This window comes from Erpetoichthys calabaricus, chromosome 8 (assembly GCF_900747795.2).
Source record: "Erpetoichthys calabaricus chromosome 8, fErpCal1.3, whole genome shotgun sequence".
Classification (NCBI taxonomy): domain Eukaryota; kingdom Metazoa; phylum Chordata; class Cladistia; order Polypteriformes; family Polypteridae; genus Erpetoichthys; species Erpetoichthys calabaricus.
In genome coordinates, this window is record NC_041401.2 from 173,811,636 (window position 1) to 174,070,717 (window position 259,082).

Genomic DNA, 259,082 nt, shown 5'->3' on the forward strand with positions numbered 1-259,082 from the left:
ATCTGCAGATATTGCATGATGTAATTGTGTCAACGTGGACCAGAATCTCAAAAGAACATCTTGTGCAGCTTTGTGCTAAAATCACTGACACTTTTTGTCACATCAAGCACCACAATGACAGAAGTGAAAACATGATTATTGAATTTTTTTTTAAATTATTTAAAAAAAAAACTGAAACAGCATGATTAACTGGCACAGAAACAAAACATGAGGTCGGTAGTGCTTTGGATTTGAGGAAGACAGGTCATCTGTGGAACATGAAGGCGATTTTTCAGTTCCTGTCTGGCCATAAAGGGATACACATGATCAGCAACAGTACTCAGATAGGCTGTGGTATTCAAGCTATCACTGATTTGTCCTTTGACCGTACTAATACTCAGTGGGCCTCCTTTTGTGCTCAAAACAGCCTCAGTTTTTGATGACGTGGATATCACAGTGCCAACATCTGGAGTGGCAGAGAAATTACAAGAAAAAAAGGCATTAGGACACAGTGCCAACATCTGGAGTGACAGAGAAATTACAAGAAAAAAGGCATTAGGACACAGTGCCAACATCTGGAGCAACAGGGAATTTACAAAGAAAAGGGCATTAGGACACAGTGCCAACATCTGGAGTGACAGGGAAATTACAAAGAAAAGGGCATTAGGACACAGTGCCAACATCTGGAGCAACAGGGAATTTACAAAGAAAAGGGCATTAGGACACAGCACCAACATCTGGAGCGACAGAAAAATTATAAGGAAAAAAGGCATTAGGACACAGTGCCAACATCTGGAGCAACAGGGAATTTACAAAGAAAAGGGCATTAGGATACAGTGCCAACATCTGGAGTGACAGGGAAATAACAAAGAAAAGGAAATTAGGACACAGTGCCAACATCTGGAGTGACAGGGAAATTACAATCACCAGAGCTCTTAAGCTGTGTCCCATGCATACGTGCGTGACAACATGTAAATTAATTATATACAGTAAGCAAATCTATTGCAAAGTGTTGTTATAGTGGATAAAAATGATCTGGCATGGGTGTAATGGTGAAGTGACTAGTAAACCTGCGCTCTGAGAAATGGCGGCTGCCTTACTCAACTTGTAGAGCAGGGGTAGACAGTGTCTGTCCTGGAGGGCTGCAGTGGCTGCAGGTTTTTGTTCCAGCTCAGTTTCTTAATGTGAAGTCAGTTACTGCTGATGAAGCACTTAAGTGACATTTTGATGCTTCATTTTAGTGGCCTCGCTTGTTAAGGTTCCACACCCTTAATCGCTTATTTCAATAAGATGCAAATGACAAAGGAGCCGTCTAACTTGTTTCTATTTACACCTGTGTTTGTTCATCTTGCACTGTTTGGTATATTAAAATATTTAATAGAAAAATATGACTGACTGAAAATTATCCGTTTTAGGCTTCAAATCATTTGTTTGATATCCCTGGAAATGAAAAAATCTACAACATAAAACCTAACATTAGGAGGACTAACAGGCCATAAAATTAGAGCAGGTCTGAGACTGGCAAGGATTGGTTTCTAATGAAGCAAATGGGTCAGAATGAAAATCTGCAGGGGCACTGAGGCCCTCCAGGACCGGCTTTACCCACCCCTGTCATAGACTGTCTTGTCGTTTGTGTATTTCTGCGTTTGAACCATGCAGTCCTGACCACCATGTTGTCTAAACTTTAGTTGCTTGAGCTCTAATCTTCACTTATAGCATCAGAGCTTCAAGAAAAAAAATATAATTTTTCTTCCTTCTTATTCTCCTGGCTGGATCATCATAGCTATAAGATTTATACAAAGGTATTCACATGAATTGAGTTTAAAAAAAACACAACACAGCATTAAGATGCCAGAGTGAGCAACATATTCTAGTTAAAGTGAAAAATACATGACAACGAAAGCAAAGCAAGGCCCTAGAATATTAAGGAAGTGACTCAACGGAAGTGCAAAGGACATTACGAATATTGTACAATTAGACTCTCAGGTAGGTGTCATTGCCATTGTGACGTATATATATATTTTAATTATGACATTAATCCTAACAAGCGTACCCCTTAACAATCTAACACTGGGATACTCGATTACGGCCCCCATTCTTTTGCAGCTAATTTTGGGCTTAATTTCAGTTTGCTGACTTGTTTCGATTCAGAATCCCGTTCCGAACAGCTGCATTCAAGTTTTCATTGTTTCTTATTTCTTTTACCAGCCACCAGTTAATAATCAGGCCCACAAGACAAAGAGACCACCAGCTCTCTGTAGCCAACTTGGACCCATTTAAACCTGCAGGCATACACTTCTGGTCACAGCTGAGCTTTTCCAGTATTTCTTCAAATGTAATCAGCTGAAATGCAACGACTGACTTAAAATGGTGAGAAGGTAAGCAGGAAGCTGCCAGAGGTTTAAATTTAAAGTTTAGGTTAGCAAAAACTGAAAAAAAGGAAATATCCGAATATTACAAAGGGGCCTTCTTCATAGATTTTGGTTTGACAGGGTGAGTGGTAGTAAGAAAGACATTCATTAAAGGACAAAATAAGGTCTTAAAATCCCGCTGTGGACCACTGCAGACTGGACAAAGTCTCCTCTTCACAGTCGAAGCTGACCCTCGCTTTTGTCGAGCTGCACTGTTAGGCTGCACTTGAAGCTGTTGTGCTGAGAGGCGCCTGTGATCACACAAGATGGTGACCCTCAGAAATGTGTCATCTGATTGGCTTGTGACTTGTGGCTCGGCCAGATCTCGTCCTATCAGAGCGTCTTCCAGTTTCCAATTGCCTTTGGATTGTGTAGGACACCATCCTTACTGTTGTGTCGTGAAATACCTCTCTCTCTATATATATATTAAAGAAAATCCTGGAATGGAAAGCAAATGCAAGGCTACGGTACGTGATAATCTCGAAAGACATTTTAAAGACCCGTGAGACCAAGGAGACTTGCCACGGTGCATCTCGCGGGGACCATAAACATGAGACTTGGTGCCAAGAGATTGTCCCAGGGCCGTAGCAAAAAGGACAGTGGCTGTACAGGCTTTAAAAAGATGGAAGGGCAGCATGACAGCAGCTAACCCAAACGAACACGAGCAGCGTTATACATCCTGCAAGAAAGAATTCAACCACGCCCGGGGCCAGTAATAAAAGGCAGGTATTGCTTTTACAACGTCACGCGAGACCAGGCAGTGAGCAGTCATTTAAAACAAGTCAACAGACCTCTAAGCTAGCAATTGTTGGATTGCTTTTGGCAGGCAAGCATCGTGTGCTCGGAGCTCTTAAAACAACGACATGCGACAGGCAGAAGAGGCAGCTAGCAAGCAGCAAAAAGACAGCAAATGATCCAAAGGCATATCCTTAGCGTACGTTCAGCCGCAACACCCTTCACAACACGAGCAGCATTATACGTCTGGGAAGAAAGAGATGTAACCATGCGCGGGGCAGGAAATAAAGAAACAAGTATTGTTTTTACAAAAACAATAATAATGCACTGCGGTGGGTTGGCACCCTGCCCGGGATTGGTTCCTGCCTTGTGCCCTGTGTTGGCTGGGATTGGCTCCAGCAGACCCCCGTGACCCTGTGTTCGGATTTAGCGGGTTGGAAAATGGATGGATGGCTGGATAATAATGCATATGTAACAATTCACAAGAAAATAACAATCTCTTTAAATTGTAGATTGCTTGCCTAAGGTAAAGTCATCCCTGATGAATGGGGACGTGGGAATGAGGGGTCCTTTCATCGGATTAGCGCTATTTCAGATGTGGAATGGCAAAATGGGAGAGGCAGCTTGATGAATGAGGTCTCCAGGACTTAAAACAAATCCAAATCATATTATGTGATATCATCTAATGTGAAAGTCTACTCCGTACTTCTAGAATTTTTATTTTTATACTGTATTGGGGATTTATTCTGTTCTATGTATTGTACTGTATTGTATTGACCCCCTTCTTTTTGACACCCCTACCTGGAAAGGGGTCTCTCCTTGAACTGCCTTTCCATAGGTTTCTTCCATTGTTTCCCTACAAGGGTTTTTTTGGGGAGTTTTCCTTGTTTTCTTAGAGGGTCAAGGCTGGGGGGCTGTCAAGAGTCAGGGCCTGTTAAAGCCCATTGCGGCACTTCTTGTGTGATTTTGGGCTATACAAAAATAAATTGTATTGTATATCCGGCAAAACAAATACAGGGGTTGGCGAGCGAAGCGATCAGGGGGCGGAGCCCCCTAGTTGTTTATCCATCCATTCATTTTCCAACCCGCTGAATCGGAACACAGGGTCATGGGGGTCTGCTGGAGCCAATCCCAGCCAACACAGGGCACAAGGCAGGAACCAATCCCGGGCAGGGTGCCAACCCACCGCAGGACACACACAAACACACCCACACACCAAGCACACACTAGGGCCAATTTAGAATCGCCAATGCACCTAACCTGCATGTCTTTGGACTGTGGGAGGAAACCGGAGCGCCCGGAGGAAACCCACGCAGACACGGGGAGAACATGCAAACTCCACGCAGGGAGGACCCGGGAAATGAACCCGGGTCTCCTAACTCGAGGCAGCAGCACTACTACTGCGCCACCGTGCCGCCACCCTAGTTGTTTATAAGTTCATAAATATTTTGTATGCCTTCATTTGTAAGTCAGACCAAGCGAATGTAATATTAGTGTTTTATTTCATTAATGAGAACAGCAATGCTTTCATGTCTAACCAACCCCCAAAGTCTTTAGGATAGACTCAGGATGGGGAATTTTATTGCAGGTTGGGGAGGAAGTGCCTCAAACCGGTTTGGCAAGCGATTCACTGCAGGACGGGAAGGCCACCTAACCGGAAAGCTTCAGCTTATCAAAAGATGTTGGGTGCAGGCATTGTGGGGGATGGAGCATCAGACCAGCATGGTAAGAGTGACTGCATTTGGACTTGCCAGAGCCTATAAGCAAGTAACTTCAGGGATGAGTTGTACCGGAATTCTATTGGTCTGAAGTATGGCTGTTTGGGATTGGTTTGAACCAGAGGCCATTCTGTACCATGACACCCTATTGGTGTACGGATTTGAACAGAGAATGTATAAATTTGGTCACTTTACCCGTCTCTCTCTCTCTCTCTCTCTCACACACACCATGGCCAGTGTCAATAAGTGGACGCTTGAGCGTGCTGTTGCCCCGTGAAACCCAACAGACAGATGCAGACACAGGTTTAAAAGCACCAAGAAGTAATTTAATTTTCTTCTCCAAAGTACCCCAAAGCACCTCCACCACCATAAACAAGCAATAACTATAATAATTACACAATACTAAATACAATAATTCTCCTCCTCTCCTCCCAGCAGCTCTGTCACACTCCCTCCCAACTCCGGCTCACTTGCTGGGTCTCTACCAGTCCTTTATATAGTCCTTGACCCGGAAGTGCTCCTGTCCTTCTGTCCATGTGATTCATTCGCACTTCCGGGTCAGATGGAGACTTGTATTTTTCTTCAGCCTGGAAGTACTTCTGCTCTTCTGTTCCCGTGACTTTGGAGTACTTCCGGGCTAAATGGGAAACAAAAATCCCCTTGTCTCCCTGCAGTGTCACGCGGTGGCACCCATGGTACCCAGCAGGGTTGTGAAGCCAAACTCCATCTTCCATGATGCCCTGCAGGAATCCGGGGCACCTCTAGGTTGTAGGGAAGACGCCATCTAGCGTCCTGGATGTGTCAGCCGGGATGAGCTGCCGGCTGTCCATCACACCAGAAAGACAACACACTGAGAAGCTCAACTCGGCAGCCATATTGAGACAGGCATGCGGCCTACCTGAAGAAAGCTGGCTAGAAATGATGACGTAACTGGAGACATTTAAGTAACTACAAGTTTTTGTGCCCCCTGAAACTACACATCTAGCATTTATCAGATTGTATGGTTGCCAATATTCTCATGCACTTTGCTTATTGTTATTACAGTAATCCCTCACTTATCGCAGGAGATAGGTTCCAAGGCCGACCGCGATAACTGAATTTCCGCGAAGTAGGGACACCATATTTATTTATTTAACGTGTATTTGGACGTTTTTAAACCCTCCCTGTATTGTTTACAACCCACCCTTTACTCTATTAATAACAGGGACAACTGCTAAGCAATATGAAATCGGTAGATAAGTTTACACTTACTGTATAGCGAAGTACACGTAGCTATATATGACGTGATGAATATGCTGCGCAGTAAAAATGATGACACTTGCCTAACGCCTGACTTTATTGAAAAGAAACAGGCTTGCAGGCTCGCTCGCTCTCAGCTGCACGCGCACTCTGGCGCTCTCTCTCTCTCAGCAGCACGTGAGACCCCCCCTCCCCCCTCTCCTCTCAGCTGCACGCACACTCTGGCGCTCTCTCTCTCTCAGCAGCAAGGCTGTTCGTATACCGAGTGTGCATTTGTGAACCGAGGTTCCACTGTATATTTAAAAACCCGCGAAGTCGTGAATCCGCGAAAAGTGAACCGCGAAGTAGCGAGGGATTACTGTATTTTATGAATATTATCAACTAGACAAAGAGCCCATTTCGACAACGTAAGATGAAACAGGCACGAGTTTGTGTCAGCAGTGTATGAAGAACAAATGATAAGTAACGAAGAAGTTGTTTTGTAATGATTGTAGTCCACTTTACTCATTACTGTACAGGCTTGTACTGTTAGTTGATGAATTTTCCAGGCCTATAGTATAATATTAAATGATGAATGTTCTAGTACAATATGGAATAGTAATAAGTATAAGTACCACAAACCTGACATAGGTGTATTGAATGAATGCGTAATTGAATCAGAATGCGTAATTAGGCCTCGAGCTGTAGTCGAAATCGCCTTTCAGGCCTCTAGAGCTTTAATCGAAGTTGCCTTTCTCTTTGAATTTTTGCGGCCGTAAATCCGCCGCCTGCCGCGATGTTGTGGTTGGATGTCGGTCTCGTAAGGTTTTCGGACGTGAGCAGAAGGCGACTTCGCATTCGGCTTCGGACCGACGTGAGTTAGTGAGTGAGTGAGGAGGCAGGCGAATTATGTATTAAGATAATACATTATTTAAAGTGTAACTTAACTCCTGCTTGTCTTTTACTCTATGCAATTGCTTGAAGTTGTAGATTGTCAAATAAACAGACAAATGCCACAGAAAAGGTTTGGGGCAGTCACCCATATACTTGAAATAAAGCAATTAAATGTGAGTTGTATACAGATTCAAGTCCAAAACAGAAGTGACTTGGATGAAACAAAATTGCGGTTTTATGGTCAGTAGAGGAGGTGAGGTCAACAGACTCAGAAATGGAAATGAGGTCATTGGTGCCAGAACCGGAAGTGATGTCATTAGGCCTGTGACCAGAAGTGACATCATCGGGGCCAAGCGATAACTGTAACTGGAGAGAAAGGGTTAGTGCACTCCGCCACCCCCTGGCCTGGCGTGGAAGTACCCTCATTTGAGCCCTTTAACTGCCTCCTGTGCGCTCGTGTGTGACAAGATGTGGAAGGGAAGGTGGGGAGAACTTATAAAGTACAATGCCTTATAAACAGTCTATGGGATTTGTGGCATTCAGCTAAAATCTACACAATGAAGAATACAAAAGGGGAAAGTAGAGTCATATAGAACTCTACCAAGACAAAGCACTCACCGACACTGATTTGTTTTGTAATTTCTCTAAATGAAAGGCCGACACTTCTAAGGGTAATAATGCTCTGACTCATTTCATATGTTAATTGCCATTTTCTTGCCATTATCACTGGAATTTACAACTTTCTACAGAGTAATATTGTCCAAGTAGTACCTCAGAGGGTGTAGTAACACAGGCTGGTCCAACTCTGCTTTAAGACAAACTGAGGGTTTTTAAGTAATCAACAGAAGTTGGGACACCTGTGCAAATTGTTTGCTTCATCTTGCAAGGCTTCAATTACTTTAATTGCTGCAGAACATCAGTAGGGTGTAACCTATTAGTTGTTCCCTGCAGTAGGCCCCTTTGTAATATTCTCATATTTATTTTTTTTTCAGTTTTTGCTAACCTTAACTTTAAATTTGAACCTCTGGTAATTTACTGACTACCTACCATATGTAGGTGAAAATATCTTGAACATATGGGATACTTTTATGTATGTATCAGATGTTTTCTTGTACTTACGGGATACTTTTACGTACGTACAAAATGTTTTCATGCGTGTACGGGATACCCGAAGCACACTTTTGTAATTTTTTAAATCTAACTTTACTTCATACGTACAGGAAAGTATCTCGTACATACGTGAAAACATCTTGTACCTAGGAGATACTTTTAGGTACTTACGTAAAAGTATCTCGTACATATTTGATAATTTCATGTACGTATGAGATGTTTTCTCGTACATATGAGATACTTTTACATACAAAATATTTTCATGTGTGCATGGGCTGCCCATGTATGTTTGTGAAAGTATCTCATATGTACAAGATGTTTTCACGTATTTAAGAGATCCTTACACAAACATACAGGATATTTTCACATATATACGCATATCCCTGTAAATTTCACTGTGTAGTTCAGAGCTTCCGTAGTTCTGAGTCAAACCTTTGTGTAATTAAATATTAAATTTCACTGCCAACAAGGGTTCTATTTAGAAGACTGGTTCAAACAAAAGCCTATGACCCCCCCGGTATTGTGAGTGAGGACTCTTGATCTAACCTAAGGTTTCACATTATCCATGTACAATTTTCAAATTTCGGAAATGATTATTATTTTTTAAATTTAGGAGTGTTATCCCATTAATACATCTACAAGGAGGCTCAATGAATGGCCTAACGAGTTCAAGGATGTGGATGCATATTGAGAAATGAGGGTATGAATGGGACTCTGGGCAGAATTGGCTCCTTCTAGAATTGGCTCCTGCCTTGTACTTAATGTTTTCAGGGTTGGCTCCCCTTAACTGTTGAAAGAACATACTGAGCCCTGAAATAGGTGGACGGATATAAGAGCCAATAACTCAGAGAGCACCACAGGATGGAGCCCACTAGTGACACTTTGTTTGATTCCTTGGTGCCTCTTCATTGACTCTTCCTCAGCCTCCACCTTATATGTGCCATGCCTAGTTTTTTTATGTTGCTTTCTAAAATTCTACTATACAAGACACCATATAATTGTAAAACAAAGTACTACGTAAAAGAAAAACCTGGACTCCATGGGGTCAAAAGACTCAGAGCCTCCTGCAGCTCCAGAATGCAGATATTTCTTACCCAGCGAGCCTTTCTTTTTATCTCCTTGTGTTTGATGAGCTGTCAATACCCCTTCCTTCGGCTGGTTTGTGTGATCTATAATTCAGAGGAGCTAAGGCTGTAATTCTAGAAGCAGTATAAAGGCGATGTCAGTGCTGATCGGGCATGTAACCCGTTTCGAATGCTCAGCATGTCTTGCTGTCACAAAAGTATTCCACTTTTTTTTAATATATATCCCTAAGCTTTTAAGGCGGCTTACACGACATATTCTTTTGACAGCTCTCCAGCTTGTAAATGCATTTCAATTTATTATCGGAGAAACACGTTGAATATTCAGAATTCTTTTTGTGGATGTCTTTACTACAAAACCAAGAAGAAATCATGCTTTAGTAGTGCACACCAGAGGCTCAAATCAGTTTACTCTTCTATTGCCCTCTTCACTTGCTCCATGACTGAGAACACCAGGCCCAGCTTGTCCAGCTTGACTTATGGCCAGTGGCCGTACCACATGTGCTTACAGAGGAGCTCATCCACCTCAAACTAAGTGTGTCCAGTACTTGGATGGGAGATCATCTAGAAAAAGCTTGGGCTGCTGCTAGAAGAGGTGAGGCCAACAGAGGGAGGCTTTCCCTGTGGTCTGAATGTGAATCCCAGTGCCCCAGTGCAGTGATGGGGACACCGTGCTGTAAAAATGGCGGATGACACATAAAACAGAGGTCCAGACTCTCTGTGGTTATCCTTCATAAAGAGTAGGGTGTATCCTGATGTCCTGGCTAATTTGCCCACCATGGCCTAGTCATTTTCACCCCCTAATCATGAATTTTGTTTGAGCTTTTATACTCATGTATTTGGCTACCTAATGTCACACGTGTGATTGGGAGGCAGCTAAAGGGCCTGAATAATGGTAATTCCACGCCAGACCAGGGGGCAGCAAGGTACACTGACCTTCTCAATCCCTTGCAGACCATCCATGGGAAATCCCACACGGTTCCGGTGCCTCTGATGACATCACTATTGGTTCCTGGGCTTCTGATGACATCACTTCCTGTATCGGCACATAAAGCTGCCATCTTGATCTTCGCGGAGTCAATGGAGGCTCTGATCGCGGCGCTCAAGAGACTGAGCAAGGAGTCTGAGTGTCTGGGCTTGCGAGTGTCCTAATAAAAACCAATGATCCAGGCCTTTAATGACCTCTTGGGCACAGCCATCAGCAGTGTGTCTGTCTGCACAGAGAGTGTCGACCTCGTCGAGAGGTTTACTTACCTTGGCAGTTACATTTATGTCTCTGGTGACTCTTCCTATGAAGTCAGTAGACAGATTGGGAGAGCATGGGGGGGGTCATGAGGTCACTGTAAAGGGGTGTGTGGCACTCCCGATATCTATGCAAAAGGACGAAGGTCCAAGTCTTTAGAGTCCTGGTGCTTCCTGTCTTGCTATATGGTTGTGAGACATGGACGCTATCCAGTGATGAAGACTGGACTCCTTCAGTGTTGTGTCTCTTTGGAGAATACTTGGGTACCACTAGTTTGACTTTGTATTGATATAGTGGTTGCTCATGGAGTCCTGAATGAGGCACATTACCTGCATTGTGATGAAGTATCTGTTAGATCAGTACAGCTAGGGTGTTTTCTGGCTCACAGGATCCTCATTGTCGAGGACCTGAGCGGCTAGACCAGGCCAAGGGAATGCCAAAGTAACACCTGGCTGAAGCAGATAGATGGTCATTTCCGGAGGGTGGGACTGGACCGTGTGTCTGCCTGGGGGGTTGTAAACCAGGAGCTGTTTTGTCGTGTGGTGGGTGCGGCAACACGCTGTACCAGTTCAAGCTCCCCAACCTGACATGACCTGACCTGTAGCCATTTCCATCACTCTCAACTTCAGATAGTGTTCAGAAGCCATTAAGAAGGCTATCAGAATGTGAGGTTATATAGCACCTTGATGTGAGGAGTACAAGTCACAGGAGGTTCTGCTCAAGCTTTATAACACACTGGTGAGGCCTCAGCTGGAGTACTGGGTGCAGTTTTGGTCTTCAAGCTACAAAAAGGACATAACAGCACTAGAAAAAGTCCAGAGAAGAGCAACTAGGCTGACTCCAGGGCTACTGGGGATGAATTATGAAATTATAAAGATTAAAAGAGCTGAGCTTTTACAGTTAAAACCAAAGAAGATTAACAGGAGACATGACTGAAGTGTTTAAAATTATTAAGGGAATTAGTTCAGTGGATCGAGACAGTGACTTTAAAATGAGTTCATCAAGAACACAGGGACACAGTTGGAAACTTAAGATTAAGGGTAAATTTCACATAAACATTTGGAAGTTTTTCTTCACACAGAGAACCACAGACACTTGGAACAAGCTATCAAGTAGTGTGGTAGACAGTAAGACTTTAGGAACCTTCAGAACTGGACTTGATGTTATTTTAGAAGAATTAAGTGGATAGGACTGGCGAGCTTTGTTGGGCTGAAAGGCCTGTTCTCGTCTCGATTGTTGTAAAGTTCTAATGACACCTAAAGACTTGATTAAGTGGGTTCAACAAATAGATGGATGAACAAATTGATAGATCAATAAATGGATGAACAAATGAATTAAAAGATTTTAATAAGAGTACATGGACGGATAGTAAATGAAGTGATAGAAGGATAGATATGCAGATTATTGCATGGATTAAATAGTGGATTGAATTAACGATGAATAAGTGAATGGAGAAGGATAGATTATTTATGTAATGATATAAGCACTAATAAATGTATGGATGGATAAACGAACAAAATTATGGACGGATTGATAGAGTCATGGATTATGTAATGAATGGTGAATTAATAATTGGATGTATGGAAAGATTAATTAATGGATTGACGGGAGGTTGATGTAGATAGATAGATAGATAGATAGATAGATAGATAGATAGATAGATAGATAGATAGATAGATAGATAGATAGATAGATAGATAGATAGATAGATAGATAGATAGATAGATAGATAGATACTTTATTAATCCCAGGGGGAAATTCACATACTCCAGCAGCAAAAAATATTAAATTAAAGAGTAATAAAAAATGCAGGTAAAAAACAGACAATAACTTGAATAATGTTCAACGTTTACCCCCTCTGGTGGAATTGAAGAGTCGCATAGTTTGGGGGAGGAATGATCTTCTCAGTCTGTCAGTGGAGCAGGACAGTGACAGTAGTCTGTCGCTGAAACTGCTCCTCTGTCTGGAGATGACACTGTTTAATGGATGTAGTGGATTCTCCATAATTGATAGGAGCCTACTGAGTGCCCGTTGCTCTGCTACAGATGTTAAACTGTCCAGCTCTATGCCAACAATTGAGCCTGCCTTCCTCACCAGTTTGTCCAGGCGTGAGGCATCCTTCTTCTTAATGCTGCCTCCCCAGCACACCACTGCGTAGAAGAGGGCACTCGCCACAACCATCTGATAGAACATCTGCAGCATCTTACTGCAGATGTTGAAGGATGCCAGTCTTCTAAGGAAGTACAGGCAGCTCTGTCCTTTCTTGCACAGAGAATCAGTATTGGCAGTCCAGTCCAATTTATCGTCCAGCTGCACTCCCAGGTATTTATAGGTCTGCACCCTCTGCATACAGTCACCTCTGATGATCACGGGGTCCATGAGGGGCCTGGGTCTCCTAAAATCCACCACCAGTTCCTTGGTTTTGCTGGTGTTCAGTTGTAGGTGGTTTAAGTCGCACCATTTAACAAAGTCCTTGATGATGTTTCTATCCTCCTCCTCCTGCCCACTCCTGATGCAGCCCACGATAGCAGTGTCGTCAGCAAACTTTTGCACGTGGCAGGACTCCGAGTTATATTGGAAGTCCGACGCACATACTGAGGTCTGTTTGTAAGATAGTCCACGATCCATGCCACCAGGTATGAATCTACTCCCATCTCTGTCAGCTTGTCCCTAAGGAGCAGAGGTTGGATGGTGTTGAAGGCGCTAGAGAAGTCTAGAAACATAATTCTTACAGCACCACTGCCTCTGTCCAAGTGGGAGAGGGATCGATGTAGCATATAGATGATGGCATCTTCCGCTCCCACCTTCTCCTGGTTGCGAACTGCAGAGGGTCGAGGGCGTGTTGGACCTGTGGCCTCAGGTGGTGAAGCAGCAGCCGCTCCATGGTCTTCATCACATGTGATGTTAGAGCGACAGGCCGGAAGTCATTCAGCTCACCAGGACGTGATACCTTTGGGACTGGGGTGATGCAAGATGTTTTCCAAAGCCTCGGGACTTTTCCCTGTTCCAGGCTCAGGTTGAAGATGCGCTGTAGAGGACCCCCCAGCTCTGATGCATAGACCTTCAGCAGTCGTGGCGATACTCCATCTGGACCTGCTGCTTTGCTGGCACGAAGTTTCCTCAGCTCTCTGCTCACTTGCGCTGCTGTAATTGTGGGTGGGGATGTCTCTCCTATGTTGGTATCAGCAGAAGGATGTGTAGAGAGTGCAGTACTCCGAGGTGAGAGTGGGTTAGGGTGGTCAAACCTGTTAAAGAAGATGTTCATTTGGTTTGCTCTCTTCAGGTCTCTCTCGATGGTGGTACCCCGCTTCGAGCTGCAGCCAGTGATGATCTTCATCCCATCCCACACTTCGTTCATGCTGTTGTTCTGCAACTTCTGCTCCAGCTTTCTCCTGTACTGCTCTTTCGCCGACCTGAGCTGGACTCGGAGTTCCTTCTGCACGCGCTTGAGCTCATGCTGATCACCGTCTTTAAAGGCCCTTTTCTTCTGGTTCAAAAGGCCCTTGATGTCACTTGTAATCCATGGCTTGTTGTTAGCATAGCAGCGTACAGTTCTTACTGGAACTACAGTGTCCATACAGAAGTTGATGTAGTCAGTAGTGCAGTCAACAACCTCCTCAATGTTCTCACTATGTGATCCCTGCAGGATATCCCAGTCTGTAGTTCCAAAACATTGTCTCAGAGCATTCTCAGCCTCCGGGGTCCACTTCCTGAATGATCGTGTGGTTACAGGTAGGACTCTCACTTTTGGTTTGTAGTGAGGCTGAAGCAGAACCAGGTTATGATCTCCTTTCCCAAGCGCAGGCAGCGGGGTGGCACTGTATGCGTCTTTAACGTTTGCATACAGTAAATCAATAGTCTTATTTCCCCGGGTGTTACAGTCCACATACTGGGAGAATGCAGGTAATGTTTTGTCCAGCGTCATGTGGTTAAAGTCTCCAGCGATTAGCATAAGTGCCTCGGGGTGCTGCGTTTGTAACTTAGCAACAGCAGAATGGATGATGTCACTCGCTATCTCCACATCCGCCCGAGGAGGAATATACACGATGACAACAATGACATGTCCAAACTCTCTGGGCAAGTAATAGGGACGCAGACTTACGGCCAACAGTTCGATGTCCCTGCAGCAAGTGGAGATTTTGACTTTAACATGTCCAGAGTTACACCACCGTGTATTAACATAGAGAGCAAGTCCTCCTCCTTTGTGCTTCCCACAGGTACTTGCGTCTCTGTCCGCTCTAACTGTGCTAAACCCGGGTAGCTCCACATTAGCATCTGGGATGGTGTTAGTTAGCCACGTTTCGCAGAAACACAACAAACTGCATTCTCTGTAGGTTCTGACATTTTTCACCAGCGCAGCCAGTTCGTCGATCTTATTTGAGATTGAGTTCACATTCCCCAGAATAACAGAAGGCACCGAATGTATGGGTAGTTTGATGGATTCATTAATTAAAGGATGCATGAATGGAAAAAGGGATAGATAGATTCATGTATTGATGGATGGATGAAAGGATAGTGATGGATAAATTAATGAACTGAGATATATTGCAGAAGCACTCATCTTTCATGTAAACGAGAGGGCAAATGCATGAATATATAGCCAAAAATAGCCATTGTAAAAGAAAATTGAACTGCTTGCAAGCTACTTAGGGTTAATAGCTGACAAAGCCATTTCGCTATAACGGCTGGTCATTCATACAGGCATCTGTCATAAGACGGTGCAGTAAGCTGATCGAGGACTACTCCCAGTTTCTTTAGGAACGCATCTGTTAGACACAGGAAAGATGGCCTTTCCTTCTTTAGGGTCTATCTGACAAGTAAAAAAAAATACGAACAGATGGCCCATTAGCGTAATAAAATAAAATGCTTAAGTAAATGATATTATGCTTTTTGATTAAGTAAGGGAAAGGGGGAGGAAGAAGAAATTATAAAAAGCCAATCAAAAAATGGAACTTTGTTCCTCTGCCTTGCAATGTAGAATCCAGGTACTCATCTGTGACTGAATAAAAATCTAATTGATTGAACTGTTCCTTGGGGGGTTTCTTCCACACCATTTAATGTTAAATGAAACTTTTTCTTTCAAAATGAGATGACTTTGTATTAATGACAGTGAGCTCTGCATTTGGCAAGGGCACCTGGGAAATGAAGTCTTTAAATCAAAGCCTGACAAATGGCTGCTCCCGTTTCTCTAATGACACACCGTCATCAACTGTGACCAAACTAGAAATGAAGGTGGTCAGTTGTGGAGGCTGAATTATGTCGCACCCGTCAGTGTAAGCTGATCTTTTAAAAGTGACCAGCTATTCATCATACTGGTGTCAAATCCCTAAAATCCATCCCATGGTTAGTGTCGCTCCCCAGTGTCCACAGCTGTCGGCCTCTGAGCAGCTCACATACTCTGGACCCTTAAAACTATCTGATTTCATCGCCAACCCTCCGAAGCCCCAGGGCTGATCTCTCAATCCGAGGCCATTCCACCTTTCATCGCTGCTGTGTGCTGCTCTCTTCAACAAAGGCACCGCATACGGAAGTTGGGGTGTAATTAAGACGCACAAGTCTTCTATTAAAGCCTTTGGCACTTTAGCAAAAACAATCCAAGTGCTGCAAAGGAACCGAGGAGACTCGCTAATGACAGCTTGGCAGAAAGACTGCCGTTTGTGGGTGGAAGCCCGTTATTACAGAAAATTCCTTGGGAAGCCAACGCTGCTTACAGCAGACTCTTCAAGTTCTCAATGTAGTGGGAATATCATAAACAGTGGAAATAAAGAAGTGGTAAGCAGTGGTGCCGCCTCCGAACTCAGGGTTGTAAGGATTGACAGAGCTGACTTAACATTCGGCCTCTCACATTGTGATACCATTTCAAGTCACAGATTCTGCTGTCTTTTTTCCTAGTACTAAAAAGTGAGAATGGGCCTACTGTGACCAATAAAACAACAACAGCTACATTCTGAAACAGGTCAAGTCTGCTTTCTTAGGATTAAAAATGGGATGGCGCACAGCAGCTCATCTGCAATCCCTGGCACAGCATTGTGTAAAATGCTCAATAGGCTGGCATCCCACCCAGACTTGCGTCAAACCCTGTGACCAATGCAGACAAACAGGATAAGTGAGTTAAATCCATGTTTCTCAAGTTCATCCCCAGCTTTTATTTCGACTCATTTTTATTAAGTATGCGGTTATTTCATCCATCCATCCATCCATCCTCTTCCGCTTATCCGAGGTCGGGTCGCGGGGGCAGCAGCTTGAGCAGAGATGCCCAGACTTCCCTCTCCCCGGCCACTTCTTCTAGCTCTTCTGGGAGAATCCCAAGGCGTTTCCAGGCCAGCCGAGAGACATAGTCCCTTCCTCACTGGAAACGGGTTCAACTTACTGCTGGCAATGCGGACCAAGCTCTGACACCGGTTGTACAGTGACCGAACTGCCCTTATCAGGGGGTCCGGTACTCCATACTCCCGGAGCACCCCCCACAGGATTCCCCGAGGGACACGGTCAAACGCCTTTTCCAACTCCACAAAACACATGTAGACTGGTTGGGCGAACTCCCATGCACCCTCCAGGACCCTGCTAAGGGTATAGAGCTGGTCCACTGTTCCGCGACCAGGACGAAAGCCACACTGTTCCTCCTGAATCGACTATCCGACGGACCCTCCTCGCCAGAACCCCCGAATAGACTTTTCCAGGGAGGCTGAGGAGTGTGATCCCTCTGTAGTTGGAACACACCCTCCGGTCCCCCTTCTTAAAGAGGGGGACCACCACCCTGGTCTGCCAATCCAGAGGCACTGTCCCTGATGTCCATGCGATGTTGTAGAGACGTGTCAACCAAGACAGCCCTACAACATCCAGAGCCTTGAGGAACTCCGGGCGTATCTCATCCACCCCCGGGGCCCTGCCACCAAGAAGTTTTTTGACCACCTTGGTGACCTCAGTCCTAGAGATGGGGGAGCCCACCTCTGAGTCCCCAGGCTCTGCTTCCTCATTGGAAGGCATGTTAGTGGGATTGAGGAGGTCTTCGAAGTACTCCCCACACTGACCCACAACGTCCCGAGTCGAGGTCAGCAGCGCACCATCCCCACCATATACAGTGTTGACACTGCACTGCTTCCCCCTCCTGAGACGCCGGACAGTGGACCAGAATCTCCTCGAAGCCGTCCGAAAGTCGTTCTCCATGGCCTCCCCAAACTCCTCCCATGCCCGAGTTTTTGCCTCAGCAACCACCGAAGCTGCATTCCGCTTGGCCTGCCGGTACCTATTAGCTGCTTCCAGAGTCCCACAGGACAAAAGGAACCGGTAGGACTCCTTCTTCAGCTTGACGGCATCCCTCACCGCCGGTGTCCACCAATGGGTTCAGAGATTGCCGCCACGACAGGCACTGACCACCTTACGGCCACAGCTCCGGTCAGCCGCCTCAACAATAGAGGCACGGAACATGGCCCATTCGGACTCAATGTCCCCCACCTCCCTCGGGACATGGTCAAAGTTCTGCCGGAGGTGGGAGTTGAAGCTACTTCTGACAGGGGGCTCTGCCAGACATTCCCAGCAGACCCTGACAACACGTTTGGGCCTACCAGGCCTGACCGGCATCCTCCCCCACCATCGAAGCCAACTCACCACCAGGTGGTGATCAGTTGACAGCTCCACCCCTCTCTTCACCCAAGTGTCCAAGACATGTGGCCGCAAGTCCGACGACACGACCACAAAGTCGATCATCGAACTGAGGCCTAGGGTGTCCTGGTGCCAAGTGCACATATGAACACCCCTATGCTTGAACATGGTGTTCGTTATGGACAATCCGTGACGAGCACAGAAGTCCAATAACAAAACACCGCTCGGGTTCAGATCGGGGGGGCCATTCCTCCCAATCACGCCCTTCCAGGTCTCACTGTCATTGCCCACGTGAGCATTGAAGTCTCCCAGCAGTACGAGGGAGTCCCCAGAAGGTATGCCCTCTAGCACCCCCTCCAGGGACTCCAAAAAGGGTGGGTACTCCGAACTGCTGTTCGGTGCATACGCACAAACAACAGTTAGGATCCGTCCCCCCACCCGAAGGCGGAGGGAAGATACCCTCTCGTCTACTGGGGTAAACCCCAATGTACAGGCTCCAAGTCAGGGGGCAATAAGTATACCCACACCCGCTCGGCGCCTCTCACCGGGGGCAACTCCAGAGTGGTAGAGAGTCCAGCCCCTCTCAAGGAGATTGGTTCCAGAGTCCAAGCTGTGCGTCGAGGTGAGCCCGACTATATCTAGCCGGAACCTCTCAACCTCACGCACTAGCTCAGGCTCCTTCCCCTTCAGAGAGGTGACATTCCACGTCCCAAGAGCCAGCTTCTGTAGCCGAGGATCGGACTGCCAAGGTCCCTGCCTTCGGCCACCACCCAACTCACACTGCACCCGACCTCCTTGGCTCCTCCCATAGGTGGTGAGCCCATGGGAAGGGGGACCCACGTTGCCTCTTCGGGCTGTGCCAGGCCAAGCCCCATGGGTGCAAGCCCGGCCACCAGGCGCTCGCCATCGAGCCCAACCTCCAGGCCTGGCTCCAGAGTGGGGCCCCGGTGACCCGCGTCCGGGCGAGGGAAAACGCCGTCCAAATTTTTTATTCGTCATAGGAGGTTTGTATAACCGCACTTTGTCTCATCCCTCACCTAGGACCAGTTTGCCTTGGGTGGCCCTACCAGGGGCATAAAGCCCCGGACAACAGAGCTCCTAGGATCATTGGGACACGCAAACCCCTCCACCACGGTAAGGTGGTGGTTCGAGGAGGGGTTATTTCACAACTTCTATATTTTGGTACCGACTTACAAATTACAAAGAATGGGTTTGCTTAATGTTGTCACTCTAATGTTAAGGCTCTAGTGATTGAAATTACCCACCGCTCCAGGGGTTGGCGCTGTGTTCTAATGCCCGCTCTCTCCCTCCTTGTGCAGAGCAGACGACTGACAGCTGTAACATCTCTGACATCATTCCTGTGTCCGTCCACCTGGTCCCTCCTCTTCCTGCCAGAAGATCATGTAATGGGAAGTTCGGCCATTTTGAAATCAGTTCACTGTGGAATTCTGAGTGAAACGACATTCCTTGTAATTATTGCTTGTTTTCTACTTTTCAATTATTTGGGGTCACCGGGCGGTGCCCCAACTTTTTATCCTAGTCTGTCCATTCTCTTACAGTGTTTATATGTCTGTTACATGGGGAAAACTTTATTTATTTTTTTTTATTTTGAAGATTGTCATCATCAATTTGATTTTCATTTCGTTTTCCAGATGTTATAGATATTTAAGGTCTTATTCTGTAATTATCAATCTAGTGGGTATGATACCAATGTAGCTGCAGCCTTTAACCCTTCATTGTCATTTGCCCCCAACTTATTGCTCTTTGCCATTATTAGAGTACAACATGGGCTGCGTTTACTCCATGTTGTAACAGTTTCATTTAATACACAGTTCTTAAGTTAAACAATCTCCATACATGCTAGCGTTTTCACATAATTTAGAAAAGTGCACACTTAAATGACAGAAAATGTAATGTGGACGTTCACCTACACTAGGCAGGCACACTTCAACAGAAAAATCCTTGAAGGGTCGGTAATACACTGGCCAAAGAATTTATTAAATAACCAGTAATGGTGCACTGCACACACGATAACATGCAGTGAATACACTTGACTTGAGCATTCCTAGTTCTCATCCTCTTTCTCTGTACGTTTAACATTTGTTTGCTCAGAGGTTGATGCACCCGCTGTTTCCTGAGCAGCTCTTGTTTTCTCCACTTTAGCAGCCCGCTTCTTCTCTTCTTTTTGTGTTAAAACTGATTAAGTCAGTGTTTGTGTTGCAATTACTTAGTACATTTTCTTTAATTTTTCACTTAAGCTGGCACTTAAGTCTTCAATCTACCTCAAGAATGATTTAAGATATGAAGAGGTAGGGGAAGTGACGGCGAAGGTGGTAGGGATGAGAACGGTGCCCATACACATGTGCCTCACGGCCGCCCTGCTGCCTGCTGACGAGAGTTGATTCTACAATAAAATAAAAAATAAAAAGAGGAATAACCTTGGAGGTCAATCATCACCCTAAGAGCGGACAGTAGATGTCACGAAGTATATGTGTACCAAATTTCAGGTCAATAGGTCAAATGGATTGTGAGCTACAGGTGATTTAAAATCCTGGACAGACAAACAAACAGCCACGGTAGCGTATTACATATGAAGACTGTAACAATCAGTAAAAGATTTGCCTTTTGTTGCACGTATGCAGCATTCAAACTGTACAAAATGTAATTTAGAGATAGACAGGTAAGCAGCACAAGAAGCTCTATGGAAAGCAACTCTTCTATGCCCGTCATGTTGGAGTAGGGCGTTCCTCTGTGAAGGGTGACCAATCAGGGAATGAGGTACTGCAATGAGCAGGATCCAATCAGAGAAGGGCTACATAATAAACACGAGTTAATCAGAGCTCATTTAGAATCTGTGTTTATAAAAGCCTACATTTTCACCTGCCCACATTACAATGTCGAGCTGTCGTATTCAGAAGTCAGAAAGTCTCTGTATTTGGATGTTGAAAATGTTGGTATGGTGTGGACAAAAGAGACTAATTACAGCATTCTTAAATGAAAACCTCATCGTGTGGATGTAGCCTTATAGAACAGAGTCCACAGAAAAGGTGAATTAATAGGAGTAACAGAAGGAAGACAAAATAAAAAAACACACACACAATATTAAAGAATAAAATCAGTTAGCAGTAAAAGGACTCATTGAGTGAGGAAGTGGTTTGAACAAAACGCTGCAGCCACCGCGGACCCTCAGGACTGAACCTGAGAAGTACTTCTTTGTAGGCTGGATGGACAGACTGCTTCTATTACAAAAGGTCTGGTGCATTTTTGTGTTTTAATAAACAAATCATATTTAGGATGACAGAGAAAAAATGTCAGTTGAAAGATAATAATAAGAAAGAAAGAAAGAAAGAAAGAAAGAAAGAAAGAAAGAAAGAAAGAAAGAAAGAAAGAAAGAAAGAAAGAAAGAAAGAAAAATGTTAATTTTTTTTAATATACTATGAAAGATCAGCCCGGCAACAGACAGACATGGACTCCAGATGTCCCAAAATACACGCACTTTTTAATTGAATAACTGCACACACACAATACTGGGCACAAACCACAAGGCTCGGTCCTTTGTCTTTCTCTTCAGCCGCCTCCACTCCTCTCTCGCAAGCTCCATCTTCTCCCTCCTGACTCCGGCTACTTGAATGGAGTGAGGCGGCCCCTTTTATCCCACCCCGGATGTGCTCCAGATGCTCTGTGATGGTCTTCGGACAGCACTTCCTAGTGTGGCGGAAGTGCTGCCCTTGTCCCTATTTCGGCAGTACTTCCTGGTGTGGCGGAAGTGCTGTTGTCTTTAGCTCAGGAACCATCCAGGCGCCCCCTGGTGGTGACCATGAACCCCCACAGGGCTGAGTTTCCCAGCTCAGTGGTCCTTATGGAATCCAGGGGGGCTGCCCTCTTACGTCCAGGGGGAGGTATTGCCCCTCTCCCGGTTCCTTCCGGGTTCCTGGCATCCCAATGGGGCAAGATCCCTGGCCGTCTGCTACAATACCTTTTATTAATAATTTATAATTTAATTTAATATAATTTACAGAAATCATTATTTTATTAATAATGTTTAATAATGATTTTATGAATCATTAACAAGCTGTGGCCGGGTGCTGTAATGACAGATTGAACAACTGAAAATTTTTGAGACACCATCCAGGTCTTCAAGGATAATAAATAAATAAGAAATAAATGAACTTGAATTGCACGTGATGGCGGTTGTCCCTTCAAAAGGGTTTTGAAAAGGTTTAAACGGGGTTAGCTTTAGCAGGGCTCCATCCTGTGGCTTGCTCAGGCCTAAACTGACGCCTCCTTCTGGGACGTCCAGGTCTTATGTTGGCGGGATTGGAAGGGGTGGAGGTAATTGCCTTCTCAGCACTGCAGGGGAAGAAAGAGAAGGCAGTGTTAGTGGCAGTGCCCCCTTTTGCCCTTGTGGCTTATCACATACCTCGACATAGCCCACGTGGGAGTCCTCCGACGCACATGTGTGACAAAGTATTACAAAAACATCAGAAAAGGCAAAAAGAGAGATTAGGAGCCTGCGCTGATATAGCACATTGCTGTACCCACCACATGACAAACCAATTTAGGATCCCAGATTAGGACTCAAGTGCAGCCATGCAACAGGTGACACCTCAGCACTACACCAGTTCAGATGGAATGGAACCAGTATGAGGTTTTTTTATGGTGGCTGGAGGGCCAGTTCTGCCACCAACTCCCAGGTTTTTCCCTGCAGGTTGGGGGACGGATGGAGGAATTGCAGGTTAAGGTTGAGTCACTTTTGGCATTTATGGGATATGAACTGGCAACCTTCCAGTTACCAGTGTAGATCTCTAGCCTCAGAGCCGCCATTCTGCCCAAGAAAAGACAAAGCATTACATGAAAGATAATCACAATCACAATCGAAAGGAGATCATCATTGACAATTTTACTAAGTGCGTTGTTTGTATGCCGCTGCTCTATAAAATTCTGAAAGTTATGGATCATCTTATAAAACTTATAACCTAACAAAAATTGCAATTTTGAATTGTGCTTTAAAACTTCCCACTAATTCAGACTGTCTCTGTTTCTCATAATCTTTTCTTTCCTGGTAGTAGAAATGGCAAATTTAGCCTGACCTGACAAAAAAACTGCTAGCATGCTAACGTTCTGTTTTACTCTCGAAAAACCGGATTACTAAAACGCACACCCAAAATGTTAAAAACACAGCCACGCACAGATGAAGGAGGCCTAATCCTAAAGCAAAAAAGGAAATGGCCTCTCTTATTACCTTGTCGTGCTGTCGTATTCGTTTTTATTTGTACTCTCCAGCCATTTATTTGGGGCCTATTTAATCAGTGCAAGTATGGCTACAACCCGAAGCCTTTCCTGGTAGCATCAAGTGCAAGGCAGGAACCAAACCCAGGAGGGATGCCAAATAAATTACAGGACACGATGCTCCATGAGACAGCATTAGCAATACATGTACTTGACCAAAGATGGTAACAGCAGAGCGACTGCAGACACATTTTAAACGCTTAGCTTTCATGCGTTTTTACTCTTTCTCTCATTTTCAGGTTTGGGATCTCACAGTGCAGCCGTGAATCTCCTGATGTTCTGTAATTTGCCAATCTAGAAGATTACAGCTAGGGAGTAACCGGAGCAAGCGTGATGATACCTTCCTCAAGTAATTCCATTTGAGGCCTCCTCTGTAATTTAGCGGCAAGCAAAATGGCAGAGGATGAATTAAAACACTGATGGGAGATTTAAAGAATTATCCCATTTCCAATTCAGTTTTCCATTTTACTGCTCCAAAGGGGAAAACATTCATTTTAGTAGCTGATGCCTGCTGTAGTGTATGGGCACAAGAAATGGCAACCAGTGCTGTGAGAAAGTGTGACGGCTTAGACCACATACAGTGCACATAAAGTGTATGAGCTGCACTTATGTGTTTTTGATTTCTCCATTGCCTCTTGGAATTTTTATTTTTTTATCATAGAGCATTGAGTCACAGTGGATTTAATTTGGATCTTTTGACACTGATCAACAGGAAAAGACTCTTTAAAAACAAAGTGAAAAGTGATCTAAATTAATTACATGTATAAAACAACAACAACAACAACATTTATTTATATAGCACATTTTCATACAAAAAAGTAGCTCAAAGTGCTTTACATAATGAAGAAAACAAAAATAAAAGACAAATAAGAAATTAAAATAAGACAACATTAGTTAACATAGAAAAGGAGTAAGGTCCGATGGCCAGGCGGGACAGAAAAAACAAAAAAAAACTCCAGACGGCTGGAGAAAAAAATAAAATCTGCAGGGGTTCCAGGCCACGAGACCGCCCAGTCCACTCTGAGCATTATGCCTAACATAAATGAAATAGTCCTCTTTGTAGTTAGGGTTCTCACGGAAGGACTTGATGATGATGGTCATGCAGACTTCTGGCTTTTAATCCATCAATGTTGGAACAACATGGTGCTTTGAGTAGATGCCGCCACCACAAAGAAACCAGAAAAAGAAACAGAAGAGAGAGCAGGGGTTAGTACGGATTTTAGAGCCACCATGAATAGTTATTATAATGAATTGGATATACAGAGCATCGGGATTAAATTAAAGTGAAGTTATGAGAAGGCCATGTTAAAATAATGTGTTTTTAGCAGTTTTTTAAAGTGCGCCACTGTATTAGCCTGGCGAATTCCTATTGGCAGGCTATTCCAGATTTTAGGTGCATAACAGCAGAAGGCCGCCCGCCTCACCATTTCTTTTAAGTTTAGCTCTTGGAATTCTAAGCAGACACTCATTTGAGGTTACAATTTGGAATATAAGGTGTCAGACATTCCGATATATAAGATGGAGCGAGATTATTTAAGGCTTTATAAACCATAAGCAGAATTTTAAAGTCAATCCTGAATGACACAGGTAACCAGTGTAGTGACATCAAAACTGGAGAGATGTGCTCAGATTTTCTTTTCCTAGTTAGGATTCTAGCAGCTGCATTCTGCACTCGTTGCAAGCGATTTATGTCTTTTTTGGGTAGTCCTGAGAGGGGTGCGTTACAGTAATCTAGCCGACTGAAAACAAACACATGAACTAATTTCTCAGCATCTTTCAATGATATAAGAGGTCTAACGTTTGCTATGTTTCTATGTTGAAAAAATGCTGTCCTAGTGGTCTGATGAATATGCGATTTAAAATTCAGATTACAGTCAACAGTTACTCCTAAGTTTTTTACCTCCGTCTTGACTTTTAATCCTAATGCATCCAGTTTGTTTCTAATAGCCTCATTGTATCCATTATTGCCAATCACCAAAATTTCAATTTTCTCTTTATTTAGCTTTAGAAAATGACTATTCATCCATTCAGTAATACAAGTAAGACATTGTGTTAGTGAATCAAGAGAATCGGGGTCATCAGGTGCTATTGATAAATACACACAGTAATTGATCCCATAAGTATTCCCCATCTTCAAGTCAGTAGTTAGAAGACGCACCTTTGGCAGCCATGATGGCCCTCAGTCTGATTGCCCAGGCCTCTGTCTCTCTATCAGCTTTGTATGTATTGGACTCTGAAATGTTTCTCCATTCTTCTTTTTCTTTGTAGAACTGCTCACACGTAGCCAGGTGTCATGTTGATCGTGAGTGAATGGCCTCGTTCAAGGTCCTGCCTCAGATTCTAAGTTGGATTGAGATCTGGACGTGGACTTCACCACTCCAGGATGTTAATATTGTTGTTTTTAGACCATTGCTATGTCACTTCAGCTTTATTCTTGGGGTCGTTGTCTTGCTGGAGTACAAATCTTCTCCCAAGGTGCAGGTTTGTTGCGGACTACCCTAGGGGTTTACCTCCAGGATTTCCTCGTATTTTGCTTCTCTCTTTTTATCCTCTACCCCTCCAAGCCTTCCAGAGCCTGCTGCAGAGAAGCATCCCCACAGCCTGAGGCTGCCACTTTGATGCTTCACAGTGTTTTGATAATGTGGATTGTTTTATGAAATGATGGCCAAAAAGCTCAATTTTGGTCTCATCAGATCAGATATCTCCAGAGTCCTCTGTGTACCCTCTGTGTCATTTTATTAAACAGTGGCTTTCTCTTGGCCACTTTCCCATAAAGCTTCAACTGGGGATCGACCCCAGGCAACAGTCGTCTGCATAGTCTGTTCAATCTCAATTACTGTATCTTATCACTCAGAGTTCTCACAGATGTGTTGGTGACCTCCCTCACTTCTCTTCTGTTTTTTTGGATGGCCTGTCTGTCTTTCCATTTCTTAATGACTGATTTACATGAACTCTAAGGAGATATTTAGTGAGTTGGATATTGTCTTGTTTTCACCCCCCCCCCCGAGATCGTTGGAGTGTTCCTTTGTTTTCATTGTGTAGTCACCACCAGCTGGACCTTCTAGATGAGGTGCATTTGCACTGCAATGAATCGAAACTGCAGGCACTGGAACTAATTGTGGTTCTTCTAAACCAACTGGCCACACTAGTAATGATTTATGGATAATAAATCAATCTTTAATTTAATTTCAATCTTTAATTTAATATCAATCTTTAATTTAATATCGTTTATTGTATCAGTATGCTGCTGCTGGAGAATGTGAATTTCCCATTGGGATTAATAAAGTATCTATCTATCTATCTATCTATCTATCTATCTATCTATCTATCTATCTATCTATCTATCTATCTATCTATCTATCTATCTATCTATCTATCTATCTATCTATCTATCTATCTATCTATCTATCTATCTATCTATCTATCTATCTATCTATCTATCTATCTATCTATAATAATAATAATAATAAGTTGCATTTCACAAACCCAAGGTCGCTTTACATACATTACAAAGATCATACAAGAGACAAAAGTTTGTTGAAGAGGAAAGTTTTGAGTTGAGACTTAAAGGCGGAGAAAGAGGAGAAAATCTCAGAGAGACTGAGAAAGAGAGTCTCAGAGTTGTGGGGCCATAACACTGAAGGACCTGCCTGCCTCCCAGGGTGGAGAGTCTGGTGTGTGGGACAGTGAGGAGATTACTGCATGAGGACCTGAGAGAGCGACAAGGAGCTGAGTGAGATGGATAGGGGCAAAGGTTAGGTAGGGCTTTGAAGGTGAGAAGCAGAACCTTGAATATAATTGTTGATGGAACCGGTAACCAGTGAAGTTGGGAGAGACCAGGGGAGATGTGAGTGGGTGAGGACTCTGGCTGATGAGTTCTGAATGGTCTGTAGCCTCTGTATAGATTTTGCAGGGGTGCAGATGAAGAGGATTAAAGTAATCAATACGAGACATTATGAAACAGTGGGCATCATTAAAGGACAGAAATGGACGGAGGTGGGCAATGTTACGGAGATGACACAATGAAATTTTGGAAAGAGACCTAATGTGTAGCTCAAAGTCAAGTGATGAATCAAACAAAACAGCAAGATTTCTGACAACAGGAGCAGGTTTGACAAGTGTACCATCAATAGAAACAGAGAAGTAGGCAGTTTGGGCCTACCAGTAACACTGCAGCTTTATTAAGTTTGAGAAAGTTCTCTTCCATCCATAGCTTAAGACCAGTGATGGAGTCAGTGGGAGGCGAGTCTGGAGGGGAGAGTTTACTAAGATATAACTGAGTATTGTCTGCATAGCAGTGGAAGTTAAGGCCATGTCTGCGAATAATTTGACCCAAAGGAAGGATATAAAGCAGAAAGAGTAACGACCTAAGGACTGAACCCTGAGGGACACCACGCGACACAGGTGAGGCCGAGTGTGACAAACTGTTGTTTATTAGAGAAATATGACACGAGCCACTGAAGGGCTAAGCCAGAGAGACGTGCCAGGAGGATTTCATGATTAACAGGATCAAATGCTGCACTGAAGTGAAGAAGGAGTAGAACATTCAATGAACCTCAATCTGCAAACCAGAGAAGATCATTAACATGGATGTCACATTAAAAGGGATCAATGTTTATATTATCAGTTATTCTGTGTTTTATATTTAGAATTAGTTTAGACCCCTTGGCAGAGATCTAAATTGCTAAAAAAAATTAAAGGAGCAATTTGAAACACATCAGATCTCAATGGGAAAAAAAATCCTGCTGGATATCTCTACTGATATGGACTGGGTAATGTGTTAGGAACGAAAGGATGCCACATCGTTTGATGGAAATGAAAATCATCAACCTACAGAGGGCTGAATTCAAAGTCAAAGTGAAAAAATGATGCGGCAGGCAGGCTAGTCCATTTGGCCGAAATGTCATTGCAGCAATCTCCAAATTGTACTCAGTAGTTTGTGTGGCCCCCACATGCTCCTAATGAGATGGCGAATGGTGACCTAGGGGATCTCCTCCCACATCTGGACCAGGGCATCACTGAGCTCCTGGACAGTCTGAGGTGCAACCTGGCGGCGTCAGATGGACTGAAACAAAATGTCCCACCCAGAGGTGTTCTGTTGGATTTAGGTCAGGCAAGTGAGCGTGGGGTCAGTCCATCCATCCATCCATCCATCCATCCATCCATCCATTATCCAACCCGCTATATGACAGGGTCACTGGGGTCTGCTGGAGCCAATCCCAGCCAACACAGGGCGCAAGGCAGGAAACAAACCCCGGGTAGGGCGCCAGCCCATCACAGGTGGGGGTCAGTCAATGGTATCAATTCTTTCATCCTCCAGGAACTCCCTGCATACTCTCGCCACATGAGGCCGGACATTGTCATGTACCAGGAGGATCCCAGGACCCACTGCACCAGCATAGGGTCTGACAATGTGTCCAAGGATTTCATCCCGATACCTAATGGCAGTCAAGGTGCCGTTGTCTAGCCCATAGAGGTCTGGGTGTCCCTCCATGGATATGCCTCCCCAGACTATCACTGACCCACCACCAAACCGGTCATGCTGAACGATGTTACAGGCAGCATGAAGTTCTCCATGGCTTCTCTAGACCCTGTCACGTCTGTCACATGTGCTCAGGGTGAATCTGTGAAAAGCACAGGGCGCCAGTGGTGGACGTGCCAATTCTGGTATTGTATGGCAAATGCCAGTTGAGCTCCACGGTGCTGGGCAGTGAGCACAGGACCTGTTAGACGACATCGGGCAGTATATTTTCACTTTGACATTAAAGAGTCTTTTTTTTTTTTTGATGATGATGAATGCCAAAAAACAAATGTAAATCCCTTGTGATTCACTGTTGTATAACAATAAAATGTGAAAATTTCTGAGGGATGAATACTTTTGATAGGCACTGTAGCCATTCATTCAAGTATTCAATTACCAAACACTGAAACCGACGCTGTGTGCGCAATGCTAAAGTGGCTCTTACATCCTGCAGACTGAGGTACTTGTATGCCATCATTCCACAGATGAGTGCTGTGGCGCTCGTTAGTTAAGAGCACAGAAGAAAGAAGAACGTCCTTTCAGTGGTAAAGTAGTGTTCCTCGGTTTCAGGAGATCCGCTTACTCCATCATTTTCTGCTGTCCTTTATCATAATCTTCAGCATCAGCCAAAGCACGGCAAGCCCTGCTGCCTGTCTGGGCTCCTAAGTGTCTCCTCCTTGAATCCTCTCAAGGCCTGTCAGAAGGACACGCCCCCTTGCCGTGCCACTCAGCCCCGCCCAGCCAGTGAACATCTTGTAGACAGCTGCTTTCTGGCTCTACAGTATTTCCCAAATCCGGTTATGTGTGATTTATGACACTGTAACATGTTTTTAAAATATATTTCTGGGGATCCCCCACAGGTTTGGTTTCTAGGCATTCAGGGAGTCCTAAGCATTAATTAGGGGGTCCTATTTCACACCTTGCTTACTCTCTGTCCGGGGCTGAATCCTGCCTTCTGCACAATGCTGCCTGTCTTAATCTTTATGCCAGAATAACTTGACTCGATAATAGATGGCTTCTAATTATATTCTCACCTGCACTTTTATAGTTTTAATTTCTCCATTGCCTTCAATACTATTCAGCCATCCCGGTTAAGAAGTAAGCTCAGAGATATGCAGGTAGTGTCCTGGATAATGGGCTCTCTGTCGGGCGGACTGCAGTTTGTGAGGCTCTAGGACTGTGTGAGCAACAATGGAGCACCACAAGGAACAGGCCTGCCACCTCCTCTCTTCACTCTGGACACCTCAGGCTATAAATATAACAGCAGGTCATATCACCTGCAGAAATACTCAGATGATTCTACTACTTATGGGGTGTATTGATAAGGGGGATGAAATAAAGGAGAGGAGTCAGGCGGAGAACTTTGGGAATTTGTCTGCAACTCAACATCAGCAAATCCAAAGAATTATATACTGACTTTGAGCACACCAAAGAGCCTCTGTGTCCGGTCACTATTCGAGTAATAGAAATGGAGGTGGTGCACTGCTCCAAGGACTTGGGGGTCCACATCAACAACTGGCTGGATTGGTCTCATAACAAAGGGCTTTCAGAGTTTTCTTATGAGATGGCTTTCCTTTAATGTGAGTACTAACATCCTTCACATCTTCTGGATCTCTGTGATGGCAGGTGTGATTTTCTACACTGTAGTGTGCTGGGCTGGTGACATCACTTCAAGAGAGGACCACCAAATCAACAAGCTAAATAAAATGGAAGGCTCAGTTATGGGGCACACTCTGGACCTCCTGGAGGTCATAGCAAGGGAAAGAATAAAAATAAAACAGTGTCATTATGAACAACACTGCACATCCTCTCGGTGACACACCAACACTGAGGACTTCCAGTCAAGGAATTAAACATCAGAAGTGTGTCAAGAAACACCTCAGGGAGCGCCATTATACCATCAGCAATATGTCTGCATAACACCTCACTGGGACTGGGCCTGCTCCGTTATCTATAGCCAGTTCAGACTCTTTCTCTTTCTTCTTTGTTATTAATTATAAAATAATAATAATATTTATTTATTGTTGAGCTTCTATCTATCTATCTATCTATCTATCTATCTATCTATCTATCTATCTATCTATCTATCTATCTATCTATCTATCTATCTATCTATCTATCTATCTATCTATCTATCTATCTATCTATCTATCTATCTATCTATCTATTGTGGAAGGTAACCCGGGCACAGGCAGGCAGACACAGATGGTTCAAACACACACAAACGTTTATTGTACATTTTCTCTATTTACAGTGCACACAACCCAGTACTCCCGTACCAATCACCCTTCAGTCCTGGCCTCTCAACAATGCCTCTCTCTCTTCTGACCACCTCCACTCCTTTCCACTGAGCTCTGTCCTCTTCCACCCGACTCCAGCCATTGAATGGAGGGAGGCAGCCCCTTTTATGCTCACCCGATGAACTTCCGCCGGCACTTCTGCTACACCAGGAAGCACTCCAGATGTCCCTGGTATTCCTTCCGCCAGCACCTCCGGGTATGGCGGAAGTGCTGACGTCCAGGGATCTTCAGGCATTCGGGTGCATCCTGGCGGTGACAACAGGCCCCTATAGGGTTGAGCTTCCATGCTCTGTTCCCGTGGTCCCCATACTAATCAGGGCGGCTGCCCCCTTATGGTCCGGAGGATGCGTAGTCCCTCTTCTGGTCCTTCCGGGCATCCCAGCTGGGTACCACCCCCACCTGCTCGCCACACTATCTATAGTGCCTTACACATCTATCTATCTATCTATCTATCTATCTATCTATCTATCTATCTATCTATCTATCTATCTATCTATCTATCTATCTATCTATCTATCTATCTATCTATCTATCTATCTATCTATCTATCTATCTATCTATCTATCTATCTATTTTCTTTAAATCACAAAAACCCTGCGCTGTGCTCCATGAACGCTGATGCTCGGCCATCGCCATAGCTTACCAGGCATTTCCTGCTGGCTGACAGACCAACTTCAGTGATCAGACACAAAAGGGACGCATACACAAGTGTCATCAGTCACAGTGGCCAGTGGTGTTCAAGTGCAGTGGACCCTCGGTAGCCAGCCTTCTGCCCAGCTCTTCGTTTAATTCATTAAGGTGTTCAGAACTCAGCAATGTTTCTCTGAAACTAAATTTCATTACACCAGTGTACTGCCTTTCGCTTCCCATCATGATTGTCTGTTCCACTCAGTCTTCATTTTTTCCATTCCTACTTTACACCTGTTATTAGCTGAAGTTCCATCCTTTCAAAGAAATAAAATGTGCAAATATTTTAATTGCTAGTAATGCTGCTGCTATCTGTTGGGAAGCTCCATCAGGTGTGTGATGAGATTCAGTGCCGATAAAAGGAGCCTGGAGGATTTGTGCACTGAACAGTTAAGACGTATGAATTAAGAGATTTAATGGGATTAAAAGAAGAACTGTCCGGGAAAATGCCTACAAAGGAAGCAGTGTCAATACAATCCCAACGAATGAGTGCTGAGTCAGTGGTGCAAGCCTGAAAGTTTCATTTGAGTGAATCAGCCAGGTCAGGTACAGGAACATCTCACATGTCTGCTGGTCTACATAGCACAAGGTCATAATTTTGGAAATCCTTCTTGGTGGGCATGGTGTAATTTTTAATCCTTCCAGAGGATTCCATTGCTTTCCTCAGGAAATGCTCTCAGGGTCTGAAGTATGTGAAGAGTGGATGGACGCACTGCAAACTCCCTTTTCCCAGACCATGAAATGAACACTTTGGCCTGAGGCGCCTGCTAATACAGACTGGATTGCTAAGGTGAGATGGTGGCGTTAGACTCTGTCATAAAGGATTGGGTTGCAGACACAGTGTAACTAGTGTGACCTCCAGGGGACACAGCAGCACCCCAAACTCTCAACACAAAGACATGGACACAAGTTCCAGTGAGAACAAAGGATTTAATTGGGTGAGACTCTTACACACACACGTTCCCATGACTCACAAACTATATATCAAACTTGCAGCAATCCGTCCATCTGTCCTCAGCTCCTCCAGGCAAGCTTCGTCCTCTTTCTCTCAACTCTGGACCCCAGTCTTGAAGCTGGCTGCAACTTTTATATAAAACCTAGGAACATGTCCGGTGTCTCGAGACTGTGCCTTGTCATTTCTTTTGAGATCCCACAAAGTAGGGTTCTCTAATCCCTTCAGCGATCCCTGGCGACACCCACAGAACCTGACAGGGCTGACCCAATGAACTACAGTTCCCAAAATGCCCTGTGCGTATCTGTAGTGTTACCATAACCCAGGGAGGCTGCCACCTAGTGTTTTAGGGGAGTCAATGCCCTGAATAAATTGTCCTCCCATGTCCTTCCATGATATTGGCATCCCAGTTCAGCCATGGCTGGAATGCCAGTCCTTGCATGATATTGCTCATGCTAGTCAAAATGGAATTCTTGACATCTGTAGTTAGCAGGAAAAAAACTGTACAGTGTTTTAAAAAGAAGCCTTGCACCCACGCTCTGCCCACCGCCTCATTTTCTCGTTGGGTATTTTGTTGATTCTGCAAAGCATTATGCTGTACATAACGGATGTGCCGTCTGTGTAATTGCTGTTGTGCAGTTAAATGTGGATAGATTTTGTGACACAGCATATTTTAAATGTTGTGCGTATAGAAGTTTAATCAATATTCTTAATCAATACATGATATAATTTTACAAGTTAATACAAGCATATACTCATATGAAGTTATAACAATGAATTATTAAACACAAGGATAAGAGTTGAATGTAACTAAAGGGTTAACTAATGCTGTTTAAAGCATGGGCACGTGAGGCTTTTGCCTTATCTCAGAGGAGCCACCATGATAGTCGCTAAGGTTAAAATGAAGTAATGAAGTAGATGAGTAACAAACACCCCTCTAGAAAGCAGGAATAAATTAATGGGAAAGCCCAAACACCCCTCCTATGAAGTGATGCTAAAGCCAATAGAAGATCACCTCATTTACAAGGCAATATTCAGACTCATGGGAGAGTCAAAATGAATCAGAAAATGCCGGTGGCACTCGTTGATTGGATGAAGCTCTGCGTATAATGCATATTAAGAGTCAGATGATGTGATGTGTTAGATGAGGTAATGTAACAGATAAGCATAAAGGCAGATGACTTGTTTTATTAGCTCTTTCAGGGCTGATGTCGACTTTTGTCAAAAGGAGGAGTTGACGATGGTAATCAACTGTAAATGTTGACAAAACCAACCGTTATGTTTTAGTTGGACTCTCGTTGCTAGAAGGAAAGTTAGCTTCATTGGTTTTCCAGTGCTCGTGTGAATAGTAAGGCACAAACAACGACAGAAATGGCACTGACATAATGATGAGAGATCAAAGTGAATGGGTAAAGCAAAATAATCCGTGGACGAAGTTTGGCCTATTATCTCTGAACTGGACTATGACTTGTCGGACTCAGGTTTGATACAAGTGATCGAAAACAAAGGTGAGGTTCCAGCTGACTGGTCCCCAGCTAATCGTGGTGCTGACAATGTTCACCAGGAGGACTGCCACTTAACAATGATAAGAGGTAGAAACCAGATTGCAATGCACTGCAACTGTGACTGCTGCTGCCTCAGCCACGTGAAGACAGCCTGGCAGCAAGCCTGACGCACATTCTTGGCAAACTGGCAGCCGCAGCATGCCGCAACAGATGTTTAATGTTGATTTCTGTGTGAAACCATTGCTTTTCAGAAACTGTTTTTTTTTGGAAAAAAATATTCAGCCCTCAAAGAGTTATTTGCAAACTCCATGGACTGAGACATTGGTGCATACTTGTGTACAAATAAAGAATTGTTCCGCGTTGTCATCTGGTCTCCAAGAATGACTTCTTTGAAAATAGAGGACAGTTTTGTCCCCAACATGCGCAGTCGTAGCAATTCAGATCATGAGATCTCAGAGACACAGTCAAGTTATTACCCATCCTTCCGATTTCTGAACCCTGCCTATATGACCCATCTTGGCTAAAATTAACTCAATACTCAAGACAGTTGCACAGCTTTATCAATCAGCATAAACTATGTTCTTCGCTCATCTTCTGGATCATTCATTCCTTTTCATCTCATCTCGTCTTTTGACGACAGTGGTGTAGGTTGACTGGTAAATCAAGAATTTTGTCTTTAGACTTTACTCTCACTTCATCACCGCAGCCTGGTACAGCAACCACAGAACAGCTGGTGCCACACTAATCGCCTTAACAATCTCACATTTGCTACTCACAACAAAGGTGAACAAAATCCAGAGATACTTGAACTTCTCCACTATGGGCAGTTGTTCCCTCGTAACCTGGAGAGTGCAGTCCACTCATTGGCAAGAGACAACTATGACTTCAAACTTGGAGGTGCTGATCTTCTTCGAGGCGGTGAATCTCTTGAGTGTGTACTGAAAGTTACCAGGCAAAGAGGACAACGTCATCTGCATAAAGCACCTAACTTCGCCAAATGGACACCCTCACATCCTTGGCTATGCCTTGATGTCCTGGACATTTAAACCACAAATATTAGCGGTGACAAGACATGGCCTTGACAAAACCAATGAACAAATCCCACTTAATGACACATGTTCAGACACAATGTCCACTGCATTCATCTACGGAAGGACTAGCACACCAGACCAGGCCTGGTACCCTGTCTGCTTGCTGCAGCTCCCACAATATAAGCCAAAAGACACAGTCATAGATGCCTTTTCCAAAATTACTAAACACATGTAGACTGACTTATCGTTCATTTTTAATACCGTATTTACTCGTGTACCACACACCCTCGTGTAAGACGCGCACCCTAATTTTTACAAAAAAAATCAGGAAAAAAAATTTCCCCGTTTACGATGCGATGTGATTGTATAGGAAGAGTTTAGGGCACGTTTTCCGCAAAATGCCCTTCTGTTTTTGTTGCATGACGAAAGAGCGAGCGAGCGAGAGAGACAAAGAGAGCGGACGAGTGAGCGAGCGAGAGAGAGAGAGAGCGTGAGTGAGCGAGCGAGAGAGAGAGAGAGCGTGAGCGAACAAGCAAGAGAGAGAGAAAGTGCGCACGAGCGAGAGAGAGAGAGAGTGCATGCGAATGAGCAAGAGAGAGAGAGAAAGAGCGAGCGCGCGCACAAGCGAGCGAACGAGAAAGAGAGCGAGCGAGAGAACCGAAGCAGAAGAAGTAAACCTTACAGAAAAAAATTTCTTCGTGTAAAGCGCACACCTGATTTTCTAATGCTAATTTTCGGGAAAAAATGTGCGCGTGGTAGACGGGTAAATATGGTATTCACCGTATATACTCGCATTTAAGTTCTCCCGTGGATAAGTCAAGACAGTATTTTATAATGTCGGTCGTATAAGTTGAATGCGGAAAACTCATGTTATTGGTCCAAGAGATTATGCCCACCTGAGAGAGTAACTACAGAGCACACGGCCTTTTTTTTCTATGTATTGTGTCTACATGACCACATGGTAATACCCAAACTATTCTGAAGCGACGTTTGCACTGATTAGTGTTTTTTGTATCTCACACCCTCATGCACCTTTATCGTAAGATCATCCCTTATCTACAATGGAGTGTCCGATCAGAAGAAAAGAAGAAATGTGTTTTAAATTAAAAGTCGTTGAAGTGAGAAAGAAATTGGTAACTGTGCTGCTGCAACAAAATTTGATGCGTCTGAGAAACTGGTGAGAGATTGGAAGAGGCAAGAAGATGTAAAAAAAAATTCAAGTGCCACATTTCTGAACGGGCATATAAGTTGGGGTCTGATTTTATGGTCGATTTTTTTGGGTTTCAAAATCTGACTTATATGCGAGTGTATATGGTACTTATTCCTCTATATTGTTCAAAGGTCTTGGAGTAATAAATCGCGTTATTAGATCTCAGATACAAACTAACCTTGTTTTCCTTTCTAGATAAAGAACAGGGGGAAATATCAAAACCATCTATACACCTGTAACCTCTAACCGGTCTCCCTGTCTATTCTGCACTCCCCATGTTTCACTCTAGGGCCCACTATAGCAGGCTGCCCGCTTTACTTTGAAACCTTTACTTCAACCCAGTGCATCACCACTAGAGGACTTCACAAGGGTGACCCCTTGAGTCGGAGTTAGACAAGGAATGAACAATCTAACCTCCAGGCAATGCTAGTGGCAGTCAAGTAGAGATGCTGCGTTTAATCGTTCACTCAAAAAAGATATTTATCTGCAACAAAAGCAACAGCAGCAAATGTGAAGCGATATACAGTATGGAATCGTACAGCCTGGGTGGGTTACGTCTTAAGGCAGTCCCATTAGCAACAGCAAGATGACAAGCAGACACCCCAGGTCATCCTTATCATTAGTTTCAACTTACATATCCTTAACTGATAAAAAGAAAAGGAAAAGATGTCTTATTCGAGAGAGAGCCCTTTGCAAAATGTCAGGCAAGCAGCAGTTGACAGAAAGCTCTTTTCCCCTTCTTGTCCTAAATGAGCACATACATAAAATGCTTGACTTATGTATTTTTACCTCCTTTACCAAGACAGCATGACATTTTACAGTTTTCTCAAAATACATAGGAAATTTGCACAGAAAATGTTACAAAATCATTATCACACAAGCTCAGGGTTATCCTCTCATTAGAATTAAAAGCCACACAATCCAACTATATAAAAGCCAAATATCACTGACTCACTCATCACGAAATCTCCCGAACAATGAGAACTTGGGACTTGAAATTTGGAATGTAGGTTACCCTTGGCCCATAGGTGCTCGCTAAGAAACGGTTTTAAAAATTTCGTGGTCCAAGTGCGTTCTGTCTGTATGTCTGTCCGCTTTTCACGAGAGAATTACTTAATGGATTTAGATCTGGTTGTTTTCTATAATTTGCTTGAACTTTCCGGTTGATTTTGTGACTTCTCTCATCGCGCTAAGTCCCTCAGTTCGCTTGTGGTACTGATGTATTTATGCAAATCCTAAAGAGTAGCTGTGGGCCGAGAGCAGGGGGGCATGGCCTTCCTTATTCACTCGCCAGCCTCTGTTCGAGTTGGTCTACGTCTCACCACGTGTTGGAGTGCACCTTGCTCCTGCTTAACTAGCAATACCTGTTTGTTTAACAGACAGTATCACCTGCAGATTGTTAAGGAGTAACGTTTGACATTTTTGAGAGAGAGATCAGAGCCCTGTGTGTTTTAGAGGGTAGCTGCTGATTGCCAGAGATATCACGGCCATCTGCCTTTCTCCCCAAGCGGGTAACGCTCTCCCGTCAGAGCTGAACACGATCAGATACACTGGCGACGTCTATTGGTTTTTAAAGTTTGTCCTATTTCATTACTATGTGGGCACAACCACGGGGTACAGCTAACCTAACTGTATAAAACAATCATGAGCTACACTGTTCAGCTTGACCAAGCGTAACCTAAGGCCTTTCACCTGACATCCATCATCTGAAAGGTTAAAGTTTCTTGTATATTTGGAGCTTACATCACACAGGAGCCAACTCTGGATGAGATTCCAACTTATCGCAGAGCACACAGACTTACGTTTGCCCATACAGGGTAAGTTTTGTGTTGCCAGTTAACCTGGTGTGCTATCTTTTAGCATGTGAGAGGAAAACCAGAGCACCTGCTTAAAATCTCGTAGGTTTATAAATTGAAGGTGCAATCTCAACACTGACATGAACACAATTAGCTTGAGAAATTGTCCCTTAAAGGCTGGTAGGTAGATCTTAATCAGCTCATACTGTGTGCTCACTGTTACCATGCATGTTGTCTAAACAGGGATGCGCAGGTCTGAATCAAGTTCATGGCAGTTTTAATAATAATAATTCTTTACATTTATCTAGCGCTTTTCTCACTACTCAAAGTTCTGCAGTGAGTGGGGAGCCACTTGAACCACCACTAATGTGCCACATCCACTTGAATGATGTGATGGCAGCCATTTTTGCGTCAGTACGCTCATCACACATTAGCTGTAAGGTGGTGAGGTGGTGAGAGAGATTAGACATGGGGGATGATTAGGGGGCCAGAATGACTAGGCCGTGGTGGCCACTGTAGCCTGAACATAAGGATACACCCTGCTGTTTACAAAGGATGCCCAGGGATCATTTATGACCACAGAGAGTCAGGACTTCAGCTTTACGTCTCATCCAAAGGATGGCGCCATTTTTACAGCACAGCACACTCCACATTCAGACCACAGGGTAAGTCCCCCTTACTGGCCTCACCAACACTTCTTCCAGCAGCAACCCAAGCTTTTCTTAGATGATCTCCCATCCAAGTACTGGCAGGGCCCAAACATGCTTAGCTTCAGGTGGATGAGCTGTTCTGAAGCACATGTGGTATGGCTGCAGATATGTATGAATGGATGTATGTATAATGTCAGCGTATGTCATTGCATGTGGTCAGGCCGTGTTGTTTGACCAGGAGGAGACAGTCTCTCCTCAGTGTAGCAGTCCACCAGAGTTTATTCCCCTTCTAGAGATGTGTCCTCTAAGAACTGGACTAGTTTATTATAGGAGGCCTTACAGGGACAAAAAAGTGTCATCATACTTAGCTTCAGGTGGATGCCCTCTTCTGAAGTGCAGGTGGTATGGCTGCAGGTACATATATGTATGTATGTATGTATGTATGTCTGCGGTGGGCTGGTGCCCTGCCCGGGTATTTGTTCCTGCCTTGCACCCCGTGTTGGCTGGGATTGGCTCCAGCAGACCCCCGTGACCCTGTAGTTAGGATATAGCAGGTTGGATACTGGATGGATGTATGTATGTATAATGTCAGTGTATGTCATTGCATGTGGTCAGGCCATGTTGTTTGACCAGGAGGAGGCAGTCTCTCCCCTATATAGCCGTCCACCTGAGTTTATTCTCCTTCTAAAGATGTGTCCCACTGCCTCTAAGAACTGGTCTAGTTTAATATTGGTGACAGGGTTGTGATGGCTGGGCACACAAAAAAGGTGTCCTCATGCTTAGCTTCGGGTGGATGACCTCTTCTGAAGTGCAGGTGGTATGGTTGCTGCATATGAACTAAGGGAATGGGTGTCAGCGTAGAGATGTGCACACTTCAGAGGTTCCAATGTCAGAATTTCTACCTGTCTGATTTAAATTTCACTAGTAAGATGGGAAGTGAATAAAAGAAAAATGTGAGGTGAGAGCCTCTGATAGTTACATGATACCCATAATGCCAATGGAGTTCTTGTGGCCTAAATGAATGCCTCTTCTGATTTTTTCATTCATTCACTTTCTGAGGCTGCTTTGTCTTCTAGTGTTTCTAAAAGATGGCTGCAATGACTCAGGTGTATTTTGGATCTGGGGAATCTGGGGATCTGGCGAAACAAAATGGATTATCCAGAGGAAACCAAGACAGACTCAATGAGAACACACAAACATTACACCGTATCGAGGTAAGAAATGAGTCTACTGTAGAATTTGGGGCAGCAATGCTAACCACTGGGGTGCTAAAATAGATAATCTTAATAATAAAAATAATACAAATGAAAAAAAAACACCCAGCAATGTTGTCATGAGTACTTCTGTGGGCCAGCGTAGCTTCAGCTAATTTATTTAGTTTTTCAATCCTTTTTCTTGTAATCCAGCAGGTGTTGCATTTTTCTGCTTTTTAATTTTATGCTTTTTGCCCGCAGCTGTAGTTTTACTTTTTTTTTTTTCGCCCAAAATGAATTTTAGCTTCAGCGTCTCTCCCAGAGAAGTAAGTTTGCACATGTCAGGGATTCTTCTTCGGCAGCACCTTGTTGTTTTGGCGTGACTGGGAGTCCTCCGAGTGGTTGGGCGGCTTTTAGTTTGAACTTCTCAGGTCGCACTCTTGCCCGCTCTCGCTCTCCCTCTCGGCTTTCTTTTTTTGTAAATTTTTAATATGCTCATTTCTGCTGGCTCCGAAGTTCTTCATGACTTGCTGACACCTCCTGTAACTCATAAGTGGAGATAAAAGAGTAAAATGAAAAAAAAAAAAAACAACCCGATAAGAGCTGCCAGCTACATGGCCTGCCGCCGGTATGAGGGACTGTGGTCGGGAGAGCCCCCATGTGATAATGGGGGCCATGGTGGTGCTCACCCACTTTTTATTCATACAAGTTTAAAATATGTTAAACTTGTTGTAAACCTGTGGAAAAGCAACTTATGCAAGGGAGTCAAGGGAGTTTAACGACACATGCTGAGTGCCACCACCACATTAAAGCCACCTGCCAAACATTGTGTACAGTCATGGCCAAAAGTTTTGAGAATGACGCAAATATTAATTTTCACAAAGTCTGCTGATTTGGTGTTTTTAGATCCTTTTGTCAGAAGTTTCTATGGAATACTGAAGTAGAATTATAAGCATTTCATAAGTTTCAAAGGCTTTTATTGACAAGTTTATGCAAAGAGTCAATATTTTTCAAGACCTCTGCAATTCGCCCTGGCAGGCTGGCAATCAACTTCTGGGCCAAAGCCTGACTGATGGTAGCCCATAATCAATACTTGGAGTTTGTCAGATTTTGTGGGGTTTTGTTTGTCCACCTGCTTCTTGAGGATTGACCACAAGTTCTCAATGGGATTAAGGTCTGGGAAATTTCCTGGCCTTGGACCACAAATTTCAATGTTTTGTTCCCCGAGTCACTTAGTTATCACTTTTGCCTTGTGTCCCGGTGCTCCATCATGCTGGAAAAGGCATTGTTGGTCACCAAACTGTTCTTGGATGATTGGGAGAAGTTGCTCTCAGAGGATGTTTTGGTCCCATTCTTTGTTCATGGCTTGGGATCGGGGCACCACCAGTGCAGAGCTTGCTCAGGTGGGAGTGAGGCAAAGACTTTGGGAGGATGGCCTGGTGGGTGTCAAGAAAGGCAGCAAAGAAGCCAAGAAAAACATCAGGGACAATCTGATATTCTGTAAAAAGTACAGGGATTGGACTGCTGAGGACTGCTAGGGTCAAGTCATTTTCTCTGATGAATCCCCTTTCTGATTGTTTGGGGCATCCGGAAAAAGAAAAGATGGAGAGAAGAAAAGTTGAGTGCTACCATCAGTCCTGTGTCATGACAGCAGTAAAGCATCCTGAGACCATTCACGTGTAGAGTTGCTTCTCAGCCAAGGGAGTGGGCTCATTCACAGCACATTTGATCTAAGAACACAGCCATGAATGAGACCAAAACATCCTCCGAGAGCAACTTCTCCCAACCATCCAAGAACAGTTTGGTGACAACAATGCCTTTTTCAGCATGACGGAGCATTGTGCCATAAGGCAAAAGTGATAACTAAGTGGCTCAGTGAACATTGAAACATTGAAATTTGGGGTCCATGGCCAGGAAACTCCCCAGACTTTAATCCCATTGAGTACTTGTGGTCAATCCTCAAAGAGGCGGGTGGACAAACAAAAACCCACAGCTTTTGACACTTTTGCCAAGAAAATATCCCCCACACCATTACATCAGCCTGAACCACTGATACAAGTCTGGATGAATCCATAATTTCATCTTGTTGATGACAAATTCTGACCCTACCATCCGAATGTTGCAACAGAAATTGAGACTCATCAGACCACGCAACGTTTTTCCAGTCTTCTATTGTTCAGTTTTGGTGAGCCCATGTGAATTGTAGCTTCAGTTGCCTGTTCTGAGCTGGCAGGAGTGGCATCCAGCAGGGTCGTCATAACACATGGGTACGCTGGGCAGTTGCCCGGGGGCCCCACAAGCTTAGGGGCCCCATTCTAATCTATGTATGTTGTGACGTGCTGCCAATAAATAAATACTATACTATACTAAACTATAAATATTTGTTATTGTGTTACCAGTGGACATTGGCATTTGCCTCTGATTTAGTATCATGGTCACCTCTGCCACCTCACGTGCAGGTATGTGTACGGATCTCATGCACTACATCACATAAAAGTGTATACGTTAACGTTACTTCAACTCAATTCTCTGCAAAGAAACTTCACAAATGTTTGCATTGAACACTTGATTAATAATAAATAATTCATAGTAATTTCATACTGTGCTATCTCTGTGCCTATATGTTTCATTTTATCGACCATTTACATTTTTATTCCTGTGAGTGGTTGTGTGGGTAGGGGTCCCAGTGCACTGCTTTGCCCGGGGGCCTATAATGCTGTCACCCAGTGTGGTCTCCTGCTGCTGCAGCCCATCTGCTAAAGTGGCTGGTGATGTTTATATTGCTTAGGAGGTATAACCAAACATGCTGAATGACATAATATGCAGTCAACAAAGTACTGTATATACTGGCGTCTTCATCTAGAAAAGAAAACAAGGTTAGATAGATAGATAGATAGATAGATAGATAGATAGATAGATAGATAGATAGATAGATAGATAGATAGATAGATAGATAGATAGATAGATAGATAGATAGATAGATAGATAGATAGATAGATAGATAGATAGATAGATAGATACTTTATTAATCCCAATGGGAAATTCACATTCTTCAGCAGCAGCATACTGATACAATAAATAATATTAAATTAAAGAATGATAATAATGCAGGTGAAAAACAGACAATAACTTTGTATAATGTTAAATGTTAACGTTTACCCCCCCGGGTGGAATTAAAGAGTCGCATAGTTTGGGGGAAGAACGATCCCCTCAGTCTGTCAGTGGAGCAGGACAGTGACAGCAGTCTGTCACTGAAGCTGCTCTTCTGTCTGGAGATGACACTGTTTATTGGATGCAGTGGATTCTCCATAATTGACAGGAGCCTGCTGAGCGCCCTTCGCTCTGCCACAGATGTTAAACTGTCCAGCTCCATGCCAACAATAGAGCCTGCCTTCCTCACCAGTTTGTCCAGGCGTGAGGCGTCTTTCCTCTTAATGCTGCCTCCCCAGCACACCACTGCGTAGAAGAGGGCGCTCGCCACAACCGTCTGATAGAACATCTGCAGCATCTTATTATGTTGAAGGACGCCAGCCTTCTAAGGTAGTATAACTGGCTCTGTCCTTTCTTGCACAGCGCATCAGTATTGTATTAGTTAGTTAGGTTAGTTTGTATCTGTGATCTAATAACGTGATTTATTACTCCAAGACCTTTGAACAATATAGAGGAATAAGTACCGTATATACTCACGTATAAGTCGGGTCTTGAAACCTGAAAAATTGATCATAAAATCAGACCTCGACTTATACACCCGTTCAAAAATAGGACACTTCATTTTTACATCTTCTTGCCTTCTTCAATCTCGCACCAGTTTCTCAGACTCATCGAATTTTGGTGCAGCAGCTCAGTTACCAATTTCTTTGGCAACTTCAACGACCTTTAATTTAAAACCAGCTTCATATTTTCTTCTGATTGAATTCTCCATTGTAGATAAGGGATGCTCTTATGATAAAGGTGTATGAGGGTGTGAGATACAAAACACACACAGCAGTGCAATCGTCGCTTCAGGTCTTACCGCCTGGTCACGTAGGCACAATACATACAAAAGAAAGGCTGTGTGCTCCGTGGTTACTCTCTCAGGTTGGTGTTAGCATATCATCATCTCTTGGACCAACAGCGTGAGTTTTCCGCATATCGACTTATACAACCGACATGATAAAATACTGGAAATCATACGTGAAAATCAAGTCCTGACTTATCCGTGGGAGAACTTAAACGCGAGTATATACGGTATCTCTAAACAAATTCAATCGCATTACATATTGTCAAAAGGTTTCAACTAAATGCAGCCCTCTATTCTGTCAGGTGGTTCAGCGGCAGTATATACTTTCAGAACGGACAGTTAAACACGTAGAATGTTGCTATACAGTGTCAGAGGAGTATAGCTTCGAATTCTGAATGGCACAAAATATTGTTAGGGGCTTTATTCAAATATGCTGAGGAAGCAGTTTATATTTCCAGGGTGGTTTCACAAACCGTCCCTTTGTGCAAAACTTCCTCACTTTAAGGCTGCCTTTTCTGTTGAAATCAAGATTTGTTTTGCTGTGATGGGACGACTGGTCTGACATCAGAAGAAGAGGAGCCAAGCTTAGTGAAGGAGGTCTAAAATGTGCTGGTTCACCCTCACCACAAATAGCCCATTCTTCATGTCACTTGTGTATGTCTTGTTACTGGGGTGCCCAGGTACTTACTGTAGATGGCATTAGGCAGTAGCAGGACTGTGACGCCCTTCCAGACACATAAGAGGTGTGGTGCTGTATTCAATGCACGGTCAAATGAACAATCAGCAAGTTCAAAGCAAACTGCAGATCTATGCCTCAGCCAATAAATGGCACATTAAGGGCATTATAATGCCTGGCACACAGAGAGACAGCGAGGCACTGGAGTTCGCCTCCGGCTAGTAGACACACCCTAGCAACAGAAACGTTACACCTCTCCATTTACATACAGTAGCAGGGCAGCTGGTGGCATAGGCCATGCCACCTAAGATCTGAAGTAACAGGCCAGGGGTGTGATGTGAAGTACTGGCCAAGGCAGTAGACTTCACAGGTGCCCTCCCATTTGCCATGTTACCCTGCGCCAGTCGCTTAACCTGGCACATTTGTAGACAATTGCAATGCAAGCTTTATAACACTCTAGTGAGGTCTCACCTGGAGTACTTTGTGCAGTGTAGGACTCTGGGCTACAAAAAAAACACAGAAGCTCGAGGAAAAGTCCAGAGGATGATTTGCTGATTCCAGGTCTGAGAAGGTTAATGACCTTTTAGGAGAGACTGAAGGATCAGAACTCTGCCCTGCCTCACCAACAGCACTTCTGGTTTCTCTCTCTCTCTGCTTGATTCATCGTTTAGTTAGCATATCCATTCAGCCAGAATTGACCTTCTTCAGGTCAAATGAAAGCAGAATGGATTTTAAATAAAATTTGGGACATTAAAAATTCATCACGGAGATCATTGATTTGTTTTGCAGTGAAGATGGTCAAGCTCAGCGTTGTGGCTGTCGATGAGGATGGCATTTTGGTTTTTTTTGCCAAATACTGCTGATGAGTTTTGAGGTTTTTTTAACATCTCTCAGCTACTTTTAGATTCTCTCCACATTACTTTGTGGTCACCTGTGTTCCTACCAGATGGATACAGCACACCACGTATCATGGAGGTCAGCTCACAAACAGAAAAGAGGCTCTCTGCAGCTCTCTTGTGCTCTTATGCACCCAAATTATACCCTCCATTTTATTTAGTTCTGCGCTCATGGGGGATATTTTGTGTCAACCATCCATTGGGTAAATCTACTGTATTTATTTAGATACGAGGTCATAGGAAGCTGAAACCTATCCGCCCTGGGGCCTCATTTATTAAACTTTGCCCAGATTTAAGTGTCAAAACAGGCACAGTCAAAAAAACAGGTAAATGTATAGAGAAAAAAAAATTCAGATTTATAAAACCTGACATGTGCACATTTCTACATTTTCCTTTTGTTAATCACAATCACCTTGTGAATATGTGTACACAAGGGGGCTCTGCCCCCTGCTCGCTTCGCTCGCCTACCCCCGGCGTTGGGTATCCCAAAATACATTAGTCGAGCTCGTTCGTTTTGGAGCCGTGCCCGCTTTGCCAGCGGCATTTCAGACGCGTGTTGTAGGTGCCTGCGTTCATTGATTTTATCCAGGCGGGCTCGTGTTTGTATATCCGTCACTCGAGCTCGTTCGTTTTGAACCCGTCCCTGCTTTGCTTCCGCGTTCGTTTTGAACCCATGCCTGCTTTGCTTCCGCAGTCTCAGACGCGCGTTGTAGGCGCCTGCGTACATTGATCTTATCCAGGTGGGCTCGTGTTTGTATCGTTGAGCTGTATTGTGTTTGAATTTGGTGTAAAGCGTTCAGCGGTTTATACAATCCCAAGCAGCACATTATTCCTAACTTCACTCCGCAGTAGTGCCACTCACAATATGGCGGTGACGCCTGCGCTTTCACTCTGCAGTAGTGCCACTCACAATATGGCGGTGACGCTCGCACCTTCCGTACTATGTCGGGTTTCACTATGCTGTGTAGGTGCCTTTGCCTTTCGTACTTTCCCGCGCCTTCCGTACTATCTTTGTGGACCTGTGGGGCCTCCGTAGCCTCTTCCGTTTGAATCTGGGCTGCGCACAGAATCCTCTTTTTTGTGTGGCCGTATCGGTAGTCGTTAGCTATGGGAGCGTTGTTGCTTCATTTCTCATTCACGTCAGTTGAGCTCTTTCGTTTTTGGGCCGTGACTCCTTCGTGCGCGGTGGATACGACTTCGCTTGCGGTGTATGAGACGTGCGCTGTACGCGCCTGCGCAGTACGTCTCATGGTCCCATCGCCGTGTACCTGCGTCCATGCCATCCGGTTTACCATTCTCGGTTAGTAATATGGATGAGTGAGCCACAGGAAGCATCCACATATGGAGCATGCTAATCAGCCTCATACATATGCAATCACAATGCTGCAGAACTTCATTGGGTGGCAGAGCAGCTTCTTCCTGCTAACATGTTGTGACCCCGCCTCCTACATTCAAGAGCATCTGGCTATGCTCTGCAGCTGAGACCCACCCCCTGCTGACAAGTTGAGACCCCGCCTCCTCCATTTAAGAGCATCAGGCTGTGTTTTGCAACTGACAGCCTCCCCCTGTTGACACTTTGAGACCCCATCTCCTACATTCAAGAGCATCTGGATGTGCTCTGCAACTGAGAGCCTCCCCCTGCTGACACGTTTGTGACCCCGCCTCCCACATTCAAAAGTATCTGGCGATGCTCTGCAACTGAGACCCACCCCCTGCTGACAAGTCGAGACCCCGCCTCCTACATTTAAGAGCATCCGGCTGTGCTCTGCAACTGACAGCTTCCCCCTGTTGACACTTTGAGACCCCATCTCCTACATTCAAGAGCATCCGACTGGGTTCTGTGACTGAGAGCCTCCCCCTGTTGACATGTCTTGACTCCGCCTCCTGAATTGAAGGGTATCCGGCTGTGCTCTATAACTGAGAGCCTCCCCCTACTGACACGGCCTTTGTGCACAAGTTTCAATATTTTGTGGCTCAGTGGTTCCACCTTGACACCAAAATTTAGAGAAAGACCAGGAGGCTATGAATATATAAAATAATAAAATACAAGGTATATGCAGACGTTACTTTGTGCTGCAAACAGAAAGAGTCGTATAAGGCTGTCAGGACTCTTAGAATGCAAGAGGGGCAGAGTCTGACAATAAAGTTTGAAGTGGGTGTATGGACAGTAGTACAGCCAAGAAAATAAACTGAAAGGTACGGTTTGACACAAACAAGCACACGTCCAAGAACAGATTGTGCTCAGCTTGAGACAGTCAGACATGTGTGTTGGCGAATGTGACAGGATTATTGAGAACAGTTAACAGATACACTTTTTCTATTGTATGGGTAAATTTTGATATATACTGTATGATACAAATGGAAGAAGTGGAAGAAGAGGCCTTTGTGATATGGCTTATTATATTATTAGACTAGTAAAGAAGTACATATGGGATGTAAAGTGTATTCTGGCAAGGAGGTTTGTGACCAGAGATGTCCAGTAGATAAAAAAGATTTTGGAAAATGAAATACAAAGAAAAATAAAGAGAGATATTGAGAGATGGGGTTTTGCAGCTGCTAAGGAGAGATGGAAGGGCTTGCGGTTATTGGAGAAGGAGGAATAAGGATTTAATGAAAACTGATATTAAACCACAAACATATGTGAGTAATAATAATAATAATAATGTTTGATTCAATGTGTTGGGGTGCACAGGGTTTCAGTTAAGAGATGGAAATGGAAAATGAATGCTTGTTATATGGTAATATACTATTGTTGTGGATTTTATTTTGTAATGTGTAAATAAAATGCTATTTTTACAAAAAAAAAAAAAAAAAAGTCTCCGCTGTGCTCTAGGGGTCCGGGAAAAGTGTAAGGCACGATTGTCTGAGGGGGTAGGTAGCCGCTATCACCTGGCACCTGGCGATTGCTCTTACAATGAACAGTTAGGCCATATGAAACACTGAGGGGTCAGCCAACAAGCCAGCCACCACGGACACCACCTTCAGGTAGCCGAAATAAACTGACAAAAAAAGTTCTACAATGCAAATAAGTAGCATTGGCTCTCTTAAAAGGGAATTAACATACAGTTTGTGCATCATATTCATCGTTTTTGAGGTTGTCACACACATGTACACATGGGAGGCAGCACAGGGGGTCTGACTAACGCTGAAACACAGGCACAGGGGGTGATCAAGTGTACTCATACATTTTCTCCCATTCTTACAGCAGCAGTAAGAAGTAATCTCCTTCCTCTTCTGGCTTCAGACCACACCCCCTGATGACCTCACATCCACTTCCCTCCAGATGACCCACCTCTTCCTGTCCATCAACTATAAGAGCTCACCCACCTTTCCTCTGCAGACAGTCCTTGTCGGTGACTCAGTCTCGACAGACTAATCGGCGGAGTATCACGCAATCCTTTTTGTTTCGAAATACCCGGCAATATACAGGGTGGTACCCCCCAAACCTTTTTCTTGTCTTTGTCTCTCATCACAAAGTGTAATGTGTTTGTCATGTCAATGCGGATTCTAATAATAATAATGAATTATTAGTTAGATAGATAGATAGATAGATAGATAGATAGATAGATAGATAGATAGATAGATAGATAGATAGATAGATAGATAGATAGATAGATAGATACTTTATTAATCCCAATGGGAAATTCACATAAATTATATTAATTTAATTATATTAAATTATATTGTACGTGCAAGTCACAATTTAGCTGATTTGGCTGCATTTCCTCATTTGATCAAAGGTGTCCTCATTTCCCCATTTCTCTGAAATGTCAGAGTTGCTGCAAATATACGCAACGTTCCCTCATCAAGTTTTCTTTTATAAATCCTGAAGTTGCGTATCCACATTTCAAGCCTCGTTTGTGCATATGTAAGCTTTATAAATGAAGTCTTAGAACAGGGCATCAGTCCGCTCACTCACTCGCTCATACTCGGCTAATTTAGAGTCACCAAAGAATCTAACTTGCAAAGTTTATGTGGGAAAATATCTCGCATGGACTTCATACCCGACAGTGGCCCTGAGCTTGTGAGGCAGTAACACTAACCAGATTGCCACTATGCCACACTTTAATGAATCAGACCACTGTGAAGGGACTCTTAACTGGCAGGAGGTTTCCAGATGGAAGGGGGCAACACCAAAGCGGAAGAAGGCAACCTAAAACAGTGGTCTCCAACTGCAGGGATGCAGTGGCTGCAGGTTTTCGTTCAAAATTCTAAAGAAGTTCATTAGCAGCAAAAACAGGTCATTAATTAAGAAAAGGGTTAGAATGAAAACCCAGCCACTGCGGCCCTCCAGGACCAGAGTTGGGGACCCCTGACCTAAAGTCTTGGAGGAGACCTTCAGGAAAGTGATAGAGAGAGAAAGAACACAAAACCTGCAGTGTGAAATAGAGATGTGTGATGTCTTAAAAGTTCACATCGTCATATTGTCATTTCAAATCATCGACGGGCAGGGATGGGGGCCTTGGGTGGAGAAACGCTTGTGAATAACAAATAATAAGCTGGTATATTACACACCTAATGGCACTTAACTCATTATGGATATGTAATGACAGGTATTTTACAATATACTTTACATGTAGGAATAGGAAGGCTTGAAAAGATTTCACACTTTTAGAAATAATTACTGAAACAAAATCCAAGCAGTCTGTTTAGGGGAATTCCATTTCAAAATGCAAGAAAGTCACGGGATGAGGTGGGCGATAAAGTTAAGCTCTCTGGAAGACAAATGGTTCTCATTTGGCACATAATAACTTGTACACAAATAAAAAACTGATATGAAAGAAAGGTCATCAAAAGTTGAGAACACAAAAATGATGAAATTGCAGATCTCATGTCAGCATTCTTAACAATGTAAATTATGTAATATATTCATAAAACATAGAAGGGTTGCCAAGAGAGCAAAAAATCATATAAGCATTTAGAGCCTATTGATTTTGAATTAGATATGAAATAAACTGTATCTATCTATGTTGTTAACTTTCAGAAACCTGGTATATAATTTATGTTTTATGCTCTATAGAAAATACATGTGTTCTGTTAAAATGTGAGAAGAAAGCCTATAAGTTGTAAATGTTTCCCACATGTTATAGACTAATGTCTATTAATATGATCATAATATACTGTACTGTAATTGTAAATAAAGGTTTATCATAAAATAAAAGAGATAAGGAAATAATAAAGGGATGGTGTCCATTCATGCACTCCATTAATGAAAATGAAAAAAAGAGAAAAAAGGGAAAGTAAAGTCCAACAAAACTGCTGGATGTCTATTATCTGTTTTCTAGACTATACTAGCTGGCTCTTTCAAGCTCTGAGATCTTGATAGGAATTTCTCCCATTGGAGATGTGTCCTTTGTGGAGGCGGGTTCATCAGTGACTGTTGACTTCTGCTGTTGTCAGTCTTTATAATTGTCCAGGGGTGGAAAAGGTGGGACCTCCAGACAAAACTCAAAGTGATGTCAGAATGCATCTCTAAGCTCATCCCTTTAGTGGTGGCAATGTCTCAGGCCAATGAGGTGGAGATGTCACCTTACCAGGGCCTTGTGGATGCTCCCTAAGTGACACTATCTATCTATCTATCTATCTATCTATCTATCTATCTATCTATCTATCTATCTATCTATCTATCTATCTATCTATCTATCTATCTATCTATCTATCTATCTATCTATCTATCTATCTATCTATCTATCTATCTATCTATCTATCTATCTATCAACAACAACAACAACAACAACATTTATTTATATAGCACATTTTCATACAAAAAGTAGCTCAAAGTGCTTTACATAATGAAGAAAAGAAGAATAAAAGACAAATAAGAAATTAAAATAAGACAACCTTAGTTAACATAAAAAGGAGTAAGGTCCGATGGCCAGGGTGGAAAGAAAAAACAAAAAAAAAAACTCCAGAAGGCTGGAGAAAAAAAATAAAATCTGTAGGGGTTCCAGGCCACGAGACCGCCCAGTCCCCTTTGGGCATTCTACCTAACATAAATGAAATAGTCCTCTTTGTAGTTAGGGTTCTCACGGAGTCACTTGATGCTGATGGTTATACAGACTTCTGGCTTTTAATCCATCCATCATTGTTGGAACATCATGGTGCTTTGGGTAGATGGTGGTGGCACAAGCCACCACCAATAGGACACCGGAAAAGGAAACAGAAGAGAGAGTAGGGGTTAGTACAAATTTTGAATGAATAGTTATTATAATGAATTGGATATACAGAGTGTCAGGATTAAATTACAGTGAAGTTATGAGAAGGCCATGTTAAAGTAATGTGTTTTCAGTAGTTTTTTAAAGTGCTCCACTGTATTAGCCTGGCGAATTCCTACTGGCAGGCTATTCCAGATTTTAGGTGCATAACAGCAGAAGGCCGCCTCACCACTTCTTTTAAGTTTTGCTCTTGGAATTCTAAGGAGACACTCAGTTGAGGATCTGAGGTTGCGATTTGGAATATAAGGTGTCAGACATTCCGATATATAAGACGGGGCGAGATTATTTAAAGCTTTATAAACCATAAGCAGAATTTTAAAGTCAATTCTGAATGACACAGGTAACCAGTGTAGTGACATCAAAACTGGAGAAATGTGTTCGGATTTTCTTTTCCTAGTTAGGATTCTAGCAGCTGCATTCTGCACTAATTGCAAACGATTGATGTCTTTTTTGGGTAGTCCTGAGAGGAGTGCATTACAGTAATCTAGCCGACTAAAGACAAATGCATGAACTAATTTCTCTGCATCTTTCGATGATATAAGAGGTCTAACTTTTGCTATGTTCCTTAGGTGAAAAAATGCTGTCCTAGTGATCTTATTAATATGCGATTTAAAATTCAGATTACAATCAACGGTTACCCCTAAGCTTTTTACCTCCGATTTGACTTTTAATCCTAATGCATCCAGTTTATTTCTAATAGCCTTATTGTATCCATTATTGCCAATCACTAAGATTTCGGTTTTTTCTTTATTTAATTTGAGAAAGTTACTATTCATCCATTCTGAGATACAAGTTAGACATTGTGTTAGCGAATCAAGAGATTTGGGGTCATCAGATGCTATTGATAAATACAGCTGTGTGTCATCAGCATAGCTGTGGTAGCTCACGTTATGTCCCGAGATAATCTGACCTAATGGAAGCATGTAGATTGAGAAGAGCAGCGGACCCAGGATAGAGCCTTGTGGAACACCATATAGAATATCATGTGTCTTTGAGTTATAATTACCACAACTAACAAAGAATTTTCTCCCTGCCAGGTAGGATTCAAACCAATTTAAGACACTGCCAGAGAGGCCCACCCATTGACTAAGGCGATTCTTAAGAATATTATGATCAATGGTGTCAAATGCGGCACTCAGATCTAAGAGGATGAGAACAGATAAATGGCCTCTGTCTGCATTTATCCGCAAGTCATTTACTACTTTAACGAGTGCAGTTTCTGTGCTGTGATTTGTTCTAAAACCTGACTGAAATTTATCAAGAATAGCATGTTTATTGAGGTGCTCATTTAACTGCATAATGACTGCCTTCTCTAGAATTTTACTTAAGAAAGGCAGGTTAGAGATGGGTCTATAATTTTCAAGAGCAGAGGGGTCGAGATTATTTTTCTTAAGTAGGGGTTTAACTACCGCAGTCTTAAGACAGTCTGGGAAGACCCCCGTATCTAATGACGAATTTACTATGTCAAGAACATTATCACTAAGCACACCCGATACTTCTTTGAAAAAATTTGTTGGTATTGGGTCAAGGACACAGGTGGATGGTTTCATTTGAGAAATTATTTTATGTAAATCAGGTAAATCTATCCTAGTGAAAGACTCTAATTTATTTATTATGGAGTACTGGGGTTTCGGAGGATCCTTAGTGTTGGGGAGATATACTATGTTATTTCTAATATCATTAATTTTTTGATTGAAAAATACAGCGATAGCCTCACAGGTTTTACTGGAAGTATTTAGGAGGCATTCCTTTGAGTTACCTGGGTTTAACAGATGATCAATTGTCGAAAATAAGACTCTGGGATTACTAGCATTGTTATTTATAATCTTAGAGAAATAGCAGCGCCTCTCAAGACGGACTGTGTTATTGTATTCTGTTATTTTAACTTTTAATATCTCATAGTCAATAGTTAGTTTAGTCTTCCTCCATTTACGCTCAGCTCTACGGCATGTTCTCTTTAAATCAGACACTCTTTGGGTCTTCCAAGGTATAACAATGCTAGAAGATTTTTTAACTGTCTTTTCAGGTGCAACTAAATCAACAGCAGCCCTCACTGTAGTATTAAATCTTTCCACCTTACTATTTACATTCTCCTCGCTATTATAGTTGGCACTATAAACGGACTGATTGGTTAGAATGTGTGTAAGTTTTAAAGTTGCTGATGAGTCAAAGAAGCGTTTTTTAACAATATGCTTCTCATGAGTGTTTTCTATCATTATTTCTATATTAAAAAGTAGAAGAAAATGGTCTGAAAGACCCGTATCAATGACCTGCTTTATATCAACTTTTAGTCCTTTAGTAATTACTAAGTCTAAGGTATGGCCTGCTTTATGTGTAGGCTGATTAACGAGCTGTCTCAAATCAAAAGAGTCTATCTATCTATCTATAGTGCTTTTCATGTCTATCTATCTATCTATTATACTGTATAGTTCCTTTCATATCTATCTATCTATCTATCTATCTATCTATCTATCTATCTATCTATCTATCTATCTATCTATCTATCTATCTATCTATCTATCTATCTATCTATCTATCTATCTATAGTGCTTTTCATGTCTATCTATCTATCTATTATACTGTATAGTTCCTTTCATATCTATCTATCTATCTATCTATCTATCTATCTATCTATCTATCTATCTATCTATCTATCTATCTATCTATCTATCTATCTATCTATCTATCTATCTATCTATCTGTTATACTGTATAGTGCCTTTCTTATCTATCTATCTATCTATCTATCTATCTATCTATCTATCTATCTATCTATCTATCTATCTATCTATCTATCTATCTATCTATCTATCTATCTATCTATAGTGCTTTTCATGTCTATCTATCTATCTATCTATCTATCTATCTATCTATCTATCTATCTATCTATCTATCTATCTATCTATCTATCTATCTATCTATCTATCTATCTATTATACTGTATAGTGCCTTTCTTATCTATCTATCTATCTATCTATCTATCTATCTATCTATCTATCTATCTATCTATCTATCTATCTATCTATCTATCTATCTATCTATCTATCTATAGTGCTTTTCATGTCTATCTATCTATCTATCTATCTATCTATCTATCTATTATACTGTATAGTTCCTTTCATATCTATCTATCTATCTATCTATCTATCTATCTATCTATCTATCTATCTATCTATCTATCTATCTATCTATCTATCTATCTATCTATCTATCTATCTATCTATCTATCTATCTATCTATCTATCTATCTAGGCCACTTCGTGGTCAGTTACTGTGTTTTACCAGATGGCCAATTGTAGGAGTCCTGGTGGCTTCAAACGGTTTCAGAAATGGTTTGATCCCCTTGCCCTGATCTTTGCCTCACTGACGTTTGATCAAGGAGGTCTAAAGGGGGTTCCCTTGTTTTTTGTCCTGATGTGCACTGTGAATTGTGGGCACCCAGTTGTGTTTTGTGCTTTTATAAATGAAGTCCAATCAATACAGTTTGCCTCAGGGGGACTCCAGTCAAGTTCTTGACACATCTTAAGAAGGATTAAAGTGAAAAGGATGCACTTGACCACAGATTGGAGTGACACAGAAAAAGGTCTGAATACTTCTGTAAATGAGAGATTTCAGTTTTTGATTTTAAATACATTTGAAAACCTTCCTGTAAACGTGTCCTCATTATGGGTTATTGACTGCAGACTGATGGCTAAAAAAATGACAAAATGTATCTATTTAAAATGAAATCTACAACACAATAATGTGTGCATAAATTGAAGGGCTTTTAATGCTTTCTAAATCCACTGCATATTTAAAACTATCTGACAATGCTGTACTTTGAGAAGGTGCTAAAGTGAAACTCAGTCTGACATCTAATTTTTGGAATATGGATTGTCCGCTCATTCCTTTCTCGTTTATTCCAGTGTAGTGCTGAGGTGTCACCCATTGCAATCCAGGTGGATCATTGTGTGGTGGGTGCAGCAACACGCTATCAGTACATGCTCCCAACCTCAATGTTCTGGTATCTTTATATGCAAAAATCTTGATCCCCTTCTAATCCTGCCAGGAGGTCTCATGACCCATTAACAAAAACTCCCCAGATTCCCCCTGAGCTGAGCCATGTTACACTATAGACAGGCGGCTGTGCGGTTGTTTTAGCTAAGACCCCCTGCTTGTGTCTGTCCTCACTCACGCTAATAGTAATTCAGAGGCTGTCTTATTCCTGTTGTGACAAATAATGCCAAAAGACATGATAAAGGTTTGGGGCAGCCACCCGTATATTGTATCCTGGCTGCTAAATTTGCAATAATAATGTTCACACAACTGAGTCTAAAACAGAACTGATCACAGACAGTTCAAGATAGCGGCTTTAAAGGCCCGTTAAGGAAGTGATGTCATCTCTGCAGCTGGAACTGGAAGTGATGTTGTCGGGGACCGGAAGTGATGTCATCGAGGGTGCCAGAACCTGGTGGGATTTCCTGGGAATGGTCTGCAAGTAACTGAGAAAGACAGTCAGCACACCCTGCCACCCCCTGGTCGGTGGTGTAATTACCATTACTCAGGCCCTTTAGCTGCCTCCTACTCGCATGTGTGTGCCACTGTTAAACAGGAGAAGGGAGGAGCAGAGGAAGAGACACAGACCTGCAGAGTCTCCCCCTGTGGAAAAAAGCAATGCAGGGGAAGCTACAGGTCTCTCGTAGCAGGGATGAAGGAGAGCAAGGCAGGACATGCATGTTTATATGTGAGGGATGAACAAAGTGAATGATACCAGCTTCTATGGTGGGGGGCCGAGGGGATACAGGAGTAGATACAGGCCTCAATATGTGTCACTCAGGTCAACTCTCTGCACCCTCTTATGTCCAGGCGCATATCAAGGTTGTTCCACTTAAGGCCGTGTCACATTATCTGTGTTTTAGAGTGATTGTAATTTGTGGCTTTCATTTACATACTCTTAGGCAGTTGGTGGCATGTGCCCGTGAAGACCAGTCCCCTAATATGACATCCCTAGCGACTCACTCCAGTAAAATCAAAGAGGTTTGACTTTGTCTTTAGTCGTAGGGGTGGACTCTGTGTGCATGAGAGCCCACAACCATTGAAAGCTCATCTAGAAGTGCAATGAGGAAGGAGGTACGTGGGTGTTTTGGACCTCACAAACTCTCTGATATCTCGTGCTTTATGTACCACCACAGAATGGGAAAAAGAAAAAACTAAAGGGTAGAGACTGGCGCTGAACTCACCATACCTTTTAACCCTTCGTGGCTGCCACAATAATGGTGTGGGGGAGAACAACTGTGTTGGAAAGTTGGCATGCAGTGTAAGTGCCATGCTGGATGAACCAGCATCCCAACTGGGATGGAAGGTGGATCCTTACCCAGTCATGATGCCATAACAGAAAGACAACAGGAAAGGAGGTGCATCCCGGCTTGGTTGAAGATAGATTGCTATCCCAGTTGGGGCGAACAAACAATGGATTTGTTCCCCAGTATAAAAGGGGTCACTGCTTCTCTGGTTTGGCCTCAACATCTTCAGGGTGGCCTGGGAATTGGAGTTTTGAAGGGCAACCCTGTCAGGGTCCTTGGGTGCCACCAGGGGGCACTATTAGGAGTAACTCTCTGTTTTAGAGGACTTCTGTCTGACCCTTAAGTACTCCAGTTACTTAACACCATAACCCTGGAAGTACTCCTGGGTTGGGCACAAAAGAAGCCGTCTCACTCCTGAAAGGTGAGCCGGAGTTGGGAGGGAGTGAGATGACACATGTGGAGGAGGGCGGAAGAAGAGAAATGAATCGGTGTGTGCTCTGTTATTGATTTGAAACCTGGAGTAGGTATTGTTGTTAATAAATCTTTATTTAAAAAAAACCTGGCACTGCCTGTGGGTGAGTTGTGCCCGTAGTCAGGGTAACAAGGTGCCCCCTGGTGGTCACAGCAGTCACTAATTGAGACATGCCCAGTAATTTCAAGCCTGACATACCAAATGACTAGAAGTTGTGTAATGTGACGTTGGCTTTACAGAGGTGATTGTTACCTTTGTGGGACCCTATGGATTCTAGATGGGCAGCAGTGACTGTGTCCTGATTTGTTTTCGTTTATATTTTTTATGTGTTTCTCTCAACCAATCTGTATGATCTTACACTTGTTTTGGGGGTTTTCAAGCCCCCTTTTCTGTTTCCCATCTATCTCAAGGTGCTCAGTAGACGTACAGGTCAGTTTGTTGATAAAACCGGCTGCGTTTTTCACTTCGGCTACTTTCTCAATTCAAAACAGGCGACTGCTCCTAATGGATCATCCTTCTTTTGCCTTAATTTTAATTGAGCTGCTTTGTTAAGATTTAGAACCTTTGTCTCTTTAATGAGATGCCAATAGAAAACCTCTACACAGCCTGTGAATTCTGTTTTCTTGTTTTTATTTATCCGCATCTCCCATTTAATCAGCTAAGCCCTAATTTCATCCAGCACCCTTTGCAGACAGCCAGCTTTACAAAGCACTTGGAGGTAAGCACTCAGGCTCCTCCCACTAGCACTAGCTCCACCTCCACACCTGTCTGTGAGGCTGCTTGAGCAGTGGGCGTGTACTTTGAGTATGTGTGTGTGTGTGTGTGTGTGTGTGTGTGTGTAGCCAGCTCAGGCCACACCCACTGTCTTTTCAGACCTAGTGAGCAAGTGAGGCAGCAGCGTAGGGGGAGGGATGTGGAGATCCAGTGCAAGTTCTGGCAGCTCCCTTGCTTAGTCTGCACAGACACACAGGCTCATGCACAATGACGCCCCCCCCCCCAATCCCCCTCCTCCCCGCCTCACCTGGCGTCTCATCTGATCCCAGCGGTTTGCTGGAGCCCGGCTGTCACACACACACACACACACACACACAGAGGCTTTTCCTGGCATGTGAGCTCCTCTCCCTTCTGCCGGCAGGTGCTGAAGATAAAACCATAAATAACTCATAGAGAGAGAGAGAGGGAAAGAGAGGGAGAAAGAGATTGTCGAGAGTTGGAGAGGTGAGCTGACATGGCAGCAAGCGGAGCGACACAAGCTGGCCTTTCTCTCTGACCTTTGGAAACTCCCTTGGATTGAATACGCTGGCTGCTGGGTGCCACTTTAGGAGCGGCTGGAACGAGTGGGCTGGTAATGGGAACCCAGGACAGTTGCAGTCATCACCATGTTTGGTGCTCCCCGATGCAACTCCACAGTGGTTTAAGAAGGAGCTGCAGCTTCCCATAAGGTAAGCACCTCAGCCTCGTTCTCTCTCTGTTTGGCTCGTAAAGGACGTGTATGCAGAGATGCCACCCATGGGGTTGGCATTGGGGTATATCTCCGGTTGGACAACAAGTCGAGATCTTTGGTGGGGAGCAGCGTACCCTTGGATTAAATTCTTAGAGAGTGCAGTGCAGCCCAGTCAATGCATGTGTGTGTGCACAAGTAAGGAAATCCAGCACGTCCCAGGTCCTCCATCTGCACAGACATGCACAAAGTCGCCTGCCAGGAGATCCGCTTGCATTAATTATCGGAGAGTGCGCTCACGTGGCAGCATGGCGATGGCTTTGTGCATCTTCCAACTCCCATGCTGCCAGGCATGCCACGTTAAGGTTAAAAGACTGAAGACGCTCTAGGCCAGACACAGGGTAATTCATGTGGAGAAAGTCACAGGGATCTGATTAGCTAGTAAAAGGCTGGTCAGAGGAACCTATGCTGTGCTGCTCCTCACCAGTGGGAGTTTCAGCTTCTGCTCTCTGAGTGCATGGCAAGTCTCACACCTGTGGGCCAAGGGGGCTGCTCGGCTGGTGTGTCACGCATTGCACTTGCTCAGTGAGTGACCATCTGCTTCTATTCTAGTTCCTGTGTTATTTAACCACTGTCTAGGAATCATGGCTGCTTCCTGTCAAGTGTTTTGGAAGATTTGGGCTCTCTATTCAGATTCCAGTTCAACCAGCGACTCCCAGTCAGGCCACTTCATTTTCATGTCAGGTAGTTGTGCGGTTAAATTGTTAAAAGCTCAGAGCAAACATGGCTACTCATCAAACAAACCAATTCTTGTGCATTTAGCATGTCTGAGTGAGGGAGAAGTACAGGAAGAAACACCAGAAGCCCAAATGACCTGTCCATAATGACCTGTCCATATTGCGTTGTGTTGTCCCGTTATGCAAAGACAGATCTACTTTTACCAAAGACTCCCCACAGGGCCGTCTTAACAGCATTATAGGCCCCCGGGCAAAGCAGTGCACTGGGGCCCCTACCTACACAACCGCTCAGCAAGTCACAACATACATAGATTAGTATGGGGCCCCCATGCTTGTGGCAACTGGCCAGCATGCCCATGTGTTAAGATGGCCCTGACTCCCCAGATGTCTTCTAAAGCAAATGATGCTGCACTACAGACGTAAAGTCATGTTAGTAGAGACCACCAGCTTACCAAACTGCATGCTTGGAGGAGGGAGGAGCACAGGAAGAGACCTTTTAAATCTCCTCCATGAAAAGAAGGGATACAGAGAGGAGAACTCTAGATGGGAGGGAGAAGAACAGGGAAAGACATAGACATTTATGCAAGAGGGAGGAGTAAAGGGAAAGTTACCAGCCTCCACATGGAAAGCCATATACAGGGAAAGATACAGGCATCGTCAAGTCAAGTATCAGAGATGACATGGCGCAGAGCAGGACTCTTTGTGATACTGAGGTGAACTTTACCTCTGTGACACCCCATAGGCAGATGGACAACCCGCTCATGCATGTCTGCTATTTTTTTCCTTTGTGCCATTCCCCCACCATAACCTATCCTAACCTAATCCTTTAGATTTGTCAAAAATGTCCGTTTTCAATGGATCTCGATGTTTTAGAGTCCACTGATACCGTAAACACTGATATCTCCATGTTGAGTGTGTGACTGTCTGTCTGCGTGTGTCACAGTTTCTTGAGGACGGTCTAGAGCTAAAATGGCTGGACAGAAAAATCCCAAACTCAAAACTTAAGCCTGTTATGAGATGACGATGTGATGATTAGTTTTTGAGCCAAATTATGCAAGAGAAAGAGGCACTCTAGAGGAACCCTCAAATATCTGCAATCGATTATGTATTCTTCTCGTTGGTTGCTATTGTAATGACCTACAGTATTTTATGATCAGAAAGATCAGCATCAGAGCGATAAATAATTACTGAAATGTTATAGAATAGTTTGGGTAACTTGTATCATAGGGTGCAAAGCCTACTGACGCTCACACCTGAATTTTTTGCTCCATGTGCCTCTTGTGCTAACCCTAAGTGTACAGTATGTTATTCTTCCTCCATCGTAGCGCGTTCACCTACTTGTTTCATTTTCTGCCTTGTGCATCTGTGTTTGTGACACCTGAAGTGACCCACCGTGTATGTGGATTGAACCTTGGGTTTGTTGCAGGCTTGCTGCAATCTCTGCTTTGCTATTTGGATGTTCTATAAAAAGCAAGATGACGGGCAAATTAATATGTTAGGTCAGTCTTGTGATGAATGAGCCCCTTTAATGGATTATTACACGCATGTTAGACTCTGCCCACTTGCATCAGTCTGCTTCCACTTCACCAGGGCACTTCATTAATGCGAGTCTTGGCCCTGCAGAACTCTGTGATTTCTAGGCTCACTGGAGGGAAGAGTACAGGAAATGGCGCCACCTTACAATGCAATTCTACTTTGCCTCTGGTGCATCCTGTGGCCTTTGTGTTAGTGTATAGGACCTTCACAAACTATTGAAACCCCCTTTCACATTTTGTTATGGGGTAACCTTGTGTTAAAATCGTTGAAATCCAATTTTTGTCCCATCAAGCAACACTCAATACCTCAGAATGACAAAATGAATAACGAATATTTTCAGGTCTCTCCAGAGATGTTTGATTAGGTTCGAGTCTGCGTTCTGACTGGGGCACTCAAGGACATTCCCAGAGTTGTTCCTAAGTCACTCCTGAGTTGTCTTTGCTTTGTGATTAGGGTCATTGTCCTGCTGGAAGGTGAACTGTTGGTCCAGTCTGAGGTCCAGAGCACTCTGGGTCAGGTTTTCATTACAAGTATCATTTCTTCAACCCTGCTGAAAAACAACCCTACGGCATGATGCTGCCTCCACCATGCTCCAGCATTGGAATGTTATTGCACAGGTGATGAGAAGTATCTGGCTTCCTCTACACGTGAACTGAGGCCAAACAGTTAAGTCTTGGTTTCATCAGACCAGAGAATATTGTTTCTCACAGTCTGAGAGTCCTTTAGGTGGCCATTTGCAAACTCCAAGCAGACTTTCATGTGCCATCTGGCCACTCTGCCAGATTAATGGAATGTGAAAAGTGATGAATTTCCTTCTTAAAGATTCTCCCATTTCCACACAGGTTCTCTGGTGCTCAGTCAGAGTGATCATTGAGTCCTTGGTTGCCTCTCTTACCATGGCCCTTCTCCCATGATTGTTTAGCTTGCCCAGGAGACCAGTACAGGGAAGAGTTGAGGTTATTCCAGACTTCTTCCATTTAAGAATTCTGGAAGCTACTGTGCTCTTGGGAACCTTCAATGCTTCAGAAAGATCTTGTAGCCTTCCTCAGATCTTCACCTCAACACAATCTTGTCTCTCCACTCTGCAGGCAAATCCCTCCACCTCATAGCTTGGGATTTGCTCAACTGTGGGAATTTCAATACAAAGGTGTGTGCCTTTCCAAATCATATGCAACCAATTAAAGTGACAACAGGTGGACTCCAAACAAGGTGCAGAAACATCTCAATGATGACCAATAGAATGGGATTACACCTGAGCCAGAGTTCAAATATCAAAGCAAGGGGTCTTCATATGTTGTACTTGTGTCAAAGTAATCTTACAGTTTTATATTTTTGACAAACTTGCAAGAATTCACAAAATCCTGCGTTTGCTTTGTCATTCTGGGATATTAAGTGTTGCTTGACAAGAGGAGAATTGAGTGTAAACGATTTTAGCAAGCAGCTGCAACAGAACAAATTGTGAAAAAAATGGAGAAGTCTGAATGCTGTCTGAACCCTCGGTATATTAGAAGATTGTGCAGACTAGTTTTTGAGTCTGTGTGGACACTGCATGTCCAGCCCTTGTCTGCATACATTTTTCTCCAGGTACCACATCACAATTCCCAAATAGGTGCATATCACATAAATTGGAGATGAGAAATTTGCCCTACTATGGACTGGCTGCTCCCCCAGGACTGGTTTCTGTCGTACATCCAGCACTACTGTGCCAGGCCGGGCCCTTTGCAGCTCTAAATTTGGACTGTGTGTTAAGAAAATGGATGACTTACTGAAGTTGTGGATTGTAAAGGCCCTTTTGAATGGTGTTCACTGTAGGACATCACTATACTTTGCCCTTCAGAGCCACCATACTAAATAAAGCAGAACCTGTTTGACATTGACGTTGACATTATGGATCTTGCAGACATCTTTGCCAAAGATGGCACACATTGTAATGGTTTACTTGTGTTTTCTATGGATGATGCATGGACAGGTTGTTATTCAATGAGGGGTCTCGGCCTTTGGCTTTAAAGTCCAGCATCTTTGCCACTGTGCCAGTCTCGTTAACTAATTGAGGAAAGTATCCAGTGTGGGCAGTGAAATGTATTCATTGATTCCAAGTCAGAGTTCGACTATGTTCACGGTCTTCCCCTGTGGAGATTGAACACATTCCCTCGAAAGTCATCACACTTCCCCAAACAGTGTACAATGGTTCAACCAGCCAGGTGTGTATCTGAAATGAACTATCTGGGGAGTTTACAGTTCAGACTGCAGTCTGCCAAGGGATCGGAGCCTCTCCACTGCTTTTCAACATCGCAATCGACACCATCATGAGAAAAGCATTCCAGGACAGACATGGAGCACAGTATGATGAAGACCACTTCATGACTGATGTCATGTTTGCCGACGATAGTGCCCTTTTTGCAGACAATAATTCCAACATCCTCTACAATATCGCCCACATCACCCAGTTGTATGGCTTGAAAATCAATGCAGACAAAATCAAGGTGCTGACAATGGACAGATCGCATGCCATTGTCCACCTTGAGGATGTCCAGACTGAGCAGGTGCAAGACTTCAAATACCTAGGGTCACTGATCCAGGAGAAGAAAGTGGCATCCACAGCAGACTCAGACAGACGGCTGTGGTGTTCGCCTCCCTAAAATGGTGCCTGTGGAAGAGAACCAATATCTCTATGAAGACCAAACTTCACCTCTTCTGGACGCTCACCTTACTAATCCTCCTTTATGGATCAGAAACATGGACCTTGGAATTGAACAAACTCAAGGTATTCCAAATGCGATGTGTGTGACAGATCTTGGGAGTCTCATTTTGTGATTGCATCACCAACAGAACTATTCAGGCAAGATGTCAACAGCAACCAACGGTCAACAAGGAAATCAAGCAGCGAAGGCTGAGGTGGTCTGGCTATGTGTGCAGGATGGGCACAAACAGGCTACCACACAGACTCCTCTGGAGACAGCGAGCCACCCAGTGGAGGATACAACAGACTGTGCTCAGCAAAATGTGGACCAAACAAGTGGAGGAAGATCCAATGACTCAACCCGAGCTATGCCAGGACCATCGCCATTGACCGTAAAGCATGGAAAAACATGAAATGAGTCTGAAATCCTACAACACCCACAGCAGTGTACAGGATGCATGGCCTACCACGTCCTCCAGCTGCCAGCTAGAGATCAGAGAGACAGAGAGAGTCAGACCCTTTGATTGTGGAGGTGGCCACATCAGTTAGTGCCTCACAACTTGAGGAATGTCCATTTTTGTGGGCATTCTATCATATCTTCTGCATCTGAGTAGCCCCCTTAAGATTATTTGCAGTTTTTTGCTATGGTGTTCAGAAAGGGTGATAATGCTGTAACCACAAGGAGGCGCCACTGAGCCTCAAACCACAGAAACAGCAATGCCCAAGACAATTTCAGGTTCAAAATAATTATTTTATAAGAACACCAATAAAAATAAACTTTTCACAATCCTCTTTCCTCCTCCAAGAAAGCGTTGCACACTGCCTCCCGACTCTGAATCCCTTTAAGGGAGACAGCGGGCTTTGTTTGAAACTACACTTGGGAACTGCTTTCGGTCTCTTGTCCAAGTTGTCTGCAGCACTTCTGGGGTTATGAGGAAACCAAGGCTGTCCTTCTCAGACAGTGCCCCCTGGTGGTCCCCAAAGACCCCAACAGGGCTGTATTTCCGGACTCCAACTCCCATGGTCCCCTGCAGGTGTCCTGATTGGGTTTAGCCCTGAGAGTACACTGCCACCTGTCGTGTGGGGGAATAAATTTCTCCTGGTAGGCCCATTCACCCAGTCTATCCATCATGGCCTCCTGGAGGGTATGAATCAATCCTTTGTCCTGGCCAGGATGCCCGTCCTTCCTCTCTGGCACCTACAATGTTAAGATGTGTCATCCTATTGACACTGGAGAAGCTTTTATCAGGACAGTCAATAGTTGGGATCTGTTAGTTCATTTAGTTTTTTAGCCTGTTGCCTCTCTATTTCAGGTCCTTCAGCTGCAGGTTGTGTGCTTGTTACATTATTAATGTCAAGTTTTGTATTTTTCTGCCCGACAAATCGTAAAAATATTACTGAAATACACGAAAGAACAGAAGGAAATGGTAAAGAGCTGATGATCACCTGGTACTCCATTTAATATGTGTAATCGTACAAAGTAAAATCCAAACAACAGAAACTAATCAGGGATGTTGCTCGTCCAATGGCACCTCTCTTCTCAGTGCTTCTCGGACCTCCGTTCTCTCTGGAATCTGGTTCATGAGTGAATGCCAACGTCTGGCGACTCTGTTCTTTAAATCTCCTGCATGGTGCATGAGGTGGGTCCTCTAGGGCCGAACCTGAAAAGACATCAGTGCGCTTATCATTCAAGCTGCTGGCACAGGAGGAGACCCTTCCCCAGATAGAAACACAGGACAACTAACATGTTTTGGGGCACCTTAGGGCAAACCCCCTCTATTATAAAGTCAAAATAAAAGAAAATACAATACAATAGAATATATTTTATTTTTGTATAGCCCAAAATCACACAAGAAGTGCCACAATGGGCTTTAAAAGGCCTTGCCTCTCTAAGAAGACAAGGAAAAACTCCCAAAAAAAACTTTTTTAGGGAAAAAATGGAAAAAATCTTGGGAAAGAAAACATGTGTTTAAAACACAAAATGAGTCTTCTTAGACTGGAGTCTTTTTCTGAATGTTGAAAATGGCGGTTCTTCCAGTCATGTGACTACCAGGCAGGAAGAGGCAGGTTCAGGAGGATGGACACCAGAAGTGACGCCAATGGAGGAGAACCGTCAGTCTTGTGGTCTGCAGAGAGAAAAAAAAAGAGAGCACATTATCACACAGTGCCACCCCTTGGACTGGTGGAGACGTACCATCACCTGAGCCCTTCAACTGTCTACCATGCACACGCGTCTGACGGCGGTTTGTGATTTCTCACCTGAGAACTGTTGCCTGGATTCTCCCTATAGGAGCATAGGACTCCTTTGCCATGTCAACATTTTTACGAAGAATTTTGGAATAACCAGGATAGCTAATCTTTGCCAATTCATTTTATACGAAGACCATCTCAAGCTTCTGCCATATTTTAGAGTCTAAATCATTCTGCCACTGGAAGTTGAATCTTCATTCTCTGTGGAAGCAGAATTTATAAAAACCATTCCACAGTTTCAGTGGTATATTGGCATATCAATTGATTGGTATATTGGCATCTTTGTCAGTGTCATCATCTATCACAGCACCAAGGTGAATCCTGAAGGCACTAACCTCATTGTATAGGAACCTGTTGATCAAAACCACCAAGATGACCAGTCTTGTTCTCTGGGCATCTAATGACCGTTGGTCTGCAGACGTACTGAAACTATTTTGTTTTTTGCGTTTGGTTTGTTTTTAAGTCTGATTATCGTTTATCATCATTTTGTTATATTTTTGCCCTGCAATTTTATTTTGATGGCATTACATGTTGATCGCAGAGTGGTCATATTGCACAATTTCTGAAGTTGATGGCCTTTTCTCCTTGTCTTTCCTTCTAAATAAGCTTTGCGTGTCTCTTAAGGGGAAGAATTGCAAGGCAGACAGGACTTTGTTTGGCCTCAGGTTTTCAACTAAGAGTTCTGTGCTAACATGTTGGTATTTTGAAGATTTTGTCTCGTTCTGATTTTGGGTATTGACATTTGGCCTGTTTAAAGACCAGGTCTTCATCTTGCCCTAACCATATCATCTCCAGATCACTTTCATACAACAATATAAAGTGTTTGGGGGTCCTCAATTTCGATGTATCACAACAATTCCACTATTTGTTATGTCAGAGCTCTGGCTGTTTATTTCAATGAGAACTGGGAGGTGGTTATTATAAGGAAATGTTTCAAATACATGAGTGGCAAATCCAAAATGAGAGACAAAAATCATCAAAAACCAAAGGAACGTCTTTGAAAGGATTGATTTGAAAAGGAGTTTTGAATCACAACTTGTAGTGTTACATGTTGCTTTAAGGACTTTTTGGGATTTATTTTTTTGTTTGTTTTATTTTCATGCTGTTGTTTACACGAGTTGTGTCATGTGACCATGATGGGCGCATCAGTGATATCTGTGGGAGTTCCCCTCTAAATGTGGCGATGACCCTTGTGGTAGAAATCGACATCTTTAAAAAGAAACATATCCTCTACCAGGACAAGTTTGATAAAATCATTTCAAGTCAGTAATCAGGCAGGAGGACATGTCTTCATTGTGTCCTTCATTCACTCTTGCAGCCATAACCACAAGGGGGCGTCAGGCAGCTCCAAACCACACACACAGAAATACAGTCCACAATGTATAAATAAAATAAAGGGTTTTTATTCCACAAAGCACCTGCCAATGTACGCCTCTTCCAACAATGAGCCACAAGTACACAATAAATCAACAATAAATCCCCAATTCTTCCTCCTTCTCTCCTCGGCTGAGTGTTGCTTGCAGCCTCCCGACTCTGACTTGTCCATATGCGACAGCGGGCTCCTTTTTAAGCCAGAATACTTCTGGAGTCATTCTGTCTCCTTGAGGAAGCACTTCCAAGGCCATAGACAAGGTAGGGTGGTCCTCCCCTGACAGCACTGACAGCGACCTCTGTCAATCCCAAGCGACCACTATAGGGCTGCACTTCCTGACACCCTAGCACCCCTGTGGGGGTCCCGACTGGGTTCTCATACAAAGACCACCACCACCTAGTGCATGGGGGATGGAATCACTCCCAAGCTTCCATTAGTACATCCATTAATTATTTTATACCGGCTGGACACAAAGCTATCTTTTTCGTCCAGCAGGTCTGCTGTCCAGGCAATAAATTATGGGGCCACCATGCTCATTCTTATCCCACACAGTGAATGCTGAAGAGGGAGCCCTCATCACGCAGTCTATCACAACATGGTGAGAATGGTCAAAAGGTACAGGTAGAGGGTCATATTTATGAGGTGTGATCAAAAAGTATGGCGAATGTTGATGCAGAGCACCATCCAAGAGCAATGCCAAACAACTCAATGCAGGTTCTGACAGGTCCATCCTAGAGCCGAGTTTGTGATAAGTTTCAACTGGTTTGATATTGTCAGTCGTTTGTGAACCACAGTTGAGTTCAAGTGTGTTTTTCAAGTTTGATATTAATAAAGGATATCAAGCAACACTTTAACATGAAATTTTGTTTGAAATTGCAAAAAGCTCAGGAAACCCATCAGATGTTGTGATGACACTGCACCGACAATTAAGACTGTTTACAAGTGGTTTGATCAATTTCGTAATGGATCTGATTCAGCTGAAGATGAGAAAAGATCAGGACGTCCTTCAACATCAATAACCGAGGAAAATGTTGAAAACGGTTTCATTCTTCATCATGACAATGCTCCTCGTCACACATCCCTTCTAGTCCAACAATTTCTGTCAAATAAAACCATTACGCTGTGTCTGTATCCTCCTTATTCGCCGGATCTGGCACCAGGCGACTTCTGGCTGTTCCCTAAATTTAATCCATTGAGGACATCCAGGCAGCCACGACAGCCCAACTAAAGACACTCTCAAAAGAAATCTTCCAGAACTGCTTCGCAAAGTGGCAGGAGCGTTGGGATAAGTGCATTCGAAGTGGAGGAGAGTATTTTGAGGGTGACTAGCAGTTGTAAATCTTTTACTGCAATAAACGTTTCTTTTTTAAAACATTCACAGTATTTTTTGATCACACCTCGTATACACAATTGAATTTCTATAACAGAGCTGAATTATTGCTTACATATTGCAATCTGATTGGTTAAAACACATGAGGTGCTTTAACAAAAGATAAAATAAAAGTCTTTATCCATTATATCCTAGTTCTTCAATATCTCTTGAACTCTGTTATGAGAACTGTGCACGAGCCAACCAGCAAGTCTCATCAGGTGCTTGAAAGAACATCACATCAGCCATTTTCTTGAACCATCCCCTGGAACATTCTGCTTGTTTACTTGACTATTCCTGGTTTCTTGATATGCTTGAACAGGTTTCTGACATTTATTAACCCTTTTATACTTCTACGATACAGTAGATGTTATATTTTAATATGAAAATTATACCAAAACACTTTATGTGCAGTAACTATATTGCCCCTAAATGACTATGGGACCCCTAAGTCTAAATTTTCTTCCATGCCGTATGCAACGTTATCCCTTATTTGAGTTCTTTAACAGGAGTCACTTTGCTTATGACGTAGGTTTTGATCTCTGGTTTGACTTTTGACTTTGATTCTTGGTTTGAATCAGTACTTTGTGGATCTTTTTGATCTTCTGGTTTTGACCTTGTCTTGCCTGACTGCAATTCTCATTTCGTGTTATGATCTCCTGGTCTGAACCTTTCGCTCGTCGTAATCCTGATGAGGAAGCAAAATCCTGGATGACCCTTTAATGCAAAGCATAAACCTTCCCAGTTCGCATTGGTGTTGATCGTGAAAATACAAAATGGCAGACGAAAAAGGCCCAAAATGCAGTATTTTGCAACTATTAAACATCAGATTCACATTCAGCAACTCCCAAAAAAAGTAAGATCTCAGAAAATACTGGAGAAAAACAAATACAAATTATAAATAGAAACCAAATCCTAACACTATTAATCTCATTAGCAATCTTGAAGAAGATGTTACCTTGGGTTCTCAATTTTAGATTCTTTATGCTTTTACACTCTCTTGTACTTTTTAGACTATTAAATATGAATTCTGACAGCACCAGTTTGTTTTCTGCATTTTCATTTTCAGTCACTATACCCGTTGCCAGTCACATGACACACACTGGCATCCATCCATCCATCCATTTTACAACCCGCTGAATCCGAACACAGGGTCACAGGGGTCTGCTGGAGCCAATCCCAGCCAACACAGGGCACAAGGCAGGAACCAATCCCGGGCAAGGTGTCAACCCACCGCAGGACACACACAAACACACCCACACACACACCAAGCACACACTAGGGCCAATTTAGAATCGCCAATCCACCTAACCTGCATGTCTTTGGACTGTGGGAGGAAACCCACGCAGACACGGGGAGAACATGCAAACTCCACGCAGGGAGGACCCAGGAAGTGAATCCAGGACACACTGGCACACCTCTTCATATCTGCGAAATGTATTCCTGTCTTAAATCTCTGTTATCAGAAGCTCAGAGGTGCTTCCATACAGTCTTTGAAGTGTTAGGACCTTTTGTTTGTCTTTTTCATTTACCTTGATTCTAACTTTGACAAGCAGTTCCTTAACCAGAATATTCTGACCTGTGCCTGTCTCCAGGCACATTCACGTATATAATGATCAGAGCACCTATTGCAATAGTCAATGTCTGTCTGCATGTCTGTCCACATGCAACGACTTGGCTCCCAGTGGACTCATTCTGATGAAATGTGACATACTTACTCTTCCAAGAAATGCAGTTCAATTTCTATTCAGGTATCTCAAATAGATTGCTCTGAAGAAAGGTTTGAAAATTCAGAATTTTCTATTGAAAAGCCTTGGTGAATTTACAAACATGGAGAAACATTCTGGACGACTTTAGCTATGAATTAGTTTACTGCTTCAGTTGCTTGAATATTTTACACTAGCTGTGCTACCCATCTAAGTCTAAATAATCAATGTTTGCATTGCATGCTTCTGTTATATGCCATTTGGTATGGGAGTCATGAAAGCAGTGTTGATGTTTTTGATGTGCCATCTGTTGGAATGACAAATGCAATGCATTTTAATATTAAAAGTGTTTGGCATGCACTATCTATTGGAATGGCAGAGACACAGCAACCAGACAGACATGCAGACAGACACATATCCTTATTAAGGTGGGTATTTTCCTCTTCTACTTGTTCGATAGCCGCTCAGATGCCCAACACAAGTCAGTGAGATGGTGTGGAGGTCACATATAATCAGCTCACACCCCAGCACCTGCCTGCTACTGCTGTACGAGAACAAAAAAAAGTCACAAATGTCACATCTCTGAAAATTAATGGAATGGGAAAACAATTATGCAAGCATATATAAGACTGAATTGATTGAACTAATACAATTTGCTGACTATTACTGTAAAGAGCTGATGTTATCAGCTTGCGGCTACGCTGTGTTTGAATTGATTAATTACACAGGAAAGGTGCTGCTGAACTAACTGATATGAGCGTAGCACAGATTTAGAAAGGAAACTGCCATCAATCTGCTGGTGCTGGGCACGCAACATGTGGCACACTGGACAGGGCAGGATTACAGCTTATGCCATGACACAAAAAAATTTCCATAATGGCATAACATGCCACAGACTAAGCACATGCTACTGTTTATCTGTGCCGTTTACCGTTACCGTTTATCCGAGCTGCTTCTGCTTCCGTGTACCTTCAAACTGGAATTCAAATCTGAAAAGATCATTCTCAGCTAATGTTTTCTCGTTACACAATAAATCAGTTCTTAATTACATATTTAATTTTAACAAATTACTGTGTTTTATTTAATATTAATAGCTTGACAGGGGGACTCATTTCAGTTGCTCTTCTCCTTTCCTAGGGTGATATTGATAGTGATGCTAAGCTGGTGTTGGCCATTTTGAATTTATTTTTCATATGCTGTTTGGTATTCTTTCAAAAATGTTATGTAGAAGAAGAAACGTGAACACCAGTTAGCCACAGACCCACCACCGCTAGCAATGACACACATCAGTCGACGCCATTTTCACATCACTGGGATTGAACTGTGCTGTGTATAAAAGCCATTGAGCCACCACAAGCCAATTTATGCTCCGTCTTTAATGCCATTGTAAAGTGCTGTTATAAAGCAGAATTGTAATGTTGTCTGCTTACACACGGACTCGCATTCTGTTATTGCTGTTACTTTTGAATAAAACTCCTTGTTAAAAAGCTGTTCAGTAATCACAAATGTAATAACCGACTCTTGGATGAAGTAAATAAAAATGTGCAATGCTCCAACTTTTCTCTTCATTCTGTACACCACCGACTACAAATGTAACAGCAGCTCAGAAATTCTCAGATCATTCTGCACTTATGGGGTGTATTGATAAAGGGGGGCGAGACAGAGGAGAGGAGTCAGGGGGAGAACTTTGAGAAACGTTTTAACATCAGCAAAACCAATGAACTGCGTATTGACTTTCAACACACCAAAGAGCCTCTGTGTCCACTCAAGGAGTGGATGAAGAGGTGGTCTGCTCATATAAGTACTTGGGGGTCCATATCAATGACAGGTTGGACTGGTCTTGGAACACAGAGGAACTGTATAAGATAGGGCAGAGTAGACTGTGTTACTTTAATGTGGGAAGTGACGTCCTTCACATCTTCTACAGCTCTGTGATGGCCAGTGTGGTGTGCAGGGCTGCAAATATCACTTGAAGAGAGGACCACCGAATCAACAAGCTAATTAAAAGGGCAGGCTCAGTTAGGGGACACACTCTGGACCTCCTGGAGGTCATAGCAAAGGAGAGAATGAAAATAAAACTGAGTGCCATTATGACAACGCTGCACATCCAATTTCTGACACAACAACACTGAGGAATTTCAGACAATGAATAACTCAGCAGAAGTGTGTGAGGAAACACTACGGGGGGCTCCATTATACCAACAGCAATACGCACCACTGGCACACTGACAGCCAAGTCAGAACTTTTCTTTCTTTAAAATTTTTCTTGCTTTATAGTAACTGCAGTGTGTGTTAAGACCAAAGTATGTGTATATTTTATTTATTTACTTATTTATCTACCTATTTAATAAATTAAAGAGCTTCTGTAAAAAGCCAGATTTCCTCCTGGGGACAAATAAAGTTTTATCTCTCCATCATATAGTGCCTTTCCTATCTATCTATTATATAGTGCCTTTCATATCTATCTATCTATCTATCTATCTATCTATCTATCTATCTATCTATCTATTATATAGTGCCTTTCATATCTCTAAATATATAGGGGACTTTAAATATATCCAAATCTTCATATGTGATATCATCCATCCATCCATTTTCCAACCCGCTGAATCCGAACACAGGGTCACGGGGGTCTGCTGGAGCCAATCCCAGCCAACACAGGGCAGAAGGCAGGAACCAATCCCGGGCAGGGTGCCAACCCACCGCAGGACACACACAAACACACCCACACCCCAAGCACACACTAGGGCCAATTTAGAATCGCCAATCCACCTAACCAGCATGTCTTTGAACTGTGGGAGGAAACCGGAGCACCCGGAGGAAACCCACGCAGACATGGGGAGAACATGCAAACTCCACGCAGGGAGGACCCGGGAAGCGAACCCAGGTCTCCAGGTCTCCCAAGTGCGAGGCAGCAGCGCTACCCACTGTGCCACCGTGCCGCCCTATGTGATATCATCTACTGTTAAATTCTGCTCCGTACTTCTAAAATTTTTATTTTTATAATGTATTGAGGATTAGTTGTGCTTTGTTCTGTGTATTGTAGTGTATTGTATTGACCCCCTTCTTTTGACACCCACTGCACACCCAACCTACCTGGAAAGGGGTCTCTCTTTGAACTGCCTTTCCCAAGGTTTCTTCCATTTTTTTCCCTACAAGGTTTTCTTTTTGGGAGTTTTTCCTTGTCTTCTTAGAGAGTCAAAGCTGGGGGGCTGTCAAGAGGCAGGGCCTGTTAAAGTCAATTGCGGCACTTCTGTGTGATTTTGGGCTCTAAAAAAATAAATTGTATTGTATTGTATTGTCTATCTGTATTGTATTGTATTGTATTGTATTATGAAGAGTCGTGAAAGCTTGCAGTATATCATGGGCCAATTATTTATATAGCTAACATGTTTCAAGATGCTTCTTTGAAAGCACTTTTTATACCTGAAATTTTACACTATAACACTATCTGACTATGACTATATCTATTTTGCCTTTGGTATTTTTCATAGAGGGCCTTTCATATATATGTATTATAACCAATGGGTGATGCCACCAAGCTCCAAACTCCAGACCCAATAATACCCAACACAGTCACAAGTTTAAATAATGTATGTTTCTACCCACTAAGCACTTTGTACAATGAAGCACAGCCAATAATCATACAAATAATGAAATTCTATCTCTCCTTTGGCCTCCAGTTGAGTGTTGCCCACTGCTTCCCAACTCTAACTCCACGACAGCGTCCTCTTGCAGCACACCAGTTCCCATGAGCCCCTGCAGGAGTCCAAGCTGGGATGCCTCCATTGGACCACTGCCACGTAACATATGGGGATGGCTTCCACTTGCCCATCCCCTGGCACTCCATCTTGATAGAAGGTTATGCTTTTGTCCAGCTGGGATGCCCTTCTGTCCTTCATGGCTCTATCTATCTATCTATCTATCTATCTATCTATCTATCTATCTATCTATCTATCTATCTATCTATCTATCTATCTATCTATCTATCTATCTATCTATCTATCTATCTATCTATCTATCTATCTATCTATCTATCTATCTATCTATCTATCTATCTATCTATCAGTTAACAAGGCCACCTAACACACCGAGTATTACGCCAATGCCTGCTTTGTCTGTCTTATTTTTCGACGCTCCTGCCTGCTCTTGTCGTGGCGAAAAATTGTCACCACAAGGCTTTTTACCTGAAATGAAGGCTATTAGGACTCAGAGGATAGGCAAACAGAGTCTATGGTTTTATTGCAATAAAATAACAATAATAATAACAACTTAACCCAATACGGCCAAATTGAGCTGAGCCCTGAACAGTTCAGAGCCCAAAACTTATATAGTAAATTCTTCTCACTCTGACCTCGCTCATATTAGCTCATTCGCTGTTTTTCTCTGACTCCCCTCTGCACCTGTCCAGCCGATATGTCGAGTTGTCATGGGAATGATTATTATCGCCTGACTCCCCTACAGCTGGCCCCCGGTATGTTAGTGTCTATTGTCCATTTTTAGTTTCTGTTTTGCTTATTATGATTGGCCTAGGCTGATCAGATGTTCCCTTCTTCCATTCTTGGACACTCTTTTATCATTTCCTTTCCCTTGGCCTTCAAGCTATTTTTTATTTAGCGGCTGATGCTAAGCTTTAATTAAAATGAAATATAGCATGTACCTTTATTTAATTCTTTGCGTGGCAGGCCTGACTTGCAGTAATATCTACACTAAGGCTAATGCTTATATATTGCTCTATATTTATTTATGTTAGTACATGAATATACTAATTTTAGTTTTCATACATGACATCGTCTTGACTTTGTATCAATGCCTTTGCTGTTTCTGCTGACTCACTATTCCAGCTGGTTTCTCACATGCCTACCGTGACCATTTTTCCTGCATTTTGTTACTGGTATTGTTCCTTGTTTTCTGACCTTCAAGCCACATGTGTTCTCATTCCCCCTTATCCTGTCCTCAGGTAGTTTCTGTACGTCATTCTTTTCCTGTTCTATCCTTCCTTTCCTAATACTGGTAATTTTCCTTCAAGCCTTAACTAATATCTTTATTTAACTATTTGCTTGTCATATCTTATTAGCTTGTCATGTCTAAATTAAGCTAAATCTAATACTTTAGAAACTGTTAATTACTTTTAAGGCTATTAATGCTAATATATGCTATTTATGCTTATAGTATAAATTTTTATCTTCCATACTCTTTTTTTTGTCTTTTCATTTCCTAGTTGTTTCCTTCCATTCATTCTATCAAAATATCAACACACTTGTTTGCTGTTTTAACTTTTACAGCATTTTTATTATAATCACCCTTCTTTATGAATCCAACCTTCATGAAAGCAAGGCCAGGCAGGAGAACATTAGAACAATCGAGACGAGAACAGGCCATTCAGCCCAACAAAGCTCGCCAGTTCTGTCCACTTATTTCTTCCAAAAAAAACCATCAAGTCGAGTTCTGAAAGTCCTTGAAGTAGAGAAGGGTGCATCTTGTGTTCAACCAGCTGAGGCGGGCACATGGCACTCCTGTTTTCAGATCATTACACTGGCTGCGTGAAGTTGAAATCCTCAATGTCTTTCTACGGAGTAGTCGGAGGGTCAGCACCTACGGTGTATTTATATGGAGACAATTGTGAGGTCCTGTGCTTCTTCTCACCCACTCAGGTTTGCTGATGATGCATCCCATCAAGTCTCAGTTCAGACTCTTTCAATGTGTCGTTGCTAGCTGGTGGAATGAGCTGCCCACCTCCATCCAAACTGCTGAGCCTCTGCAGACTCTCCTGCGCTCTGAATGGCTTTGATCCTTAGTCCGGTAACTAAGTCATCGTAACTCGCTTGCATTTTGTTTTGGGCTCTTCAATGTGGTAACCTTGTCCTGTGACACCTGCTCCCAAACAGTTCCCTCACTAATGTTTCCTTGATCCGTCTGCTAAATGAATAAATGTAAATGCAAACATGATAAGATTAGAAAAACTGAGAGCCGATACTAGAGGACACAAACACTCCGTCTGTGGCCTGTGTGCTGTACAAGAAATGTCTGTTTTTTCATTCGACCCGTTACGCCGATCTGCACGTGCGCCGTCCTAGAAGTCTTACAATTTAACACCGCCACCGTGACTGAGCCTTTGTTTGAAAATAGCAGGCAGATGTCACGTGCTATTTGGCAAATCATCGGGCGCATCTTTTAAAGAAGCAAAAGAGGTCTGCTGTGTCATCATTTTTACATTTATGTGTATTTTTGGCAACAACTTACATATCAAAGACAGTCGATAAGCGATAAATCAAAACTTTAGTGAGAAGATGTTGCTGTACCTTGTAAAAACTAATACACTTTGAATAGCAATGCCCTCCAGGGGTGTGTGATGAAAAGCGTCCCCCGCTCGACGCTCCCCTAATTGGATGTACGCCGCAGCACACCTGTGCAGGTGCTCAGCAGTGCTGCTGTCTTGTTGCCCAAATTGCTGTTTTTGACCTACTTACCAGCGGCTTTCAGGTCTCTGCTGGCAGGGTGGCGTCTTGCCGTTCTTCTGGAGAGTGAGAGACGAGGAGGAGGAGCAGGAGATGTTAATTACAAAAGCACTCAGTCTGCCCATCTTCTGCCCACTATCCTCAAGGTAGTGGCAGAGGAGCAATGGGTAGCCCCTGTTTACTCCAAGACTGGCAAACCAGCAAAAAGGCAGTGTGGCGTAGAGGTTAGAGCAGGGGGCTTTAAGCCACAAGGACTCACCTTCACCCTGCCCAGCTGCTGAAAGTTTGATACCTGCAGTGTACAGAATGACATGACATCATCAGAAAGGTGGTGCCCCCTGCTGAGTGCTGGGGGGGGGGGGGGGGGGGTGCTTGACTGTAACCCATCAGGATGGCAGTTTAGCTCACTTTAATATGTAAATGAAAATAATTGCTGCTGTTAAGGCCTCTTTTTTATCATCTAAGAGTTTTAAGGAAAGTAAGGCACATGTTTTCTTTTGGGGATTTTGAGACATTAATCCATGCTTGTATTTCTTCTTGTTTGGATTATTGTAATGGGCTGTATTTTGAGTAGGGTGGCCAGACGTCCCTCATATACGGGACATGTCCCATATTTGATCATTTTGTCCCTTGACCCGTACTGACCTTTCATTCATCCATCCATTATCTAACCTGCTATATCCTAACTACAGGGTCATGAGGGTCTGCTGGAGCCAATACCAGCCAACACAGGGCGCAAGGCAGGAACACATCCTGGGCAGGGCGCCAGTCCACCACAGGACACACACACACACACACACACACTCTAGGGACAATTTAGAGTCGCCAATGTACCTAAGCTGCATGTCTTTGGACTGTGGGAGGAAACCCACGCAGACATGGGGAGAACATGCAAACTCCACGCAGGGAGAACCCGGGAAGCGAACCCAAGTCTCCGAACTGCGAGGCAGCAGCGCTACCACTGTGCCACCGTGCTGCCCCACTACTCCCCGTGTCTGCGTGGGTTTCCTCCCACAGTCCAAAGACATGCAGGTTAGGCGCATTGGCGATTCTAAATTGTCCTTTGTGTGCAGGTGTGTGTACCCTGCAGTGGGCTGGCGTCCTGCCTTGCGCACTGTGTTGGCTGGGATTGGCTCCAGCAGACCCCCATGACCCTGTGTTAGGATATAGTGGGATGGATAAAGACTGACTGACGGACTGACTTTGGTCAACCACTGGTTGTTTTTAAACTGTGCTACAGACATAAATAAAATTCTGGTAAGAATCTGGCATACGGCAGCATTGCCTTTTTCGGCAGGCAGTGCAGCCTAGTGATTCGAGAGAAAGCCTTTAAACCACAGAAACGCCAGGGCAATGTCCGATGAGCATCGCGTACTTGTGGTAGCCCCCATCACATTGCAGTATTAGGCAGGCTACACAAGTGAGGCTTCATGTCTTGGGAGAGAGCTTTGGAACTACTGAAACGGCGACTTAACCTCCGACTCACTTGCAGATGAGCATCAGGTTTACTTACCTCGGCAGTGACATTCATGTCTCTGGTGACTCTTCCTATGAAGTCAGTAGACAGATTGGGAGAGCATGGGGTGTCATGAGGTTGCTGGAAAGGGGTGTGTGGCGCCTCAAATATGTATGCCAAAGGATGAAGATCCAAGTCTTTAGAGTCCTGGTGCTTCCTGTTTTATTATATGGTTGCGAGACATGGACACTATCCAGTGACCTGAGGTGAAGACTGGACTCCTTCAGTGTTGTGTCACTTCGGAAAATCCTTGGGTACCACTGGTTTGACTTTGTGTTGAATGAACGGTTGCTCGTGGAGAACCGACTGATGCACATTACCACAGCACTACAGCCATGTGGTGCGATTACCGGAGGGTGATCTGGCTCACAGGACCCTCATTGTTGAGGACCCGAGCGGCTGGACCAGGCCAAGGGGACGCCCACGTAATACCTGGCTTCAGCAGATAGAGGGTCATTTCCAGAGGGTGGGACTGGACTGTGTGTCTGCCTGGGGTGTTGCCAACTGGGATCCCAAGCTGTTTCATTGTGTGGTGGGTGCAGCAACGCGCTGTACCAGTGCATGCTCCCCAACCTGACCTGACCTGACCTGACGTGGGTCATACGCAGGGCTGGATTAAACCCTTAGAGGCCCTAAGCACTTAAAAGAGTTTAGTGCCCTCCAGCCGCTATTATTGCTATTTTATTTTTATTCTTATTGTTGTACTAGGGGGTTCACTTTGCTTGCCCACCCCCCAGCCAACCACTCGGGGGGGGGGGGGGGCGTGCTTCACACTTGCTACTTCGCGTTTCTGCTGCTCACGTTGTGAAGGGGGGGGGACTGAATGCACACTAAGAAGATGCAGATGCTTCAGTGGCTGGCTTGCTGCTCCTGCTGCCGAGCTGCGTGTTCTGCATGTCGCGCTGTGCGACGATCATTTAAAAGCCTGGACAGCTGCTGGGCTTTTGTCTCGCAGGACGTTAAAGTGTCTCAGAGAAATTGCTTGTGAGTAGGGCGTGACGTGCAAGTGGTCTCGCGGGACTTCAAAGTGTCTCCCCAAGATGATCATGTCTCGACCCAAAATGTTTTTATATAATAGATAGATATTGTAAGATACGCCCGAACACCACCAGACAGAGACCACGTTTTTATAAAAGCACACGTTTATTTTCATCAATAGGCACACAGTGCTCCCAGCATCAATCACCCCTAATACGTGCCTCTCTCTCACTGTCCGTGGGTCGCCTTTCCTCTCTCCACGGGAGCTTCATCCTGCTCCCGCTCTCGACTCTAGCTCCCTGATTGTAGGGAGGCAGCCCCTTTTATTCCCACCCGGATGGGCACCAGGTGCTCGATGTTGCTCTTACAGTAGGACTTCCTGGTGTGGTGGAAGTGCCGCTCTTGCACCCGGAAGTACTCCGGGAGTCCCTGGAAGGATCTTCCTCCATCTTTCCGGGTGTGGCAGAAGTGAATGATTCCCGGGCTCTCTGAGGCTCAGGGCGCCCCCTGGTGGTGGGTTTGAGCCTCCTTGCTCCTCTCCCGTGGTCCCTTCAAGATCCAGGGCGGTTGCCCCCTCGTGGCCCGGGGGACGTATACGCCACCTCCCGGTGCTTCCAGGCGTCCCGGCTGGGTCTGTCCCCCAGCCTCCTGTGACAATATAGAAGTATGAATTTTCTTCTCTTAATGTGGGAGCCCCTGGTTCCACTGCACCATTTGCAGTTTTGCACCATATGGTTCATGGGAAATCTGGCAATGGAACATTTCTGTGGTGCCCCTTCCCTTGATGCCTTAAGCCCGTGCTTATTTTACTTAATGGTTAATCCAGCACTGGTCATCTGTAATTTTATTTGGAATTCTTGTAACTGATCAGATGAAGAGGCCATTACCTGATGCATTAAACTGTACAATATTAAATAGATAAAGAAGGTTTGAAAATGGATACAGTAATCCCTCGCTATATCGTGCTTCGCCTTTCGCGGCTTCACTCCATCGGGATTTTATATGTAAGCATATTTAAATATATATCGCAGATTTTTTGCTGGTTCGCGGATTTCTGCGGACAATGGGTCTTTTAATTTCTGGTACATGCTTCCTCAGTTGGTTTGCCCAGTTGATTTCATACAAGGGACGCTATTGGCAGATGGCTGAGAAGCTACCCAACTTACTTTTCTCTCTGTCTTGCGCTGACTTTCTCTGATCCTGACATAGGGGGATTGAGCAGGGGGGCTGTTCGCACACCTAGACGATACGGACGCTCGTCTAAAAATGCTGAAAGATTATCTTCACGTTGCTATCTTTTGTGCAGCTGCTTCGTGAAGCGACATGCTGCACGGTGCTTCGCATACTTAAAAGCTCGAAGGGCACGTATTGATTTTTGATTGAAAAACAAACTCTATCTCTCTCTCTCTCTCTCTCTCTCTCTCTGCTCCTGACGGAGGGGGTGTGAGCTGCCGCCTTCAACAGCTTTGTGCCGCGGTGCTTCGCATACTTAAAAGCCAAACAGCCCTGTTGATTTGTTTTCTTTCCTCTGTCTTTATGACAGTCTGTGCTCCTGACGCGCACTCCTTTGAAGAGGAAGATATGTTTGCATTCTTTTAATTGTGAGACAGAACTGTCATCTCTGTCTTGCCATGGAGCACAGTTTAAACTTTTGAAAAAGAGACAAATGTTTGTTTGCAGTCTTTGAATAACATTCTTGTCTCTCTACAACCTCCTGTGTTTCTGCGCAAATCTGTGACCCAAGCATGACAATATAAAAATAACCATATAAACATATGGTTTCTACTTCGCGGATTTTCTTATTTCGCGGGTGGCTCTGGAACGCAACCCCCGCGATGGAGGAGGGATTACTGTATATGACTTTAATTGATTTAGACTCATCTTACCCCTGCCACTGCAGCGATTAATGCTACTTAATAAAAGAAATGTATTGGGAAATAAAACAGAAAGTTAAAAGGAGAAACAGTGAGTGATAGTAAAAGTTGTTGACATTGTAGGCGTCAGAGATTAAATACAATTTAAAGAGTTAGGCGTCTGGTCCATTTTGAATAAAGCGAGCTGCTCTCATAAAGATGAAGGAGAATGAGGAGTTGATGTTCCTGCCCTGCAAACACAGCACTAAAGATGGCTGACTGATTTGAACAGATTTGTGTTTGGGGGTTAATGTATGTACAGGTATGTGTGTTCAAACGAAATGCAGTATAGAGACGCACTCCATTAAGATGTCATATTCAAGTGTCACTGAAGTGTGTCCTTCGGCCTCACCACAGTCAGTTAAACTCTCGTTATTTCTACCTGCTCACAATTCTTGTGGTTCCTCCTCCAGTGAAGTCCCCCTGTGCCTCTTCAGTCTGGCTATCAGTTTGGCCCGAGGGTCTTTTCTCTTTCAGTCTCCCTTTAACCATCGGTAAAGCTACTCCACGTAGGAAGTTTTCAGACCTCTTCACTTTCTGCACACTTTATTGTGTTGTACATTTCATTTTAATGCATACACGTGCCATTTTGCTGTTCGGTCTGCACTCAATAACCCATAATGACAAAGTGAGAACGTTTTCAGAAAGGTTTTCAAATTTTTCCTGTGACATGTGAGTTGGTGTCTTGCACCCCAAAGATGAGGCTGACTCTCAGTACTTTAGTACTTTACCAGCTTTATTCCACTTGAAACAGGAATGGCAAGGTTATTTATTGTAGCGGGATCTGCCATTTTACTATACACAGACACAGCAAACAGGTCTGTGGACAAGTTAGAAAGTTCCCTGCATCACACATCGGCCGACTGGCACTTTGCAGCAGTCACCTTGTCGTTATTTCTGTGGTGCTGCGAATCTGCTGTTGCCATGGTGACAGACAAGCAACCCTCAACAGACGCGTCAGTCACGCTTCTGTGTGTTGTCCCATTGTGGGGGGTCTCAAAAGAGTTCAGAAGTCTCACAATTCAAAATCAAAAACTGAGATCTCTCACTCACAGACCCTGTGCTGTGGCACTCCAGGTTGTGGTCAGGTGGTCCTGTTTGCCTTCCTGATTCTTGAGATGTGTCGAGAACTGGATTGGCGTCCACCTATGGCACGTTGAACTGATTGGACATCATTTAGGAAGGCCTGTGTATATATGAGGTCCACGATTCAAACTGCACGTCAGGACAAAAAACATGCAATGAAGTCCAAGGAACTCTCTTTAGACCTCCACAATCAAACTGTGGTGAGGCGTGGATCAGGGCAAGGAGATGAATGCATTTCTAAGGCTTTGAGTGTTCTTAGTCCTCAATAATTATGGATTGAAAGAACTGTGGAACCACCAAGACTTTTCTTAGAGTTGGCTGCCAAACTGGTTAACCAGGAAATAAGGGCATTGTTCAGGTGTAGCCCTGCGGTGGGCTGGCACCCTGCCCGGGGATTTGTTCCAGCCTTGCGCCCTGTGTTGGCTGGGATTGGCTCCAGCAGACCTCCGTGACCCTGTGTTAGGATATAGTGGGTTAGATAATGGATGGATAGATGTTCAGGTGTAAAAGAAACTAATAGTCACTCTGACAGAGCTTCAGAAGTCCTCTGTTGAGATAAGAGAACCGGTCAGAAGGACAACTATCTCAGCAGCACTCCGTCAACCTGGAGTTCATGGTAGAGTGACTAGACAGGTGTCATTCTTGTGTAAGAAGCATATGATGGCCCACTTGGACCTTGCCAAATGGCATTTAAAGGACTCATAGAGAAGGAGGAAAAAGATTCTCTGGTTTGATGAGGCAAAAATTGAACTCTTTGGGCAGAAGTCCAAGCACTATGTCTGTTGAAGACCAGGCGCTGTCTAATATCATCCCTACAGTAACAAAGGATCTTATTATGGGGATGCTTCTCAGAGGCAGGGACAAGGAGTCTTGTCAGAATTAAGGGAAGGGTGACTGTAGCAAAATACGGAGGGGTCCTTGAAGAAAACCTGCTCCAGAGTACATGTGACATCAGACTGGGGTGATGGTTCACCTTTCAACAACACAATGACCCAAAGCACAAAGCAGAGCCCACCCTTGAACCCTATAAAATACATATTAGAGACCTGAAGATGGCAGTTCACAGATGCTTCCCATCCAATCCAATGGAGCTTGAGAGGATCTGCCAAGAAAATTTGAATAAACTGCTCCAATCCAGGTTTACAAAGCTTGTAAAGATGTCCTCAAGAAGAGACAAAGGTATAATTGCTGTCACCAGTTCCAGTGATAGGTTATTTTGCACCCTAGGCCAGGCTTATTAGTGTACCAACTGAGCGACCATGCGGCTAGGCTCCCCCCCAGGCCTTATGATCTAATTCACCTTAAGGGTGGCGCTGGCCCCTTGCTGCCAATGGGGCTTATTCAAAGTACTGAATTAAGGGTCTGAATACTCAGAGATTTCAGTTTTTGATTTTTAATACATTTGCAAACCTTTCTGAAAACAGGCTATCACTTTGTCATTATCGGTTTTTGAGTGCAGAATGATGGGCAAACATGTCAAATGTACAACGACACAATAAAGTGTGCAGAAGCTGAAGAAGTCTGGACACTTTCGGAATCCATTGTGCTTATTAAAGCACTGAGCGTGGCACTGTCTGACATGCAGGGCACCACCAACATTTACACAGCCAGTTTGCTCGAAGTAAACCTGAAGTGTGCCCTGCATGAGTGAGCATGGGTGTAACAGCTCAGTCAGCCATGTGATGAACGGGCACCATCTACTCTGTCATGTACTGAATGCTGCCGTCCCCCTGACCCTAAACTGGTTTAGTATATTGAGACATAATCATAAGCCAGTCCCGTCTATTCATTATTTTATTTCTTTTATAACATTATAACAAAACCTAATTCAATCAAACAAATAGGAATAACATAGCAAGTAGAATAGGAAGCCTGACAAAGAATCCAAAAAACCTCACCATTCATTCCAACAAAGAGAGCAATGCAATAGAGAGGGCCTTCTTAATAGTCCTTTGATGTTAAAGGAAGTGAAATAAAAACATCAAGTTCTTTGTATGCAGACATTAGGCCTCCTCCACACACACTCAAGCTATTCAGAACTTTGCAGGGCCTCCTGTTTGGATTACAAGATCATAGGAAGCAGCTGTATATCCAGACCTGTCAGGATTGTCCACAAAGTTGGACCCAACCCAGGAGAGAAGGCCGGTTGTTTGGAGGGCATTCTTTGGCACATGCCCACGTTCTTTTACACCTGGACAATTGCCTGATTCCACATGGGCAGGACTCTGAAGATGTGAGGCGTGAGTGTCAGCCACTGAGCCACCATGCTGGCCGATGTGCTGTAACTGATACACGTAAATATGATGTAAGCAAAGTGCCCCCCATAACGTGATCTTAGAACAACACATACAGTATGACCAGAGGCCATTGTGATTCATAAGACCAAGAGGCAGCAGAAGCGAGTAAAACTCACAAGTCAACATTAGAACATTAGAACAATCGAGATGAGAACAGGCCATTCAGCCCAACAAACCTCGCCAGTCCTACCCACTTATTTCTTCCAAAAAAACATGAAGTCGAGTATTGACAGTCCCTAACGTCTTACTGTCTACTACACTACTTGGTAGCTTATTCCAAGTGTCTATCATTCTTTGTGTAAAGAAAAACTTCCTAATGTTTGTGTGAAATTTAATCTTAACAAGTTTACAACTGTGTGTCCATGTTCTTGATGAACTCATTTTAAAATAACAGTCTTGATCCACTGGACTAATTCCCTTCATAATTTTAAACACTCCTATCATGTTTCCTCTTAATCTTCTTTTACTTAAACTGTAAAGGCTCAGCTCTTTTAATCTTTCCTCATAACTCATCCCCAGTAGCCCTGGAATTAGCCTTGTTGCTCTTCTCTGGACCTTCTCTGGTGCTGTTATGTCCTTTTTGTAGCTTGGAGACCAAACCTGCACCCAGTACTCTAGATGAGGCCTCACCAGTGTGTTATAAACCTTGAGCAGAACCTCCTGTGACTTGTACTCCACACATCAAGGCGCTATATAACCTGACATTCTGTTTGCCTTCTTAATGGCTTCTAAACACTATCGGGAAATCGATAGCTTAGAGTCCACTGTGACTCCTAAATCCTTCTCATGAGGTGTACTCTCAATTTTCCTACCACCCATTGTGTATTCAAACCTAACATTTTTACTTCCTATGTGTAATACTTTACATTTACTGACATTAAATTTCATCTGCCACAGATCAGCTATCCAAGTCCCTCTGTAATGACATAACGGATTCCAAATTATCTGCCAATCCACCTATCTTGGTATCATCTGCAAACTTAACCAACTTGTTACTTATATTCCTATCTAAATCATTTATATATATTGAAAATAGCAGCGGCTCCAGCACTGCCCCCTGTGGAACACCACTCTTAACATCAGCGAGTTAAGTCAAGTCCTTAGTGAAGTCAAAGTCAGTCTCTCCTGGACTGTGAGGTGTTAAATGAGGGTCTGACTGTAAGTTTTCATTCTCCTCCTCCTGAGTTCTCAAACTCAGCTCAGTTCTCAAACTTAGCCAGGCCTCCATTGCTCACCTAGAGCGGGTGCAAAATGTCGCTGCTCGATTTTTTAACTGGTACAAGCAGGCATAAGCACATTACCCCAATTTTGGCTTCCCTTCACTGGCTTCCAGTTCGTTTTCGAATCCATGTTAAGATTCTTGTATTTGTTTTTAAATCCTTTAATGGTTGTGCCCCATTTTATCTGTCGGAACTGCTACACCCATATGTACCGTCTCGTCCTCTCAAGTCAGCAGACCAGATGCTTTTACTTGTTCCTAAGACACGATGCAAACTTAGAGGTGATTGGGCTTTTTCAGTTGCAGCTCCAAACCTCTGGAAACGATTTGCCATTGCATGTTAGGCAGGCTCCTTCACTTGCTGTCTTTAAATCTTATTTAAATACACACTTTGACTCCCTGGCCTTTGACCCAGTGTGAGATGTTGACTAGGATCTTAGTTGACTATCTTGTGTACTTTTTTATTATGAATTTCTTCAGTACTTATGTGTTTCTGTTTCTTTTACCCTTTGGTTATTGTGTGTCTTATATGTTGGGTTTTATTGTACAGCACTTTGGTTAGCCTTGATGGTGTTCTTAAAGTGCTTAATAAATAAATATATAAGTAAATGTCAATGTGGTTGCTTGCTTGTAGTACTGTAGAAGTGGCCCCCTCTAGTGACAGGTGACAAGTCCCAAGAAGTGAAGCTGCCTTATAGGTTGAAGCACCGCACTTTACTTTAACAAGGATGTTTACTCAGGCCTCCTGGGATTTGCAATGATAAACTCCTCCATTAATGACACCATAGGTTAAAGTACGGTGCTAGAAGAGTGGACTTTGACCTGAATTGTTCACTCTTGAGGTTTGAAAGTGTGTTCTATTTGCCCTGGCACCATTTCCTTGTTTCTCGCGTACAATTTGGATTTTCTAACTTTCTAACAATTAATGACATCAAACGTACAATTAAACTTCCATGATGGCGGCAGGGTGGTGCAGTGCTTAGCCTCAGGACCCCAGCTCAGGCTCCTTCTCTGTGAAGACTGCATGTTCTCCATGTATTATCCTACAGAAGCAAATTAGGTTAGGCCGTTGTGAATGAACTGGTGGGTGTGTGAGCTTCCTGTGGTGGGCTGTCACACCAGGCTGCCCTGAACTCAAAGCTGCTGGGAATGGCTTACTATGACCCTGTAGTGGAAGAAGCAGGTTAAGAAAATGGATGGATGGATTTTCTTTTACAAGGGTTTAGGCTCACTAGCTAACTATCATCACCTCCAAAATGTTTAGAATATACATAACATGGCATTCTTAAAGCCAAGTGGTTCAGTTCAGGGTATCAGGAGTCATTAGGGGCATCAGGCAGAAACAAATCAGGACAGGGTGCCAGCCTATTACAGGACACACTCACACAGGTACTGGGCCAAATTAGAGTTGCCATTTAACCCACCATACATCTTTGGGAGGTGAAAACAGCTCAGAGGGGAACCCACCGACAGAAGAATGCGCAACCTCCACTTTGCTGCGGCTCACACCATGAAGCATCTTAGTTTGAAGATATGAACTGTGGTGACCTGCTGGTAGTCAGTCATAAACCTGCAACATCTGTCCCCAGAAGGGGTCTCCTTCCAGTGTGGGCTAATAGGAGGACTCTGTGTCTCAGCCGTGCACACTTTGAGTAGAACACATCATGGAGACGTCAGCTGTGCTCTGTCTCTGTCAGCTCCCACCTTGTCTTTGTAACACCACCACTACGCTCCACCAGTCCACATTGCAAATCCCATCCTCATTACCAAGTGTGGATTCATGCCACAAAGCATCGAAGCTAATAGATATTCACTATGGAACTGTGGATGGTCAGCTGCAAATCTGTGCTTACCATGTTAGTATCTAAACCTAACATTCTGGAGCTGTGAGGCAATAATGCCAACTACTGCACACCATGGTGCCCATGTGTAATATTCGTGTTACAATTTTCCTTTATATTACTTCCATTCTATTTTCAATCTCTTATGTAAAGTATAAGCAGTTTTCTGGCTGGCAGTGCCACATGCAAATCTTTAAGCCTGGTTTCTTGGCCTGAGTGGGTTCTATGTGGGGTTCACATGGATTTTCCCTAAAGACATGCAGTTATTTGGACTGGCTGGTGATGGTGTACCTTGGTGATGTGCCCGAGAGTCCTCTGAGGTGCACTGGCATTCCATCTTGGATAAGTATTGCTGCTGAGATTGCACAACCCGTGAAATTACCACAACACTCAGAGGCAGGCCGGGGTTGGTTCTGGTAGCCCCTTCTGACTCCGAGGTCCCATTTTTATCTTTGAAATGGCCGCCCAGCACCAAGCTGAAAACGCTTTATGGAAAGCTTGCAGCCATGAGAGCCGAGTGACAGCTCAGACGCACATTACATGAATTGTTGCGCTTTAATTCTTCACCTCGGGCAGACTTCTATAGGAGATGTGACCCCAAGTTTTGACCCCCCCCCCCATCAACAAGTGCTTTTACAACCTGCCTTAACTTGTTCCCCTTCTGTCTGGGACCACTTCAGCATTTTCATTCATCCAGGATTGCTCTCAGCCGCTGACTTCCCACCTCTGACTTCCTCCAGAAGTAAGATGATCTGGCGGGCAGCCGAGGTCTCTAGGCGGGGGAGGCTCATCGTTGTTTGGCAGCCTCTAAAAATGAGAGCCACACCCTAGACTCAGGAGGGATTCCTGAAGAACAGGTGGTCCTGAAAGGGAATCTCATGGGGGCCTTTCAAGGCATAGGAAGGCAAATATTACTTTGTACGTTTGTCACTGGAAGCATCAAAAATGGATTTTGCAACCCTTCATTGTCGAGTCCAAGAAGTGGTGGGCTACTTAGTATAAAGTGTGCAAGGATCACTCCAAAGCAGTAAGTTCTGAATGTGACATTCTCCCATGAGAGTACAGCATAGCCAGTCCTCTGGTTTATTTTAGTGGATTAGTAATCATTAGGACAAAAAGTAGTGAGAAACACAAAAATTCAAACGTGAGTGTCAGTAGGTTTTGCATTCCAGGAAGTTTCAATAATTATTTACCACTCTGATGCAGATCTTTCTGATTATAACATAGGTTATTACGATAGCAATTGACGAGCGGAATTCATAATTAATTACAGAATTATGGCATCTTTCCTCTAGAGTGCCTCTTTCTCTTCCACAATTCACCTCAAAAACTAATCAGCACATCGTTATCTCATAACAGGCTTAAGTTTCGAGTTTTGTATTTTGTCGTTCAGCCGTTTTAGCTCTGGACTATCCTGAAGAAACTGTGACACACAGACACACAGAGACAGACACACACCCATCATCAAGATATCGATGTTTTTGGTCTCAAAACGTTGAGATCCATTGAAAATAGTCGATTGAAATTTTGGACAAATCTAAAGCTTTTGTTCCTCCAACATAGACGATAGGTTATGGTAGGGTTAGGGAGCAAAGCAAAAAAGTAGAAAAACAAAAAAATGAAACAAGATTACAATCATATGAAAAAGTTTGGGAACCCCTCTCAGCCTGCATAATAATTTACTCTCCTTTCAACAAAAAAGATAACAGTGGTATGTCTTTCATTTCCTAGGAACATCTGAGTACTGGGGTGTTTTTCGAACAAAGGTTTTTAGTGAAGCAGTATGAAATTAAATCAAATGTGAAAAACTGGCTGTGCAAAAATGTGGGTCCCCTTGTAATTTTGCTGATTTGAATGCCTGTCACTGCTCAATGCTGATTACTTACAACACCAAACTGGTTAGATGAGCTCGTTAAGCCTTGATCTTCATAGACAGGTGTGTCCCATCATGAGATATAAAGGTATTTAAGGTGGTCAATTACAAGTTGTGCTTCCCTTTGATTCTCCTCTGAAGAGTGACAGCATGGGATCATCAAAGCAACTCTGAGAAGATCTGAAAACAAAGATTGTTCAGTATCATGGTTTAGGGGAAGGCTACAAAAAGCTATCTGAGAGGTTTAAACTGGCAGTTTCAACTGTAAGGAATGGAATCAGGAAATGGAAGGCCACAGGCACAGTTGCTGTTAAACCCAGCAGGTCTGGCAGGCCAAGAAAAATACAGGAGCGGCATATGCACAGGATTGTGAGAGTGGTTACAGACAACCCACAGATCACCTCCAAATACCTGCTAGAACATCTTGCTGCAGATGGTGTATCTGTACATCATTCTACAATTCAGCACAATTTGCACAAAGAACATCTGTATGGCAGGGTGATGAGAAAGAAGCCCTTTCTGCACTCGCACAACAAACAGAGTCACTTGTTGTACGCAAATTCTCATTTAGACAAGCCAGATTCATTTTGGAACAAAGTGCTTTAGACTGGTGAGACAAAAATGGAGTTATTTGGTCATAACAAGAAGCGCTTTGCATAGCGGAAGAAGAATGCCGCATTCCAAGAAAAACACCTGCTACCTACTGTCAAATTTGATGGAGGTTCCATCATACAGTGGGGCTGTGTGGCTAGTTCAGGGACTGGGGCCCTGGTTAAAGTCAAGGGTCAGATGAATTCAACCCAATATCAACAAATTCTTCAGGATAATGTTCAAGCATCAGTCACAAAGTTGAAGTTACACAGGGGTTGGATATTCCAACAAGACAATGACCCAAAACACAGTTCAAAATCTGCAAAGGCATTCATGCAGAGGGAGAAGTACAATATTCTGGAATGGCCGTCACAGTCCCCTGACTTGAATATCATCGAAAAATCTATGGGATGATTTGAAGCAGGCTGTCCATGCTCAGCAGCCATCAAATTGAACTGAACTAGGGAGATTTTGTATGAAGAATGGTCAAAAATACCTCCATCCAGAATCCAGACACTTGTCAAAGGCTATAGGACGACAGCGTCTAGAGGCTGTTAGATTGGCAAAAGGAGGCTCAACTAAGTATTGATGTCATATCTCTGTCGGGGGGTCCAAATTTATACACCTGTCTAATTTTGTTATGATGCATATTGCATATTTTCTGTTAATCCAATAAACTTAATTTCACTGCTGAAATTCTACTGTTTCCATAAGGCATGTCATATGTTAAAAGGAAGTGTCTACTTTGAAAGCTCAGCCAATGAGAAACAAAAGAATTAAGAGGGGTTCCCAAACTTTTTCATATGACTGTATGTAGTCAAAAAATACAGAGCTTATAGATCAAAATACCAAAAAGGAGGGGGTACCCAAAAATAACTGGAATTGAAAAGCAAAAATTGTTTTAATAATTTTTACTTACTGATACTTTAGTCTCCTTCAAAGTACTCTCCATGTGAATGAATGCACTTGTCCCAATGGTTTTCCCAATGGTGGAAACATTATTGGAATTGCTGAAGAGGAACGCTGTCCAATGCCTGCAGGGATTTTTCTTTGACGTCCTCCACGGTACAAAAATGCTTTCCTTTGAGATCGTTTTTCATATGCGGTGTGACAGAAAGATACACCAGACATCGCAAAGGTTTGGGGCAGCCACCCATATAATATGTTCCTGGTTGCAAAAGTAAAGAGGGTTGTGAAGTGAGTAGTGTTTACAAGACAGAGCCCAAAACAGAACTGTCCACTGAAGGAGGGGAGTGTGGTTTTATACTGAGATTTGGGGAAGTGATGTCGTCCTCCGGGCCGGGACTGGAAGTGACGTGCTCTGAGCTGAGGCACCGGCTCCTGGCAGGATTTCCCTGGAAAGGTCTGTAGGAGACTCAAAAAGAGAGTCAGTGCACCCCGCTGCCCCCTGATGTGTTAATATTATTCTCTAAGCCCTTCAGCTGCCTCCTATTTGCACGTGTGTGACAGCAGGAACAAGAAAAAGTCGCACAGAGCAAAGATCAGGCGAGTAGGGAAGGTGGCAAGAATTCTAAAACACACAAGTCAATTTAGAAATCTCTTCAATAGTCCGACGACAATCTTCATAAATTGTATTGCAAACTTTTCAAGATTTTCATCAATCCTAATTGTGGAAGGTCAGCCAGATCTTGGTTGGTCTTCAAGTGACATTTTCCCTCATTTGAAATGCAAAAACCACTCGTAGACCCGTGTTTTACTTAAAGCTTCCTCTTTAGAAGCAGTTTTAAGCATCACTACAGTTTCAGCAGATGTTTTCCCTAAGAGAAAGCAGAATTTAATGCAGACTTGCTGTTCTTTATGATCACCCATCACAAAAATCGCAGAACATGTTTAATAAACACCAAGAAAAACTGACAAGGAATGCGGCACGAACAATACAGAGCAACACTACTTGGCAGGCTGCCACAGAATACTGTAAGTACTATGCTATACCTAGTGGCGAAATTCGCAATTAAGTCTAGATTGTGTGCCAGGTACAGATTATGGTTATTTTTGGGTACCCCCTTATACATCAACAATCCTGATGAACGAACTCAACTGAATTCGATTTCCTTCGAGTTCAGTGAAAAAGCAGAAAGGTTTGGGAATTTCGGTGAATTCTGCAAAATGCATTGACGTCAGTGGAATGGGAGAAGCTGAACTAGTTGATTGAAGTGGTGCAGCGGTCTTTGAGGTGTCCCTGAGGACTGGGAAAGCTGGACGAATTGTTGTGGCCAAAAGTGTGGCCTGAGCTGTTCAGGCAGCAGAGATAAACACTGAGCCACCTCGTGTGTCCCTAAGATAAAATTATACTCTGTGCTTTGGGGTTGGTGGCAGGATTGGCACTCCAGTCACCGTAAAAAAACTCATACTGTTCCAGTGTGGTGCTGAGGTGTTGCCCGCTGCACTTGTTTCCCAACCTAGGTGGTCTGTCGTGTGGTGGTATATTATACCACTATTATATTTGGGATTAATAAAGTATCTATCTATCTATCTATCTATCTATCTATCTATCTATCTATCTATCTATCTATCTATCTATCTATCTATCTATCTATCTATCTATCTATCTATCTATCTATCTATCTATCTATCTATCTATCTATCTATCTATCTATCTATCTATCTATCTATCTATTGTATTAAGGATTTGTTCTGTTCAGTGTATTATGAATTTCCCCCTGGGATTAATAAAGTATCTATCTATCTATCTATCTATCTATCTATCTATCTATCTATCTATCTATCTATCTATCTATCTATCTATCTATCTATCTGTCTGTCTATCTATCTATCTATCTATCTATCTATCTATCTATCTATCTATCTATCTATCTATCTATCTATCTATCTATCTATCTATCTATCTATCTATCTATTGTATTGTATTGACTCCCTTCATTTTGACACCCACTACACGCTCAACCTACCAGGAAAGGGGTCTCTCTTTGGACTGCCTTTCCCAAAGTTTCTTCCAAAAGGCAGGGCCTGTTAAAGCCCATTGCAGCACTTCTTGTGTGATTTTACAAAAATAAATTGTATTGTATTGTTATGTCGTTTATGATCGTCATGTTCACATGTCCAGTGTTTAGAGTAGATACTGTGCATGATGGAAATGATTACTGTGCTGAACACTACTACATGCACTCTTCACTATGCAGAATGGATACCTACAGTACAATAGGTGTTACTGTTATTCAGCATGGGCTTGTCCAATACAGTACACCCTTAGATTTGCACTGTTCATGGTGTCTACTGCTTAGTCATTCATTGTTTGAGACCAACGTATCCACTTGCCTGGACTCTTAGACATGCTATGCTTATGAGGTTTATGTACATCTGTTTGACTTTATAAAGTGCCAAGAGTTAACCCCTTAACCGCCCTCTGCCGGATATATCCGGCATCGTTGTTTTATTGCTAACGCCATACTGCCGGAATTATCCGGCACATTTGCCTATGGTTATATGAATGCCTGGCGCGTAGTATAACTGACGGTTTGGCGTGGGTATTATTACTACATTGTATTTCGACAACTCTGTGGTTGTTTTGGCCGGTTATGTGACGTGATTCGGAAGTGACAGCTGTGAATATGGCGAAACGTAAACTGACTTCAAGTGAGGCTTTGCAGGCGATTTTGGACAATTCTGATCATGATTGTAGCAGTTCTGAAGAAGATTTTAGCGACAATGATGAGCAGCAACGTGCGCTGCATGATACTGTGAATGAAGACGTATTGGATGACGGCGATGAGTGGGAGTATCCCCTGCATCTCAACTGGACTGCTGCCCGAGGTGAACTACCTTTTCTGCATCCGTTTGAGGCAACGTGTGGCTTTACTATTGATGTAAACAATTACACTGCTGAGCAGTTTTATGAGCTGTTTGTGTCACCTGATTTGATCAGACATTTTGTTCATCAGACAAATCTGTATGCAGCACAGTTTATTGAGAAAAATCCCAATTTACCTCCACATTCCCGTGTTCGTGCTTGGGTAGACACTGATGAAAACGAAATGAAAAAATTCATTGGGATTTTGATGTTGATGGGAATAATCAGAAAACCAGATATTGAGATGTACTGGTCTACAGATCCTATGTATGCAACACCTATTTTTGCAGCTATCATGAAACGTAACCGATTCTCTTTGCTGCTGAAATTCTTTCATTTGAATGACAACAGAAATGAGCCAGATAAGAAAGATCCAAACCGCGACCGCTTGTTCAAGCTACGTCCTTTGATTGACCATTTATTTGAAACATTTCAGTTGCCCTACATGCCAGGACCGTCAGTTGCAGTTGATGAAAGTTTATTGTTGTGGAAGGGCCGCTTACAGTTTCGCCAGTATCTACCATTGAAAAGGGCACGGTTTGGTATCAAGATGTTTTGCTTAGCTGAGAATTCAGGTTACGTTTATAGATTTCGTGTATACACTGGCAAAGAGGATCCTATGAGTAGTATTTCAGCAGTGTTGCCAGATGAATGTAAGGACTTTGGACTTTCAGAGAAAATTGTTGTGTACCTTGCCCTACCACTATTGGACAATGGGTACACCATTTGGATGGATAACTGGTACTCCAGTTGTATGTGTTTGCCCATTTCTAGAACTTGCACAACATTTAGTGGTCAATACTGCTTGAATAAATGTAAAAAAGTAAAAAAACGAAAATTGTTCAGATTTCGCCTGGCGTGGGGAATATTTAGGGAGTTGGCGGTTAAAGGGTTAAGATTGCACCACATATGATGGACGTGTTGACCGTATAGAATGCACACTTGAATATACAGTTAGATGTATACTATTGACATTAGGTATGTCCTTGTTTAGTGTAGACCCTGTGAGAGACGGCCAGCAGCTCAGCCCAGACGGAACGCCCCTAAGTAGAAGGATGAGGGGAGGCAGCTACTTTTGGACGCTGCCTCACCCAAGATGCTAGGTGGCAGCTCCCTTGGAGTGTAGCAGTGCCCCGGATTTCCGCAGGGCATCCTGGTACTTGGAGTTCAGTTTCTCAGCTCTGTTGGGTAAAGTGGGTGCCGCCAAGAGGAGCTGTGAGAGGACCAGAGGAGCCATGCCTCATCCATAGACTGGAAGTACTCCCAAGTCACGAGGACGGAAACTCTGAAGAAAAGTCAAGTTCTCTGGCTGACCCAGGAGTGCTGGCAAGTCACATGGGTGGAAGAACGGGAGCACTTCCAGGTTAAGGACTATTTAAAGGACTGATGGGAACCCAGCAGGTGAGCCGGAGTCAGGAGGCATAGAACAGAGCTTGCTGGGAGGTATGGAGGAGAGAATTGTGATTATTATTGTGGATTGTGCTAATATTTACTTGTATTAGTGGTGGCTGTGGTGCTTAGGGCATTATTACTAGAAGAAAAATAACTAAATATCTTCTTGATGCTTTTAACCTGTGTCCTGTGTGTCTGTCTGTTGGGTTTAAAGGGGGCAACAGTGACCTCTAGCGTCCACAACCCTTAGTTGTGCAACGTTTGTGATGGACTTGCCAGCCTCAGTAGACACTTAGCCATGAAGAGTTTGTGATGGACCTGTGCGCTCTTTACTTTAGTCACCTTGTGTTTTGGGTGTTGGAAAAGATTGAAATGTCCAGAGTGCCATGTGTACTACTATGAGTGTCTGCACTGCTTGCTGTGGCCATGGCTACTATGGACACGTCCTTCCTAATTGTGGACCTTTGCGCTGTTCTGGTATTCCCAACAAAAATAAAAGATATTGCAATATACCCAAAAAAAATATGTGAACATATCTTTCAGTAAAATGTATAATATATGTAACTAGCGGCATGTAGTCTTTGGGACAAAAAACAACCGAAGACTTCCTAGCAGTTTTACGATATTCATGAAATTGGAGAGGTGTCAGCTAACTCTTAAGAATGACCCAGTGAGGAGGATGTGAACCCACCTGTGCTTGCTGCCCCACTGGCTTTCGTAAGAAGATCCTGTATCCCATATCGCTGCATATGAGTCCTATTAATCGTTGTCTCGAGAAAATACCTCCAGATAGACAATGTTTTTAGTGGAAACTTCAAGCCTTGCCCCCCGTTGCTGACGTGTTTCACTTGCATGTTGTTGAGCTGTGGCGATTGCTTTGTTTCGATGTTGCGTCTCTTCATCTGTGTCATTGTGTAGTGAGAAGTGAGGTGCACTGAAAAAATGTAAAAGTACATGCATGCGCCATCTAGTGGCTGTGGTTGAGCATAAGCAGAGCGGACTGGTCCATACACACACTGGTCTTTCATTTTTATATATATATACTAGACAAAAAGACCATTTCGACAACGTAAGATGAAACGGGCACGAGTTTGTGTCAGTAGTGTATGAAGAACAAATGATAAGTAAGAAATAAATAAGAAAGTGATGTAAGTAATAATAATTAACTAAGAGGTTTGGGATATGTATGATTTTATCACGGCAAAAAATACTGTACACTTAAAAAAGACATGCTATCTATGACAACGTTTTTTGTTTGTATACTGGAGGCCTGTCAGTATGCAACTAAATTTGTAAAATCTCTCTGTAGACTACATTTTTTGTGAAGACACTCTCACTGTTTGGTAGTAATTTCCCTTGATGTGGCCCATCTTTAACTTGCTCCTTCACATCACTCGCCTGCTGAAAGTACTTAATAATAATATGTTCTTATGTATTATTTTGAGTGTGAGGGTTGGCTGTGATCTAGGCTAAATCCGCCACCTGCCGCGATGAAGTAAATTTTCTCTTTAGAGGCATTTGTATAAGTTGGAAGTGAGACAAACATTGAAATGTTTAAGTCATGAATGTAGCTGTTGAAGACAGTTGTATAATGCATAGGTTAAATCCGCCGCCTGCCGCGATGTTGGGGTTGGATTTCGGACTCGTAATGTTTTTCGGGCAGCGGTGCAGAAGGCGACTGCGCATTCGGCTTCGGACTGACGTGAGTGAGTGAATGAGTGAGTGAGTGAGTGAGTGAGTGAGTGAGTGAGTGAGGAGGCAGGTGAATTATGTATTAAGATTTCTAATTAAAATATATACATTTAACATTATATTCATTCATTCATCAGCAAGAGTGAAAGGGAAGGTCTACAGGACGATAGTGAGACCAGCTATGTTATATGGGTTGGAGACAGTGGCACTGACCAGAAAGCCAGAGACAGAGCTGGAGGTGGCAGAGTTAAAGATGCTAAGATTTGCATTGTGTGTGACGAGGATGGATAGGATTAGAAATGAGGACATTAGAGGGTCAGCTCAAGTTGGACGGTTGGGAGACAAAGTCAGAGAGGCGAGATTGCGTTGGTTTGGACATGTGCAGAGGAGAGATGCTGGGTATATTGGGAGAAGGATGCTAAGGATAGAGCAGCCAGGGAAGAGGAAAAGTGGAAGGCCTAAGAGAAGGTTTATGGATGTGGTGAGAAAGGAGATGCAGGTGATGGGTGTGACAGAACAAGATGACAAGGACAGGAAGATATGGAAGAAGATGATCCGCTGTGGTGACCCCTAACGGGAGCAGCTGAAAGAAGAAGAAGATTCATTCATTGTCCAAACCTGCTTTATCCTTGTATCCTGCAGGGAGCATTAGCTCCCTCAGAATGAGTTCTTTTTTAATTGTGGCGTGTTACATAACCCAAATCTATATAGATATAATTTAAAAAGGTGATACCCCTCCCTTAGTGATACGGTGGTAAGAAATCACATAGAAGAAATAACAGCTTTGTTTAATTACAGCTTATGCTGCGTAACAGATGAAGGAAGCCATGACAAGATCCCAGTTCGAGACTGGGGCCCTGATGTGTAGAGTCTGCCATTTTCGCCAATCTGTCCGATGGCTTCAAAGGTTCCAAGGTTTTATACCCTTTCTTCATGTGCAGGCCCCCACTTAGGTGAATCATGCCATTCCAAACAAAAGAGGATAGAGTTTCATGCTGAGTTTGACACACAGAAATAGTATACAATGGTCATCAGTCTGACTGCTTATTTTGCAGTTGTCCCTAACTGTCTTCTCTTATAATGGTTCCCTAGCAGATCTTATAATGTGAACCCCTGTGCTAAATCTGGCTCTGTGTCAACTGTGCATGCGAGTAGAAAAAGACAGATTTCTAAAATATATTTGCACAGGGCACAGTGACATATTAAACTTACACACTTATTACAATCCTGAGCAGGGTCGGGAGAAGCTTTAGAATGCCCCAAATGACACAGAGCTGAAGGCACACACACACACACACACACACACACACACACACACACACACACACACACACATGGGCCAGTGTAGCAACTCCAATCCCCCTAACCTGCATGTCTTTGTACTGTGGGAAGAAACTGGAGCACCCGGAGGAAATCCATGCAGATGTGAAGAGAACATGCAAACTCCACTTCGAAATATACAGAAGCATACTGTATATGTGACTCCATACTTTATATGGTAACTAACACATTTCTAAGTTATTCCGTACAAGACATGTGAGTGCAGTCCCAGGTCTCAGACAGGTCATCTATTTCTTTGGCTTATCCTTTTCCCCGGACAGCATTAAGCACCTTCTTCCCAATTATTCCAATGTCTTTTGCACTCCCTTTGGCTCACTTCACGTAGTTCAGGTTGGGAGTGGTGTTTAAAATCTTGTATTGAATTCCACACTGTAATGTTTTTCTGTCTTCCCAAAAAAGATGGCTGAATTGCTGCATCACAGGAAACATGTGTGAAGCTTTCTTGAACGTCCTCATTCAATTGTATAAAACTTGATGGGCAGACTGTTATCTGCTAAAGGAGAGGGGTGTTTCAGCTTTCAAGTGACACCACATCCCACTTTCTATGTTTTCCACTTTCTATATTTCAGAATTTGTTTTTTTGTGTAAAGATGTTTTTGAGTCTTGCAACTATTGGAGATTTAATTTGGATATACAATATAAATATTCTGACACAGTTATGATCTGCCCTTCAAAATGACACATAATGATAGACACCTATAGGTTTTCCATGATGGAGATGAGGTGCTATGGAGACTTATTTGAAAACAGCAAAAGCGGAGAAGAATCTTATGATTTGTGTTTCTTCAGACAGGGAAATTCGACCTCTTACATGAAGATATTTCACGCAGTCTTTTTTTTTGACACATTCACTGACATTTTGTATAGTGTTTGGAAGCTTATTACAACACCTACAGAAATAAAAAAAGCTCTCAAAGTACATTTAGCCGCCAAAGTATAAGGCGAGATCAAGCACGGGTAAAACGTGTGCCGAAAGAAATCTCTCAGTCCAAAAGTTTGTTAAAAGCAAATAATCCACACAAGAATAAAGAAAAAAGTAGTTACACACGTAGAATAAAAGGCAAAAAAAAAAGGAAAAATGTATCTTCTCTAAACTTAGCTTTTCTTGAGAAACTTTAGTTATTTCTGTACTCAGCACTCAGCAGGCTCCTATCAATTATGGAGAATCCATTACATCCACTAAACAGTGTCATCTCCAGACAGAGGAGCAGTTTCAGCGACAGACTGCTGTCACTGTCCTGCTCCACTGACAGACTGAGAAGATCATTCCTCCCCCAAACTATGCAACTCTTCAATTCCACCAGAGGGGGTAAACGTTGAACATTATTCAAGTTATTGTCTGTTTACCTGCATTTTTTATTACTCTTTAATTTAATATTTTTTGCTGCTGGAGTATGTGAATTTCCCCCTGGGATTAATCTATCTATCTATCTATCTATCTATCTATCTATCTATCTATCTATCTATCTATCTATCTATCTATCTATCTATCTATCTATCTATCTATCTATCTATCTATCTATCTATCTATCTATCTATCTATCTATCTATCTATCTATCTATCTACTTAGAAGTTCTTTACTTCTTCTTCTATACTTAAAGATTCTTAGCTTCTTCTTATGTACGCTTTAAATGTACGGCACAGCAGTTAAATAAGCGCTGTTTTCTTAGAGTTACTTCACACACTCAAAAGGTCCATAGGCCGATGGCATGTAGGCACGGTGGCAAGGCTGGTCACTAACTGAAGAATAATGTTTAGTCAAAGCAGATAGAAATAGCTAGAATATACCAATTTTACTCAACTTATGGGGGTTTTTAGAAACTCCCATAGATTATGCATTGTCATCTAGTAAAATGTTTATGAATCTTATATACTGTAACTAGGAAATGGCTCTTACAGTACATTTATGGTAAAACATTACTGAATTTTGAAACTTATTCTGATGTAATATCTGTGTACAACTTAACTAATTCTCCAGCTGTAAAATTTCCGAAAAAAAAAAAAAGTCTGACCTTTATTATGAGGGGGTAGAACCTGAATATTGAATGAAGGATGATGATGATGTTATAGCTGATGTAGTCAGTGCAGTAATGACACTCTTGAAAAAGGTGAAATTTTGGGACCCCAAGTGGGTCGCCCCCTTTATTCCTTCAAGGATGAGGAAAAAAAATAAGAGAAAAACTAACATAATTATAGTATGTCTTGTAGCTCATCCCGTTACGCAGTTTCTAAAGGCTTTTAAGGTGATCTGACATTGACAGAGCTTCATCCTGTGGCTCCTTCTGGGACACCCAGAAATAACGGCAGTGGGCGGAACTAAGTGCCCTCATTGGGTGTCTACTTGGCACCGTAGGGGAAGAGAGAGAAGACAGTGTTTGCAGTAGTGCCCCCCTCTCACACCAGCGGGTTATTACGTACCCATACAGAGCCCATGAGTGAGTCCTCTGATGCACATGCATGACACCAGTTAAATCAAAATAGCAGAAAATGACCAAAAATGAGGTGAGTATAAAGGTTAAATGGCGCTCTTGAAAGAGGAACTTTTGCACTGCCTACCATTATAACATCCTTTTGATTGTTTTCCTATAGTCGTGCTTATGATGGAGACATGTGCTCTGTGTGATGAACATGGTGAACTCCGTATATATTTGATTGACATGTAGGCAAATACATTATGGAGCTCTCAAAGGCACAGGACCACCTTCTTGATATCAGACATAGTGATGCCCCCCTTGTCTGCAGGAAATAAAATCATGGCTGTCTGCTAATTTTCGTAAATGAAATAGTGATAAAACAGAGGTTCTTCTGGTAGGAACTAAATCTGTTTTGGATAAATGTGATAATATTTCATTGACTATTGATAATTCTGTAATCTCTTCTTCCTCCCAGGTTAAGAACTTAGGTGTTATTCTTGATAGTACCTTAAAATTCGAGGCACATAATGATAATAATAATGTTACTTGGCCTGCATATTTCCATTTACGTAATATCAGCCGTTTACATCCATCTCTTTCGACTACCAACACTGCTATTCTTGTTCATGCTCTGCTCACATCTCGTATTGATTATTGCAATTCTATCCTTTCTGGTCTTCCTCACAAACTCCTTTACAAACTCCAGTTGGTTCAGAATGCTGCAGCTCGTATTATTACTAGAATCCCTTCCGTAGAACACATTACTCCTGTCCTCCTGTCTCCCTATTAAATATCGCATTGATTTTAAGATTCTGCTTATTACTTACAAGACCCTTCATAATCTGGCACCTCCTTATCTTTCTGATCTTCTTCACATCTTCATTCCTTCTCGTATCCTTAGATCTTCTTCCTCTATCAACCTTATTATACCTCCTGCTCGTTTGACTACCATGGGGTTTAGAGCTTTCAGTTGAGTGGCCCCTCGCCTCTGGAGCTCATAATATCGACTCTCTTTCTTCTTAAAACACATCTTTTTATGATGGCTTACTCTGTCTGATAATTTAGCTGATAAATTTAAATTCAATTTTATTATTGTATTTATTCTAGTTTTATTGTACTGTAATATTTTATTAATTTTAAGTTGTGACTGTTGTTATTAATGTGCTCTGTAAGGTGTCCTTGTGTGCTTTGAAAGGTGCCTATAAATTAAATAAATGATTATTATTTTTATTATTGTGAGTATCTGGGGCCTGGGCTGTGGGTGTGCTGCAGGCCTTAGCCCTTGAAACACTTTGCAATGTCCTCTAGGGAACAGAGATCTCCAGAGGACAAAGCAGCTTCATCCCTGACATCAGGGAATATAAACTGCAGTGGAAGAAGCTGCAAGAAATGGCATCCTGGGGTCAAGAAGATGGAGAAAGAGTGAGCCGTTGTGATGTGTGAACATTTGGGACCACAGCAGGACTCGAGCAGAGCAGTCTGGTGCTCTGATAAGTTCTGAAGGTGTACTCTGTGAAAGGCGCTATATAACGTAGATCCACCTTTGTATAATGGATAAATTTTGATGCCCTTATTTTGGTACTTCTTGTGATTTGATGGTATTGCCTCCTTGATGGGCATAGTCTGGTCTTGACAGAAAAGACTGTGAGAATCTAAAACAAACTACTGGGTCAAACCACAGAAAGAGGACCAAATACGGGCAATGGACTGAATAGTCTCATGTCATTTCTGGCTGGTGTGGAGCTCTTCATTTTAGTTAGTTTTTATATAGCAGACCAACTAAGAGGGTATGCATGGGTCCACCATCATTAGCTGTCAACCCACTTTGCAGCCACCGCAGGTACCTGTAGGAGTCAGGATTTCTGAAGAGCACTGGTAGGTCCCAGCTTGCACCCTAGTTAAATGTTGCTTCCTCTCTTGTGTTGTAAAATGAGATTTGACAAACTGATTGACATTTCCAGAGTCTCCAGTCTTACTGCTTCTCCTAAAGCTCCTAATCTGATATCAAATGACAAAGCTGACGGGTGTGTGGGGTGCTAAAATCGCTCCAAATTTACAAATGTCTGCATGGTGTTTAGACACCAAAGCCCCCCCCCCCCCCCCCCCAAGGGTGCTGAGGCATCTTTATCACCACCTATGTCAGTGTCAGCAGTAAAATGGGATGCTGTTTGCTCAAAAAGCAGCAGACTCATTAAACAATCAATGAATCAAAAATTATGAAAATAGAAGTGAAGGTTTTCTGAGCACACAGTAATAATTCTTTACATTTATATAGTGTTTTTCTCACTACTCAAAGCACTCTCCACACAGGGAGGATCCGGGAAGCAAACCCACCGTCTCCTTACTGCAAAGCAGCAGCACTACCACTGTGCTACCTGTGAGGACAGTAGGTGCATGCTGGGTAAAAAAAAAAGGAAATAAAGTGCCTCCAGCAGACCATTTCTGAAAGAAGAAGCAGTAAGTGAGTAAGAAAACGAGTATTTTAAACAGAGCTCAAATGTGACGCATACATCAGGGTCAGAAAGGACATAGTGTGTGGGTCAGGAGCTATAAAGTTGAGTACAATTTGTTAACCAAAATGAGAGACAAGAATCAAAGTCAGGAAACCTAAGCGAGTCATAATGAGCCTCCTGCTAAGTTCTAAGAAGCGCTCTGAACATTCAGACAATTCGGAAATGTGCATTGCCAGCCTTTACCTCGTTGCGGTGATGACGTCAAATGATGTGCATTTTTGATCTTTAAGCTTAGTAACAAACTAGTAATTAAACAATAAAAATGGTGACAATTATACAAAAACAACATGACATCACAGGAGAAAGAACTAAAAAAGATAAGTTCATCAAAATAAAAAATTATTGACACAGTGGAGTTTCTTGACCTCAGTAACCCTCAAAATGAGACCAAGAAATGACTGTAAAAGATTGAAATCGAATTATTATGGCAGTGAAAATTGTCAGTCATCTCTATAAACATTGTGGGATAAGTAATGGATAAAATAAAAAAACTTTTTTTTTTTTGGTAGAGTATTCCCTTAACCCCTGACCCTGTGCCACACGCCTGAGCAGGCCTTCTGCTTGCTGTTGCTGGGCAATGGGAATTACTCTGCTGTTACCTGGCATATCTCGAATCAGGCGTCTGGCACTCACTCATTCAGTGGTGAGTCAAAGCTCTCCTTTCTTGTTCCTTGAGTCCTCACAGGACTGAACCTTCTTTTTTTTGTGTTGTTTTTCATTTTTTTGTGAATTTTGTAATTTTCCTCTACTGTCTTGTTCATTCTTTGTTCCAGTTTTTTGTATAATTTGTAATAATGCCTTGGCCTCTTTCCCTCTAATTGTGAGTTATAAATGAAAGCCTTACTGTTATAATTGTCTGTTACATATTTAACTTCTTTTTTCATTTTTTCTGCGGTTTCCCTGAAGCTTTCATATTAATCTTGATGTCAGTTTGGAACTTTTAACACCCAAAGAAGCAAATTCGAAAATCAGAATTTTTTCTGTCATTTTCCTACACCATTTTTTTGGATGATTGCACTGCTAAGTTTCCATGGGAACTTCCCATCAACCACCTGGGTCATGCCACTTATGACATCATCAAAGCATTGGCATAAAAATCATTTACTTGTATCTGAGACTGGACTAAACTTAACCTTAAACCACTGCAACCAGCTATAGTAGGTTCCCAGTGCAATTTGCCAGCATGCCGGACCCGAGTGTATTCGGTGACGTTCATTCATTGAACGCCACAATCGGCTATAGTCAATTCCCAGCATGCCGGAGCTGATCAGTATGTGTCGTACACTCGTTGAGCAGCCAGCTCATGACCACTGGTGCCCCCTAGCGAGTCAGCATCACTGTCCCTGGGATTCAGCCACTGCACTAGACTGGCCTGCTGGCATCAGCGTTGGCCTCTGTGTGCTTGCGTGCAGCCAGTTTGAGTGCAGTTGGCTCGGTGATTTACTGAATTTCGGCAATGGTGTCATTTGCACCTTGTACATATATTAGTAGATTGTTGCGGTAGTTTTTTCTTATAGTTTTTACAGTCCATTAGCAGTGTGTAAAATGATCAGTGTTGCAGTAACTGTGATGCTCTTTACATGAAAAAAATATGTGATCCATGAATATTTCACTTTTTCTTGATGAATTGTGACATTTCCTTAAAATGTACAACAAAAAAGTATTTGGCATCCAGGGGGTGCATTAACCCCCCAAGTATGTGGCGGTTTAAGGGTTAATGCACTATCTTCTTTGATCTTCTGTATTTTGAAACACAGCTCTGCCCCAAGACTACGATTTTTAGTTTATGGATTGGCTTTGACGTTTCTCTCTTTTTGACTCAGTTCTTTCCCCTCATTCTCACTCCTTCATTTTTTGGCCCGACTGCCCTTTCTCTCAGTCAGGACGCCTATACAGCGTGTGGCACCTGATTGCCTAGGTAGCTTATTGTTTGGCTCCCCTCTTGTGCTTCCTTAGTCTGTTAGTCCTGTTGGTCTTTTCACCATTCTTGTTGTGCCTTTTTGGTTCTTGACCTTTTGCTTTTGTTCTTGGTTTACTCTTTGGTTTTGCTTTGTTTATTATTATTGGGTTTGCTTTCTTGATTTCTTTAGTATTTCGCTTTGTTGTTTTTGAAAATTATTCCTGATTTGTGATTATTTTTTAATTTTGAATTCTAGGCTTTGGAATCTTGGAACTTTCTTTCATTAGTTTCTTTAAGTTCCTAAATTAAATATGTATTTTGGCGAGGAGTGCTCCTTTCTTTCTTTTTGGGTTTTGCCTTTTTAGGCCCCCTCTTTTGAGATTTTTTTAGGTCTTTTTTAGTAGGCCTAAGGTGATTTTGAAGTCCTTGAGTTTGTCTCTTTTGATGTCTTTCATAATACTATTGATGGTGCGTTTTGCCATAAACTATTCTCACTGTTTTGCCTCATCCTCACTTTCTTATAAGTTTCTGCCTTTGCCTAAAATGTGTTCTGAACTTTGTCCATTCACTGATTTCTGTTTGTCATCACATGTTTGCTTCTCAACTGCAAACTCCTCCATTTCTGCTCTGTATGCTGCACTAACACCTCTATTGAAGTACAGATGGTTGCTCTGGAGGTTCTCAGGGTCGACCCATGTAGATATGGCATCGTTGTCAAGTTATAGCAAGTGGATTCCATTTTAACATATATATATATAAATAGTGTAGCATGTGGCTGGGGCTGTACCCAGCCGGGACACCCAGGAGGAGCGGAGGAGGGCTTATGCCTCCTCCAGGCCACGAGGGGGCGATCGCCCTGGTGGCTTTGGGGACCACGGGAAATGAGCTTGGAAGCTCATCCCTATAGGGGCCCATGGTCACCGCCAGGGGGCGCCCCAATGCTTGGAGAGCCCTGGTCCTCAGCATTTCCGCCACACCTGGAAGTGCTGTGGGGGAAGACGACAAGAGTGCTTCCGGGTGCGCAGCCAGTACTTCCGCCACACTGAGGAGTGCTGGCAGAAGGTTATTGGGCGGCACCTGGAGCACATCTGGGTGATTATAAAAGGGGCTGCCTCCCTCCGTTCGATGGCTTGAGTTGGGAACGGAGAAGGACGGAGCTCGGGAGGAGAGGAAAAGAGACGGCCTGAAGAGAGGCATTGTGAGAGAACGTTGGGGGAGTTTTGGGGTTGTGTGTGGCACTTTATTGTTGTAAATTTTGTAAATAAATGTGTGTTGGGTGTACTAACAATGTCTGCCTGTATGTGTCTGGGCCGTGTTCAACAATAGATATATTCTTAGGTCATATTACACATGGAAATAGCAGATTACACAGATTGTATATCTATATAAATATGTGATACAATACCTGCCAAATAATGCAAAGAGTACATGACACACGTTTTGCTTTTATAGGGTCCCGTCAGGTGTATGCACTTTTATATCCCCTTCCAGGGATCGAACCTCTGCGCTTGATTTTGAAACCTGTGACATTGCACCACAGCAGATGGTTCACTTATTTGATAGGGTGAAGATTGGCGTACTACATTCTTAGGTCTGATTATTTGGGTGGTTACCTACCAGGTAACGCTTGTGGTTGGTCGACCAGTCGGAAAACATCCACCACGTTCTCTCAGTTGCCAGAAGCAGATCATAGATATGTGATATGTTATCTGCCAAATAATACAAACAGTACACAACACCTGTTTTGGCCTTATTGGGGCTCACCGGGTATACACACTTTTGCAACCCCTTACGGGGATCGAACCACAGACGCTTCTGGCAACTGAGAGGATATGGCGGAGGTTTTCTGACTGGCTGACCAACCACAAGCGATACCTGGTAGATAACCACCCAATAATCAGAGTGCGACTCAGACTTAAGAATGTAATACTCTGATCTTCACCTGCCGTGGTGCAATGTCACAGGCTTCGCCTCAAACGCTGAAATCCGAGGTTCAATCCCTGTAAGGGAATACAAAAGTGCATACACCTGACGGGACCCTATAAAGGCAAAACGTGTGTCATGTACTCTTTGTATTATTTGGCAGGTACTATATCACAATATATATATATACAAACTGTATAATCTGATATTTCCATCTGTAATATTGTGGAAAATGTTTTGCTTTTCATGCTCACCCTAAACCTTACATTCTTTGCTTTATGGAAGCATAGACACCAAACTATAGTAATATGTAATGTTTTCAGGTGGACATGATTGTCAACCATAGTGTGCCCAGTAGGTAGTTGGCACTTCCGCCTCTATGGTGCCCCCTTACCTGTGGTGCTGTTAAGACTGCGCTATGCACAGACTACGCGTTAAGCCTGTGGGTTTGGGTTTCTGCTTGCCAGACTCAAAGATCGTCAGCAATTAGGCAGGTGGGCTCCAGGCACTAAGATGCACCTTTACTCATATAGTACATAGGACTACACTATGCTCAGACTATATGGAGGACATCTTCTCACACCTCTACTGACCTGAAATTAATAATGAGCTCTTAATTCTTAGGAGAGAAAGCACAGGCAGAACAACAGTGAAGACAAACTGTTCTATTGACGTTCTCCATACCAAAGAGCCTCTATGTGTGCTCACTATTTAGGGAGTGGTTGTAGAAGTGATGGTCCACTCCTACAAAAACTTGGGGGCTCATGTCCATGACAGGTTGGACTGGTCTCTGAACACCTAGAAACTGTAGAAGAAAGGGCAGAGCAGACACCTTTTTCTTAGGAGACTAGGTTCCTTTCATTTGGGTAGTGACATTTTCCACATCTTCTACAACTCTGTGATGGGCGGTGTGATTTTCTACACTGTGACGAGCTGAGCTGGTAACATCACTTCTAGAGAAGCTCACTGAATCAGCTAGTTAATTGAAAAGGTAGAGTCAGTTATGGGATGCACTCTGGACCTCTGGAGGTAGTAGTGGAGGAGAGAATGAAAACAAAACTGAGTGCCATTATGAACAACGCTGCACGTCCTCTTTTATCCAAGACAACTTATAACATTTGAGATGCAATTGTTTACATTTCTTTTGATTTTTCCAGTTGAGGGAGGGAGGGCACAGTTAGATGAAGTGACTTGCTCATGGTCACACAGAGTCAGTAGCAGGATTTGGACCCACTACCTTGGGGTCTGATGTCCAAAGCTTTAACACAAGAATTACCAAAGACTAGGAAAAAAACTCACAATCCCAGCCCACCTTAAACCCATTGGCACCTCTCCATAAACAAGGCTTGAGCTGGGAGAGCTTTTTGCCCTTTCTGTGGGGGTGGGAGGGTTGGGATTAGCAGGCTGCTTGTTCCTTGTGTTGAGTGACACATTTACAACACAAAAGACGCTGATGGAGAGGTGCGAACGGATTTAAGGTGGGCCGGGATTACAAGTTTTTTCGTATTCTTTGGTAATTCTAGTGTTAACCACTATGCCACACTGTACCACCCTAAACAGAAACACAGGCAGACGTACCACATGAAGTATACAACCTGGACTCTGGTAGCTGCTCCACATTTAAGATGATTGTGGTTTTCTATCCAGGCGGCCCACTTCTTAGTTATTATAGAGCTTATCCAGATGCGAACTCACAGCAGCACATGTCATTCTTAGATGAAAAAGGAGAAGCCTCTCTCATTAAGTGATTGTTTGCATCATCTCTACCATTTCATAGGCAATAGTATGCCCATCCTATGAATGCTGAGTCATGCTTCATTGATATCCTTCTTCTAAAGAAAAACCTAGTAAATAATGAATACACATATATATCATTCGAATAATCAGACCTTTTGCCAAATAAAAAAACAAGCAAGCAATTGTTAAACCTTAACCAAATCAAACAAAAATGCTAAAACAAAGTCCCATTGTTAAACCTTAGCCAAATGAAGCAATTCTAGACATGTGAGGTCAGCACTTCTGTATACAATAAAGTCCATGTACTCCCTCCTGTGGGTGCGTCTCCATTATCAGAAAATCACAAAAAGAAATTTAAAGAGAACTTGTTTTCAAATTATGAATATTTTGTGACCATCACCATGGGATGTAAATCTCCTCCTTATCAGCATCCACCTTTTCATTGGACCTCAGACCCCAAGTTCCTGCATTCTGCTACTCTCCACAGTCTGAGGAATCCCTCTTGCAGTGCTCCCCTGCTCACTCATGTAGAAGCCAGCCTCATTGCGCTTGTTTCTCTGTCTTCCTGTCCCACATGTCTGCCCTGCTCCATCTTTTTTCATCTGTTTCCCAATATTTTAAAATGGACTCCCAAAAATCTAATTGGCTAATTTGCCAGATGAGGAACTGCATATTAAAAACAGAAAAGACGACATTCCCATATCTACTTAATTTAATTCAGGTGTGAAGCCTGGCACCCAAGACCCGACACAGACAGGCAGAGACACGAGTTCCAGCACAACACACACCTTTATTCCTCCGTGGTGAAGTGCTTTTCTATTTGCTCCCCACTTCTTGTCACAATACAGATAATATCAACACCTCCACCTTCAATCCTCCACACAGGCTTTGTCCTTCTTCCTCCCGACTCTGGCTGTTGAACGGTAGTGACTGGCACCCTTTTATAGGACAGAACTCCAGGTGTCCAACGATCTTCTTCCATTAGCACTTCCTGGTGTGGCAGAAGTGCTGCCAAAAAGGGCTCAGCAAACGTCGAGGTGGCCACAGGTCCCAGCAGGGTTGAGCTTCCATGCTCCAAACCCGTGGCCCCAGTGCAAGCCAAGGGGGATGCCCTCTATCGGTCTTGGGAAGAAAATGTCCTAAAAAAGCTCTTCCCCTAGTCCTTTCATTGTTCAGACATCTTACTGCCATACAGGACTGTAAGGTGCTAGAGCCTATCCTGGCAGCATCACAGCTCTGGACAAAGTGCCAGGCCTTCACAGGGTCAGTCATGCATAAGCCCACACAATGACAATAATGAACCTAGCATGCATGTCTTTTGGGAATGGGGGCAACATGTGAATTCCACATAGAGAACAACCAACCACGTGGTGCTGGACTCATGAGGCAGCAGTGCTGCACCACTCCGAGAACAGAGGCACCAGATCCATATCATAAATTCTGAGCCCGCCTCTGTGAGTTGCACTGAAGTTGAGAACAATGGGTACAGGGCAGCAGGACGTAAAACATTAACGGATCAAACATAGGAGATAAGAGTTGATTGCTTCTGAAAGTTGATGGCTTAATTGCAAGTTCATTTTTTAACACCTGTCAGATCTGCTTTATTGGAATTGTGGGGCATTAAGAAGCCATACAGAGTTTTGGCTAACTGTCCGGGTGGAGTTCACATGTTCTCTCCGTGCTTGTGTAGATTTGCTCTCAGTCATCTGATTTCCTTCTGCTTTGGTTAGCATGACAGGCGACTCTGAGAATGGATGTGTGGGTTGGTGTGCCCTGAGATTGAATGGCATCCTATTGAGGGCTGGAACCTGCTGTGTGTCTGATGATACTGGAATGGGCTGCAGCTGCTGGCATCCCTGGAGAGGAGAAAGAGAGAGGAGAGGTTGGGAATATGCATTGATAACGCGTTGTGACACACACCAAATGACGAGCACCAGGATTGGGACCTGAGTGCAGGGGGTGACACCTCAGGACTACACTGGAACAATGTGAGGTCTTTTATGGTGGCTGGAGTGCCAATCCTGCCACCAACCCCCACATTTTCCCTGTATCCCTGGAATTGATCTGGAATAATCTGCAGCTGGATTGAATAAACAAATGAACGGTGGACAGCTGAACACGCCACGTATACAGTGTAGGGCTTATCTTCCTGAGTGCTGTTAGAACGTGTGAACGCTAGCTGGCACTGTTGCCCCTTAAACCCAACAGACAGACACGCAGGTCACAGGGTAAAAGCACTAAGAAGTTGTTTTTATTCTTTTCCTTCCTTAAACAGTGCCTCCCAGCACCACAGCCACAATAAACAGGCAAGTAATAATCACCAAGCACAATATTCTCCTCCACACCTCCCAGCAAGTGTCGTCCACCTCCACCCGACTCTGGCTCCCTTGCTGGGTTCACAACAGTCCTTTGTATAGTCCTTGACCCGAAAGTGCTTTTGTTGTTCCTCCCATGTGACTTGCGAGCACTTCAATCAATCAATCAATCAATCAATCAATCAATCAATCAAATTGCCTTTTATTGTCAATTCACTATATGTGCAGAACATACAGAAGAATCGAAATACTGTTTCTCTCTCATCTTCATAGTACAATAAAATATAAAAAGTATAAAAGTATAACATAGAAGATAAATAATATTAGAACTTGTAAAGTAGACCTGTGTACAATGTGCAATAGTCAGTAGTGCAAAAGCCAATTACAGTAAAAAATGAGAAGGTGCATTATAGAGTAGCTTATGAGATGTACAAAAAGACAGACAGTTAGCAGTAGATGTAATATTGAGTCCTTATATAATACCAGCTGAGGTAGGGTACTTGGTAGATAGTGACTCTTGTTACGGTCCAGGGGCAGGGGGGAAAGGTAGTGGACAGAGTTCAGCATCCTGACAGCTTGGTGGATTAAGCTGTTAGATAGTCTTGTGGAGCAGGCCCGAAGACTCTGGTACCTTTTCCCTGAGGGGAGAAGGCTAGAACGGGAGTGTAAGGGATGGGAGAAGTCACCAGCAATGCAAAACTTCCAGGTCAGATGGAGAATTCAGATCTTTAATCAGCCTGGAAGTATTTTGGGGCTTCTATCCTTCTGACTTCCTAGTACGTCCGGGCTATAAGGGAAGCATGGCTCCCCAGGTCCTTCCACAGCACCCCCTGGGGCACCCACTGCACCCAACAGGGCTGAGAAACCGAAACTCCAAGTCCCAGGATACACTGTGGGAATCCGGGGCACCACTACACTTCCAGGGGAGCTGCCATCTAGCATTTTGGGGTAGGCAGTGTCCAAACATAGCTGCCTTACCCCATCCTTTCATTTTAGGGGCGTCCCGGCCGGGCTGAGCTGTCGGTTGTTGCTCACAAAAGCTAGTAACTGTATGTTTTGACACTGGCATGACAGTCATCAAACATCTGGCACCTAGACATGTGGGCAAAGGGAAATGCGGGAGTGCGACAGCTATAGATGAGTCAGAATTAAAAAGAAGTCTTACTTGCTGATTGCGTTCCAGGAACACCATTTCAATGAGCCAGGCTTTTGTTTTGAGAGATTGCTTAGTCATTATAATGTTAACACTCTGCAGCCAAAGTAAGTAGACTGGAGTGCAGATTTGGTTCTGGTTCTGTGCACGGTGACATCTGGCCTGGTTTCAGCTCCCTGCCTACCTGAATAAAAATGAAGCATGATGAACTGACGCATTTTCATTTTGACTTTGTTATAGATGAACGCTGTCTGCTTCCAAGTCTATTTCTGCACATCAAACTGCATTATTAATGGCCGCCTTTGGCCTATTTGGGACCTCAGGGCCAAGTAAAACCCTTAAGTGCTTCTCAAGGCTGTCAAAGCTCATTTTACCCACGTGTTCAAATCCCTGGGGGCTTTCGTATTCAGACCACAGATCAGTAGTTGGCATTCGCTTGTCCTTGTGACTGCAATGGTTCCAGCTCAGGATGATTTTTGCCACTTTTTTGAATTTAGCCTTTTTGAGACTGTTGTGTTATTATCGGCGAGTGAGTGGTGTGTGTGGAGCTTGGCAAGGGGAAGTAAAATACAGAATATGATATTGAAATCAGACTCTCCAAAGTATTCTATATTGAAATCAGACCCACTAAAATAAATAAATAGTGAAATCAGCTCCTTCAAATTATCTTCTTCTTCTTGATGTTTTTCCACTTCTATGTGGGGTTGATGTACTTGATGAACCTTCTCCCTACAGTCCAGTCCTGCACCTCCGCTCCACTTAGACCCCTCTTTCTTTTTCATCCATCCACCTCCACTTCGGAATTCCTCACTTTCTCTTCCCCTGTACTTCCATTCCCATCACTCTTCTGCCCACATGTTCAGTGTCTGTCCTCATCACATGTCCATACCACCTCACCCTACTTTCCTGTACTTTCTTACATATCTCTCCCACTTTTGTTGTACCTCTGATTGTCTCATTCTTATTCTATCCTATTTTTGCAACTCCATACATCCATGTGAACCTTCTCTCTTCTGCCACATCTAACTTCTTCTCCTTGCACTTCCTTTACTGCTCATGTCTCACCACTATACATTGTTGCTGGTCCTACCACTGTCATAAAAACCTCACCTTTAATCTTTACCTTAATTCTCTGATCCCACGATACTCCTGATACCGTCTTCCAATTGTCCCATCCACACTGCACTCCATGGGTCATCTCTGCATCTAATTCTCCTTCTTGGGCTACCACTCATGCTAGATATTTAAACATATCATTCAGTGGCTGTCCACTTCTGAATTCTGATCATCATTAAGCCTCATATATTCCATCTTGTTTCTATTTATTTTCAATCCTCTATCTTCCAAAGCCTTTCTTCAGTCTTCTAACTTCCTCTCCACTTCCAGTCCTCCACAACATTATATCATCAGCAAAATGCCTGCAGCAGGGGGTCTGGTTTTTTATTCCATGACTCAACACATCCACGACCTGACCAAAGAGCTAAGGACTTGGTGTAGACCTCCTCTAACTGTGATCTTGCCAGTTACCCCAACACTGCTTTTAACCCGGGTCCTCACTCCCTCATGCTTATCCTGGATATCCTCTCAGACTCCTCTGGTACCCCTGGCACCTTACTCTTCAAATCAATAAACACCACATGCAATCTTTTCTGTTTTTCTCGATTCTCCTCTATCAGCCTTCTTAATGCAAAGACTGCATCAGACGTTCCTGGCATAAAACCAAACTGCTCCTCCTCTATGGTGGTCTCTTCTCTAAGCCTTCTCTCTGAAACGCTTTCCCAAATTTTCATTGCGTGTGACATCAGTTTTATTCCTCCATAATTTCCACAATCCTGAATACTGCCCTTCTCCTTATAAATGGGTTCAATCCCACTGCTCCTCCTCTTCTCTGGCCTTGTCTCCTCTTCATAGATCTTCTGCATGAGATCCCACCACACGTCTACTCCCTCTGCTCCTAAAGTCTCCCACACTTCCTCTAAAGAATAGGATATTGAAATGACCCTCTTCTCACGTTCCCACCTATTTATATTAACTAAACATGTCATGCTGCCTTTCTCCATGGAGCTCACCTGCCATGGTGGCCGCACACCAGAGGCATTTAGGCTTCTCTTACTCTTCTGTTTTTTCCGCTTGTGTTAGTAGGGTCTTGTAAATGTGGTGAAATCTTAGGAAAATTTTGAAGAAGGAAGAACAGAGAGATCAGCAATTGTCACTGTGGTCCATTGTCATTTGCTAAAAGTCCTGCTAGTCAAACTCAAATTAATGACAACTACTGAACACAGTGGTGTAGCCAGTTTGCTGAATGCCCCTGTGCAGTGCCCATCTGTCTGGCCGGCTGGGCTAATGGCGTCTGGGACCACGTCACTATCAGATCACGTGCTGGTGACAAACAAGCCGGCTCTCTAAATGGAATTTGTAATAACTTTTTTAATCGCTTTATTAGAGCCATTATAAGTTAGCAAAAATAAAATAAATTGTGGGAATGGTATGTGGGAGGTGCGGGAAGTCGTAGTCATTCATAGACATATGTAAGATTTGGACCCGCTTGCTTTTCCAAGACAACTTTGTGCAGGAAGATGATTAAAATGTAATGTAAGCTAGAAAGCAGAAACTGTTCTGTGCTATAAAATGAATCCATTTCAATTTGTAACAAATTAAAACACCGGCTGATAAGATACTACTACACAATCAACCTGTTTTACACAAGTTCTGAGAAAATGGACATCATAAAGTGAGGTGTCGGTGGTTCCAAGAAATTTGCCTTGTCGGTAGGAAATTGCTTGGTCATATGTATTGCTTGTTTGTCTTCAGTAGTTTCTCTCTTTTTAACGGTTTTATCAGATAGCACCTGATCTGAAGCTGTTGTATCACTACTTCCAGACTTGGTAGATGTAACCACTTCACTCACTGCACTGTCTGCATAACCAGCTTGCAACCGTTGCGGCGATTCACCAGCATCAGCATTCTCAGTTACCACCGCTAGCCCTTCCTCAGTTTTGAGAAAGGTAGAAATCTTGGTAAGCATAGCGCTCTTCAATTCTTGTTGCAGGCGTACGTTATGTTTAGCAGCACCACTCTTATAATGTTTGCCAGATTCGCTGCTGATGGCCAACATGACGTCGTATGGCGAGAGTATAACAAGTATCAAATTGTTCAAATATTCGCGTTTGCTGACTAATGGTGACCGTAACTTAACAACAGAATTGCTATGATTTATTGTTTACGAGTTCGAACTTCAGGAACTGTTAACATCAAATCAATGTACAAAGTAACAATTATTTAAGATAATAATGTATATCTGCGGTGGGTTGGCACCCTGCCCAGGATTGGTTCCTGCCTTGTGCCCTGTGTTGGCTGGGATTGGCTCCAGCAGACCCCCGTGACCCTGTGTTCGGATTCAGCGGGTTAGAAAATGGATGGATGGATAATGTATATTTACATGATTCATGTTATGTCCTTCAAAACTTCTTCCGTTCACGTCCGCTATGGCACGCCAAAGGTCGCCAAATTTGGGAATGTGCACTACTTTGTAAGACGGGCTAGGATGTGTTGTGGCTCCGAGCCTCCGAACTCCTAAAGTCTAAATTTGTGTAAACTGTAGGCCTGCTGAATACGTAATATCTTCATGGATTGGACTGGACTTGCCTGGCGATGGTGCAAACATGTCACTGAAACTGTGAATTATTAATGCAACGAACTGTGCAAGTGATTTAAGTTATGCATTTTTTTTTTAATCTATACGGCCCCGAGTGGGCCCCCCAAGCTCGTAGGCCCTTGTGCTTTGCACCATCTGAACAATCCATTGCTACGCCACAGACTGAACATAAAATGGATGGTGTTATACAGGGTGGCATGGGGAAGCAGGAAATTTTCAATTGATGTTCAATGCACGAATAAACACATCACCAATTACATTTAATGATGAAATGCATTGTATAGGATATGCAATTAATGATGATAATCAACATTCACTTTATGTTTTGAAGAAAACATCATGAAGATGTTGTCCATTTCTTCGTTAACATTCTGACAGCCTGCATTGCTTGACCTAACATGTCAAGAGGAAAGCCATCGATATCCTCTTCAATCCTCCTTTTTCGTTCAGCAATGGTTGAAGGACGTGTGCGGTACACTTGGCTTTTAAGATGTCCCCACAGAAAAAAAAAAAATCACAGACAGTGACATCTGGGGATCTGGGAGGCCATGGAATGTCACCATTGCGTGAAATGACACACCTTCTAAACAATCGTCGAATAGCTGCCATTGATTGTGGGACAGTATGCCAAGTGGCTCAATTTGGGGACTTCTTTTTTAAAAAGGCTGAACCCCTTTCTTCGAGATTCCGCACCCAATCGCATGAGCAGACGGGACACGATCACGACATCCTAACTGGTAATGATGGCGACATTCCCTTTGCGCAGCAGTCACACTATCACCATTCTTGTAAAAGGCTTTCATAGCGAACCACTTCACTGCTCCATTATAACTAATGGCAAGGGGTTTTAAATGAAGTGGCATTGGTCACAAACGACCGCCAACGCCCCAGGGTCACCAACACCTAGTTCAAACATTTCCTGTTTCCCTGTGCCACCCTGTATTTAGAATAGCATTTACTGTCCTGCTCTCACCCTACGTCTAAACAAACAACAACAGGACACCTCCACCATCATCAGCATGGCGCGGCTTCAAGTCCGTATTTTCAGAAAGCCGAGATTATTGACATCAAGTATACCGTCACTGCCTCGCTGCAGAATAGACAGAAAATGACATTCAGCTCAAAAAATCACAGCTTCACTTCAAAAGGAGGGTGGAGGCGATTTCAGATCAGCTGTCAGTGTTAAATCTGAGATAACAGAGAAGAGACTGGGGGGGCTCAGCTTAGATCAGCAAGTCTGGCCTCATTTTCAGTATGACGGGGGCCACAAATTGACCTCTGATCAGAAACTGCTGCTGCATGGCAAATTTCAGTCACTAACAAGGACAGAAAGTCAATTTCAAGTAAGCCATCACCACTTTATTTAAAATTTAGCTTTTTGAAAAGGACAAGCAATCAATTAGAGATTGGTGGTTCCTGTCATATTTCAAATCTGTAAATGGATCTCCAAGAAGTTTACGATTACCAATCAATGTGCCATTTTAAGTCAGGCTATTTTTTTTTAAATAAAGTTGACCTGATGAGTTAAGATCAGCAATCATGGCTTCATTTTAATTTAACATAACAGTCTCAGTCTGCTCAATGCAGTTCAGGGTCTCAAGGCGGCTGCTCTTCTTTCAGTTTGCACAAGGCAGGAAGCAGCCCTGGACTGGGAACCAGTTCATCACTGGGCCCATTCACACACATATCCAGTCAAGGGCCAATATATATATATACAGGTGCTGGTCATAAAATTAGAATATCATGACAAAGTTGATTTATTTCAGTAATTCCATTCAAAAAGTGAAACTTGTATATTAGATTCATTCGTTACACACAGACTGATGTATTTCAAATGTTTATTTCTTTTAATGTTGATGATTATAACTGACAACTAATGAAAGTCCAAAATTCAGTGTCTCAGAAAATTAGAATATTGTGAAAAGGTTCAATATTGAAGACACCTGGTGCCACACTCTAATCAGCTAATTAACTCAAAACACCTGCAAAAGCCTTTAAATGGTCTCTCAGTCTAGTTCTGTAGGCTACACAATCATGGGGAAGACTGCTGACTTGACAGTTGTCCAAAAGACGACCATTGACACCTTGCACAAGGAGGGCAAGACACAAAAGGTCATTGCTAAAGAGGCTGGCTGTTCACAGAGCTCTGTGTCCAAGCACATTAATAGAGAGGTGAAGGGAAGGACAAGATGTGGTAGAAAAAAGTGTACAAGCAATAAGGATAACCGCACCCTGGAGAGGATTGTGAAACAAAACCCATTCAAAAATGTGGGGGAGAGTCACAAAGAGTGGACTGCAGCTGGAGTCAGTGCTTCAAGAACCACCACGCACAGACGTATGCAAGACATGTGTTTCAGCTGTCGCATTCCTTGTGTCAAGCCACTCTTGAACAAGAGACAGCGTCAGAAGCGTCTCGCCTTTGGACTGCTGCTGAGTGGTCCAAAGTTATGTTCTCTGATGAAAGTAAATTTTGCATTTCCTTTGGAAATCAAGGTCCCAGAGTCTGGAGGAAGAGAGGAGAGGCACAGAATCCACGTTGCGTGAGGTCCAGTGTAAAGTTTCCACAGTCAGTGATGGTTTGGGGTGCCATGTCATCTGCTGGTGTTGGTCATTGTGTTTTCTGAGGTCCAAGGTCAACGCAGCCGTCTACCAGGAAGTTTTAGAGCACTTCATGCTTCCTGCTGCTGACGAACTTTATGGAGATGCAGATTTCATTTTCCAACAGGACCTGGCACCTGCACACAGTGCCAAAGCTACCAGTACCTGGTTTAAGGACCATGGTATCCCTGTTCTTGATTAGCCAGCAAACTCACCTGACCTTAACCTCATAGAAAATCTATGGGGTATCGTGAAGAGGAAGATGCAATACGCCAGACCCAACAATTCAGAAGAGCTGAAGGCCACTATCAGAGCAACATGGGCTCTCATAACACTTGAGCAGTGCCACAGACTGATCGACTCCATGCCACGCCACATTGCTGCAGTAATCCAGGCCAAAGGAGCCCCAACTAAATATTGAGTGCTGTACATGCTCATACTTTTCAAGTTCATACCTTTCAGTTGGCCAACATTTCTAAAAATCCTTTTTTTGCATTGGTCTTAATTGATATTCTAATTTTCCGAGATACTGAATTTGGGACTTTCATTAGTTGTCAGTTATAATCATCAACATTAAAAGAAATAAACATTTGAAATACATCAGTCTGTGTGTAATGAATGAATCTAATATACAAGTTTCATTTTTTGAATGGAATTACTGAAATAAATCAACTTTGTCATGATATTCTAATTTTATGACCAGCACCTGTATTCACAGCATTCGTAGTCTGAATCACAATCTGATTGTATGGGTGGTTACCTACCCGTGGCAGATGTTTGCCGACTTGCAGACCAACCACATGTGTTACCTGGTAGGTAACCACCCATACAATCAGATTGTGATTCAGACTATGAATGCTATGAATGTAATTACCCCGATCTCCAGGCTAAATAAACAAACCACACGCTATGGCACAACATAAAGAGGCTTCGCCGCTGATGTATGAGGTTCGATCCCCGTGAGGGGTGCAGTGGAGTGTGTACACCTGATGAGCCCAAATAAGGGTGAAACACGTGTCGCATACTCTTTGCATTATTTGACAGTAAAACTATGTAATATATACATATACTATTTGGTTACCCCATGCTTGCTTTGCTCGCCAACCCCCCCTTACCTGCGCTACACACCAGCCACTTCACGTCTCTGCTGCTCACGTTGTGAAGAGGGGGGCTGAATGCACCCCAAGGAGACGCGGTCACTCCTCCGAAACCCCCTTTTAAACGGTGATACAATGGGAAACAAATACAGTTTTTGTTTTACCTCCTCTTTGCTCGATCACCTGCTGGCTTGCTGCTGCTGCCGTGCTGCGTAATCTGCATCTCGTGCAGCACTTCGAACATTTAAAAGCCTGTACAGCAGCTGTCCTACTCTTTGTCTTTTATTTCCGGCCCCGGGTGTGGTTAAATCTCTTGGCACAAAGTCTCGTCTTGCAGGATGTGAGTTCTTGCTATTTTTTTACTTTATAATTTAAAAACGAAATAAGAATCTGAAAAATCTTACAACATCACATTAAAGTTTGATAAATTCTGAAAAGAATGATACCAAACATAAATATGTAGGTTTTAAAATAAGCCCGATTTAAAGCATGACAAAAAACGTGACATAAAATCTTGACATGAAATCATTGCACTTTTAGGCTTAGGATTTTATATATAGAGAGTAGATTGTGTCACACACATGTGAATAGAAGGAAGCTGACTGGACCGAAAAATGCAATTCCATGCCAGGCCAGGGGGTGGCAGGGTGCGCTAAACCTTCCTCTGTTCTCTCTGCAGACAGAATATGGGAAAGTCTGCCTGATTTCTTTTCAAAGATGTCACTTCCGGGTCTGGCACCTCAAAGACGTCACTTCTGGTTTTGATGCTCCAAAAGATGTCACTTCCAGGTCTGGCAAATTCCCCCCCCCAAAACACTTCACTTTCGGTTCCGGTGCCATTTTGAAACACCATTTCCGGTCCTGGCATCCAAGATGACATCACTTCCAGGATTTGGTCTATAAGGACGCCATTTTGTCTTAACAAAATCAGTTCAACTTGAGAACTCGACTTGTGCACTTCAGTGCTAATTTAAACCTTTGCTGCCAGGTCTAATATATGGGTGGCTACCCCAAACCTTTTTGTGTGTCCGAGGCTGAATTTATTTACAATTGATATATACACACGCACACACACACTCGCTCACTGAGCACATTCTTAGGACCACTGTACTAACATAGGGTAGGACCTCCATTTGCTCTCAAAACAGCCTCAGTTGTTCATGGCATAGATTCCACAAGGTGTCGGATGCATTCCTGATACTCTGGTCCGTGTCAGTATGATTGCGTCATGCAATTTCTGCAGGTTTGTCAGTTGCACTTTTATACAATACAATACAATACAATTTATTTTTGTAGAGCCCAAAATCACACAGAAGTGCCGCAATTGACTTTAACAGACCCTGCCTCTTGACAGCCCCCCAGCCTTGACTCTCTAAGAAGACAAGGAAAAACTCCCAAAAAGAAAACCTTGTAGGGAAAAAAATGGAAGAAACCTTGGGAAAGGCAGTTCAAAGAGAGACCCCTTTCCAGGTAGGTTGGGTGTGCAGTGGGTGTCAAAAGAAGGGGGTCAATACAATACAACAGATAGATAGATAGATAGATAGATAGATAGATAGATAGATAGATAGATAGATAGATAGATAGATAGATAGATAGATAGATAGATAGATAGATAGATAGATAGATAGATAGATAGATATTTTATTAATCCCAAGGGGAAATTCACATACTCCAGCAGCAGCATACTAATAAAGAACAATATTAAATTAAAGAGTGATAACAATGCAGGTATAACAGACAGACAATAACTTTGTATAATTTTAATGTTTAACCCCCCCGGGTGGAATTGAAGAGTTGCATAGTGTGGGGGAGGAACGATCTTCTCAGTCTGTCAGTGGAGCAGGACGGTGACAGCAGTCTGTCACTGAAGCTGCTCCTCTGTCTGGAGATGACACTGTTTAGTAGATGCAGTGGATTCTCCATTATTGGCAGGAGCCTGCTGAGCGCCCGTCGCTCTGCCACAGATGTCAAACTGTCCAGCTCCGTGCCTACAATAGAGCCTGCCTTCCTCACCAGTTTGTCCAGGCGTGAGGCATCGTTCTTCTTGATGCTGCCTCCCCAGCACACCACCGCGTAGAAGAGGGCGCTCGCCACAACCGTCTGAGAGAACATCTGCAGCATCTTATTGCAGATGTTGAAGGATGCCAGTCTTCTAAGGAAGTACAGGCGGCTCTGTCCTTTCTTACACAGAGCATCAGTATTGGCAGTCCAGTCTAATTTATCATCCAGCTGCACTCCCAGGTATTTATAGGTCTGTACCCTCTGCATACAGTCACCTCTGATGATCACGGGGTCCATGAGGGGCCTGGTCCTCCTAAAATCCACCACCAGCTCCTTGGTTTTGCTGGTGTTCAGGTGTAGGTGGTTTGAGTTGCACCATTTAACAAAGTCCTTGATTAAGTTCCTATACTCCTCTTCAATACAGTACAATTCAATACAATACACAGAACAGAACAAATCCTCAATACAATATAAAAATAAAAATTCTTATACGCTGATTTACACTCTGAATCTTTCAGCTGTCCGGTTTTGGTGAGCCTGTGCCCACTGCAGCCTCAGCTTCCGTTTTTGGCTGACAGAAGTGGAACCCGATGTGGTCTTCTGCTGTTGTAGGCCCTTGCACCTCAAGTTTTGACGTGTTGTGCACTCTGAGATGCTTTTCTGCTCACCGCAGTTGTACAGAGTGGCCATCTGAGTTAGCGTAACTTCTTTCTGTAGGCTTGAAGCAGTCTGGCCATCCCTTGACTTCTCTCATCTACAAGTTGTTTCCATCCACAGAACTACTTCTCACTGCAGTGGCGTAGCTTGAGTTCGTGCCACTCCGGGCGGAGCGGTGCTTCAATTTGCCGCCCTCCAACGTTTCTTAATATGTTAACCTATTTAAATAGAAAACTAAAATGACATATAGAGAAAAAAATAAGATAAATTGTGCATAGATTACTCGAACCTCAGCTATTCACCATATTACTCCGGTCTTGCAGCAGCTTCATTGGCTCCCGATTAAGTTTCGAACTGATTTTAAGATTCTGCTTTAACATTTAAGGTCATTCATAACCTCACCCCTCCATATCTGTCTGACCTTCTTCATGTTGCCATTCCCTCCCGTAACCTTAGATCCTCTTCCTCCATCCATCTGACTGTCCCTCTCGCCCGTCTAACCACCATGGGGAGCTCTGCTCCCAAGCTCTGGAATTCATTACCTACCGAGCTCAGAAACATCAAATCATGTTCATTCTTCAAATGTAAACTTAAAACGCATCTGTTTAAAATGGCTTTTACTTTTTCTTTATGATTACAGTGGTTTTCTTTGGTTTTAATTTTTAGATTTTCTGATGTTTTAAGTTGTCTATAATTGTGTCTTTTATTTATTTATTTATTTATTGTTTGTTCGGTGGTCCTTGACTTCTCTGAAAGGCGCCTTGTATAAATAAAATGTATTATTATCCATCCATCCATCCATTTTCCAACCTGCTGAATCCAAACACAGGGTCACGGGGGTCTGCTGGAGCCAATCCCAGCTAACACAGGGCACAAGGCAGGAACCAATCCTGGGCAGGGTGCCAACCCACCACAGATGTATTATTATTATTATTAGATTTATTCATATATAGAGAAACAGCAATAATTTTTCACACATAATTATTTGTAAGCATCAACTAGACAAGAATATAGTACAGATGCACTGATAAGCCGTGTTCTAATTATTACTTTAATATAATTATGCTGCGAAAACCAGAAGCAGTGTAGAGTACAAGTGACAGGTGGGATGTTTTCTGTGCAGAGCAAGAACGCATTTGGATTAATAACAAAACGAAATTCTAAATTGTAAATTAGTTTTTTATCTTCCTAGAAATTATTATCGGTGTAATGTTTATGTTTATTTCTGTTATTGCCTCATAAATTTCAACTGCTGTGTCTGATGCTGTCACAGAAGGACAGTCTGAAAATTATTTTTGAAGCATTTGTGGATAAAAATCAGAGAATTTTACTTTTTTTCATTCACAAGTGATATTTTTCCGAACCCTGCTGCTTACACACGAATTGTACTGAGCCTTTTAGTCAGTAATGACGCCCCCAAAAATGTGACCGGCCCCTCCGCCTGCCCCTAGCTACGCCACTGTCTCACTGGATGTTTTGTTTTTTATTTTTTCACATCATTCTGAGTAAACTTTTGTGTGTGAAAATCCCAGGAGATTCGCAGTTACAGAAATACTCAAAGCAGCCCGTCTGTCACCACCAATCACGTAACGGTCCAAATCACTGAGATGACATTTTTATACCCCTCTGGTGGCATCCCAGCCACCGTAAGAAAAGCCCATACTGTTCCAGAGCCCTGCTGAGGTGTCACCCGCTGCACAAGGGTCTCAATCCTGGTGGTTCGTTGTGTGGTGGGAGTGGCAAGTCATTGCTCCCATCCTCCTCCTCCTCTTCCTATACACAATATATAGAATATCCTGTTTAATAATAATAATAATTCATTACATTTATATAGCGCTTTTCTCAGTACTCAAAGCGCTATCCACACAGGGAGGAACCGAACCCACAATCTTCCACAGTCTCCTTACTGCAAAGCAGCATCACTACCACTGTGCCACCTGTGTTTGTATTTATGAAAGCTGTACAGCACTTTGGTTGACTCTATTGTTTTTAAATGTGCTCTTTATAAATAAAATTGACTGCCATCTTTACAACTGGTGTCTTTGGGCAGTTGGCTAATTATCAGTTACTACTGAATTTCAAGCTTTGTTTTTAGTCCTCCCCTAACCAAGTGCTGCAAGGAAGAAATGTGCACATAGTGTAGCAGTCGGATGTCCTTGAGGGTTTACTTACAGTAACTGTTTCTAATTAGTTTGTTAGTTATTGGTTGTGCAGGGACTGTGGCTACTTGTAGTTCATATTTCTTAAACAACAATAAAGACTTAAGAGTTACGTTGAAATCTGCGCACGCACAAGCAGCTGACGTGACGAGGCGACTCTCCTGGCCTTTCATTTACCTCCGACTGGGGATTTGTGTTACCGCCAAGAGCATCCATCTGATGTGTGAAAAGGGAGAATTTGAGCGGGTAATTAAAGTCACTCAGGGGGCTTCACTGTTTTATGACAGACAAGTTTCAAAAGAAGCCAATGACTTTTACATGGATATCTCTGTGTGAGATAGCTTAGCAAAAATGTAAGCTTTTGAGCAGATTTCCGTAACAAAAATGAAAATTAAATTTTGACAAGCTCAGTCCACTGGTTTCATGCAGTCAGACTGACATGACAATGACAATGAGTGACAGGTGCTTTCGCATGTTATGTGAACCCACCTAAAACACAAGTTTACACGATGATGATGTGTTATTGCAGGGGACAGTTACAGATGAAATGAGTGAATATTTATTAATCCATTATGTTACAGCCTGTCTAATTATTTTGTAACTAACTGCTAGCCATCTAAGACCGGTTGTAATCCAATTAATTAATGCAAACAGCATTACCATTTGCAGTGCACCATCTATTGGAATATAATTTGTAATGCACATACCTGTAGTAATAAAGTGCATTGCTTTTTTCATTCCAACAAATGTGGCATGCATTACTATAAAAGTCCGTGATGCGCCACCTGTTGGAATCACAAATTTAATGTACATGTCTCTGGTATAACATTTGGTATTGGATTTCACAAAAGCAGTGTTAATTTGTGTGATATGTCAGCTGTTCGAATCGCAAATGTAATCCATATGTCTCTGTTATATGTCAATTGGATTGTGATTTGCTAAAGCAGTGTTGGTGTTTGTGAAGCACCATCTGTTAGAATGACAAATGAAATGCATGAGTCTCTGTTATATGTCACGTTAGTTTGAGATTTGCAAAGGCAGTGATGATATTTGTGATGCGCCATCTGTTGGAATGGCAAATGCAATGCATGTGTCTCTTTTTTATGTCAATTGGATTGGGACTTTCAAAAGCAGTGTTGATATTTGTGATGCACCATCTGTTAGAATGACAAATGAAATGCATGTGTCTCTGTTATATGTCATGTTAGTTTGAGATTTGCAAAAGCAGTGTTGATGTTTGTGATGTTCCATCTGTTGGAATGGCAAATGCAATGCATGTGTCTCTGTTATATGTCAATTGGATTGGAATTTTCAAAAACAGTGTTGATGTTTGTGATACAACATCTGTTAGAATGACAAATGAAATGCATGTGTCTCTGTTATATGTCATGTTAGAGATTTGCAAAAGTAGTGTCGATATTTGTGATGCACCATCTGTTGGATAACATAACATCTGGACAGACACATAAACACTTACAGTATCTTTTATTAAGGTGGATCATCAAAGCAGTAAAAAAACTACACAAATTATCCCTTTGAGATTTAAGCTTCAAAAATCCACCCGAGCATATCGTTGCATTTGTAATTGTAATTCACCATATCAACAAGTGATTTAGACAAATATACAGAAATGTTGCTTACTATAAGGACAAAATTCACTTCAGTTTGTGACTTTTTTGAATTTAAAATCTTTGCAGAGTATAAAGTGCTAGGCATCTACAACTCTCCAAATTCATACCTGCAATCTCTAAGAATATTGTGGACCACAGAACGTTGTCAAAAAGGGCCAGGACAGCACATGCTGTCTCAATTTAGTCCTCTTTGGGAAGAAAGAGCTCTGATTTGGAATCATTCCATTATTTCCAGTTTCAACAGTGGATTCAGAAAGACTTCTTCACTTTTTGCACATTTTATCGTCTTGCAAATTTAATTGCCAATTACACATAATGATAAACATGTTTTCAGAAAAGTTTGCAAATGTAATCAAATTCAAAAACTGAAATCTCTCCTTCATGTACTGTATGTATTCAGACCCTCAGTTTGGTACTTTGTAGTGGCACCTTTGGCAGCAACCACAGCTTTGAGCCTTCTTGGTAAGTGTCTACAAGCTTTGCACACCTGGATTTGGGCAGTGTATCCCATTCTTCCTGGCAGATCCTCTCAAGCTCTATTAGATTGGATGGGAAGCGTCTGTGAATGGCCATCTTCAGGTCACAGATGTTCTATGGGCTTTGGCTGGGCTACTCAAGGACACTCAGAGACTTGTCCCAAAGGCACTCTGCCGTTGTCTTGGCTGCATGCTTCAAGTCATTGTCATGCTGAAAATTGAACTGTCACCCCAGTCTGAAGTCACATGAACTCTAAAGCAGTTTTTCTTTGAGGACCTCTCTGTATTTGGCTGCATTCATCTTTCTCTCAATTTTGACCAGTTTCCTTATCCCTGTCACGGGCAGAGTGGTGGTTCTGAGGATAGGGATCTGCACTGGCAATCAGAAGGTTGCTGGTTCAAATCCCATAAATGCCAGAAGTGTTTCCCTTGAGCAAGGCCCTTAAACTGCAATTGCTCCATCCTGGGTATGATGTTAACCTGTATCCAGCCCTGCAAGTAGCCATCTTGGGGGTTGGTGGCAGGATTGGCACTCCAGCCACCGTAAAAAACCTCCCACTGTTTCATTCCATCTGAACTAGTGTGGTGCCGAAGTGTCACCGGTTACATGGCTGCACTCGGGTCTTAATCTGGGATCTTGAGGTGGTTCATCATGTCAGCACATGCTCCTAACCCCTCTCTCTCTCTCCCTATCCCTGCCACTGAGAAGCACCCCCATAGCATGCTGCTGCCACCACCATGCTTCACCGTAGGGGTGCTGTTAGGCAGGTGACGAGCAGTGCTTGAAGTTCAATGTTTGTATTATCAGACCAAAGAATATTTGTTTTTTTAATCCTACTTACAGAATTCTTTAAATGCCTTTTATCCGAGTGGGACTTCTGTTTGCCCATCGTACCATAAACACCATGCAATGGTGGTCCGGGTTCACCTATCTCTGCAGGGGATGTCTGAAGCTCTGTTAGAGCGACCATTGGGTTCTTGGTCACCTCCTTGTCTAGTGCCCTTCTTGCTTAGTTACTCATTTTGGCTGGACAGCCCACTCTAACACTGCACCCCTGTGGCTTTAGAAATGGTTTGAAACCCGTGGCCATGATCTATTTCTCACCACAATTTGATCACAGAGGGTCTTGATGGCTTGGTTTATTGCTCTGTCATGCTAAATGACATCCTATCCATTTCATTTGCAGCAGGTGAACTCCAAGCACATTCTCGACACACCTCAAGGAGATTTCAGGCAAGCAGGATGGATGAGCCTGATCACAATTTTGACCACAACTACATGGGATTTCGTCTAATTTCAAATTTTAAAAATTAAAGTCGATGGATACATAAAATTAAAAAAAACAGCTTGTGATTTATCCCTTAAATATCCATCCATCCATCCATCCATCCATCCATCCATTATCCAACCCGCTATATCCCAACTACAGGGTCACGGGGCTTAAATATCTAATTCTGTAGAATTCTCATCAGAAATAATCAGTTTCAAAAATCAGGCAATGATGTTAATTCCAGACCTTTGTAACAATTTGTCCCGCATGCTGACACGAGATGATCGTTACCGCTAATCTGCCCAAGGTGACAGCAGATGATAAAAGGATAGGCCAATATCACACCCCAATAAATTTCCTGTATACCCCTTATTCTACACGGTTCAGTCCCCTAATGCCGATGCATTTATAGCCCACAAAAAACTAATAGTCAATCTCTATCATCACATAAAGAATATATTACATAAAATAAAAAAAAGAATACAATCCTTTACATATACACCCCCCCCCAACCCTAAATAACCCTTATATGTGGTGCTACAAATATACACATATATATACAATAACAATATTCCTTCCCCCAGGTCTCCTTCCAGAGATTGTAAATAGGTCCACAGTTGTCCACAGTTCTGCCCCCCTGATGCCGGCAGGTGAAACGAGGAGTTCAGTCAATTGTGGACTTTTAGCTGAAATCAAATCTTCACCATAAAAGACATACAGTCAGCCTTGCGCCATGATACAATATCTCACAGGTGGCGCAATGGTAGTGCTGCTGCTTTGCAGTAAGGAGACTGTGGAAGATTGTGGGTTCGCTTCCCGGTTCCTCCCTGGGTGGATAGCGCTTTGAGTACTGGGAAAAGCGCTATATAAATGTAATGAATTATTATTATTATTATTACAGTAAGTCCTTTGATATAGCTCACCCGAGTCCGTAGGAAATAGCAGAACGTTCAATTTCCCGATCAAATGAATCCCTTCCACACTTCTGACAGGACTGTAGGAACTCCTGGACTTCATTACATGGCCCGTGCAGTTGCAGATCTGTTTTTTCTTCTCCAATTTTCTTTTCCCTCTCCTTTTCTTCTTTTAAAATGGCGCGCTTTATGCAAATCACTCCCTGAAAGAAAAAAATGAAACCGGAAATCCCACCTCTGGGACACCGCTGTCAATCTCCGGATGTAAGAATGACCCCCGCAACACCCGATCGACAGCAGAAAACAGATTATATTTATGTGGCAGCGCTACACCTTAAAGCAGCTACAAGTTTAGATCTTTTAAAAATGATTCATGAATATAGTTTAGTTCAGTCCTATCCATATTTAGAAGTTGCATTGACAATATTCCTAACACTACCTGTTACTGTAGCTTCTGGTGAAAGACGCTTTAGTAAGCTAAAAAATATCAAAACATATTTAAGGTGGCGCCCTGCCCAGGGGTTTGTTTCCTGCCTTGTGCCCTGTGTTGGCTGGGATTGGCTCCAGCAGACCCCCGTGACCCTGTGTTAGGATATAGCGAGTTGGGTAATGAGTGACTGTCTGACTGACATACAGTGGAACCTCGGTTTGCGAGCATAATTCGTTCCGGAAACGTGCTCGTAGTCTAAAGCATCCATCCATTATCCAACCTGCTGAATCCAAACACAGGGTCACGGGGGTCTGCTGGAGCCAATCCCAGCCAACACAGGGCACAAGGCAGGAACCAATCCTGGGCAGGGTGCCAACCCACCGCAGGACACACACAAACACACCCACACACCAAGCACACACTAGGGCCAATTTAGAATCGCCAATCCACCTAACCTGCATGTCTTTGGACTGTGGGAGGAAACCGGAGTGCCTGGAGGAAACCCACGCAGACACGGGGAGAACATGCAAACTCCACGCAGGGAGGACCCGGGAAGCGAACCCGTGTCCCCAGATCTCCCAACTGCGAGGCAGCAGCGCTACCCACTGCGCCACCGTGCCGCCCTAGTCTAAAGCACTTGTATATCAAAGTGAATTTCCCCATAAGAAATAATGGAAACTCAGATGATTCGTTCCACAACCCAAAACTATTCATATAAAAATGATTGATACAAAATATAAAGTAAAAATACATAAAACAAATTAACCTGCACTTTACCTTTGAAAAGAATCATGACTGGTGTGAGTGAGTTTCTAAACTCTTGTGGGATTGCACCCAACGGGACGACACGCGGAAGAGCGTCCCAAAGCAATCGCAGTCTCCCAGCGCTGTAGCAGTTTGCTGTAAAAGCGAATCCGAAAAGATCGCGGACATGCTATAAGCGCCTGCTGTTGATGGGTGATACAAGAAAGAAGGAACATTATAAATGTGCAGGGCCCTGCCTGACTGCTGTGTCTGTGTGTAAGTAACCGCGCTGTTGCTGTTTCAAGCTGAATAAAGCTGGTGTTGCTAAAGTACTGAGACTCAGCTTCGTGTTTTAGGGTGCAAGATGGGGACTCGCACGTCACAGCACACACACGCACACACACACACACACACACACACACACACACGAGTGCGCGCATGCACACACACACACACACACACACACACACGAGCGCGCATATGCACACACACACACATACATGAGCAAGCGAGCACACACACATACACACACACACGTGCGCGCACACACAGTCACAATGCTAATGCTGTAGTAAACAGTATACACTCGTACAGATGTTGACTATATGAGTGAGGCATCGCCGACTCAGGCGGAGAATAGGAGACAATTGCCCACAATCCCGCAGCAAGAGAGAGAGAAGAACCATCAGCTCAGTTGTGATCACATGACGCTCAGCAGACAAAGCGTATACATACTACTCGTATTGCAAGACCTCGCTCGTTTATCAAGTCAAAACTTATTAAAAATTTTTGCTCGTCTTGCAAAACACTCGTAAACCAAGTTACTCGCAAACCGAGGTTCCACTGTATTTAAGATTGTCACTTGCTCAGGAAAAATGGTCAAATATGGCAATTATATCAATCGAACAGAAATAGACAAAACAAATTCATTTTGATAAAATAATTGATGAATTTGCTTCACTAAAAGCAAGAAAAGTAAAAAAAAGATTGTATATTGGGCATTTATTTAATTATTTATTCATTGTAATTATATTAAATTTTGTTTTGGCTAAAGTATTATTGATATTATTTTGTCTCGATTATTACATTAGTCAGTTAGTCAGTCAGTCAGTGTCCAACCCGCTATATCCTAACACAGAATCACGGGGGTCTGCTGGAGCCAATCCCAGCCAGCACTGGGCACAAGGCAGGAACACATCCTGGGCAGGGTGCCAGCCCACCGTAGGGCATTATTAAATTAAATTACTGAATACTTCATTTTGTTTATTTTTTTTAAGGTTATTTTTAATATGTGCAATTTTATGTTCCTATTACTATTGTACTATTACTGCATTCTGTGATTTTTTTATTTAATAATTAATACATTTATTTTGCTCTCAAAATCATTTATTTATTTATTTTTATTTAATACTTATTAGTAATAAAAAACTATATTCATAGGGGCGCAAATTTAATACATTTAGGCGAGGGTCAGGGAGGCGAGATTGCGTTGGTTTGGACACGTGCAGAGGAGAGATGCTGGGTATACTGAGAGAAGGGTACTAAGGATAGAGCAGCCAGGGAAGAGGAAAAGAGGAAGGCCTAAGCGAAGGTTTATGGATGTGGTGAGAGAGGACATGAAGGTGATGTGTGTAACAGAACAAGATGACGAGGACAGAAGGATATGGAAGAAGATGATCCGCTATGGTGACCCCTAACGATTACAAATGTGCAATGTCAGCCAGTTACAATACGACCAATGTGGCTGACTAGGGAGAGGTTCTGCATGAAAGGTCTTCCTATTAAAAAGTATGTGACAAGTGGGCCGCGTTCTTACCTCTAAGCGTATTAATCACCATACTCCTCATAGCAGTCACTCTTTAGTTTTCTGGTTTCTCCCCAGTGGGCTGTCATGACGCTGCAAGGCTCCATTTTTAATTGAGGAAATGGAATGTAAGACAGTAGTAGGAGGTAGGAGCGGGACCAGGCCACCTCTAGACAGCTTAAATCTGCTCAAGACGTGGATGCTGTTGTTGAAATTCTGGAGGGGTCTACAGTCACAGATGTTAGAGAATATGGAGCTGGGTGGGGGGGAATATGATGAGTGGTCAGTGGCATCATGCAAGTTTTTAAATAAATAATCACATCCCGAGTGCGTGCAGGCTCAGAACGGGTGCGGATGTGTATGTGACGGTGTCACTCCGAGGTTGATTATGGTGCTTGGCTGATCGCGCACTCAACGTGAAAATGTGACTGGATCAGTCAGGTGCCTCATTCACACCTCAAAGCGGGTGGTATGTGGTCACATCGGCACCTGATCAGGCCATATAAAGGAGCCTGCAGGGCAGAGAAGGAGGCGAACGAGAGGACGAGACAACAGACAGAAAGATCATGTCAAAGATGAGACAAGAGAGACCAAAAAGGTTTGGGGCAGTCTCCCATCTAATTGATCCTGGTTGCAAAATGATTGAAGTTTGTGTACAAGTATGTACGGGTTGGAGTTCAATACAGAACTAACTGGTGAGGTTGAGATAGTAGGTTTGTAAAGTGCGGCAGAGGAAGTGAGGTAGTCAGGAGCAAAGGAAGCCATAAAGGAAATCATGGTGTGTACAGATGATCCATCCATTGTCTAGTCCACCAAGTTGAGTTCATGGCTGGAGATGCCAGAGCTTCTCTTAACATTATTTAAAGTTGCTAATGAGCCTGACCTAAAGGTCTTTGGGATATGGCAGGAAAGGAAGAATACAAGAACACGCACACTCCCCAAACAAGCTTTGGCCATTCGAACCCAGGACTCTACAGCACCTTGGAATGCAGATCAGCTGTCTGATGTTTGTGTGTGGGAAAGGGCAACAAGTTCAGGTGAGCAAAGAGTGCAGCGCTGGCAGGCTGGAATGGAGCAAAGTGCAGCGAGGTGAGCTCAGATGAGCAATTCTCACTTTGTGCAAACTGAAAGGTCAGCAGCTCGAGTTTAGATAAGCGATTCCACTCGATAAGCTGTCATTTTCGAGAGACAAAGGGCATTGAGTTGACTGCAGTACTGGCTGCCTGAGCTAGACTGTCTGAAACGGGAAATTTAGTCAAAGACATTGACATGACATCCATTGATTTTAGTTTAAACCTGGAAGAGATGCAGCTTCACACTCAAGATGTTTATCCTCAGCAATTAACCCGATTGCATATCTCAGAAGTAACAAGGTGTGAACCTGGCGTAGCACGGCGTGAACAGAAGGGACAACAAAGGAGATAAGCCACCTGCCTCCAGCTAAACCGAGTGAGACAAGGGCGTGTGGTGGGGGGGCTGAGGTAAGCCATCTCCACCTCAGCTTAAAAAACTCCAGTGACCTGAAAAGTCAGACCGTCTCGGCTGTGCCATGGCCGAACATGAAAATGGGGGATTATGGGGCCTGTAGGGGAGTGTAGTGTGTCTCAGTCGGGGAATGGCGAGCACTTAACCGTTAGTGTGGTGCGGTGTGCTGTGGCGGAAGGGCCTGCAGAAAACCGGGCCGAGCTGAGCGATTTTCACATACCTGACATTTTTTACCTGCCCAGAATTTTAGCAGATGAATTGCAGACTGTCATCTCTGAATTCCAACTGCCCCAGCCGGAGTCGAACTTCAATGGATGCGGCCAACATTTTAATTACATTTAATTACTAAATAGCAAACTGGTCGGAATTTTCTTTTCTAGTAATCTAAGAAAGGCACCGCTAAACAACTAATCACCGCGCGTGTAGTCATTTGTGGTTTAAGCTGCAGCCTTTATGTGACAGCTCAGAATGTGATTGTGGCCGCTCTGTAATACAATACGTACGCACAACTTGTTGTTTTTCATTTTCTGTACAAAATGAGACCAGCCATTCAGGTAGACGAGGAGCAAATGTGCAATGTCAGCCAGTTAGAATACGACCAATGTGGCCAACTAGGGAGAGGTGCTGCATGAAAGGCCCTCCTATTAAAAAGTATGTGACAAGTGGGCCGTGTTCTTACCTCTAAGTGTATTAATCACCATACTCCTCAAAGCAGTCACTCTCTGGTTTTCTGGTTTCTCCCAAGTGGGCTGTCATGACGCAGCAAGGCTCCATTTTTAATTGAGGAAATGGAATGTAAGACAGTAGTAGGAGGTAGGAGCGGGACCAGGCCACCTCTAGACAGCTTAAATCTGCTCAAGACGTGGATACTGATGTTGAAATTCTGGAGGGGTCTACAGTCACAGATGTTAGAGAATATGGAGTCGGTAAGGCATGTGATGAGTGGCATCATGCAAGTTTTTAAATAAATAATCGCGTCCCTTGAGCATGCAGGCTCAGAACGGGTGTGGATGTGTACGTGACGGTGTCACTCCGAGGTTGATTATGGTGCTTGGCTGATCATGCACACGTGTGCACATGTGAGCAGATCGGTCATGTGGATCATTCACACTTCGGAGCAGGTGGTATGTGGGCACCTGATCAGGCCATATAAAGAAGCCTGCACAGCAGAGAGGGAGGAGAATGAGAAGACGAGACAACGGACAGAAAGATCATGTCAAAGATGAGACAAGAGAGACCAAAAAGGTTTGGGGCAGCCTCCCAAATATTTAATTAATGTTGTGTACAAGTGTATACGGGTTGGAGTCCAATACAGAACTAACTGGTGAGGTTGAGATGGTGGGTTTGTAATGTGTGGCACAGGAAGTGAGGTAATCATGACCGGACCCGAAAGTGACGTCATCACGGGTCCCCATTGCCAGTCCTTCAGCACACACACGTCTCCTGCTGCCAGTCTCATGACGTCTGAGGGAGACACTGCACAACGGGCTGCTCCAACGCTCCAGCATCGCCCAATAGGGTCTCATAACCCGAAGTGCCGTCAACCGGACTGGAAGTGATGTTGTTGGGCTCATGACCTGAAGGGGCGTTGTTTGGACAGGATGTAACATCGTCGAGCTCGTGACCAGAAGTGACATCATCTAGACCAGAAGTAATGTATTTGGGGTCATGACCAGAAAGTGGCGTCGTCTGGGCTGGAAGTGATGTCATCGAGGTCGTGATCAAAAGGGGCGTTGTCTGGACGGGATGTAACATCATAGGGCTCATGATCCGGAAGTGACATCATCTAGACTGGAAGTAATGTTATCGGGGTGGTGAACGGAAAGTGGCGTCGCCTGGGCTGGAAGTGATGTCATCGGGATTGTGACCAGAAAGGGCGTCGTCTGAATAGGGTGTAATGTCATAGGGCTCGTGACCAGAAGTGACATCATCTAGACCGGAAGTGATATCATCGGGCTCCTAAACAGAAAGTGACATCATGGAGGCCAGGCGAAATTTCCCGTAATGGGTCTGCAGTGGAAAAAGAGATAGGATCAGTGCACCTCGCCATCCTTTGGTCTGGTGTGGAATTACCTTCCTTTGAAGGTGACAATCAAAACATCAAAAAGGAGAGAATGGAGGTGAAAGAGAAAGACAGAGAGAGTGAGAGACAGTGCTAAAGAGGAATGGAGGCAGGTGGCCGGCTGAATGGCTCAGGGAGAGGAGCCTGGGGCTGCAGAAGGGGCGCTCCTATTGGGCGATACTGGGGCGTTGGAGTGGCCCGTTGTGCAGTGTCTCCCTCAGATGCCACGGGACTGACCGTGGGAGACGTGTGTGTGTGTGGCTTGGTGTGGCGCCTCATGGGTGCCAAAGGACTGGCAATGGGGACCTGAGTCAGGTATTTAAGGTTGACTGCACCTGCCAGGTCCAAATAGAATAAGCAAAGCTGATGTCAGGTTGAAGAAAGCAGCACTGGGGCTCGTATTTCTGAAAAGACTGTCTCTGGATTTTAACCTCGTTTTATTGGATTTATTTATTAGGAGTTTTTAACCTCCACATATTTATCGCTGGTTTTATGGATTACTTAACTATATGGAAGAACTGACGCACTGCACTTTTTGATCACTGTTTTGGGTTGATTTTAATAAAAGCACTGACACTTTTTGCAGCAGCCCCACACTGCATGTGTGTGTACGTGTCGTCATTTGCTCGGCTCGTCTCGGTTTATGACTAGTGTGGACACTTTTTGTGACTGAAGACAGAGAAGAAAATTAAAATTAGTCAAAACCTTTTATTAATACATACCAGGCAAGGGTAAAATGTCAGAGAAACACAGTCCTAGGACACCGCGCTTCATCTGCCTCGAGCGCAGATGTCCCTGTTCTTTTATACCTTTCTAATCTCCTGATCGTTGACCACGTAAGCAAAAAATAGCATCCTGACTCATTGTACTTTTCCAATTTTTGTAAAGTCATTACCCTAAAGGTATATTTTCTTGTCACACACATCATCAAAAGAAACTTCCAGAAAGTATACATGCTTTTTGTCACGCACGCCAAACACAAACAAGTTTCATCACTCTGTCCTATTTTTCTATACACACATACATTTTGTTCAATTACATCTTTTTATGTTTTTACACTCCTCCCTTTTTGAACTAAAATGATGTGGGCCTATATAATTCTATCTTGAAATGGTTGATGAAGGGGAAGGGGGATAGGAAGTGGAAGAAGCTATACGAGACATGCGCTCCTCATGTAGCATATATCCTCCTTCCGCTCGAGGCAGATGAAGTGCGGTGTCCTAGGACTGTATTTCTCTGTCATTAAAATGTCACAACCAAAGAAATGAAAACAGATCTTATCCATTGTCCCCAGGATCCAAAGGAGGATGCAAACCACTGATCCCAAGGATTTGTAATGCCAGAATTAGTGGAAAGTTCTTTAGAGAGAGCAGTGAGGCCTGCCAATGCACGAGTTATTGATCCATCTGGCGCGGTATTATTTGGAATATATGTACAACAAGCATCACCAAACATAGCACAAACACCTCCCTTTTCCGCAAGTAACATGTCCAAGGCTAGACGATTTTGCCAAGTCATCAGAGAAGTACGATCAAGCTGTTCATGTATGCCTTCAATAGCGTCTTTGGTGAAGTTAAGGAAACGTTGTTGGTTATAATAAAGGTAATTAATCCAGTCTACATTCTTATTAATAGTAATTTGGGGTATGATAGATTCAAAACCAGCTGCGACTTGATCCCTAGCTTTAAATCTGTCTGGGACACCCCTAGGGACTCCAATAGCATCTATGTATACTCCAGGGCCATGTAAGGAGATATTAGTAGGCATATGGAAAAGAGAGCGGGTATGTCGGAAATAAAAAGGAGGTGTGGAATAATATGGGGAGTGAGAGGGAGGTAAGGATAGAAGTCTAAAAGGCATAACTAATTGGATTGGAGCACAGGTACCAGACCAGTTAGGGGGAAAGGTGGCAAATAATTTGGACCTACTGCACATCCACCAAATATCTGATCTAGGAGTGGTTTGGGAGAGAAGAAAGGAAGACAGAACGGTGTTCAGAGAAAAGTTAACCTGAAAAGTTTGAGAACAGAAAGAAAAATGGTAATTCTCCTACCCATGTCGTTCCATAAGATTTGAAACATGTATAATTTCCTTCGTGAGTTTGAAACATAGGGGTATCCATGTGACGGGTGGGGGGAAAAAGAATAGATAGATTAGAACACTTTGAACTAGAGAGGGGTTTCTTTGAAGTAGTGAATAAGTACAGAAGGCAGGGCAACCCCACGGGGTCAGAAATGTTAGATAATGGGAAAGGGACTGTAGCTAAATGAGGACGGGCTGCAGCACACGCATAACAATGAGAACGATTAACTTGCTTAGCTGAATAGAGAACCCACTGCAACCATCTATTCTGATCTCCATAACCAGTTTCTACTGAAAAAGTGGATGAAAGGGTAGAAATATTCATAATCTTAACAGGAGAAAAATCTGAACCAAAGGTTGGGGAGATGGGTGTGTGTGCCAGAGAATGAGGGGTGTTAGTAACAGGATTGTCAATCTTAATTAGAAATCTCCCTAAAGGGTCTGTTCCAGATACATATGCCCCTAATACATAAATACCTGAGTCATGTAAAGAGGGGTTCTTCAAAGTAATGATCAAGGGGTTACAATGGTTGTCAGCACATTCATGAGAGGCATGTCCTTTTATGATAGAAAACCGATTTTTCAAACCGTATTTTTGGGCCTCAAAAGGTTGATAACCCCAGTCCTCAGTTCCAGTGTTAGCAAAAACCCATTGCCAGTTGTCGCAGTCACTTCCCCTCATACACACGTATTTGTCAGATCCGGTCCACTGGGCTTGTCGACCAGTCCCACAGTTGATAATAGAGCAGAAATCAAACTGCACTGATGTGGTAATTCCCAACGGGAAAGTCAAGGTGACCAGGGCAGTAGACAAGGGAAAAGAAAAGCATAGTAGCACAGCAATCAAGGGTGCCATCTCTTGCAATGTGAGGCGTGAATCCAGGCAGGCAGTCCTTCAACTTTCACGGCGTGTGGTGTGGATAGAAGAATTTGGAATGATCCTCTCCACCTAGGCTGATGCCAGTGTTTCCTCCGAGTATCTCGAACCAGGATCCAGGTGCCCAAAGGAATTGGTAAATCCTTGGAAAGGGGACTGGTCCTCCAGGCTTGATTAACCTGCTGGTGGATTTCCTTCAACGAGGTTCGTAAGCCTGCAAGACTAGAGAGAAGATCATTGTCCACAGTATGCAAATTCACATTACAACCATGCCAACGGGCATGGGACGTCCGGTCAGAATCTCAAACGGCGATAGTCCCAGTTGTCGGTGTGTCCGTCCCCTTAGTCCCATTAAAACTAAGGGTAGTGCATCCGGCCATGATAAATTAGTTTGTTCACAAATTTTTGCGAGTTTAGCTTTTAAAGTGCCATTGCATCGTTCTACGATGCCTCTGCTTTGGGGATGGTATTCACAATAGCCAGGTGGTTAATTCATTTATAATGGAGTTCACAAAATGAGTGCCATTTTCTGTTTGTAACTTTTGAGGGATACCCCATCTTGGAATAATCTCTTTAATTAGTGCTTTAGCTACTGTTTTGGCATCGCTGTGTTTTGAAGGGAAAGCCTCTACCCATCGGGAGAACACATCGACAATCACAAGACAATATCGGTACCCTTTAGACGGGGTTAGTTCAATGAAATCCATTTGGAGGTGTTCAAACGGACCCATTGGATTAGGGGTAACGGCGGGACTTACCTGGGTACCTTTTCCCACATTAAACTTTTGACATATTGCACAGCGTCTGCAAAATTGCTCTGCATATGTAGAGAAACCTACAGCTTCCCAATGTTTTTCAACATCTCGAACCATGGCATCTCTTCCTGCGTGATCGAGGCCATGGGCGATTTTTGCCATTCCTGGGAAAGAGGCTTTTGGGAGAAAAGGTTTGTTAGTGTGTTTATGAGTCCAGACTCCATCAGAGAGGGACCCTTCTTTGGACCATTTTCTCCTTTCGATATCCATGGCTGCACTCTGTAAAGAAATAATTTGATTATCAGGATCCTGGTCATTTCTCTGTTGGAATAAAGAAATTGGTGTGTTATTATATGCAGCCTCTTTAGCAAAGTGGTCAGCTAATTCATTCCCTTTGCTAACAGGATCCTGTTTTCCTGTGTGAGCTTGACATTTAACAATCGCTAGCTTCGATGGTTTGGTTATAGCTTCTAAAAGGGATTCGATCAATTTCTGATGTTGGATGGGTTTGCCAGTACTGGTCTTAAATCCCCTTAGTTTCCATAATGCTCCATGATCATGGCAGACTCCAAAAGCATACCTGGAATCTGTATAAATTGTTACGATCTTCCCTTCGGACAGCTGACATGCTCGAGTGAGTGCTACGAGTTCAGCTGCTTGTGCACTTAAGCTTGATGAGATTCGATTTGCTTCCAGCAGGCGGTCCCCTTGGACCACTGCGTAACTAGTTGAGGGTGCTCCATTTTTCAATCGCAAGGAACATCCATCCACAAAAATCATTTCTCCAGTTTCTAAAGGTGTTTCCTGTAGATCTACTCTAGGTTTTACAACCTTTGCTATTTCGTCATGGCAATTATGTGGTTCTCCTTCGTTGTTAGTTGGGAGAAGAGTGGCTGGATTTAAAGTGGAGCATCTTTCAATTGTAACATTTGACAAAGTACAAAGTACATTCTGATAGTGTATTGCCCTAGCAGTAGTGAGATGTGAAGTTTTGGCTTGTACTAGGATAGAATGTACAGCGTGAGGCACTTTAACTGTTAGGGGGCTCATGAGAACTACATCCGTGCTTGCTAGTACAGCTTCTGTTGTTGCAGCCACAGCACGAAGACACGGAGGAAATGCTGCGGCCACTGGATCCAGTTTTTTTTTTTTTTTTTTTTAGAAAAAAATAAGTCACCGGTCTTTGTTTATCTCCATGCTGTTGCGTCAGCACTGCATTCATAAATCCCTGCTTTTCGTCCACGAACAAAGTGAATGGACGAGAATGATCAGGCAAACCTAGCGCGGGCGCAGATAAAAGAGTAGCTTTGAGGTTACAGAGAGCCTTCTCAGCCAATTGTTGCAACGGCTGTGCTCTTTCAGTAAAATTTAGAACCCACTGTCTGCAGTAGCCCAGAATACCTAAAACAGACATAACCTGTTGTTTTGTTTAGCTGCAGCTTAACCTTAAAAACTTTATGGCCATTGTCCCCCAAAAACAGCAACAATTTCTGGGTATCTATTGTACAATCTTCTTTCCGTAGCGCTACATATCATTTCCATCTACATACTGTATCAATGTACTACTTCCGGCCAGACGCCTTCTAAATTTTGGGCAAGAGCTTAACCATAAACACAAAGGGCTTCTCTGTATCCCTGAGGCATGACGGTCTATGTCTAACGGCGGTACCGCGTTTGACGAGATCGGGATGTACGGCGGAGATGCCAGCCTCTGCTTCGGGAGACAGAGGATACTGGGCACGGTGCGGGCGGAAGGAGGATTTCGGGTGGATCACCAGAGGCTCACAATGGGCTATCCTTCCATAATCATTCTTTCCCTGGGACCATAGTGAATCAGGGAGCATAGAGAGCCAAGAAGGGAAAGTGGTTTGCAATGAACAAGCAAAAGAGGAAAGACGGCACAAAGCGCGATGTACTAAAAAATCAGTTTGAAACACCACTTTAGTTATTAAATGGTCAGAAGTATCAAAAATACCTGGAGTAACTTGTAACCAGTCTGTTCTTTTAAGGCATTTTTCCACCCATGGCCCTATTTCCCCCCATTTAACAGTGTGTGATTTAGCTAAGGAAATATGAGGCACTGTGCCGCCAAGATAATATATGTGCTGTGAGCATGTAAGATGAACAGAAGCAGCTGCCTTTGTGGATGAAATAAAAACACAGTAGATGTGAAGGGTTTCGGGGCAAGTACCAGAAGTAAGGAAAGATTCTAGCCAGGGGGTGTCTACTTCTATAGGGAAGTATTGGGCAGTACAGTGTAAAATGTCAGGGGCCTGTAAATTGGGAAAAAGACAAGGGGAAAAAGAATGTAGGGCTTTGAGGAGAATGGTGTGTGGGGAAAAATCTAAAGTCCATGCTGCAAAAGAGGGTTTGGGATAAGGGGTAATTTGACACAACAACTTGGGGGTTGAACAGAAAAAACCTTTTTCAGTCATAGAAATAGAAAGAGAAAGTTTTGTCATGAGATCTCTTCCTAAAAGGTTAACTGGACAAAGCTGATTCAAAAGAAAACGATGCAGTAAGGTATGTCCGCCAGGACGTGACTGGACTTGAAGAGGTTTTGATACTTGAAGAAGGTGAGGTTGTCCAGAAGCAGTAAGTACAGTAACAGTTTCGTTCGAGGCAGGGACCTTTGCCAGCGAGCGAGTGGCACCAGTGTCGATTAAGAAAACAGTCTCAGTGCCATCAACGAACAATGTCAGTAAAGGATCAGTCTCTGAATTATGGGTGAGCAAAGGTAGTTGAAAAGAGTGGCTGGAGGTCCCAGCGTTTTCCTATGGCCAGTATTGTTAGTCAGGGGTGTCAGAGAAAATAGGTGGAATAAGGGGAGGTGGGGGCTGTTGCTGTCTGTGAGGGCACTCCCGACGAAAATGTCCAGTTTCACCACAGGCGTAGCAAGAGAAGGAATTAGCATTGGAATTTAAGGGAGAGGGAATAAAAGGATTCTTAGTGTGGTCAACAGGAGGAGCTCTAAAACCACCTCGTCCTCTTCCTCGTCCTCGTCCCCTTCCTCTAAAGCCATATCCTCGACCTTGGTCAGGAGTATTCCTGGTATAATAGTTCATCTGTGCTGCCAATAATTTGGCATGAGAGTCCGATTCCTTCTGTTTAGTTTGTTTTTCGGCATGTTCAGCATGTCGTTTGACTTCATCAAACGTGGCACTTTCCCACTCAATACAGGAAGTGCGGACTTTGTTTTGTATATCAAAACGCAAACCGGAAACAAAAGGTGGAACTGCAGCTTGGGTGCGGTCATCAGCATTTCCCAAGCCCGAGTGATTAGCCATAAGGTCTTGAATCCTATGTGCCCATTCATCAACCGTTTCGTCTCTCTTTTGTTTTGCAGCAGAAATAAGGGACCAGTCCGTTCCTTTTTTATATTTTTCTGCAATATTTTGTCTCAACGCCTCCCATTGTGGGTTAAAATCGCCATCTCCACCTATCCCCTGTCCTCGGGTTAAAGCTGGGTTCCATACCCATGGAACGTCATTGCGGACACCCCTGCTAACAGTGGCCCATGTGGTCCCAAGCTTTTGACGAAGTACCTGGGTCCATTCAGCAGCATTAGGCTTATACATGCTATCTAACTGATCAAGTTGTTCAACAAATTTTAGTCCTCCTACTTCTTTTGGATCTGGAAGTGCATTCACGACATCTTTTAGTTCTTGGATGTCCCAATTCCGATTTATCATAACTGTTGTGGGATTTTGGGGTCCAGCTGGATGGGCAGGGTTATAATGGGGATTGGGAACTTCTATTAAAGGGCAAGTAAGTGAAGGATTAGAGGAGAAAAAAGTTGGAGCTGGTTTGTGACTTCGAGTGCATTTAGAGACGGGGGTTTGTCTAGTACAGGGTGGGTCATCACGATGGGTTGAGGGGTCATAGTGATCTGTGCCTGGGGAATCATCAGGGGAAACTTCTGCTAGTTGTAGTGCAGGGGGGGCAGTCGGAATGGGGGATAGAGGAGGGGATAATGGAGGTGCCTGAGGTTGGTACTGAGGAGGGGAAAAAATAATAGGATAAAGGGAGGGGAAAAAAAAATAATAGGATAAAGGGGGTACTGCTTCTAAATTTCTATCGATCATATCCATTCGATACGGTCCACTATTATAACAACCCTGCTTATTCCTACACAGGATCTTCCTAGTTTCCTGTATTTCACTTACATCTCCTGTCCCCTCTATCGGCCAACGCCCACCACTCTGTCTATTCCATTTCTTACATGCCTTCTTGAAATCTAAACCTGTCTTCTTTTCTATAAATTTTCTAGGAGACCCATTTTTACGGGGCGTCTGTTGATCCTCCGAAAATAATTCTTCCAGCATTAATGATTTTGATCCCCCTGTGCGGCGATTAACAGGCTTACTGTTATAAGTTCCCATTATGTCCCCTTGCTCTCCCGGGTTCTGTATTTAATTTTCCAACTATATACTGATTTGCCTAATCCCTTGTACGTATGAATCAGCGAGGCATTAAGTGTGCCACTCACTAAACCTAAACTGTTCCCTTCTTTAGTCCCAAGGGGAGACACCTAACTATCGGTCCTGTCCCAGTTCCCAGGAGAACACGGTATTGTTGCTTATTCCGTATGTAGATTTATTTATTTTCCCATAGCGCTACATATCTTCCATAGCTACATATCTTCCATAGCGCTACGTGTCATTCCGTCCTAACAGCAATCCTGTAATCTGTGCTCTTTTCGGTTTATATTTCCATACCACCCCGTTACTCGTCCCGTTAGCCTGTCCGCTCACATCCCCGGATTCCAGCTCAGGTGACTTTGTGTCCGATTCGGTTCAGCAGAATACTACATCAATACGTCCAGCCGAGTCTAGGATATGGGTGAGGCCAGTATCCTTTCGTCAGACCTTTCGTATGCGTCAAACTGCTTGGGTCAAGTCTCCATCACCTTAAGCAACCCGTTGAGATATGAGTATGACTAGACGGTCAACAGGAAACTCGCCCTCCCGTTATTTAGAAAATAAAAAATATTCGGAAATCCCCCGGTGCTTACCCCAGCCTGGAAGTGTGCAAGCTCTGTCTGGAAATCCGTTCAGTCACTGTGGATGTAGCAAAGAGGAGACCAGGGACTCCTCACACAAGAACTGTCTCAGGACAGGGCAGTCCTAACTTTTGCCGGAGCTGCATGCTCTGCTGCCGGAACTCAAATTGACGGCAGTCCGCTGGTAAGACGGATCACTGAAATGGTCTCGCTGGAGGAGTCGACCGGCCGTCTCTTGCCCCACGTCCGGGCGCCAAAAAACTGTGGACACTTTTTGTGACTGAAGACAGAGAAGAAAATTAAAATTAGTCAAAACCTTTTATTAATACATACCAGGCAAGGGTAAAATGTCAGAGAAACACAGTCCTAGGACACCGCGCTTCATCTGCCTCGAGCGCAGATGTCCCTGTTCTTTTATACCTTTCTAATCTCCTGATCGTTGACCACGTAAGCAAAAAATAGCATCCTGACTCATTGTACTTTTCCAATTTTTGTAAAGTCATTACCCTAAAGGTATATTTTCTTGTCACACACATCATCAAAAGAAACTTCCAGAAAGTATACATGCTTTTTGTCACGCACGCCAAACACAAACAAGTTTCATCACTCTGTCCTATTTTTCTATACACACATACATTTTGTTCAATTACATCTTTTTATGTTTTTACACTAGCAACAGTTTTGAGGTTGAAGAGGGAGAGTGGAGCCGACCAGGACCGTCACAAGGCATACCGGCTGCCTCTGATTTGAACACTTGGCACGTAAATTAAACAGGGAGGCTTGTGCTGCTCCCTCACAGATCTGTGCCTGTTAAAGGTAATTCAGCCCTTGAAGGTTTTCACATTTTATTGTTATACAACATTGAGTCTCGCTGGATTTAATTTGGCATTTTTTTGACTCTGATCAACAGAAAAAGACTCGCTGCAAAGTGATCTAAATGAATTATAAATATAAAAACGTCAAACTATGTTCACCCCTCAAGCCAGAGTTTAGCAGAAGCACCTGTGGCAGCCATGACAGCCCTGAGTCTGTGTGTGCAGGTCTCTCTCTCTCTCTCTCTCTATCAGCTTTGCACATCAGGACGTCGCCATTTTCTCTCCATTCTTCTTTACATCACTCACTCCCAGCTGCTAGACTGGTAGGCTCAATTTGTCAACCTGGAATTCGTGTGAAATGAAGATCTTAGATGTCTTTTCCAACATTTTGTTTAGTTTGTCTCTTGTGATGAGCACTGAACAGACATTTACTCTTCTAGTTTATCCCTCTCTTGATATTGGTTGAAATTTTACAGCAGAGTTTTGTTTTCATTTGCCGCCGGTAAAATCCTGTTCTCTGGTTTGATGTCAGATCACGAGACTTCATTTATTAAAAAGCTAAGGTGATTATTGATGCTCCCCACCAAACTTGTCCCTGCTGAGTTTGCCCCTGGCCAGCCGCTTGTTGAACCCTAAGCTTTAACTTTTTAATCTCTTGAAATTGAACGGCAGGTTTTTCTTCACGCCTCGGCTTGTCTAAAGACTGTTGATCAGCTCAAATGTCTAATTATGCACCACAGTGCTGGTAGTCCAAGGGGGGAGTGGGCAGGAGTCCTTGATGGCCATTTTTCCTCTTGGATGGGAACTCAGTTTGAACATCTGGTGCTGTTGAGTTTATGAACACCTAAGCAGGGGAGGTTTATAACGAGAGAGAGCGTCAGGATCGGATCCAGAAGGCTGTTTTATTATGTACAGTGCTTCCGGAAAGTATTCACAGCGCATCACTTTTTCCACATTTTGTTATGTTACAGCCTTATTCCAAAATGGATTAAATTCATTTTTTTCCTCCGAATTCTACACACAACACCCCATAATGACAATGTGAAAAAAGTTTACTTGAGGTTTTTGCAAATTTCTTAAAAATAAAAAAACTGAGAAATCACATGTACATACGTATTCACAGCCTTTGCTCAATACTTTGTCGATGCTCCTTTGGCAGCAATTACAGCCTCAAGTCTTTTTGAATATGATGCCACAAGCTTGGCACACCTATCCTTGGCCAGTTTCGCCCATTCCTCTTTGCAGCACCTCTCAAGCTCCATCAGGTTGGATGGGAAGCGTCGGTGCACAGCCATTTTAAGATCTCTCCAGAGATGTTCAATCGGATTCAAGTCTGGGCTCTGGCTGGGCCACTCAAGGACATTCACAGAGTTGTCCTGAAGCCACTCCTTTGATATCTTGGCTGTGTGCTTAGGGTTGTCGTCCTGCTGAGGTCAAGAGCGCTCTGGAGCAGGTTTTCATCCAGGATGTCTCTGTACATTGCTGCAGTCATCTTTCTCTTTATCCTGACTAGTCTCCCAGTCCCTGCCGCTGAAAAACATCCCCACAGCATGATGCTGCCACCACCATGCTTCACTGTAGGGATGGTATTGGCCTGGTGAGCGGTGCCTGGTTTCCTCCAAACATGACGCCTGGCATTCACACCAAAGAGTTCAATCTTTGTCTCATCAGACCAGAGAATTTTCTTTCTCATGGTCTGAGAGTCCTTCAGGTGCCTTTTGGCAAACTCCAGGTGGGCTGCCATGTGCCTTTTACTAAGGAGTGGCTTCCGCCTGGCCAGTCTACCATACAGGCCTGATTGGTGGATTGCTGCAGAGATGGTTGTCCTTCTGGAAGGTTCTCCTCTCTCCACAGAGGACCTCTGGAGCTCTGACAGAGTGACCATCGGGTTCTTGGTCACCTCCCTGACTAAGGCGCTTCTCTCCCGATTGCTCAGTTTAGATGGCCGGCCAGCTCTAGGAAGAGTCCTGGTGGTTTCGAACTTCTTCCACTTACGGATGATGGAGGCCACTGTGCTCATTGGGACATTCAAAGCAGCAGAAATTTTTCTGTAACCTTCCCCAGATTTGTGCCTCGAGACAATCCTGTCTCAGAGGTCTACAGGCAATTCCTTTGACTTCATGCTTGGTTTGTGCTCTGACATGAACTGTCAACTGTGGGGCCTTATATAGACAGGTGTGTGCCTTTCCAAATCATGTCCAGTCAACTGAATTTACCACAGGTGGACTCCAATTAAGCTGTAGAAACATCTCAAGGATGATCAGGGGAAACAGGATGCACCTGAGCTCAATTTTGAGCTTCATGGCAAAGGCTGTGAATACATATGTACATGGGATTTCTCAGTGTTTTTATTTTTAATAAATTTGCAAAAACCTCAAGTAAACTTTTTTCATGTTGTCATTATGGGGTGTTGTGTGTAGAATTCTGAGGAAAAAAATGAATTTAATCCATTTTGAAATAAGGCTGTAACATAACAAAATGTGGAAAAAGTGATGCGCTGTGAATACTTTCCGGATGCACTGTATGTTGTATGTACACACACACACACACACACACATATATATATTTATATATGGAAGAGAAGGTCTGTGATACGGTTTGCATATTTGCAGCTGGAGATCCACAAAGGGAGAAAATGAATCATGTATCATAAAGTAGTTTTTATTCCTGAGCTTTCAGCCCTTCATTAGAGGATAATGCTTAGACTTACAAGAATCATATTTAAAATAATATATCAATATCAATTTAACTGGGACAATGTACAAGTAAGATTTAAGGCCAGTACCAAAAGTGCCAGAGAGCTGGCCAAATCTTGGCTATCAAATGAGAATGCCATCAACAGACATTTGGACATAAACCCAGCATATGCAAACTTAAGAAGAACATGTTCATAATAAATAAAATCTTTACAACCAATAACCACCCCCCTTTCACACTGACTTAGCCCCCCCCCCAACCTCGCCACCCCCCACTACATAATTTTTTTGTTATATATTGCCTTTGATTCTTGTAAGTCTAAGCATTATCCTCTGATGAAGGCCCTCTGATGAAAGCTCAGGAATAAAAACTACTTTATGATACGTGATTCATTTTCTCCCTTTGTGGATTTCCAGCTGCAAATATATATATATATATATATATATATATATATATATATACACTAGCTGTAAAAAGCCTGGGGTCCTACAAACTATTGAAATTGTCAGAAAAAAAAAATTGAAATGTAGAGATATCAGGTACTTGAAAGGAACTACTCTGGGCGTCTCTCTCCTAGGGGGATTCGTTTTACCAACGTGTTCGCCTTGGTTGTGTTATTAGCAGCTAAGCGACTGTCTTTCTTCAGAGGTTTCGTTTTGTCGACGTGCTCGCCTTGTTTCTGTATTAGTGGCTAAGCGAGTGATTCTTTCTTCTTCGCTGTATCTCTCACCACGTGTTGGAGCACACCTTGCCTCCACTTAGCTAGCGATACCTGTTTGTTCAACAGACATTATCAGCTACAGATACAGTTAGGTCCATAAATATTTGGACAGAGAAAACTTTTTTCTCATTTTGGTTCTGTACATTACCACAATGAATTTTAAATGAAACAACTCAGATGCAGTTGAAGTGCAGACTTTCAGCTTTAATTCAGTGGGGTGAACAAAACGATTGCATAAAAATGTGAGGCAACTAAAGCATTTTTTAACACAATCCCTTCATTTCAGGGGCTCAAAAGTAATTGGACAAATTAAATAACTGGAAATAAAATGTTCATTTCTAATACTTGGTTGAAAACCCTTTGTTGGCAATGACAGCCTGAAGTCTTAAACTCATGGACATCACCAGATGCTGGGTTTCCTCCTTTTTAATGCTCTGCCAGGCCTATACTGCAGCAGCTTTCAGTTGCTGTTTGTTTGTGGGCTTTTCTGACCGAAGTTTAGAATTGTCCACTTCTTCGCTTTAATAAACTCCTGGGTTGCTTTGGCTGTATGTTTTGGGTCATTGTCCATCTGTATCATGAAACACCGCTCAATCAATTTGACTGTATTTAGCTGTATTTGAGCAGACAGTATGTCTCTGAACACCTCAGAATTCATTTGGCTGCTTCTGTCCTGTGTCACATCATCAATAAACACTAGTGTCTCAGTGCCACTGGCAGCCATGCACGCCCAAGCCATCACACTGCCTCCACCGTGTTTTACAGATGATGTGGTATGCTTTGGATAATGAGCTGTTTCACGCCTTCTCCATACTTTTTTCTTGCCATCATTCTGGTAGAGGTTGACCTTGGTTTCATCTGTCCAAAAAATGTTTTTCCAGAACTGTGCTGGCTTTTTTAGATGTTCTTTAGCAAAGTCCAATCTAGCCTTTCTATTCTTGAGGCTTATGAGTGGCTTGCACCTTGCAGTGCACCCTCTGTATTTACTTTCATGCAGTCTTCTCTTTATGGTAGACTTGGATATCGATACACCTACCCCTTGGAGAGTGTTGTTCACTTGGTTGGCTGTTGTGAAGGGGTTTCTCTTCACCATGGAAATGATTCTGCGATCATCCACCACTGTTGCCTTCCGTGGACATCCAGGTCTTTTTGCGTTTCTGAGTTCACCAGTGCTTGCTTTCTTTCTCAGGATGTACCAAACTGTAGATTTTGCCACTCGTAATATTGTAGCAATTTCTCGGATGGGTTTTTTTCTGTATTCGCAGCTTAAGGATGGCTTCTTTGACCTGCATGGAGAGCTCCTTTGACCGCATGTTGTCTGTTCACAGCAAAATCTTCCACATGCAAGCACCACACCTCAAATCAACTCCAGGCCTTTTATCAGCTTAATTGATAATGACATAACGACGGACTTGCCCACACCTGCCCATGAAATAGCCTTTGAGTCAATTGTCCAATTACTTTTGAGCCCCTGAAATGAAGGGATTGTGTTAAAAAAATGCTTTAGTTGCCTCACATTTTTATGTAATCGTTTTGTTCACCCCACTGAATTAAAGCTGAAAGTCTGCACTTCAACTGCATCTGAGTTGTTTCATTTAAAATTCATTGTGGTAATGTACAGAACCAAAATGAGAAAAAAGTTTTCTCTGTCCAAATATTTATGGACCTAACTGTATCTGTAGCTGATAATGTCTGTTGAACAAACAGGTATCGCTAGCTAAGTGGAGGCAAGGTGTGCTCCAACACGTGGTGAGAGATACAGCGACTCAAATGGAGGCTGGCGTGTGAGTGACGAGGGCCCCCACCCCCCCTTGGCCTGCAGCCTCTCTCTTGGATTCGCGCATATAAATCAGTACCGCACGTGAACTACGATGAGAGAAGTCGCAAAATCAACCGGAATGTTCAAGCAAATTCTCGAAATACTCCCGATCTAAATCCGTTAAGTAGTTCTTGGATTAGAGCGAAAAAATTGGTACCACAAATGAACTATGATACTTAGCACAATGTGAAAGTCACAAAATCAACCAGAATGTTCAAGCAAATTATAGAAAAAAAAGCCAATCTAAATCCGTTAAGTAGTTCTCGTGTGAAAAGCGGACAGACAGACAGACAGACAGACAGACATACAGACAGACAGACAGGCGTTGGATTTTAGATAAATATACAGATATATCTGTGTGTGTGTGAACATATATATATATATATATACTGTATGTTAAATAGGGTTGCACTTCTGGACTCCAACTCCTAAGCACCCCTGTGGGTATACCACCAGAGGATCACTTCCACCAGTCATATGGGGAACAAAACTGTCCCCATGCCGTCTGCTGGTCCATCCATTACATTACTCCAGCTGGGCACAGAGCTGTTTCTTTGCCAAGATGGCTATCCTATCTGTCCTTCCAGTCTGACCTCAAACTCTCCTGCTTCCCAGCCAGGGTGCCTGTTCTCCCTCTCGGACATCTACACCGCGTGCTGTATATACATCGTGGTGTTGCTCAGACTTCATTTGAGACCCTACCCTTTGTCAAACCGATATTCAGATGCCAAGTGTGCCTTTCCTGCCGTGTTGTTCACTTTTCACTAATGTCGCTCTCCCGGTTTGTATGCTGACCCGCTCTTCTAAACAGACTGCTTTGCCTTCACACACACACATGTTCGGATAAGTCCCTTGATATTAAAATGTTTATTATTTTATTTAAACTATTTATCTTAACCTTCTCTAAAAATAACCAATATTACAATTTAACAACTTAATCCTTCCCTACCCTTACTGTCTGCTGCAGACCATAACTCACAAACTGCATGAGCAGCCCTGATTACAAAGGAAGAAATTCAAAGTCGGCCTTGATGTTTATCTTGAGAGCATCAATTAATAGGAGCGTGCAAAAGACAGACAGTGGCCGTCACTCAGACTGAGACAAGCTCTGCGAAGAGCGTCTGGAAGGAAGCCTACACACCCCCACGCCCCATCATCACCCCCCAGCAAAGCCGCCACTGCCTGCACACACACACACACACGCACACACACACACACACACCTGGCTGCCAGAGCCAAGCCACTGTGGCCGCTTCCTCCCCGCAGTTATTTCCAGCTGGTTAGGGAGGGAGGAGGGCGGCTGCTAGGGTTTGAAAAGCCCCTTTGTCTGGGAAATGTGGAGGATGCAGTCAGTGATCAGCCCCACCGAGAATGAGCGTCTCTTGCCGCCGAACAGGCGGCTGTACAAAGGAGAGGGATTAGCAATATTACTGGTTTGCCATTGGCACAGGTGATGGAGGAACAACTTTAGCTGGGATTACTTGCTACATACTTGTTGTCTGGGGGATGACAATCCTGCTGCCTGAAGTACTCCTGTCTCTCATTTCTACTGTCCGTACAAATTATTGGTCACTTGTCACGTCAGTGGAGACTTTCATGACACCCAAAATTCAATCTCGTTTAACTGTTTGCTTCTTGAACTTCAGGGCCATCATAGGCACAAGGCAGAGACACCACCTGAATGGGTATTTGGGAAGAGCGGGCAAAGCCAACACTGAGGGCAAATTGGATTTATACATTTGGGATGAATAGGCGGCACGGTGGCGCAGTGGGTAGCGCTGCTGCCTCGCAGTTGGATGACCTGGGGACCCGGGTTCACTTCCCGGGTCCTCCCTGCGTGGAGTTTGCATGTTGTCTGTGTGGGTTTCCTCCCACAGTCCAAAGACATGCAGGTTAGGTGAATTGGCAATCCTAAATTGTCCCTAGTCTGTGCTTGGTGTGTGGGTGTGTGTGCCCTGTGGTGGGCTGGCACCCTGCCTGGTGTTTGTTTCCTGCCTTGCGCCCTGTGTTGGCTGGGATTGGCTCCAGCAGATAAGATATAGCGGGTTGGATGATAGATGGATGGATAATTCATAATAAGAATACTTTGAAATGCCTGTCTAATGAAAGAGGTCTATGTGGACAATAGATGGTTATGTAGGGGGGTTGCCACAGTGTTTTGTGGTGCTGGCTCACAGCTTGAGAGACTCTGGAGACGTGGGTTCAAATTCCAGCTCTGGCACTGTCTGTGTGCCCTTTCTTGGTGGTCTTTTCTCCGGGTACTCCAAAGACCTGCACTTTCAGTTGAATTGTGTAGATGCCTGTGGACAGGTTTAAGCGTACTGTTGCGTCCTGGCCTTTGGATTCAGTTCACCCTCAAAGCTTCTGCGTTGTGATATATATGCAATGTGCCATACAAGCCGCCACGAAGAAGTAATGCAAACACCCTTTAGTTCTGGATGTTTTCTCTTTTTTTTATTAATAGTCTGAAATATTAAACAGAGAACATAAAACGTGACAATTCAAGCTCTGTGATTCCTCCTATTAACAAAAGAAAACCACGTGGAAAGGCTGTTGAATGCTCACATTAACACATAACCAAAATTAATAGAAAAGCATTCAGAACATTTCAAAACAATAACTGTATACAACGAAAATCAAATTACAATTACTGTCACATACCAAAAAAAAAGGAACTCAAACAATTTAAAATAATTGAATTAATTTTACCATACAGAGAATAACAGCATGCTTACCTCCTCTCACAGTAACAGAAGGAATACTGGGAGAGGCTCACACTGATGACGTAACATAACACAACAAACAGAGTAGAGAAATATAACAGGACCACAAGAGGAAAACATACAACACAATGAATGTTACCAGGATTTGGTGAAGCTCCAAACAACTGAACTTTTTATTTTATACACCTGTTACATTGGCATCCCAGCCAGAAGAGGGGATGGTTTCTTACCTGGACGGGAGGCTCTTAACAGGCAGATAGGCATCCTGGCCGGGGAGGAGGAAGGGATCAGACCCGGAAGGAAGGACCAGAGGGGATGTATGGTAGCCCACCAGATAGGAAAGATATCACTGGAGGCTTTTTACTCCCCCACCATGCTAGATGGCAGAACCCCCGGATATCAGTGCCCAGTTGGAAGCCAGCAGGGCATGCCAGGAGTGCTGGGGTCACTGGGTGCTGCAAGAGGACCCTGCAGGGAGACAAGCTCCCTGCTGTAATGGACTTTCACATGACCCGTAAGTACTTCCATCGGGCAATGGCCTTGGCACCGGAAGTACTCCCAGGTCCTTAATAAAAGGGACCGCACTCCCTTACCCAGGCGAGTCGGAGCTGGGAGGAAGGAAGGCAACACTCAACTGGAGAAGAAGGGCAGTGCTGTGGTAAGGGAATTGTGAAGAGAGGAATTGTGATTTGTTAGAAAGAGAGCGACATCACTTGTGCTTTTGCTAATTGTGGAGGATTTGGTGAATAAACCATCCTTTGTTTGAACCCGGACTCTTGTGTGTGTTTGTGTTGAGGATCTGGGGCTCGCTGATGCCCTGGTTTCCATGACAAATGACATCTCCAAACAGGACCTGTACTTGAGCGGGCACTATAATGGGCCTGTGTTGGTAACTGCTTTGCACCCAGTGCTGTCTGAATGGACTCTGTTCCCCTGAAACCACAAAGTGAATGGAATTGACTTGAAAGTGTTGTGTGACTAATGCTTGGCAGTAGTAATATTTGAATGATTTATCTTTTTTTGCTAAAGTTTGTACCCAAAGTGGGCTGGTACAGGATTTTGCTGCTCTCCCACATCTCTGCCAATGGGCTTGGGTTAAATCGCTGCCATTGTGTAGTGTGCCCGTGCTTATTGTGTGGTGGGTTTTCTCCAAGTTTCCACCATCCGTTACACCCACCTGACTCTAAACTGGTTCCAGTGAGTATAATTGTGTGTTATGGTGAACTGGCATTCCATCCTGGGTTGGTTCACATGTTATACCCAATGACGCTTTGTCTTGTAGCCATGCACTAGAAAAATGTTTCAAAAAGGTAAATGGATGGGTATATCCAGGTGTTTTGGTAACTGTTTATGATTACTATTTGAATCACAATTAGGGACACAGTTCAATCCTCTGTAAGTGCCCGACCAGAATGGACCCTTTGGTGTCATATTTGATATTCATCCTCACTGGTTAGACTTGAAGGGCAGCTGTTTTCACATGGATTCACCCCCAGGTCTCACCACCATTATCTCTCTGTTTCTCTCATACAGCCTCCTGCACCCGGCACCTCCTGGATATGGATTACCGCCCTCTTCCTGCTTTCCAGCCCCACCTGCAAGCCTTCTTACATCGAAGAGAGATTGCCGAGATGTGGATTCCAGGCTCTTCTGAGGCCCAAGCTTTGAGCGAGGGCTTGAATGATAGGCCATTTCCCCGGCACCATCACATTGCTGTTTGCAAACAGGAAACGCTGGCCTTCATCGAGCTGCCTAACCTTGCTGCTGCCACCACCACCACTGCTACTAACGGACGGTGTGCGCCTCCCCTAGAGAGTCAGGGGCCTCGATTTGGCAGAAGGGCGAGCAGCTCTGATGGCGGTGCATGGCCGAAGCCAGCACATTCCACGGACAATTGGGACTGCAGTAGCATGAGATCCAGAAAGGAGCAGTCGAAGGAGAAGTCGAGGCAGCAGACGTTCTCGGAGTCAGTCTGGGTGAGAGGTGCACGGAGGAAGTCAGGCTCTCCCCCCAGGCCCCCTCTTCAGATGTGTGATTCCGAACCCCATGGATTTGAGCCAAGAAGCCCAGAGCTGTGCAGCCCACAGAGGCGGATGTCTCAGAGCTCGGACAAGGAAAAGTCTGCTCGTGAGTGCAGGTCCATTAAACAGGGAGATAACAACGTACATGGGGTTGTTGAGTCACCTTTACTTTATAGTGCCTTTGCCCTAGCAAATCACAATTTGAGTTTTATCAAATTGCTGTACAATATCTATTTTAAGATCAAAAATTTGAAACACACACATAGTTTTACATTCATCATCACCACCTATGTACACATGCATGCACATACAACACAGAACACATTGGCAAAATGTTTGTAATGTTAACACACACGGACACACACATATGACACACCTGTATTTTGTGAATGCCTGTTGTGACCTTTCAGGGGGTGTCACAGATCCCAAAACTCCTAAAACTTCCTAACCACAACAAATTTATAATTGCAGGATCCTGCCAAGGTGACAGCCAGAAAATCCTGCCGACTACGCCAATTGTAATAAGTAGAAAACAAAAGGAGATGGCGAAAAGGTTAGGGACCAGATGCCACCCAGTTTAATACAGATTCTAGTTTGCAGTTAAACACTGATGTCTTCCACTTTTACTCTTTGTGTTTCCCATGTGGTGGAAGAATCACAAGCTTCTGGGCCAACGCGGAAGTGACATCAGCAGGCTTTATTGTGCAGGCTGTGGGTGAAAAAGAAAAGGCAGTTTCCCTGGACATGGGTTTCTGAGCCCTTACCTTGTTGCATGGATGCTCGTTGTATATGCGCTTGTGACACTGTACACATACACAGACAAACTGTATCGTCACATACACATCACGCACATTCATGAAGATGTGCTGATCTAATATGTGTACACACAGCCATACAGAAATGGGGGACTTATGGCATTTGAGGCCCCATCTGGAATTCCATTTTTCCTCTTTCCAGTTCCTCCAACACAGCACCATTTTGTCCCAGCAAATAGACTGAGAATGAGGGTGCAAAGGCAAACGTCGGGAAGTCCTTAAAAAAGCTGCAGTGTGAAGGATGTGCAGACAGCCAAAGGATGGCAGGCTCTTTAAGATCTACGCTATTGTGAAGTTTTGCTTATCTGTGAATGTCATATACTGTAGACATTTTATTTTCACATAATAATCGCCAAGTACAGAACCGATCTGTTAAGAGAACATTAAAGGTATATGTACTAAAAAATACAAATTTTTATATCTTGCTTACCATATATAGTTTGTATTGATGGCTGAGGAAAATTTTTAATCTCATGTTTTCATGCAGAATGGAGATAACAGCATTTCTGATAGAACAGACGTCTATGATGACCAAATGCTGGATTAAAAGAAAACAATATTAAAAACGTCCATGACAAAAATCTCACATTCCTTGTCTCACATGACCCACACGTTAAGCTATGCAGTTGTGAGCTCACAATGTCCCAGACACATAACAATAATAATAATACATTTTATTTATGTAGGGCCTCACATGTACAGTATTTTGACTAAAATATTGTTAAATAAACCATTTCCAGAATGGATATGAAACGCGCTCAGAGGTGATGGAGCATTTAAGTTGAAGACCCGCCTCTGCGCCTCATTCATTGGTCAGAAGTCCAGCCCAGTGACAGCTTATTCATCGGCCAACATTGCACTTCACATCATATCAACAAAAAGCATCCATCTATCCATTATCCAACAAGTTATATCCTAATTACAGGGTCATGGGGGTCTGCTGGAGCCAATCCCAGCCAACACAGGGCGCAAGGCAGGAAACAAACCCCGGGCAGGGTGCCAGCCCACTGCAGGGCACACACACACACCAAGCACACACTAGGGCCAATTTATAATCGCCAATCCACCTAACCTGCATGTCTTTGGACTGTGGGAAGAAACCCACGCAGACACGGGAAGAACATGCAAACTCCAAGCAGGGAGGACCTGAGAAGCAAACCCAGGTCTCCTTACTATGAGACAGCAACGCTACCACTGCACCACCGTGCTGCCCATAAAAAGCATATGCCTAAAAATGAAAAGTCAAAGAAAAGCCAATGAAAGCATCAACAGGAAGGGAACAGGCCTCATGCTTCAACCAGCAAAAGGTCAGTTCACCTGAGCAGTGCGCTCCAGTTTCAGTCAAGAGAGTGTTTTCAGAAGTGCTTTATTTAACAATATTTTAATAAAAATACATGTGTTTGGGACGTCGTGAGCATACAACTGGATCGCTTAATATATGGATTAGGTGACATGAGTAACATGAAATTTTTTCATAGACTTTTTTGATACTGTTTGTTGTCCAACATTGGTCTCCATAGACACCTCTTATATCAAAAACTTTGTTATGTCCATTCCACATGAAAACATGAGAACATCACTACAAAACATGGTGTAAGTAACAGATAACAAATAATATTTTTGGGTGGAGTATTTCCTTAACGTCAGAAAGCCGCCTCCCGAAACATTTTCACAAGTGGACACGCTGTGTGGAGAGTGTGTGGAGAGTGTCCTTCTTTTGATGCTTCTAGTTCTCTCCTGAAAATAGAGAACACACAAACACATCACACATCCAACTTTATTAAAGAATAAGTGTCTGCGCGTTCTTCCAGTTGTTATGTCTCCATCATTCCAAAAGATAGTGGATCAAGAAAACATTTTTAGTGATAAAATGCTTTGCATTTGTGATTCCAAGTGTGAGTCAAAACAGAGCCGTGACAAGCGAAGAATAGTTGGGACACCAGCCGGGTCGTCCCATTTAATTCTCTGACTCTTCTTCTTTAAACTTAAACAAGTGTCTCTTTGGCAACAATAGGCATAAACCTTTAGGGCAAAACACAAAAGAAAATCAGGGCTGTGGTTAGCCTTTGTAAGAACTAACAAGTCTTCTGTGGAGCTCTATTGGTCCCAAAAAGACAGCTCAGTGGAGGCAGTCGGGCTTCTTATAGCTGGAGGACTGGAAGGAGCAGAGATAATTTCCCACCTACTTCGAGTGAGCCAGCAAGGAGATCCTCGGACGTGCATGTGTGACAATATACAGTCATATGAAAAAGTTTGGGAGCCCCTCTCAGCCTGCTTAATAATTTATTCTACTTTCAACAAAAAAGTGGTATGTCTTTCATTTCCTAGGAACATCTGAGTACTGAGGGTGTTTTCCGAAGAAAGATTTTTAGTGAAGCAGTATTTAGTTGTATGAAATTAAATCAAATGTGAAAAACTGGCTGTGCAAAAATTTGGGTCCCCTTGTAATTTTTCTGATTTGAATGCCTGTCACTGGTCAATGCTGATTATTTGCAACACCTAATTGGTTGGATTAGCTCTTTAAGCCTTGAACTTCATATACAGGGGTGTCCAGTCATGAGTAAAGGTATTTAAGGTGGTCAATTGCAAGTTGTGCTTCCCTTTGACTCTCCTCTGAAGAGTGACAGCATGGGATCCTCAAAGCAACTCTCAAAAGATCTGAAAACAAAGATTGTTCAGTCTCATGGTTTAGGGGAAGGCTACAAAAAGCTACCTCAGAGGTTTAAACTGTCAGTTTCAACTGTAAAGAATGGCCACAGGCACAGTTGCTGTTAAACCCAGCAGGTCTGACAGGCCAAGAGAAATACAGGAGTGGCATATGAACAGGATTGTGAGAATGGTTAGAGACAACCCACAGATCACCTCCAAAGACCTGCAAGAACATCTTGCTGCAGTTGGTGTATCTGTACATCGCTCTACAATTCTGCGCAATTTGCACAAAGAACATCTGTATGGCAGGGTGATGAGAAAGAAGCCCTTTCTGCACTCACGCCACAAACAGAGTTGCTTGTTGTATGCAAATTCTCATTTAGACAAGCCAGATTCATTTTGGAGCTTTTTGGTCATAACAAGAAGCGCTTTGCATGGCGGAAGAAGAACACCACATTCCAAGAAAAATTCCTGCTATCTACTGTCAAATTTGGAGGAGGTTCCATCATGCAGTGGGGCTGTGTGGCTAGTTCAGGGACTGGGGCCCTTAAAGTCGAGGGTCGGATGAATTCATCCCAATATCAACAAATTCTTCAGGATAATGTTCAAGCATCAATCACAAAGTTGAAGTTACGCAGAGGTTGGATATTCCAACAAGACAATGACCCAAAACACAGTTCGAAATCTACAAGGCATTCAGGCAGAGGGAGAAGTACAATGTTCTGGAATGGCCGTCACAGTCCCCTGACTTTAATATCATCGAAAATCTATGGGATGATTTGAAGCAGGCTGTCCATGCTTGGCAGCCATCAAATTGAACTGAACTGGAGAGATTTTGTATGGAAGAATGGTCAAAAATACCTCCATCCAGAATCCAGACACTCATCAAAGGCTATAGGAGGCGTCTAGAGGCTGTTATATTGGCAAAAGGAGGCTCAACTAAGTATTGATGTCATATCTCTGTTGGGGTGCCCAAATTTATGCACCTGTCTAATTTTGTTATGATGCATATTGCATATTTTCTGTTAATCCAATAAACTTAATGTCACTGCTGAAATACTACTGTTTCCATAAGGCATGTCGTATATTAAAAGGAAGTTGCTACTTTGAAAACTCAACCGATGATAAACAAAAATCCAAAGAATTAAGAGGGGTTCCCAAACTTTTCCATATGACTGTATATACTGTATATGTATATATACAATCCTGGGATGAGATGAGACTTTTTCAGAGAGATACTTTCACGTCCCGCGAGACGAGACTTTGTGCCAAGAGATTTAACCATGCCCAGGGCTGAAAATAAAAGAAAAGAGTAGATGACAAAGCAGAATGTCGTAAAGAGTTCAAAAACAGTGCGATACACATGCAGAGCAGGTTAAATCTAATGGAAGTACTAAAATTCGAAAGTCACAAAAAAAAGGATAGTAAAGATCACATTAGTGCAAACAAACGGAAATTATTACTCAGTGAAATAACGGAACAGCGAAAACAGATGGAATATATTGTTTGGCTTTAAACTTTAAGTCAGAGACTTGTAGATCGTCTAAGTTGTGTTGCCATCAGGGAAAAAGCAAAGTAGTGTTTCTTCCCAATGAAGAGGCCTATCCGTAAGAAATAAAAAAATTGTTGTTTGGTGAAAGTGAAATCCACATATGTGAGCAGCAGAGACGTGAAGTGGCTTGCACGTAGCGCAGGCCGGAGGGTATTTTGTGGGAAACGTTTCCTTAATTTTTCTCCACCAGCAAGCACAGTACAATACCCCTGCTCTTCTCTTTCTTCACCTTTCTTCCTCTCTGACTTCACTCCTCCCAGCAAGCTTCATCCTCCTGCTCCTTTTATACTGCTCCTGGGCCTGTCAGCATGGCCCGGAAGCACTTCTGGGTAAGGCGGAAGCCCGACAAATTAGGACTCTGCAACCCCCACAGCACCCTCTAGTGGCATCCACAGCGCCCAACAGGGCTGAGTTGCAGAACTCCATATCCCATGGTACTCTGTGGAAATTTGATGCACTGCTTCAACCCAGAGGGGGATAACTTGGGGAGATAGAGACCCGTGCATGCTCTCTCCACTGGGGCCTCATGCATAATGTCGTGTGTAGAATTCGCACTATAACATGACGTAAGCACAAAAGCTGAAATGTGCTTACGCACAGAAAAATCCAGATGCAGGAATCGCCAACTTCAGCGTTCTTCCGCTAAATAAATCCCGCTCAACGTGGAAATAAACACATGTGCACGCGCTTGCTGTCCCGCCCCAACTCCTCCCAGAATTACACCTCTTTGAATATGCAAATCAATATAAATAGCCCTTAAGCCCAGCGTTCTGTGAAAAGGCAATGGCAAAAGTACGAGGAAAAATAGAAGAATTCCAGCGAATACCAAATGGAGGCAAAGAAAAACGTACTATTTGTTGGTTTAAACAGTTATATAAGCAACAAAAGGAAGTTGATCGAGTGACATAGCGTGTCGGAGAAACTCGAAAGCTTAAGTTCACAAAGTTGCACAGTGCCCAAAATAAAAAAGAAGTTGTCACATATCAAAGTCACCGTGAAAAGGCGACTCGTAGCCCACCGTCTGAGTGCCGTATGAAAACTTATTAAGGTACAGTGAAAAAAAAGGCACACAGTGTGAAAAAAGCACGAAATGTCAACTTTAATCTTGAAATTTCCACTTTAATCACGTAGTTTATTTTGTCATTAAAGTAGAACATCATAAACTTCATCTTAAAATCGTTTAATTTACTAGTTTCTCAAATCCCATCGTAACTAAAGTAGCACATGAAATGCTAGAAGTATACGTGATATCATTTCATGATGATATGAGTTAAAGCATGTTATTAAAAATGGGAACACGGTGGCGCATTGATTGTTCATGTCTTACAGCAAGATGCTTGCTGCGCCATGCGCGACCTTCAATGAAATACTTTATTACAGAAGTACTGTCTTTTTCAAATGTACTAACCCCCAATTCCTGTCCTTACTTTTCTTTCTCCAAATACCCAATCGCCACACAATCAGCTCCGTAATAGACGATAAGCCATCTGTAAGCTTAGAACGCCGATTCTTCAAAACATTTAAGGAACATCGAAATATCTTCGTAATGTTTAATTATTCTATCCATCTATCCTTCCAGTGTCGCGCTAGCCACAGCATGAAAACAGCGCGAGGCAGGAACAAACCATGAACGAAGCTCTAGCTCGCTAGCGCTGTGGCACCGTGTAGTTAAAGTTAAAGTTTTATCTGTATAATATAATCAACATATTTTGCTGCATTCATCTTAAAAATTATATTGTCATCATACGTAAATACACGCTTTATAAAGTGGCTCAGGATGTGCAATATTATAACTATCATAAGTACAATTACCTCACTGTAACTTGCAAGTACAAACAGTTCTACAAGGAGCACTTGTGCCGCCGTCATGGATGTGGATCTAAGAAAGGGTAACCACACAGGAACAGTAGCACTGCTTTGACACTGGGTGCCACCAGTCTGCAAAACCTAACAGAGAACTTGCGTATGACAGGGTATGAGCTACCGTGGAAAAGTGCGTGGCTTTACGCCAAGTGTAGGTTTTATACATCACGATTTGAATGTGGAAACGTTCTTACGCAACATTTCTGTGTGTACGCACCGTTTATACATGAGGCCCCTGGTCCTTCCACTCCAAAGGGATCCCGGCTGGGTAAGGGTGCCAACCTTCCACTTTCTGATAGTGTAGGACAGGCAGGTGAAATCTACACATTCTACCAGAGCACCTCCTTTTCACTATGGCTGCTCCTGTCCTGTTTGATTCCCTCTTCTCAGCTACTTTATTTCCATTTCAGTTAATCACTTTGGTTTAAGCTCCACGTGTTATCACTGATCATTGGCACCTTCATCAAGCACCGGGTTGTATGCCTACTGTGAGGACAAAGGAGACAGTACAGGATGAAGCGTGGGGTCTCATTCACACCTAAGCGTTTTCTAGTGTTTTAGTGCTACACCATAATTAATGCTCCTAAGCTGCTTGAGAAGTGCTCTGCCATGATTTTTAATGACACTTTTCACATCTACTGTAAGTTTTTGTAGCAGCAAGTGGTTTAGAAAACTCCCGCATACAGCAGTTTTCTGAGCATTTTCTGCCAAACGTTACTTCTATTGAAATCAATGGTAACACTGGTGAAAGAAAACAAAAGAACATTTGGGAAGTGTTTTTACAGGAAGTCAATGCCTTTTCCTGGGTGTAGCAGCGCACTTTGAAGCTAAACAAACAAAAAATGGTAGCATTGCTGTTGCTGGATTGCATGCAGCCCACCTTTTCCTGCCTTGCTGTGCATTTCAGCCCCTGAAACGGATCGACGTACCCTCCAGCACATGTGCTTCTCTGAATGCAATGATCACTGCTTCCCTGTGACTCTAAACTGGGCAGATTAAATGTACCCCTCAGCCCATGCAGGATTAAATGTATGTGAACATGACGTCAGTTCGGTTCTTTTGAGTTGATTATTACTGCGAGAGAAAGCCCCCGTCCTCACCAGCTGTTACTAGATGACCACTTCACGCCTTTGCATGATGTTGCACTGACAGCAGAAAGTCATTTTTTTTTTTTGCAAAACACTCAACAATTTTATTGCCCACGTATCACTACCTACATGATAACCATCGTCCGTGTGTAATCCTGGAATTTTCCCAGACCCTGCCTGCTTCATAGAGTGTGCAGAATTGTCCTCTCGATGCTCTTTTCTGCAGGACAGGCTGAGTCCAACGCTGACGACGCCTGCTCTTCAGTACTTTGGTCACCCGGATTGACAGCACATTCTGGAAACAACCCGGCAACACCTCACAACCTACAAAATGGAAATGATGTCGGTCATATTTTTCCCTGCAAAAACGTGTCTTTGAAAAACGCTGGAAAAATGCTTGTAAAAAGCCATGAAAAAGCGTGGAAAATACAAAACAAATGTTGGAAACACTCAAGTGTGAATGGGCCCCTAAGGACTTCAGGGAGGTCCCCATTTTATAGCAAAGATACTTCTGTATTTTCCCGAAAGTCTTATATTAATTTTTACTCCAAAATATGCACTAGGGCTTATTTTCAGGGAGTATCTTATATATCACGGTGGCGGAGCGGTAGCGCTGCTGTCTCGCAGGGAGTCACTCGCTCGCTGGTGTTTGCATATTTTTCTGGTGGGTTTCCTCAATGTGCTCAGTTTTCCATCCAAAGATATGAAGGTTTGGAGATTTGTTGATGCTAAAATGACTCTAGAGTGTGTGTGTATGCTTGTGTTCAGCTTGCGATGAGTTGATGCCCCATCCAGGGATTTTGTTTTTTTCTTGCACCCGTTGCTTGCTGGAATGGGCACATCCCTGGATTGATGGATGGAATCATTAAACATCCTTTTCAGAGACATTGCGGCAAGGTGTCCTCGGAATTTAATGGGTGTTTCAGGCAATGCACAACACAGCAACGCCGAACGTCTTCTCACCATGATGATATCTCGCACTGCCATCTGGTGGAATCTTCCAGATATATGTAAAGTACCCGCGCAAGTATGAACAGTACAACGCTTGCGTAGCAGGAGTGTCCACAGGCGCATGGCCTTAAGCGCCTTACTTTTCAGCTGACGATCTTGACTAGGGCTTATTTTTGGGGTAGGGCTTATATTACAGAGCAGCCTGAAAATCATGCTAGGGCTTATTTTCATGGAAATTTGGAAGTATATTCACATTAAAAATAAATGCAAAAGAAATGAGTGCCAGTCACTGTGACAGTCACAGTCTGTGAAATGAACTCCAGCTTTATGCAGCTGTTTCTTTTGTAGTCAGGTGACCAGAATGGGTGGGGCTTTCAGGGCAGACCATCTGTGTCATTGGTCATCAGAAGGCTCCTCCTCCTCCTTCACTCTAGGGCTGGAAGAGGAAGAGAGCTTAGTAGCTGCGTCTCATCCATATGTGTCTCCCAGTTTACTTCGAGACCTGAGCCTCTGGGCACACATTTTAGCTGACAACTGCTCTGTTACTGTGTTAGTTTCATTCTTGACGAACATTCAGATTTCTTATTGTATTGCTTTACTTTTTGTAAAATGTGTGCTTGCAACACTATAATGCACTCTATTCTATCAACACACTAACTCAGAAGACCTAAAATGACCATCGAAGACAAAAATTTTTTGTGACCGATAATATTGTCATTGACCAAGGGAACACACTGGTCACAGACAAAATGTTAGGGCCTCTTTTAAAACTTTGCCAAGTCCAAACAATTTAAACAGGCGCCCGATGGTACACAGAAGAATAACAACATGTAAGATAATAAACTGAAGCAATCAGCCATGTTCAGGGCTCTGTACAGTGTTCTGTAGTCAGGCAGGAGCTCTGCTCTCTCCAGAATGAGGTGACCCATGCCGAGAGCGTCTCGGCTTTATAGTGGAGGGACTGGAAGGGGTGGAGTCAGTTGACATCAATAGGCGGTTTCTATGGGCTGTGGGAGAAAACAGAGATGATGTCACCAGAGACAGTGCCATCTTGTACTGGTAGTGCTTACCACCAAAGAGCCCGGAGGGCAAACCTCAGATCCTCATGCATGACAATATATTTATATTGTGGTCAGGTGGAGGTATTACAAAACAAAATGATTTTTGGGACGCCAACCAGTACTTCCTTTTTCTTCATTGCCAGCCAAAATAAATTGAACGTAAAATGAAAATAAAATGCACGGCTTTGTGCTGCTCCCCAGACTGGGGTTTCTCATATATTTTTGCTCTGTCTTAGAAATGGGACAGAGCTCCCTTCTGCGGCTGGCTCTGACCTTGAAAGACAACTCTTCTTGGGATGCCTGTCCTTTATGGCAGTCGGATGGGGTGGGACGGGGCTAGGTGCTCTTATTGAGCGGATTCGCAACACCGTGAGGGAGGAAAACTAAAAGGACAAAGTTGGTGATAACCCACCCTCTTGTTTCAGTGGGTTATTACCAAACCCGTGGAGGAGCTCCTTGATGCGCATACGTGATTATACACATATGTGAATATATACGGGGCTGGGAAAAAGTAGGTTTACAGTTGTTTGTATGGAGAAAGACATTCAGGTTATGATTATTACAATAGTGTTATTAACTTTATTTAGTCAAAAGAATGTCACAATGGCACATGCACTTGGGTACAATCTCATAAGTGCTCAAATAGTCCTCAATATTTACACATTCTGGTAGTCTACCTGCCACACAGAAGCACACATTAATAATAATAAGAAGAAGACAAATAATACAAATAAATAATACAATAATTAATAAACTAATAATACAAGACTAAACTCTGTGTTTCACATACCCAAAAACTGTAAACCTACTTTTGCCCACCCCGTATATAAACACACCTATCTATCTATCTATCTATCTATCTATCTATCTATCTATCTATCTATCTATCTATCTATCTATCTATCTATCTATCTATCTATCTATCTATCTATCTATCTATCTATCTATCTATCTATTATATAGTGCCTTTCATATCTATCTATCTATCTATCTATCTATCTATCTATCTATCTATCTATCTATCTATCTATCTATTATATAGTGCCTTTCATATCTATCTATCTATCTATCTATCTATCTATCTATCTATCTATCTATCTATCTATCTATCTATCTATCTATCTATCTTATAGTGACTTTCATATCTATCTATCTATCTATCTATCTATCTATCTATCTATCTATCTATCTATCTATCTATCTATCTATCTATCTATCTATCTATCTTATAGTGACTTTCATATCTATCTATCTATCTATCTATCTATCTATCTATCTATCTATCTATCTATCTATCTATCTATCTATCTATCTATTATATAGTGACTTTCATATCTATCTATCTATCTATCTATCTATCTATCTATCTATCTATCTATCTATCTATCTATCTATCTATCTATCTATCTATCTATCTATCTATTATATAGTGACTTTCATATCTATCTATCTATCTATCTATCTATCTATCTATCTATCTATCTATCTATCTATCTATCTATCTATCTATCTATCTATCTATCTATCTATCTATCTATCTATCTATACACTACTACAGATTTTATTTTATTCACCTCAATAATTATTTGAAAACAAAACCACAGTTGCTCAAATTGCAGTCTCAATGATTTTTTCACAATAAAGAAGCATATATCTAAAATGTAAAATAAAAGATTTTATTAAAATCAAAAACTAACCACCAGATTACTTCTGAGCCACTTCTGTCATATCTTTTGCCCTTGTATTAGATTAATGCACATGCGTGGGTCTCCATTGAGGCCACTAGGGGGTGATGGCACCAAGCAAGACTGAGCACCAGTGATCAGCTTTATAAACCGGAGATGCCAGCTGTGATTTGTTTTCAGCAGGTTTCAGTTGATCTTTCACTCCTCTTTAATGCCCTGTCTGGGTGGATTGGATTTTGTTTCTCCTCCGGGATCCCCAGAAATCTGACATGCGTACATTTCGTCTGTCCTGTTTAGGATCAGAGGGCCATTGTCCGGTTCGATTTACAGAAGGGGAAGTCTCTTTGCCAACTCCCCCTGTGTATCTTGTTTCCTTTTTGGTGGGGGTTTCTGGTAATGGTCTTCTGGTCTCTTCATGAAGGCATCTTGAGTTCTCATTCCCTTCTTGCTGGTTTCCATTGTGTTTCCAGTATGTGTTGCCTGAGGAGGCATAGCAGACTGTCAATACACAGTGTATGTGTTGAAACACAGCCACGTACTTACAGAGCAACATATACAGAAACATGTGAAGTGATATAAGGACAGAGTAACACACATGAGAGCATGTGTGCGGTACATGTGCAAACACACACAAACACACACACAAACACGCACACACACACACCCGCGCTCACGCTCACATATACTGTTAGTCTGACCGACATTTGCTGTCACGCTTAGATGTTAGTAACATATGTACACACATACAGGTGATTACATGTGGCCACATGTTTACAAACATTCAAACACATATAAAGAGATTTTTTTTCAATGTAATATGCTTTCGTTGAGTACTCTTTAGTGAATTGCAACAAGTTTACAAGTATAACATAAATGACATTACATGCATACATAAAACATAAGTGAAACTCTGTTGATTAAGACAACAATTACAGTATAACAAATCTGTTCACATTAAAATTGTGAAAAAGACAAGTTGACAAGAGAAGAAAACAAAAACTCCAGTTGACTTCAGTCATGTTCTTGGAGAAAATAAGCCTTTGGGGGTCCGCAGTGGGTTATATCAGACACAGGCACAGCTCTGGTGACCTAGGGCCCCTTCTGGCCATTTTAAAGCATTAGCATTATATATGTCGGTCCATTTAATAGCCAACATTTTCTCACATGTATCTTATATATTTGCAGTTCTTGAATTTGCACATACACTGTGGCTCATGCCCCCCATCACCCCAACTCTCTGACACCATGTAACCGTTGTGTTGCAGGCCGGAAGATGCGCGTCTACTCCCCGGAGAGCCTGAGCGACGAGTCGTTGAGCAGCCCCAGCCTGGAGTGCGAGTACCTCTTTCCAACAAGTGCCTTTGAAGATGAACTGAAGGGCATTCCTCCTCCTTTGCCCAGCTCAAGTGGGCCAACAGAGAGCGCAGTGAGTCCCCCAGCTGACCCATCAGACTGTTTTGAGGACATGGTGGTGGCAGAGGCAGCCGGACAGGCTGCTCGCCCTGGGGATCAGGAGCGCCGGCGCTTCTCTGCCTCTGAGCTCATCAGCCGCCTGCAGCTCTCACAGAGGAAGAGCTCTTTTACACTCAAGCTGGGCAAGTCACTCTCTGCTAGGGTCACGCCAAAAGAGAAAGGAGGATCTCGCAGTCTTAGCCCTGAAGGTAAGAGTCGACACACACAATTCAGATTTTTGATGGAAATGTTACTTGCAGGAAATCGAGTCAAAGTTTTTCTGGCACAGGTGAGCAAACAGTTCAGAGCCATTGTTTGCTGAAGCCTATCTGAGCAAAACCAGGGGTAAGGCAGGGACCATCCCTGGAAATGACAAGTCTGATTGATAAAGTACATGCTTCTGGCCAGTAGTCATTTGTTAACATTCAGTGTGTCAGGAGGGTACTTCACAGTTGTACTCTGATGACAATACTGGCCGATATTCAAGCACACGTGTACGTCCTTCAATGAAGTGTGTCAAAAGAGGACTCTCCACCTCTCACCAACTTCAATCATTCTTTGAACATTGCTGATGACGACCTTTGGATGCTTTGACCTCCACTAGGGGGGGCTGCAGCACTGTCACCTCCCCTATTACAATATAATAGATAGATAGATAGATAGATAGATAGATAGATAGATAGATAGATAGATAGATAGATAGATAGATACGTAAGGCACTATATAATAGATAGATAGATAGAAGATAGATAGATAGATAGATAGATAGATAGATAGATAGATAGATAGATAGATAGATAGATAGATAGATAGATAGATAGATACGTAAGGCACTATATAATAGATAGATAGATAGATAGATAGATAGATAGATAGATAGATAGATAGATAGATAGATAGATAGATAGATAGATAGATAGATAGATAGATAGATAGATAGATAGATAGATATTTTCATTTGCAGGTGTAGAGAGTACATTGACATTATTGCTTGTATGTTTAACCAACATTCTCCACATGGCATGGAGGTTCAAGTTTCTTTTTTGTCTGCAGGTTTAAGATTGTGATCACCCAGATTGTCATCGTAATTGGCAGAGTGTAGAGAAAGTTTACATTTTCTAGGGTCGGGTAAAGTAAAAGGAAAGACACTAACAATTAATCCTCTTCTGAAGTCATATTTGAGCCTATTTTTCTTGCAAAGCCAGTAATGGAAACTGTATGATTTACATCACCATAACATGTTTTTAAAATTCATTTTCAGGGACATCCCCTATGTTGAATGTTGAGTCTCTTGGAGGGGGTGTGCAGAGTTATTTATGGCATCCCAGGCCCCTTGCCAGTGGGTTGTAGAGTGCAGTTTGACAGCGTGTCATGGCCCAGCTTGTAGTTGCTGCTGACAATGAAGGTGATGTGATGGCAGAGGTCTCCGAGCTCACAGGGTGCCCAGTCCTGTCCATCCATATCAACCTCCTCCAAACGCTGCCGGTAGAGAACTGTGGATTGACTCATGCAGAAGCCCTCTTTCCTTAGAGTATTTTCAAAGCTCTCCTGAGGACAGGATGAGCAGTGAATAGGAAGTAGTGAATAGACCACCGCTCCTGGGCTAATGGGAATACGTAAGCATGTATGACGTACCCATAAAACGGAATTCACAACTGCATTAGGACTTGAAACTGAACCTCAGAATATTATTTTCTGTGTCTACACAGGGAATGCATGTGTCCTATTAGAACTGCAGCCATACTGCCACCAATATATCCTTTCTCAGTAATCACAGCAGGGCTTTAACACAAAGAAATACGGTGCTTGCTGCAGGACGCTCAGATTCTCTGTGAATATCCTCAGTCATCTGGGGTGGTAGAAGATAAAGAATTCAGTTATTCTGGTCACCTAAACATCACATTCTCTTTTAAAAAATGTTTTGCTGCTTATCTAAGTGTCTTCCTCAGTACTCGGTGCAAATGGTTTTTCCTCAAGTTTTCAATGATTAAAATGAGAATGATTAATCATTCTTGCAATATTAAAATGAAAGTGAAACCGAAAACAAACATCAGAATTCGGCATACCAAAAGTAATGGTTTAGATAAGAGTAAAAATTGTAAACTGAAAATAATTAGAACAACAGTAAAATTCTCATTTATTGCCAAGAATTTGTAACTCTGGACACCAGATGGAAGCACACAATCAAACAAATAATTTGTTAGAAATCCACAATCTCGGACACAGTGTTATCCATAATGTCGACCTTTAATTGGCACACTGATGATACTAATCATCACATGCGACTTTTGTGACCAGGACCCTTAAAAAAGAAAATGTCGTTGATTAACAAAAAAAACCACAAAAAGTAAAATTGAATGATAGAAATGAGTTCTCAGCTCAATAAAACCTTTCATTGAAACAGCAAGACATGAGCGTGCAAAATAAACTAAAAGCTGAACGGTTACAAATTGGTTCATGTCATCAGGCTTTGTAATTCTGATCTTTGGTTAGTGACCCCCTGGTAAAAAGTTTTACTGCAAGCCCCCTTCTCCCCAAACTCTCTTTGCTTTTCCTGATCCGATACTTCACCAATTGTTTCAGTTCAGACTCGCCATCCATTTTGCATTTTACAGCAGCCCCAGTGACGTGCACTGAGGTTCATGGCTCGTGAGGCACTGGGTCCTTCAGAGTCAGATTTACAAATATATGAACCCAAAACAGTAGCTTATTGACTGTTCAGTTGGCAGCCAGCATGCACATTAGTTATGTTTCACATCTCATCAGCATTCTTTACACACACATAGATAAGGTTCATATTTGGCTAAGAAAGAATGTTACATTTATAGCGGCGGGAAGGAGCGAAGAGAGCGCATTTGCTCCTCACCCTCCATGTGTTCTAAACTTGCCGTTGCAATTCCACAATTCATACTCATTCACTACAAATGAAAGTATAGAGTGATATACAAAAAAAAAAGAAAAATGGATTTCAATTTGACCTTAAGTGAAATATTTAGTTTTTTTTTTTTTAAAGCTTTTGATTTTGATGCTTTAATCAATTTTAGTAGAGACTGATCAACAAAAGGATAACAAGAAAAACAAAAGAATATTTTATTCAAGGTCAAAATTTAGTTTTTAAATATTAGTCTGATCACATATTTTATAAAATTGAAAATCTTTTAATGTCTTACCTTTATTTGTAAATGAAGTACATGCGCCTATCCTTCTCCACGAAAATCTCTGTCAATTTCTTGTAAAGTATTCCGTATTTTCCTTTAGTTTTAAAAATCTTAACCTTCTATTTTGGCAGTCAGTCGGAACAAAAAATTAAACTAAATGGGCCGCTGCAGTGCACTTTACTTTCTGATATCGCTAACTTATTGGTGTCTCTGCGTAGAAGAACAGCAGCAACGAGCACCTGTTGGGTTCACATGCGCCCCCTTCAGAGCGGCACAGTATACTGTCTGCCTCACCTGGTGCCTTTTCACTGAGGTTTTATGTCTGATCAGCAAGACTGAATACGTCACACACATTCATTAAAGATATTAGCCAGACTCTGGAAGGTCAGGGTGTATAATAAAAGTGTATGCAAACATTATATTGGTGACAAACAGAGAGACAGCAACAATTGCAGGCATCAACCCCGTATGTAAAGGAGAGCGCAGTACGAGGTGAGGTGAGGATCGTCGCTGTTGCACCTCGCGTTTCTCCCCTGTATTTGAACAGGAAATGTGTAAATTAAGTGATTTTGACTATAAAAATGATCAAAGTGATTGGAATCATACAGAAAATCAATTTATAGCACAGACCAGTGGATACATTTATTTTGTTATCATTATGTTATGTGCCTCACTGGCCTCCTCTGAGCAGCACCCTTTGCCAGTTCAGAACCTTAGAGCGGAGTGGTCCATGGAGCATTTGGTGGTCTGTCACCATGTGCTGGGTAGTCCCCGTGCTGATCTAGTCATTCTTAAAAGGAATCTCTTGCTGATAAAACAACATAAAGTGACTCCAAGTCCCCGACCAAGGTGGGCCCTGCCTGACTTTCTTGACGACAATAACATCTTCCATACTTCCATATCTACTCCAGTCCTGTATAGCTGTAGTGGTTGCTCCTTCTCTTTCTCTCTTTAGACATTTCTCCAAACTCACTCCCATTCAACTTAATTCATTCTCTATATGGGACTCGTTTTTAAAACCTACCTTGACATTTACCTTACCAGCCAACCCCTGGCAACAGCACCCCTTTAATTCCCCCTTCAAGGTTTTATTATGGTAAAGGCCTGGAGTTCAACATCCAAGTCTTGTTAGGCTTACATTTCAGTCTTGTAATGCACACCTTCCCTCCATAGTCAAACACCTTGTAGTGGTCTGGAGCCGCTCACATTCACATCGCAGTTTCCACCTTGTTCTATTCCAAAAGAATTATTGATCAGTCTTGTAGACTCAGATAGCATCTCTACAATTTATAAAAATATTTTAAAGTCTTTTCCTTTCAAAGACCCCAAAGTACATTGCGGAAAGGATCTGTCACTCAATATTTCATAAAAGGAGTGGAGGGCAGCTATGCACAGAATACATTAGTGCTCCATATCTGCAAAGTATTCAGTCACTCAACTTAAAATTTTTTATTGAACGCATTTATGTAATTTAAAATTGTACAAACTGTTTCCCGGGCAAGATTCAACCTACGAACGTTGCAATCGAGCTCCATCCTCATTGGGCCACATTTTCTGTACCTGCACCAAATTAACAACAATTAGGGCCAAATCTTCACATGCCTATCAGACAGCCTTGGGGTCACAATCCCTCCTAATCCACTAACAGCTGTGTTTGGTGGGCTCCCAGATGGGCTTGAAGTGGAGAAGGACAAGCAAGCTGTAATGGCCTTTACTTCACTATCAGCACGTAGACTTATCTTGCTCAACGGGAAGAATCCTAACTCACCTCTCATAAGTCAGTTCTTATCTCTTTGAAATTGGAAAATAATCAAATTGTCACTTAGAGGATCTGTACAAAACTTTTTAAAAATCTGTCAGGATGTAATTAATAGCATTTTAGAATAAGTTTTTATATTGGAGGAAAAGGATACTCTTCTTTTCTTCCTTCTTTTTATAGAGTAGCATTGGTTGCTGGTTCCTCTCGCTTTCTCTTGGGTGGGGGTTGAATTTTGCTTTGATTTGTTAAATTTGACTTGACTGTCTGGAATTTTATCTATTTCTAATTAAAATCAATAAAAATATATGTAAATAAAAGATTCACACTGTCGTAGAGATGGTGATTTGCTTATTTGTTTGTTAGGGACCCCAGGAATGCACCCAGCCTTGGGCCGCAACACTCACCAACAGAGACATGCAATAACAGTATATAAAATAATAATCTGGTCAGGTCAGGTCAGGTTGGGGAGCATGCACTGGGACAGTGCATTGCTGCACCCACTACATGATGAAGCAGCTCGGGATCTTGGCTGGCAACCCCCCAGGCAGACACGCGGTCCTGTCCCACCCTCCAGAAATAACCCTCTATCTGCCACAGCCAGGTGTTACGTTGGCATCCCCTTGGCCTGGTCCAGCCACTTAGGTCCTTAGCAAAGAGGGTCCTGTGAGCCGGATCACCCTCTGGGAATCGCGTCACATGGTGGTGGTACGGTAACTAACACTCTATCACAATGCAGGTAATGTGTCTCATTCGGGACTCCATGAGCAACTGCTCATTCAACACAAAGTCAAACCAGGGGTACCCAAGGATTCTCGGAAGAGACACGGTACTGAAGGAGTCCAGTCTCCGTCTCAGGTCACAGGATAGCGTCCATGTCTCACAACCATATAGCAAAACAGGAAGCACCAGGACTCTAAAGACTTGGAACTTCGTCCTTTTGCATAGATATTTGGGGTGCTACACATCCCTTTCCAGCGACATCATGACCCCCCCCCCCCCCCCCATGCTCTCCCAATCCATCTACTGACTTCATAGGAAGACATGAATGTCACTGCCGTGGTAAGTAAACCTCTCGACGAGGTCGACGCACTCTCTGCAGACAGACACACTGCTGATGGCTGTGCCTAAGAATGTCATTAAAGGTCTGGATCTTGGTTTTTATCAGGACACTCACAATATAATAATGCTGTATATTAAATGAAACAAAATATATGCAACAAATAAATAGATAGCCCTCCCTTTCCCCCACGACAATGTGTTGATAACAAATAACACAACGATAAACATTTAACAGTAAACGCTAAGAACCAAGTCCACAAACAGTCCAAAACCAGCAGAAACAGATGTTGTGGAATGAAAAAACCAAATGGCGATCCTGTGAACAGCTTGCAGTAAGAAATGTATAAGCAGGCCTAGCAGTATTCCTGATGGTGCGAGGGGTGGTGAGATTTGGGAGCGATCTCTCTGACAATGGCGATGGTAAACCCGACACACTACTCACACGACAGGCAGGCACATGACAGTCCATACATCCATACAGGCGTTGATCCAAGAAAAAGTGACACTGCAAGGCAGATGATGAAGATGGCAAAACAGATGCGTGAACACACACACAAAACAACAGACTTTTTCTCTCTTTAGCCGGCTTCCTATTAAAGTTCCCGCCAGCCTTTCTCTGTCCCTAGCAGGCTCTGTGCCCCATACAGTCAGCCTACACCCTCAGGGCAGCTGGGAAAGCTGGAGTCCTTTAATTCATAGCTCTACTGTAACCTGATAGGCAAGAGACTCAAACAGGGACAACTGTGTGACACCCAGACTTGAGAGAAGGCACCAGGTGAGAGGTGAAGAGCTGTAGGTAACATCAACACCAAGGAATCAGCATGGCAGCTCATGGAGTAGCAGTACAAGAATCAGCTTACACCACAGAAAAAGATGGAGGAGCAGCACAAGTCTGTCAGAGTTCTGTTTGTGTTGGGTATTCTGCTGTCTCTCACAGGGCGCCTAAACTAAGAAAGTGATTTCCATCCAATAAACCTTCCTGTTCGGGCCTACTAACCCACTCTTTGAGTCTGTGGGCCAATTCATCTTCCTTGCACCTTGAGTCATTACAGTATTTTCCACAAATGTACCAGCAGAAAAAAGAAGTGGTAATTTACAGTTGTATGTGGCTGTTGGCCATAGGTGGTCCTCCATGTCTTTGACTATGACAGAGTGATCTTTGGTTCCAAACACTGCCTTAGACCAGTAATCCTCCTATCAGTGCGGCATGACTTAAGATACCCTCTTGCCTATTTGCTAAATAGGATTCTTGTCAGCCCCTTCTGCGGTTTGACCACCTCACCTAGTGACTTTTCAGCAGCGTTCTACCACCAGCATTTAAGATAAAGCAGTGGATTATTGGTTCATCATGAAGAAAAACTCTGACAGACCCTTCCGTTTCTTATAGAAACCTTGACAACCTTTAAGAAGAATCTGGGTGAGATGTTGGGACAGCTTAGCTACTAGCTAAACAAACGGGCTTGACAGACTGAATGGTCTTCTCTCGTTTGTCAAATTTCTTTTGTTTCTACTGGTGGGCTGACAGGTTTAACGTTGCGCATTTCCTCTCCCTTTGTTGAGTCTGGCAAACCCAGCATGTTGACTCTGGACTCGCCTGCTTGTGCCCGCTGAGCTCCTTCTCTTTTTGACATTTTCTTTGACTCTGCCCTGATCATTCTTTTATTAATTCCTTCCTTCCTTTTTTAGACACATACTGCCATTGTCTGTATTGGTGAAGCCCAGCTGCCACTCCCTTGGCACACTCTTGATAGTTCTTAGGGGTTAAAGGGAGACGAAGCCAATAAAATGCAATGAAATTTATTAAAAATTAAATGTGGGTCTGCTGACAAAAACATCTGAAATGCCTGCTCATCATTCATCACTAGGGCGATAGTAATAATCATTGTCTGTCATCGCCTCTCCCCTCAGGCAGACACAGCGGCAGAGATCGCAGTTCAGCGGGATCTGCCGACAGCGCGCCTCAGAGTCCTGTGGGCCCAGGACCGGTGCCCCCTGGTGAGCACTCTGCATCACTGCATAAAGGACCATCACGACAAAGGTAAGCCATGTGGAGGAAGGGTGCACACAGCAACTAAATCTATATTGCCAAATATGAATAAGCAAAATATGTGTAATATCACAATGACACACACACAGAGTAAGGGGTAGACATCTACACATTAGCTTGGTGTAGCCATGTATATTTCAGAGCCAAAACATTGTGATCACCTGCCTAATATGCTGTTGTTCCTCGTCCTGCTGAGGCATGGACTTTATAAGACTTCTGAAGAGGTGGTATGTGGCACAAGTATGTCAGCATGCAAATCGTCTAATTCCTGTAGACTGCGAGGTGGAGTCAGCACAGATGGGACCTGCTGTTCCAACACATTCCACAGATGTTTGATTGGAAATTTGACAGACAGAGCAACATTGTGAACTCTTCATGATGTTCCTCAAACAGTTTGTGTAGACTTGTAGAGTGCATTATACTGATGAAAGATGCTATTTCCATCGGAGGAATGTCATTGTCATGACGGGACATATCTGGACTGCCATGATATCTAGGTAGGTGTTACACATCAAATTAATATTGACATGAATGCCCAGACCCAGGATTACCCAACAAAACACCACATCCTGCATCTTTTGCCCCACAGAGCATCCTGGTACCATCTCTTCCTCAGGTAAGCAAGGTATGCATACTCAGGTATCCACATGATGCAACAGAAAACAGGTTTCATTGGGCTAGGCAGTCTTCTTCCACTGACCCAACATCTAGTTCTAATGCTTGTGTGCACATTGGAGACACTGTCCATGATGGACAGGAGTCAACATGGGCACTTTGACTATCCTGTGCCTACTTAGTCCCATATGCAGCAGAGTTTGATGCACTTTGCTGTGACACATTACTCTAATAACTATCATTAAACTTTGTACCACGATAGCTGGTTGGTACCAGATGGGATAGCCTTCATTGATCTCTCGCATCGTCCAACATTAGTTTGTGGTTTTTCCCTCCTCAGACCACTATTAGCAAATACTCACTGTGACCAACAGTCTTGCCATTTTGGAAATCTCCTAATCCATTCTTCTGGCCATAATGATTTGGGCCTTATCAACATTACTTTACACCTGCCTATATCTTCTGCATTCAACATGTCCAATACCAGCGCCTAATGTCAGCTTACCATCTAACATATCCCTGACCTTGACATGTGCCATTGGTACGAGACAGTTAGGGTCATTCACTTCATATGCTAGTGGCCATCATGTTTTGGCTCATCAATGTATCCTTATGTTGTTCCATTTCTAAGACCAGCAAGCTGTCATCCATCAGTCCACCTTTTATCAAAAAGTATCCATCTTTCTGAACCCATTTAATTCAAATTAAGGGTTGGGGGAAATTAGACTGCATCCTGGGAGCACTGCGTGCAAGGAAGGGTCTAACCTTGGATGACATGCCAGTCAATCACAGGGCACACTCAGTCAGGTCCAGCAACATAATCAGTGGTGTCATAATTATTTGGGGACATTGCATAATAATTCTGATACAATGTTTGCATGAATTAATTTAGTTTTATTTGTGTCTTGAATTTTTCACTTTGTTTTTGTGTCATCCTTAAACTCTACAGCCCCTTTTTAACTTGTCGTATACATAGTATGGAGAAAGTACAGGAATCGTAAAAAGATTCGACCTCGAGATTTTGATGAATCTTGATGGTTTAGACCTTACTGAGTCTGAAGATACCATTTTTGAAATTTTGTCTGTCTGTATGTAAACATGATAACGCTTTGACCTCTTTGCACATCTGCTTTATATCAAAAATAAGGACTCCTATCAAATTCTGGGCCACTTCCGACAACCGGAAGAGGTACTTTAAGTGAATACTTTCGCGAATTTTCAAGTAAACTGTGGTTATAATTACAGATAGATGATTCAAATGTTGTAGAAATATTAATAATGATAAAATGCAGACAGATAAGAAATTTGAGAAAAATGACTCAACTGGAAGTAATATTTTATTTAAACAACAATCCAAATTTTTTGTACAGTAATCCCTCGCTATATCGCGCTTCGCCTTTCGCGGCTTCACTCCATCGCGGATTTTATATGTAAGCATATTTAAATATATATCGCGGATTTTTCGCTGCTTCGCGGGTTTCTGCGGACAATGGGTCTTTTAATTTCTGGTACATGCTTCCTCAGTTGGTTTGCCTAGTTGATTTCATACAAGGGACGCTATTGGCAGATGGCTGAGAAGCTACCCAGCTTACTTTTCTCTCTCTCTTGCACTGACTTTCTCTGATCCTGACGTAGGGGGATTGAGCAGGGGGGCTGTTCGCACACCTAGACGATACGGACGCTCGTCTAAAAATGCTGAAAGATTATCTTCACGTTGGCTACCTTCTGTGCAGCTGCTTCCTGAAACGACATGCTGCACGGTGCTTCGCATACTTAAAAGCTCGAAGGGCACGTATTGATTTTTGATTGAAAAACAAACTCTGTCTCGCTCTCTCTCTGTCTCTCTCTCTTTGTCTGCTCCTGACGGAGGGGGTGTGAGCTGCCGCCTTCAACAGCTTTGTGCCGCGGTGCTTCGCATACTTAAAAGCCAAACAGCCCTATTGATTTGTTTGCTAGAGATTGTTTTCTCTATCTATGTGACAGTCTCTGCTCCTGACACGCACTCCTTTGAAGAGGAAGATATGTTTGCATTCTTTTAATTGTGAGACAGAACTGGCATCTCTGTCTTGTCATGGAGCACAGTTTAAACTTTTGAAAAAGAGACAAATGTTTGTTTGCAGTGTTTGAATAACGTTCCTGTCTCTCTACAACCTCCTGTGTTTCTGCGCAAATCTGTGACCCAAGCATGACAATATAAAAATAACCATATAAACATATGGTTTCTACTTTGCGGATTTTCTTATTTCGCGGGTGGCTCTGGAACGCAACCCCCGCGATGGAGGAGGGATTACTGTATCATGGAAATATAAACGTGTACACGATATTAAAAACTATATTCAACATAACTCATATTCTTTCAATAACTATTATTCATTTTATTCTAATTTAAACATCATGAGTTTACCAATAATGTACAAACATTGAACATGACATCTTCTTATATAATACGCTACCGTGGCTGTCCGTTTGTCTGTCCAGGATTTTAAATCACTTGTAGCTCACAAACCTTTTGAACTATTGACCTGAAATTTGGTACACGTATACTACGTGACATCTACTATCCGCATTTGGGGTGATGATTGACCTCCAAGGTTATTCCTCTTTTCATTTCTATTTTATTTTATTGTAGAATCAATTCTCGGCAGCGTGCAGCAAGGCAGCTGTTCAGTGCAGGCATACGGGCACCATTCTCATCCCTACCATCTTCGCCGTCACTTCCCCTACCTCTTCATATCTTAAGTCATTCTTGAGGCAGATTGAAGATTTAAGTGCCAGCTGAAGTGAAAAATTAAAGAAAACGTACTAAGTAATTGCAACACAAGCACTGACTTAATCAGTTTTCACGCGAAGAAGAGAAGCAGCGGGCCGCTAGGGTGGAGTAAAGAAGTGCTGCTCAGGAAGCAGCAAGCGCATCAACCTCTGAGCAAACTGAGCAAACGAATGGTAAACACACAGAGAAAGAGGATGAGAGCTAGGAATGTCAAGTCAAGTGTATTCACTGCATGTTATCGTGTGTGCAGTGCACCCTTACTGGTGTAAATATAAAGATGTAGTGGGAAAATAAGCTGCTATGTCCCCATCGTGTTCTTGGTAATACATTTATTTATTTATTTTTTTATTTCCACCATCATTATCATAATTAAATGTAGCTTAATGCAGCTTTATTGCAACAAATATTATATAATACTAACACTCTTTCTATGTTTTTAGGTGACTATAACTCTTTTTACTTTGCACGTAATCGAGGTAATGCATATGTAGTCATGAAAAAATTCCACCACCATTTTTGACCTCCCTAAGTACGAAAATTTCATTTTAATATAAAGTTTGATTATAAATAGAGATAAATGATTGTGTATTGATATTATCAATTAGTTATAATGAGAAATAAAGAGGTATGATATTTGGGAAATATTGCACAACTGAAAGTGGTTCTGATGACCTTTTCCTCTATCTCAATATATGAGAAAGTCGAGGGGAGCGCACTTCTGATTTTTATTAAAGATAACAAACATTTGGTGACTCCCAGACAACAATTAAACCTTTCCTCTGTGCAACTTCTGTGCGAGACGCTCCAGTTGGAAAAACTGTCCTGGCATCCCATCAGTTCCCTAAACCCTCTCCCACTCTCCTCAGTGGTCTCAGAATGACTTTGGCTAGATTATCATTTGAGCAATAAGTCCTGTTGTCCTTTACTAGATGGCACTTGGAATGCTTTCCAGGCATGAGTGAAGGTTTCTAATTTGAAGTGTGGCTCCTTTCCCAGACCTGACATCTTTTGTCTCCTTGGCAAACAGGCAACCTGTCAAATTACGTTTAGCTTCCTCTCTCATTATGAAATGTATTAATTTTCGCTCATTTCTCAGCATCTGATCCTCCAGCTTCCATGACGTGGTCATCACTGAAGCCTGTGGAGTGGCCACAAAATGCAATCAAGTCACCATAAATCCCAACAGATAAGAAAGAAACTGAGAGTAAAGCAGAGACTGGTGGCAGGTGGAACATTAACATTATGCTAGCCAAGGTTTATATTTTCCTTTTTCTCATTTAGGAAGGACTCAATGGAAGAGACCACCTGCGCTCCTATTTGTCCTGGCTACACGAAGCGACTCTCAAGATTTCTGCCTAATTGTATGTACCGCTAGTCTTGCTTTTCCTGATGGCTTTTTTCTTGCTTTTATTTCAGCCATAGCCATATGTTAAGCCTGAACGGTCTGATTTAGAACAGAATCCACCTTGTACTCATTCGGCGTTTAGCTCCCTGGTTCTGTACGGACAAAATCTGCAGTCCCTTTAAACTGTGTTATGAAACCTGTAGACTGCTCACTCTTTTAGGACTAATGAGATTTTTATTGCACTTCATTGTGGGGCGCCATTGAATAGCCCCAATCATACCCCTTTTCCCTTGTTTTCACTCGTGATACTGCCACAAACCAGCCACTTGTGAAATTCTCCTCTTTTATTTTTATGTCAATATCTCCCACACTGTGGACTCAAGAGGCTTTTGGCTGATAGTGGTCTTCAAGCCACATCAAAGCCTACTTCCATGAAAGGTTAGGAATCACTTTTGGCTTCAGGAAAGTCCTAAAAAAAACTCTAGCCAAGCTAATCTATAGTGGCCCCTAGTGGCTACTAAAAGAACTACACTCCTGTCTTTAAACAGCTTTATAAAAGGCCACATCTCTGGAGCCCAGAATGGGACAAGGGGGCTCCTGGCTGTCATTCTTTGCCCTTTGTGCTTCTTGTAAAGCTTCTCTTTTGTGCCAGTGCCCTCAGAGAACTGGCATCCAGGGCACAACCCCCTGATGGCTCCTATCTTTCTACAGTAGTGTGCACTGGTTAACAATGGAGCGTTGTCTAATTGTCTAAGATCTGTGCCATCTTAGAAATATTTGTGCCCCGGAAATCTCTTTCCAACTAGCATTTTAATTATTTCTAAACAATGTTAAGATACACGGTTAAAAAATAAACATTAAGGGGCATATCTAAGCGTGTATGTGAGAGAGTAAAGCAGCCAGTTTGTTTAGTAGAGCAGCTCAGCATATGGAATAGAAACTGGAAGAGCAACATTAGCAACACACATGGCATATAAATGTTATTTTAACAAAAAAAAGGGTCTTAAATGAAGTTTGACAAAAAATGATATATAGTTACAAATATATGTATAAATATACAGTATATGTGTGATACAGCATCTGCCAATTAATACAAAAAGTGCATGAATGGGGCTCGTCAGGTGTGCACACTTTTGCATCCCCTTACAGATGTCAGCATCTAAGGCTCTTAGGGAAAGCCTTTTTACCAAACTGCTATAAGATTGCGTTTATCAGATCTCAGGCAAACAGTCTTTGCGCTTGAAAGTTTGAAAGGGAAAGAAAACCACCACAGTCTTGAGACAAGTGTCACACCTCCTCATGTTATGTGCGTCCTCCAGCCTGTCACCCTGACCAGGCCACTTTCTTCATTCCTTTCACCACAGCAACCAACATACGTTGATTGGCTGATTGGATTATTTAGGTAAATTTGAAATCAAGAAGTGTGAAGAACAAGATTGTCTCTGTAATATGACAGACATGTGCTACATGTGCAAACTAACTGATCAGTGTGTCCGCTGTCCTGGTGTTCATTCATGATTAGGACTCTGAGTAGATGGCTTTAGAATCACATTCACCAAAGAAAAAAATACTGAGGGGATTTTTCTCATAGTTATGACTTATTATCTAATAATTACGAGATAAGATCTTATAATTACAAGGCAAAATATTACAATTATCTATATATATAATTCACTAAGCCGCCAGCGAGCAAGACACCCATGGAGCACGCAGGACGGAGCCATGCCCACCAACTCTAAGACCATTGGATACGACGACAACTCACAGAGCCACACCCACCAACTCGGACGCAGCAACTCACAAAACACAGCGTCATTGGATATGACGACAACTCGCAGAGCCACGCCCACCAACTCGGACGCAGCAACTCACAAAACAGGGCGTCTCTGCTACACTCCACATGCACCTCTGAGCCACGTTGACTTTTCATTATTCTTTTCGGTTATGACGCACGACCGCGTCCACCATCGCAAACTGTTTTACACACCATAGTCTTAGAGTTGGTGGGCGGGTCTCCATGAGTTGCTCTTGCGAGCGGGCACATGACCAGGCAGTGTGTATGCTTCGAAAATGAGGGTGGACGCGGCAGGACCATCTAAGAAGAAGCATGTTTGTCGCAGATGTGAATTGCCGTATGCGGCGTGTAAAACAGTTTGCGAGAGGTATCCCATGGTCTTAGAGTTGGTGGGCGGGTCTGTGTGAGTTGCTCTTGTGACCGGGCAAATGACCAGGCAGTGTGTATGCTTCGATGTGAATCGCTGTATGCAGCGTGTAAAACAGTTTGCGAGGGGTATCCCATGGTCTTACAGATGGTGGGCGGGTCTCTGTGAGTTGCTCTTGTGAGCGGGCACATGACCAGGCAGTGTGTATGCTTCAAGTGTGAGGGTGGATGCGACAGGACCATCTAAGAAAAATCATGTTTGTAGCGGAAGTGAATCGCTGTATGCAGCGTGTAAAACAGTTTGTTTGTTGCGGATGTGAATCGCTGAATGAGCGTGTGATGGCGGTCCTCCAATTGTCAGTCACAGACAATTGTATGTTGCCTTCTCCAGAGTTCCATCTTTTCATTCACCTACAGTCGTATCCTCAAACCCCCCCCCATTTGGACAACTGTGTCTTTCAGGAAGTGTTCACCCATCAATACATAATTATGCGGCGTTGGCTAGTGATTTTATATTTCATAATACCGAGATCTTACAATTACAAGATAGTCTCACAATTATGAGATCTTATCTTGGTATTATGCAATATTAAGTCATAATTACAAGATCCTTATCTATAATTATGAAATACTAAGTCATGATTATGAGATCCTTATCTTATAATTCAAGTTATCTTGACATCTAAATATAAGATCTTTATCTTATAATTATGAGATACTAAGTCAGAATTACAAGATTTTAAGTCATATTTATGAAATCCTCATCTCATAATTTGAGATTCTAAATCATAATTACCAGATCTTTATCTCAGAATAATTAGATATTATGTCATAATTACAAGATCCTTATCCATAATTATGAGATGCTAACTCATAATTATGAGATCCTTATCTTATAATTATGAGATACTAAGTCAGAATTATGAAATCCTTATCTCATAATAATGAGATGCTAAGTTGTAATTATGAGATCTTAAGTCAAAATTATGAGATCCTTATCATATAATTATGAGATCTTATCATTTAAAATATTAGATCTTTATCTTATAATTTAGTGATTTTAAGTCATATTTTTGAGATCCTTATCTTATAATTACGAGATCTTATTATCTAAATATGAGATCTTTATCTTATAATTATGAGATCTTAAGTCATATTTATGAGATCCTTATCTCATAATTTGAGATTCTAAGTCATAATTACAAGATCTTTATCTCATAATAATTAGATACTAAGTTCATAATTACAAGATCTTTATCTCATAATAATTAGATACTAAGTCATAATTACAAGATCCTTATCCATAATTATGAGCTGCTAAGTCATATTTTTGAGATCCTTATCTTATAATTACGAGATCTTATAATCTAAATATGAGTTTGTTATCTTATAACTATTAGATACTAATTATGAGACCTTGTCCCATAGTTATGAGATAAAAAGTAATAATTACGAGATCATTATCTCCTAATTATGAGCTCTTATCTTCTAATTACGAGATCTTTATCACATAATTGTGAGATACTAAGTCCTAATTATGAGATGCTAGGTCATAATAACAGGAAGCCCCCTCCCCAGTATTTTTCCTTGATGAATGTAATGTGCTTTTGTACTAAAGTATGATATATTTTTTTGGCTGTAGTAATCTTCATTTTCCTTGCTATCACTAGTTGGACATCTGATTTTTCAACTTTAACAGACTGCCCCCTCTTTGAATCCCATAGCAATCTTGTATCAGGAGTACAGCGACGTGGCCATCAATCGGGAGATTCAGAGGCAGCAGTGGGCAGATGCCATTAATGAGGAGGACGAGGATGGCGTTGCACCAGCCAGCTGTAATATCTCCCCGACAAACTCTTTCCGCTCGCAGCGTTCCTCGAGGGGATCAGCCTTTTCACTGTGGCAAGACATTCCAGATGTGCGGTCCAGCGGCCTACTGGATACTTTCAGCAACCAGGAGCGAAAGCTGCAGGAGGTCAGGTTTGCAGACCGCTCTGTTCAGCCTCTTTCTATATCTCACTTTCACTCATGATGGGGTGGACTGTTGGCGGCCATTGAATTGTATTCCTAGCTGTGTTTTGTGATGGTGCCAATTTGGTTTAAGTGAGAGTCAGGAGGACTGATGACTGGATGGACTAATGGCCACCATTAAAATTCATTTGCAGAAGCACAGGCTGATGGTGATATTTCCAATTCAACATGATACTAATTGTTTGGCTTAACTTATTGTTGAATGGACTGAAGGTGGCCATTTACTTCCATTCATAGTGGAATGAAATCAGTCTTGTCCTTATTTCAGCTTCTCCTATTTAGAGGTCGTCACAGCAGATCATCCGACCCCATCTTTCTTGGTCTTTCTCATCATTTTCTGCCACACCGACTGCCTTCATGTCCTGCCTCACCACATCCATAAACCTCCTTTTTGGCCTTTCTCTTTTCTTCTTGCCTGGTGGTTCCACCTCAACAGTCTTTTCCCAATGTACCCCATCATCTCTCCTCTGCATGCGCCCAAACCTTCTCAATCTCGCCTCTCCCATTTGGTCACCAAACTGTCGTACCTGTGTTGTCCCCCCTAATATACTCATTCCTAATCCTGCCTACCCTCGTTACTCTGAGTGAAAATCGCAGCATCTTCAGCTCTGCCACTTCCTACTCTGCCTCCTGTCTTTACTTCAGTGCCACCATCTCCAAGACACACGTCATAGCTGGCCTCGCTACTATTTTATGGACCTTCCTTTTCACTTTTCTATCACAAATCACTTCTGCCACTCTTCTGCACCCAGTTCTCTCTGCCTGCACTCTCTGAATGACATAATGGAGGCCAATTGGTTTCATTTATACTCAAAGCACTGAGGACTGACAATCACGTTTTATTTATTGACCTACTGTATGTGTCCCAATGGCAAAGTTTAATTTCTGCTTATCAAAGCAGGGACTGATGGAAACCTCTAAGTTTCGTTCAGAGTTTTGATTACTAATGGGGACCATTTGGTCCCATTAATAGCAGAACTGACTAAAGGGGACTATTAATTATATTTGATAGAATAATTGCATGGACTCTTGGAGACTATTTCATTTCATTTCATTTATATTAAGCTGAACCCGTGGTGATCATTACATCTGGTGCACTGTACCAGCTAATGATTTCTGTCCACTTGCATAGCTACAAGGGTCGGACCAAACTTAATGAGCAATCATTTTTTAAAAATTGGGAATTCTGATGCTTGATAAAACAAGCATGACATCTTACTGTACACACCTTCATTTATTTTTCTTCACAATCATAATTTCTTTGGACAAACATTTTATTTCATTGCTCTGGTTGTTTGAAGCCACTTTTATGGAAGACGTCTGTTCCAGCCACCCAGAGACACTGATGCCCAGCTTGTTGGGTTGCCTCTGGGCTCTTGTTGTGTTGGCTTCACATCTGGTCCTTTATGATTCCAAAAAGATGGTAAATAGAGGAAGTCAGACTTTGATTGTAAAGAAGGTGGAGGAGAACTTCCCATCCCATTCTCTCATTTTCTTCCAGAGTGGGGTCGAGTGCTGTCATGCTGTAAGATGGCTTTCTTTCCAGGGCGTTTATCACCCAATGCATGCCAGGGCTTCTTTAATGTTTAGACATAGTGAGAAGTCAACCAAAATGACACTTTTTATTGGCTAAATGAACAGATTACAATATGCAGACTTTCGAGGCAACTCATCTTGCCTGAAGAAGGGGCCTGAGTTGCCTCAAAAGCCTGCATATTGTAATCTTTCTCTTTAGCCAATAAAAGGTGTCATTTTATTTGACTTCTCACTACATCCATAATGGCTAACACGCTACAGCACACTAGTACTACATGTTTAGATATAAAAAGCCTCATTTATGGTTTCTCCATTCTCCAGAAATTAGAAATCAGAAATCAGAACACAAACTTCTGCAACCCAAAAGGAGGAACTCATAACATTTGCAGCTGATTGCACTGTTTTTGGCTTTTTATTTTTTTTTCTTGGCGAATTCAGATGATGCCATCAAATGCTCTGACATTTTGTCTCAGGTTCGAAATAGATAGATAGATAGATAGATAGATAGATAGATAGATAGATAGATAGATAGATAGATAGATAGATAGATAGATAGATAGATAGATAGATAGATAGATAGATAGATAGATAGATAGATAGATAGATACTTTATTAATCCCCAAGGGGAAATTCACATACTCCGGCAGCAGCATATTGATAATAACAATATTAATAAAAGAGCAATAAAAACGCAGTGCAAGTTAAAAAGTGCAAGGTGGAGAGTGCGAGGCAGGTATAACATATAAATGTTAACGTTTACCCCCCCCGGGTGGAATTGAAGAGTCGCATAGTGTGGGGGAGGAATGATCTCCTCAGTCTGTCAGTGGAGCAGGACAGTGACAGCAGTCTGTCGCTGAAGCTGCTCCTCTGTCTGGAGATGATACTGTTCAGTGAATGCAATGGATTCTCCATGATTGACAGGAGTCTGCTCAGCGCCCTTCGCTCCGCCACAGATGTCAGACTGTCCAGCTCCTTGCCTAAAATAGAGCCTGCCTTCCTCACCAGTTTGTTCAGGTGTGAGGCGTCCCTCTTCTTTATGCTGCCTCCCCAGCACACCACCGCATAGAAGAGGGCGCTCGCCACAACCGTCTGAGAGAACATCTGCAGCATCTTATTGCAGATGTTGAAGGATGCCAGCCTTCTAAGGAAGTATAGTCGGCTCTGTCCTTTCTTACACAGAGCATCAGTATTGGCAGTCCAGTCCAATTTATCATCCAGCTGCACTCCCAGGTATTTATAGGTCTGCACCCTCTGCACACAGTCACCTCTGATGATCACAGGGTCCATGAGGGACCTGGTCCTCCTAAAATCCACCACCAGCTCCTCTGTTTTGCTGGTGTTCAGTTGTAGGTGGTTTGAGTCGCACCATTTAACAAAGTCATTGATTAGGTTCCTATGGTGAATGGTGAAACCCATTTTATCTAGCACTATACTGGCCAGAGTGGTGGCTCTGAGGCTGGGAATCTGTGTTGTGCTGTGTAGGCCCTCCACCCTGCAGGGAAAAAAACCTGGGGGTTGGTGACAGAATTGGCACTGCAGCCACCATAAAATACCTCACACTGGTTCCAGTCCATCTGAACTAGTGTGGTGTCACCCATTGCATGGCTGCACTTAGGTCCTAATCTGGGATCCTGAGTTGGTTTGTTACATGGTGGGTTCGGCAATGTGCTGTATCAGCGCGGCCTCCTAACCTCTTCCTCCTCCTCCTATACTGGGCAAAAAGTCTTTTCCTTCATTTTGATATTGCTCAAGCAATTATGGCGAGATGATTTTATGCTCAGTCAGTAAACGTGGGACCAAGCGAGCATCTGTTGTATCTATTGAGTGCATCAACTCTTTTTTGTCTTCTGTAGTCTTTTTGATGGCAACCACTATGTGGCCAGTTTTGGATGTTGGTGTTACCATGTTTCAAATTCTTCATCCACATCCTCACAGCATAACGTCACAGAAGCCACCGTTGAATAATGGTTACAGGAGCTTCCTCTTAAACAAAAAATTAAATCACAGCACACTGATGGCACGACACATTATCGACGGCCATTTTGATTAACACCTGTGTGGTCATGTGAGTTAGCCTAATGACATCATTAAGGACTCAAGGACGTAACAAGATACGGCGCTACCTGACAAAACAAAATTTGTTCTTCTACTGCTGAAGGTATAGGCGTAATGTGACTTTGCTCATTAGTTTTGGAACGGCCCTACTGTTAAACTTGATAACGTCGATAACAGCATGAAGCTGAGTGCACCAGTAGGTTCTGAGACTCGTAGTCTATTTTTGTCATCTTTCATGGAGCCCTGTTGACGCCGCCTTTGTTTGTTTGCATCCTCAGGCCAAATTTGAGCTGGTAACATCTGAGGCCTCCTATATCCGCAGTCTCTCCATCGCAGTGGACCACTTCATGTGCTCAAGAGAGCTGAGCGACTGCCTGGGGGCCCAGGAGAGGCAATGGCTTTTTTCTAAGCTCCCCGACGTCAAGGATGTCAGTGAAAGGTGGGGTACAAGTTTAAAGGGATTTAGAGGAAGGCCCTATTCGCAGATATTCATACAATATTTCTCTTTTATACCCTGACATTGAACTTCAATTGAGAATTACATTTTCTTCTGCCTGTACAGTTTTTGGATAATAGGCAACCATCTGTGACCAATGAGAACTTGTGTCCACCCAATGAGAAGTTATTTTCCATTAAAATTCCATATTTTTGATACTATTTGTCCAGGTCATGCTATCCAGAAACTGGAATTTGAAGATATGGAGGGGTTGCTCAATGAGAGAAACTCACATAACAGGGCAAAACCAGAAATTGTGTAGTCTAGAACTAGAAACTCTAAACAAATTTCAAGGAATGCTCAATCCAGGAATGATTTTTGTGTCTGTACTTACAGTACCTTGTATTGTTTGTAGTGTTGGTCAAGAACAACTTTACAATCTCCATGTTTTCACGGAGAACTAAGATCACAATTTTCCTAATACAATCGTCTTTGTTGGAGACCTAGTCTGAACAATAGCAATGGCATATAAAACAAAATGGTGTTTGTTGTCTTGGCATCATTAGTGTCTGATTATTGCCAACCTTTGTGTCTCCTGAAGGTTTCTTTCGGATCTAGAAGAAAGACTTGAGGAAGACATCTTACGCTTTGATGTGTCTGACATCGTTCTAGCACACTGCCCTGCCTTTCGGAAAGTCTACCTGCCCTACGTGACAAACCAGGCCTACCAGGAGCAGACATACCAGAGACTGCTGTAAGGACGCACCCTTCATGCTACTTTTGGGGTACAACTGAGTTGGCATGGCTGACGTCTTGCTTTGAGCTTACAGTTGAAGTCTTGTTTTGCTTGGCATGACTGTCTGCCAGATTTAGGGCCTCTACTGCTTCCTCAAAGTTCATTGCAACAATTGGTGTGAAGGTTTCATGTTTTCTACACATCTATGTGAATTTTCCCTCACATCCTAAAGATGGGAAAATTAGATTAATTGGTAACTTTTAAATTTGCCTGGTGTTATATGTGGATGGTGATGCACTGACATCAAAACCAGACTTGCTGCTTTCTAGGGGAAGAAATCAGGTTCAGAAAATGGATGAGTCGAGGACAAATAATCCTCCTCATTTGAATTGAGTATTTGATAATACCGTACATCCATTCATTGAATGTTTGACCATTCGTTTTGCTTATTTTATTACTTAGTCTGGAAAATCCACGCTTTCCTGCGATTCTCGCTCGACTAGAAGAGGACCCAGTCTGCCAGCGATTGCCTCTCACCTCCTTCCTCATTCTTCCATTCCAGAGGATCACCAGGCTCAAAATGTTGGTTGAGGTAGGTCAATAAATGGGGCCTGCTGCGATTTTACTCTTAGAGATACTGGACACAGGGGATTAGGAGCCAGAAAGAAAATGAAACAGGGGTACAGGGTGAACAGTGATGTGGCTGTGGAAAGCATGGATTGTGATGAATTAGGTAGGTGCTGCCAGCAAGGCAGGAAATTGAAACATAAATAGAGGAAACAATGTATGAATCAGGGAGGAGACATGCTGCAAGTGTCAAATAATACAAGGCTTCAAGACCCAACATGGTTCTGACTTACCTGTTTGCTGCTGAAGGGATTGCAGTACAATTAGAAGTTTCTGCTATGCACTGATAAGGATTCCGATTCTGGAGTCATTTCTGGAGGGCCCTGAATTATCACATCAGACGCAGCACCATATCCATAAGATTGGGCAGCTAAAAGAATACAAAGACATTAAAAAATCAAAACAGCTACCCTCTTAGGGCTCAAGACAAGTGTATTTGCAGTCACGAGGAGTAATAAGCTTACCTACCTCAGTAAAAACTTACTATAACTTATTATTATCATTATCCACCTAAATAAAAAGACAAATGTATGTACTGTATATATGTGTGGTTGTCCAGTTGCCATATTCTCTGTCATTCCAACAGATGGCGCATCACAAACATTTCTAGTAATAAAATGTATTGCATTTGTCATTCCAACAGTTGGGGCATCACAAGCATTAACACTGTTTTTGCAAATCCCATATCAAATGGCATGTAACAGAGACATACCTGTATGCATTGCATTTGTCATTCCAATAGATGGCATATCATAAACATGTGTAGTAATGTGTTTTATTACTACAAATTTGTGATGCATCATCTGTTGGGATGACAAATGCAATGTATTTTTTACTACATGCATTACAAAATACATTCCAATAGATGGTGTACTACAAACTTTAAAGTAGAGGTTTCCATTGATTTCTAAGATTTCTAATCATCTTATACTTTATAATATAATATAATATAATATAATATAATATAATATAATATAATATAATATAATATAATATAATATAATATGGGCGGCACGGTGGCGCAGTGGGTAGCGCTGCTGCCTCGCAGTTGGGAGACCTGGGGACCCGGGTTCGCTTCCCGGGTCCTCCCTGCATGGAGTTTGCATGTTCTCCCCGTGTCTGCGTGGGTTTCCTCCGGGCGCTCCGGTTTCCTCTCACAGTCCAAAGACATGCAGGTTAGGTGGATTGGCGATTCTAAATTGGCCCTAGTGTGTGCTTGGTGTGTGGGTGTGTTTGTGTGTGTCCTGTGGTGGGTTGGCACCCTGCCCGGGATTGGTTCCTGCCTTGTGCCCTGTGTTGGCTGGGATTGGCTCCAGCAGACCCCCGTGACCCTGTGTTCGGATTCAGCGGGTTGGAAAATGGATGGATGGATGGATGGATGGATAATATAATCAGTGGTAGCTCTGCTGTATCAGAGTAAATAGACCAGGACTTTTATCCCAGGTACTCCTTGTGTGGAATTTGCATGTTCTGCTCATGTCTTGCAAGGGTTTCCTCCAGGTGATCTTGTTTCCTCCAACCTTCCAAAGACACACAGGTTAGGTGAATTGCCAATGCTAAATTCGTGTGTGTGTGCACATGTATGGTCACTCTGTAATGGATAGGCACCCTGTCCAAGATTTCTTCCTGACCTGTGCCCAATGCTAGCTGGATTAGGCTCCAGAGTGACCCTGGTCTGGATTAAGCGGGTTAGAAAATGACAGAACATAATATTGTATGGTACATAGAGTTAATATTATACACTGTACAGCCACAATCTTACTTGCATGTGCTAATCAACATACAGCATGTTACCACTCTCCAGCACCATGATTAGTGAATATTACTGCCCTATCCCAAAACTTTTGCCTTAATTTATCTATAATATAATATAATATAATATAATATAATATAATATAATATAATATAATATAATATAATATAATATAATATAATATAGTGATGGCTCTGAGGCTAAGAATTTGCATTAATATCTGGGAGGCTGCCGGGTTGAGAACTGCAGTGTCTCTGACTGCAAGGTCCTACAATGGATAGTACACACAGCAGATAAGATCATTAGTACTTCTCTACTCTCAATTGAAGACATTTTTATCAAACGTTGCACTCGCAAAGCTTATGGCGTTGTGAAGGATCACTCCCACCCTTCCCACAGTCTCTTTGTTGTTCTTCCATCTGGCAGAAGGTATCATAGCATTCAAACTACTTCTCCCAGGTTCTGCTACAGCTTCTAATCCTTGGCTGTGTGTAGTCCCACTCGACATTGCCCCTCCCACTCAACATTGCCCCTCCTACTCGACATTGTCCCTCCCACTCGACATTGCCCCTCCTACTCAACAGTCTGAGGTCTTCTGCTACCACCTGACACGTCATTTCCCATTCATTTCCATTGATCCACTCTAGCGGCTCCTTCATGTTTGAAATTGGTCATATTATGGTTCAAAAATTGGCATACCCTGATTAGGTTGTTGTGGTGTCATCACTATGTAAAACTAAAGAAACTGCTTTTCATATTCTCTTGAAGTAGCTTATGCTATTTGACTTGATAAAGGCACCTCCACACTTTGCACAGTATGTATTTTTCAGACTAGTAGGCTGATTGTAAAGTCTTCTGTGAATGTGCTGAAGCGTGGAGTGTGACTAGAAATATTCACTTATATGACTCCTTTCTTGAGTTTGACTGCATTAGCCCAACATAACATTCTGATTTTTACTTCTAATTCACATGTAGAATATCCTGAAAAGGACAGCACCTGGTTCCAAGGACGAAGACACAGCCACCAAAGCTTTTAATGAACTGAAAAAGGTAATCTGCTGGTATCTGTCTTAGTCTCATCTTGTCCCACCCATGGCTACTCCACGCTCTCTTCAGTGCTTTCCTTGCCTCATCTTGTTTTCTCTTTACGCTATCTGCTTTGATTACCCCAGAATAATTTAAAGTCTCCAGTTTAGTGGACTTATCATGTAGACCCTGGGAAACTACCAGCTACATGCACAATATAAAGGGGGATCTCCGTTTTGCTCAAACATTTGTGTCTGAATGCCTGTAGCCCCCGTTCATGAGCAACTCTCTTTGAGAAAGTCTGTTTTTAGCTTTAGGTCTTCCCTTCTCTTTTTTCTGCTTGTTTAGTTCCTTGTGCAACATTAATTCTGATTCGGTTTCTATTTACTTCCTTGGTTTTCTTTTCTGTAGACTCCCATGGTCTTTGGTTGTATCATTACTTTGTGTTATCTTCTTTTCAGTTACTTTTATTCTAAAGGTGGTTGAATTTTTGTCTGAGAAATTCTTTGATTTATTAAATTAGTAAGGAAGCATCAAAGAGTGTGACAGCAAAGCCCAGCATTTAACGGCATCCATTTCTGAGGTATAAGTGTGACGACAGAGCTCAGCAGTTTATCACAACATCGTCAGGCCGTTTTTCTGTTTACCGAATCTTTGACCTCAATTTCTGGTGTGGCTTTCCTTTCATGTGGTGCGACTTCTTACCGGACTTGAATTTGCAGTTCTGATGAATTCCTGTTGCACTTGTAAGGACTTCGGTTTGCCTCATGGCATTCAAGAAAAATATACTGAACAGTTTATTGATTGATGTTAAAGGCTGAATGAATAAATATTTGTTAGAAAATATCAAAATGAAGAAATTAAAGGACACAGTTTAAATAGAAAAAGCATTCTAGTTAAGCTATGACTAGATACATTTTAAAGGAATTATGCTTTCCAAAATTCTGCAAAATTCTTCTAAATTAGCATACAGTATATCATATTTGAACTGCAGCTTATGACACATTTGATATTGCCCACTTTGCTTGTATATTGTCTCTTTCTTTTCCACTAAACTGCTTAGTGCTGCCCGTTCAGTATGGCCGTCATTATTCTACAGCGTTCGTAATGACTTAGCATATCCAAGTAGCTCTTGGAACAAAGCCGGCAGATTAAATCATCCTTTAAAGAGTATCAGTTAAAAGTATTTGTAATCCCTTTCATTTTACATGCACTATGTGAAATGAGATGGTGAATTTTTTAATGAAGAGGATTAGGAGATGAGCTGTTGTCAAGTGTTGAGCTGAAGTCATTACCAAAAATCTAACTGACATGTCAACAAGTACAAAATGCAAACCAAAAGAAATCAAAAGTCATAGAAACAAAAGCAAGTCCTTCTACCAGGTCAAAAATCAACACGGCTTTCATCCTAGTCTCAGATACTAAAGGGGTGCATGTGCCAACCTTTAAATGGTGCCGTGGTGCACTAAACATAGGAGACACATGGGCCCAATTAAAGACACTATCACGATGTTTAGACGGAAGAAGGTCAAGAAGATCTCAGTGTTTGCTACTTCCTCGGTAAAAAATAAAGACATTACAGCGGCTAAAAAAATAAATGTAAACATTTAGTGGATGAGAACTGAATGAATTTTTGTGATCAGCATAGATCAAGAAGGTATTCTGTGCCTTTAAGGTCTCTGTTCTTCTAATTCTATTTCGATAGCCAGTAATTCACAATTACCCACATCATAGTTCTGTTCTGGAAAAAAAAACTTTTTAATTTAATTTAACTTGTTAATTTAATTTAATTTTAGTTTTTAAGAGAAAAAGGTTCATGGGGTGAGCCAGTATCTGAAAATGTTTGAGACAGAATTACACCATATATATATATATATATATATATATATATATCCATCCATCCATTTTCCAACCCGCTGAATCCGAACACAGGGTCACGGGGGTCTGCTGGAGCCAATCCCAGCCAACACAGGGCACAAGGCAGGAACCAATCCCGGGCAGGGTGCCAACCCAGTGGAACCTAGGTTCACGAACGCCTCGGTACACATACAACTCGGTTTATGACCAAAAAGTTCGCCAAACTTTTGCCTCGGTTCACGACCACACACTCGGTATACGAACAAGCCAGTTTCCCTTTCGGTTTGTGCGCGCTGATGATTTCCGCACGTGTTGCATTGTTCTCGGTCAGACGTGAACTGCTGAACTGCTACAATGTAAGACAGAGAGAGAGAGAGAGCAGGCAGGCTCGTGTGCTGATGAGAGAGAGAGAGAGAGAGAGAGAGAGAGAGAGCAGGCAGGCTCGTGTGCTGATGAGAGAGAGAGAGAGAGAGAGAGAGAGAGAGAGAGCAGGCAGGCTCGTGTGCTGATGAGAGAGAGAGAGAGAGAGAGAGAGAGAGAGAGAGAGAGAGAGAGAGAGAGATAGAGATAGATAAAGAGAGAGAGAGATCAGGCAGGCTTGCGTGCTAGAGAGAGAGAGTGAGAGAGAGAGAGAGAGAGAGAGAGAGAGAGAGAGAGAGAGAGAGAGAGAGAGAGAGAGAGCAGGCAGGCTCGTGTGCTGATGAGAGAGAGAGAGAGAGAGAGAGAGAGAGAGAGAGAGAGAGATAGAGATAGATAAAGAGAGAGAGAGATCAGGCAGGCTTGCGTGCTAGAGAGAGAGAGTGAGAGAGAGAGAGAGAGAGAGAGAGAGAGAGAGATAGATAAAGAGAGAGAGAGATCAGGCAGGCTTGTGTGCTAGAGAGAGAGAGTGAGAGAGAGAGAGAGAGAGAGAGAGAGAGAGAGCAGGCAGGCTCGTGTGCTGATGAGAGAGAGAGAGAGAGAGAGAGAGAGAGAGAGAGAGAGAGAGAGAGAGAGAGATAGAGATAGATAAAGAGAGAGAGAGATCAGGCAGGCTTGCGTGCTAGAGAGAGAGAGTGAGAGAGAGAGAGAGAGAGAGAGAGTGAGAGAGAGAGAGAGAGAGAGAGAGAGAGAGAGAGAGATAGAGATAGATAAAGAGAGAGAGAGATCAGGCAGGCTTGCGTGCTAGAGAGAGAGAGAGAGAGAGAGAGAGAGATAGAGATAGATAAAGAGAGAGAGAGATCAGGCAGGCTTGCGTGCTAGAGAGAGAGAGAGAGAGAGAGAGAGTGAGAGAGAGAGAGAGAGAGAGAGAGCGCATGCAGCTGAGAGCGAGCCTGTACGTGCAGCTGAGCAGGGAGCCTGGGTGTTTGTCAGTGTTATTCAATGTTTTTACATTAGTTTACTATTACACTGTGCATTCTATGGGGTAATTAACTATATTTGTGCTTAAAAATATTTAAAAAAATATATTTACATACAGTTCGTATGGTCTGGAACGGATTAATTGTATTTACATACAATCCTATGGGGGAAATTGCTTCGGTTCACGACCGAATATATATATATATATATAAACTACCCATCCCCCGCAGCTCCACCCGTGTAGTAGTGAAACAGGACAGTGAGGAGGGCCTTGCGTGGCTCCCCACTCATGATGTCTTGCTTTCCCCTCCCCTCGGCCATCAGCCTCAGTTTCAGATTAGCGGAAATGTATCGCTCCTGCAAGTGAACTATGATTCTTAGCACAATGAGAGAAGTTGCAAAATCAACCAGAATGTTCAAGAAAATTATAGAAAAAAACCCTGATCTAAATCCGTTAAGTAGTTCTCTCATTCGCTAGCTAATCAGATGTAAGGAAGACCCCAAGGTTGGCACGTGAGTGAGGAGGGCCAGGGCTGCTGCGTCTCTTTCGGATTCACGCAAATAAATCAGTACAGCAAGAAAACTATGATACACAGCACAATGAGAGAAGCTGCAAAATCAACCGGAAAGTTCAAGCAAATTCTAGAAAAAAAACCCAATCTAAATCCATCAAGTAGTTCATGAAAAGCGGACAGACATACAGACAGACAGAGAGACGTTGGATTTTATATACAGTATATAGAGATATACATTTTAAATAACATAATCTATATATATATAAAAGCCAAATACCACTGACTCGCTCATCATGAAATCTCCCAAACCATGAGGACTTAAACTTGAAACTTGGAATGTAGGTTACCCTTGGCCCATAGGTACTCGCTAAGAAACGGTTTTAAAAATTTTATGGTACAAACTCAAAATTTCTTATAGTTTTTTAGACCCGTTTGTATGCCTGTCCACTGTTCACGAGAGAACTACTTAACGTATTTAGATCAGGGTTTTTTTCTTTAATTTTCTTGAACAGTCTGCTGATTTTGTAACTTTCTCATCACGCTAAGTATCATAGTTTGTTTGCCGTACCGATTTAATAGTGCGAATCTGAGAGAGACTCATCGGGCTGTGGGGAGGAGGGCGTGGTTCTCCGCACTGACATGTCTGCCTTGAGGCATAACCTTAACTCCGCTTAGTTAGTGAACGAGAGAACTACTTAACGGATTTAGATCTTTTTTTATGTCATTTGCTTGAACATTTCAGTTAATTTTGCAACTTCTCTCATTGCACTAAGAATCATAGTTCACTTGTAGGAGCGATATATTTAAATTAATCTGAGATTGATGCTGCAGGCTGAGGGGATGGGGAAGAGTGAAGTCAGGAGTAGAGAGCTGGGCCAGGCCCTCCTCACTGTCCTGTTTCACTAAGACATGGGCAAAGCTACGGGAGATGGCTAGTATAATAATATAATATAATATAATATAATATAATATAATATAATATAATATAATATAATATAATATAATATAATATAATATAATATATAAATGTCTATGCATGGAAGTGTGTGTGTCTATCTGTCTGGCCCAGAAGTGAGAGGTGGAGTCGGGTTAAGGGCTCCACCTCTGAGGATACACAAGTGATGCGAGCGTGTCAGCAAAAAAGAAACCTCAGAAGAAAGACACTCACTTAGCTGCTAACAGCGGCAAACCGATATCCCTTTTACTTTTCCTCCCACTGCTAATGTACAAGAGATGTGAGCACGTCGGCAAAACAAGTCCCCCTAGGAGAGAGATGCCCAGAGTAGTTCCTTTCAATTACCTGACATCTCTACATTTCAATCTTTTTTCTGATGATTTCAATAGTTTCTAGGACCCCGTTCTTTTTACAGCATGGGCTTACACAGCTAGTATAATATAAATATTTATATATATATATATATATATAAATATATATATATATATATATATATGCTGGAATATATGGATCAGTTTAAATGATATTTCACAGCCCTTTTGTTAATGTGTACTCACTCATGTGACAGTGACCCACTTCATCATTTTTTATCTGCTCAGTTGATCAAGGAATGCAACTCCAGTGTCCAGTCCATGAAAAGAACTGAAGAGCTAATACATCTCAACAAGAAAATTCATTTTGAAGGAAAGGTAATGAACAATCTTCTTGAAATCCACTAGCACCGACCACTGATATGTGTTGGGGCATTATGAAGAATGGGATGGGGTGGCCAATATTTATTCCTCTGAATATTTTTCACAGCTTAGTGGTGAATTGCATTGTGTATGCTGTATAATGGTGGGACATCTAAATTCAAAAGTCCGTACCAGAAGCCCGAGTGACATCACCATTGTCTTTTACAAAGTTCTGTGTAAAGGGCAGCACTGTTACAAACTCCATGGTTCATGTCAATAACACATCATGTTGCTTACTGGTCACTGTAACAAGGTGCACCACACTTGGTGCTGTCAGCTATAAAGGACACATCATCCATCACCTCAGGGTTCTAGTGCGAGACATCATGTGCTCAGCCTGACTGGCATTCCTGTTTGCTTCTGTGCAGATCTTTCCTCTGATTTCTCAGTCTCGCTGGCTTGTAAAACATGGAGAACTCCTCGAGGTGGACACTCAGACCATCAGCATGTCTGGCTCCAAACTGAAGTTGCCGACAAGGCCTGTTTATCTCCACCTCTTCAATGACTATCTTCTGCTGTCACGGAAGAAGGAGTAGGTACACCTGGGATTCTTGGGAGAGGTGGACAAGGTCTCATAGATGGTTTAGTAAGATTATGGGGGATTCTTCATTAATGTTCTTGATTATAGTTCTAGTGGTAGAGTGCCAAATATAACAAGTTGTCTTAAAGTTTTTTTTTCTCTCTTTTCAGGACAGGCAAGTTTGCTGTGTTCGTGCACGCGAAGATCGGTGGGCTAAAAGTGAAGGACTTGAATGTGAAGTTGCATGGCATCTCTGGATATATCTTCCACCTGCAGCTTTGTGATGGGCAGCAGCTGAAATACCAGATCCTACTTAAAGCTTTTACAGAGTAGGTGACTGGGCAGAATCCCAAATCTGGGGGCTTGTTGATCCATGTTTTTTGAGAGTTGCAGAGATTTGACGGCACCATAGACTAAAGGAGATGGGGGTAACCTGTAAATCTTGGGTGCTTATTAATTTGACATATTTTGAAAGACCTTCTTTAATATAAGTCTTATAGCCTTGTGTTCAGAAGTGCAACAGGGTGACATTTTATATGTGCTGGAATATTTTCAGGAGTGAGAAGCAGCGCTGGATCACAGCCATGTTTCCTTCAAATCTGGAGGCAGGCAAAGAGCACATCAAAGAAAATGAAGGTGGGAGAGCTGAAGAATGATTCTGTTTGACTTCTTATGTCGGCCCAGGGCTTCTTCTGTAGCTTTACCTGAAAACTGCTTGAATGAAGTTGTAAAGGCTGTGCCTATAAAGGAGTCGGGTACAGTAAGTAGGGGGCACTTGCATGGACACAAAACACTTCACAGATTGAAAGTCAATTTCTGTATTGTTCGATATAGACTTCAATATTTTTCATTTAATTTCATTTGTTTACTTCTAATACAGGGAAAGCTGTTTTTCCTGATCTGCAAATAACACAAAAAGTGGCAACAATAAACCAAAAGTAAATGCAAAATTTATCTCAAAATGTCATTAAGGAATACACAATAAAAACAAAACAGTAATTGGCAGGACATATATGCTACCTTCAGGAAGAATTCAGACCCCTTCACTTTTTCACACTTTGCTATGTACAACCTTGATGGATAGATAGATAGATAGATAGATAGATAGATAGATAGATAGATAGATAGATAGATAGATAGATAGATAGATAGATAGATAGATAGATAGATAGATAGATAGATAGATAGATAGATAGATAGATAGATAGATAGATATGAAAAGGCACAAAGGATAGATAGTGTGAACACAAGGAGGCACCACTGAGCCCCAAATCACAGACACAATGTTACCCAACACAATTCTGGGTTCAAATAAAGGATATTTTTTCCTCACCAACACTTTTTGGTGAACACAACCAAAAACACAATTATTACTACATGAACCTTTTGCTCCCTCTGCCATCCTGATGAGTCTCACTTGCTGCCACCTGTTTCCTTTTATCTCAGACCCAGGAGTGCTTCCAGCGCCAAGACATGGCCTGCCCTAGCACTTCTGGGGTCAGGTGGAAGTTCAATGAAGTCAGGATTGTAAACCACTGCAGCACCCCCTGGAGGTACCAACGGAGCCCAACAGGGTTGTACTCCAGGTCTCCAGGTCCCAGCATGCCCTGTGATTATCTGAATAGGTACCAAAGCCCAGAGATGCTACCATCTAGTGTATTGGGGGAGAAAATATTCTCCAGTTATCATCTCTATCTGTCCTTCTGTTGCACTGGCCTCCCTACCAGGTAAGGGCCCCTATTGAATCCTGGCTGAGATGCCAGCCCATGTAGATAGATAGATAGATAGATAGATAGATAGATAGATAGATAGATAGATAGATAGATAGATAGATAGATAGATAGATAGATAGATATGAAAGGCACTATATAATAGATAGATAGATAGATAGATAGATAGATAGATAGATAGATAGATAGATAGATAGATAGATAGATAGATATGAAAGGCACACATGAATGTGTACTTGTTGATATTAAGTAATATCAAACTGTGACCGTTCTTACATTAACAAATGAGTTAAAACAATTAGAAGTTTTCTTTTGAGAATGACAGCGCCTTGAGCGCCACACCACCATTTCCCCTCTATTCTCCATTAATGTGTTTTAAGAGTGTGCCATGAAGCAGTTTGAAGAATTTGATTCTGTAAAAACATCGCTTTAGCCTTCCTGGGTGGTGTAGAGCATTTATTTCTAATCGCTATGTACTTCACTCAGGCCTCATAGGCTATCCTTGGAGTCTGAGTCTACTGCAGAATGGGACATCAGAAGCCATCTTCTAACCCAGTCTCTGTGTTATCCTGCTGAAGGCCTCTTCTTTTGAGATGTCATTGACCAACCAATGCTTTTCTTGTATGCAGATCTACCACAAGTTCAATGCATCCGGAGCTACAAAGCCCAGGAGGATGATGAGCTGACCCTGGAGAAGGCCGACATCCTTCAGGCTAAGACCATAACTAATGATGGTGAGGCTGCTTTTCAAACTTAGAACGCTCGGTGTGCCTGTGTGTAGAACTGAGGGGGTACTAAACGGCTTTACTGCTCTCCTAAGGGTGGATCGAAGGAATCCGGCTTTCTGATGGAGAGAAGGGCTGGTTCCCAAAGAGTTACGTGGAGGAGATCACGAGCCGCAGTGCTCGCCTCCGAAATCTCCGCGAGAACAACCGCATCAAGTGCGCCACCCAGAAGCTTGAAGAGGAATATCTCTGAAGTGGGGAAAGGCTCTGCTCCTTCACGACAAAGGTCTCTACCTCAGGACCCTGCGCACGTCCCCTCCGGTGGAAGCGATGCCGCCATTGCTCGAGTCTCTTGCTTCTTTGCGGACAGTTGTTGGGTTGAGAATAACCTTCATTGCACTCAAGTGATGCTCTTCGGCTTGGGGTGGAGAGTGGCCTGGATTAAATCCTGGATGATCTTACCTCAGCGCTAAATTGGACTCCTTTTGGTTTTCCTTTGTTGCTATTTGCCAACGACAGAATCCGCATGGTGCCTCCCGTAGAATTGCATCTTAGATGGCTTGTTCTCCCGGCACGTAGCAAACTCGATATTCTAAGGCACTTACAAAACTCTTTTTTTTATTGATAATTTTTGTTTTAAACATGTGGTGTTCTTGCCTCTAAGCTAATTAAATGCAATCACTGTACTTCTCAGCCAGTCACTGTCTGCTTTGCTTTTTACTACCAGGTTGGCTGTTATGAGGCTGCTTACATCTTTTATTTTTAACTGAGAAAATTGAATGTCAGCCTCTAGTATCCGTAGGAGGCAGAAGCAAGAGCAGATTGTACTGCTTATAACATCCATTTCCATCCTAGAGCGGCAGCAAGGAGAAAGGAAAACATAAAGAAATGATCCGGAGTGCAAGTGACCAACACTACTGTCCTACTAGACCACCAAATGTACAGGAGCACACCAGCGAAAGCAAACTGGAGTTACAAAAAAATTGTTATTATCCCATAAAATGAGGCGTCGGACACAACAAACAAAACACCCTGTATACATAATACCACGCTGCAGCACTTCCATCGCCTCACATGAACCACGAAACAAAACAATTAACAACCTACACCACTAATACACTAATGTGAAAAACAAATTAATGAAACCAGACTCTTTTAAATTTTCACCATTGATCACAATCATCTATAGTCTGGATGCGCCGAGCCGTACCTCCTGTTCTGGGAAACGTAACCTACCCAGGTCCTTATGCTGGCCCGTCAGGTCCTCTCCCGATTGACTTCACCTCATTCATAAGAAAAGAAAAACAACAACAACAAGATTTATTTCTATAGCACATTTTCATACAAATGTACAAATGTAGCTCAAAGTGCTTTACAGGATGAGGAAAGAAAAAAAGATCAAATTAGGCAATATTAATTAACATAAAATAAAAGTAACCCAGCCCCCTTTAGACATTCTACCTAACATAAATGACCTCAATCAGTCCTCATTGTATTCAGGGTTCATATGGAAGAACTTGATGATGACGGTCATGTGGACTTCTGGCCTTCAATCCATCAATGTAGGGACAGCACGGTGCGTTGATCGGGTGGTGGTGGCGCAGATCGACACCACAGAAAACCAGAAAAAGAACAGCAGAGAAAGTAAGGGTTAGTACGGATTTCAGACAATTCAGAAAACGATTCTTACAGAGATGAACCCGGGTTCACCTGACTTTTTCCAGTGAGTTGAGTAGCTTTCCCTTTCTCCTTTGGCTCTGGCGCTCTCTTCTCCTTCACCTTTTTTCCCGTCCCAGATTCACGTATGGTCGGCTCCTCCCCTTACAGTCTGATTGGCCCTTCGAGCCAGGTGCTCCCTTCAGCCATTCCATCATTAACAGGTCTAGGGAAAGGTGCAACCTGCCAGTGACACCCACACATATCCATGACAACCGTGACAAGGTAGCTTCTAGCCACTTTAAACCAGTTTCAAAGTCCCTCCTGTCATCACATTAACCAAGGCAGCCTTTTCAAAATAAAAGCTTAGCAAGGAATCCCGGTTTCCGTAGCACCCAAACCCTTCTAAGTGAAAAGTTATAACTTACTGTGGCACAACACAGCTGAACCTCACTGGGCATGTCAGAGTTTGTGACGGTTGTGCACGCCCCTTTTTGTGACAGCCAATAACAACAACAACATCCACATTACTAACCGAGAATGGTAAACCGGATGGACGCAGGGACATCTGGCCATGGGCCGTGGACGCAAAAGACGTACTGCGCAGGTGCCCCACAAATCCCACCCCCCCCTCCAAGCACCCCCCCCCCCCCCCCCAAGCAACGGGAACCGGATGGAATGCAACGTAAAATAAGAAGAAGCCGCACGAAGCCCATTGCACATGAAACGGGACACACACAAAGAGGAGGATTCAACAAGCCCCTAGCACACAAAAAAAAAGAAGCCGCGAGCGCCACACAAAGCCCATTGGACACGAAACGGGACAGACTACGGACATAGCACACGAAACGTACACAAAAAGGACGATTCAGACCCACGACCACACTAACATAAATAAGAAATGACACACAAAGCCCCATTTCTGAAGGAACCGTCCGTATTAAACATTCGTCATCTGAACACGTTCACACTATGCAGCATAGGTGGATCTCATTACAATGAGGCACTATTAACCGTTCAACCGCAGAAGAGGCTCCATATTAACAGTGACTGCGATCCTCCTTATTACTTATCCATATTTCTCACGCTGAAGAACAAACAAGTCATGAATTCACGATCACGGGTACAAAACGATACGGCTCGGATAACGGGACCAAACACACAAACCCGCATGAAAAAACAAAATACACGTCGGCGACGCTTGCGCCAATTAGCTGACAACGCATTCAATAATGGGTCCAGTATTCAGAAAAATTCATTGGGATTAATGCATGTCATTTGCAATCATTGTCATTCACTTAACTTCCCTGAAGAAACAACTGGCAATACAAGTAATGAATTTACACGTTGTTGTCAAAAGGGTCAGATTAGACTGCCTCCTTTACATTCATATCCTGAATATCTACAGAAGCTTCTAACTAACGATGTACCTGAAAGTAAAAACTTTATGAACTGCATTACATCCTACAATAGTTCATTTGCTTTTGCATCTAATGGCATCCAGTCACTTACTCAACACCATTGATAAACTTCTACAAATATTGATGAATAATAATATTCCCTTTGGAGAAAAGGAACTTTTATTAGGAGGAGATTTTACACAGTGCTTAGCTATTGTTCCACATGCCATGCGCTCGGCTATTCTTCAGTCCACCTTAAAATACGCAGAGAATTGGCATTGCTTTCAAAAGAGTTACGGAGATATTTGGAACAGCAATCTCATTACACCAAATACCCCTTTTAACACAACGAATGAAACTCCGGAAGAAAAAATGTCTCGGCTCCAAAAACGCAAAGCTCAACTAACACAGTTACAGAGATGAGCCCAAATGGACAGACACAATGAACGTAAACACATGCAGCGCGCGTCTCAAAGTGCTGCATCGAAACAGGCACGGGTTCAAAACGAAACACCTCGCGTCTCAGACATACAAAAACGGCAGCGAAGAGACAACATAAATAAACGTAGACGTGTACAACGCGCATGTGAAATCCCGGAAAACAAGCAGGCAAGGCTCCAAAAAGAGAAAGCTCCACTGACCGACATACAAAAACTGGCAAGGCTCAATACAAACAATGCACGACGTAGACTACAACGGACTTCTCACACAGCACAGGCAAATCGATTACAGCTCCAAAACAGCACGTCCCAAATACTGGACATGCAACGACGCGCCTCTCAAACGGCACAAGCAAAAGATACACGTCACGGACATCAACGACAGACACCTGCTAAACGCTTGCGCCAGTTAGCTGACAACGCGTTCAATAATGAGTCCAGTATACAGGAAAATTCATTGGGATTAATGAATGTCATTTGCAATCATTGTCATTCACTTAACTTCCCTGAAGAAACAACTGGCAATACAAGTAATGAATTTACACGTTGTTGTCAAAAGGGTCAAATTAGACTGCCTCCTTTACATTCATATCCTGAATATCTACAGAAGCTTCTAACCAACGATGTACCTGAAAGTAAAAACTTTATGAACTGCATTAGATCCTACAATAGTTCATTTGCTTTTGCATCTAATGGCATCCAGTCACTTACTCAACACCATTAATAAACTTCTACAAACGTTGATGAATAATAATATTCCCTTTGGAGGAAAGGTACTTTTATTAGGAGGAGATTTTACACAGTGCTTAGCTACTGTTCCACATGCCATGCGCTCGGCTATTCTTCAGTCCACCTTAAAATACGCAGACAATTGGCATTGCTTTCAAAAGAGTTACGGAGATATTTGGAACAGCAATCTCATTACACCAAATACCCCTTTTAACACAACGAACTATATTATGTCCAAAAAATATTAATGTTGATCACATTAATAACCAGGTCACTTCATTACTTCCTGGAGAGGCACAGCTCTTTCTAAGCTCTGACAAAGTTGACTCTGATGACGACAATGACCATCTTAATTTCCCCTTAGAATATTTGAACACTATTAACCCAGCCGGATTACCACAACACAATCTTAGCCTTAAAAACGCAACAATGATCATGCTATTAAGAAACCTTAACACTAAACAGGGTTTATGCAATGGTACACGTTTAGTCGTCAACACCATGCCACACAATGTTATTGAAGCAAAACTTCTTACAGGATCACATGCTAACAATACTGTTCTAATTCCTAGAATTGATCTTACAAGTTCTGACCTGGAATTACCTTTTACACTTAAATGGCGACAGTTCCCCATTAAACCTGCCTTTGCCATAACCATCAACAAATCACAAGGACAAACCATGGACAAAGTTGGCATCTACCTCTCTGAGCCCGTTTTTGGACATGGACAACTTTATTTGCTTCCTATATGCGTCATCTACACCTTCACACTATGCTATATCTCATTCATACATCACGCTCTTTGTAATTTCACAACACCAGGGGTTGGCGAGCGAAGCGAGCAGGGGGCGGAGCCCCCTAGTTTATTTCTATAGCACATTTTCATACAAATGATGTAGCTCAAAGCGTTTTACATGATGAAGAAAGAGAAAAAAGACAAAGTATGAATTAAAATAAGAGAATAAGAGAACACTAATTAACATAGAATAAAAGTAAGGTCCAATGGCCAGGGAGGACAGAAAAAACAAAAAAACTCCAGACGGCTGGAGAAAAAAAAAAAAAATCTGCAGGGGTTCTTAGGCCACGAGACCACCCAGCCACCACTAGGCATTCTACCTAACATAAATGACCTCAATCAGTCCTCATTGTATTCAGGGTTCACATGGAAGAACTTGATGATGACGGTCATGTGGACTTCTGGCCTGAAATCCAGCAATGTAGGGACATCGCGGTGCTTTGATCGGGTGGTGGTGGTGCAGAAAAATGGAAAAAGAACAGAAGAGAAAGTAGGGGTTAATACGGATTATGGAGCCACCAGGAATGATATTGATAATTAAATGCATATACAGAGTATCAAGATTAAATTAAAATGAAGCTATGCGAAAGCCGTGTTAAAATAATGAGTTTTTAGCAGTTTTTTAAAGTGCTTCACTACCTGGCGGAGCCGGCACTGTATGAAGTGTTAACAGATATGGCGAGTTCAGCCACAATCCCTGCCCTTTTTTCGTTTTTCTTCCATTGTATCATGGTAAGTAAAACATGAAACATCAGACAGACCAACTTCTCTTCTGTTTATGAGGCCCAAAACACTTGTTCCTCATTGCTGCATTCTATGCATTGTATTTCTGGATGAGGATTCATTGGTTGTCAGCTCTCATGTGTGCAGAGCCCACCACTATGACTAGAGACAAAATCAAACTGTCTTCATTTTATCGGAGCGAGTCGTGGACTAGTTGGGTATGTCACATTACACGACCGCCTCCGACTTCCTAAGATTATGTAAATGAAGGGTGTGACTGGAAGTCACATAATGTGACATGGCCTTTAGGTACACATACTATAGGGTTACCAGACATCTGGCAAAAGGAGGATTTCGGCGTTGTGTCCTCCGTCTAGTAGGCATTGACTAAAAAGGTGAAGTCTGGCTTTCATCAATCCCTGACTTGAATGTGTTATTGGCTGAAATCACACACTAAGTTTTACATAAATCATCGGTGTTTTATCGAAAGGCTACGCGCCTACACCCACATCACCATTTTGTGTTGTCCGCACTTATTATACGGATACGCAGTAGTGTTTTATCTGAAAATGTCGTCCAGCAGTAACACTAACAAGAAGAGATGCAAATTGTCGGACCACATAAACACGAAGGATCTGTGCTTTGGTGAAGGATGCACTGAAAACAAAGCAAAGGGTTTGGTTTGTGATTTTTACGTGTCTGTTGCAAACAAGGGCACCGCTGATTTAGAAAGACATGTTAAAAGCGAACGACGTGTTCTCCTTTGTCCTGCTTTATCATGGCTTTGTCCTACTTTAGGACCTTCGGCATCCTCCTTTGGTTTTGTGGGTATCTGGTAAACCTCGGTACACATCTTGTCATTCGATAGGAGCCATTTTATGTGATCAATGAAGTCAAAGACTTTAATATTTTAAAAAAATCATTTGACTTCACTCCGTGACCCTGTGTTCGGATTCAGCGGGTTGGAAAATGGATGGATGGATGGATTTGATTTCACTGTCGCCATCTCTGATAATGTGGGCAAGAAAACCTTTGTTACATAGAAAACTATGAAAAATAAAGCATAGAAGTAAAGCACAGCAACTTTATCCTGCATTAGTGTTGAACCCCACTTGTTAAACACACGTGTCCTCTGACATTTCCATGTTCTCTGTATTTCCTTGAATTAAAATTAAAAACAAAAAAAGTGTCAGGCCAGCTGCTGCACATCACAAAGAACTGAGCCTGTTTTGTTTTATGTTATCTGCCCTTGGGGGTGGGAGATGTCTCCACCTAAACAGTGGGGTGAAGTTCACATTCAAAAGACAGCACATTTTAATTTGTCAAGCCTCAAACATGCGGCATCAATAAATCAGAGCCGACAGCCTTTCTCCAATAAAACAAGCCTAAAAATGAGTGGACCCTCGTAGGCGGAGGTCCTCCAGAACCCTTCTGGCGACTGCTGTTTGCTCCATCCGTTTTCTTGTTCTGAGCTGATTCCTGCCTGTCAGCGAATTCCCTACCTGTCTTGACCCCCGGAATGTGGGAAACGCTTACAGAGGAGTGAGGTGGCTCTCCCGTCAAACTGTTAGTAATCTCTGTGTCTGTTAGAAGAACATAATATTAATCAAATAAATAAAGATGACGTACAAAAAGGAAATGTAACAGCAGGCCCATTTTGCCTTTGACCTTTGCTCCACGTCAGCCTTCATGGAGAGTGCGGTGCTTTCCTAACCATAAAGGTGTCGCAGTCCCAGTGAACTAAGTTGACACAGTAGCCTACAGACTTTATTATCATCATCACCAGTTTAATGAACATTTTCCAGTTTACCCCACTTGGATAACACCCACCCCCTCCTCATTTCTTTTCCCTTTGACCTCTGTGTCCCAGTGTTTTAATTCCATCCGCCATCCGTGAGGAAACCCACACAGACAAGGGGGGAACATGCAAACTTTACACAAGGAGGACCTGGGATGCAAACCCCGTTCTCCTTACTGTGAGGCAGCAGTGCTACCACTGCAACAACTGTGCTGCCCATCAGCAATTTTAAAATTATAAAAAAAGATATAAAAACTGCATTTGAACCACAGCCAGGGTGGCACAAAAAATGGTAAAATACCCACAAATCCAGGCCTGGGCTTTTCCCTAGCGTGCCTAGAATAATAGGCCTCACCCTAGACAGTCTGACCTCCCAACTCCAAAGGCAGACTTTTTTTAAAAAAGGAATTAATTTAAATAAACAAAAGAAGTACACCAAATTGCAAATATGAGGGAAAATGATGTGCCTAGCAAGGCAAATCCCAGAAACAATCCAAGAACAGAATCAGACTACAACAGCCATAGGAGGAATACCTACAAAGAACAGCACCCACCAAACGTTACACAATCAATGATGCTCCGTTCCTTCCTTCTCGCCTCAATATGAAGGAGGAGGGTGGTTTGTCCGATCTTATAAGCCATAAATGTGAACCAAAAGTCAAAAGAATGATAGCTGGGATTCTAACAACTAGAGAATTTCAATTGTAAAACACGTACCTCTGCAAAAGTCTTTGATTATCCGTAATCTCGGATGACCTGGATATCAAATGGCCTGACCTTTGCTCATTTAAGTCCGCGATGTCATGTGATGTCATCTAGTGCTGGTTACCATAACGACCCATGAACAACAACAAAAGAGAATCGCTGTGGTTCATTTTTTTATGGGTTTTTTTGAAATGTTTTCAACTAAACGTATATCTGTTTTTCTATTGTATAAAGCTTCCAGAAAGAGTTGAAATATTTTTGCAATACTATTTTATTTTTATTTTGAAATGTTGTGCTGGTAGTTTCTATTGTAATATTACCCAGAATTACCTGGGGTTGCACAACGCATGATGTCATCGGCATGACCATTGTGGTGGACACCTCTATAGTGGAAGGACTGGGGGAGAAGCATTACCTCCCCCAGTGTGATAGATGGCAGACCCCCGAGTTGCAGCGGTGCCTCAGATTCCCATGAGGCTCCATGGGATTTGGAATTTTTTGGGTTCCATGGGTGCCTCCAGGGGGCATTACAGGAATGGCTGAGCCCTTTGGTTCAGCACTTCCACCACATGCATACAGAAGAAGATCACTGGACACCTGGAGCACTTCCGGGTGCCCTATAAAAGGAGCCAGCTGCTACTAATCTGGAAGGAGAAGGAGTAGGAAGAGGATGAAACTGGCCGATGGAGGAGTGGAGGCGAAGAGAAAAACAGAAAGAAGAAGAAGATGAAAGAAGGCAAAGACAGTGATGCTGTATTTATTGTACTGTGCTGCTGTGGGGAGCAAGGGAGAAGTGCTTCCCCACTTAATAAACATGTGTTGTGCGCTGAACTTGTGCCTGGTGCCTATCTGTGTCGGGTTTGGGTGGCTACTGTGCCCCCTGCTGGCCACACCATGTAAAGGTCAGCATGTGCACATCATTTGAGATTACAATAACTTTGTGTAATTCTGAGCAAACCTTTGGTGTGTTTTGTGGTGTTAAACACCTCTTCTTCTTCTTCTTCTTCTTTTTCTTCTATCATTTTAGCATTTGATTCCTGGTTAGTGTGCCAGATTGATAAAAGTTACGCTAGAATTCCTATTAATGAACCTGAAGTGTACTCTGGCTGGTTCGTTCACTTAAAAATCATTGCTGTCTCTTTTGAGTTGGTAGCCACCAAATGTGACATAAATTGTAAGATAGAAACACCAAGTAGATTGTGGAAGAACATTTAAAACCCCAAAATCAAAATCAAAAGATCTAAATAATGGACTACAGCAAGCAGGAAGAAATGTAAAAAGTAAATTGTAACCAAAAATTACAGAACTACAGTCAGGCACTTTGAGAGTTTACCCTGAAAATGCACTGCGGACAAAGCCATTCTGCTTACAGTGCCACCTCAAAGCCACAATGGTGACAAAACTCTCAGCCTTATTGTCTCACAAACCAGGTGATGATGATTTGTAACTAAATCATGTTTCTACATTTGATTTGCAGAGACCACCCAGCATTTTAATCTTGGGGGTTCTGGACTCCCAGGACCACCAGTATTTCTCACCTTGATTGAAACGCATGTGGACATTAGAGTTGTCACCTGTCTGTTCAGTAGTAAGGCCACTGATGATGACTGTGTGTTTATTTTGACTTGTATGGTCCTATTGTGACCCCCCTTTGTACTCTTTATTGTGTGTACCTTAATAAAATGTTTTAAATCCCATGCACATCACTCTGTGGTCAGGTACGCTAGCACTTCCACGCCCTTCCCCTTCTACATCTGTAACCTCATGGAGTAAAGAAACGGGCAGGAGTGAAGTTACCCATTTAATTTTGTATTATTGGTAATATGCCCAAAACTGGCAGCACGGTGGCGCAGTGAGTAGCGCTGTTGCCTCGCAGTTAGGAGCTTCCCGGGTCCTCCCTGCGTGGAGTTTGCATGTTCTCCCTGTGTCTGCATGGGTTTCCAATGGGTGCTCTGGTTTCCTCCAAAGACATGCAGGTTAGGTGCATTGGTGATTCTAAATTGTCCCTAGTGTGTGCTTGGTGTGTGGGTGTGGGTGTGTGTGGGCACCCTGTGGTGGGCTGGTGCCCTGCCCGGGGTTTGCTTCCTGCCTTGCACCCTGTGTTGGCTGGGATTGGCTCCAGCAGACCCCCGTGACCCTGTAGTTAGGATGGATGGATGCCCAAAACTAATAAGGAAGCAGAGTACAATGTGATTGCTGGCAGCCCATACCATTACAGGGCATCTTGGCTTATCTTCAGTCTATTTTGGTCATTGCTATCACATGGCCTTTGAATGGAGTATTGAAACAGGCCACATGCTTGTCTCAATATGGCCGCCGAGTTGTCTTCACCATGGAGAAAATGCAAGCGAGAGTGCTAATTGGCTCTTCATGGCCATACGCAGACAGACAGAGTATGCGTTTGCAGATCTCCTTTAGTGTTCCACCTCAGCTCCTGACTGACACCCCCACCCATAGCACTTCTTGAGGTCATTCACCAATGAAACAGCTTGGCCCCCAGCCCCCTTCCCAGTCCAGCCACTTTACAGCATGAAGGTGTAACAGTCACTGGTGAATCAGCTCACGTGAGCTCCAAGCCAGTCTAGTATTTTCTATTGTGCCCAACAAACAGGCAAGAAATCACAAACTAAAATCCGTCATTCATTTCAACATGCGGACCCTTTTCTGTGGCAGTGCGGTGGGTGCTGTTTGCTTGAATTCTCTTAGCGACATGTCGAGAACTTGCTGTATGCGACTCTAAGTGAAGGACTGGCGACTGCTTTTGTCTTCGGTGTGACAGAATACGGCAGAGGGGACAAGGATGATGTAATAATAATAATTATGATGATGGTAATTAATTATATTTCTATAGAGCTGTTCTCACGACACAAAGTGCTTTACATAGACATTGGGAAGCCATTTCAACCTCCACTGACCTGGATGATGCGATGGCAGCCATTATAGTGCCAGTACGCTCACCACACATTAGCTGTTAGGCGGTGAAGAGGTGAGAGAAAGAGAAGTGCCAATAAAGGACAGGGGATGATTAGGGGGCCAGAATGACCAGGCTGTGGTGGGCAGTTTCACCAGGTCACTGGGAAGCACCCTACTCTTTTAAAAGATGTCCCTGGATCTTTAATGACCACAGAGAGTCAGGACATCAGTGTTACATCTCATCGCAATGATGATGCCAGTTTTTACAACACAGTATCCACGTCACTAAACTGGGGCATCCCCACACAGACCACAGGGTAAGCGCCCCCTGCTGGCCTCACCAACACCTTTTCCAATAGCAATCCATACATTTCCTAGGTGGTCTCCCATCCAAGTACTGCCTGGGCTCAAACATACAGCTCCTCTGAAGCTCAGGTGGTATGGCAGACATAAATCTCTTTGCAGACTGACAACTTTAGAGCAGCTCTTGAATTATACATGGTGGTCTTCATGTTCAGCGGTGAGTGTGGCTTCGAAGGACTGGGTTCAAGTCCTAGCTGGTTCCTGCCTGTGCCAAGTTTTCATGTTCTCCCTGTTTCTGCCAGGCTTTTTCCATCTTGGTTTTCCATTTCTCACTCAAGAGGCCTCCATGTTAGTGAAGCAGCCGCTCTCTACTTAGCTAGCTAAACGTTACCACCTTCTATAGTTAGAACCTCTTCAACTTGTTCTTCTTCATCTTCTTTTTCTTGATTATATTAACAGTTCTTTCTGGAGGTTTAGTGTCCCCTGATAGCAGCATGACATCCTAAACATCATCTCACCTTAGCAGCTGCTTGCCATGTGAAACGAAAGAAATTCAAAGAACAAAAAAATCCCAGCGCAGGAAGCGGTGGCAGCGGTGGTGGCGGGGGCAGCTCACCGATCTGTACGCGTGCAACCCGCGGTCTGGGCTTTCTGCCAGGAACAGGTACAAATGCAGATTGGCTTTGATGTGACAGTCTGCCTCATGGGCTTTCAGTTTCCACAGGAAGCTACCTTTCAATACAGCGACAAGAGAGAATTTCAAATTAACAATGGCAAAAGACATGAATTATTACTAGAATGTGACAATGAAGTAATCAATGCTCAGCGCTGAATGCGTCAAAACATAAACAAAACAGAGAAAAGATGTCAAAGGTAATTGTTAAGAGCTAAATATATATATACCAGTAACAACGTACTGTACAATAACGTGCAGTGAATCCACTTGACTTGATCATTCCTAATTTTCCTCCTCTTTCTCTGTACGTTTACCACTCGTTTGCTCAGAGGTTGATGTGCTTGTTGCATCCTGAGCAGCTCTTCTTTTCTCTACCCTAGCGGCCCGCTTCTTCTCTTATTTAGTCAGCATCTTTTCGCATTAAAACTGATTAAGTTAGTTTTTGTGTTGCAATTACTAAGAACGTTTTTCTTAATTTTTCACTTAAGCTGGCACTTAAGTGTTCAATCTGCTTCAGGAATGATTTACAGTTAGGTCCATAAATATTTGGACAGAGACAACTTTTTTCTCATTTGGTTCTGTACATTACCACAATGAATTTTAAATGAAACAACTCAGATGCAGTTGAAGTGCAGACTTTCAGCTTTAATTCAGTGGGGTGAACAAAACGATTGCATAAAAATGTGAGGCAACTAAAGCATTTTTTGAACACAATCCCTTCATTTCAGGGGCTCAAAAGTAATTGGACAAATTAAATAACTGGAAATAAAATGTTCATTTCTAATACTTGGTTAAAAACCCTTTGCTGGCAATGACAGCCTGAAGTCTTGAACTCATGAACATCACCAGATGTTGGGTTTTCTCCTTTTTAATGCTCTGCTAGGCCTTTACTGCAGCGGCTTTCAGTTGCTGTTTGTTTGTGGGCCTTTCTGTCTGAAGTTTAGTCTTCAACAAGTGAAATGCATGCTCAATTGGGTTAAGATCAGGTGACTGACTTGGCCATTCAAGAATTTTCCACTTCTTTGCTTTAATAAACTCCTGGGTTACTTTGGCTGTATGTTTTGGGTCATTGTCCATCTGTATCATGAAACGCCGCCCAATCAATTTGACAGCATTTAGCTGGATTTGAGCAGACAGTATGTCTCTGAACACTTCAGAATTCATTCAGCTGCTTCTGTCCTGTGTCACATCATCAATAAACACTAGTGTCCCAGTGCCACTGGCAGCCATGCACGCCCAAGCCATCACACTGCCTCCACCGTGTTTTACAGATGATGTGGTATGCTTTGGATAATGAGCTGTTCCACACCTTCTCCATACTTTTTTCTTGCTATCATTCTGGTAGAGGTTGATCTTGGTTTCATCTGTCCAAAGAATATTTTTCCAGAACTGTGCTGGCTTTTTTAGATGTTGTTTAGCAAAGTCCAATCTAGCCTTTCTATTCTTGAGGCTTATGAGTGGCTTGCACCTTGCAGTGCACCCTCTGTATTTACTTTCATGCAGTCTTCTCTTTATGGTAGACTTGGATATCGATACGCCTACCCCCCTGGAGAGTGTTGTTCACTTGGTTGGCTGTTGTGAAGGGGTTTCTCTTCACCATGGAAATGATTCTGCGATCATCCACCACTGTTGTCTTCTGTGGACGTTCAGGTCTTTTTGCGTTGCTGAGTTCACCAGTGCTTGCTTTCTTTCTCAGGATGTACCAAACTGTAGATTTTGCACTCGTAATATTGCAGCAATTTCTCAGATGGGTTTTTTCTGTTTTCACAGCTTAAGGATGGCTTCTTTCACCTGCATGGAGAGCTCCTTTGACCAGATGTTGTCTGTTCACAGCAAAATCTTCCACATGCAAGCACCACACCTCAACTCAACTCCAGGCCTTTTATATGTTTAATTGATAATGACATAACGACGGACTTGCCCACACCTGCCCATGAAATAGCCTTTGAGTCAATTGTCCAATTACTTTTGAGCCCCTGAAATGAAGGGATTGTGTTAAAAAAATGCTTTAGTTGCCTCACATTTTTATGCAATCGTTTTGTTCACCCCACTGAATTAAAGCTGAAAGTCTGCACTTCAACTGCATCTGAGTTGTTTCATTTAAAATTCATTGTGGTAATGTACAGAACCAAAATTAGAAAAAAGTTGTCTCTGTCCAAATATGTATGGACCTACAGTAACTGTAAGATATGAAGAGTTAGGGGAAGTGACCGCGAAGGTGCTAGGGAATGAGAACGATGTGCGTACGCATGTGCCACACGGCCGCTCTGCTGCGTGCTGCCGAGAGTCGATTCTACAATAAAATAAAATAAAAATAAAAAAAAAATCATCACCCTGAAAGCGGATAGTAGACATCATGTAGTATATGTGTACCAAATGTCAGGTCAATTGGTCAAACGGTTTGCAAGCTACAGGTGATTTAAAATTCTAGGCAGACAAATGAACAGCCACAGTAGCGTATTATACAGTATATAAAGATATATGACCCACAGTTGGAGTCTGCCACACTCGTATTGCTCCAGCATTACTGGTGAAGAGGAAGGTATAACATACAGAATTGGGTTGGGATACTGCAGGGTCAAAGTGAAAATGGTGCCAACATGTGGGTACATCGGAGTATTACATTATATATAAAGTGACTTGTATGTCTGTAGTACTAGGGTGTTGTACTCTGTTAGCCATTATGAATGTAGTGACAAGTCAAGTAAAATGACACCTTTTATTGGCTAAATAAAAAAGATTACAAAGTAACTTTATATAGTGACAAAAAAATGAGACGTTTCAAAGGGGCTCAGAAACTAAAATAAAGCAACACAGGAGCTCTGAATGAACAAGACACGAAGAGCCAGTTTTTAGAAACTGACCGTTTTTCTCCTTCAAACAAATAATTGGATATAATGGAGTCCTAAAGAGTGCTGATGTCCAGATCAATAAGGAACAAGAGAATCAAGAAAGACCGCCGTTATCTGCTGTACCCCAACATTGAATAACATGGGGGTTCGAATTTCCCATTGTCTTTGTTTTGAACCAATAAACAGAAAAAAGGTGTGCAGGCCGCCCAGCTCTATTAGGTCTAAACCAACAACTAAGCCCTGGGCTGCCACCACAATCAGAATACCGCGAGGGTAATAGCAGAATTCTTTCACTGTTACATGACCAACACTCGTCCTATTTGACCCCTCGACATACATCTCAGATCAGCATATGATAAAAAGCATTAAAGCAATGAAAGAAAAATAAAGTATATTTACGTATTAACAGACAAAACAGTTTAAACGTACATCCCCAAACAACAAGTACATAAAGAGGAATTAAAGACAAATTAGGGTGTGAGATGCTCTCGCTACAGATAAACCGATTCCCCCAAATTATCACACATGGCCTTACAGTTCAAGAGAACGATGAAATGCAGCAAGCCCAAAGGAGTACGCTGGCAGCAGATGCCAATAACATAAATGTTCTGTCCTACCAGTCCAATAGTCGATCGCTCTAAGCTACAAAAATAGTTTGTCTTCAGAGATGCGCCTCCTTTGCAATCCTGAGTAAAAAATAACCTTCTTCCAACAGATGGCTCACAAATGGACTCTCGGTGCTAACACGCCATTGCTCCTCACTTCACCACTCGATGTCTCTTTCTCTTTTCTCTCCATTCCTTCCTTTCTGGGTTAAATCGTCTTCAGTCCAACTGTCCTGTCCACACTGTGTCTTCCCCTTATAGGTGTAGTTCCCCGTTATTGGCAAACCCTCAGCAACCCATTTCCTGAGGTACTCCTCAAGGAGAAGGAAACTAACAAAGGGACATTAGCACATGTGGCACCCGCTGCAAGTCTGAAACAGGCCTCACCCCAGACAGCCTAGACCCAAAACTCAGATGGCAAGCCAGCAACCACCATCAGGAGAATAAGTAATCCACCTGAAGCCAAGTATGTTTGGGCTCGACCAGCATTGGGATGGCTGATCAGTTAGTAAAAGCTTGGGCTGCTATTGCAAAAAGCGTTGGTGAGGCCAGTATGGGAGGGAGTGCTTACCCTGAGTGTGTCAAACCCCATGCTGAGTGCAGTGACTTGGACACCACACAATAAAATTGTTGCTGTCCTTCGGAAAAAATGTAAAAATGAGGTCCTGTGGGCATAAAAGATCCCTTGGCATCTTTCAAAAAGAGTCATTGTAAAAATGATGTATCAGCACAAACCCCTAAATCCTTTTTCAGAGGTTGGTTCTTTCAGGACGATGTCTCCCATCTTGCAGTAATAATTGACTTTCCTTTTGCCCACATGTAAGTTAAGCTGTCCCACCATCTCATCCAGGATCTTCTTAAAGGGTGTTGAGGTTTCTTCTTCCACTTCATGTCTCTGTAGTTTGCTCCAGAGTCTTGCAACTCATCTGTGTGGAGAAGTCCATCTTGGCTTCAGCCCTAAATGTTTTTCCCCTTAGCTTGTACTGGTGTCCAAGAGTCACCATTAAGGTGAAAGAATATTAAGAACAACTCAAGACGTTTAACTTGGGATGTGACTTTAAAAGTCATGCAGGTGGCACAGCGATAGCGCTGCTGCTTTGCAGTAAGGGGACTGTGGGTTTATCTCCTGGGTCCACCATATGTAGTGAGAAAATTGCTATATACAGTAAATGTAAAGAATTATTATTATAAACCAAACCAAATTATTTTTATAGCTCTTCTGGCCCCCTAGCCTAGACGTCAAACACAATAATTGTAAGTACTGTATAAATAAAGGATAACGTATTTACCCATCATGCAAAGCTCTTCACGAGTCCAGAAGCAAAAGCATGAGCATCTCAAACTTTTATTTTTGTTCGTGATGCTGTATTGACTTTTGCGTGTATTTCTTTTTGAATCATTTCGTGTATCCTGATAGCCTGACATGGAGCTTTTTGGGAATGCTAAAGAGTGTAAAATTGAAACAATGGAAAAGTGACAAGTGCAAAAGGAGTAATCATGAAGTACCACCAAGTAGCTTAACATGTTCAAGCAGGCCTAATCCAATTGATGGTCACGTGAGCCCTGGATTTATCACGACAGCCCTGGGGACTTGTCTGGAAGTGGCCCTGAGCAGACCACCGGTCCTTTGCAGTGCAGACCCATCATTAGGATTTGCAGAGCTCTGGGTGTTAGCCCCCTCTGTGTCATTTGCATGCAATTTTACTCGGATTACTCAGCTGAAAAACTGAAGAGTTTCCCCTGAAGCTGTGAGATCATCTATCCAACACATAAATTTGAAGAGGAGGATGAGTGGGTGGGTCCCCCCTCAGCCTTTTGCACTGTGATCATGATAGATAAAAGGATCAGGGGCTTAACAATATTACTCTTGTACATTCCTGAGTCAAAATCAGGGGCTTTGTGCTAAAGCCTCTGATGAATTGACGCGACTGTCATGAACACACTCACTCAGGGGGCAGTTTTGGGTCATCAGTTTACATTGGACCCATGATGTCGTAGCACTGAGAGTGTTTGGTGGCACAGAGATCAAAAGCTAAACTAAATAAACCCTGGTGGTCAACTTACTGTATATGTGTTGCTGACCAGCCATATACGCTAGCTCATTCATTTTCCAATCAATAACCCCACTTCGAAAGCCCCCCACTCACCCCTGTAATCTCCATCTTAAGACTCTCTACTCTACTTACTCCTGGCTCTTTACCAGGATGACTACTGCCAGGGAATACTGAGAAACCTGCTGTTATGGAGTGACCAGGGTCACTTTCAGCTTATGGAATGTGCTGATAAGTTCTGCGGTCATCTGAAGAGAGCGTCGTCTTGAGAACTGAACCACCTGATCCCTCTTCTATACTTCAGGAGCTGCAAACCAAATGCATGCTGGGATGGCCGCTCTTCATCACTGCATACAGTCACAGTGGAAGTCTTTGCAGGATTTGGAGCCCACAGCTAAGACACCAACTTGGGTTTATCGCCTCCTACTGGGCTCTGTTCACATACTCTGAAATCCCGTGGTTAACAGCTGCTGTCGGTTGGGATGTTGTCTGATGATATGTAAATAATCTCTTTAAAAGAGGCTCTGAGGTAAGAAGAAGAAGAGAAAAATGGTTTGTTGTTACTAGAATCACTCGGGGCTGTGGTTAACAGCTTGCATTCTCATTTCCTTCCTGGCCATCAAAATGGGGGTCTTCTAGCAATTCTATACACATCAAAATCAGATCTAATTTGATTTGTCACATGTAACTTTACGGAGTATATTACGGGGCGAAATGCTTTCTTGCTAAACTCCAAGACTTTGCATTTGAAAGAAGGAATGTACAATAGACAATAAACATCAAATACATAACTCTGTAGATATCAATAAATATTATAATGAGTAATGACATGAGGAAGACAATAAAGTCCTGGGGACTTGCCAGTAAAAAAAAAAAACAAAAGACGGAAAAGAAAACGAAGCAGAAGTTTGAGCTCAGTTAATGGGAAGTTTGCATGTCCTTTAGTGCCCTTCTTCTCAGGCTTCTACGGATGATTCTTTTGTGGAACTCAGTGGTCTTCTTTTTCCAGTTCGTAAATGAATACCGACTTCCAGTAACATGGTTCTTTAATAGTGTTGATCGGTGAAATTCGGCAAAGTGTTTCTTGCAGTGAATATGCTGTGTTTGCCGGTGACCTTGTTTGCTGATTGTTTTCCTGTGTCACAATAACAGTCCGCAGACATCAAAAAGGTTTGGGACAGCCACCCATATATTGTGCCTTGGCTGCAAATGGTTATTTTTGTTGAGTTGTTTTCAGGTTAGAGTCCAAAACAGAACTGATTTGAATTAGTTAAAATGGCGGCACTAAAGGCAGTAACTGGAAGTGACGTCATCTATACCGGAACCGGAAGTGACGTCAGCTGGAGTGCTGGTGCCGGAAAGTGGCGTCTTGTGGGACCGGAAGTAACGTCATCCATGGCTCTGGTGCCGGAAGTGACATCATCTATGATGCCGGTACCGGAAGTGATGTCATCAATGGCGCTGGTACCTAGTGGGATTTCCCAAGGATAGTCTGCAGAGGACAGAAAGAGAAGTTTAGTACAGCTCACCACCGCCTGCTCTGGCATGGTACTACTATTATTTAAGCCTTTTAGCTGCCTCTGATGCGCATGTGTGTGACTCCTGTAAATTCACTTTGTGGCAGGCTAAAGGCTGATTTATACTTCTGCGTTCAGCCAATACCATCACTGTCACATGCAGTCTACACTGAAGGCTGTGCCATCAAAAGCATCACACTGTGCTGCACACGCAAGTCTGAATGCTTGTCGTCAGTGTTTGTAGCACACTCGATCCATGAAAATCCTACTCTCTTGCTACACATTTTCATCCATAGGCAAACGTATTTGTCCTTAATGTTTTTCCACTTTTTCATACATTCACGTCATGTCAAATGGATGTTAGCCGATATTTCACGTCATGAATTGGCTGCCATTTGATTGTCTTTGCAGTGTTGTGACACTATATTTAAATGTGTATATTTTCTAACTTCTTCAACAAGTCCTTCCTCAATCTGCTCCATCTTAATTCGGAATAGCAGAAAATGAACAGAAATGCATTTCAGGAAATACATTGTTATTGAACTGGCCAGTCAGAGTCATAGGTGTCTGAGTATGGTCTGCGATGATGTGACACATAGTCACATTTTTGAGGAGGTGAGTGGCAGCCTATGCCATAGTTGTAGCACAGGCTATGTGGGCTACAGTGTAGACTTGATACAGAAGTATAAATTAGTCTTAAATCAGCCGTTAGACAAACATATTTTTCCAAGCGGCTCATGATGCGAGGCCACTGTAACATCACAGAGCTCTAGTAACGACGCACAGATCTTTTATGTAGGCATACTGTAAGATCCTTGCTGAGCTGCTTTGGGTGGGCATGATGTCATAATTCAATCAGTACTCCAGCCTTCCACCCTTCATGCATTTATAAAAAAAACAAGAACATGCAGTATTTTCACTTGAGGGGTATATTAACTGTTCATAATGAGAATATTATGAGTACTGTCACTGGATATAACACTGGCTGATCCATGTGCCATGGCAGTGCATCATGTATCCTGTATGCAAATTAACCATGTGCTGGAGCTATGAGCGAAAACAAACTTTGAAGGACCCCTCTTCTTCCCCCCTCAAGAAAATAAAAACCCTTGCGGCCCAGTGAAATAATAATAATGAAAAGTTTATTATCATTTGCAAGGCATTTTTATCTTCTCTATGGAAGAAGAAAGTGCAGCTCATCTGCACAGAGATTAGAAACAAAAGTAATGTTTTTGCTGCGTCCAGAGCCACGACTTCAAACAATGGAACGAGCTGATCCCATGCTGAAGCTTCATCGCACAGCTAATGTGTGCCCTAAGAATGGGAATATGTAAAGTCAAAGACACACATGTACATATATTATAAATATTATAATACAATAACAGAGACCGTCAGAGTGTTGGGGCACCCATGGGAAAACCCCTTATACTTGCAGGAATTTAAATTTAAAATAAAGAGCGTGGAAACACAAACTCAAGTCTTCTGAGACCAGAATCCTATTGTGAGTGCCCAAGATAGCGGATCTTCTGGTCATATGGCAACCCGGGCAGGAAAAGGCTGGTGCAAGATGGACGGACACCAGAAGTAACATTGGCGAAGAGCTGTCAATCTTAAGTTGTGCAAAGGGAGGAAAAGAGAGAACATTATCAGACAGCGCCACCTCCTGGATTGGTGGGGAATTACTATCATCAAACCCTTAAACTGTCTCCCATGCATGTGACTAAATATATATGTATATATATTGCATAGTTTACTGTCATATAAAGCAAAGAGTACGCAACACGTGTTTCGCCCTCATTTGGGCTCATCTGGCATACACACTCTACTGCTCCCCTCTTGGGGAATCGAACCTCGGATGTCAGCGTCAGAGACGAAGCCCCTTTACACTGCACGTGGTTTCTTTTATCTGACACCCTGTAAGTCCGGAGTAATTACATTCATTTCATTCATAGTCTGAGTCTCGACGACCTAATTGTTGTGTGGGTGGTTACCTACCAGGTAACGCTTGTGGTTGGTTTGCCATCAGCAAACATCCGCCATGGTGCCCTCTTTCAGTTGCGAGAAGCAGATCAGAGACGAAGCCCCTTTACACTGCGCCACGGCGTGTGGTCTGTAAGTCCGGTGTAATTACATTCATTGCATTTGTAGTCTGAGTCCCAACCACAAGCGTTACCTGGTAGGTAACCACCCACACAAAAATCAGGTCATTGAGACTCAAACTATGAATGCAATGAATGTAATTACTCTGGACTTACAGGCTGTCAAATAAAACAAACCACACGCCGTGGCGCAGTGTAAAGGGGGTTCGTCTCTGATGCTGACATCCGAGGTTCGATTCCCCGAGAGGGGAGCAGTAGAGTGTGTACTCTTTGCTTTATTTGACAGTAAACTATGCAACATTCCATGATCTGCTTCTCGCAACTGAAAGAGGGCACCGTGGCGGATGTTTGCCGATGGCAGACCAACCACAAGCGTTACCTGGTAGGTAACCACCCACACAAAAATCAGGTCATCGAGACTCAAATAAACGAACCACATGCCGTGGCGCAATGTTAGGGGCTTCGCCTCTAGCGCTGACGTCCGAGGTTTGATTCCCGAGAGGGAGTGCAGTGAGTGTGTACGCCTGATGAGCCCAGAATTAGGGCGAAACACGTGTCGCGTACTCTTTGCATTATTTGACAGTAAACTATTTCAACCATTCTATGATCTGCTTCTCGTAACTGAAGGAGGGCACCGTGGCGGATGTTAGCCGACTTGCTGACCAACCACAAGCGTTACCTGGTAGGTAACCACCCATACAATCAGATTGTGACACAGACTACGAATGCAATGAATGTAATTACCCCGATCTACATACTGTCAAATAAACGAACCACACGCCGTGGCGCAATGTTAGGGGCTTCGCCTCTAGCGCTGACGTCTGAGGTTCGATTCCCGTAAGGGAGTGCAGTGAGTGTGTACACCTGATGAGCCAAGAATTAGGCCGAAACACGTGTCGCGTACTCTTTGCATTATTTGACAGTAAACTATTTCAACCATATATATATATATATATATATATATATATATATATATATATATATATATATATACATACTTGCTCTCTCTCTCTCTTTATTTATATATATATATATTTTTTTTAACTTATTGCTAGATTGTGCCTAACTGTCGCATTTTGTTTGTGATGTCGTACATGACTGGGGGTCAGACCCAGCCGGGACGCCTGGAGGGACCGAGTGGTGGCATATTTGTCCTCTGGGCCACGAGGGGGCAACCGCCCTGGACCAGAAGAGGGCCACAGAAGGGGAGCAGGGAGGCTCAAGTCCGTGGAGGCCCGTATCCACCGCCAGGGGGCTCCCCGAGCCTCTGGAGCCCGGGACTTATTTACTTCCGCCACACCCATGGAGGACGATCCTTCCAGGGTCACCTGGAGTGCTTCCAGGTGCTCTCCTGACGCTTCCGCCACACCAGGACGTGACATCAGGTAGAGCACCTGGAGCTCATCTGGGTGAGGATAAATGGGGCCACCTCCCTCCTGTCAGGGAGCTGGGGTCGGGAGCAGGAGCAGGACGAAGCTCCTGGAGAGAGAGGACAGGTGGCCCAGGAATGAGGAGAGAGAAGGCCCAAGAAAAGGGTGACTGGGGCAAGACGCATTGTGTTGTTGTGCGGGACTGTGAGTTGTGTTGTAGGAAGAAAAATAAACAAGAATTTGTATAAAGATGTGGTCTTTGACTGGTGGTGTCTGGGCAAATATCACAATGGTTAATCAGTCTCTGCTCTCTCTTAATTCATTTCTCCTCTGGACAAGCCATCTTCTGCACCTTGATCACAATAACAGATCCTGTACACATGTAGCTATTTTAATACACAGATACCTTAAAGTGGCATCAAAACAAATCTAAAATGAATAATATAGTGGAATGAGGGGGTTTCGCCCCCTAACCTCTTCAAAAGCTGCCATAGCATGCCCTTTGTGCTCCTACTTCCTGCTTATTACATCACACATTGTGGCTCATTTCAGTTTTTCCATCTGTTTTCTAACACTGTATCTACTCATCTTTCAATTTCTTTGACTTGAGTGAACTCGCTTTTTGGGTTGCTTTGATTGTATGAATGAAAATCTATTATAAGTTTCAAAATCCTGTTAAAAACACATCTCTTAAATGAGTATTATTCATTTTCTTGTATGTAATTTCTGTTGTCTTGTTAATGTGTTTATTGAATTTTAAAGTGTCCTTGAGTGTATGAAAGGCGCTACTTAAATAAAATGTATTATGTGACATAAACTGTGTTGGGGTGGATGGTGACAGCTTGATGTTAGTGATTTTTGAAGTGTTATGTTTGCTATTCAAGTTTTATCATAGCCACCTACTGTTCTCTCGGTTTTTCTTTGCGTTAGTTTCAAAAAGCATAAATTAGATCCTTCTGAGAAAGAAAGAAAAGTGACATTTTTACTATCAGGTGCGGTGTTTTTCCATATAAATGTAATGTTGAAGAGATCAGACCCAATTTTTTGCTACAATTTAATGATTGTCTGTGTTCAGGTCAGGCAGATCATTATGAAATTTCATGAGATTTAAGTCTTGCATCACAGGATCCAAGACAATCCCATGGCCTAAACTGCAGGTCTCGCTGTGTGTTGTACTTGTGAACCCCCTGTAGAGAGTGCCTTGCTCCATACTTCCCATCTCACTCTGTACAGGTCGTTCTAATTCACAATGGGTGTCCCACTCCAGAGACAGGGTGTATCGCTCCATACTTCCTGTCCCCCGCCGTGTGATAGAGGATGCCCTACTCCACAATGGCTGCCTAACTCCATAGAGAGTATCCTGCTCCATGGTAGGTGTCTCACTCTATACAGTGGGTGTCCCACTATGTAGCGAATGTTACACTCCATAGATACGTGTCTCAATCTTTACAGGGTGTCTTGTTTCATATGAGGTGTCCCACCAGCTCCAAACAGGGTGTTTGACTTCATCCTGGTGGGCCGCAGTAGCTATAGGTTTTCAGTCCAACTAGCTTCCTAATTAGAAGACAGATCCTTCTAGTAGAGAAACATACTTGTTAACTATTTTGCTTGCTTGTGGTTTCATTCTCCCAATAAAACTTTTCATTTCATTGTAGAAATTCCTTTTCTGCTGCAGTGGGCTGGCGCCCTGCCAGGGATTTGTTCCTGCCTTGTGCCCTGTGTTGGCTGGGATTGGCTCCAGCAGACCCCCGTGACCCTGTGATAGGATATAGCAGGTTGGATAATGACTGACTGACTGGCTGAATTCCTTTTCTGAGAACTTTATTGAGGTTGTTGAGGACTACAGGTACCTGGGGGTACACATTGACAGTAAACTGGACTGGTCCAAGAACACCAACACGGTTTTCAAGAAAGGGCACAGCCGGCTTTACCTACTGAGGAGGCTCAGGTCTTTCAATGTCTGTAGGAAAATGCTGACTATGTTCTATCACTCTGTGGTAGAGAGCGTGGTGTTTTTTGCAGCTGTGTGCTGGGGCAGTGGGGTGAAGACAGCTGATGCCAACAGGCTGAACAAGCTGATTAGAAAGGCTGGTTCTGTCCTGGGTGTCAGACTGGAGAACCTGGTGGAGGTGTCTGAGAGGAGAATGCTGAAAAAGCTTCTCGGTATCATGGACAACCCCTCTCACCCCATGCATGCCTCCTTGATGGGTCATCAGAGCACACAAAGCAAAAGACTCATTGCCTCCAAATGCAGAACTGAACGCCACAGGAAATCCTTTCTACCTGTGGCAATAAGACTGTATAACTCTTCCTCATTCTGTAGGTGATCTTTTTCAGAATTTTTGTCATTAGGTCTCATTCGGTTTTTTATATTTACTCATCTGTATGTTACTGAATGTTTGTTTCATCCCATCATCACATGCTGCTATCTCATTTATTCATGGCACAAACACTAAGTCACTTTTCATAACCACTTGCACTAATAATCTGTTGTTTTATTATATCTGTTATAGTTTTAGTTATAGTTGTTTGTTGCTTTGCACAAATTAGTTCTACAGTTATAATACAAACTATTAGTTATAGTTATTTGTTACTTTGTTTAGAGTTGTTATTCTGTTTGCACTATTACTACTGTTCTTTTTAAACTCTTTACTACCTTATCTTTATTCCTCTTGTTGCACTGAGCATGTATATGACAAAAGAAGTTCCCTCGGGATAAATAAAGTTCTTATCTTATCTTATGTTTTGTGTACTGGAACAGATTTTCATTTCACAGTCCCCCTTTTTTCTCTCATTTATTTTTAAATATTTTATTAACCCAGATACTTCATAATGCACATTCACCATTGTAATGGAACCAAGTTAATGGGAGAGCTGGTGGCTCCTTTATCATTTACACCTCATTATTGACTGGTGGCTCCTAAGAAAGCACCAAACAATTAAAATCTACTGTAAATGCTTCAAACTAAAATAGACTCAGATTAAGGGTGTTGAATTGTAATAACTGAGCTTGCTAAAATTAATTCTAAAAAACAGATTGCTTTAGCAGCAAATAAGTGGGTTCTAATTAAGAAATTGGCTGAGGTAATAACTGCAGCCACTGCAGCCCTCCAGGACTATAACTGAAGATCCCTGCCCTACAACCTAATTACAATTTGACTTGACTGACTGAAAGCACAAACATGTAACATACAGCAATTAAATAACAAGTATCATTACCTGCTAGGTCTGTCTTCTAATGAGGACCACGAGTGACTATCCCTGTCATACAGGGGGTCCCACTCTCAGACAGAGTGTCTCGCCTCATTGACAGTATACCTACCGTTCCATAATTACTGTCTCACTCCATACAGGTAGTGTGCTGCTTAAGAGAGCGGCTTCTCTCCACAGGGGGTGTCTCACGCTACAGAGGGTATCCTAGTCCACGGGGGTGTCTCATTATGAAGAGGGTATCCTACTCCACAGTCAGTATGTCACTCTACAGAGGGTATCTTAGTCCACTGTGGGTGTCTCACTATGTAGAGGGTATCCTACTTCACAGTGGGTGTCTCACTCTACAGTGGCTAACCTACTCCACAGACGGTATCTCACTATATGGATGGTGTTTCACTCTACAGAGGGTATCCTACTCCACAGGGTGTGCCTTGCTCCATACAGGTTAGTACACTCTGTGGAAAGACTCCACAGTTGGTGTCCCTACTTTATGCAGGGCGTCTCGTTTCATTGTGGATTCTCCACTTCACACAGGGTGTCCAACTCCATAGAAAGTGTCGAACTCCACAGAAATCGTCCCACTCCATAGGAGGTGTCCAGCTCCGTGGAAGGTGTCCTGCTCCACAGGAATTGTCCCTTTCTATGGAGGATGACCTGCTACAGCTACATATAAGATGCCCCTCTACACAGGGTGTGCCCTGCTTCGTAGAGGGTGTCCCTTTTCTGTGGCAACTCCATACTAGTCCTCCGCTGCTGCCAACTTGGCTGTCTTCCTTTCTTCCTTTCCACTTCCTGGAAGTCTTTTGATGGATTTTAATCTTCCCTCAACAAACCTGGTTGTGCGCCACCCTCCAACGAGGTACCCCCTCATGAAGACTTACTTAGCCCTCCCCTTTTTCTCATATTAGCATCCAACTGGTGGTATTAACTTTTTACTTCGGTTATGTCATTTCTGTGTACCACAAAGACAGCAGAATTCTTTCTTGTCCCTCCGTCTAACGGCTTCCATGACATGCACTTTGTAACGCAAACCCAGTACAGTCGCTGATAGACTGGATTATTTATATTGGACGTTATTTTCACTGGTTGGCACCCTGCCCAGGATTGGTTCCCTGCCTTGTGCCCTGTGTTGGCTGGGATTGGCTCCAGCAGACCCCCGTGACCCTGTGTTCGGATTCAGTGGGTTGGAAAATGGATGGATGGATGGATGGTTATTTTCACTGCTATACTTCTGTTGTACCAAAATTGAATGTGCTGTTGTCATTATGACTAACCACTTACTTAATCCTACTTGTGCCAATAAAATAAAACCTTGCACATTGGAGGATTAAAGACTTTGATGAAACCCATCCTTTATTCTGCTTGCCTCATTCAAATATTACTGAACACGTCAGATCTTTCATCTCATTTCATGTCAACGATTCACAAAGTCTGAATTTACACATTCAGCTTCAGATGAATGGAAAAATAATGAGATCTGAGCTTGCAGTCACTCCTTTGTGCCAAGTTCACAATTTCAGTTTCAGCCAAGTGTTTGCCGGGAGCTTCCCTAATTTACATTCAGTTCTCGGTTTCAGGATGGGGACAAAGTCAGAGTGGGGAGCTCACTAGCAGCCCGTGTTCTGCCCTCATTCATGATTTTTAAATTTAATGAAACATTCCTGGTGACGGAATTGTCATGAATCTTTAATTCATGATCAGACTTTAGCAAGAAAAATGAAATAGGTTACTGCTGACTCCCTGTGGTTCAAAGTTCCTGCCTTCAGTTTCAGTGGTGAGAGGGGTTCACTTGAAATCTTCTTTCATTTCTTCTGTTGAGCTGAAGCAGCAGCATTTTTATCTCATATATGATTGATTTCCGTAGTAGTATTCAAAGAAATCTTTTGATACTTTGTAGTTATCTCATGGGCCCTCAACCACACTCCCAGAGGGCCACTGAGGCTGCAGGTTTGCGTTGTCCTAATAAGAAGCCACTCCCTGCTGATAGTGACACTTGTCATTTATTTGCATGCCATGTTATTGCCATCCTGGCAAGTCACACCTCTCCTTAAAACTCTTTTTTGAGATTATGATCCAACTGTTTTGTGGATTGCAATACAACTTGTACTTTATAGTTGTTTCACTTTTCTCTCTCATTAATTTCTAAGCATTTTAATACCAGAAGTCATGTCACTTGCAGAAATTCTCAAATGATTCTGCACTAATGGGGTGCATCGATATGGGGAATGAGACAGAGGAGAGGATTCAGGTGGAGAACTTCAAGAACCATCTGGAACTCAGCATCAGTAAAACCAAAGAACTTCTTATAGGCCTTCACTGCACCAAAGAGTCTCTATACCCGGTCACTGTGCAGAGAGTGAATGTGGACGACTGGCACTGCTGCAAGGACTTAGGGTTCCACATCAATGGCAAATTGGACCGCTCTTGGAACAAAAAGGAACTAGAAGAAAGGGCAGAACAGACTCTTTTCTTTGACACTGCACTCTTTTAATGTGTGTAGTGATGTCCTTCACATGTTTGACATCTCTGTGATGACCGCTGTGATTCCCTATTCTGTTGCTGTGATATGGCTGTTGTGGTGTGAAAGTCTGCCTATAAGTTGATAAATATCTTGTATGTTTTTATTTGTAACTTATAACACTGATGCCTATCATTGATAAGAACAGCAGTGGTTTGATGGTTAAGAACCAGTCCTTTGTAATTTTACGACAGACTTGGGTGAAGTGCCTCAAACCAGTTTGGCAAGTTATTCTTTGCAGGGCTCTCTCAGTCAACCCCCACAGGAAAGCCAGACTACCTAACTGGCAAACTTCAATTCAACATATGGTTTTGGGGGCAAGTTTGAAGGTATTCAATGCCCCGTTGGTCTGAAGTATGGCTATTTGGAATTGGCTTGTATCAGAAGCCATTAAGTACCACGACACCCTATTGGCTGTACAATACAATACAATTTATTTTTGTAGAGCCCAAAATCACACAAGATGTGCTGCAATGGGATTTTACAGGCCCTGCCTCTTGACAGCCCCCCAGCCTTGACTCTCTAAGAAGACAAGGAAAAACTCCCAAAAAAACCCTTGTAAGGAAAAAATGGAAGAAACCTTGGGAAAGGCAGTTCAAAGAGAGACCCCTTTCCAGGTAGGTTGGGTGTGCAGTGGGTGTCAAAGAGAAGGGGGTCAATACAATGCAATACAATACAATACACAGAACAGAGCACAAGTAATCCTGAATACAGTTTAAAAATAAAAATATTACAAGTACAGAGCAGAATTTAACAGTAGATGATATCACATAATATGATTTGGATTTGTTTAGAGTCCAGGGGCCTCATGTATAAACGGTGCGTACGTACAAAAATGTTGCGTACTCCCATTTCCATGTTCAAATCGCAATGTATAAAACCTAAACTTGGCGTAAAGCCATGCACATTTTCACAGTAGCTCAAACCCTGGTGAACGCAAGTTCTCCACTCGGTTTAGCAACCTGGTGGCACCCAGCGTCAAAGCAGTACTTTTGCTCCAGTGTGGTTTCCCTTTCTTTTTAGATCCACATCCCTGATGCAGCTTTATCATATACACTGAAATTAACCACATATTGTTCATTAGTTTAAGGCATCTGATTGTAATTAACCTGTAACAATATAATGGTTCACGGAATGGCTAAACTATTCCAAATACCATAACTGCTTTAGCGGTGTTACTCTCACTGCACCTTCTTCTTCTACTTTCAGCTGCTCCCATTTGGGGTTGTCACAGTGGATCATCTTTTTCCGTATTACTCTCACTGCACCACTCGGAGCAGCTGATTGGAAAGAGAATTATCGTATACAAAATCAAGCACACGCTGCCTCAGCCATTCGCTATTTGAACTGCTCTCATCCGAGAAACGCTTCAGAGTCTTTCCTGTACTGATCTCGCGGTTCAGAAACAGTTTCATCCCAAGAACTCTAAACGCACTCAATCAGTCCATCAAGTGCTCCTTGTAGAACTGTTTGTAATTATAGAAACAATTACCTCACTGTAAACTTGGGATACAGTTATACTGAAATATTACACAACCTGAGCCATTTTATAAAGCGCGTATTTACATATGATGACGATATCATTTTTAAGATGAAATGCAGCAAAATATGTTTATTACATTATACAGATAAAACTTTAACTTCATTTAAATAATCTATATTGTTAATAATTAAACATGTGAGGACACGGTGTCACAGCGCTACTGACGAGCTGGCGCCCCGATTATTCCTGCCTCGCGCTGTCTTGCTGAGACTGGCGCAACACTGGAAAGACAGATGGATAGAATAATTAAACATGTAGTACAGAGATATTTCAATGTTCCTTAAAAGTTTTGAAGAATCGGCATTCTAATCTTACAGATGGCTTAACGTCTATCACAGAGCTAATTGTGTGGTGATTGCTTACTTGGAAAAAGAAAAGAAAGGACAGGAATTGGGAGTTAGTACGTTTGAAAGAGACAGTACTGCTGCAATAAATTATTTCATCGAAGGTCGCATATGGCGCAGCAAGCATCTTGCGGGAGGCAGGAACAATCTGTGGTCGAGGTGCCTGCTCATCACTATCACTGCGCCACCGTGTTCCCATGTTTAATAACATGCTTTAATTCCTATCATCATGAAAATGATATCAAGTATACATCTCAGTATTTGAATCATTCAGAGAGCTGTAATATCACAAATGTAATGGATTCTGTGCCCTGTCGGAGAAAAAGAAAGCCAGTTTAAGTAGCACGTAGTGATTCACACACAGAGCACATAGAAGAACACTTACAAAACAAAGCATTTAATTGCTACTTTGGTTATGATTAGATTTGAGAAACTAGTAAATTAAATGATTTAAAGATGAAGTTTATGATGTTCTACTTTAATGACAAAATAAACTACGTGATTGAAGAGGAAATTTTGAGATTAAAGTTGGCATTTCGAGCTTTTTTCTCACTGTGTCCTTATTTTTTTTTTTTTCCTTTGTACCCTAATAAGCTTTCATATGACACTCAGATGGTGGGCTACGACTCTCCTTTTCACGGCGACTTTGATATCTGACTGCTTCTTTTTTTATTTTGGGCATTGTAAGACTTTGTGAACTTGAACTTTCAACTTCCTTTTGTTGATTATATCACTGTTTAAACTAACAAATAGTACGTTTTTCCTTGCCTCCACTTGGTATTCACTGAAATTCTTCTATTTTCCCCCGCGTTTTTGCCACTGTCTTTTCACAGAAGGCTGAGCTTAAGGGCTATTTATATTGATTTGCATATTCAAAGAAGCGTAATTCTGGGAGGAGTTGGGGCGGGACAGCAGGCGCGTGCACGTGCGTTACTTTTTATGCTGAGCGGGATTTATGTAGCGGAAGAACGTGGAAGTTGGCATTTGCACAGATTTATGCATCTGGATTTTTTTGTGCATACAAACATTTCAGCTTTTGTCCGAAAGCCATGTTATAGTGTGAATTCTACGCATGGCGTTATTCACGAGGCCCCTGGAGACCTCGGCCATCAAGCTGCATCCCCCATTTGGCCATTCCACAGCTGAGTCATTGCTGGGCCAGCCAATCTGATGAAAGGTCCCCTCTACCCAATGATTCCTGCGATCCTCAATCAGAGATGACTTTGCCTTAGTCAGGCAAAACAACTTGGCAGGTGGGCCGTGGCACCAAGTGCCACATTTGAGTGCCGAGAAGAGAAATAGGATAGGTGAGGGTTAGTAACAAATTATAAGTATCATGTTGCTTATGTTTTAGTGCTAATGACTAACAACAGAGATGTGGTCTGCACAGTTAATCAGCAGCTCTAGTTAGGATATGCTAAACTGAAGTAGTGGGTCTTCAGCCGGGATTTAAAAGCTGAGACCGAAGGGGCACCTCTTAAAGTAGCAGGCAGACCATTCCAAAGTTTAGTGGCCCTGTAACTAAAAGCACGACCTCCCACTGTTATTTTATTAATTCTTGGAATCATTAGCAGACTGGCATCTTGAGATCTTAATGTGCGTTCTGGTTTGTAAGTCATGATAAGTTCAGACAAGTAAGCCGGACCTTGGCCAGTTAAGGCTTTATATGTTTGAAAGGAGGAATTTGAAATCAGCCCTAAATCTGCCCTGTAGGGTTTGGACAAAGAATCTATAAATTTGCTTGTTTTATTCTTCTTTCCCTCTCTTACCAACTGATGAAGGTGCACCTCACACACCATGAACTGAAAAGGACAACACTATGAAGAGCACAGCCATATTGAGACAGGCATGTGGCCTGTTCTCAAGAAAGCTGACCAAAAATGAGGACTTAAGTAGAGACATTTAATAAAACTAACAAGTCAGTCTGGCACCTGAAACTACACATCAGCATTTATCAGGTTGTGTGGTTGCCAATATTCAAATATACTTTGCATATTGTTATTATTTATGAATATTATCAATAATAAATTATTTAAAGTGTAACTTAACTCCTCCTTGTCTTTTACTACACCTGATTGCCTGAGGTTATAAATATAGAAGGGATGGTGGGGAGAAGTTATATGGTACAATAGCTTATAAACAGTGGTAAGTCTGTGAGATTTGAGGCATTCTGACAAAGGCTACATATTAACAATACAAAAGGGGAAAGTAGAGTAATATATTACTCTACCAAGACAAAACAATGGCTTCATTCAATATTCCAATCATGGTTTTCTGCTTCATCTTCTTCCTTTTTCTTCTGTCTTCAACTTAGAATAGATCTCAAAGGAAATGATATTCCATTCTCCTTTCTGCTCTCTTTTCACCAGGTTTGCTATTTGTCCTGCTCCCTGTTCTCCAGTATGACGCCAGCAGGAGCCTCATACTGTATTCATTGTTATACAGAGCCTCACATAAATTTGTACATTCAATATGGGAAAGGGTTTGTCTTCCTCCTCATCCTCTCTTTCCTGGAATAATAGGAACTTAAAATTATGCTTAAAAATGAAAAAAAAAAAGAACTATGTTAGGGACTGTCCAAAAGGCATTTGTTTTCTGAAACTTGCCTTGTTGATGTTCTTCTACTCTTGTGTCACTTTGTTACTGTGTATTTCTACCAGCTGGTATTTTATGATAATTGTCTGTACAATGTCTTGAAAGTGTTGATAAGAACTGCAGACATGCTTCTCTATAAACTACCTAGAGATTTTAGGAATGCTGTCACCATGAGTAGATCTACCATCAGAAAATTTAAATTGAAAACAGAGGGGTCCATTGTAGTGGTCGGAATGAGCCACTCAGATTCCCACTGTTTCTAAAACTGTGATTTATTTATTTTATTTTGGGGACCCCAAGAAATTACCCATACAGCCTTGGTGTGGCTCACACCTCACAAACGGACATACCTAATAAAGCAGCTCAAAAAGAATTGATAAAGATTATATTAACTAAATGAAGAAAGCAAAAACCAATCAATAAAAAATAACGTGTGCAAAATCCTGCCCAAATTCCCCTGGTAGCAATAATTATCTAAAAAACACATGAAACTGAATGAAACACTAGGCATTGCACGATAAGCAATTCACACTTACACAACAATCCAAACGCAGGCCAATGCTGCTGGTGCGGATGACGATGGTGAGAAGAATGAAAAATACCTGTGAACAGTCCTTCGAAAAAAAGGTATAGTTTTGTCCTACCAGGTTCCACTTGTTACATGAAGATCTGATGTGACTGGGAGCGCTTGCCAGATGAGGATGTATCCAACCAAGTCAAACTCACACAAACAAGTAGGCAAAGGACAATCACGTAAATCCAGAAAGAACTGTAATCCAAAGTGGTTTTATTTGTAGACCCATTGAGTGTGAAGTGTAGAAACAAACAGACACAGTTGACTGCAATCCTCTTTAGCATGATATGGCTCTTTAACAAAGATAGCACCTAATCATTCTTCTTCCCAGAAACCCCCATGACGCTACCCAATTGTATAATACAACTGGGGCTGCTGGGAGCCATTTAAGTAACATTGCTACATCATGACGGGAAGGGTCTTTTTCACCAGTCCATGTGCATGATGAGCCTATCAAGGGAGTTACCACAAGTTAAACATGAGAGTGGGAACTACAGCACAACATTCAAGTATGATCAACTCTCTGTTAAGGAGCTAAGTCACCCTGGGGCCTGTGGGGGTCTTAATTTGAACTTGGCTATCACTGATGAGAATTTCTGTTAAGTACCACTTCTGGGTGTGAAATTTGTGGTTGGCAGGGATTGAAGAACTACAGTATGTCTGAATGCAAGGTAACACAAGCAAGCTGTGAGATCTGTTCTAGCTGGTTGCAGGGGAGTGCTTTGCTATACCCCCATGTCTGCTGAATTTGAATCTGCCTCTTTTAATGTGGTTTACGAGGGACACCGCTGAGCGTAAAGCTGCAGTTCCTGTCATCATTTATAAGCTCTGTTTTTGAATATGAAGCACACTTCTTTACCCCATTTATGACATGTGCATTTAGTTATATGAGCTTCTTCTTCCACACAATTTAGACATATGAGCCCTTTTCCTCAGGTAAAAAGAAGTGAGTGAGTCACTTTAGGGATAAAGGAATTAAGCGGAATGAAGTCAGAGAATGAACTGACTATTAGAGCGTTGACTAAGAAGGGAGCCAACAAAACAGAGATGAACTGACCCGAGAGAAGAGAAAGTCAACTCGATATTTCAGGTAACTTAAATTAAGTGCCACTGAATTCGACATTATAATTCGTCACAACTTAAAATTACAATGATCCAGGTTGTATGGTATTGTTTGCCACATCCTTTTTGCTTTTGTTTATGGCACTAACTATAATACCATATATACTCGTGGATAAGTTCTCCCGCAGATAAGTCGGGACTTGATTTTACCGCATAATTTCTGGTATTTTATAATGTTGGTCGTATAAGTCGAATGCGGAAAACTCACACTATTGGTCCAAGAGATTATGATATGATAATGCCCACCTGAGAGAGTCACCACGGAGCACACGGCCTTTTTTTCCTATGTATTGTGCCTACGTGACCACACGGTAATACCTGAATTATTCCGAAGCGACGTTTGCACTGATTTGTGTTTTTCGTATCTCACACTCTCATACACCTTTATCATAAGAGCATCCCTTATCTACAGTATGATGGAGCATTTGATCAGAAGAAAATATGAAGCTGGTTTTAAATTAAACGTCGTTGAAGTATCAAAAGAAATTGGTAACTGCACTGTTGCAACAAAATTCGATGTGTCTGAGAAACTGGTGAGAGATTGGAGGAGGCAAGAAGCTGTAAAAAAAAATTTAAGTGTCGCATTTTTGAACGGGCGTATCAGTCGGGGTCTGATTTTACAATCGATTTTTTGGGATTCAAGACCCGCCTTATATATGAGTATATACGGTAGGTAAAGATTTAAACTTTTTAAGCCTGCTTTCCTGCTTGTATATTTTGCCCTATTTTTGCCAACGAGGGCTGGGAATAGCTCGGTGAATCAAAGCTGAGGGAGCGAGGACAGTGGAGGTCATACAGTACCTGGGTGAAGTCTGGAGGTAGTTCTGGGTGCAAGTGCAGTGTAATTGTAAACGATATATATATCTCTAAAGGCTGGAAAGCGCAGTATAAGAAAAGACAAACCAGAGGAGCAACCAGAGAGCCTACAGGAAAAGGATCTCTGAATTTGAAACAGGGCTTTAAGAAGGGGTCTGTTTGTAAAAACATATCCTTTGCTTCTAATAATCTGTTATCCACATACCCTGATTAAATTTGCACATTATTTTTATTTCACTCCATGCACATGGTATACCAGGGGCCTGACAGCTGACCTTTGCTCTCACCTCTGTTCCATTAATTCTTTGGGTACCTTTGTAGACTCTCTCTAGTCTCTGCCTTTTTACCTACTGTGTCGTTGCTCCACTCTGTCAATATCTCTTTCTCCCCTCATATCATTCTTTTTCCAGATTGGTCGTCTCTTCCTATTTGCTCCTTACAGAAGAAGTCTCATTAGATATGATTGCCACAAAGTTCAGTTTAGCCTGACATTAGAAATCCTTTGGTTTGTTGTCTTTCTTTAAATTCGTTCTGCTAGAACTTTTACCAAAACCAATTAACAGATTTGTGCATTCAAAGATGGCAGTGTGACGTTCAAGTGCTTCAGAGCTGTCTGGAGACTGGTTGGCATCAGGATCACCTCATTCTTCTGGATTGTCTGCATGTTGCACTTTCTCACTGGGTGGTGTGGGTTTCATTATTCTGTTGTAGCTTCCTGTATTCTCCTCTCATGGGGCAATGGTTGAAGGGTTTTCTGGTCAAATTATTAGGAATGACTGAAATTGTTAATTTATTTGAAAACTCTTACTGAGATACTCAGTATGAGTTATGAATTGCATCCACATAGGGAAGGTCCACTTATGCTAGGATCTGAATCATGGTCATGAATAATGAGGACTGACACACAAGATGTTGACTCTCATTCCTAATAAAATGGCTAGTGCAAAGAAGCTACCAAAAGTGTGACAACAAAGCCTGATTGTTTTCGGCAACACCTTTAAGCCACGTTCCTGTTTATCAAACCTTTGACTATAATTTATTATTAATTTAAAAACCCTACACTGGCTGCCGGTTAGCTTCAGAATTAATTTTAAGATACTCCTCTTAACCTATAAGGCACTAAATGGTCTAGCCCCTGCCTACTTGAGTGTCTTGCTCCATCGTCACAATCCCCCTCGTGTTCTTAGATCCGCAGATCAGCTGCTCCTAACCGTTCCCAAGGCACATTTTAAAGTTCGTGGTGAAAGGGCTTTTTCTGTCTGTGCACCCAAGCTCTGGAACTCCTTACCTTTAGTGGTTAGGCAAGCCGCTTCAGTCACCACATTCAAATCACACCTAAAAACGCACTTCTTCACATTGGCTTTTAATTCTTAACCTGTCTTATTTCCACTTGCTTTTTGCTATTTCTCTGTTTTATTGGGTCCCCTGACCTGTTTTTAGTGTCTCTGTTTTAATTCTCTCTTAATGTTTGTTTTTAATATTTTGCTTTTAGTCTTGCTTTTTTTAACTGTACAGCGCTTCGGTCAGTTGTAATGCTGTGTTTTTAAGCGCTTAACAAATAAAAATGGTATGGTATGCTATAATTCATGGTGTGGATTTCCAGTTGCTCTTACCGCAATCTAAGAGCTTTTTAACATTATACTTCCTTTGAGTACCTGGAGTAACTTTTGAATGTCCAGTTAGAAAGTGTTATTGACTGTAAACTATTTTACTGACAGCAGTGCTCGGTCACCCAAAGGCAGAATGAATAATACTTGGGCTTTTAAGGTTAGTAAATTAGTAAAATTAATTGTCATATTTAAACAACACCTATATGCTTGTAAAATGTTTTCACTCCCTTGGAAGTTTTCACATATTCTTGTTATACAACAATGAATTACAATGAAATTAATTTGAATTTTCTGAAAGTTTGGTCATGTCAGGCTGGGGAGCATGCACTGGTACAGCGTGTTGTGTAGAAAGCATACCCCCGAACACAGACAGACACCAGAATGTCTAAAACACACTCCTTTATTTCTCCAGAGCACCACAATGCCTTCCTCCAACAACTCTCCTCCTTTCTTTCTCTTCTTCTGACCTCCACTCTCCTCCTCACAAGCTCCGTCTCCTTCCTCCCAACTCCGGCTCGTCTACTGGAGGGAGACGGCCCCTTTTATAATGACCCGGATGGGCTCCAGGTGCTCCACCTGACGACACTTCCTGGTGTGGCAGAAGTGTCAGGAGAGCACCTGGAAGCACTCCGGGTGCCCCTGGGATTTCTTCCGGCAGCACTTCCTGGTGTGGCGGAAGTGCCGCCATCCAGGGTTTCATAACTGTCCGGGTACTCCCTGGCGGTGGCCATGTCCTCTCGTAGGGATGAGCATCCCAGCTACATTCCAGTGGCCCACAAACAGACTCGGGCGGCTGCCCTCTCGTGGCCATGGGGAGGTATCGTCTCTCTTGGGGACCGTCCAGGCGTCCCAGCTGGGTAGTGTCCCCAGCCGTCTGTGACACTTGTTACACCCAACACACAATGGAACAGCTCGGTATCCCAGTTGGAAACCCTACAGGCAGACACACGATGCAGTCCCACCCTCCAGAAATGACCCTCTGTCTGTCACAGCCAGGTGTTATGTGGGTATCCTCCTTGGCCTGGTCCAGCCACTCGAGTCATCCACAATGAAGATCCTGTGAGCCGAAACACCCTCAGGGAATCACGCCACATGGCTGTAGTGCCATAACTGACACTCCCTCATAATGCAGGTAATGTGCCTCATTTGGGACTCCATGAGCAACCACTCGTTCTATATGAAGTCAAACCAGTGGTACCCAAGGATTCTCTGAAGAGACACAGTACTGAAGGAGTCCAGTCTTCATTTTAGGTCACTGGAGAGCGTCCATGTCTCACAACCATATAGCAAGAGAGGAAGCTCCAGGACTCTAAAGACTTGGACCTTCATCCTTTTGCAGAGATATTGGGAGTGTCACGCACTCCTTTCCAGCGACCTCATGACCTCCTATGCTCACCCAATATGTCTACTGTCTTCAGGGTAACAATGCTCCGTCTCATTTCATTTGTTAATTGCTGTTTTCTTGCCCTAATCACTGTAATATTGTCCAAGTAGCACCTCACAGGGTATAGCAACTCAGTCTGGTCCTACTCTGCTTTAAGACCCACAGAGGGTTTTTTAAGTAATCAACAGAAGTTGGGACACCTGTGCAAATTATGTGCTTCAACCTTCAAGAATTAAATTCTTTAATTGCTGCAGAACATCTCTAAGTTCTACGAAGAAGGCCCATTTGTAATATTCTGACATTTCCTTTTTTAGTTTTTGCTATCCTAAACTTTAAATTTAAACCTCTGGTAGTTTATTGTGTACCTTTTCATCATTTTAGGTCAGTCATTGCATTTCACTGATTACATCTGCAGAAAAATTAGAAAATCTGAGGTTTTCTAAACCTTTTGACCGGTAGTTTATATTTACTGGAAGCTTCATCAGTAACAATGTTTTTTTTTTTCCATGAAAGGACCAGGAGAAAATCTAATCAGGAAAACAAAGCAATACAAGAAGATCAAAGAAAACTGATCGTCAAAACCAAAAACGCAACCCAAAAGAATAGCCGTCAAAGAGGGAAGCAGGAGTCACAAAGTCAGAAAAGTAAACTGCACAGATCTCAACGTGAGCTGGTGGGCTCCATACCATCGCACAAGATGATGACATCAATCGCGCTCTCCCCAAAGGATCATGGATAAACTCAGCATGATAAACTCAAAACAAACTGTTGTAAAAAATGACCAACTTTTAAAGAAAGCAGCAACTCAAAAAACTTAAAGCAGAATTAGATCTCTTGGATTGAAAACCCCAAAATGTGATAGTTTTGATTTCCCATTGGGATTAATAAAGTATCTATCTATCTATCCATCTATCTATCTATCGATCTATCTATCTATCTATCTATCTATCTATCTATCTATCTATCTATCTATCTATCTATCTATCTATCTATCTATCTATCTATCTATCTATCTATCTTCTCATCTATAAATAAAAAAGCAGGAAAACACGTAAAAGAGGTAAATCAGCAGCGGAGGTCACACAGAATATCACTTTCTGTGGTCTTAGGGCATAGCCTGTTGGAAGCACTTCCAGGCCACATGGATGTCCTTGAAAGTAGGCGTTGTAAATCCTGGCAGCTCCCCCCGGTAGCCCACACTGAACTCAATAGGGCTGCCACTTGGGACTACAGGTCCCAACATGCTCTACAGGTGTTCATGTGGGAATCCCAACCCAGACATACTGTCCTGCAGTGGAGGTGAAAATATTCAGGAGTACTCATCTGACCAGTACCTTCCATTGTATTGGCTTCCTGGTCAGGTAAGGATCATTGTTCAGTCCTGGCCAGGATGCCAGGCTATATTTGCTGACCATAACATAATAAAATGCATTACTATAAATGTTTGTGATGTGCCATCTGTTGGAATGACAAATGCAATGAATATGTCTCTGGTATATGCCATTTGGTATGGGATTCATAAAAGCATGTTAATGTTTGTGATGTGCCATCTATTAGAATGACAAATGCAATGCATTTTTTTACTAAAAATGTTTGTGATGTGCCATCTGTTGGAATGATAGAGACATAACAACCAGACAGACAGACAGACATACACTTATCCTTTTATTAAGGTGGATAATATTGACAATAAGTTTTTATTGAGGTGGTTAAGCTTATTACCCCACTTGATTGCAAATTCACCTGTTTGACTCCTAACAGGGCAGATGCTGTTTTTAAGTTTTTTTTAACGCCTTAGTACTCCTAAGCAACACACAGACACACACACAGACACACAGACGCACAGACACTTATGCTTTGATTATAACTCAGGGTTTTTTAAACAATGCTGCACATGGGTCACAGGTTACTGTTATTTTTAATGGTAATGGGTTGTGGGTGGTCCACATTTCTATAAGGGTCAGATCCCCCCTGCCAGGATTCTCCAAGGTGGAACCAAACTGACAGTTGTCTGGGCATTCAATGAGGAATGGGTCTCAAAGACACTAAAAAGGGCAAGATTGGGTTGCAACAAAACAAAAAGTGTAAGAAACCCTGCTATAAACGTAATGACGGAATACCACGCGACCAAAGTAGGGCATCTGCAATAGGTGGCGATGAAGACGAGCTAAACAGTGTACAAGTAGCAGTGTGTGCCTATGATAGAATGACTAGTCACATTCACCAGGCGTGGGCCTCCATAAGTCGAAGTGGCATTAGACATTTCTTTGTTTGGTATGCGAGATGCCAACACGTCTGTTGTGAACATCAGCCAGGCCATTTTGCCCATCCCTCAGGTCTAATACTTTTCCAAAGAGCTGAGGTCCTGGCTCTGCATCCATGCAACTGTTGTTTCTCTTTCCCTTTTCATCATCTAATTCTTAATGATTTAATTTTGTACCCACTACAGCTATGCCAATTGACTTTCACTTTCTTTATAAAATGCTCTGGCTTTGCGGTGGGAATGACAAATAAATGAAAAACACATGAGCCGGCCCTTTATAAAGACTAATAAGTAGTAGCCATGACGTGGCACTCATTATACAAATGCCGCGTTTCAAAGTGTTCTATGAGAGGAAGTCTCTTCTGTTTCCTTCTACTGTACAACTTCTAGAAGTTCACCTCTGATCAGCATTTCTCAGTATCAGCTTACCTGACCTGCTTTCCTCCAGTCCACTTCTAATATCTTGTAAAGTTCACAGCCACAGAGAGTGGGTGTCTGGAGCCCGGCAATGCTGACAAGGTGCCAACCGGACATGTTCTTGTTATTCTTATCTGCAAACGTCTGCAGAGTCAGAGTGCTCTCCAAAGCAAAGGTGTGCTGTGGTTTCAGATCTGTAAGGGAGATGTGCAAACCCTGGTTGTGTGTGATTTCCACTTTCTGAGGAAAATAATGACACCTGAACTGAATCATGGCTGCAGGAAATCCCCGAAATAGAACGATGGGAAGGTATGAAGTCAGCTGGTTATTTTGGTAAAACTGCTTGTCTCTGCATGGCTCTGCCTAGAAAGCAGCTTGAATGACGAGATTAAATGATATCTGATGTGCTGGAGCTCTGTAGGCTGTCCTCAGGTGCCGTCCTTGGTAAGTTCAGAAGAGGTGGAAAGCCTCTGATGGACACACTCAGTGAGTAGTTGAACTCGGTCAATTAGCACCAATGACATGGGCACTGGCTCACAAGGGGACTTTATAGGAGAGGATTTTCTCCAGAGCCCTGCTGAGGTGTCACCCGCTACACTCGGGTCCCAATTCAGGTGGTTCTTTGTGTGGTGGCTGTTTGCTCCCAACCTGCCATACAATGTAAAAAGATTTTATATATGTGGTACCTATAACAAGTCTTCACCTTCATTTTCACCTTTTGACACCATGATCAGCAGAAGACCCCTTACCCTAACCCCAACCCTATCCCACAGTGACAACTGCTTTCTGCAAAGTCTGCATATGGTTCTGTATGTATGAACATCTCAGAGAAACAAAGCAAAATAAATAACACTCTTTAGCTATCTAGTAGTTGTCAAGCTTTGGAATTATGGCAAAACCTTCCTTTTGGACTTCATGCTAGGCTGCAATGACCTTGTTATTATTCTGTGATCTCTATGGACAGAATGAGAAGACCCACATTGTCCTCCTAGATTTCTAAGTTCGGACGTGCCCAGATTTGTGTGTTGAAAAACAGCAGTTGCTGTTGATATATGCCCTCGATTTTCAGTAAATGATAAAGTATTGTGAACACTAAATTACCATCACTGAATATGCCAGCTTTAGTGGTTTGAAGTGTGTTCCTTCTTATTTTATTCCAAGTATGAACAGAAGTCGTGGTTGTTTCTGTTTCAGCGTACAAGAGATGACACCTTATCAGAGAGCCCACCTCCGGACACCAAGGTCAGCAAACCTCTGGGGCCCCTTTACTTGAATGACTGTGTGTTTATAATGGGTCAACACCTCAAGACGGAGTAATGACAGGCAGAATTTCTATCCACCGTGACGCATCCACGTCTGAGGTTTGCTTTCCGGGCTCCTCTGAGGTAAGCACTACCACTCCAGGACACCAGGGGGCGTGGTCACTGATGGTAACACCTCCTTTTAATCCTACATCCCTGAGAAACCGCCCACGCATGGAAACTGACTCCGCCCCCTGCGGAGATGCTCCCAGACTGCGGACTGAAGACTTCAACGCTTAACCTGAAATGGTAGCACCTGACAGAAGAGTGAAGAAGCCTCTTGTTTAATTTTTTAATTAACCAGCTTTTTCAATCTGCTTTATTGGATGTGCCGTTGAGCGCTGGTTTCTGTTCAAGGACTGGGTAAATATTAACAGGGGCAGCCCCAATACTTCCTCCATGACCAGCGTACTCCCTCGGTCAGCACCACTTATTACACAATCGTCTTGTTAAATCTGATCCCGTCAAGTAGTTCAGTTCTTACAAACTTTAACAGCGAGAGCAGTGCAATTTGCGGAAGAGCAAATTATCTATTCAAGATTGTCGAATTTTAGAAAAAGAGCGGTAACAGCTGATAATGAATGAAAAAAAAGAGCAGCATATAATAAAAATCAAAAACAAAGAGAATTGTTGCGGTGGGCTGGCGTCCTGCCTGAGGTTTGTTTCCTAGCCTTGTGCCCTGTGTTGGCTGGGATTGGCTCCAGCAGACCCCCGTGACCCTGTAGTTAGGATATAGTGGGTTGGATAATGGATGGATGGAAGAGAATTGTCCAATAAGCAAAAACGAGAAAAATATACCGAACAATATGCTAATGAAAATGCAGGAAAGCAACGTTTATAGAATGTAAGTTAGAGGATAAAGTCAGTCAGTCATTATGCAACCTGCTATATCCTAACACAGGGTCACGGGGGTCTGCTGGAGCCAATCCCAGGGCACAAGGCAGGAAACAAACCCCAGGCAGGGCGCTAGCCCACCACAGGTCACACACACCAAGCAACACTCTAAGGACAATTTAGAATTGCCAATGCACCTAACCTGCATGTCTTTGGACTGTGGGAGGAAACCCATGCAGACACGGGGAGAACATGCAAACTCCACGCAGGGAGGACCCGGGAAGCGAGCCCGGGTATCCTTACTGCAAGGCAGCAGCACTGCCACTGCACCATCAAGTAATTCATAATATTGTTTTTGAAGAGGTGTTAATGTAATTTAATTTTATTATTTACTTTTTATGATGTTTTACTTTTTTACTTTTACTTTGGTATTTAAAATAAACAGCTCTAGTGAAATACTCAAGTAACTGAATTTCTGTCTATAATAACTAAGAACCAAACCGTCTTCCACCCACGCCCCACATACTCTTCTGTATACCATCCCTTTAAATACAATCACTTACTCTAACATAGTGGCTCCACCGTGAGATCACGGGGACCCAGCGCCCACCACCGGGGGTTGGCGAGCGAAGTGAGAGCATAATAATCGTTATAATAATTGGTCCATAGGGGTCAAGTTCTTTCGAATTCTTTCAGACAGACACGGGCTTTTGCAATTGGTGTTTCACGCCTTATAAAAAGCACCTCAAAAGCAAGAGAAAGGACAATAATGAATTCCACACACACATAAACGCTTGCTACATTCCCCTAAAAATGTACCAGACCCATTGTGTAACTTCTGTAACTGTTTAAATAAGGTTGGATAGCTGGGGGGCTTGGGGGGGCAAGGGGGGACATCTGTCCAGGGGGCACCAAAGTGATGCTACGAAATTTTAGAATGAAATGTTTTCCATTTCCAGGGGGCGTGAAATCTTCAGTTGTCCCCGGGCGCTGAAAACCCGAGCTACGCCTCTGATTCCAGTTTAAAAGAAGAAGGTGCACTCTTAAAAATAAATGGTTCTTTAATGGCACTTTATGGCTCTTTACAAGGTTATGTGGTTCCTCATAGAGCAACTCCGGAGGGCCGCAATAGCTGCTGGTGTTCATTCTAACCATCTTCTTCAGTTTTTGCTGCTAATTCATTTCTTTTGCTTTAGTTTTAATTAACTTAACTTGGGCCCCTTAGTTGTCTCTTTTTTCTTAATTAGCAGCCAAACAATAACGCGACACAAACGAGCCGCCACATAACCAGCTAACCTGCGCCTGTCACACAATATCTGAAAATAAAGAAAGGTGAAGATCTCGGTAAAGGTTGATCTCTCAGGTCACCCAAACATTTTATAATAGTGAATAATTCTTTACATTTAAATAGCACCTTTCTCACTACTCAAAGTGCTCTCCACACAGGGAGGACCCGGGAAGCAAACCCACAATGTCCTTACTGCAAAGCAGCAGCACTACCACTGCGCCACCTGTGAGGATTTTGACAGTGTTTCTTATAAAAAACAGAAAATCAACAGTTTTGGAAATGTCTGCTGTGGCAGAATGAAAGCAGCAACAGGCCACGGAATTAAATAATGGGGTTAATTAACAGCAAGAATCAGCTTCTCATTTTAAGAGATTGGTTGGAGTTTGAAATCCCAGTTTAGCTGGTCATGTGTCAGCTCTCATTTCTGTTTGGCTGTCATTTAATGAAGAAACAAATCAATTCAGAGCAGTGAATCCTTAAAAACAGGGCTATTAAAATGAAGGGAATAGGAGTTAATTAGCAGTGAAAACTGCTCACTGACTAGGAAAAGGGTCTGAATGAAAACGTGCGGCCCACCAGGCCTGGAGTTCGACACCCCTGTCATAGAGCCATTGCCTGACGATGCTCCATTTCATTCTGAGAGGGGGTCTTGGCATGAAGTTGCTTCTTTGTGTTTTGAAAAAATCTATGGAAAAAAAAAAAAGTTTTTCATGTATGGTGGGCTACCTAGCAGGACACTAACACATCAAGAAAACTTGGAGTTAGCCTGTGCTGTGTGATTACAAATAGGAAGGGTCCTCTTTACTTCATGACTTATTGGTATTTCGCAAATCAGTTACCATTGATTCAAGGCTGTTTACTGAGTAGACCCTGTTTTGGACTGTGGAGGATGGCCAGGACCCCTGTGAACCGGAAGGTCCTGAGGAGAGAACAAATACAGGACAGTACCTCCCTCTGGCCACTAGATGGCAGTCCCCCTGGGTTAGATAGATAGAACTACACCTATAAGGGGAAGACACAGCATGGACAGGACAGTTGGACTGATAGATAGATAGATAGATAGATAGATAGATAGATAGATAGATAGATAGATAGATAGATAGATAGATAGATAGATAGATAGATAGATAGATAGATAGATAGATAGATAGATAGATACTTTATTAATCCCAAGGGGAAATGGGTTGAAATGGGTTGAGACCCCTCATGGACCCCGTGATCATCAAAGGTGACTGTGTGCAGATGGTGCAGACCTATAAAATCTGGGAGTGCAGCTGGATGATAAATTGGACTGGACTGCCAATACTGATGCGCTGTGCAAGAAAGGACAGAGCCGACTATACTTCCTTAGAAGGCTGGCGTCCTTCAACATCTGCAATAAGATGCTGCAGATGTTCTATCAGACAGTTGTAGCGAGCGCCCTCTTCTACGCGGTGGTGTGCTGGGGAGGCAGCATTAAGAGGAAAGACGCCTAACGCCTGGACAAACTGGTGAGGAAGGCAGGCTCTATTGTTGGCATGGAGCTGGACAGTTTAACATCTGTGGCAGAGCGAAGGGCGCTCAGCAGGCTCCTATCAATTATGGAGAATCCACTGTATCCACTAAACAGTGTCATCTCCAGACAGAAGAGCAGCTTCAGCGACAGACTGCTGTCACCGTCCTGCTCCACTGACAGACTGAGGAGATCGTTCCACCCCAAACTATGCGACTCTTCAATTACACCCGGGGGGGGTAAACGTTAACATTTAACATTATACAAAGTTATTGTCTTTTTTTCACCTGCATTATTATCATTCTTTAATTTAATATTATTTATTGTATCAGTATGCTGCTGCTGGAGAATGTAAATTTCTCCTTGGGATTAATAAAGTATCTATCTATCTATCTATCTATCTATCTATCTATCTATCTATCTATCTATCTATCTATCTATCTATCTATCTATCTATCTATCTATCTATCTATCTATCTATCTAGGATTCCCACGGGGCAATACGGGACTTGGAATTTGTGGACAGGCCTGTTGGGGTTCCGAGGGTGCCGCCCTTTTTTGCCGGGTCCCACCACACCTGTAAACCCTTCCGGATCTCACTAATGAGCCACCTGGAGTGCAGCATAAAAGGAGCTGTGCTTACTGTGTTTGGAAGTGTGCTGTGCAGGTGGGAAATGGGGGAAGGTGTTTCCCACGGAGAAAACATTTTTAAAAAGTGTATGCTCCACTTGTGTCCATGTCTGTTTGGGTCCAGGGTGGGAGCTGGTGCACCCCTTGGTGGCCACAGCATCTAAATATAATAAAAATTCTTTCTGTGGAGGAGTCTTTTGGGAACCAAAAATGGTTCCCCCTATGGCCTTGCTCTGAAGAACCCACTCTGGCACCTTTTTTTTTTTAAGAGTGTAGTTGGGATGAACACCTGCAGTTATGGGGGTCTGCAGAACTGAACTTGAGGACCACTTAGTTAACCCTTTTATTAATAATTAGCACACAAATGAATGTAACAAATGAAGTAGCGGCTCTGCTTTAACATTAAGTGTCATCTGCTCTCATTATCATTATTTAAAACAATTTAAGATGCAAACTCTGCAGAAAGAAGGAGAATTGCAAAAATAAAAAATGGTAAAGGAAAGTCAGGTGTTTAAAACTATGACAAAGAAAATAAAAACTCTGAATTTCACACTATAGAGCACTTCTCTGAATGCAGAACACCGATGAGACAATGAGAGGGGCCCACAGTGGACTGAACCAGGACAGGGCCGTCTTAAAGTATGGGCACAATGGGCATTGGCCAGGGGGTCCCAGGAGCATGGGGGTCCACAATGTTTCCGGTGCCTATGTATATTTGCTATCCAGAAAGGGACCCCAGTACATTACTTTGCTCGGGGGCCTATGATGCTGTTAAGACGGCCCTGCCTGAGAACTCCTGACATTACAACAATACATGTGGGTGTGTTGCTTCATGTCTTTCCATTAAAAAAACAAGATGCATGGAAGGCCAAGATGAAGAAGAATGTGATGGCCACATAATGTCCCCAGGAGTCAATCAAAGTAAGGGGACTGTCACTTGGTGTCTAGCAGAGGGTTTCTTCTTTGTTTAGCATTGTCTTGTTTCTAGTATTGGGTATGTGGTGGCATGAAACCCCGGATGGGATGTCAGGCCGAGCAGGGCACTAATTAAACAATAAAAGTGTTGTTCTGGAACAGAAGGAGGAATCGCCTGGCACACCAGTTAAAGATGACGAGATCGGAAGCCGACAAGCACCAGACGAGCAGCACTTTATCGAGTGCAGATTTTGCAGCCCCACATCCTCTTGCTGCAGCTGGCTCATTGTTCTCCAGTTTTGTGCATTCTGCACGCCTTTGTTTCTGTGGAGGTGGAGACGGGGACTTTTTAGGGTTTCACATGTTGCTTCTGCCAACCTCGAGTTTCTTTTCTGATATGATGACATTTTTTTTTCCCATTCGATTGTTTTTTTTGGCAGTCTGTAAGGTGCCAAGGTGTCATTTAGAAAAATGTAATAAACTGTCTGATGTATAGCGCTGAAGCCCTATATAGAGTGCTAGTCAAAGTTATTATTTGACTAACATTTGAGATATAATTAGTTACATTCTTTTTAATTTATGTATTAATTTATTTGCAAATGGAGCACATGGCAGGTGAAGTGACTTGCTCATTCATGGCCATAAAGTGTCAGACGCCACCTCCTACGACGTCCAAAGCCAACTTTGTCACATTGCCCGCCTGAAGGACATCCATGGTGTCATTTTTGTGGGTCTCTCCCGATCTCTCAATCTTCTGAACTGCCGACAATGATCCTAATGTAAAAGTGACCCTGAGTTGGCTTCAGTCCACTTTGGTTTTATATAGCGCCTTTCTTATTGCACGCACACTTGAAACCTGTCGGGGCGGACAAACCCACCGTTTCGTTTACTAAACCTTCAAGCCGTTTGTTTCACGCTGTCCTTGTGAACAGCTTGGCCGGGGGGTCCTTGTTTCGCTCATAAATTAACGTCTCCGGTCTCAGCAGATAAATTCGTTTTATGATTTGAAGTAAACACGGATCGGCATCGTACATCGTGCACATTGTGATAAGCTTTTCCAGCTGGCGTCTAGCACCCTGTTACAAGCTTACTGTTTTTCTTGAATTTTTTAAAATGCGCCGAGACTTATACGTGGAGGGGTTAATTACAGAATTAAAATTAAAATTCATACAGCCACTCAATGATGTGATATAAGGCTGCGATGGGGGACTCCAGGCTGATCCCAGACTACTCCCGGCACGGGACGCCCGACGCATTGCAAGCGCAGCCACCTTAGAGGCGCTGATCAGTTCGGCGGAAATTCTTAGTGACAAGTAGGAGAGGAAAATGGATGTGGGCAAAACACTCGGGCTCTCCTCGCAGTGTCGCGCTGACTCTTATCTTGAAATGTGGAAATGGAAAAAAATGCAGTTGTGCCGAATGAACATTTTAAAAAGGTAAGAAATTCTTCCCTCGTCACATTTCCCGGTGTTTCTCTTATCTGCCTGAAAATTCAAAGAACAAAAAAGGTAAACAAGAACGCCACGTCTTCTGACTCATTGGTAGACTGGGCAGGCTAGCTGGAAAAAAAAAACGATTGATTGTGTGTGTCGGAGGAGGTCCTCCTCCAAAGGGGGACAATTCAAAGTCGTCAATCTGTCTGGCCTTCAGATGTGGTAAGAAAACGAGAGCCCACTGGAACACAAGGTGGATAAAAGCGATCAAAGCGATGCCACACGGGAACCATTTTAGGACCCCAAAGGACCCATCCATCTGAAGGTTCTAGAAAGAATCGTTTATTTATTTAGATCCGTTACAGGTAACAGAAATAACCATGAATAGATGGTAAAAGAATTGTGAAGTACCTGTGCTTTTAAGGAAACTTCTTAATTGTGCTTTGAAAAACTTCTTATTTTTTAGAAAAACAAACTGAAACCTTTAATGTATGACAGGCTACCTAGCAGGACATAACAGATTAAGAAAACTGGGGCTTAGCCTGGGTGATTGTGTGGAGCGACAAACATTTTAATATCAAGACCCACTGGCGCATGTTTCACAAATCTGTTACCCTCCTTCCACGGTTATTTACTGTAAGAAGCCCACTATGGCTCTAAATCTTTCTGCAACCTTCATGTGGATGGGTCCTTAAAGAACCCAAAATGGTTCCCCTATGGCATCACTTTGAAGAACTGCTCTGGCACCTTCACATTTAAGAGTGAAACTTGTTTGTGTGTGTTGGGCACATTTGAAATCACTTCAGTTGTTCTGAGCCGGCACCTCCTGACTCACGACATATGCCCTTTTTCTTTCAATTCATTTTAATATACTGCCTTTCCTATTTATCTATCTATTTATTATATAATGCCTTATCTATCTATCTATCTATCTATCTATCTATCTATCTATCTATCTATCTATCTATCTATCTATCTATCTATCTATCTATCTATCTATCTATTATATAGTGCCTTTCCTATCTATCTATCTATCTATCTATCTATCTATCTATCTATCTATCTATCTATCTATCTATCTATCTATTATATGGTGCCTTTCCTATCTATCTATCTATCTATCTATCTATCTATCTATCTATCTATCTATCTATCTATCTATCTATCTATCTATCTATCTATCTATCTATCTATCATATAGTGCCTTTCCTATCTATCTATCTATCTATCTATCTATCTATCTATCTATCTATCTATCTATCTATCTATCTATCTATTATATAGTGCCTTTCCTATCTATCTATCTATCTATCTATCTATCTATCTATCTATCTATCTATCTATCTATCTATCTATCTATCTATTATATGGTGCCTTTTCTATCTATCTATCTATCTATCTATCTATCTATCTATCTATCTATCTATCTATCTATCTATCTATCTATCATATAGTGCCTTTCCTATCTATCTATCTATCTATCTATCTATCTATCTATCTATCTATCTATCTATCTATCTATCTATCTATCTATCTATCTATCATATAGTGCCTTTAATAATAATAATAATAAATAATTCATTACATTTATATAGCGCTTTTCTCAGTACTCAAAGCGCTATCCACACAGGGAGGAACCGAACCCACAATCTTCCACAGTCTCCTTACTGCAAAGCAGCAGCACTACCACTGCACCACCTATCTATCTATCTATCTATCTATCTATCTATCTATCTATCTATCTATCTATCTATCTATCTATCTATCTATCTATCTATCTATCTATCTATCTATCTATCTATCTATCTATCATGTAGTGCCTTTCCTATCTATCTATCTATCTATCTATCTATCTATCTATCTATCTATCTATCTATCTATCTATCTATCTATCATATAGTGCCTTTCCTATCTATCTATCTATCTATCTATCTATCTATCTATCTATCTATCTATCTATCTATCTATCTATCTATCTATCTATCTATCATATAGTGCCTTTCCTATCTATCTATCTATCTATCTATCTATCTATCTATCTATCTATCTATCTATCTATCTATCTATCTATCTATCTATCATATAGTGCCTTTCCTATCTATCTATCTATCTATCTATCTATCTATCTATCTATCTATCTATCTATCTATCTATCTATCTATCTATCTATCTATCTATCTATCTATCTATCTATCTATCTATCTATCTATCTATCTATCTATCTATCTATCTATCCTCCTTGCCAAGTGTTGCTAGGGCCTGACCGTGCTGCTCACATATTGTTGGATTATCATATGTGCACTTTAAGGGTGAATGTCCTACTGGAAAGTTTGTGCAGACTGATTTTTTTCTTACCTTTGGCCATGCTGCCTTGTATTCTGGCTGTCAGTCTCACTTAAATGGAAACACATCTATCCTTCTGTCTTCTGAATTCCCGGGTGTTCCTCACACAAAACCTGTCCTAGAAGCAGCCAACACAATGCAGAAACCCAACTTAGTTGGGATGACAGAGCAAGAGTGAAATGGCACACATAATCGGACTCAGTCACTTAGGAATGATTTAGAGCCTTCATCTTAAGTAGCAAACTGCAGGTGAGGTTTAGGTAGACTTTACCATCCCACAGGGAAATTTGTTTGCAGCAGGAAAGTACAAAAAAAGAAGACGTTGTTATATGTTGCTCTTTTCCTTTGGAAAGCCAAACCTGATGGCAAAAGCTGGAATTTAGAGAAAAGAGGACGGCTACTGTGTGACAGAACTGAGTTGGCTTACTTTCTAAGAAGTTTGCAGTACATTTCAGTGATAGATGTCTGCTGTAAGCCAATAATGTTACTTTAAATTTTTATAATGTTGTTTTGATGATTTATGTTCTTGCTGCTGAGGTTTCCAAACTAGCAGATAAAAACAAATGTGACAATGGATTCAATAAAAAAGTGTCATTGTATCTCAGAATGCCTCTCACCTTACACTCCAAATTGTAACCTTAGATCTTCAAATGAGGGTCTGCTTAGAATTCCAAGAGCTAAACTTAAAAGAAGTGGTGAGGTGGCCTTCTGCTGTTAGGCACCTAAAATCTGGAATAGCTGACTGATAGAAATTCAGGTTAATATGATGGAGCACTTTTAAAAATTGCTAAAAACTCATTACTTTAACAAGGCTTTCTCATAGCTACGTAAACCTGATATTCTGTATTTGCATTGAATTATCATTTTCATCATGGCTCCGCAATCTGTACTAAGCCCTGATTTTCTCTGATGTTCATTTTCTGTTTTTTCTGTGGTGGTTTTCTGTGGTGGCATGAACACCCCAGGTTAGATGAAAATAAATCCAAATGACAAAATAAGAATAAACATTCTGAATTTGTTTACTTACAGTATCTACAACTATGTTAAGCATTAAAAAAGAAAAATGATTAGGTAGACACACACACACACACATGCACACACATATATAAATACAAATATATATATGTGTGTAAAATCCAACTTATGTCTGTATGTCTGTGTGCTTTTCACGAAAGAACTACTTCACAGATTTAGATTGTGTTTTTTTCTATAATTTGCTTGAACATTGGATTGATTTTGCGACTTCTCTCATCACACTAAGTATCAGAGTTCACTTGTGGTGCCGATTTATTTGCACAAATCCAAGAGAGACGCAGCGGGCCAAGGGGAAGGGGGACGGGGCCCTCCTCACTCACACTCCAGCCTCAGGGCGTATCTTACATCCGCTTAGCTAGCGAATGAGAGAACTACTTCATGGATTTAGATTGGGTTTTTTTCTAGAATTTGCTTGAAAATTCCGGTTGATTTTGTGACTTCTCTCATCACGCTAAGAATCATAGTTCACTTGTAGGAGCGATATAGTCATGCTAATCTGAGACAGAGGCTGCGGACCGAGGGGAGGGGAATGTGTGACATCAGGAGTTGGGAGTCGGTCTACTTCTGTGCTTTGCAGTGTAAGTTGCCTCTGCTTAGCTAGCGATACCTTTTTGTTTATTGATTTTTAAACTTTGTCCTGTTTCACTACTAGGGGGGCAGAGCCGCAGGGAACGGCTAGTATATATACAGTATATTATATATATATATATATATATATATATATATATATTATATATATATATATATATATATATATATATTTGCAGTTGGAGGTCCACGAAGGGAGAAAAAACGAATCACGTATCATAAAATAGTTTTATTCCTGAGCTTTCAACCCCTATCAGGGGTCTTCATCAGAGGATAATGCTTAGACTTACAAGAATCAAAGGCAATATATAGCAACACATTCAGTGGGGGGTGGGTTGCGGTGACTAAGTCAGTATGATCCGGGGGGGGGGGGGGGGGTTGTATAATAATTTAATCATTGTTTATATGTCCTTCTTAAGTTGGCATATGCTGGGTTTATGTCCAAGTGTCTGTTGATGGCGTTTTCATCTGATAGCCAAGATTCGGCCAACTCTCTGGCGCTTTTTGTACTGGCCTTAAATTTTACTTTTATGTTGTCCCAGTTGAATGTGTGGAACATCGCAACGCCGTCAGAAGAAAGGACGCACTATCCTTGATATATGCACATACTAAATCGACAGGACACACATTCAACTGGGACAATGTAAAAGTAAAATTTAAGGCCAGTACAAAAAGCGCCAGAGAGTTGGCCGAATCTTGGCTATCAGATGAAAACGCCATCAACAGACACTTGGACATAAACCCAGCATATGCCAACTTAAGAAGGACATATAAACAATGATTAAACTATACAACCCCCCCCCCCCCCCTTGATCATACTGACTTAGTCACCGCAACCCCCCCCCCCCATACTGAATGTGTTGCTATATATTGCCTTTGATTCTTGTAAGTCTAAGCATTATCCTCTGATGAAGACCCCTGATAGGGGTTGAAAGCTCAGGAATAAAACTATTTATGATACGTGATTCGTTTTTTCTCCCTTCGTGGACCTCCAACTGCAAACATGCAAACCGTATCACAGACCTTCTCTTCCATTCATATATATATATATATATATATATATATATATATATACTGTATATATATATATATATATATATATATATATATATATATATATATATATATATATATATATATATATATATGGTTCAAAATAATGCAAATAATGGTTGTCAAATAATGCAAAGAGTACACAACACGTGTTTCGCCCTAATTCTGGGCTCATCAGGCGTACGCACTCACTGCACCCCCCTCTCGGGGAACCGAACCTTGGATGTCAGCGGCGAAGCCTCTAAAGTTGCGCCACGGCGTGTGGTTCGTTCATTTGACAGCATGTAGATTGGGGTAATTACATTCATTCATTCATCAGATTGTGATTCAGACTACGAATGCCATGAATTAATTACCCTGATCTACATGCTGTCAAATGAACGAACCACATGCCCTGGCACAATGTTAGGGGCTTCGCCTCTAGCGCCGAGGTTCGATTCCCGAGAGGGAGTGCAGTGAGTGTGTACGCATGATGAGCCCAGAATTAGGGTAAAACACATGTTGTGTACTCTTTGCATTATTTGACAGTAAACTATTTTCAGCCATTCTATGATCTGCTTCTCACAACTGAAAGAGGGCACCATGGCAGATGTTAGCCGACTTGCTGACCAACCACAAGCGTTACCTGGTAGGTAACCACCCATACAATCAGATTGTGATTCAGACTACGAATGCCATGAATATATATATATATATATATATATATATATATATATATGTTGTGAAAGGCGCTATATAGCGCCCGACCCGGCACAGACTGAGGCAGAGGCACGTACTTAAATAAAATACTTTTTTATTTTTCTTCAGCCTTGGGGCACGCCTTCCCCATGTCCCACAGGCCCAACACCGTCCCAAAAACACTCACAAATAGCACAACAGTCCGTCTATCACCACCACTCCTCAGGCTTAGTCCTCCTCCTCCTGACTCTGGCTCTCCTGAGTGGTGGTGGCTGGCCTTTTTTATACCCCACCCAGAAGCATTCCAGGTGCTTGATCACCTGGGCCTAATTGCATTTCCGGATGGGGCTGAGGAATTGACCAGCTGGGCTGCAAAGTCCATGCAGCTCCCCCTGGCGGCCATCCGAGCCCCCAGCCAGGCTGTGGAGGACTCCATCTCCCATGGAGCCATGCGCCAGGTTGGGGAATCATCATCTGCCAGGGAGGCTGCCACCAAGCGTCCCGGGGGAGGTATTGAGCTGTCCATGGTAGCTCCCCCGGAACAAATGCAGTAGGGGCGTCCCTGCCGGGCATGGGACCCGGCTGTCCTTCACAATATATTTATATATGAGGGACTTTCAAAAAGTTTCTGCACTTTTATATTTTCATTGGAAACGGTGGAGGTGGGAGGAGTAGTCATTGGGCATTAAAAAGATGGTACTGCGCTGGGAAAATTGCATCACAAGCGGAGGAGACTATGTAGAAAGGTGATGTGATTTGTTCTTGAAATTTTTAATAAACAGAGTTAAAAAAAGTTTGGAAACTTTTTAACATCCCTCATATATATATTTCAACCATTCTATGATCTGCTTCTCACAACTGAGGGCACCGTGGCTGATGTTAGCAGACTTGCTGGCCAACCACAAGCGTTACCTGGTAGGTAACCACCCAAATAATCAGATTGTGACACAGACTACGAATGCCGTGAATGTAATTACCCCGATCTACAGTACATGCTGTCAAATAAATGAACCACACGCCGTGGCGCAACGTTAGGGGCATCGCCTCTGGCGCTGACGTCCGAGGTTTGATTCCTGAGAGGAAGTGCATTAGAGTGTGTACGCCTGATGAGCCCAGAATTAGGACGAAACACGTGTCGCGTACTCTGCATTATTTGACAGTAAACTATTTCAACCATTTTATGATCTGCTTCTCACAAATGAGGGCACCGTGGCGGATGTTAGCTGACTTGCTGGCCAACCACAAGCGTTACCTGGTAGGTAACCATCCAAATAATCAGATTGTGACACAGACTATGAATGCCGTGAATATATATATATATATATATATATATATATATATGTATATCTATACTAATAAAAGGCAAAGCCCTCACTGACTGATTCACTCACTCACTGACTGACTGACTCACTCATCACTAATTGTCCAACTTCCCGTGTAGGTGGAAGGCTGAAATTTGGCAGGCTCATTCCTTACAGCTTACTTACAAAAGTTAGGCAGGTTTCATTTCAAAATTATACGCGTAATGGTCATAACTGGAACCTCTTTTTTGTCCATATACTGTAATGGAAGGCAGCAAGATGGCCGTAGGAGACTGAGTTGCGTGTCGCGTCATCACGCCTCCCACGTAATCACGTGAACTGACTGTGAACTCAGTACGTAGAAAAGAAGGAAGAGCCCCAAATAGCGCTGAAGAAAACATTCATTACACAATTGACAAGGCAGCGAAACAATAAGAAGCAAGTGAGTGACGCATACAAGCATCTTCATAAGACACGAGGTATAAAAAAGCACGGTGTAAACCGTAAGTCTAAATTAACTTTATAGAAACGCTCCCGCTGCCGTTTGCAATACCATATTCGCGAGATACAAGTTTAATGAGAAGACACGAGGTATAAAAAAGCACGGTGTAAAGCGTAACCTTAAATTAACTTTATAGAAACGCTTCCGCTGCCATTGCAATGCCATATTCGTGAGATACAAGTTTAATGAGAAGACACGAGGTATAAACGAGAGTTTGCATCACTTTGTAACAGAGTTAAAATTGCTGTAGCGAGAAGCTTTTAACTGCCGGGTCTTAGCTAACATTAAATAAACCCGTGGACATCGCAACATCACACAAGAGAGCGGCTCACGTGAAGTGACTGAACGCAGGAGGAGTGATCACTTCCATGAATCAAACCTGTTCAAAAAACACATTACACAATTGATAAGGTAGGAAAAGAATATGAAACAAAGCACGGTATAAACCGTAACTTTAAATTAAGTTTATAGAAACGCTGCCGTTTGCAATACCATATTCGCCCCTGCGAAGCGCGGTGATTTTGCTATATATATTAAACTATTTCAACCATTGTATGATCTGCTTCTTGCAACTGAAAGAGGGCACCGTGGCAGAAGTTAGCCGACTTGCTCACCAACCACAAGCGTTACCTGGTAGGTAACCACCCATACAATCAGATTGTGAATCAGACTACGAATGCCTGCAATGTAATTACCCCGATCTACATGCTGTCAAATGAACGAACCACACGCCGTAGCACAACGTTAGGGGCTTCGCCTCTACGTCCGAGGATCGATTCCTGTAAGGGAGTGCAGTGACTGTGTACTCCTGATGAGC

The 259,082-nt window shown here is 42.7% G+C and overlaps 1 protein-coding gene across 3 annotated transcripts; it reads left to right on the top strand.

The window, feature by feature from the left end:
- The first annotated feature begins 58,494 nt into the window (after positions 1-58,494).
- On the top strand, positions 58,495-202,532 carry arhgef19 (Rho guanine nucleotide exchange factor (GEF) 19). Of its 3 annotated transcripts, XM_051931307.1 has the most exons (17): positions 58,497-59,108; positions 69,208-69,373; positions 154,748-155,341; positions 168,165-168,560; positions 176,236-176,365; positions 181,041-181,120; positions 184,990-185,240; positions 189,166-189,326; positions 189,925-190,077; positions 190,522-190,651; positions 193,415-193,489; positions 198,730-198,819; positions 199,233-199,396; positions 199,555-199,713; positions 199,941-200,020; positions 201,744-201,848; positions 201,935-202,532. In XM_051931307.1, exons 3-17 carry the CDS (start codon positions 154,774-154,776, stop codon positions 202,090-202,092), a joined length of 2,700 nt encoding a protein of 899 aa, XP_051787267.1. In that variant the 5' UTR covers positions 58,497-59,108; positions 69,208-69,373; positions 154,748-154,773; the 3' UTR covers positions 202,093-202,532. The 3 variants fall into 3 exon arrangements, with proteins under 3 accessions (XP_051787268.1, XP_051787267.1, XP_028663668.1); XM_028807835.2 differs by lacking the exon at positions 69,208-69,373; XM_051931308.1 differs by lacking the exons at positions 69,208-69,373; positions 199,941-200,020; positions 201,744-201,848; positions 201,935-202,532 and having other exon boundaries at positions 58,495-59,108; positions 199,233-199,400; positions 199,555-199,703.
- Positions 202,533-259,082: the final 56,550 nt, after the last annotated feature.

Excerpts from the sequence above, each read along its gene's own strand:
- arhgef19 (XM_051931307.1), top strand. The coding sequence starts at position 154,774 with ATGGATTACCGCCCTCTTCCTGCTTTCCAGCCCCACCTGCAAGCCTTC. Across the intron at positions 190,078-190,521 it reads CAGACATACCAGAGACTGCT|TCTGGAAAATCCACGCTTTC; the intron begins GTAAGGACGCAC and ends TTTATTACTTAG. Across the intron at positions 201,849-201,934 it reads TAAGACCATAACTAATGATG|GGTGGATCGAAGGAATCCGG; the intron begins GTGAGGCTGCTT and ends TGCTCTCCTAAG.